This window comes from Manis javanica, chromosome 15 (genome assembly GCF_040802235.1).
Source record: "Manis javanica isolate MJ-LG chromosome 15, MJ_LKY, whole genome shotgun sequence".
Classification (NCBI taxonomy): Eukaryota; Metazoa; Chordata; class Mammalia; order Pholidota; family Manidae; genus Manis; species Manis javanica.
The window spans coordinates 2172196-2396925 of NC_133170.1; the positions used below are offsets into that span (position 1 = coordinate 2172196).

At 40.8% G+C, this 224730-nt stretch overlaps 1 protein-coding gene and 1 long non-coding RNA gene across 10 annotated transcripts; both read left to right on the forward strand.

The window, feature by feature from the left end:
• The first annotated feature begins 6754 nt into the window (after nt 1-6754).
• Nucleotides 6755-31219, forward strand: LOC140846478 (uncharacterized). Of its 3 annotated transcripts, none has more exons than XR_012125601.1 (3): nt 6755-6915; nt 9659-9705; nt 29236-31219. It is a non-coding gene; the product is annotated as an uncharacterized lncRNA (long non-coding RNA). The 3 variants fall into 3 exon arrangements; XR_012125602.1 differs by lacking the exon at nt 9659-9705 and adding an exon at nt 24674-24802; XR_012125603.1 differs by lacking the exon at nt 29236-31219 and adding an exon at nt 15329-15825.
• A 10160-nt stretch (nt 31220-41379) lies between these two features.
• ADAMTS20 (ADAM metallopeptidase with thrombospondin type 1 motif 20) lies at nt 41380-175171 on the forward strand. 7 transcript variants are annotated; one of them, XM_073222339.1, is made up of 39 exons: nt 41380-41681; nt 41841-42202; nt 53724-53886; nt 75362-75621; nt 81812-81895; nt 82406-82530; nt 83904-83944; nt 91131-91236; nt 92885-93031; nt 94825-94966; nt 96322-96426; nt 101018-101163; nt 102364-102545; nt 102641-102777; nt 105620-105737; nt 107979-108074; nt 110384-110550; nt 110696-110825; nt 112426-112552; nt 114025-114235; nt 114377-114541; nt 115052-115216; nt 116011-116130; nt 116715-116822; nt 117580-117744; nt 117856-118146; nt 118870-119031; nt 120271-120447; nt 139979-140146; nt 143353-143526; nt 143601-143771; nt 146991-147191; nt 147878-148007; nt 148221-148315; nt 148403-148497; nt 149023-149156; nt 152012-152103; nt 160367-160471; nt 162804-164310. In XM_073222339.1, the coding sequence occupies exons 1-39, from the start codon at nt 41591-41593 to the stop codon at nt 162891-162893; spliced, it is 5748 nt and encodes a 1915-aa protein (XP_073078440.1). In that variant the 5' UTR covers nt 41380-41590; the 3' UTR covers nt 162894-164310. The 7 variants fall into 7 exon arrangements, with proteins under 7 accessions (XP_073078440.1, XP_073078433.1, XP_073078434.1 ...); XM_073222332.1 differs by lacking the exons at nt 120271-120447; nt 162804-164310 and adding an exon at nt 175009-175171; XM_073222333.1 differs by lacking the exon at nt 120271-120447.
• The last annotated feature ends 49559 nt before the right edge of the window (nt 175172-224730 follow it).

The following is a 224730-nucleotide window of genomic DNA, read 5'->3' on the forward strand; positions in this document are numbered from 1 at the left end:
ACAAATATAGAAGTCTTTCTTTTATAAGTGCTTTTTCCTATTAGATTTTAGGCAAATTTCTAAAAATATTTGCCCCTATCTGAGCAGGTAGCTAGAGCCACTGCCTATTAGAAGGTTGATTCCTTCCCTCCGTCTGCCTGGACTGCAGAAGACAATCATGGGAGTTGTTCTCTGCACCCCTGAAGTGTCCAGTTTTGGTCTTAAATCATCCAGTTCAGTTGCAAATTCAGAGGCAGTTTGGGTTTAGATTGTAATTCAAGCCTTTTCCCACCTAGACTTTAAATCTGGCTTTAATTTCCTCATCTGTTTGTTGAGAGTTTATAAAATATTTGTGAGTGGCTGTTTCCGTGAAGTACCGCCAGTGCGTTTTATAGGCCAGAGACCCTGCTTCCCAAGGAAATTTTCATTCTACTCCTGGTGAAGAAAAGCAATGACATAAGATGGATTATTTCCCCTCCTGTTATTCCTTCATCCTGTCCCCAAACGAGCCCAAACAACATGAACTAACGTCCCCTAAATGGATGAGATATTGGTAAGAATGATAAACCAGGCAGAATTTTTAAAGAAAGGTATCTCTAAGCCCCTCAGTACTTGATAGACACTAATCTAGCACTGACCTCGCACCAGACCTTGTGTAAACATTCCAGATGTCAACTCATCTTGAGCCTTCTAGCACCTCCAGGGGGCAGATACTATTGTTACTAGTCACATTTCATGCATGAGGAAATTTAGGCATGGAGAGGTTGAGAAACGTGGCCAGGGCCACACACCTCAGCCGTGGAGCGAGCGAGGATTCAGACTCCCCGGTCTGCATTAGGATCTGTCTCCTTGTGCTGCAGCTCCGAGACTGATAAGGAGTTTATTGCATTATTGTAAGTAAAATGAAGGAAAAGTCAGAGATTGGTTTCAGAGCATTGAACTCAGTTGACTGGGAGAATCATTATTAGAAACAGAATGGTGGGCATATTTACCGTCCTAACTCTCCACTCCCGTGCCCTTTCACCCTGGCAGCTGAGGTGCTTGCACTTCTTTTTTGGGCTTAATGCTATCCCAGGCTCTGGACCTAATCCTGGCCTTGCAAAGAAATTTCTGAACTTGATGAGAAGCAGCTGTGCAATAAAAGGAACCAAGTCCTGGGTTCAGGAACTGAAGGTTTGCTTTCGAATCGGGCTCCTGCGCATGATGTGACCCTGGACAGTTTGCTTCCAGCCATTAGTCTTCAGTTTCCTCTGAAAAATCAGGATTATGATGAACTTTTCACTTTCACATGTACCATCTCATTTAATCCTCAGAACAATCCTGTGCGTAAGACCATTCAGGTATCATCATGCCCCATATTTTTCATGAGTAAAATGTGATAGGACTTTGACGACATCTCCAGGACTCATAACTAATGATAGAAACAGGAATCTAGGTGTTTCGACTGCAAATGTTAATGACACTTAACATTTTTAAAATCCTAGATTTGTGCCAGGGATTTTACATGTGCTAAATGCTTTATGTATATCACATTGATGAATTTCATCAGTATGTTGTGAGAAGGCTGTTTTGGGGCCACAACCCCACAGCTTTGTATGTATTTATTCTGACTTGACTCATGTAGAACCTTTTTCCCCCTTGATATTCATTAAGAGTGAAGATAACCCAGGGCAGCTTTGAACTGGAGCTCTTCACTGGCAATGATGGATTTTGTGCAACTTTTCTCCAGTTACACACATCTGTCATCATGATTGGGCTGACACTGCCATTGAGATAACAGAAAAATAAAGATGAAAATATAAAACATCAGTTTATACAGTTGATCACATGAAAACTTCTGAGTTTTCTGAAAAGATCAGTCTGGCAATTCTAGGTGAAAACACCTCAGGGCAACAATAAACAGCTGCCCCTTTTAGGTGAGGCAGGCTCTCTAGTGCCCACAACTCAGATAACGTGCCTGTGTAGCCTGTGTTGCCTATCGGCTTCTGGGTCTGTAACACCTACCAGCCCCTCATGCACGATAACCACCATTCTCCAGCCTGCCCCCACCCCCCCACCCCTGCAGCATTTAAGCCCTTTGAAGCGGGAAGTTCTCTCCGTCTCCAGGGCTCCAGGCCCTCCTTGGGATGCTCTCAGGGTCCTCTAGTTCTGAAAGTATCCTGGGGGCCTCCTCCTAGGCCAGGTCTTCTCAGGTAACTAATCGGTCCCACCCTTGCATAGGGCACCCTTTCAAAAAATCCCTCAGAACCAAAAAGGATTTCTTTATATGCTTCTGACAGGACGAGCTCTGCCAGGTGAACATTTATGTACCTGTGGGAGGAAATGAAAGCAATTCTTCACAGAATAGAGACCTATTCTCTAAGGTTATTTATCCCTTGACTAGAATAATGCAGCCCATGGCCCCTACAGGAGGCCCCTCAAATGGATATTCACAAAACAAGGTCACTGTGTATTCCCTGGTGAATGACACCAGCAACAGGAGTCCTGGCGACATGTGCGAAAAGATGAGCAAGGCAGGGAGGAAGACATCGCAGAGAGGTGAGCCTGCTGGTCAGAACTGAAGTCAACGACCTTCATAGACTCAGCGACCTGATCAACACTAAAATAGCCAACATTTTCTCCAATAATTATCACTCTTAAACCTTAAAAGTTATGTAGTCCTGCCTGAACATGGTGTATGTAGCATCAGCGATTCTCATAAAATTTAGAAAGTACTCATACTCCAGCCATTTGCTGTAGCCCGGTTTTTCATGGCCAGGCAGGACACACTTTTTCTTCCCTCTTAGAAGTACCAACGCGAAGGGAGACAGGCCCTCTTAGGTCTTGTCTCATGATGCAGTGCTACCCAACAACAGAGCTGGGAGTGTCCACAGATGCCCCAGTGTGGCCCAAGGAGGTCATTTTTGTACGTTAAATTCCTGACAGATATTTTTAAATCGAGTTGTATGCAACTAGTTTCCATTATGTTGTTAAGCTTTGATATAGATTACTTATCTGTAGTCCACATAAAATGAAATAAAAACCACCCTCTTTCATCTCCCGAGAGCAAGATGTGGGGATCATCTGCTCAACTCCGCCTCTTCGAGGTGATGTGCTCCTCTCACTGGTTCCTGGTAAGGATTCTTCTTTTCCCTCCGCAAGTCAGTTCCCTTGTCTATTTCTACAAAAAGGCGGGGCAGATGTCACTTCACATTTGCCCAGCCTAAACCACATGGGCTTTTTAGCATGGGTATTGTACAGTATTTTGCTGGGGTTGTCTCTTTATCATCTTTAATTAAACCCCCAAATTGCTAAGTAATTGAGTGACATGATCAAGAAACATTGAGGCAAATTTTGGCAAGACAGTGCAAACTCTGTCATTTCCATAGATGAGGGACATGCAACGAATGATTGGGGACCATTTACTCATGGTCTAAATTAACTATAGTTTCAGAACTTAGTTCAGCGATATTTCCATATTTAAAATTTAAACACAAAATTTATAAGTCTTAGATATTTAAGTCCCTATCTTAATGTTACTGTAGGATAGTATGAATACAAAGATGACACGGTTAATATTTCTGCAAGGCAGGACTGAACTCTAAAGCATTCTCTGTTATGGTGGCATCGAAGGAGAGAAGTTGAAAAATAATTTCCCTTGCCTTTGGACGTAGTTCTATTCTTTGGTTAGTCCATCTTTAATCTTATCCTTATTAAAGCCAGTTTAAAACATGTAGTTAATATTTCACTCTAATTGTTCCCTGGGAGAATATGTGATTTATTTATACATTCACAAGCAATAAAAAAATATATTTCTTAGAAAGCCACAGTCATTAAAGAATATTGTTGTTTTAAGTTTAAAATTATGTCTTTTTTAAAGAATTATAGCAATCTGTTCCATGTATTGACTTCTAAAAATGATTGTTTTTTTTAAAACAAAAGCTTCAAAGCTAATTTCTTCATCAGAGAAACAGTGTATCAGTTATGACTTTGACATAAATTGATAATCCATTTTGCAATCACTGTAGATGTAATACATTTTCACTCTTTGACCAGCTTGTCATTTCTATGGACAAAATGTTCATGGCAACACAAAAATCTTATTTGTGAAGTTCTTTTACACCTGATTTTATAGGAATGACACCTAGGCACAACCTGTGTGAAGTACTAACACACTAAAATTAACCAGTGCAAACCTGAAACGGGTAGTAAGGAGAAAGGTGTAAAAGCTGGGTTCCTAGAGAATTCCATTTGACTCGCTGTGTCCTAGTTGAAGTGGCGGCTCCGGCTTCCGTCATTAACTTGCTGCCATTCCATATCCAGCCTTGGCCGAAAGTAAACTTTTCTGATCAAGTTATTAATTGCTAAATAAATGTAAGGAGTTAAAAGGAAATGCTGGAAACCCATAATTTAATCATCGCAGAACTAATAGTTCTAGTATAATTAAAGGTGAGTTAAATCCAAGAGTTCTGTAACATTTGCTTTTAATTTCAAGAGTATGGTTATGGTGTGGTTTGTCTGGTTACAAAGGCTTTGTTTGTTTTGCTCTAGTGCAGCTTAAATCTCTCCCTGGAATATACATTGTTACCAAGGTACAAGATGTCAGAATGTAAGGCAAAGTCTGTTAAAACCCCAAGTCAGAAAATTTAAGATATATGCAAGAATTTTGGCTACTGAGATTTACCGAATGCAGATTTCCATACTGTCTCTTCTTTGTGCAGTGCTTCAGACATTACTAGATAAGGCTTTTCTGAAGTTTATGAAATTTTTTGTGAACAGACTATACTGTGTCTTTTTGGTCTCATTGTACAACAGTCTAGTCACCTGCAATTGATTGAGTCCAAGTTATTTATTTATTATTCCCATTATGACATTATCCAAGTAGCTTTAATGACTTAATAACATTGACATGTTTGAGAGAAGATACATTCCCTTATGTGTATGACATGCATGTAAAATTATTTTAGATTCAGTTAACCTGGATTGTTTTCCTGATCATTCCCTGTACTTTGCCAAGCTTCCAGCACCTTCTCCTGCACAGTTTGCTGAGTCAGGTGGATCAGTATGTCCGTGACTTTGTATCATCCACTCTCACCTTCCTTCCACACTTTCGGCATTAAGCAGCAGCATGCAGGAAATATTTGTGAGTGCTTGGGGTCCAGTCTACTTTGAGAGTGAGTGTTTGGACTGGCAGAGTTCTAAGTGGCAGTTGTCTGTCGGGGGCCTGGGTCAGTACTAGTCCTCAAGGGTCCCGAATGCCCTAAACCCAATCCTGAAGCCCCACGGGACCCACAGACTGTGGACTCAGGCCACCATAATGAACTTCAAGGGAGGGGAGAGCTGACCTCACCGCCCCGTGAGGACTGAGGGGGTGTCTGGTCAACATCCTGTAGAATGCAGGTCCTGGGCTTGACCTACCACCATGAGCCGGAGCCCTGGAGCAGGGAGAGTTCTGGGGGGTCCTTAAGGAGGCTGCTGGGAGAGCTGACCTGTCAGACCAGACCTCTCAACGGAGAGGAGGCGAGGAGAATGGATGGCAGAGACCACAGGCGGCCACACGCACACGTCAAGAGTCAAGCACTGTTAGCTTGGGGGAACACCTGTGACCGTCTGATCCAACCACCTCATTTTATACGAAGGGCATAAAGCCCCAGGATACTTTGAGATCTGGTGATATGTTTTATTCTCTTAGATTTATCAATTTGGGAAAATTTGGGCTGCCTATGAGATTAGGAATGATAGAGGAGAATGGGAAAAGCAAACTGGGGTGCCAAATCTGTTTTCTTTCACCTCTGAATAACTCCTGCAGTTTGGTAATAAGTGCTCGTACCTTTATGTCAATGGTGTCTCATTGGATGGCAAGCTTAGAGCAGAGGGAAAGCCTGTCCTGTGAACCTACTGTGTGCAGTGCTCCATCATTCCCAGCAAAGTGATCATTCTGCAGGGACGGAGAAATAAAGACCTTGTAGGGGACCAGTGACCAAGAGTCCCCCTTTTGTGGCGTGTCCCTTAAACACACTGCCCTCCCCAAGCTTCTGCGAATCTTTCTCTAACTTGTCCTCCACTTACATTCTTCCCTACCTTTTCCTTTCATATTTTCTGCCAAAATCCTGCTTGTTTTTCAGTGTACAAAGCAAATACCACCTCTTCTGTGACGTCTGTTAATACCCCTGATAGATTTCCATCTTTCCTGTGTCAGTATCCCCAGTCTCTGTCTGGTATTGCATCATTTACACATCTGCCTCATCTACTGAGCCACAGAGCTGCCTCTGGAACTGATGGCGATTCAAACGCAGGCTTGGCGCCGGGCAGGTGGAGGGCAGGCCTCTTATTGCTCTTTTAACCACAGTGCCCAGCTTTTGTGGTATATATTGGGGAGAACCAAAGCAATTTGCCTGATATAACTGTTAAACTGCCAAAACCTAGTTTAAAGATCACTACCGACATTTTTGATTACTGAAGGGATTATTTTATTAATCCCTTTATTGTGTCATGCTTGAAATGAAAGGTTTTCCAGTAAATGACTAAATCAGTAAGTACCCAATGATGTAAGCTAAAAGAACCCCGTTGCATTTTAGCTTAAAAGACAATGACTACACTCAGTATCGCTGCCTGAAAACCAGTCTTTCTCAAATGTTAAGCGGGGAGAGGGACAGCGCTCAGAGGCTGGGAGTGGGGGTGGGGGCAGGAGAATCAGGGCCTGTCATTGATTTATGAAGAGGGGGGTGAGGTTTTGTGGAGTGGAAACCAACAGATAGTTCACCCTCTCCTCCCCTTCCCACAGTTGTCCCTCCAGAGCTCCTTCTGTAGTACACATCCTGTACTGGCCCGAAGGCTAAAGCTCTCGGCAAGACGGCAAGACGTGCTGGAGGTGTCTGTGCATAATGTCGGGCTCCTGACACACTTATGACCTCGCGTCTCCCGGTTCCGCGTGCATTGCTGTGGATATTGCGGGTGGTGAGTTTTACTCTTCATACAAAGCTGTCTCTCCAGACACGACTGGCACAGAGGCTTGGGGATCCAGGTGTGCTCCTTAAGCCTCCAGTCTAGACAGAAAGCATGAAAACATGAGTCAGCCCCCTCCAAATTCATTTAAATGAATCACGAGTTGATTTCTTCCAAATCCATTTAACAAACCTCAGTCACTAATATTTCTAATTATTTTAGGAATCAGAAATGGCTTAAAAAATTATTTTAAAGACCAGGTATATTTTTAAAAAACTACCTTGTATTTCAACCTGCTTAAACATTTCATTAAAATAAAATGGAGCTTATAAAGGATGTACGTCCCTCCTTCAAGTCCTTGATTTAATTTTAGTTCAGTTTAATATGTAAAACATTTATAAACATGTGCTACTGTTGAACCTAGAACTTGACTTTGAAAGGACTTGAGCAGTCATCTAATCTAGTGTCTTCTAATACAAGAGTTACATATAATTATATAATCCTCACATGTTGGCATTTTTGTTAGAAAACACTCCCCTCAGGAAGCCAGCTACCTTACGAGACAGACAACTTGTCATTCACTGCTGCTTGTCAAAACTTTTTCTACCAAACCACAGTCTGCCCACAAGGAGTGGCTACCACAGATCAAGTCTTGTTCTCCCTCCTGGGCATCTGCAGAATCCTAATCTCTCAGGGAAGGCCTTTCACCGTGTGCAGATACGTATCATGTCCCCTCTTAAGACTTTGCTCTTCTTCATGAAGCAAACATGCTTCAAAACCATTTTTCATGTTACACAGAAGCCTGGGTCCTTTCAACTCTAGTCATATTTCCCAGGAACATTTCCCAATTTGTCAATGTCCCCATAAGTTTATGATAAATGCTTTTTATAACTTTTTTTTTTGTTAAGCTCAGATATTTCAAGGGATCAAAGTACTTTAGCTTTAAAACAATGTAAAGATTAAAATGACTTATAAACAAAAATTATTAACCAGAGAATACTTTTTTAATATTCTGTACCATAATTTAATAGGCAAAAAATACTCACCTATGAGTTCCTCATTCTGATACAGAACAATGAAGTATTCTTAACTTCACTAAATAAATCTGCCACTGCCACTCATGGAAATATTCCACTGTGTGTCTTTGCACATGGAAAGAACTGCCTCCCTCTGACGCCCTCAGCAAAGCTGCACTGATTCCCCCTTGTCCCCTTGACTAAGGAAGTCCTCGAATTGAATTATTTTCCCCTTCCATCTAATTCATTCTCCTTTCCACCATCAATAAATAACTTCTCCTTTTTTGAGGGTTTATACCCTAGTCTTCCTACAGTGGGCAACACCATCTACTGATTTTTAGGATCCTCTCTTTCCTTCCATAGTGATTTAAGCATTTAGATCACAACGGACTTCTACAAATCTACATATATATATACATGTACACACACACATATATAAATGTATATATAATAATAACTCTTCGGTTACATTGGAATATCACCAACTCCAGTTACTTACATGCCCATTTTCCTCATCCATCTGCATCCAGCCTGAATCACTGCTGTTTGGCCTGAGCTGGACTTTTTCTCCTCCTTTAATTCTAACCAATTAGTCCTAACTCCTTTGGCTTCTCCAAATATTTAAAAGTATATTGCATTCCTACCTCCACTTCTAATTCTTAAACTGAAAATGTTTCTGGCTTCACATGCCTTGTCTTGCTAATTTTAAGACCTACTGAATCTGCTCTGAATACTCATTAATCCATGAATTCTTGACTTCCCTTAATATCTCAACTCATCATCTACTTGATTGTTTCTTTCTCCTTTCAGGCTGCTTCCTACGACCAGCTATTTCAGTGAGATGCTGACAACTTCTTTATAATCCCTTGCCCACCAAATTGTCCGATCTTAACTTTTTCTCTTTTTAGTTTCCACTCTTCAGATGTTAATCATTGTTAGTTAAAAACTGACCAATTCTATATATTTGTGCTGTTTAACTTCAGTTATGCTATTCTTTCATTCACATAATGTGGATTGAGAGGATACTAAGTCGGCCCGCAACTGGCGTGAATGCTTAGCTCTTGAAAAAGAATTAGATTCAGTTCCTGTCTTTGAGAAGGTCACAGTCTAGTAAGGAAAACAGCCACAATCAAATAATTTTCCACCTATGGAAATGTGCTGGAATGTAGAAAGTTTCAACATTCAGTTATGGTACAGAGGAAGGAACAAGATATAACTCTGGCCAAAGATTAGAGGAAATCTTCAAAGAAAAAAGAAATATGATATTTTCAGGTCTTGAGTGATGAGATAGAGCTTGTTGCCTGCTGGGAGAGGCTGGGGGGTCGTGGGGAGGAGCCCACGCCAGTCAGGTGAACACCAAGAATAAGAACGTAAGTGTGGGAATGTCGGGCAGCTTACAGCCTAGGATGATGACTAACAGGCAAGGAGATAAAAGAGAATAATAGAAAGATGGAATCGAGCAATATCAGGCAGTTTCTGTGCTCAGGAGTTGAGAATTTGCTTTGCAAGCCAGAATTCTCAGGCTGTGTTCTATAAGCAGTGGTGTCCATCAGTCATCATCTGTGAAGAAAGGCCTTTGTGATCATATAAATTGGGGCAACGCTGTAATACAGAGTATTTCATGTTCACAAGTTACATTCACATATTAAAAAGTGCTGACATTTATGTATAATTAAACTATTTAATTTTGTTTAACCCAGCATCTTCTAACTAAACTGGATATGATTTCTCCTACCTAGGAATTGCCCTCTCTCCTGCTTAAACGGTGTCTGTCCCTTTGTATAAGGTACGTTCTGGGCACCTGAGCAATTTGAAGGAGTCTTAAAAGTTGAGGCAGGCAATGTTTTGCTGAGATGTTTTGAATTGTGAGTGCTTGAAAGCTCGTGTGTGGGTGTGAATCCAGAGCGGATGGGAGTCCAGACAAACACACAGAACCTACTGGCCTCAGGGCAACGGTGTGGCTGCCAGTGATACACTATTTCCTTTAATTCTAAAAACAACCCTGAGACGCTTGTATTACTGTCCACATTAGCTGTGTTGCCGCCAATGAAACTATACCAGTGTTTGGGGACCACAAACATCTTGGGACACACGTGTCATAATTTCAAGATCTACTGTACTTATTTTGTCCCTTATGCCAGACGACATGCTTGCAGTCAAGCGCTGTATTTCACGGCCCTATTCATTTACTGCCGTCAGCACTCGCGGCAATTTGTTGAGTCCTATAGGTTCTCAATCAATGTCTGAGAAATGGATGAGTTACAAGGTTTTTAAGTTCAGAGAGAAGAGGTTATCTAGGGGTATACTGACTGATTAACTTAGCCAGAGAGGAAATTCCTAAGAGGAAAGTAATATATGGTGAAAAAACATTAATCGAGCCAGAGCAAATGAAAAATAAGCCTTGGATAACGTAATTGTGAACTTAAATTTAATGAGATATTTTTAAGATCTGCTGGAAGCTTTATAGGAGAAGTGTAACAAGAGTACACTGGTAGTTGTGTTCTGACTTATTAAATTGGAAAGATATTCCAATATCTTGGAAAGAAAGGCATTTAATGATGAAAATATTTCAACTCCAGGCCCAGCAAAGGTTGCTCAAGGTCTGGGTGGGCAGTTTAAGTAAAGATTTAATGGGAAGGGCAAATTAAAAACAAACAAACGTGTGTAGAAAATGATTGCCGAACCGCAATGTGTATTAGTCGGCTAGGGCTGCCGTCATGAAGCACCACAGACGAGCTGGCTTGAAAACAGAAATCTGTGTGTCAGTTCTGCAGACCCAAGTCCCAAGTGTAGGTGTCGCCAAGGCTGGCCGACCCAGTCGTCTCCCTCTGACTTTAGCCTGCAGCTCATCCCTTCGCCTTCCCACTCTCTGTGTCTTGGTGTCTGAAGGTCCCCTTCTTATGAGGACACAGGCCTTAACTGGACTAGGGCTCATCATTTTAACTTAATTGCCTTTGTAAAGACTGTCTCCAAAAAGGTCACATTCTGAGGTCCTGGGGTTCAGGACTTACATGAATTTTAGTGAAACGCGCGTCAACCCATAGCACAGTATCAGCGATAACCCTGGATAAGAAGAGCGTGAATTGAAAAATCAGTTCATTCAACACTTACTTATTGAAGTCCACTTATGTACCAGACATGAAATTAGGTAAAGCTGTGTCTTCAAGGGTCTTATAGCCTCTTGGGTGAGACAGATAAATAAGTCAGTAATTACAACACAATGTGCTCAGAGTTACAGTCATCATTACAACTTACAAATGATCAGCTAAGATAAGAAAGGAAAAGCAGGTGAGAGAAAGAGGGCGGCATCAGTGAGGAGATCACATTGGGTGACTTCTGAGACTCTGTGAAGAAGCTAGGAAGGTGGACTTGGAAAGCAAATTCCAGCAGAGGGAACATAAGCGTTGTTTTGAGTGATGTGAAGTTATTCAGTGTGAAGTGCACGTTGGAAGCGTAAGATGAAAAGCTTTGGAGTTAGGGAGGGAGACTGTCAACAGGCCATGCCGATGAGGGCGGCTGCGTCTCAGCTGAATTGAGATGTGACACGGAGATCAGTCCTGGGGGCTTTTTCAAGGACAGCTTGGAAAGCAAGCAAGCAGAGGCCAAGGAGATCCAGGTTAGCAACGTCACCTGAGTCAGATGGGGGCTGCGAGGGCCTTGGGAGGAGGGCAGTGGGGGGAGGGCACCGTGCAGGGGGGCGGAGGGAGAGGCTGACACGGCAGAGCTGGCGAGATCCGGTGAGCGAGGGTGGGGTGGCTGGATGTTGAGGGTGGCCCCCAGATTTCTGGACTGACTGACTAGGTGGATGAGTTGGTATGGAAAATAGGAGATGCAAGAACCAGGATTGGAAAGAAAAGCTAATTGATCCAGTTTTGAACGTGTTGAGTTTGAGAAGCTTGTGAGGCATCTACATGGAGAAGTTCAGCAGAGAGTAAGAAATATGTGTTAAGTGGACCAGGGGGGCGAGATGGAGTAGAGATTAAAACTTGGCAGCCATCAGCAAACATGTATTGAGTGCCCACTGGACACCAAACACTGCTTCCGGTGCGTATTAGGGCCAGGAGGTGGACTGAGATGCCCCAGTGAGAACATGAAAACAGTGTGGTGTGGGCTCTAGGAACCACCAATAGCAGGAGGGTAACAGAGAAAGAGGATCTGATAAAGCAGATTGAGAACAAGCAGCCAAAAAGCTGACAACCCAAGAAACTAGACAGTATCAGGAAGGTGGAGATGTCCATGGAATTCCTCTGTAAGATAAGTACTTGAGTCAGTCAGAGTCCTTTCAGAAAATAGCTGGTCTCTTCAAATTGAGTAATTAAGAGTGTGTGTGTGTGTGTGTGTGTGTGTGTGTGTGTGTGTGTGTGTGTATGTGTGTGTGTATGTGTGTGTATGTGTGTGTGTGTATGTGTGTGTGTGTATGTGTGTGTGTGTGTGTGTGTGTGTGTGTGTGTGTGTGTGTGTGTATGTGTGTGTGTGTGTGTGTGTGAGAGAGAGAGAGACAAAGAGACAGAGACGGAGACAGGAAGGGGCAGAGAGGTTGAGAGTTTTGGCTGTAGGGAGGCACCCTGGCGCGCACCGCCCATGCCAGGGTATTCGGGCCTCCCTGGGTGCCTCCTGTTCACCAAAAGTCGCCTGGTCACTAGAAGAAAAGAGAGCTGTTGATACAGTTCATGCTGGTCAGCTTCTCTGAGCAACAGCAGAATGAAAAAGAGTGAAGAGTGGATCCGGCCAGGTAAATGGAGAATATTCTGCTTTATTTTTTAATATTTATATGACATTATTTTATGATAAAAGAAATTATTATCCATGGCAGTGTGGTGACCAAGGAGGGTGCTGTGAGATGAGCGCCGTGGCGGGCGGACGCCGGCCCGGAGTGGGCTGAGGCCTCAAGGAGAGGAGCGAGCCGTGTGCTCGCCTGCCGAACGCTTGACTGCGGAGGGAGGGGAGATGCAGCGCCGAGGGTGACCACGCGAGAGACTGCATGGTGCAGTGGGCTGACTAGCAGGAGGGAGTGGGGAGGTGCCCGTCTCGGGAGAGCACGGCTCAGAGGACGCCAGGGGACTGGAGCCCAGAGTAGCAGGAACGAGCTACTTCTGACCTCCTGCTTCTATATTTATGAGGCGGGTAATTATGCAAATATTACAGAAAAGAAGACAGTGGAAAGCTGGGCCAGGGTGGTGGCCCGTGGACGGCTGTGCTGTCTCCTCGGAGCATTGAACACCCAGCGACACAGCCGTTGTAGACCCCAACGAGCACGAATATCTTGAACTTGATCTGCTGCTCAGCACAGATCCGCTTTTGCGCAGACATCATTCTCAGAACCTCATCCTGGAGGGATCCGACTCCTTGATGGGCAGAAGGATGCAACTGGGTTTTCCCTGTTAGATCCTGGTCGGCCCTCTGCCCTTCTCTATGCGTGTTACACTCTGTTCTGTCTCTTTCCCTCTCTCTCTCTCTGCCTCCCCCCTCCCCACCTCCTGCCCTTTCTCAGCATTTACCTTTGCTTCCTTATCCTGCTCGTGGTCCAGCCTGGCTGTTCTGACCCTTGAGTCCTCCGGGCTTCCCAGCGTCACAGCTCATCACCAACTGGTGTTTTCTTCCGTGTCTATCATCCTTAGCCTTCCAAGGTAAAATCTGATTGGCTTGGCTGTATGTTTTCTCTGTAGAGTCTTTAATACCAAGCCATGCTGTGCCCTTCTGGGGGCTTCAGAGGAGTCCCCTGAGCTGATTGTTGGCCCCTGTGTGCTCACCTGCAGGATGGGGAGGTGGGACATCGGTGCCTTGTTCACTCAGCAGCAGCCATGAGCCTCGGGAGGAAGGCTGAGTAGAGAGGGCTTTCCAAAGCACCATTTTTTAAAAAGCAGAATTTAAATTTCTGCTTCAATTCATCCATTGTACCCCATGAACAGGGTTATTTTTATTTGAGAAATTTCACTAATATTCATATTAATAAACTTTGATTGAATTTGATGCTGCATTTCAGGCTTGGTGCTTGTGGTGTACAAGTTCTGATTCATCTCAATTGTATATGCTGAGTGGATTGAACTAAAATGATCATATTCATAAAAATCCATGTGTAGTTAAAGCCACAAATGTGTAAGACTTTGTTACTGCAAAATAGTAATGTGGCATTGTGGACAGTACCAGCAATTCCAAGCATCTAGCCTGTATTTATAGTTGGCATTACGTCCTGGGACTCTTTCTGCGTCAGTTAACTCCGGGATTAAGACATGAACCTGATCTCCTTGTCCTTGAGTTTATCTACCTCTTTTCAAGAAAACAAATGATTTCTGCCTAAAGTTAATTATAATTTACATGCAGTAGATTTACTAAATTGCTTCCAGATCTGCACTTTTTTAAAAAGAAGCAGACTAGAAAGAAATATTTGTTCTTTAAAAAGAATCTTTCTTTGTGCTTGACTAAATGTACATTTTCCATAGCTACGTATGTTCAGCTTATTCTCTCTATGGGTGAAAATGGTGCCTAGAGAAACTTGAAAGATTGAAAATGGACATTGCTTTCTCAGTCAGCAATTATTTTATAGGAATGCAAATTTATTTGTAAAAACTAGCAGAAACACAACTTTCTGGGCAAGTTTGTCTCATGACCAAAAGTGGAGAGGGTGAATACAGTTCATCTCCTGTTTCAATATTGACTGGCTGGCAGGGGCTGCCTTAGGGCTGTGGGAGAAAATCAGTGGGTCACCGGGAGCTTTTCAGTCATGGTGTCTGTGATACGCGTGGAAAGGGAAGCTGTGCTGTGGAGCCTCCATCCCAGTATTAATGCCATATAGGTGGTAAAAAGAAATAGAAAGGTAGCATTTCTAATAAAAACAAGCAAGTCTAAAACAAACAAAATTTAGAATAGGAGCAAAGCACATTTGACCATATGTTCTCTGATCTGCTTATATTCTGAAGTGAGAAAAACTTAACCTCATGCATCCAACCTCCACCACCAAGGGCCACTTGGACCTGAGGATGACAGGGCCTTGCCCTGCTCCTTTCCCCAGTGCAGAGGTCAGAAGAGGACTCCCAGCAGCGTGCTAAGAGCCCTAACTGGCCCTGTTCCCAAATGCAAAGGGAAAACAGCCTTTCCAGCTAACGGAAGGCAGAGTGGTGGGTGGCATAGAATGGGTCTCAGTTCTTCTGTGCTATCAGCTCTGGAGCAAGAAGCTGAAACAGGAAGCTGCAGAAAGGAATATTGACACTGTCATGTATAAGAAATAGAAAGAATGTGATGATGGGTGAAGGGAGGGGAGGGGCCGCAGAAGGAGGCCAGGCGCTGTGTCAGGGGCCTGCAGCTCGAAGATGAACATGGCTGGTAAAGAATTTCTGGTTGTGGGGTGGTGAAGAGTCGTCAGCAGCCGTGGTCCTAGCTTTCCGTTCTAAACTGTTCATCTTCATCTTCAGAAACTTCAGCGTAAAGCCGCCAGCACAGTTCATGGAGAAAAGCATTTGCTCATGTAAAAGCTCTGGGAACAATCACCGTGCAGCTGTTCTTCGATTTGCCCTCAGCTCTGACTGCTGCCCCTTTGATGCCCCCACGGATCACTGCCTGGATGCCTGGGCTTGTTTCTGCTGATATGGGATCACTGTGACCACACGGATGCCAGGGCTGTGGCGAGTCTGGGGAGGTCGCGCTTTGCCGGGATGACCCACAGAATCCCCCCCCCCCCACAAGGCTCAACTTTTCCTTTTCCTTGTCTAACATGCTGTATGTTGTACAGATTTAAAAAATAGTTTTCTCCTCCAACCCATTTTTTAAAAAACATGCATGTTTGTACATTATTTGCACTATTCTATTTCCCATAATCTACAAGTTCTTGGTACATAGTAGGTGTTCAATAAGTATTTGTTGAAAAAAAAACAAGTAAACATTTTGTAAAATAAGGTACTTCTATCACATGTGATGCCATCTGATGTCACCTAGTCCAGTCCCTAACACACTTAATTTTTAAAATATGAGGCAACAATCCAGTAAATCGATTATATGACCTACAAGTGGTCACAACCCACAGTGTGCGAAATATTAATTTAAATAGTAATGGTGGTAAAAGCTGACTATAACCCATGTTTCCCACTAATTACAACTAAAATAGCTGGAAAAAAGGACTGCCTGAAGATTCTGAAAATAAACAAAAGCCGGAGGAAAGGAGCCAAAAGTGGATGCACGTGGTGGGCTTTATTTTCCATTTTTTTCTTGTTTGCTTCCCTCCAAAGCGGGGCCCCTCATAGGCAGAATATCAGCAGTGGGTGTGAGCAGGGCTAGACGTCAATAGAGAGCCCACCCTTAACACCAGAGGAGAGAGCAGAGGAGCCCCCGGGGCTGGAGAGTGGGGAGAGAGGCCCGGAAGGGAGGACGCCAGGAAGGAGGACACCCCGCTCTGGGTGTGAGCCTGCAGCTGCCTCGGGCTCACTCCCTACTCTGGACAGGCCGGAGTGAAGGGAGTGCCTTTAGAACTGAACTGAGATTTGAAGCAACTCCCCCCAAAAGTGAGGCAGAATCTGTGGTCTCAGCCTAACCATGTAGATCGCCTGCTGATTAGAAAGCAGCTCCAGAGAATTAGGACAGGAACAGAGCGTACACAGCATTCACAGCATCCAGTATACAATCCAAGATTCTTCAGCCTACAGGAAATGTGGGCAGTTATCAAGGGAAAAAAATCAACAGATGCTAAAATATTGGAATTATTACACAAAGGCTTTAAAGCAGCTATCATAACCATGTTTTATGAAGAAAGGAAAACATACTTGAAATGAATCAAAATACGGAGTTTGCCAGCAGAGAAACAGAAACTATAAAAAAAAGAACTAAAACTATGTAACAGAGTTTCTAAAATAAAAAATTCATTGAGTAGGCTGCATAGCAAAATGTGGATGACAGAGGAACTTCACACAGATAAGTAAATATTGTCCAATCTGAAGAAAAGAGAGAAAAAGAGAAACAAGTGGGACAATATCAAGAGGTCAAACATACCTGTGATTGGAGTTTCAGAAGGAGAGGAAAATGAGAATGGGACAGGAAAAAAATATTTGAAGAAATAATGGCTGGAGGTTTTCCAAATTTGGGAGAAGATACAAAATGTACATATTTAAGAATCTCAGCAAACCCCTAGAGAAGATAAACTCAAAGAAAACCAAATTTAAGTAAGTCATACTCAAACTTCAGGAAACCAATATTTTAAAAATTATCTTACAAGTAGCTAGGCAAAAGTGACACATTTCATACAGAGAACAACAATCAGAGTGATGACGGTTTTCACACTGAAGAACCGTGAGGTCGGAAGACAGCGGAACAGTGTCTCGGAAGAGCTGAACGAGCTGTCAGTGTGTCCATCCAGGGACAGCATCCTTCAGGAGTTCTGGCAAAACGTGGCATGAAAGGAGCCGAGAAGTGCCGCTCTCCTTACAAGTAAAACACTAAACCCATTGAAAACCAACAAATTTTAGATCCATCCATTTACTGGAACGGAACCCTCCATGGGAAACAGTGCCAGGGTAAGAAAATCTAACCGTAAGTGATTAACTGCTGGAGGCTCAGTGTGAACGAGTCCATGAGGACCCAGGCACAGGGGGGCCCCTACTCTTCTGTGAGTTTTATTTCCAGCAGCCTTACCAAGTCTGCACAGTAAATAATGGAGAAACGCCCCTAGTGCCCCTGCTTGGGGCAGAGGGAAAGAACCTGCTCTCCAGTACGTGGGAGTGTCTGTTCTTCTTAAGGAGGCTTGTTCTGGGAGGAAACATTCCACCAGAGCCGGACCTGCCTGGGGCAAGGGAAACACAAGCCCCTCGGCCCTAGCCATCACATGCCAGAAGGGAAGCAGCCTATTTGCGGCTCACTCTAGCTTTCAAAGTGGGGGAAGGGAAACCCAACCCCTGCTTCTCTAACCATCCAGTCCCATCTAAGAGGGGGAGAAATGGAGAAGCATTAGTGAAGTTCGCAGACCCCCCAGGGCACAGACTCACAAAAATATGAAGGCCTAAGTAAAAAACTATAGAAAGCTTCCTTCCCCTCCACAACTTACCCTCATATCACTAAAGGCGTATTTACCAGAATTCCATTCATCCAGTACATCATGTCCACCTTTCAACAAAAAAATCCCAAGGCATTTTGAAAGACAAAAAGCACATTTGAAGTGATTGAATGTTCGTCAGAACCAGAGTCGGATATGGCAGGAAGGTTGCAGTTATGAGGTCAAGAATCTTAAAAAGTATGATTAATATGTTAAGGGCTTTAATGAAAAAAGTAGACAACATGCAAGATCAGATGAATAATGCAAGCAGAGAGAGAGGAATTCTAAGAAAGAGTATTAAAGAAACACTTGAGATTAAAAATACTGAAACAAATGAAAAATGCCTTTCACGGCTTCACTGGTCCACTGGACACAGTTAAGGAAAGAATCTCTGCACTTGAGGATATGACGATAGAAACTTCCAAAACTGAAAAAAAGAAAGACTCAAGTAGGCAGAACAAAATACCTAAGAACTGGGGTACAGTGACAAAAGGCATAATGTATGTGTGATGGGGATACCACAACAAGTAAGAGTGACAGGAACAACAGCAATATTTGAAGCAATGGTGACTGAAAATTTCCCCAATTTAAGATACCAAGCCACACACCCAGGAAGCTGAGAAAACACCAAGTAGGATAAATACCAAAAAACTACAAAAAGAAAAAACAAAACAAAACAAAAAATACCACTACATCTAGGCATATAATATTCAAATTCCAGAAAAATCAAAGATAAAGAAAAATTCTTGAAAGAAGCTAGAGGTAAAAAACCACTTAACCTACAGAAGAGTGAAGGTAAGAATTCAAAGAAACGGAAGAGTAAGCCTGGAAATAGACCCTCATAAATATAGTCAACTGACTTTGACAAAGGAACAAAGGAAATAAAATGGAGCAAAGACGGTCTTTGAACAAACGGTGCTGGAACCACTGGGCACCCACAGGCAAAAATGAATCTAGACAGACCTCACACCCTTCACAAGAATTAACTCAAAACGGATCGTAGACCAAACTGTAAAATGCAAAACTATAAAACTTCCAGAAGATATCCTGGGAGAAACTCTAGATGACCTTGAGTGTGGTGATACCTTTTCAGGTACAACAACAAGATTTGATTCATGAAATAAATAATGGATTAGTTGAACTTCATTAAAACAAAATACTTCTGCTCTGCAATAGATAATATCAAGAGAATTAGAAGACAATTCACAGATTGGGAGAAAATATTTGTACAGACACACCTGATAAAGAAAGGACTGTTATTCACTAGATACAAAGAACTGTTAGAACTCAACAATAAGAAAACAGCCCAATTAAAAGTGGACAAGAGAGCTGAACAGACACTGAGAAGTATCTACTTAGTCGCAAAGGAGATGCCCCCATGGCAGAAGCATGTGAAGAATCTCCAACATCGTGTGTCATTTGGAAATTGCAAAGGAAACAAGGATGAGATACCACTATACACCTACTAGAATGGCTGATACGCAGAACACTGAACCATGGAAGGCCGGACGGGATGTGGAGTGGCCGGAGCTTCTCACTCACTGCTGCCGGGACTGCACAACGGCACAATCACTTGGGAAGACATCTTAGCAGCTTCTTACAAACCTCAACGTGCTCTTATTAAACAATCCAGCAATTGTGTTCTTTGGTATTGACCCAAAGGATTTGAATGAAGCTCAAGTCCACACAAGATCCGGACATGGATGTTTATAGCAGCTTTATTCATAATCAACAAAACTTGGAAGCAGCTGAGATGTCCTTCAGTGAATGGATAAACTGTGCCTCCTAGGAGGTAAGGGCTGTAACATTTGTATCTTTAGCTTCCACAGCCATGTACAGTGACAGTAATGTGCTCTTAAGGCTTTTTTATATAAACCCCTTTTATTAGACTGTAAAAATTTATGGCAGGGTATCCCACTTTTTCTGTTTAAGCCCTGCTAAAGATTGTTTAAAAGAATGAAAAATGCATCAAACACATGTTAAGATGATGAAAAGATGGAGAACTACCCCAAAACATCAGTGAAACAAAAATACATCTCTGCTGAGAAGACTGTAAGTATACTCTCAGGATGTGATTTCATAAAAGCCTTTCAATGGAAATGTGAGTGCACACATGCGTGCATGTGCGTGCACACACACACACACACACACACACCACTTTTATCTTTGCAATAAACAAAAAGGAGAATCACAAATTGAAGACCCTTCCCACTGTATTTAAAAGCAACCTACAATTAGCTTTAGAACAAGTACTTTATGCGACTAACTGAAGGGTAAAAGCTTTGAAAAACTCAGCTGTACAGTCAGTACTTTCATGCACTTAAGTAATGGGACAGGCCTAGAGATGCTGTTTCCTGCCCTGTGCCAGGAGCACCTGCGTTACGCTGCTTTCTGAAACCCAGCCTGCGTCATGGCCGCTAAGTCTGAGTTCCCGGTGAGGGTCTCTTAGGACTTGAAAGTCCCCCTGCATTTTTTGCTGTTTTCTGTTGGCTGATGGTCTCCAGTCCAGGCTGCTGGAGGAACCCTGAGCAGAATAATTTCCTTCAAATGTGCTCTTCAGAGAAAATGTCCCTCTTTGTTGGTTTTTAGCTCCCCCGGTGGCAGTGGGGAGGCTGCAGCTACTGGGCGTGTCTCCAGAGGGAGGGTATCTGTGCACAGCCTCATGGTGCACAGTACAGCAGGCGCTTCAAATTCCACAGCGTTGTTAGGAGTTTTCAGGAACACATCACTGAAATGTAGTTTTAGTGTAGAACATTCCAGTCCTTCACATTTATGAGCTCAATTTTTCCCTGCTTATTAACCAGCAGTCTTCCTGGCACATGCATGGTACTGTGCATCTGAGCCAAATAAACCACTGTCAGTGAAATCAGTTAAATTAAATGCATATTTCACGTCAGGTTGCAAGCAAATAAATCTATAAATAAGATGGTTTGCTGTTAGCCTCTGAAACTTCCATCGTCTTGAATTTTGGAGTCTCAATACTTCAATTCAACGTAATTTGTTAAGGTATTGTGCATGTTGAATGGCGTTAGATCTAGTGAAACGCTATGCAGAGGCTATTCTGCAGCTGTGGAAAGGATCACCAGTCATTCTGCCCTGCTGGCATTCACCACTCTGAAGGGGCATGAAGTGGTGCAGTGCGTTGCTCTGTGTGAACACGTCATGTTCTACTGAGCTGCCTTGAAAAGAACTGTGATCTTTGAACTTTGGGAGTTGCTCAGCCTCTGCAGAAATGAAAGAGCAGTTAAGTGAGAAAATTTTAAAATCAGCATTGCAAAATAATTTTATTGAAATCATGATGCTGAAAGAAAAAGAAAGGGAAGGCACACTCTTTCCATTCCATTCTCGTTTCCATTCAAATCCCAAAAAATGAGATCATAAAATTAAAAACAATTTTTCTATCAAACGGGCAGCATCTAGTTTGGCATCATTAACGGAGCTCTCACAGATTCTCAGCCCTCCCGCCCGCCAGAGAGTCCGAGCAAAGCAAAGGGACCTGCCAAGCGGCTTCCCAGAAACAGAAGAGTTCTTGCCCGTCTGGCCAGGGCCCCTGGGTGTCCTCGTCATCTCCCAAAAACATACCCTTTCTGGTCTGCGGAGTCCCTGCCTCACGGCTGACGTCCAGCCTGGTCACTAGAGCAGGTTCGGCTCTGCCAGTGGGAAAATGCTGCCTCTCAGGACACTCACAGACCGTGGCAGGGACTCGTCAGTTACGTGGATCTCATTTGTGCACTAAGAGCCCCACCCGTCCCATCACACAGTCTGGAACTACCCTGCCACTCTCGGGCTCGCCCTCCCTCTTGCGCCTCCTTCTCCTGTTCATTCAAACTCCCCTTATGTTTTCCTTTGAAGCCATTTTCATGATGCATTATAGAACAAAGGGTGGTAAAGTTGGAAGGGACTTTTAAGATCATCCAATCCAATGCTCTCATTTCATAGCTGAAGAAATGAGGGGCTGAGACACGAGGTAGCGCACCTGCTATTGCCGGAAGGTGGCAGAGCCCAGGACCAGCTCCCTGGGTCCCCAGCCAACAGTTGAAGGCTCCGTCACACCTGCTTCTCTCAAGACACTCGACCTCTCTCTCTGCTGTTGTTTTTTGGGCTGCTTCTTTATGTAGGCGGTTTTACATGATATAATCGGAAAGCGTCAATAAAGGACGGCTGAAAGGCTCCAGTCAGCTTGGGGCAGCATTTCTTCACTGCCGCCCAGGGTGCCTCGGGATTTCCACCGTTAGATCATTCAAAGAGAAGGTCTGTTGTTACTCATGAATGGACAGTGGGTCCGACACAAAGACACGCCCTATTTAAAATTCCTACAATGATTCTGGCAAGTGGGGATTCCGTCCCTTTATCCTAACCCTCTGGCATTCCTTAATCCCGACTCATCTCATCAGATACAAGGAAAACCGCAGTCACACTTTCTTAGGATACTGGTTGCTAATCCTGAAGAATGCACAAGGGGATTTCTTATGCTGTAATTCCTAAGCATGCAGCCTGCTCAATGGTTCAACAAAGAGATATTTTGTATTAATAGTTTAGAAGTAATTGGAAGGGAGGGAGGGAGGCAGAAGAAAAGATAAGAAGGATTTTAAAAAGCTGATAAGAAAGAAGAAAGAGAGGAAGAAACCAAGTCACTGAAAGTCTAAATACCGTAAATTGTTATAGGCTGGAGTTTTTTCTAACCTAGATATAGCCAAGATGACAAGCTATATGGGCAATCGAGCATATAAGATTTGTCCAAGCTGATGAGAGCTCAGAATTGGAAAATACTTTCAGTAGATTATCAAATGAGATGCTCCTGAGTCCATAAAAATAAAGGGACTGGAACAGGGTTTTCCTAAGTGTGAATAACCATACAGAGTGAATAGAGAGCTAATGAGCCTTAACCATTGCTAGAAGGGACCTTCATCCAGCCCATGAGTGTCTTTTGGTCATAAGTGGGTCTGAGATTCCTCATTGCTGCACCTCTTCAGGACGGGTAGAATGGCAGGCAGAGATTCCTTTTAGAGAAATGCTTACGTAGGATGAGCTCTGGTAGGTGGCTTTGTCAACGCAAATACTTTAAGATTGACTTTCTCCTAAACTACACTGGGATAGACTGCTCATTTTCTTCTGAGACTGTACTTTTTAAAATACTTCATGATCAATTAATCTCCCCTTCAGTTTGATAAATCATTGCTTAATATAATTTAACATAGTGTTTCTCAAGCTTCAAAATACATAAGGCTTGTTAGAATACAGATTGTAATGTAGTGCCTGGGATGGAGTCCTAGACTCCACATCCCTAACCAGCTCTGTTATGTCAGTATAGCTGGACCACAGACCACGCTTTGAATACCAATAAATACATTTAATCAGGTTACCCTCACCTCTTGCAGGCCTGGGAGCCAGTTTATCTATTTAGAGTATGTATAAATCTCACTCTCTCTGGGAGCTAAAGATCAAGAATTGGGGGACTGATGTATTCCCACCCATGTAATGTAATTGCCACGTAGTATAAATGTCATGATTTAGCAGCTTAAAATAAGGTGAAAAATTAGTACACAGCCATCTGTTCTTAGGAGAAACCTTGGAAAATTGTTAGAACTCACTTACCTCAAAACTTTTAGTATTGTTTTTCTACTAAGAGTAAGGGTCAAGGGGTGGAGTTTACCCCAGGTGACCTGATGTACTGTTTGGACGTATCTGATGGTAGAACCAGAATTGGAATATGGATGAGATTTTGGTATAATTTATAGAGAGCCTCTGTTTTACTTCATTCAACTTCTCCTTGCTCAGCAACTCTCTGTTTCATTCCAATTCCCACTCCTTGTGTAAATGAATTTCTTTCTCTTTCACATATGTACTCAGTATGGAGGCAGTAATTATTTTCCCTGATGTATGTAACAGGTGATCTATAAGGATATACATTCACACACATATATATTTATGCACACACAGATACATGTGAATTGAATATTATGAATAATGTGCAACAACAGTAGCTTCTATTTATTGAATATTTAATATATTCTAAGTTCATGTCAAGAAAATATACTAAATGTCATCTATTTCTTCTAAGACCCCTTTAAGGAAGTATTATCCTCATTTCACAAGCTGAGGCTCCGAGATGCTAGCTCACCTCTTTGGAGGCGCACTGTGTAGGCCATGCAATGTCTGGTTGAACTGTTATATTTCTTTAACTAGGGAGGAATCTTTAAAAGTTGCTCATGTTTTTCTCCATCAAGAGGTGGAACTGTCAGTTCACCAGGGGGAGGCTGGTTTGGCGGTAGAGGTTGTGGGAATCAGGAGCTGGCATTTCACAAGTGTAAGGAAATACTGACCTGATGTTCTTGGGGAAAACCATGAAGCAGCCATGACTTTGAAAGTAAATCCTTCAGATGAGATGTTAGAGCGTCTATTTAGTGATAAATATTCAGTGATTTTTAGTAGGACCATTCTGCACCGGAGACAGAGGACCCCTCCTCCCTCCCACCAAGTAGGGAGGCTTAGAGAGGATAATCTAGACACAATAAGTAGCAGAAACAAAGGCAATGAGTCACCAAAAAATCATGGCGTGTTCCAGTCACAGTCAGATTCAGCTGGGTGGGGATGGTGCTAAAAAGGCAGGCCCGCAGCCAGGCTGTGAGACTCTGTCGGCTAGCTCAAGTGTGGGGGACCTTCTCTTTGAAGGTCATGGGGCATGATTTAAGACTCCTTAACGACTTGGGTGCAGTGGTTAATCTCAGTAAGTCTATTTTAGAAAAACAGTTCGGATGGCCAAGTAAGATGGGTCTGAGCAGGGAGTGACCTGGAACCCGCCAGGGATGGAGTGGGTGGCTTCACTACGTGAAACGTGAGCTCTCTGTGGAAGAAACCAGGGGCGGAGAAGGTGAGCATCGGCATTCTGCGTGCTGCTGAGAGGGACCCAGAGCTCTGAGATTTGAAAGGCTCGGAAAACAGGGAAAGTTCCTCTGAAAAGATTGTGAGGGTATGTAGACAATAGAGATGAAGACAGTAGGTGAGTAAACCAAAGGGAAAAATAGATGGGGTCTAACCCTTGATACCCAATCAGCAGGCATCCCCAAAAAGGGTTTTAGCTCACCTTCAGTTTTAGACTTATATATTTTAATATAAGACTAATGAAAGAAAAAAAAGAAAATAGAAGAAAAGTTATCATGCCCAAAGAATCACAGTAGACTGGATGCAGCACATAGTTTCTCCTTTCTCTCTGGCACTACTAACTCTGTGATGGGATATTATTTCCCTGACACTAATTTGTAAGAGAAATGGCGATGCTTCAAGGCCTTGGGGTTCCTAGTTTAAGTTGGGGTTTAAAGGCATTCTGGTTAGAATCCATACTCTTCTTCTGTTTTAAGTATTGAAGTATCATTGATATATAACTCTCATATTGGTTTCAAACATACAACACAGTGGTTCACCAGTTACCCTCATTAAATCCTCACCCCCTCTAGTGCAGTTACTGTCTGTCAGCTTAGGAAGTTGTTACAGAATCATTGGCTGTATTCTCCCTGCTGCACTGCCGTCCCTGGGACCACCTTACATTGTGTAGAATCCAGATTCTTATACACAGTAATGGTCACGCTTGGCTAGGGAAGCAGAAAACAGGTCACAGGACAAAAACATGCCCATTGGCTTTATTTTAATATTTCTAGAGCCCTTCTAAAGAGCAGCCTAAACATTTTATGTAGAATTTGTTTTCCAAGGATTTTTTAGAAATTTTAGAACTGGCAGTAATCTCAGATTTCAGCAAACACTTCAGTAGGACCTCTCATGCAATATCAGATGTAATTTTACTATTGGACAAATAATAAAAATGCAAAGTAACAAAATGCTTCTCTGAAGCCAGTAAGCCTTTTAAATGAACTTGTGTTTTCCCAGCAGCAGTAAGTACCTGAACACGCTTGAAGATGTTAGTATTACATGTATGTGTGAACTAGTACTTTTTCAACTGTACATTTGATTCAACTGCACGTCGGACCCCTTTTGTAACTCCAGGGCCCTGCATGGGCTTTGGACCCAGGGGTCAGACACTGATTCGGTCCAGCGTCCTTACCTTACAGATGAGGGGACAAGAAGCCATGCACACGAACTGCTCAAGGTTGCACAGGATTCGAAGGGCAGAGGAGAACCTAGATCTGCTACCGTTGGACCGACGAATACAATCCCCCAAATAGCCCAAAGCATCAGATGCGTAGCACAGAGGCAGAAGTGAATCATACTGCTTATGCTAAATGCTGTGATGTATCAATCCACGCTTCAGAAGGTTCTCTCGGACTGAACTTCCTGGCATTTTGGCATATTGGGCCTTATATTGCTACTGAAAGTAAGAAACCATTTCCCTGTCATTAGCTGAAGCAAACAATATGCAGAGTTTAGAGTCTGCAAATGATTGTTTCTGCTTGTCAAATAGGCCCAAGCACTTGGTAGTCAGTTTCTCTCAGGTTACCTTTCCCTCTTGGAGAGGAGGCAAGCTGGGAAACAAAAGCCAGAATAGCTTGGCATGCAGGAGGAGGCGCAGACCAGGTCAGGAGGGTGCACGCCCGCCGTGCTGGGCCTGGGTGCCGGTGGATCTGTCCCACCCACCCAGCTGACAGAGTGTCTTTGAAAAGGTATAATAATTGGGCTTAAACATTTACCCTCCATGTGCCCTTCAAAGGAAAAGCTTGGGTTGGGTCTTGTGGCAGTTCATTTCAATGATTTTTAGGCCTCTGCAGAACACAGCTGCAGACGGGAACTCACAGGGTGTGTCCCTACGAGAGCTAGTAACTGCATGTTTCCTGACTAATCGGCACGTTGTGAAAGCCACTTTTTCTGTCAACTTCGTATCAGTTATTTATCCTCTTTGATTAAGCTATCACTCTCAAAACTACAAAACAAAACTGTAATTAGGCCTCATTTTCTGAAACTTTCACATTTCTTAAAAACTTTATTAGTAGAAGGTATCGCATCTATAGATAGAAATTTAGAGTCATCATACAAAGTCTAAACTCTGTGTATTATTTGTTTTAAATAATGAAAACTAGGAAAATAGTGATCACATTGCAGAATTAAAATGAAAATAGTTGTTATCTCTTTCATTAAGTAGGTCCAAAATTTTTCTTTCCTTGATTTGTAGATGAGATTGGCAATTAATATGAGTTTCATTTGGATGAACTCTATTCCTTCAGAACAAAGGTAACATACAATCTTACATATAACAGACACTCCATACTGTCAATCAAAAAGACCTTAAATAATTTTAAGGGAGAAGGTTTAAACAAACAGCCACTTGCTGACACTTAAGATAAGCACTTCAGAAGGGCACGAAGGAGCGTAATGTTATGTTCTGGCATGGAGCCAGGAAGTTTTATTTTCTTACCAACATTTTATTTCCCTGGACTCTAGAAGAAGTGACAGGTTATTTTGTCTGCAATGGTGGTTATTTTCAACTTCAAAAAGTTTTCTGTGATCTTAAAACCTTATAATTTGTTCACAGTTACAAGTTAATACAGGCACTGAGCAGCATCTGTGTGTAATTTTAGCTGAGAGACGTAGTGGGCACTCAGTCCTTCCAAACTTATTTCACTGGACATGCACCGTCTAGAACAGGTCCGCTGCATCTGATCCGTTGTTGGGAACGTGGGCATTTGTGTGTTTGGGGGTCTTAGCGGCCCGCAGTGATCTTGTCTCTGCTTCACAGCCTCTCGAGGCTTCATCCCTTGCATCTGAAGAAGAGGCGCCCTCCTTCGACGCTACCCCTGTTCGGCGCCTCCGCTGGGTGAAGCCGCGCCGCCCTCTCGGGGTCTGCCCTTCCCGGGCGGCGGCTGGCTCACCCCAGCTTCCCTCCCCTTCCTCTCCTGCTCCATGCCTGGGACTTTCTCGACTGTGGGACTTACGACCAAGTAGTCTGAGGAAAGAAATCACACAGAGGGCGCCTCAGATCCACGGACGCTAGACCTGCCTTCATGTGAGAAATAAAACCCATGGGTAGTCCTGCTGAAGTGAGGAGAAAATTTCAAAATGCAAAAAATGGAATTTCTTTGAAAAGAAGAGTTACCTCAGTGTTTGTTGAAGTGTCAACTATTTAAAAAATGTATGGAGTTAGGAGGCATCAAACTTCACAATAAAGCTGGAGAGAGTCTATCTTTTTATGTCATCTTAGTATAAAGTGGGCCATGTCAAATGAAAGATCACAGGTCAGAGAGAAATGGGAATTCTATGCATTTTCCAAAACTATCTGCCTTAATATCCAGTTTTTATATTTGCATTTGTGCCTTACTGTGGAAAAAAAAGTAGTAAAGCAAGTCTTCCCTGATACATTATAGACAAATTGATTAAGTAAAACTTTCGAGGGAGTAGCTTTTTTGTGGAGCGCTAGCAGTGTGTCTTTATCCCCGAAGAGCAACACCGGCGACTCTGCCCATTATGTTCCATGCAGAGCTCTTCCTGGTTGGCAGTAGGGACAGAGCCCGGCACTGTGTGGCGGCGGCAAGAGGCTGGCAGTGAGAAATGCATGACAGTGCCTCTGGTATCTGTTTCCAGTTCTTGCAGCATAGAGCTGGAATACAGAAAATTTGCTGCCTTGAATAATTTCAACTTTCAAATCTGTTGGCGGTTCATGACAATTTGGATTTACTTTTCTTTAACATTTCATTCTTTTCATCTGATTTTTCCCGTCTGCCTTAAGTTCTTTGATTTGAAGAATCAGTGTGGTGACCTTTAGAAATATGAAGCAAGACTATCTTGTCAGAAGCAGCGTATACAAAGAAAGATATATGAGAAAAATAAAAAACTTCTAAAAGAAGGAGAAGTCTGCCTGAATTTTACAAAGCTTTATGATTTTATAATGACTCTCTTATGCTACCCTAGTGTTCTCGGAGAGCTTCGGAGCTCACTTCCTCCCCGAATCTCCTTTGTAGACAACAAGCCTGGCATGCTTCAAGTATTTATAGCGGGGCTCCCGAGTGCTGGAGAGGACAGTGCCGCCGCCAGCAGGTGCGCTGTGCGGCCAGGGTCCCCATCAGTGTCGCCCGCAGTGATAGAGCGGAAATAAATGGCCTGGCATAGGCCGGCGGGGGGTTGGATCAGCTGACCGACGGTAGGCTTTCACATGTGTTTTATTACATATGTTTGTGATTCAGATTCTTCTGATCCATGAAAATAATTTTTGTTTAAACAGCATGAAAATGTTAATGAAGAAAATTCAAATTGAAAAATATTTCTTCCTTCTAAAACTTTTATTTTCTTTCCCTGTTCCCTCTCCCTTTTCCGTTTTTCTGCCCATTTGTCTGTCTGTCTGTCTGTCTCTCTCACACACCCCAGGCCTGTTTTGGCTGCCACCGTGGTCCCCTCCTCCAACCTGGCCTTCTCCGTGTAACGGGAGACCCGGCAGGCGGGGAGCAGCTAAGGCTGTGGACGCGGTGGCTTCTCTCTCCCTGCTCTGAATGCAGCACTTCATGGAATCAGGCCGACAGACAAGTGTGCGTCTCACGCCGATCCCCGCTGCTGGAACACTAGGACCCTTGGGATGGGTGGGGTCCTGAGCTCATGGGGCGTGACCGCAGCCCTCCTGGAGCAGGGGAGAAGCCTCCCCGGAGGAAGAGGCTGCACTTACTAGAGGAGGGTGAGACACACGCTCAGCCGAGGAAGTTACTGACGTACGTGAAAAACTGAGCATATAGGGGTATTTGCCCCATACGCGGTTTTGCAAGAACTGGCCATGAGATCGTCTACAGAAGATGACTATGTGCTTCTTATTTATTCAGTAGGCGTTTATGAAGTGTCTGCAACTGGCACCCTCGCCATACAGTTTCTCCGGTGCTAGGCTAGAGGAATGGGGAGTGGCCGCAACTCAAATCCCAGCCCGCTTGGAGCGGCGTCCCCCGCAGCCACGGGACTCGTTTCTGTAGCTCCTCATTGATTCTGTGACAGCCGAGACCCCTGCTGTGACACATGGGCTGCCTTGGGGTTTGTCATCTGCCCTCGGATCCTGCGCCTGTATTTTGTGTTCCTCCTTCCCTTTGATCTTCAGCTGAGGTGTCTAGGCCCTTGCTGGAAGCTGGTAGAACTTGCTGACCCCTCAAGTTCCGTCTCTGTCACTGTCTCTAGTGCCCGAGGACTGAGTCCTGCTGCCCCCACGCTGATCACACAGGTTCATCTCAAGACCTCATTCCTCTCAGGTTAGGGGTTCTCTTGTTTCTGGACTTGTTCGTGGGTCTCATCCCTGCTTTCCAACCAGGCTCTTTGGTCTTACATGCAACTAGAACCTTCTAAGTCCTTTTCTTTTATTCCCTGACATGCTGGAAATTTACAGTGGCTATTCATTTGGGGGTTTTGTCTTACACGCTTGCTGTAGGACTAACTATAATATGAAACAGAATGAAATATGATCAAAACCAAAAGAATACTGAAAAGGTCTGGGGAATACAAAGGACTAACTAATTCCAACTGGGGTGATCAGGTAATACTTTTAAGAAGAGATGGTCTTTGAGCTGAGCTTTGAAGAGTGGGTTGCATTTGATTAAGGGTATGGAATCATTTCACACTGAGAGACTGGCATAAGACAGAGCTGTGTCATCTTTAGTAAGTTAAGGGAAATAAAAATACACAGGCACAGAACTTTGGGAGACCAAAATGTATTCTCAGACATCTATTGATTTTTTTTCCTGTCGTAATTGGTCCAAATATTAGTCAAAACTTACATGTTGGGCAATGAATAGAGAGAAAGGACTATTGAATCCCATCCATGAGTATTTGAGAGTCCAGTCTTAATTGTGAGGGAGCAGGTAGCATGAATGGGCCTGAGCAGGAGGTGCAAACGTGAGGTAAAGAGCGGTCACATGGAGGACAAGGTGTCTGGCTGAGGATGGACTGCGGCCTGAGTGGGACCCAGTCCCCGGCTCCCCTGTGTCCAGAGGGAAGGGAACAGAAGTCCCTGTCTTCCCATTCAGCGGCCGGGTCCTGCTGCAGAAAACGGCTTGGCCATGCCCTGCGCGCCGCTACCGACACCCCCACCTTCCGTGGCTTCTCAGCACCTGCTGGCCATCCGCTCGTGCTCACTGCACCCCCTCTCCCGTGGTCCACCCTCATTACTCCGGTTTCACACCAAGGGCTCCCCAAGGTCATCAGTGATTCCTTTCAAATCCAATAAATATTTGTCACTCATTTTATTTGACCTCTGTCCCCTTGTTAGTTGACTACTTCTGTCCTTCTGGAAATACTTTGACTCTTAAATAATCTAATTTTGACATATATTTCAACATCTGTCCTTAACAGCATCCTACCATGAACCACTGTCTTACCATTGGGTTTCAGCTCTGGACAAGTTCACTATGGATTCAATGAGACCAAAAAATGACAATGGAATGTTCTTGGGTAAAAGTGTTTATGCCCAACTTTATTCCTAGTGGCAGGCCAATCACCAGAACCCCATCCATTCAGGGCAGGTCTGCACGCAGCAAGCCGGTCTCTGCCTCAGGCCTCTCCCCGCAGCTGTTTCAGTCTCTGTCCTCTGCACTGCTACCACTCCAGCCTCTGCTCTGCTCTCCTGCAGCCTTGCAGTCTTGCAGCCTTGCAGCTGTGCCACTGTGTCCCCCAGAGCACTGGGGGAGCTCTTTATGTAGTCAATAGCAACGTATTCCCCACACGTGTGCAGCAAGCTAGCTGACCAGGGCCAGGTGGTTTCTGGCCACGAAAACCTTCACTTTATCCACAACCATCCTAACAGCTCGTTCCAATCCCAGCTGGGATGAACCAGTCTCGCCAAGGTGGCCATGTCTCTGTTCTTGTTCCTATATTCGAAAGAGAGGAAAGGATATGGAGAGGGGCAGAGAAAGGAGAAACGGATGATAGATGTCCCTAGTATGCTTTGAGAGATTCGGGGTTCAGGTTGTGAGAGAAGAGGCTGGTGGGGATCTGTGGTTACACAGCACCTAGGGAGTACTCTGGAAAGCCCTCTATTGCATTAAATCAAAATAGAGACACAGTAAGAGATATGGGGATTCAAACAAGCCCCCACGTGGGGCTGTGTAGACACAATTGCAGACTCGTCCACCAGTGCTCACTGATTGGCCGCAGATGTGGTTTCCACGGGGATTTGGCACCTAGCTTAAGCTCGCCTCCTTCCCCTCCTACCGTCACCAGAGCTGCATTAAATGAGAGCACAGGGAAGAAAAGCTAACACACATTGAAAGGCTCTATGTTCTAATCCAGATCCTGGAAAACTATTGTCTAAATGGATCATTTAGCCCACCATTCTTTATATCATATTTATTCAAGGAAATGGGGATCTAGGTATTTTCAAAATTTCCAAGTCCATATGGCACAAGCTCTGTACATGTTAGAGTCTTTGTTTTCTTCTAGAAGAATGGAGAAAAAAATGATGTTATAGGGTAATTTATTGTCCGCATCTCAGGAACATTTCTACTTGGGTAGCACAGCCTTTGTGCATAGTCTCAGCTCCACCCAAAGGGAAGGGAAGGTGCTAATAGCGCTTCCTGTGTTTCTCCAAAGCCACGTGAGTGAAGAGACTGTACTAGGCATTCCTGTGGCAGATGCATTCATTTTCAAAGTAATTCAATAGAGTTCACTTAATTAGCCATGTCAGCAGAAGATGGTTCTATCTTTTAATTATATACATTGAATACTTCTGGTCAAGCAGATTATGATATAGATAGGTAATGCTCATAGTTCCAAAAGTAAGAATGTTTTCATATGTAATACTAATTCAACAAAACAGTAGACTGCATTTTTACTGTACAATGGGACAGAGACCTGTCTTGCCAGTGGGTTTCAGCCCCGGGCAAGTTCACTGTGGATTCAGTGAGACCGAGGAATGACAATAGAACGTTCTTGGGGTGAAAGGGTTTATTACCCAGCTTGTTCTCCGGGCGGTAGGTCGAGCAATGGAATTATGTCTGCACCCAGCAGTCTGCAGGTCTGCAATCCTCCTTCGTCTCTGCCTACCCCCAGAGCACTGGGCAGAGTACTTTATATAGTGACTCAGTCAATAACAGCTCATTGCCTAAGGGCCTGGAAGCAGTAGCCCAGCAGCAGGCCAGTTACATTATCAAGTAGTTTAGGGTCAGGTGAGGATCCCGGCCATCGGAACCTTCACTTTATCCACAGGACCATAACTTCTTCTTAAACAGATTAAGATTTTTCTTTTAGAATTTCTCTTAAAGTCACTAGCAAAATATCTAAGGTCTTCAGTGGAGGCCTTGAGGTGTGTTTGAGTTCAGAGCACATTCACCACTCAGCTGGGAGCAGGTCTGGTGTATGAGTATGCAGGTTGGGCAATGGGTTAACAATGTGGCAATTAAATAGGTAAAGTGATTTGTTTACATGGCTCATACTCCGGCTCTGAAACATACACTTGTGCCATTTTTCTGCCCTTGTAAAACAAAATTAGGAGGAAGCAAACAATTGGAAAATACTATAGAATTACACTTACTTCATAAAGTCTCTTTCTTATTTTAGTTTTCTGTTAAAAGGACGCACCTTTATGTGGAATATATTTTTGGTCTGTTTGTTAAGTGTGTGATATAAAAAAGTGGATACCCTGCATATCTGTTAAGAGTTCACTTTAGTTTTTATCACCTGAATAGTTAATAGAATCATTTTCTGTATCTGTGCACAGTGTGAAAGGATGGAACTAAGCAAGTCAGTGTGCACAAATTTTATTTCTACAGAACATCTCAAAATAAGTCATGCAATGTGCATACTTTTCTCTCTAGCTTGTTTGTGAATCTTGGTTGACTACATGTAATTCATTTGAGTTTCATGGACCTCCTTTGGATGCCAAAATGCTGATTTCAGCTTTTGATTCCCACCATTTCGCTTCATTCAAGAATAAGGAATTCCTTCAAGGCCCTGTAATATATCACAAAGTGCAACATCCATTTTTGCTGCCTTCCCTCTGTGATGAAGACCCGATATTCATATTGACCTTCAGCCCACTACCTCTTCCATTCCTTCGTGTGTCTTGTGTATTTTATACTTTACCTCAAATCATAAAATTAGAGAGAAATGAATTATTAGGCTTGTAAATAGTCACAGAAGGTAACCAGTCTACTCTTTGCATTTCATAGGTAAGAAAACACACTGAAACCTCAAAAGACTATGAGATTTGACTTATTTTTCTTAGGTGTAACAATGTCCTTTAGTATTACTAAAACCAGTCCACATTTTTATAAAATAAATGGCTCCAATTTTTGAAAAATGTGGTAATGTGTATTGGAATGAAAGGCCTGGATGAACTTTGCTTGGTGTCAGATTTCCCCGAGTGAAGCCATTGGCTGCCCTCCTGCTCTTTGCAAACGCACCGCTAGAGTCCTACATTCAAACTGTTCACCCATCAGCACGGCAGTCTGATGGATTTTCAGGCACCTCCCAGCTGGCAGGGCTGTACTATTAGCTCCTCCCACTGCTTCCAGCGTTTGTGATTCAGGCTGGAGGGGGGAGAGAACGCCCTTCTTCTGTCCTTGGAATGGAGCGGCCCTTTCCTTCATCGGCTTGCTGCAGGCTCTTTGCCTTAGTTCACCTCGTCCTGGTGGTATGCCACCGTATTTGGCATTCAGTCACATCACTGGCATAAACTTCAACACTGGCTTTTGTGTTCTCTGGTCTGCTGCCATTTTTTTTTTCCTGGCAAAAAAGACCCTCTACTGGTTAAATGCCACAGTGTTCATTTTCAGTTAATACCTCCTTAAAAGAAATTTTTGTTTATCCTAAATATAGCATATCTTTGTCTTTGTATAGAGTTTTAAAAAAGTCTTAGTGGTCATAATTCTTTTGACCTCTTCTATCTCTAATAGATTTCTAGAGTTTTGACTCATTAGCAAAATGAAGTGTAGGATATGTTACTTATTAAATACTTTGTCTAGAATGAAGCATTTTATCTACATGGATCTTAGACCATAAATCGTCAAGAACTTGAAATAGGTGAAGGGGATAAAGAGGTATAAAATTCCAATTATAAAATAAATTAGTCATGGGAATGAAATCACAGCAAAGGGAATACAGCCAATATTATCGCAATATCTTTGTGAGGTAACAGGTGGTAACTACGTTCACTGTGAGCCTTTGGTAGTGGGGACAGACCATTGTTGGTTATGCTGCACACCTGAACCAGTGTAGTGTCTTTTACCAACTACATTTCTATAAACACCAAACCAAAACAAAAAGGACTTGTTTTCAAGTATATTTGACTGGAAGACCAATTTTCAGGACCAAGACAAATCAGTTCATTATTCTTTGCAGAATTTCAATATAAAGACTTTTAAACAGAAGGAATTATGTAATTGTTTAGGAAAACTTATTCCCTTTTAAAGCATTTGACTCTTCCAGTTATATTTTATTTCATGGAATATTGACATTACTCTGTGTAAGAAGTCAATTGATGTACTTAGCATGAATCCACTGCATCAGAAAAATACTTGTATCAAGCAATCCTATAATATTTGTACAACAGGCTATGGACCTTAATATGCAATAAAAAAGATAAAAAAGACAGGATATACAATGATGATTGGGAGAGCAGGATTTCAAATCTTCTTTGGTAAACTTAGCATTAAGTAACTTAAAGACCACCAGTGAATTACTCATGAATCCTTCAAAATCAAGAGAAAGTTGCTAGGTTTCCTCTTTTTCCCTCCTGCCTTCTCGCCTTTTTCTAGTGCGTGAGTTAAGAATCATGTTGTTAGCGATGTATATTAATTTAGCAAATACAGATATGTCTTCTGGAGGAAAAGTACACCTCTCCTCTTTTATTTGAACAGAAAGATTGAATATGTGGTTAAGTAACTGACAAATAGCCATGGAAGATTTTTTTTGTCAGAATTTTCCTGATATTTTTCATTCATGAGATTCTAGTTAAGGGTTCTGGTTATTAGATCAAATTATGTCTGAAAATATTTACCCCAATTATTTTAATATTTAATTACCTGAGTTCTTTTAAACTTTTTCCATATAGTAAATAGTGGGTTGTTTTCATAGTAACACATTTTAGTTAAAAAATGTTTATTGTAGTATTAGATGCACACATACACAGAAAAACAATACATATCAATGTATGAAATTACATATCATAAGCATGCAGATGTATGAACTTTCACAAACCAAACCCACCTGTACAACTGGAGCCCAGATCCGAATCTTACCATTAATCTTAGAGGCCCATTCACCATTGCTCCAGTCTCTGTTCTCTCCACCCCCAGGGTCAGGCACTAGCTTTACTTTCAATGGCATTGAGTAATTTTGCCTGGTTTTGTGTATCACATGTAGATTGAATCATGCAGCAAGTACTCTTTTGTGTGTGGGGCTCTGGGTCTTTCTCTAAACAGTATTTCTGTGAGGTTTGTTTGTGTTGTTGCATGTAGTGTGGCTTACACGTTCTCGTCCTGTGTGGAATTCCACTGTGGGCATCGACTGTAACCTGTTGAGGTGCTGTTCTGTTCACTGGCTGTGGCCTAGTTTCTAGTTTTTGGCAATTACAAAAATAGTGCTTCTGTGAACATTATTATACTTGTCTCTTCCCAAACGTATGGCTGCATTTCTTGTGAAGATATGTATCTACATGATGCATATGTCCAGCAGTTTGCAGAGCAATTGAAGCAGTTTGTATCTCAACCAGCAGTGTGTCCGAGAGCTTCAGCTGCACCAAGTCCTTGTCGCCACTTGGTATTTTCTGTCTTTAAGTTTTTCCATTTTGTGGGTGTGTGGTAGTTTCTCGCTGTGTCCTTTTATTTGCATTTCCTTGATGACTAATGATGTTGACCATATTTTCTTATGTTGGCTATTTTGATATTCTCTTTTATCAAATGTATTTTTAAGTCTTATGGCTATTTTTTATTTGGTTGTCTCTCTTTTTCTGATCTGACAGAGGTTTTTCTAATATATTCAGGATACCAATTTTTGTCAGATAAATGTGTTACAAGTACTTTCCCCCACATCTTCCACCCTCTTAATATGGTCTTGACTAGAAGTTCTTAATTTTACCAGAATTCCAAGTCTCATTCTTACCTGTATCTATTTAGAAACTAGTCCTTTGTCATATATATGTGAATTGCAAATAATTTCTTCCATATTCTTTACTTTTTTAATAGTGTCTTTTGATGAACAGAAGTTCTTAATTTTATTACAATCCAGTTTATAATTTTTGGTTGACACCTGAATTCTTTTAAAGAAGGTTTTGTCTACTTCAGGGTCAAAAATACATTATCCTATGTTTCCTTTAAAAGCTCTATTGCTTTATCTTTCACATTTAGATCTTCATCTGTAATTGATTTTTGGGTATGTTGTGAGGTAGGGAATCACATTTTACTCATTACTACTTAAGAAATACAAGTTTATTGTAGAGAAAAATGGAGAATAGATATTACTTATGATCTACCATTCAAAATTACCATCACAGACACTGTGGTTTGAATCTTTATACATAATGCATTTGTTATTATTTGTTAATTTTATTACTTAGTGGAACTGTTATGTTTTTTTATTCTTCTCAATTATATAAATTGAGAATAACATGTCTATTTCTTTTTGGTAGAAACTCACCCTCATCATCCATGACACATAACAAAACAAATTTAAAACAAGTTGTCGCTGGGATAATGTGAATACCTTCTTATTTTAAGTTTCACATATTATTGGTTAACTTACTAAGTAGACTTATGAGTTTTCCTTCTCCTGTGGCAAATTTCTCACTGAAGTCAGTCAAACACTTAATCTTTAGTGTCATTAGAAGGACTAGAGTTCACTCTTTCACTTCTGCTTATATCTTTTTATTTTATTTTGGTACTATTAATACATAATCACATGAGCAACATTGTGGTTACTAGATTTCCCCCATTATCAAGTCCCCACCACACACCCCATTATATAGTCACTGTCCATCATCTGCTTGTATCTTTATTCTTTCTTTTGCTTAAAATATTTTAAACCAATATTTGAATTATTTGTTGAATTAATTTTTTGTTTTTTTTAAAGTGATCTAAAATTCAAGGTTATAAACATTCTTCTGAGTCCTGCTGTATTTCTACCTCATGTTCAGATATGTATCTTTTTATTACTGATTTTCTAAAACAATTTACCAATATGTTTACATTTCTATTTGACTCCAGAATTGTTTTAAAATTTCCTCTGAAAGAACCTTTAGTTTTTCTACTTTCATTATTTTTTAGTTTTATTAGACTGTGATGAGAGAATGCTGTCTAAACTACATTCTGGAATTTATGAGTGTTACACAAACACACAGTTATATTTTCAAGATACAACTATTGTATTAAATGTTATTTAGGTCTTCTATATTCTCGCTAATGTTCTTGGCCTTTTACTCTGTCATAAGCTGACAGATATGAATTAAAAACTCCTGCACTAAACTATTCTTCCCATATCTCCTTCTAATACAATTTCTGCTACATGGAGGTGGTTGCTATGCTATGTAGTTACATATATTTATGACTGCCATACATTTATAGCTTCTCATTTTAGGCTATAAAATTTGCATTCTGTTACTTAACTCAACATTTGTTTTGGTCTTACCTTTAAGTTAAAGTCATTCGAAGTTTGCCTTCACTCATGTACCACTTTGCTCACTGCATTTTGGCCTACAGAAAATATTCTCTGAGTTACTGCATATTCAAAACTGTCTGTAGTCTGTACTTGAAAGACAGTCTGGCTGGAGAGTTACCCCACTTTTACAAAAGCAGTTTCCAGGGATTTGACATATCCAGCAATATTCACTTTTAAGTTGATTTCTCACCATACTCAAACAATATGAAATATGTTGGTCTTTATAAATAGTGTTCATACAAGTGAAGAAATTCCACAAAATAGGAAATAACCAACCCATAGGATTAGAAGTAACAGTGTCCCTGGCTCTTATAGGAATACTGTTTCCACTAACCAGGCTGGAAAAACTGATCATGAACATTGGGAAAGTGCACAAAGGGTCTGCTTTAGTAGTGGGACATGGTTATCCCTGGGCTGAGCAATGCTTCATTCTGGCTTAATACATTTTAAACACAAGATCAGAAAGGATCTGTTTTCAAGCAACCTAATTGTATCCCACCCAGAGCAAAGCTCAAGGTGATTTATAGGAAAACAAATATATCCAGCACCCCCCCAGGCAAAATTCACATATGTGACATCCAATCAAAAATTATCTGGCAAAGAAGCAAGAAAGTATGACCAATATTGAGGGTAAAAAAATTCAATTAATCAAAACTGGCCAAGAACCTACTCGTATGTTAGAATGGACATCAAAAGAATTATCGTAACTGCACTCCATATGTTCAAAAAGTTAAGGAGAGCCATGTAAGATAAAAAAAAAGTCAAACTCAAGTTCTAAAGATAAAAACTACAGTATGAGAGATAAAAGATACATTGAATAAGTTAATGGCAAAGTAGACACTACAAAAGAAAACGTTAGTGAATTTTCAGATAGCAATTAAAATTATACACAATGAAACACAGGAAGAACTGGAAAAAAATTAACAGATCTTCAGAGAGCTGTGGGGCGACTTGATATGGCGTCATGCACGTACAACTCGAGTCCTTGAAGGAGAGCAAGGTCACAAAAGCTGTATTTGAGAAATAAGGGCCTCACATTTTGCAAATTTGATGAAAGTAATAAACTCACAGTCCCCCAAAAGTCAATGAACTCCAAGCACAAGAAATATGAAAAAACCACATCAAGGTACATCATAAATAAATTGCACAAAACTGGTGATGGAGAGAAAATCTTCAAAGCAGCCCCAACTAGAAGATACCCTATGTACAGAAGGTAAAGACAGATTTGTTGATAGAAAAAATTAAAGCAAGAAGAGAGATCAACATCTTTCAAGTATTAAAAGAAAAAAATCCTTTCATCCTAGAGTTCTATACCCGGGGAAAATAGAGATTTCAAAAATAAAGGTTAAGTAAAGGCTTTTAAAAACATACAAAAGTTGAAAGATCATAACCAGTAGACCTGCACTACAAGAAATGTTAAAGGAAGCCTTTCAGGCAGAAAGAAAATGATATCAGATGGAAATAACTGTTTAAATAAAAATAACAGCAATGCAAAATGGGACTTACATGCAAAAGTTGAATGTATGAAGACAACAGTAGCCCAAAGTTGGGAGGGAAGAAATTGAATTGGCACACTGTCACTTGAGGGGAGGCAAAGGTGAGTTAAGGATGTATACTATAAATCACAGGGTAACCACCTAAGTAACAGAAGAGAATTATACTAACAAAAGACATTAAATGGAATGATAAAACACATTCAGATAAGCTAATTCATAAGAAGGCAGAAAAAGAAAAAAGAAACAAATAGAACAGGAAACATAGAACATAGCAAGATGATAGACTTGAATATAAACATTATTATATTAAATGTAAATTGTATAACTATCCTAATTAAAAGACAAAGAAAAAAGATTGGCTGATAATTTGCCTAATTCTCCTAGGTTATATAAATTTCAGTAATAGTACCTATATTAAGGTACTGAATATTTATTTCTATTCCATGGGGACATAGCATTTGGTTCTGGGGATACTGCCTCCAACAGCCTGTCCACAGTCCCTGCTCACATGACCCAATCTGGTGTTGAATGCAGGCAAGTAATAGAAAATCACAGTTCAGTGTAGTACGTGCTAAGGCAGAGGAATTTCTTTTCTGCATCCCTGGAAATAACAATGCTTTTAAAACTGTGATACAATGATCACAGCTTGTACTGTTTTAATTACAATGATGGATACCTCGAACCTGCTACAATATATAAAGGGTGTCTACTAAGCAATTGGTCATTTCTAATTAAGAATGGAGAAGCATCTGTGGGGTTCCCTGCCAAACCCAATTCTTCTAAATGATGAGTGCCTCCTGTGGCTGCTGAGGTTTATCCGTTCAACAGACACCAGGTGACACGCGGAATCCGCGTCCTTGGGTATTACCAACGAAGGACACGAATACTCTGAAACCAGCAGAGAAGTGCCATGAAAATACTGTCCCACAGGCAGGGGCCGATCCAGCTTTGGCGGCGTTGACGTTTCTGTAATTTTAGGGGGCCCTGAATGACTCTCACAGTGGGTCACTGGAACTCTGAGCTCCCTGCCGTCCAGGATTTCTTTTAGACACCTGCCTGAGCCCCAGCTTCCCCTCCGCACCCAATGCACCCAGCGCCCGCGACGCCCGGGCCTCGCAGCGAGGCCGCGCCCTTCAGCCCCGTGGGCGGCCTCCTCTGCCGCCTCGCCTGACTCCTCTCGCCGGAGTTGCCCCCGAACGCCCGGGGCGCAAACGCGCACGAACTTTCCCTCGGACGCTGGCGGCTGCCCAGCGGGGGCCGCGGGCCGCACCACGTGGCCGCGCCGCCCGAGCGCGGGGACCGCACTGCGCGCTGGGGCCGGACCGGGCCGCGCCTGCTGCCGATTGGCCGTCGCCGCGGGGCGGGACGGAGCTGGGCGGGGCTCCCCGGGACCCGGGCGGCTCGCCGGCCCCGTCCTGCCGGGCCGGGCGTTTGCTCGCGCGGAGCGGGGCCCGCGCAGGAGGCGTCCGGCGGCCGCGGGCTCGTGCGATGAGACGGCGGCTGGGGGGGCGCAGGCCGGCGGCGCGGCGCGACGGGCCGGCCCTGGGCCGCGGCTCCCCGTGCTGCTGAGGCGGCGGGCGGGCGCGGCGAGGCGGGCCCCGCGGGGAGCCATGCGGGCGGCCGAGTGGCTCCCGGGGCTGCTCTGCCAGCTCGCGCTCGTCGTCACCCGGTCCTGGGAAGCCCGCCTCCACCCGCGGCAAGGTGAGGCCCCCGAGTGGCCGCGGCACCGGGTCTGCCCCGGAGGCGGGGCCGGCCGCGCGGTGGGCAGCGGGGCGTGCGCGCTCGCCGGCTCCGGGACCTGCGGGGCCCTGGCGGGGGCGGCGGCGGCGCGAGGGCTCAGGGCCGTGCGGTTCGTTGCAGAAGCGCTGGTGCGGACCCTGGCGTCCTACGAGGTGGTGATCCCCGCGCGGGTCACCGAGCTGGGCGAAGTGTTCCCGCAGGGCCGCCACTTCAGCCGCAGGAGGCGCAGCCCCGAGGCGCCGGAGCCGCCGCCGCGCAGGACCCACTACCGCCTCCGCGCCTACGGGCAGCTCTTCCAGCTCGACCTGCGCGCCGACGCCGCCTTCCTGGCCGCCGGCTACGCGGAGGTGCACCTGGGCGGCCCCGCGCCCCGGCCGGAGCAGCGCCGGGAGGCGCCCGCGGACCTGCGCCACTGCTTCTACCGCGGCCGGGTGAACGCGCAGCGGGCGCGCACGGCCGTCTTCAGCCTCTGCGGGGGCCTGGTGAGCTCCGCGCGCCCCGGGGCCGGGCGGGGGTGGGGGGCCCAGGCGCCAGGAGCCCGCCTGCCGGGCGGACCCTAGGGGGGAGCCTGGTGGCCCCGGGAGGCCCTGCGGGGCGGGGGGCAGGCCCTTCCCCAGCCGCGGCCGTTCCAGCCGCTGTTCGGCGCCTACCAGGTGGGGTCCCTTGAATACAGAGTAACCGGTGGAAAACCATGAATGGGTGGAAACCCCAAAGGTAAGATGGATAAAAAGCATACACGTTACTTGTTTCCCTCAAAATACTAAGAGTGACCAAATATTCGGAGTATTACAGCTTGCACTTGATTGATTCATTGAAAACAATCTATGGCGGGGGGCGTCTACTTGTACTGTTGTGATAACGAGTATGAACAATCCAGGTGGTACAGCAACTCTAATGCGATGGGAAGGGTTCATTTTATTGGTAACAAAGTCGCCTTGTCCATGACTAGTTGTAACTGAAGGAAATGTTAAGTATCCAAGGTCAGTGAAAATTAATAGGTTACACTTTCCTGTGCAAGTTCATAGAACCCCAGGTTAAGGGTCTTTTCTTAAGACAGGTAAGAGCTTATTATTTCACTAACTCTTCTGATAAATTCGTGTTCAAGAAGTAACAACTAGCAATTTGCTCATGGGATTCTAGCATTCTTCCCAAGTATTGAAGGTTTTGAGTACAAAATTTCGGCACATCCATACTGTTTGTTCTTTGATTAAATTAAAACATTGCTAACAGGCCAAATGGAATACTTCCTCTCAGGTGAATTGATGTAAGATGCCTTTCTGGGTGTGATTACTAAGTAAATTTGGGAAGTCGTCTTGCTCTTTTTCATGCTATTTGGAGCTGTATTTACACGGAATGCCTTGGAGAATTTCCTTCCTTTCTGCTGTGGGTAAATGTAAAATGCTTGCAACATCAGAGTGCAGAAACACTAATGTTTACACAGCCACATGTACATCAAAGGAAAGAAATACTTTTTTCTAGAAGGTTTCAAAATGTTTAGAAAATTCTAGATTTACTGCAGCAAATTTGTCATGGTCAGTGTTTCTTGGACTTAGTGTTTTATGGCATGGAAAAACATTCCGCATGAGAAGCGTGCTTTGCGGTGATTTTTCTGCTCATGTGGATTCATAATGGTGCGATTCAAATTATTAATAGCTCTATTTTGAAATCAGAAGAGAGTTGTAAATGTTTGTGTCAACAGTTCCTCTCCTATCACCATTGAACTTGTAGTTGCCTAAGTTGTTATTAATCTGACTTACATATGCACTTTGCTTTTGATAGACTAGTTTCACATTTCAAAATTTACTTTCATACACAGGTAACTCAGTTATATCTTCTCTTTTTATCTGTGAAGCTGTGTTGATATCAGTCACTGTAGAGGTAGAAAATTTCTAGTAATACAAAAGACGGCCAGAATCTAAAAATCTTTAAGTGTGATCGGGACTGATTAAGTCTGAATTACTCATGATATTAGTGACATCTGTTCTCACTGTTGAGTTAACACTAAAATGTTATCTATGTGTTTATGACTGTGTATTTTATTTCTACCCTGACTCTCTCACTAACTTTAGAATAACAGTTTCATCAAATGGCAAAGCTTCTGGTAGGTTTTGGTGTCCCTTTGTCATAGATTCTTTGTAGTCTCAGATTAGACTTTCGATCTGGGTAAAATTACTGTGCCCATGACCTGGGCCATCTGAGCTGTTTGCAGGTCACCCTTAACACAACGCTTGGGGAGTCAGCCCCAACCTGCTGGCCCTACCCCTGCTTGCCGCCCAGTTTATCTTTATTTGCATGTGCAGCAGGATGCTCTAGCTTTGACCAGTCAGCCCATCAAGCACTAAGGCTGAGGGTTACTCAAGGCTTTTGGAGCAAGTCTTTAGAACTTAGGGAAATTCTCTTTTTTTCCTAGTTGCCCTTTTAGTTTTGCTTTTTATTGTTAATGGATGTTTTGCTTAATCAAATGCTTTTTCTGAATCTTTGAAATAAGCGTGTGATTTCCTCCCTTTTTCTGCTGATGCACGTTCCTTTGTATGTTGCTGGATTCAAACCCACATTGACCGTTGATGAGGAGGGACCGTGTGTGAGGCCGTGGGGTGTTCTGAGGTCCTTGCGTGGCTTGGGAGGAAGGTGGGACGCGGTGCTGTCCTCTAGCTCCTCTAGTCTCTGATGGCCCTTGTGCCTTCGGCTCTTGGCCTCTTTCTGGCACCAGCAGCTGCATTTGGGTCTGAGAACATGTGACCTCTCTTTGCCCTCTTGGGGCTCACTGACCCATCCCCTCCTGGGCTCTCGCTGGTGCTGCGCACCTCAGTTCTGGCTGCAACACCAGTCGCACCTCTCATCTGGCGGGAGCGTTGTGCGGCCCTCAGACACAGGGTCACAGCCCCTGCTGCCGTACCCCCTGCGTGAGGGGGCGCGGTGATGCTCTCGGCACTTTCCCAGACCCCTCTAAGGGTCTGAAACCCTCCATGACTTGAAAGTCGAGGAGGCTTGGTTCCCTGCTTTGTCAGACTCCACCACACCTCTAATTCGGGGTCTGTGTGTGTGGGAAACCCTGGTGGGCCCCCTTCCCTGGCTCTCACGGCATGCCAAAGCACTCCCCCCGCTGTCCCCTTAAACTCTGCAGCGGGCCTTGTGCCCCGAGGGCCTTAGCTCCCGGTGAGGGCAGCACGCGTGTCCTACCCGGCTTGCCGCGCCTCCATCATCCTTTTCTGCTGGAACCCGCTGCCTCCCCTTTCGCATCCCACTTAGTCGGCTGCTTTCCTCCCACCGTCCCGCCTCGGGTAGCCTCCACCCTTCCTTACTCTGCTGGGACTTTCAGAGGAAGGGATTGAAATACACTTTCAAAATATCCCTGTACGTACAACCATGTTTAAAAAACTGACACCCCAGCGTATTTATTGATTCCATTTACTTGCAAGTGTTGCATTAACTCCCAACATGTGAACTGTTTTCTTTTAATTTCTATATGGTTAATTTTGCTCCCACTTCTAGGAGTCTTGGCATTTACATGCTTTCCCTTCACTCAGTCACTGAAGCATGACTGGTAGTGTTTAGCCTTCTTACATGCTTTGGGCCCAGGACCCAGAAGATGCTAAGTCTGCCAGAAATGTTCTTGTTTCATGTGTATTACTTTGGATTTTGGGACCTTTGCTTCTTTATAATTTTCTTCTCATAAAATCTATAGTAGGTATGAAAATGGAGCTGAACTGTAAAATTACTGGTAAGTAATAGAGCGATTCGTCGCCCTGGTCTTAGTCCATTGTCAGATTCTCACAGAATTTATCCTCATCATCCCTATAGCTGATCCTAAACTTTGTTCCCATGGTCATATCACCTCATGGTGATACTCTTGTCTAACGAGGGGTCAGTATTTAATAAGTTGGAATTTTGGCATGTGCTTGTCAGGATAGTGTGTGGGGGAGGCTCTTCCCAACATCCCTGGGCCTCTCCTGGCCCTCTTCTCGTGTTACCTGGTGGGTTCCCTGTTGCCAGAGGCCCTCAGGGACTGACCTGACCACCGAGACTGTTAACTTCACTATTTCTTGGTGGGATTTGAAGCAATGCAGTCTTTTTGGTCGAAAGAAACACTTCCCAGATGTCATGAAGCCAGACCTTGCATCTGGCTTGTGCAGTACCCTCCTGGAGCAGCCTGCAGTGGCTCTGGGTGTTTTTCTTTTTTTAAGTTTCTCATATGAACCGTTCTACCACATGCCAGGCCCTAATGCTCTGATTCCTGAGCTCCTCTGATAACTTGTTCAGACAGTTTCCATACAGTTATTTCCTGTAAGGGTCTTTACTGGTTTTTGTCTGTTCTGCAGAAACTTTTATTTTCTAAACTTCCTATGTGCCCCAACTAATACGGTCTCAGATCTTTACATAGGCCATTCTATAGTGATTTCTGTTTCTTGGAAAAATTGACAAGGACCTTTATTAATTGTCATGTACTCAGTCAAGTATTCAGTCAACACAGGGAAAATTTCTTCTTCTTCTACTTTTAACGTTCTAGTGTTAATCGAGGTACTCTGAGGAACAGACAGCAAGATGGGATTAAGTGTGCAAGGATTTTATTCTGGAGAAGTGTGTGTGTTAGAGGACATAAGGGGGGAGCAAGCAGTGGCCTCTGAACAGAGAGGGTGAGCATGTTGGCAGCTCAGCCATCTGCCGGGCAGTCCAGGGAGGTTCAGCACAGGCCGCCTCAAGTCAAGTTTGGGAGGCAGAGTCCCGTGCGCCCCGAGAATGAGTGTACCCCTAGCATCCTCACCGCACTCGGGGACTGACTGGGACTGGTGCTTGAGGCACAGACACTCCGATGGTGTTCAGAGCCCAGCAGCTGTGGCCATTGGACAGTTCTGCTTAGCATCCTCAGGGCCACCACGGAGTGACCCCAGGCACATAGACAATGACAGTGGTGTGTTAGATGCGTTTAAGGAACACAGATAGTGCTGTGTGTACTTTAAAGAGGGGATGATTAAGAACAGTGAGGCCTGTGCTGGAGAAGGCTTCTCAACTGGACATCGAACGATGACTAAACATGTATATGAAAATTCAAGGGCTTCTTGTGAGTCTGTGCAGCTGAAAAGTAGGGTGGATGGGGAGGCAAGGGTGAAAGGCAAGGGTGAAATCAGATTAAGGCCTGAAATGCAGTGTGCAGGAGTGGGGGCCTGAGCTGTGTGCAGACGGTGGGTTGGTTTGGAGTGTTAGGAGGCGTCTCCCCTTATGCAGCCTTGTGCAGGGGTGGGAAGGGGTGTCGGGCAGTGCCCCCGAAAGGACCACTGGTGTCACCTGTTATGGGGAGGGAAGAAGAGGCGCCGGAAATAACACGGTTACCTCATGAAGGAGAACAGGGGTCTGGTCCACTGTGGACCCCACCCTGGGGGCTTTGGGCAATGTCTGGAGACATTTTGGGGCTTGGGGGAAGCTAATGGCATCTGGTGGATAGAGGCCCCGGATGTGACTGAACACCCCGCAACACCCAGAATGACCTCACCAGCAAAGAACCATCAGAACGTCAACAGTGCTGACGCTGAACGACCTTGCAGGAGACCCAGCTGACTTCTGGATCCAGGGGCTCTCAGGACTGACTGACTGAGTGAGGCCATGACCATTAACCAAGCAGGGTGATGACAGGAACACGTGGCAAGAAAAGGACAGCAGCTCAAACGTTTGTGTGATTCTGTCATAGTTTTACTTCAATCACCATCATTGTTCACATTTAATTCACTCTCCACTTTCTCTGGAATGCCCTTCCTCGTAGACTCCCGCCGTCTTTCCGGATATATCTTGAGCCTTTCTTTACCCTGATTTCTGAACAGAGTTGGCCAGGCCTTCTGTTGTTCCACCTCTGGACATAATTGCATCATGTATTGGCTGTAGTTACTTGTCCCCATTCCTGTCCCATTTGTAGATTGAGGGTAGCGATGTCAGTTGCATTCGTCTGGCACCCGGGACAGTGCATGGATGCCCAACACGTGCATGACGGAAATGAGCGAGGCAGCTTTTCACGTGCCAGGTGCTCAGGCTCCTCTTTACTCAGTTACGTGATGCAGGAAATTTACTCTAGCAATTGTAGTTGAAGTACTTAGACATTTTATGCTTTATATAGACTGAATCTTTCAGATACCTCAGCTGTGTCCAGTTATTTCTTCATTCATGTGGGTTTGCACAGCACCCTTATTGTGGGTCTGTTCCTGTTTTGCCTTTTCTACGTTCCATGTCGTATATTTAAGCTGATTTGTACTTACACTCAGAGGAGTAAGTAGGTCATTCTTTTTCAAACACTTATCAGTTACTTCTGTACCAGCCTGTTAGATATTGGTGTAATGTCCTTATTACAACTGTATTAAATTCATTAAAAATAGTTGTGAGCTATTAAGCACTTTGTTACCAGAGTGACAGCCTGGAGAAGGCACCCTGGCTCTTGACTGCCTCCATCCAAATGTGGTACCGCCTCTGGGTACATTCTGTTGATGAAAACCAGTTGCTTGGCTCTACCTACTTGCAAAGGCCGGGAAACGCGGGCCAGGGGTACGCCCAGGAAGAAGAAAGCTGATGACCGCCAGCCAGCAGTCTTTGCCGCAGCTGCCCCTCTGGTCACCAGATATCCCTGCTCTGCTCTTCCTGCCCATCAAACGTGTGTACACGGAGAGAACCCCGCAGGTGCACGGCCTCTGGCCACAGTCCAGGATCTCTGGATAACACAGTCTTCTCCATAAAGTCCAGAAGTGGCTCTTTGTGGCTTGGCAGCTAATGAAAAGACAGATTATCCGTGCGTCCTACAACTCGGTGTTCAGCACGAGAGTAACCGTGACCGTAACGTCCAACAGGAAGAAGGGGACCTGATGACTTCTTTACAGCAATTCTGGACTCCAGGGGAGGGGTTGTGGAGACCCACCATCCCAGCAGGCGAGTCCCTTGATTATCTGCCTTCGTTCACCTTTCTGGAAAGTCCGTCGGTCACCATGGCCCCTGTGCCCTTGGGGAGGGCCTTGCCGCCCTCCCTTGGCCACGCCTAAAATCGATTCTGGGGATGGGGATGCTTGGGAATGCTGGGCTAGTTCTGGGGGCCTAGAGGTCATTTCACAACAAAAGCAGTTAAGTCCCTCTAGTCCTGGCTCTTGACTTCTTTGACAACATCAAGACCTTGGTTAACCTCTGATGGTGAATCAAGTTTTGATAATTGCTTCAAGTTAGTTTCTTATGTCAGTGGCCAAAGCCTAAAAGGCATTTATGTTAGATTTGTGAATGCCAAGAAATCTCTTACAAGGAAAAAAACATATTGGAATCTCACCTTACTGATAAACCAAATGTCAGTCCTATTAAAAAGAAATTATAATATATTGTAACCTTTAAATAGGGAAAGATGAGGAGATGTAACATGGAAAAATAGATATATTTGCCTATAGAATAAGTACCATATGTCAAAATCATTGTCAGTAAACTTTAGAAACTATAACATTCTATGAATGACAGATGGTCTGGCAGGTGTATAGCATGTGTCCCTCCAGATATTTTTAAGCAATACTGATAATATTTTGATAATATGATATGACTATTTCCATTATTTAGCTACAAAATAGTTCTGAATGGTTTCTTGCTGTTTTAAACTTCTATCGCTATAATGACTTAAGGCTTTATGCCTTCAGATATTTCAGTAAGAGGTTGGAGGGGGCTGCCCTGAGACCACTGCCCAGAACCCACCTCTTTGGCACTTCTGTCCACTTCTAGTGAGTTCCTGTAATTTCAAAAACACCCCAGTGCCTGCAAGAAAGAGAAATACAGAATCTACTCCTTGCGACGTTGCTTGACACTATTTGAACCCAAGTCATCTGGGTACATAAATCTTGGCTAAAAAGTCTTCAGAGTTTTTGTCTTATTTATTATTAGTTTTTGATGCGCATGGGCAAGAACTTGGTGAGAGAGCAGTCTCTCTCTCAGTGAGGTGTCAGCAGTGGGTTTGTTCTGTCTTGTCTCCTCGCTTCTATCTGGAGTTGTCCTGTGGAATCGAGAGTGCCAAATGCTGCTAGAGAGAAGGAGCCATCTTCAGAGGTCCTACAGTGACTTCTGCTTCAGGCTTCTGTTTTCTTCATGTCATTGACTCATTCAGTGTGTGCTCGTGTAGAATACGCTGTTTTCCAGGCACAACCAGTGGTCTTATAATGAGTGGTCTTATATGTTGGGGAAAAGAACCTTTTGCATTGAACAGAATAGCTCCAAATAAAAATGAATCTCAGTCAATATTTGTGATCTCTTATTACATGACCTATACTTTGCCTAGAGTAAAAAGAGTAGCTGTAACGTTTGTGCTTTCATTGGGAGAATTTTTCATCCTACTTTAAAATATATTCAATTTGAAAATAGTTCTTGACGTCACTAAGGCACTGCGTTTCTCCGGAAATAAGATTTCTTTCTTTTTTTTTCAATAAGTCATGGAACTGAGTCCGAAATAGGAAGCGACTTGCCTGCGTTTCCATGACGGCAAACCTAGGGCTCGTATGCTGGCGCCTGTCGCAGAGAGCATCAGCTGATTCTCATCGAGAGACTTATGCTTAAAGATTGAAGACTTCATGGTAGTAATTACCAGTGATCCAGCCCTGAAATGAAAATTCGATTCTATGACTAGTTGGGAGCCATTTGTTTGTACACAGACCCTCAGCACAGGTTCGAACCGCCTCGTTCTTGAAGGTCCCCTGGTTGTCAGTGCTGGTGTGACAACTGTGAGTGCTTTGGGGAAAGTCAAAATGGTTTGTATCTTGCTTTTACCCTCTAGTGAAATCTGAGTACATTATTGGTTATAGCTGCAGTACCTATGTTTGCCGTGAATGTGGAGAAAAAGATAAGGCCGAATGCCACAATGCTGAAATAAGAACATTTTAAAAAAATAATTATATGAAAGTCCTCTAAACATGTAAAAATGTTGGCCTATGAGAATAAATTAGAACTCATTGAATCAAAACAGCTTGACAAATAGATCATTGCTCCAAGTAACTGGGAAACCCTTGCCCAAGTGAAGACTAGTTTTCCTGCTTTTTGTAGTCATCAGATGAAAGTTTTTGGAATTTGATTGGCATTTCTCATGAATCAAATTGCAGTACCCCTCTGCAGATAAGCACGTTGCTAAATATATGGCATGACCTAAATATAATTCTAGGAACCACCTGTTAAGCTCTCCAGTTCCTTACCAGGGTTCTTTCTAAGTTAAAAAAAAAAAGATTGCTTCTTTATAGGAGGCTTTAGGCAAAGATCTACTATTTTTTGTTATTTGGACAGAAAGTCCTCTGCAGTGGGGTGGATTATAGAAAAGTTGATGGAAGTAAAATATTTCTAAGTCCTTCATTGATAAACCCAGGGAAATCACTTTCAGGACAAACTCTTTTTTTCTTGAGCTTAGTATTGTGAAGCATAAGGTTGTGTTGAAAAAAATTCCTTTGAGTTGTCAAGGCCATATTCTAAGCAGGCTAGAGAGTTCCAGCACAACTGAAAGGAGGTGCTGATGGGCTTCGCCCACATGGAAGTACAGGTGGGACCCACGGAACATTGTAGTACAAGTGCCTCATACCAGGTTTTGATCCAAAAGGAGTATAAAAAACTTTCCAAGGTGTATTTTCAGTATTACTTGGGAAAAGTGACATTATTGAAAGTGGTGCTGTAAGTGCATTTAGATACGTCACAAGCTACCTCGTGTCTATTTGTATCTCTTACCACGATACTATCACATTTCCCGTCTTCAGCTTTTTTAGCGGGCCCACTCTTTCCACGGAAAGAAGAGCTGCTAGAAATATCACAATATCACGGTCACTGCATGAAGGAGAACAGGGGTCTGATCCACTGTGGACCCCACCCTGGGGGCTTTGGGCAATGTCTGGAGACACTTTGGGGGCTTGGGGGAAGCTCATGGCATCCGGTGGATAGAGGCCCCGGATGTAACTGAACACCCTGCAACACCCAGAATGACCTCACCAGCAAAGAATCATCAGAACGTCAACAGTGCTGACGCTGAACGACCTTGCAGGAGACCCAGCTGAATTCTGGATCCAAGTGGCTCTCAGGACTGACTGAGTGAGCCTGTGACCATTAACCAAGCAGGGCGACGACAGGAACACGTGGCAAGAAAAGGACAGCAGCTCAAACGTTTGTTTGATTCTGTCAGAGTTTTACTTCAATCATTGTTTGATGTTCTAAAAAATATTTTGAAACAGTTCAAAAACAGTGGAATTATCTGCTCTTTCAAGGTTTGGTGCAGTTCCTCTGAAATCAAGGCCAGGATATTTTGTGATGTAATTACCATCTTTTAAAGTTGTTAAGTAGAAAAGGGTTCTGTTTGAATTTTTACCATTTCTGGAATCATTTTGGTAAATCATTATATTTTCTCAGAAAATTATATCTATCATAAGCCATCTCTCTCACATACTCTATTTTCCCAGAAAATTGTATCTCTCATAAAAAAATCACTCGCACATCTGTTTCTGTGCTTTTCTCAGGCATTGGCATCTTGTGATCTTTTTCATCCACCATCCTACCCCCATCACTGCGTGTCAGGCCTTGTCACCTCTCGTCGGAGTTAGAGCCTCTTCTAACTGCTAGTATGCACGGATGTATGTATCTCTTCCTCCCTCCCTCCCTGCTACACGTGACGTCCCTGGAGTCAGTGTCATACCTTATACTCTCATTTATTTTGTTATGTTATCCAAAACCCGCTACGCGGCAGGCTTGCGCGGCACGTGGGGCCAGGCTCTGCTCACAGAGCTTGCGTGGTAGTGGACGGTATCAGACAAGTGACGAATGTGAATAAAACTGTATCAGGCAGTGAGGTGCAGTGAGGAAAAATGAAACTGGATAAAGGGGATAGAGCTAAGACGCCGGGTGCCAGTTTATATGGGCTGATAAATGTTGAGCAGAGACCTGAAAGAAGTGGGGGCAGCCAGCAGGGAGACGGGCTTGGGGCGGGAGTCCTAGTGAGCGCAAAGGCCCTGAGGCCAGGACGGGGCCCGCCGTGTCTGAGGAGCCGTGAGGACGCCGGGCACATGGACGCTCGCCTGAGCCGAGCGGGGTGGGGGGAAGGTGTAGGGAACTGTGCCGGTCCTTGTGTGCATGGAGCTGGTGTGGCGGGAAAGGGGTGCATCCCGTGGACCATTGTAAGGACTTGGATTTTACAGAGTGATGTGAGAAGTTGTAGTAGTTTTTATTTACTTTTATTTTTTTGAGAACAACATGATCTAGACTTCAGATAAATTATTGTGCCTCCTCTGTAGAGACTAGACTATAGCAGACTATTGACTTAGTTGATGATGGAGAGAATGTTAGATCTTGGATGTAGTAGAATTTGGGAAAAGTGGTTGGATTTTGGTTACACCTCGAAGGTTGAACCATCAAGATTTGCATGTCACTTGAATGTGGGATACGATATATCTATTCTTGATTTCTAAGGTTTTTTTTGACCTGGGCAATCTGAATAATGTCAACATTTACTGAAACAGGGAGCATCGAAGAAACAGCAGATTTGGACCAAAAATCAAGAGTTTGGCTTTGGGCATGTTAAAGTTGGGAATGTGACTAGTTACCTAAGTGGAAATGTCAAAAAGCACCTTGGATATTAGATTCTGGAATTTACAAGGCAGGTCTATGCGAAAATTCTTCAAAGGCTCCCCATTGCTTACAAATTCTAAATTCAAGATGTCTTATTTGGCCCCACCCTGCCTTGTAACTCTTATGTCTTACTACTACTACCTTACATACACCAAGGCTGACAGGCTTTCTTATTTTCTAGAATGTGCTGGATTTCTTTGCCATTTTGATGCTGTTGCCAGTGCCTGGAATGCCTGTGATCTTGATCTGCCTGTTGGAATATTATCTGATCTGACTTTACGAGGAAGAACGGAAACGTCACGTTCAGCTGGTGATGGCCAGTGAACGGACTCCTGTCTTTTACGTGTCCATTTTAACCTGTGGCACAGTCTGCTTTCTCTTCTCCGTGATGGAAAAAGTTCACTTTTGTTTTATTTTCAGATGGGAACATTTAAAGCCCACGATGGTGACTATTTCCTAGAGCCCCTGATGAAGGCGGATGGGAGTGGGCATGAAGATGATTCCAGCCAGCCGCATCTTATATACAGACGGGAACTAAAGAGGAGCTGTTTGCTGCCGTCTCACAAGCCTTGTGAGGTTTCAGGTAAAATATGAACTAAAAACTCTGTCTGGTGGAATTTGATACTATTTAATCTTTTCCTAGGTTAGACTTTATGTATTTTCCTTAAATATATTTTAAACGAATTTTCTTGACCTGTAAGGGTCCGTTAGAAACCATCTAATGTCTGTAGGCAATTTTATAAGTGAAAATCCAGACAAATATTCAGTATGAGTTTTGTAGCAAATAATCACAGAAAATTTTTGCTTCAGCCTGTTAGACACACTACTATGATTTTTATTCTCAGCAGAATTTTAGATAATTCAAAAAACTGAACTAAGGTAACAATAACACATTGCTCGATTTTGCATTGCTTTTAACTTTATATAAAGGAAGCTTATATAGTTTTGACTTTTTTGCTCAGCACTGTTGGAAGTTCATCTACGATGGTGCACGTAGCCACAGTTCATTTTTGTTGCTGGACAGGAGGATGTCATAGTTCATGTATCCATTTTTTCTGTTGATGAACTCCTGGGCTATTTGTAGTTTTTACGCTATTATAAACAATGCTTCTGTGAGTGTTCTTGTCCCCATCTTCTGTGTTTGAGTTTGTATAGTGTATACACATAGGTTCTAGAGAATTCCACATTGTTTTTTTTAATCAATTTACATTTCCAACAATATGAGAAGTACGCTTCCATTTTTTCCTATAAAATTCAGACTAAAGATTTATAATAGATCAGAATCTAGGAATCATTGTTTTCTGTAAGGTACAAATCGACTGCTTGTAAAATCCTTGCATGTTGCCTATAAATTGTATTAAGAGTCAAGTCCACATATGTACATGGATGTTCACTGTATCATTGTTTGTCCTTCTGTGAAGGAGGCAGAAAGGCACCGTCAGTCACCAAAGTCCAAAATCCAAGCAGAAGAGTGGGATTGGGAGGGATTTGCATGAGATGGTAGGTGTCCACGACCTGTAGTTTCACACACTGCTGTGCCACCTGCTCTGGGGCATGAGGGTGTGCAGGCCTTGGCAGGTTTTCCCTGGAAATGCACTTCTTAGCCTTCCTCTTCTAAGAGTGCCATTCTGGAGTGGTTCTCACTGTGTCTAAAGCCGTGTTTTAAATCTATTGACACAATAGATGCCTTTCCTATGCTTTTAATATGAGCACAAGGGTTTCATTTTTATGTCTTCAAAGAAAACAAATGGGTGCAACTTCTGTGAATCCTGTGGAGCAGAACCACCTCACGTCATGAGCTCTGTGATTTTCAAAGTCAAATCCACACCCGCAGTCCCTTCTCACTGACACTCAGAGTGACTCTGAGCTGCCGTCACCCTCAGCTTACGACGTGTTCTGTGAGGGGCTCAAACCTGGCTGTTGTTAGTCCCCCACACAGGCTCCTCACTAGGCGACCCACTTCGGTTGGTGCGCTGCTTCCCGTAACAGGACGCACACGTGAGTTTCATCATTCATCCCAAGGAGAAGAGTCGGTCTGCCTTCTGCTGCTGGGTTCGTGTCATCCTATCCGTGGCGATGACACACAGTTTGATGTCCTGTTTTGTCTGTGAGGTCTTGTATCCTCTAGTTTTATTTCCATGAGGTTGATTCCCCATCACTGTGAAGAGGTGAAATGGGCAAATGAGAAAGGACATCATGTGCTGGGAACCAGAGGGTCTGTTCATCCAATCAGGTGCATTTTGAAAACATAACATGGAAGGTGACTTTAGTCCCTTACACTTTAGGTGTGGCCACAACAGTCCTTGTGGAAAGATGACCTGTCTACTGCTAAGAACGAGGTCCATCTAAACCTTCCTTTACACAAGGACTCTGTGTTTCACACTACATTGCTAGACTGCAGCATGTTTTGTGGGTAGAAATAATTCATTCTTTTCCAGTTTGAAGCCAAGTTTTTTTCCCTTGATGTTTTCTCTGTGCTATCGTGGAAGTGAATAGGAGAGAATTAAGAATGTTAAGTCATGAGAAGCTATCATAGTTACAACCCCTAATTGAAGAGTGAGCTTATGCCAGGGTCTTGAATGTAATGGTGCCAAACTAATTTTCATGATTCTGTTATGATTTGATTGACTCCAACTGTTCATAAAAATCAGATCTTCTCATTTGTTGCGAGGAATTCTAATGTCTTATTTCCGCGTATGTGAACTGATTCGCGTTCAGGTGTTCATCAGGTCTGTTGAGGGACGGAGACTGTAACCTCAATTGAGATACACCATGTGTCTGTCCCTCTGTCCTGCTCCATTGAGAACTTTCTTTGGTTTCAGAGGTCCGCTTGCCATTTGAAATTCCTGTACAGGATTTTTAGTCACTTTATGTCTTGGTAAAGTTCCGAGGCATTTTTACTCGGCAGCGATGTAAGCCTCCACCGCTAGAATTGAATGCAGCTCCATTTTCCCTGATAACAGCGCTCGTTCCTTGGCAATCTACGGCTTGTGTTCCCTACGGCTCATTTCATGTCCTTAGTCACTTATCCTTTACCAAATTCTTCCTTAATCTTTTCCTTCCACAGTGATGTCTCATTAAATTAAAAAAAATCCTTTGCTTTACATATAAGTTGATTTAAATGCTTCAGGCACTCCATTTATGGAGAAAAATGTGAATGGAATGTTGTTTTTAGCTCTTTTACTAATTGTGCTTTCTTACTTTTGCTTTGCTAAAAATTGCTATTCAGTTATTTTATAATTAGCATTATCCTTCTGTGGTTATTATATACCTGCTCATAATTTTAGAAGACGAACAATGTGGGTTTTGGATTCTCTGATGATAGAATATCTCACAGCTTAGGGCCCGTGCTATTTATTGTGCAGGTCATTAATGCTGTCTTGCATTGTCCTTAACTTTTGTCATATGACTCTGCTATCCTACCTGTTAGTTTTAAGATTGTGTTTATGTTCCTTAAAGTAAAAGGTTACATTTTATTTCATTTTTCACATTCTTCACAGCAGCTAATCTGGTGATATGGCTATAATAACTGCTGTGTTAACAGTGAGGAACTGTGAGTAGTAACTCCTCTGTGCCGGGCAGCCTTGTACGGCGAAGCTCCTACCGGAGGTTCTTGGGGCCCCATTGGAGGGCCTTGCTCAGGTGGGGGAGTCACAGGAGGCTGGCTTGAGAAGGTAACTCATTATCTAAGACTCAAGGCGAGTGGGGATTAGCGGGGAAAGGGAGAGGGAGAGAAACGGTCCAGATGGAAGCACAGCATGTGCAAACCCCTGGAGACGAGACGGAGCCTGACCCACACGGGGAGCCGAGCCTGGGGCGCCGTGTGGTGTGCTGGTTCGGAGGTCCGCAGGGTGGCTCACGGACCCTGTGTAAGACTCATGCAGGGGATTGGGCTGTAACTCAGCAGTGGGCACTGGGAGTCCTCTCCCTGAGGAATTCAAACTAAGGTCCTGGTATAGGATCCGGTTATTTTGTTTGGCCTGAACCAGTCGTCGTTCCTGGAGGCAGAGCTCTAACTGGCCGGGCGCATCCTGCTCATGGGGTCTGGCCAGTGTGACTGGGGCTGTAGATTACACGCAGGTGGGGGTCTGCCTGGGGAGAAACTGGGACTGCGAGCAGCTAGATGAGTGACGATGGGTGGGCAAGACGAGGGTGTGCATGAAGGCCGGGCGCTCATGAACGTGAGAAATGTTCCGGGCGCCCCTGAGCACTGCAGAAGGAGCTGCTGACACCTGGCGAGAAGCGTGGAGTGCCGGGGGCTTTGACAGACATTAATAGATTCACAGCTGAACTTCATTCGTGCTGAAAGACATGGAATGGATAGAGGCCTGAGATTTTAGTAATTAAGATACAGGCTATGATAAAAGAAAGAGAACCAGTGATAATTTTAAATGAAAACTCTGTTACATTAACTGAGTTCTTTTCTGCTGTGGTTGGTATTCAATAATTTTGCATATATTCCAGAAGATTGGGATTATCTGGTGACCATCCCCCATTTTTTTTTTTTTATTTGGGGCAAGGGGGAGTGCATGTAGAAAAGCCAAGCTAATATTTAGGTTATGATTTTCAAAATCTGATCATGCAACAAGAAAATGAAAGAAATGTCTGAATTTATCTTGCTTAATGTATCCTCCAGCCCTGGAGGACTGCTCATAGCATTTAGCTGGAGAGAGAAAATTTGTGGTGTAGGATAAATAAAAAACCTTCCCTTTCTGTTTCCCACCTCCTGCTGCCAGGAGAAGAGAGGGAAAGCAGGAGATTGTGGTGGTGGGCATGGCGTGCCCGGCTCTCACCTGCTCCGTGCTCTGGGCCGGGGCTGGGTGTCTGCGTAAGTGAAGAAAACTGGGAGGGACTCTGGGGACACGTTAATGTCTTTGGAGGATGGGGCGTGACCCTTGCCCCAACGTGGCCTTGCTTAGTTATGTATGACGAGCCTAGTGCCTCCCTCACGGAAGCTCCCAGGCTCCGGGGCCTGGTTAACGTGCCCCACGACCAGCCTGCACAGTGGGAACGCGGGGAGGGGAGAGGCAGGGGTGAAGTCAGAGTACTGGGGGGCTGGTTCGGGTGGTTAGGGGCGGGTGCGGGTGGTGGGGCCTGAAGGTCAAACAACTTTGGGGGAGGGCGTTAAGAAAAATAATGCAAAGATCATGAGTGCAGGATGTCTAGGATTCCTTCTGAGGCCTTGGAAGAGGACTTTGCAAGTGGGAGACTGGACGTTTAAGCTGCTCCAGGCTCAGCGTGAGTCCCCTCAACACGTAGGATGCTCTACAACTCTAACACGGGAAGCCGCTGTAGGATTTTTGGGCAAAGGAATGACATGATCAGCCTATGTTTTTAAGGGATCATTCAGATTGTTATATGGAGCGAAGACTAGCAAATCAAGGGCAGAAGCAAGGAAAGTTAGGAGGATGCTGGAATACCCCCAATGAGCAATGTGGTGGCCTTGAGTTAGGGTGGTAACGATGAAGTCAGTGAGTGGTGGACAGAGACCGTGTGCATTCTGGTGGTCAAGTGACAGGTGCAGGTGGTGGGGGTTGAGGCTTGGAGTCAGAGTTGACACAGATGATTCAAAGTGTTGTTTTTTTTTTCCTGAGCAAGTCGAACAATGGAGTTGTCATTTACTGAGATGGGGCAGTCTGTGGGAACCACAGATTTAGGAGGGGGTATCAGGAGCTAAGCTTTAGGCATTTTGAGTTTGACATGTCAGCTAGACATGCAAAGGACGCAGGTCAGGTGGGCAGTAGGAGGAGCTGGCCGGCTGGTGGGGGCGTCTGGACTTGGGATCACTCAGTGGTGAGAAATATTAAAGGTGAGAGGAACATTTCATAGGAAATTCAATTGTTTTCAGTAAAAAGCTGTCCCAAGAATTAGAACGATGAAGAATAAATCATAATAAAGTAGCATCAAAGAATCATTAAAATATAAGCTTTGATTACATTTTGTATTTTTTGAGTTATAATTTTATTTTCCAAAAATATTCAAGATAAACTTAAGCTAATAACGTAATGGAAAGTGCTCATACTAATATTTTGTTAAGTAAGTATAGGTAAATAGTATTATACTTACTTGTATTGGTATAAAAGCAAACAGGTTATAATACATGAACTTGCTTTTCATTTTGGGAGGCATTTTAGAACACTTACTACTTAAAATTACCTCAAGGCATCTCTGAAATAGTTCCACATACGTGAGGCTGATTGTCAGATAATGTGGGAAATCTTCTAGCTCAAGAGGAACTCATGTAAAAGTTTGAAAAAGAGAGTTATGTTATTATCTTACAGTAAGTGGATACGGTTTGGAAATGGATTGTCACGACAGCCCATCTGAAAATAGGAAGATAAGATATGGTAGAATTCTGTCTTGCTGCCAGTTTTAATGCCTGCTCTGTATTCCAGCTTCAGCCAGACACGTGTGAAATAAGCTTACAAGATACCAGTGTTCCACATGACTCCTGAGTAATTTTTTCGAAAGAATGAAATGTAACATTTCATTTGCATGTTGAGGGGCTAGGGTGTAAAGTAGCGTGTAAGATTTTCCATCTTTTCAAGGAGGGAGGTTGGAATATCACATTAAACATGTAGAGTTGTCTAGTCTGCTGATGTTTGCGGCAGTCGGCTTGGCTTCGTCTCGCTTTGTTTACAATTTCTGATAGTGGGTGGGATTTGAGGAGGTGGAACAGCTCTTCGTGAAGTGCAGAGGGCTCCAGTTCTTCTGTGCCCTTCGTGTGTGAACTTGGGATGCCAAAGACGGGCGGAGACAGCCAGGGCATGGTACTCTCCACTAAAAACGTCTGAAAGGTTTAGAGTGGATGAATGTGTGCCTGTTTTCAGCTCCTGATCTGTGCGCGAATCCTGGATTCAGCTTGTCAGGGAAATCTGTCTGATGCGTCTTCAGAGCAAGCCCCGGGGGTTGGCCTCTTGTGAACTAGAAGAAGGGTATTTACATGAACACTTGGCCTGTGTGCTCTTTGTCCCTATCAGCACACATAGGAAAGGAAGGAGAATTTCTTACCGGGTGTAGGATTAATAGGAGTAATTGGGGGTGTCCATTCCCTCTCTTTCTTTCAGGGCCACTAGGGTGAAAGGGCAGTACTGGATGTGTGTGAAGACTGCAGAGTAGAGCTAAATGCCTTTATATCCAAATCTTGGCTCAGCTCTGAGTCTGTAATGCAAGGAGGACTAGACCCCCTGTATTCATAATCACGACTAGCTCGTTCCCCTTTTAGTTTTGTGGGAGGCAGCATTTTCCATTATGACCCTGGTAACTAAATTTTTAACATTCTACATGTATCACCACTTATGACCTTTAGAAGAGCCGCGTGATGTGTAACTCAGATGTCGTCACTGACATTGAGGGACGCTGAATTCATTTCTTTGTTATGCTGCTGTTTCAGTTGGTGGCTGTCGAAATTTCACGTAACTTGTGTCACATGTCTGTTTTAAAATGTGCGCTGTAGTAGTGACTGATTCAGGGAAGCAGCGAGCACCTATGATGTAATGGGTGTGTTCCAGGCATCAGCTGTCCTTCATCTGCACATCCATTACCAGCAGGTGGGTCCTAATTAGCTTCTGAACCTCTTTGAAATGAGCACTGTACGAAGTGTCATGAACTGTGCGCCTGAATTCTGTAAGGGTGGTCGAGGTCTCTAATAATATCGACGAATCGTAGAGGGTGGTAGATTCTCATTAAGTTTTTGTTGTGGAATACTGCTGGTTTTAAAAACATGTTCAGAATTATCTTGTTTAGCTATGTTACCATGAGCAGTTCACCTAATCTCCCTCTTGCTCACTTTCTTCACATATAAAATAAAGAGGCTAATAGTACCTATCTTTGAGTTTTTAGTAATAGGGGAAATAACTGATGTGAAGTATACCAGCATCTGATACAGTGTTGTCATTGTTAATAGTAGTAGTAATAAAATTCAGTAGCATGGCAACATAGGACATATAATAGCTCCAGAAACATTTAAATCATGAGAAAAATTGTTGGGTTCCACACAGCTGATGTGATCAGCGTTTTATGGCACACCTGATTCTTTGAGCCGGGAGTCCTGTTAGGCATCTAACAAATGCTTTGAAATGCTGATACAATCTAAAATAAACTTCATTTAATTTTATGTCCCCATTTTAGAGAGAGAAGGTTATATGCTATTACAGAAGTACAAAATTTGTTTCTTCATCTGGTCAGGTACAGAGCATTATTCTCAGTTCTAACCTGTGTACCGAGAGCAGAGTGAATGTTGTACTTGATAACTGGGAAGTCAAAGGCAACTTCTCCGGGTTCAGAGTGCGGCTGTTGGCCATCACAGCTAGTATTGCCCTGCCCTGAATTTCTGCTCTGATGAAGCTTATTCGGTCTGGTTCCTCACCGTACTCCTTTCTTCCATATTCCTCCCAGCTTTCTATCCCTCCTTTCTTCCTCCTAACCCTTTTCCCTTTCCGTGAACATTCCCCGAGCACTTGGGAAGGCGAGCAGGTTGCCCCACGTGTTCTCCACCTACGCAGAGTCCTGGCTGACCGGCGGCCCTGCAGGTGGTGACTTAGCCTTAGGCTGGTGGCGAGGGGCTGGGACTTTCTCTTATGGGCAATATGCAGTCATGGTAATATCTTCAGTAAGGAAGAGATTAAAGGGATGTTCCTGTAAACAAATCCTTTTGAACATAAAGAAAAAGAGGCTGAATATGGTGGGACCACTTGGGAGGCTGTGTCTAGTTCTGCGATTGTGATTCTCATGTTCTAAGGTGGGGAGGGTCTGAGTAGGTTCAGAGGCAAGGACATCATTCCTAACAGGAGAAATACCAGGAACGTTTTGAAGGAGAAATGGCAAAACATGGTGACCAGATAGAAAGGGTCGAAGAAGGTGGGAGGGGCCCCATGGTGGTTTACCATTTAGTGTGAGTTTTAAGGACATTAGGAGGTTATTTCTCAAATTAATGGAAATAGGGAAACTAGGAGTAGAAGAAAATGATGAATTTAATTTTTTAATTTTGAATATGAGGTACCAGTAGGACATTCAAGTAGAATTATGGTTTCTAATTGCATTATTATTTAACAGTAAACTTTTCGGTAGTTTACATTGTTCTTGGATTACTTTTAAAAATCTTCTTGCTAAAAATCTAGGAGGGTCACAGGGAAGGCAGTATAGCCCAGAGAAGACACGTAGTGACTCTATAGCATCTCACTATGCTAATGGACAGTGACTGCAATGGGGGGGGGGGGGAACCTGATAATATGGGTCAGTGTAGTAACCGCAATGTTGCTCATGTGAAACCTTCATAAGATTGTATATCAATGATACCTTAATAAAAAAAATCTTCTTGTATTCTGGAATACTCTATGATATTATAAAGCTTATAGTCACTGTACTTTTAAGTATTTTATGCCTAGTGGGAAGATTATCATTTCATGATGTTTGTGATTTGATGGTTTGGTTTGCTCTAAATTAATTTTGGGTCATAATACACTTGTTACTAATAAGGCACTAAACATCACTTTAGCATTTGACTCAATGGAACATAAATTAAAGGCATTGCACAAATATGTAATTGAATCAGCAACTCAACTTTGAATAATGGGCATTTATTTAGAGTATTTAGAAAGGTCACTTTATCATTTGTTACACTGCTTAAATATAAATATAAAAAAGGCAATGAGATTAAATGTTTAGCCTATAAAAATTATAGATGATCTTTTTAAAAATGTAATTTAAAAACATTACAATAATAAAACAAGTTCATTGTAAAGATTTGAAGCACTTCAGATGTTTAAGACTTCAGATGTTAAAGATTTTTTGTTTTACTGTCCCCCTTTCACTCACCCCTATCCAATACAGCTAATGTTAAAAGTTTGAGTTACATATGTCTGTATCTTTTTGGCCAATCACATAAATTTTTATGAATATGTATTTGTGTCCTTTGTAAACATTTTTACAAAAATAGGGTCATACTATATGTGCTACTCTGACACTCATTTCTAACTTCAAAACATATCAGCCTTCCGTATCAAACACAGACCTAATTCTTTTTTTTTTAACAGCTGAGAAACATTCTATTATTCAATTATGCCTGTGTTGGAGATTGCTAGTTTAAAAAGTTTTAAATTGTGTCTTCTGTGTTTTTAGTTATAAAAGCCATTCCTCTGCAAAATCAAATCAAAACAATGAAAAATTTTTCTTCCTGGTATTCATACAGTAGATTTCATTGTTTTACTGCTGTAGCCGGCAGTACTGAGCAACAGAGCTGCCTTACAGCTTTGAGAGCAACTAGATTTATGCATTACTGTTTGCTAAGATATATAATATCTTATATTATAATATAATAGACACCATGAATATCTGAACCAATACAAAATGTAGGACTTGGATGACAACCACATAATTATGTCCTCCCCTCACTTCTATTTTGTCCACCTGCTTCCCCTCACCTGAGGCAACTATTATTCTAAATCACATGTTTGTCATCTCTTTGCTTTATAGGTAGTCATGCATCCGTATGTATTGGTAAAAGGTATATATTTTTATCTCAGTTTTTAAACTATGTAAAAATGCTTCATTTCTTTTAGCTTTATTGACAAGATTCATTCATACTGTTATGTGTTAAAGTATAAAATGAGTTTTCTTCTAAATTCAGTTATTTTGATGGAGTTCTATAGAACATTCTTTTATTGGCTGCAGTGATTAAACACTTGAGATCTGTATTGATAATATTGTTCTTAAACTATGGTCCTCTTCATATTTTTCTTTTTTCTTTTTTCTTTTATTTTTTTGAGAGGGCATCTCTCTTATTTATTGATCAAATGGTTGTTAACAACAATAAAATTCTGTATAGGGGACTCAATGCACAATCATTAATCAACCCCAAGCCTAATTCTCAACAGTCTCCAATCTTCTGAAGCATAACGAACAAGTTCTTACATGGTGATCAAATTCTTACATAGTGAATAAATTCTTACATGGTGAACAGTGCAAGGGCAGTCATCACAGAAACTTTCGGTTTTGATCATGCATCATGAACTATAAACAATCAGGTCAAATATGAATATTTGTTTGATTTTTATACTTGATTTATATGTGAATCCCACATTTCTCCCTTATTATTATTATTATTATTATTTTTAACAAAATGCTGAAGTGGTAGGTAGGTGCAAGATAAAGGTAGAATACATAGTTTAGTGCTGTAAGAGGGGAAATGTAGATGATCAGGTGTGTGCCTGTAGACTAAGTATTAATCCAAGCTAGACAAGGGCAACAAAACATCCACGGATGCACAAGATTTATCTCAAAACAGGGGGGCTGAGGTTCTAAGGCTCACCTCTGTTGATCCCCAATTTCTCACCTGATGGCCCCCCCTGCGACTGTGCCTGTCTTAGGTTGTTCCTCCCTTGAGGAATCTTACCCGTCTCTGGCTAACCAGTCATCTTCTGGAGCCATACAGGGAAATGTAAAGTTGATAAGTGAGAGAGAAGCAATATTGTTTGAAAAGGTTAGCTTTTTACTTCTTTGCAGATTTATGCCCTGTGGCTTCTATGCCCAGCGTTTGTCTTGAGGTATCTTTACCACTTGGAAGAATTACGATACTCGGTAATTTCGTTATGAGGCACAAATTCTATTAAAGAGTTGTAATTAGGAAGGAAGAAGAAAAGCTATAGAAGTAGCAAATGGAAGAAAACATGGGACAATTGATTATTTCTTTGACATATCTTCTTGTAGTGTAACATAAGCATGTATAGGTTTTAAACTACTAATTAAATTGCATGCACACATTAACATAATAGGAATACAGCTACATAACCAAAGCAGACCTACAATTACCAGCCATCTCCAGTGAAACCAAAAAAACCAGTTAGGCACCCTAGGCATTTGTGAAAACTTATCAATGATATGATGGATATTATCTAACTGAATTTGAATAGTTTGAGAAAAATCAGACAAATTAAAACAACACATTCCTGGGAACTGTTCAGATCCCATATGTTCTTTCAACAGTAAACAGTCTATAGTCGCAAGATTTTGGAGCACTGCAACTTGCACTTCTCCTAATTCTTGGTTGAGTTCCGACAGTATAGATCCAGTCAAATTTGTTGTTTTACTGAAAGCACAGGCCAGCTTAGATATCTCCTTCTTCATTCCAATGGCAAGTCCAGGAACCAGTGGGATGGATGCAGCTACAACTGCAGCATCGCCTGGATCTTTGTTGAGGTTTTTTGATGATCATCTTCTGGTATGACTCTTCCAGAGAGTGCTGATGTTGGAAGTTCTTCATATTGTATCTTAGTTCATTTTCTGGGTAGCCAAATCAGGCTTTGATCCTCTGTACAAACACAAACAAACCTTTTGCCCACACTTTGATATGCCCTTTATACCATTGTGTAGAACTCATTGGAGGTCACCACACAGGAACTGCTTTTTTTTTTTTTTCATTTTTTTTTAAGAGTAAGGAATATTATCAGAAAAATGTATTTCCATAGCTGATCATCTGACACCCTTTAAATGATCAAAATCAAGGGTATTTAAAGCATGCATTAATCATTGATTTACAGTTAGTTTTATCCTATCAGGGAGTAATCCCCCCCTTTTTTTTTTGTTATCATTAATCTACAATTACATGTAGAATATTATGTTTACTAGGCTCTCCCCTATACTAGGTCCCCCCCACAAACCCCTTTACAGTCACTGTCCATCAGCATAGCAAAATGTTGTAGAATCACTACTTGTCTTCTCTGTGTTGTACAGCCCTCCCCTTTCTCCCCCCCCATTATGCATGCTAATCTTAATACACCCTTTCTTCTTCGTTCCTCTTCCCCCTGCTTATCCCTCCGTACCCACCCATCCTCCCCAGTCCCTTTCCCTTTGGTAACTATTAGTCCATTCTTGGGTTCTGTGCTTCTGCTGCTGTTCTGTTCCTTCAGTTTTTCCTTTGTTCTTATGCTCCACATATGAGTGAAATCATTTGGTATTTGTCTTTCTCTGCTTGGCTTATTTTACTGAGCATAATACCCTCCAGCTCCATCCATGTTGTGGCAAATTGTAGGATTTGTTTTCTTCTTATGGCTGAATAATATTCCATTGTGTATATGTACTATATCTTCTTTATCCATTCATCTGCTGATGGACACTTAGGTTGCTTCCATATCTTGGCTATTGTAAATAGTGCTACGATAAACATAGGGGTGCATCTGTCTTTTTCAAACTGGGCTGCTGCATTCTTAGGGTAAATTCCTAGGAGTGGAATTCCTGGGTCAAATGGTATTTCTATTTTGAGCTTTTTGAGGAACCTCCATACTGCTTTCCACAATGGTTGAACTAATTTACACTCCCACCAGCAGTGTAGGAGGGTTCCCCTTTCTCCACAACCTTGCCAACATTTGTTGTTGTTTGTATTCTGGATGGTAGCCATCCTTACTGGTGTGAGGTGATACCTCATTGTGGTTTTAATGTGCATTTCTCTGGTAATTAGCGATGTGGAGCATCTTTTCATGTGTCTGTTGGCCATCTGTATTTCTTTTTTGGAGAACTGTCTGTTTAGTTCCTCTGCACATTTTTTAATTGGATTATTTGTTTTTTGTTGAGGTGTGTGAGCTCTTTATATATTTTGGACGTCAAGCCTTTATCGGATCTGTCATTTACAAATATATTCTCCCATACTGTAGGGTTCCTTTTTGTTCTATTGATGGTGTCTTTTGCTGTACAGAAGCTTTTCAGCTTAATATAGTCCCACTTGTTCATTTTTGCTGTTGTTTTCCTTGCCCGGGGAGATATGTTCAAGAAGAGGTCACTCATGTTTATGTCTAAGAGGTTTTTGCCTATGTTTTTTTCTGAGTTTTATGATTTCATGACTTACATTCAGGTCTTTGATCCATTTTGAATTTACTTTTGTGTATGGGGTTAGACAATGGTCCAGTTTCATTCTCCTACATGTAGCTGTCCAGTTTTGCCAGCACCATCTGTTGAAGAGATTGTCATTTCGCCATTGTATGTCTATGGCTCCTTTATCAAATATTAATTGACCATATATGTTTGGGTTAATATCTGGAGTCACTAATCTGTTCCACTGGTTTGTGAGTCTGTTCTCGTGCCAGCACCAAATTGTCTTGATTACTATGGCTTTATAGTAGAGCTTGAAGTTGGGGAGTGAGATGCCCCCTACTTTATTCTTCTTTCTCAGGATTGATTTGGCTATTCAGGGTCTTTGGTGTTTCCGTATGAATTTTTGAACTATTTGTTCCAGTTTGTTGAAGAATGTTGCTGGTAATTTGAAAAGGTTTGCATCCAATCTGTATATTGCTTTGGGCAGGATGGCCATTTTGACGATATTAATTCTTCCTAGCCACAAGCATGGGATGAGTTTCCATTTGTTAGTGTCCCCTTTAATTTCTCTTAAGAGTGACTTGTAGTTTTCGGATATAGGTCTTTCACTTCTTTGGTTAGGTTTATTCCTAGGTATTTTATTCTTTTTGTTGCAATTGTGAATGGAATGGTTTTCCTGATTTCTCTTTCTATTGGTTCATTGTTAGTATATAGGAAAGCCACAGATTTCTGTGTGTTAATTTTGTATCCTGCAACTTTGCTGTATTCCAATATCAGTTCTAGTAGTTTTGGAATGGAGTCTTTGGGGTTTTTTATGTACAATATCATGTCATCTGCAAATAGTGACAGTTTAACTTCTTCTTTACCAATCTGGATTCCTTGTATTTCTTTGTTTTGTCTGATTGCCGTGGCTAGGACCTCCAGTACTATGTTAAATAACAGTGGGGAGAGTGGGCATCCCTGTCTTGTTCCCGATCTCAGAGGAAAAGCTTTCAGCTTCTCGCTGTTCAGTATAATGTTGGCTGTGGGTGTATCATATATGGCCTTTATTATGATGAGGTACTTGCCCTCTATTCCCATTTTGCTGAGAGTTTTTATCATGAATGGATGTTGAATTTTGTCAAATGCTTTTTCAGCATCTATGGAGATGATCATGTGGTTTTTGTCTTTCTTTTTGTTGATGTGGTGGATGATGTTGATGGATTTTCGAATGTTGTACCATCCTTGCATCCCTGGGATGAATCCCACTTGGTCATGGTGTATGATCCTTTTGATATACTTTTGAATTCAGTTTGCTAATATGTTATTGAGTATTTTTGCATCTACATTTATCAGGGATAATGGTCTGTAATTTTCTTTTTTGGTGGGGTCTTTGCCTGGTTTTGGTATTAGGGTGATGTTGGCTTCATAGAATGAGCTTGGGAGTATTCCCTCCTCTTCTATTTTTTGGAACACTTTAAGGAGAATGGGTATTATGTCTTCTCTGTGTGTCTGATAAAATTCCAAGGTAAATCCATCCAGCCCAGGCGTTTTGTTCTTGGGTAGTTTTTTGATTACCTTTTCAATTTCTTTGCTCATAATTGGTTTGTTTAACTTTTGTGTTTCTTCCTTGGTCAGTCTTGGGAGGTTGTATTTTTCTAGGAAGTTGTCCATTTCTTCTAGGTTTTCCAGCTTGTTGGCATATAGGTTTTCATAGTAGTCTTTAATAATTCTTTGTATTTCTGTGGAGTCTGTTGTGATTTTTCCATTGTCATTTCTGATTATGTTGATTTGTGTTGATTCTCTTTTTCTCTTAATAAGTTTGGCTAGAGGCTTATCTATTTTGTTTATTTTCTTGGAGAACCAGCTCTTGGTTTCATTGATTTTTGCTATTGTTTTATTCTTCTCAATTTTGTTTATTTCTTCTCTGATCTTTATTATGTCCCTCCTTCTGCTGACTTTAGGCCTCATTTGTTCTTCTTTTTCCAGTTTCAATAATTGTGATGTTAGACTATTCATTTGGGATTGTTCTTCCTTCTTCAAGTGTGCCTGGATTGCTATATACTTTCCTCTTAAGACTGCTTTCGCTGCATCCCACAGAAGTTGGGGCTTTGTGTTGTTGTTGTCATTTGTTTCTATATATTCCTTGATCTCTATTTTGATTTGTTCATTGATCCATTGATTATTTAGGAGCATGTTGTTAAGCCTCCATGTGTTTGTGAGCCTTTTTGTTTTCTTTGTAGAATTTATTTCTAGTTTTATACCTTTGTGATCTGAAAAGTTGGCTGGTAGAATTTCAATATTTTGGAATTTACTGAGGCTCTTTTTGTGGGCTAGTATGTGGTCTATTCTGGAGAATGTTCCATGTGCACTTGAGAAGAATGTATATCCTGTTGCTTTTGGATGTAGAGTTCTATAGATGTCTATTAGGTCCATCTGTTCTACTGTGTTGTTCAGTGCGTCTTTGTCCTTACTTATTTTCTGCCCGGTGGATCTATCCTTTGGGGTGAGTGGTGTGCTGAAGTCTCCTAAAATGAATGCATTGCAGTCTATTTCCCCCTTTAGTTCTGTTAGTATTTGTTTCACATATGCTGGTGCTCCTGTGTTGGGTGCATATATATTTAGAATGGTTATATCCTCTTGTTGGACTGAGCCCTTCATCATTATGTAGTGTCCTTCTTTATCTCTTGTTACTTTCTTTGTTTTGAAGTCTATTTTGTCTGATATTAGTATTGCAACCCCTGCTTTCTTCTCTCTGTTGTTTGCCTGAAATATGTTTTTCCATCCCTGGACTTTTAGTCTGTGCATGTCTTTGGGCTTGAGGTGAGTTTCTTGTAAGCAGCATATAGATGGGTCTTGCTTTTTTATCCATTCTAGTACTCTGTGTCTTTTGATTGGTGCATTAAGTCCATTTACATTTAGGGTGACTATTGAGAGATATGTACTTATTGCCATTGCAGGCTTTAGATTCTTGGTTACCAAAGGTTCAAGGTTAGCCTCTTTAGTATCTTACTGCCTAACTTAGCTTGCTTATTGAGCTGTTATATACACTGTCTGGAGAGTCTTTTCTTCTCTCCCTTCTTATTCCTCCTCCTCCATTCTTCATATGTTGTGTGTTTTGTTCTGTGCTCTTTTTAGGAGTGCTCCCATCTAGAGCAGTCCCTGTAGGATTCCCTGTAGAGGTGGTTTGTGGGAGGCAAATTCCCTCAGCTTTTGCTTGTCTTGGAATTGTTTAATCCCTCCATCATATTTAAATGATAATTGTGCTGGATACAGTATCCTTGGTTCAAGGCCCTTCTGTTTCATTGCATTAAATATATCATGCCATTCTCTTCTGGCCTATAGGGTTTCTGTCGAGAAGTCTGATGTTAGCCTGATTGGTTTTCCTTTATAGGTGACCTTTTCTCTCTAGCTGCCTTTAAAACTCTTTCCTTGTCCTTGATCCTTGCCATTTTAATTACTATGTGTCTTGGTGTTGTCCTCCTTGGGTCCTTTCTGTTGGGAGTTGTGTGTATTTCCATGGTCTAATTATTTCCTCCCCCAGTTTGGGGAAGTTTTCATCAATTATTTCTTCAAAGACACTTTCTATCCCTTTTTCTCTCTCTTCTTCTGGTACCCCTATAATACAGATATTGTTCCTTTTGTATTGGTCACATAGTTCTCTTACTATTGTTTCATTCCTGGAGATCCTTTTATCTCTCTCTATGTCAGCTTCTATATGTTCCTGTTCTCTGGTTTCTATTCCTTCAATGGCCTTCTGCATCTTATCCTTTCTGCATATAAATCCTTCCAGGGATTGTTTCACTTGTGTGATCTCCTTCCTGACGTCTGTGATCTCCCTCCGGACTTCATCCCTTAGCTCTTGCGTATTTCTCTGCTTCTCCGTCAGCATGTTTATGATTTTTATTTTGAATTCTTTTTCAGGAATACTGGTTAGGTCTGTCTCCTTCTCAGATGTTGTCTCTGTGATCTTTGTCTGCCTGTAGTTTTGCCTTTTCATGGTGATAGAGATAGTTTGCAGAGCTGGTACGAGTGACCGCTGGAAGAGCTTCCCTTCTTGTTGGTTTGTGGCCTTTCTCTCCTGGGAGAATAGCGACCTCTAGTGGCTTGTGCTGGGCAGCTGTGCACAGACAGGGCTTCTGCTTCCTGCCCGGCTGCAGTGGAGTTTATCTCCATTGTTGCTGTGGGCGTGGCCTGGCTCGGGCTGCTGCTCCAAAACGGTGGAGCCCCGTTGGAGGGGGAGCGGCTGGGAGGCTATTTATCTCTGTAAGGGGCCTCTGTGCTCCCTGCTGCCCAGGGGGTTAGAGTGCCCAGAGTTCCCCAGATTCCCTGCCTCTGGACTAAGTGTCCTGCCCTGCCCCTTTAAGACTTCCAAAAAGCACTCTCCAAACCAAAACAACAACAGCAACAACAAAAATAAAATAAATAATTTAAAAAAAATGGCCATTCCCGTTTCTTTGTTCTTTGGCGTCGGCCTCAGGCACCCGCTCACGGGTCCTGCTGCCCTGTTTTCCTAGTATCCAGGGCTCCGCGCATGCACTGTGTCTGTGCTCTGGTGCGGATGGCTGGGGCTGGGTGCTCAGCAGTCCTGGGCTCCTTCTCCCTCCCGCTCTGACTCCTCTACACCCGCCGGGAGCTGGGAGGAGGGGCACTCGGGACCCGCCGGGCCAGGCCTTGTATCTCACCCCCTTCGCGAGGCGCTGGGTTCTTGCAGGTGTGGATGTGGTCTTGATGTTGTCCTGTGTCCTGTGGTCTGTATTCTAGGAAGCGTTGTCTTTGTTGTATTTTCATAAATATATGTGGTTTTGGAAGGAGATTGCTGCTGCTCTACTCACGCTGCCATCTTGGCTCCACTCTCCCCATATTTTTCTTTTAACCTTCATTGTCAAACAGTATCTTTTAGAGATTCAAATCACAGCCTCTGGAGTCAAATTTCCAGCAGCCAAATCCTAAATGTTATTTATTTAACACAATTTTATAAAACTTTTGTTTTAATAAGTAAATTTAAACCATTCATCTTCATTACAGTAAATGACTATTTAGTTTTGTTCATTTATTTGCATTTCCTCTCTATCAATGATCAACTGTGTTTATGAGCTCTAGTCTCTCTGTATGTTATAGATTGCTCATCTGTGGAATAGGATTCTATCGTGGTACCTATCTCATGTGGTATTGTTAAGTGAATTAATGCAAGTGCATTTATGGATGCAGTGTGTGTTAGGTGCTGTTTATATTTCATATTGATGCCCTGATGTTTATTTATTCCCATTTCCTTACTTGGGCTGATTTCTTTTTAAAAAATAATTTGCCTCCCCCTACTCCTCCACCCCTACCAAATTGGGAATTTGGGGTTATCTTTCTTTTTCTTTGGTAATTTTTAATAGTTGTATATGCTGTATGTATTATGTACTGTATCCTTAAAATAATTATTACACTTTTGGCTAGTGTAAATAATGCTGCAATAAACATAGGGGTGCTTATATCTCTTTAAATTAGTGTTTTCATTTTTCCTCAATTAAATACCTAGAGATGGAATTACTAGATCAGATGTTATTTCTGTTTTTAATTTTTTGAGGAACCTCCATACTGTTTCCATAGTAGCTGCACCAATTTACATTCCCACCAGAAGTGACACGATTTCCCTTTTCTCCACATCCTCACCAACACTTGTTGTTTCTTGTTTTGTTGATATTAGTTATTCTGACTGGTGTGAGGTTGTATCTCATTGTGGTTTTGGTTTGCATTTTCCTGGCATTGTCTTTTCATGTGTCTGCTGGTTGCAAGTATGTCTTCTTGGAGAAACGTGTATTCAGGTCCTCTGCCATTTTTAATCAGATTATTTGTTTTTGGTGTTGAGTGTTGATTTGTATGAGTCTTTATATATTTTGGATATTTGTCTCTTCTCAGATATATTATTTGCAAATATCTTCTCCCATTCAGTAGGTTTCCTTTTTCTTTGTTGATTGTTTATTTCACTGTGCAAAAGCCTTTTGGTTTTATGTCATCCCACTTGTTTGTTTATGCTTTTGTTTCCCTTATCTGAGGAGACAAATCCAAAAAAAATATTGCTAAGGTTAATGTCTAAGAGTTAAATGACTGACAGTGTTTTTCTTCTGGGAGATGTTATGGTTTCAGGCCTTACATTTAGGTCTTTAATCCATTTCAAGTTTATTTTTGTGTGTGGTGTAAGTGGTCCAGTTCCAGTCTTACCATGTAGGGCTGTCCAGTTTTCCCAGCACCAGGTACATTGAAGAGACTGTCTTTTCCCCTTTGTATATTCCTGCCTCTTTTGTTGTAGATTAATCGACCATGTAAGTGCGGGTTTGTTTCTGGAGTCCCTGTTTCGTCCCACCGATCTGTGTCGGTGTTCGGTGCTGGTGCCGGTGCCGTGATCACTGTAGGTTTGGAGCACAGTGTGAAACCAGGACCATGGTGCCTCCAGCTTTGTTCTTTCTCAGGTTTGGCTATTTGGGGATATTTTGTGTATCCATACAAATTTTAGAATTATTTATTCTGGTTCTGTGCACGGTATGATTGGTATTTTGGTAGGGATTGCATTTAATCTGTGGAGTCCTTTGGGCAGTATGGACATTTTAGTAACATTCTTCCAATCCATGAGCGTGGAGAATCTTTCCATTTTTTTGTTTCCTCTTCCATTTCTTTCATCAGTGTCTTACAGTTTTCAGACTACAAGTCTTTCACCTCCTTGGTTAAATTTATTCCCAAGTATTTTATTCTTTTTAATGCAGGTGTAAGTGGGATTGTTTCATTCATTTTCCTTTCTGTTAATGCATTATTAGTGTATAAAAATGCAACAGATTTTTGTATGTTTTTGTCTCTTGGTTTAATTACTGAAGCACTTATTTAAGAATAAACTTCAGGAAGCTATGTGTTCATTTATTTTTCTCTTCCCACTAGAATGTAAACTTTATGAGATGCCATTTGGTGCTTGATTTCTAAATGTTTCCTGATATCACATACTCAATAAATATTGTTTTGAAGCAAATGGATGAACAAATCAAAACATGAATATTTACCTTCTTCTTGATGACTGGGATTTATTTTTCTGAGATATATCTGGAATCTTCTCCAGGTTCCTGGCCATGGGTATTTTAGTCATTGAGTCTCCCCAGGAGGAAGGTGGTGGGACAAAGTTTTGAGACGGTTCACTCACTTTGCCAGATTTTCAGAATTTCCCACTGAGGTAAATTTTAAAACCTAAGAGCATAGTTATTTTAAAGGGCAGGATGGTTTCAGGAATTAGAAAATTCATTGGTAGACACAGTGTTTAGACTTTGTTTTTGTCTTATAACCATAGGATTGCTGCTTATTTAAAACGAAATGAATTATTTTTATAATGAGAAAACAGTTTTGTATTTATATCTGATCTTTATAGTACGACTAAGTTGTAATTGTTTTGCTTTGGTTATTTGGTTTATGAACTGAGATTTTTTAGTTCTTGTTACCTGATTCTTTTGGTCTACTTCTCTATTAAAAATAGTTCCACCAAACAATTGTCAGAAAAATTAGTGGAGAAAAATAAGAAGAGTAGAGGGTACAAATTGAAGGAAAAGGAAATAGACAAGCATTCATTCTACCTATGGATTCTTTCCTATTAGTACAAATAATCAAGAATTTAGAAGTGCTTATATAAATCCATAGGACTTAAAAGTGATTGCTCTAATAATCTCCAGTGTTCAATCATTTGAATGTTGTATTTGTATGAAAGTAAAGATAAAAGTAATCAAGTACTTTATATAATCATTATAAAATTTATATCAACATTTGATTTTCTGAGTTCAAAAAACACATTTTTACATAGTTTGGTTTTCTGCTCTTCATGTCATGACAAGAGTTTGTTCTATGTTTTATACAAAATGTGATTATTTTGTAATGAGATTAAATGCCTTTGGAGGCTTGAGGACCCAGTTTACTCACTGAGAAAAATCAGATAGAGTCCTTGATTTTTTATTTCCTACCAAATGGTTACTAAATGTTCTTGGATAGTCCTACTGTTAAAATAAAACTTAAATGCAGTTTTGTTCATGCAGTCTGTGAACATGTGGACATTTATCACTATGGTAGTGATAAATAACGTACAACGTGGTATTACTCATAATAATGTACAACACTTTTAAATAATGTCTTTTTGTGCTTTTATTGTTTCACATGGGGAGCAGATGCCTAAGTATTAGATTTTTGGCTATTCTATTTTATGCAATATTTTTAGTCTCATTCAATTTAATGGTAATACATTATATTCTTTTTCTCCCCAGATATTAAGATAAAGAAAACCACTTTACCCTTTCACAACCGTAGCAACATGCATGAAGATCTTAATATAAAGAAGGAAATAATTTTAGGAGACCCTTCAAACAATATGTCTTTGGAACATGAAAGAAGTCAATTACATTCCAGGAAGAAACGTTTTTTATCATATCCAAGATACGTGGAAGTTATGGTTACAGCTGATGCTAAAATGGTTCATCATCATGGACAGAATTTGCAGCACTATGTACTAACTCTGATGTCAATTGTAAGTAAACTTGTCCTTTAAATTTCCTAAGATGTTTAATATTTTTCATATTTAATTTAAAAATGTTTTCCAAACTTAAGATGTAAGCAAATTATGTCTAAGTCTAAGCCAACAATTAAATTGCATTGAAATTTAGTTTAAGTAGGTGGCTAAGTAAGTCAATGGGGTATTTATTATATAACTCTCTAAAAACATTTCAAAATCTCTGAAATCACTCAACAGAAAACACTTGAATTATTCATTTCATCACATGAATGGCTTCTGCCCCCTAGTGACAGGGACAGTCTAGTGGGACAGCACTGATCTTTGGCCATGAATCTGAACTTTAAAATCTCACCCTATTTCTACAGAGGGGAGAGGATACCATTTTTACTATGGCTATATTGCCAAATCATAAATTGAGCAAATGATATTTTAAGTTAATAATATATTTTTGGAGATAAAAAAGTAGGCCATTACTAAGAGAGTTGCTTTGGCGAATTTGGAGCGCGAGATCACCATAGCTGTGAGTCCTTGATCTGGTACCCGTCTCTGTTGTGCTAGGGTGGCGCCGGTATGCACAGGACAGAGCACCAGCTGTGCGCCCTGCAGAGTGGTAGCGCTCTGTGTCCTGCAGACACACACAGACTGTCTGTCTGTCTGGACGGTCCTGGATTTAGGCCTGCTGTTGTGGAGTAGCTACTAGAAGCACCCCCTTTCCTGCCCAGGAGTATACCAGTTCAGGAGATGATTTATGTAGTCTCCTGTTTATACAGATCCTGGGTGTTCTAATCTATCTTATCTTTCCTCAGGTCACATTTCAGATGACCTCTGAAGTACCTGTGTTTAGTGCTTTCTTCATTTTCATTCAAAAGAATGTTCAGATACCTTTATAAGAAAATCAGCAGACTTTGTGGTTCTGTATCTATCTATATTGTTAGTGATAAACAATGATCACAACTGTATTTGTGGATATAAACAATGTGAAAGCAACCTTGGAGGAAGAGGAACAGACTGTGCCTATTTTGCCTGGGACTTTCCTTGTTTTAGTGTTAAATATCTCACGTCTCTTGAAACACCTCCATCCTGGGCAAACTGGGACAGTTGGTCACAGTTCATAGAGATTGTCAAAACTAGTCCACTTGTTGAATTTCTGTATCTGTGAAGTCCATGACCAGAGTTGCTCTGAAGCAGTAAGAGGAATTACTGGCTGCACTTGTGTCTCCAGACATTTCTAGTTGAGGAAGGAGCCCATTCAGGCTTTGCATATTTTGTCCTAATTTCAAGGAGGCACTAACCACATTTATTTAAACACCCACTCACGATATTGGTAATGTTCTTGGTCGTGGTAATTTAGGAAAAAGAAAAAATGTGACTTAGACTTGGAATATGATTGTGAGCCATTTAAGGAAAAGTTTAAAGTGATGTAAAGTCGTTTTTGTCTGTTGGCTTCAGGTGTAAGGGGGAAAGTGGCTGAACACCGTCAGCGCTGAGTAGGTGCATTATATTCACAATTTAGAGAGGATTATCTCCCCTTAGCCATCCCTCGTGAAGTGAACAGTGTTGCTGTCCTACACTTTTTCTTTGCTTTCAACAATTTAACAAAATTTCTAAGTGTAGTGATGGAGAAGTAATGTATGACTTCATTCACTTTCTGGAGTGTTGTGCTCATGCTGTCGAGGCGGTTTAGCGATCTGCATTCAAAAGGTTCCTGGCATCAAAACTGACATTAGGAAGGACACACCTGTGTAGAGCACCTCTAATGAAGTAAGTTTAAATGAACAGAGTTGTTCAATTATTTGCTATTCAAAAGCTTTTATCATTAGAAAATTTGGGCGACAGTATCAGGGTAAAATGGTACTTACATTGCATTATTAAGCCACCAAAGTATGTGTAAACTAAAACATTACTTCGACAGATTTGATACTTAATGACTTACTACTTAATAAACCTTAAACATATTTACTGTATGTCAGAGATGTCTACACTCCATTGTGTCTACAAATGTTTGAGTTCGTAAAATTCACCTTGTTACAGGTTTAATAATGTAAATCTAAGGACTACCATGTGACCATCAGGAATAAGCCATATATATTAAACCATGGTTGATAAACGCTTCTAATAATAACTAAAGACCTTTCCTTGGATAGGGAAAATTTTCAGCCACACTAAAATGAAAAGTAATGATGCACTTTGATAGTTTAGGTCTAGCCATTTATATCACCTTTTCCTTCAGCTCTGTGTTCTGATTCTTAATCCTTCGCACATATTTACTTTGTAAGTAAATGGAGTGTCAGCTTTTTCTGACATAAAAGATCTTTCTGGTGAGAGTAATGATGTTTGTAAACAAAATCTCTTCAGTTTGTTAAAATCAGTGGTTCATGGATGACTTTGAAGGTGAAGGTTGTCCAAAGGTATGAACTTCCTGTTACTGTAAGTCCCGGAGATGTGATGTATAGCATGGTGACTGGAGTTAACAATATTGTATGTTTGAAAGCTGCTTCAGAGAGTAGATCTGAAAACTTTTTCATAATAAGAAAAAATTTGTAACTGTGTGGTGATGGATGTTAACTAAACTTATTGTGGTAATTGTTTTGCATCATCAAATCATGTTTATACCTAAAACTCAGTTATCATAATTAAGAATGGCTAAAATGATAAGAAATGAAGATAGCCTCTCAATGTGCTATATATGAACAGTTGATGAAACTGTATATATAAATTATTTCAAAATAATTGGCCAGTCAATGGAGTATATTTTGCCTAGAATTTTCCTAAAGAAAATACTTAAGCAACTCATATCATTTCTTTACTTTGTGCTAAATATTCGTGAAGCAATGTTGACTACTTATGAGACTCGGGAGAAATATGGTCTCTATATGACAGGGAAACAACCACTTAAGGATGAAAAGCATTTTAATTAGGTCAATGAAAATTCTAAGGCATAGCACTCTAAAATGTAGTGATTACAGTAATAGGTAACAATAACACAGGGTTTTTTAGAGCAGGGCATTCTTTGGGAATCTTAGCATTTCCTACGGGATGAGATACTAGTCGTGCGACACGCCTCTCTGGGGAGGGCAAAGGGCTGTGGCTGAGCAGTTGTGTGAACTGCTGCACAATCTTCCCCCAGAGACTGTACGTGTACATGTTAGCCTATTCGAGACTCTGTAAAGACACCTTTAGCTTTTTTACTCAGTATTTCTCAAACTGTGGAATGCTTTTGTTCTTTAAAGCAAGTGCCCTCCACACCACTCTCCCAACGGCAGCTGGTAGATACTGAATACACTGGGGCCTGTGACCAGAGGTGCTCAGTGCTGCCACGTGGTTGCAGATACAGGGACAAGAAGTAGATAGACCTGCTGCCGGAGGCCAACCACCTGCCTGTAACTGATAACAGAGCTAGAACGAAAGCTCAGGCTCCTGACTGCACCGGACTGATTCTGAGGTCATCTCAAAGGCGCCACAGCTAGACGGCATCAGGCTAGAGCGCGAACCACGTCAGGGTTCCGTAAACATTCTGTACCAAGGGCTGATGAGGACGGGCTTCGGGCAGGATGCTGAAATTCCAGACGATCGGAGAGAGTAGAGCTGAAGTCAGGCTGCCTAAAATGGAAGCTGGGTTGTGATGCCAACCAGTTACCTGATCTTCAGGGTGATACTTAACTTCTCTGTACGTTAGTTTTCTTATCTGAAAAATGGACACAGTAGTTCCTATCTCATGGGATATGTTGTGACAATTAAACGACTTAATTTAAACTGGGAACACATCTGTCACACAGACACTCAACAGGTTCACGCATTTATGGAGCAGAAGCACGGTGCCCTTCCGTCCCGGCAGTCTGAGACGGGGTGGTGGTTTGGGGCATGAGAGAAGCATTAATGCAAATCAGAAAAGCCTCTGGGTAACGAGGGGCCATATGGCCATCCCTCTGCCTGCTTCACAGTTCTGCCTAATTGAGTAGTTCAATAATAGCACCTTTAAACGTCCAAATATGGCAAATGGTATACACAGTGAGTATGAGCATGCAGATTATATAAAACAGTAGATGCATACAAGTAAGGGAGCAAGATGACCTTATTTAATCAGCCATTTTACTACAGAAGCAAATGTCAGTGTGAGGGGTTTTAGAGGTCATGCCTCATTCATCTCGGTATCTAGGGAGAAACCCATGTTTGGTCAGTAGATAGTAATCACTGAAAGCGATAATGAAACAATGACGTTCTCGGAACCTCTGATCCCAGTTTGGACGTACTGTGATGGCTGCTTTGAAACTGCATTGACACAACACGTGTCTTTCCTTTGGATGTTTTAGAAGTAATAGTGATAACAATGGCTACCTACCATTGATCCCTACAACCCAAGCCCTGATCTAAATACGTTTTGTACACTATCTCAGTCCTTATGGCAGCCTGATAGGTAGGTTGTGTTATCACAGATGGCATTGAGAGGATGAACCTGGGACTGCACTTTATAACATTACTCATGTTGCATAATAAACTTGAATTATATTTTCCATAACATAGTTTAAGGAAATCTTCCTGTAGTAATATATACTTAAAAATCTGTCAGGATACTGGGAATATGTTTCCAAATTCCAGCTGGTAGGTTGGTGACTTTTTAATAAAGGTGAAGCATCTGTTTCCTTTTGAAACTGAAAATACTTGTGTGGTTCTGTGTTTTATATCTAGTTATGGCATCCAGACTGTCATTTGTAGTCAACATATTTGGGGCAGTGAATAGAAAAATTGGTCGTTTAGATGCCTCGGTGCACTCTGCACTTAGGCTCTTTGTGGATTCTGGGAACTCAGGGTCTGTGACGTGACGTCTTCGTTGCTGTTTTCCTTTTGTAGGGGAAGAGAGCCCTGCTTGGTGCCTACCTGGTTGGTGCCTGACTCGGGGGTGCTTACCTGGGGGTGGGTGCCTACCTGGGTGGTGCCTTCGTGTGAGATGCCTTCCTGGGAGGTTCATTGTTTGCCTTGTAATTTGGTTTAGAAAAGCATCAACTTTTAAACTCACAGGATCAGAGGAAAACTCTGAAGTTACTACGGGTATACTGTTTTTGTAATAGATGTCATGTTTAAAGTTGCGTGGAAAATGTTCCTCCGTTCAGCTCCCGTTAAAGTGAGCAGCACTGCGGTGCTAGCGGACCTGCTCGGTGTCGCCGGGTGCCTGCCTGTCCCTGTCCCTGAAACTCACCGGCACCCTCCCTGGGGGCCCCGCCACCCTTGCCAGAAGGCGGAGACGACAGGCCTGCATTTGCGGCCACGCAGCGGCAGCGGCCGAAGCAGAGCTGGCACATGTGTCCGAAGCCCGTGGTGACCCTGCGGGGCCCGCATTTCCAGCGACGCCCTCGGCCCGTGTCCGCCCGACCCCCCGGGACCAGAGAGGCCGCAGGGGCACCGCCGTACAAGGCGGCCCCGGCCCCGGCGTTAGGGCCCCTCTGCTGTCCCAGCGGCTGCGGGCGTGTCCTCCCCCCTCCCTCTGGCCTCCGGCCAGCAAGGCAGGAGCAGACGCCCGACCCTCCCTGGGGAGGGCAGTGCCCCCCCCCCCCCGAAGCCGCGGGGGCGGAGCGGGCAGGGTCCTGGGCGGCTGGTGCCTGCAGAGGAGCACAGGGCAGAGCACGGTGTCCCGCGGCCGTGACCTGGGCAGCCCAGGAAGAGAGGTGCCCCAGCCGCGCCCCCGAAGGGGGTCAGAGACGGACTGGTTTGTGATCTGCGACCCCTTTTCCATAGCTTCTCACCTGATTCCGGGGCTCTGTCCCCATGGGTTCCAGAATTGCTGAGCATCGAAAGTCATGGGCACACTTGGCGACATGCAACCAAGGCAGAAAAGATCAGGAAAACCGTACATACGTCTAGGGAGTGTTAGGGTCCCGTAAGCTACGGATTGTGATCCAGAATGAAGTTAATTCTTAATGAATCCATCTAGAATAATATTTTTCAAGCAGTGACGCATGCTCAGTCACTTGAGGATATTGTTAAAATGCAGATTTGGACCCTCTAGTGAGGCGACATTCGGCGCCTCTACCCAGAGACCTGTTTGGTTGGTGAAGGGCGTGTGGCCTGGTCACTGGGGTTCGTGAAAAGTCCCTAGGAGATGCTCGTGTGCAGCCGAGGTGGAGAATGGATCCTCCAGCCCGATTTCAGTCTCCTTGTGAGGAGAAATACTCATTTTAGGCACCTAAAGCTACATGTTTTTCCCTTGCAGGTCGCAGCAATCTACAAGGACTCAAGTATTGGAAATCTTATCAACATAGTGATTGTAAAATTAGTTGTGATTCACAATGAACAGGTAAGAAACAGGCTTAAAAGTAGTAATCTTAGTTGTAGTAGACACTTAATGGGAATATATAGAGATCATGAAACTTACCAGAAATAAGCTATTCTTAAAGTTTACATTAAAAGACTTGATTTGAGAAGGAGTGAGCTTAGCTTTTTCTGTCGTGGTGTTAATAAAATGGCATGACAGCAGAGAAAGTACCAAAAGTAAACTATTTAAAAACTGAAAGTGAAAAGCCTCCTGGTATCATCCACTTATGTAATTGTTGAAGGACATAAAATATGGTAATTTCTAGGAGTTTTTGAGCCTAAATAGTGGCGGTCTTCTTGGGAACGCCCTAATTAGATCTCATTATAATGATGATATTTTTTTCATTATTGCTAAATTCTGTTAGACTAATTACGTGGCACTTCATTTGCCTGTTTTAAAATGCTCTGTGACAAATCGCGTCTGTGCTGGCATGTAAGGAACAGAGGCCCTGCTTGTTTTGATGTGACGGTGAATCGCTTGCTTTTTGTGCAGGAAGGACCAGTCATCAGTTTCAATGCAGCTACAACATTACACAACTTTTGTTTATGGCAGCAAACGCAGAACGTGCCTGACGACGCGCACCCCGCGCACCACGACACGGCCGTTCTAATCACCAGGTGCGGCTGCAGGAGCGGCCCTTCTCTAGTTGCCGCCCTGCTCCCCTGCATGCATGCTCACCCCCACTTCCGTTACCCGAATTGTTTGTCAGTGATACATGGAAGTGTTCGAGGAGAACTTGTATCACAAAAGATACTATCGAATGAAAGCCTTTTCTTCTGTTTTCTTTGAACCAGAATACTAGTTGATTCCTTAGAAAATTAGCAATGTTAGGTTGCTAAGTAATGGCCTGACCGGAACAAAATAATTTCCTTATTTTATTATTGACAGAAGGAGAGAATTGGGAGACATATTGGAAATTAATGTAGTTGGGTTTTGTTTGTTCCCCACTTGGTCTTTCAGTCCCTTGGAAAGAAGAGTTTGAATGTAATTTGGTTGTCTACCTTTGGACGCCCTGTACTTAAAAAGTTTTAACCTGTGCCTTGTTTTGATGCCCAGTGCCTGTCTTAGTTGCCAGGCTGCTTTCTCTAGGCTTTGCTCAAGCCTACTTGACTTACCTGAAAACCAGCTTTTGCCATTATAAAATGATCATCAATTTTGCAAGCACCATGCTGCCTTAATTCATGCCTGTGTCTCAGCAGCACTGACACTGCCGTAATACTTACATGCTTGGCTGGCTGGTTGACTGGTTGGCTGTTTGTCCAAAGGAAGTGATTCATTCACTTACAGGTCAGGCTTAGAAATCTCAGCTTTCTAGAATCCTGAAATGAAAATATTTAATCCATTTAAAATAGCTGACATGTGCTCCATGTGCTTTGTCTCTTTTCAAAACTAAAGGAGCATCAACGTAATTTTACACACAGGCTCTATCATCAGCCTGTGGTTCTGTCCTGGATGGTAGTCAGAAGCCAAGCAGCAAAGATTGGAGAGAACAAACTGAAGGTGGGAAGGAGGAAAGGGCTACATGCAGAGACATAAGAAGAGAGACACGAGAACTGTCAAGTTGAATGGTTAGGGACTAAGAAGGCGGAAGTAAAAAATTTAAGTGACTTGGTAGTGTCTGAGAACTTCACTCTATGCAGCTGAGAATAGTTGAGGTTCATAGTGACATTGAAACCCTGAGAAGAGAGTGCCTATGTTATATCTACTACGTAAGAAAAGCAGACAGGTGAAAAGTACACTTAGAAAGCTTTTCATTGAACTTGGGTAAAGCTTCATGTATTTAGAGCAATCACTGTTATAAAGCATCTGTTGCTTATGGATATGCATAAATGGCCTATTACTCGGTTTAAACTTACTGAGAGCTTTAATAAGATGGATTTTGGAAGTCTGTTTGTGGTAATAGTCATGACATAGTTAAAACTTTATGTCTGTTTTGGTTTGTTTCAAAATATTTTCTGAAATTGCTTCAAAATAAATCTTTTGTTTTAAGGGAAGACATTTGTGGAGCTAGAGAGCAATGTGATACATTAGGTAAGTTATAAATTAAAGATAGTTTATATAATTGTTTAAAATGTTTAGATTACTTTCCTTCTATTTTTATATTTTAATCATTTTGATTGTCTTGATGAATAATTGTCATTATTATTTGACTCTGCTTCCATAAATTAAAAAAAAGAACAGATACTTATGTGCCGATTACTAAATATTAAGTGCTATGCAAAGCTTGAAGTATTAAAAGGCCTTTATTATATACTGTTTGCATATGAAATAAGACATAATAACATCTGCAAACTTAAAGCAAAATAATAAAATGAATAGCCATGCATACACCATCACATTTGACCACTGGAACTTAATCAGTATTACTGTGTGGCCTGTGCTAAGTCCTTGATCTCTCCCTTGGGATCACCCCAAGACGTGGCCACTGCTGCGAGTTCCGTATGTTTCAGTCCCTTCTATCTTTTGAAAAATAGTTTTGTTATTTTTGTTGACTAGAAGTGATGACAGTAGGCTTTTCCCCTAGATTTTAAAGGAGATACTTTTTAAGTTTTACCATTAAGAATAATCTTTGTTATAGGTTCTTAGCAGATAACCTTATCCTAATTTTTTGAGTCTTTTAAAAAAAATGGTGTCTGTGCATGCTCCTAAAGGAAGCTGTTTTCCTTCTTTTTGAGCTCTGTGTTATAAGTCGTTCATTTTTACTGCTGTGTAATATTTCCGCCACAGCTTGCACATCACACCTTAGCAGTGGCTACTTGGGCTGAGTCCAGCTCTTTCCTATTATGAACTTGACTGTAAAAGCTAAGGTACAGTCTGATGATAATGTCTGTGTCATCACATGTGCTAATGTTCAGCTTTATAAGACATGCCAAATTATTTTCTAAGGTGGTTGTACCAATTTACACCTTTATCAGTAGTGTGTAAGCATTCATTTTGATTATATCCTTATCAACAAACGCAAGGTATCCTCAGATTTCTCATTTTTGCCTACCTAAATGTAATGTATTTCATTACAGTAATAACTTTCAGTCCTTGATTACTAGTGAGCTTGACCCTCTTGTCACGTGTTTACTGGACATTTGTATTTGCTTTTTTGGGAGGAATGAAAGAAATGTTGCCTATTTTTCCACTATGGTATTTGTCATTTTCTTACTGCTTTTTAGGTGCTCTTTATAACTTCTCAATACCAAACCCTTTTGGTTTAGATAGAGTGCAAATATCTTTATAATTTGTTGCTTAGTTTTCATTTGTTTGTTTCAAAATATATAATGTAGCTGAGTTTATAATTTTAGGGTTAGTGATTTCATATCTTATTTAAAAAACCCTTTCGTATCTCAAAGTCTAAACATACTCTTTCTCTTACAAATATTTAAACATTTGTCCTTTTACATGTACATCTCTAAACCATTTGGGACAATTTTTTATATGGTACCAGAGTTTTGTCAGTTCCTTTTCTATGTAGATAGCATTTTCCTCAGACCACACATATAACTTGTATTAGTATAAACAGCATATGCTGCTGATTGATAGAAATGCAGTAGAGTATTTGGTTTATTTTTAAATCCAACCACCTAAGTTATTAATTATTCTTCATAATTTATCTGAAGACTCTTTTGGCTTTCTGTTTGGACAGTTATACCATTTGTGAATTATGGCAAATTATCCTTCCTCTTGTTAAGTCTTTACAATTTTCTTGTTTTGTTTTTCATCTTATAGCAAGACAAAGACCTCCTGTAGAATGTTGAATAGAAGTGATAGTAGCCTTTTTCCCTGAAGTTTAAAGGGAATACTTGTAAAAGTATCACCATTAAGAATAAATATTCATTATAGGTCCTTGGCAGATAATCTTATCCTAATTCTTTGAGTGTTTTAAAAATTAATGTATGCTTTACTTTCTTTATTTTTCTGTTTATGTATCATTTTTTTTGGTATCATTAATGTACAATTACATGAGCAACATCATGGTTACGAGACTCCCCCCATCACCAAGTCCCCCCCACATACCCCATTACAGTCACTGTCCATCAGCGTAGTAAGATGCTGTAGAATCACTACTTGTCTTCTCTGTGTTGTACTGCCCTCCCTGTGCCCCCGCACAGTATGCTTTACTTTCTTAAAAAAAATTTTTGCAGATATTGAAATGATCATATAATTATTTTAATCTAGTGAATTCCTTTTATAGATGTTCTAATGCTAAACCAACCTTGATCTAGTCCCTGTGCCCCCCCTTTTTTAACACAGATTTCATTCTATGCATATATTTTCAGGAGTGAAATGACTTTCTTTTTATCATATCATATTTGTCTAATGTTGATACTAAGGTTTTATTCACTTTATAGAGTGGGAGTGTATGTTGTTTTCCGTTCCCTGGAGACTCACTCTAATATCGGCTTGATCTGTAGTTTGAAAGCTTGAGAAATATCACCTGGAGAGCTGTCTGGGTTTCATGTTTTCTTGTGGAAAGAGTTTTAACTATTTAATTTGTCAAATGGTAACTGGACTATTTTGTCTTCTTGAATATATTTTGAAAGTATTTTTTTCTAGATATTTGGCCATTTCCTTTAGTAGCAAAATTTATTAACTTAAATTGTTTTCTGAGCATTTCATCTTTTTAAGGTCTTCTGTCTATAGCTATAGTTGTGATCCATTTTATTTCTCTTTTTTAAGTTTAAATTAAATTTAATGGCTCAATTTCACTGGCATATTATCTGTTGTCTATAGGATCAGCTATTGGCTTTTTATTTCTCATTTTTATTTCATTAATTCCTGCTCTGTTTTTCAATTTACTCCCCTGTTCTGTTTGTAATGTAAATTGACTGCTTAGCTGATTAATATCCAGGACTTTCCTGATTTTATTATTTATGACTATCAGTTTACTTCAAGATTTCATTTTTGTTATGTCCCATAGTTTTGATAGTATTTTATGCAATTGAAGATTCTAAAAAATTCTAGGTATATGTAAATTCCATCATGATTTCTTTGACTTTTCTTTGTGGTCTCCTATGTGGCCAATTAAAGAAAGTGCTCCATGTATGTTTAAAGAGAATGTATATTCTCTGACCATGGTACACAGCAGATGTGTGCATGTACTGTATGTTTGTTAAATCAGGCTTGCTAATCATGTTGCTCAAATCAACTATATCTTAATTTTTTTTGCTTATTGGGTCACTAATTTGAAACATGAGTATGGATCTGCCACTCTCTCCATATAGTATTAAAAGTTTCATTTCTTCTATTTTCAGGCTAACTTAAAAGGTGCCTGTAAGTTTGAATTGAACCTTTTACAGTTGTATAGTGGCTCTCTTTAGCAGTGCTTCTTAAAGAGAAAAAATTAGTATAGTCATTGTCAGACATCATATTTTAAATATATACTAGAGCTACCTCAACTTTGTCATTTAGTATTTGCTGAACATATCTTTTTCTTAAATTTTCCAATGACTTTATACCTTAGGTGATTTTCTTGGAAACTGTATAATTGGATTTTAAAAGTAATATCTATAATCATGTTTAACCAACAAGGTTAGTCCATTTACTTTATTGTAATTATATATGCACCATTTTGCGTTTGCCTTCTGTTTATCCCCTTTTTTACTGTGTGCCTCCCTTCTGCCTTTTCTGGCCTTTCTCGGGGCTAAGTTTTTAAATTAGTAGTTTTCTTATTCCACTTTTCCTACTGCAGGTTGAGAATTTTATATACTGTTTTATTATTTTTGAGCTTACTGTGGTCAGAGTTAACTTTTTAAGTTTTAAGTTGACTTTGTCTAAACCTCTCTCCTACAGTAACACTATCTTAGATTACTTAAACTTTGACTTCTCCCTAACTTGCATGGTATTGTTGTCTGCTATTTTCTATCAGTTTGCAAACCTTGCATATTAAGGGATAATGTTTTACATTCAATATTTGTTTACATTTGTGCCACTATTTATGAATTTTACATAATTCTCACACCTCAAGCTTTGCTTTCCAAGGTAATTTTCCTTTTTTTTTTTTTCTGAATTATATCCTTTACAAGTTCCTTTAGTGAAGATGCGTTAGTGAAAAATTCTCTATTTAGGTTCCATTTTAGGTTAATAGTTATTTTTTCTTGGGATTTTGAATATATTGCTGCACTGTCTTCTGACTCTTGATGTTGGGAAATCTGTGCTAAGTGTGGTCATGAATTGTTTGGTGCCCTTTCTCTGGCTGGCTTGTTCGCTTCCATGTTTGGTCTTTGATCGTGAGCTCATGTTTACTTAATATTAATCCATGGGATTAGCAGTGGACTGCTTAAAAAGTGTCTACTTTCCTCCAGAGAGGATTTTTCCATTGGTTTCCCGTAATGCAGAGGGGGCTACTAACCAGGGTTAATGTGGGACTTGGTTTAATGTGGGAAAAGTTAGGATCAGATGCTCTACTTTGAAGCGCCCACTAACAAGCTCTTCCTCTCTGGATCGTACTGCTTTCACTGCTATTTACCCTCAGAACAGATTCTAATACCCTACTATTCACTGTTACCACTCAGGATTTAGCTTAGAGTATAAATATGTATGTAGTTATGTGTGCATGCATGTCTACAGGAAAGGGGAGGGAGAAAACGTGTGTGTTAGATTTTGGAGGTAGGGACTTGATCATTCTTAGAAATCATGTGAGCTTAGTTTTCATGAAAGTGTTTGTATTAATGATTTAGTTTCTTTGTGTTTGGAGGACTCTTCAGAAACACATTTGTGGAACTAGATACCCACTACACTGATTTTTGCAACATACCCCATTCATTTCTCCCTGCAAAGTATTCTATGGCTGTGTTTGTGTATCTTATCAGTCAGTCATCTAATAAGAGTCCATTGAATTTATTATATTTCTTACATTGTTGATGCCTTATTATCACATATTTATACTAAAAGATAAGCATGACTATGTCTGACATATCCTACTGTTTTTTAAGTGATTCAATGCTAGCTATTCTGGACTACGTAGAAGTGAATGGTCTCCAGTTCCCAATCGTTTTTGTAGTTTTCAGCCACCTCTGTGCACATAAATCATAGTGACATTTGAAAACCTACACTGTGAATGAAATAATATTATCCTTTAAATCAAAGGTAATGATAGCTGATATACCTGAGTGCTTACTATATGCTAGACACTTCATTAAGGTTTTTCCTGATTTACCCCTTTAATCTTCACAACGACTCTATGGAGAATGACTGTTATTTAAATTTTATCGATGAGGATAAATAATTTTTCCAATGCTGCCCAACTTGTATTAACACAAGTGGAAGTATTTTATTTTCTCATCTAAAATATGTGGAAAAATTACTAAGGATAGTTACCAATGACAAACACAAAATGTTGATAGTAAATACAAGGTTTTCTTCTGTATCTCCTTTTGTAGATATTGTTGCCATGTTTGAGTATATGCTTTGCGAAGGATGTTGAAAAATGGTTTTCATTCTTCAGGACTGTAGATTGGGTAACTCTATGCAGTTTCTTGCAGTTCTAAACATAGGGAACCTGTATCAATTTGGGGCCCATGCTACTTTATTCTACCTTTGACCCCTTTTAGAGAGCCCAGTAGCAGCTTGCGTGAATCTAGGCACAAACAGTCAACCGACTGCTCTACATTCACTTCGATTTTTGCTGGTCTTCCTTGTTTATGGGCATCCTTTAGGTTAGTCTCTGATCATGTGTAATATGTATTTTATCAGATCTGTTCCATCTTTGAGCATGAAACAAAGTTTGGGTGATAACTGAGTCAATATTGTGTTCCAAATATTTGTCCTGCCCTGAAAAGCAGTATATTGGAATTGAGCCACTTGACATATTGAAAATACTAATGAAGGCATGGGAACAGCAGGATATTCAGGAAAAAAATGTGTTCAGTTAAACTACACTGATACAGGGAGAAATGTAAAACTGATCCAGACTGACAAAAATAATTGCACATAGAAGGATGAATTTTATAATTCTAAGGAAATCAATTGTATTACACTTTGGGCAAAGAAAGAATCTCTCTCTCTCTCTCTCTCTTTATCTTTATTTTATTTTTTTGGTCTTGATTCTAAGAAAAACCCCTTTTGGGGAACTTAGCCCAAGCAAGGCCTTCTGGCTATGGGGTCAAAAAGAGGGCAAATCTTTCTGTTAAGAAGAAAAATATTGGTGAATGAACTTTTAGACTGAATTTTCCCAGCATTTTAGATTCTTCAGTTTAACTTTTATTTCTTTCAAAAGCACACAAAAACATTCTAATTGTTGAGAAATTTAACTGAGATGCTAAGAAAACGTCCACGCATTTAGCTTTTATGAATAAAACAATACATAGAATAAAGTTAAAACACAGTAGATAAGCTTATTCTCTATATTAATAAGTTTCTAAATGCAAAAACTTTACAGTAAGAAACTGGTTGTAGATGACAAAATCTCTTTTTATGAAAATTATAGGGCAGATAAATTTACAAGCATGTATTGAAGGATAGTAATAGAAAACCATGTGATTATGTTAAATAAAAAAGTAAATGAGTGAAATGTGAACTTGGTTGATGGACCATGGATTGTAGTAATGAACATATATGTTGGATTTCATATTTTAGATTAATTAAAGAACAAGATCTTGTCATCTTTGGTGTCCAGCCAGCCTCTTGATCTTTCAGCAGCATATTGGAGCTACATGTTATTCTATATATGAGTGAATAGATCTTAATATATGGTACATTTTCTGTTGCTGAAAGGGTTACAAAATTGAGTATAACAATTATGTTATCATGTTTTATTTAATGTATTAAATGCTAGGTACTATTTTAAGCACTTAACATATGTTTACTCATTTCATTGTGATTGAATAGTATGCTGCCTCAAAACTTTAACAAATTAAAAGACATGTCGTAGGTATGTAGTATCTCATACTATTCTGTTACAGTTGAAGCAGTCACACCTGTCCTGCCATTCCCACTAATGACGGGTAACATCCTTCTTGTAACGAATATTCTTTCCCTGTTTTATATTGTTTGCTTACCCCATATTTTTGGATTGATTTCTCCAGTAAAAGAATCCAAGAACCTCCTAAAAAGATTTCAAGTGCAGACAGATCTGTTCTTTTTCTTTCACCTTAGAAAATGTTCATGCAACATTAAGAGCCAACTGCATTAATTGGCAGTAATGCCCCTGCAAATGCTTTAAAATCTAGCCCTTTCTGATTTGGTCATATTTCCCGTTTTGATGAGGTGCCAACGTGAACTTTTTCAGGCCTAGCGGAATTAGGTACCCTGTGCGACCCTCTGCGGAGCTGCTCTGTGAGTGAAGAAAATGGACTCAGCGCCGCCTTCACGATCGCCCATGAGCTCGGGCACGTGTGAGTACCTTCCTGTCCCCTCCGTACACGCCTTATGTGTATCATGGCACAGATGCCTAAATTCCACCTGCAGCTGAGCAGCTAGCACCTGGATGTCTTTAGAAACATGAGTGTGACTTTCATCCCCGAAATGCTCCCGCTGGCCCCTTTGTGACGTGTTGGGTCAGGCAGGCCGCACAGATCGCCAGGCCAGGCCGAGCCAGGGCTTGGGGTGCTTTTCATTTACTCTGTTGGACTACGTGACAAGCACTTCTGGCCTCTGTTCCCTGTTATCCTATTCGTGGCCAGGTACCTCCACCCTCCTGTGGGAGGGCCTGCAGGGCCTCCCGGTTCTGGGGGCTCCCAGCGGTGTTCGTGATGTAGCTCAGAGCCCCAGGAGAGAGTTTGGCATATGGGAATTTCTTAGTCATTAAAAGATACGTTTAAGACAACTTCTTCTCCCAGCTCTGTAGTTCCTTGTAAAAATGTGGGCTTCTCCAACGTGTTCCTGCATTATTAAAAATTCACTGAGTGTGGAGGCCGCAGTTTCCTGTGCTACGCTCAGAGCTCCCGCGGGAGGTCAGAAGCCCGCCGCTCCTCCTCTGAGAAGTGACTCCGCACGGACCCCCAGCACTCCTGGGAGGAGCTGGGGCTAGAGCTGCCTCCTCTGGTCTGACCGTGTTTCCTTTTCCTGGTCATGCCTTGGCATCATCAGAGTATTCAGCTGGGACAATCTCAAACAGAGACTCTTTTATTAAACGAGTGCTCTTCGGTTTGCCTTTAGCACGGCTATGTCTCATGAGCGTCGGCAAGGTGCGTACGTGGGGGTTTGAGCCCTTGAAGTGGGGGCGGGGTCAGGAGCATGGCCGACGGCCTCAGGAGCTGAGCAGCGGCCCGCGGAGACCACCAGTCACGGGTTTCGAAGGCCGTAACTGGGGGGAGGCCGTTCTTGCAGAGGCGGCTACCCCGGACACTTATTTTCTCCCAGACTCTATAGGTGTCCTTAGAATATGGGTGAGTAGTTTAACTGAAAGACCCATTTAAGTGTTCGGTAGTCAAGGACCTGAATCACGTGGTCTCAGTGTTTCTTCTAGACATGAATTTATGCTCGAGTCCTCAGGAGGATGATGGGTAGATTCTGTTGTGGGCCAGCTATTTAATTAAATTGTTTACCTGTCGGATCACTGTGTTGTGCACCTGAAACCCATACAATATTGTACATCAGTTGTACTTCACCACAAAGTATGAAGAAGTCCTGTCAATACTGCAGCTACAGACAGTGGTCCAGAAATTAGTGTGGCATTGCGGCCTTTCCCTAATCTGTCCGCATCTCCAGGGCGTGCATGTTGAAACCAGCAGGTGTTGCTGTGTGAGTGCTGTGTCCACGTTTTGATGAGGTGCCCCAGAATCCACATGCTTGGATTGTTTCGACTCAGATACCAAACCTACAGACTGTGCTACTGATCAGTTATGATTTATAATTCTATGAGGTCATGTGATTGTAAACATGAAGATAACCCTCATTTTATAATGCTTTATATAGAGATCAAGAATATAAATTCTGATGTAATCAGATTTACCTGTATTTTGCATTATAGTATATAAATTGTGTTACTAATGTTATATACATAATTTTATATTTTTAAGTGTTTGTTTATTTATTTTTTAGATTTAATGTTCCACATGATGATAGTTTTAAATGTAAGGAAACTGGAATTAAACATCAATATCATGTAATGGCTCCAACTTTAAATTACCACACGAGTCCTTGGACCTGGTCAAAATGTAGTCAGAAATATATCACTGAATTCCTTGAGTAAGTCTGAAGTTATTTCTAGTTATGTAATTGGACATCTATTACATTATGAAATTCAAATTTGTATGTTGTGGTTCAATTTCTATTTAGTTTTTCATGGTTTAAATTTAAGCTTCCTTTCACCGCACCAATGTGTTTTTAAAAACAAGGAAGGAGTTGTATATGCATATTATTTCAGTCCTAAAATTTTTTTTTGGGTAGCACTGCAGACTAGCTATCTTTTTATTAAAATTTGGGCCCTCGGTTATGATAACTCCTCTTTAGGGGGACATAATGTGAATCACAGCTTCCTTGTTTGTATGCGAATTTTCCCAGAAGCTATTAGGTAATAATTTGAGAGGAGTTTGCCTTACGTATGAGATACCCTTAAAGGGCAGAGGATAGCTGACGCCACCGTGCGAGTGTCCTCCGCAGGCTGCGGAGCCTCCAGCCACACGTGCTCTTCTGCAGGTCTTCCAGCTCTGGGAGGAGGTGGATCCAGGCTTTGCTTGCCTTGTCCCTCCGTCTCCCACCAGGTTTCTCTCCTCAATTTCTTTAACCCAAACGATGTTTCTATACTAGGTCCTAAAACTTGCCCAAAAGGCAAAGCCAAGCTCTTCCTGGGTGATCCCTTTCCTGTAAACACAGCCCTTTTTTGTTTTTTTCTGCCACATAGTCTAATCACCAATTTAAGCAGTTTCTAGTTTCCTCTCTTGACAAGAACTCTGGGAATATAAGTGAAGCCACATTTTGGAATATATGCTTATAAACATATTCCATAATGATAATCACTGATTATCCTTGTATGGGAAGTTGACGTAAAAGCGCAACACGGCGTTGCTGGTCTGTATGTGATTGATGGAGCTTCGTTCAGTGGCTGAGGTATTGCTTAAGAATACCGGTGGGTTTGCTTATTTTTGGAAGGGATATTCATATGCTCTCTCCAATGGGAATTTTAAAAGTTACATGTCCATTTTTTTTGACAAGATTAAATGTCCTTCTAGCCAGTAAAAATTTCCAGATATTTCTTCTGATTAGTGCAGTGGAACAAATTGTTTCTTTTGACCGAGTTGGAATGACTGACCCTCATCTGGGTTTCCGCAGACCAGATATTGCAGGTCAAACTCGGGGTGACAAATACTTGCTTTCCCTGTTCACCACTTTCATAAGTCCTTTAAGTGTATTACCTACTAGAATAGCGACTCGCAAGGCTCATGGACTAGGAGACTCAGAGTCGGAGAGGTCACACCCCTTGTCCACAGCTGAGCATCCCGGGAAGTGGTGGGACCAGAACGCGCACCCCAGAGTCGGTGTTCGTGACTGTTTTAGTCCCTTCTTAAAAAAAATACGTTGGAGATGGAGACAGTCTGACACTTTTTGAAATGACTTTGTTTTGATGTTGTATAGAACTGTATTTTCTCAAACAGTTTGAAACTTCTTTTTATGTTTTGACCATTCGGACATTAGATATCCAGCATTGCCACCGGGGGGTGAAGCAGGACAAAGGTACAGTCTGGTCACCGTGGGAATGTATGTTTCATAAAGTGTATTCAAATGAAGCTTGTTCTTTGTCATCGCTCTTTTCAAAAATTGTATCTTGAAGGCACCCGTGGGGCATAAATGAGAGTAAACACGGAAGGAGCCCTTTGTAAACTGTAGGGCTTTCTTCCTGACTTTGATAGGAGTTTGTTTTTCAATTATGGGAAAAATACTCATGTTCTCTTTGCAAATGCAGAAGAGCAGAAAATGTGATCAAGAGATGTTATACCAAAATGTATCCATATGCATTCAGAGTGCTTTCTCTGTCGGTGCAGTACTGGCCGCGGGGAGTGCCTCCTTGACAGACCCAGTGGGAGAGCCTATGATCTGTCTCCGCAACTCCCGGGGCTGATGTACGACGGGGACAGGCAGTGTGAGCTTACGTTTGGTCCTGGATCACAAGTGTGTCCCTATTTGGTAAGAAAAATATTGTTCGTCTGCTTGAAAACTACCATAAGGTTGTAATTAGAATATATTTCAAAATACACATTTATTCTTTTGAACAGAAAGTGAACTGACTATATCTTAGAAGTTTTAAGTCTTGTAAAATTTGCTATTTGACAGAAAGGGTTGTAGAAAAGGACACTTAAAATTTATTGGGTACTTATCATACACCAGGAACTGTGTTAAGTTCTTAAAATTATTTCATTAACACTCACAAAATCCTACAAAGTATACCCATTTAGAAAAGAGAGCCACAGATAGTTTATTGAATATTACAAACATTCAAATACTGTTATTTTGGGGCAGGGGAGAAAATATGTGTTTTAATAATGGATTGTATCAAAGGCCCCAGTAATCTAATAGACTACATTTTAACTTACGTATATTTGAATTGAAATGAATGAAATTTGGGGCCTGTTGTTTAGTTTTTGTTAAACTATCATTTTACAGTTTTTTTGAAGGTTTTTTGTAGGGTAAATACACTACAGGATTGTGAGGCTCCTGGAACCAGAAACAGTCTTATTCATTCATTTAAAAAAGGGTATATCCCCATATCCAGTTCAGGATCTGCAGGTAGTAGGTGCCACAAAATAAATGCTTTTTGAATGAATGAATGAAAGTTTCTTAACTGAGTGCAGGGAAATACAGAGCATATTCTACATAGTGAATATTGTTTCTAAAGTTGTAAATTTAATAATCACAAATTTTAATAAATAAACATCCACTGTGGAGAGGGGAATATTCACCTTAATTTTTCATTACATAAGATACATTTCTTTCCTACCTGATTTAGACACTAAATAAACTTTGAATTTAAATTCAGAAAAAGAAAGAATTGTCTTGGGTGTATCTCCTGTGAGGCTCTGTAGATTGAGAGCCCTTTGTTCAGAAGTTGAAAGTATACATTATATATTCACAACCTAGGAAGCCAGGATACATTATACAGTATCTGTATGCACATTATTCATACATTCATTCCACCAGCAGATCGAAAGGGGCTTTGGAAATGCCCTGAGAATAACATTTAACAACAAAACGCCCTTTAGGAAAATGTCCCACATGATTTTGAGTATTTCCACTCAAATTCATTTCTCCCATTGTTGAATGTATGATGAAAACCTGAAAGTTTTTAAATACTAAATGTTGCCATTTTATGTGTTAAGAGGAAAACTGATGACTAGAACTCAGTAAAGACTTTTGCTGATTTCCAGCTCTGACCATGAAACCAGGAAAAGTGTGAGATCACCTGAAAGCCACTGCACTAACCGCGCTGGCCAGGGGTGGTAGGGCGCACTTGCTGGGTCAGCCTGCCTTTTGCTTCTCTGCAGAAACAGTGCCGGCGCCTCTGGTGCACGGGGGCAGGAGGTGCTCACCACGGCTGCCGCACCCAGCACATGCCCCTGGCAGATGGAACGAACTGCGGTCCTGGGATGGTAGGTTTTCTTGAAGGGTGAGTTTTGAACCAAAAGATCGTTCAGGGATGTGATTGCATTTCAGCATTCTTCATTACTTGGCTGCCGGCCCTCATCCTGTCACTTCAGGTCATGTTGTCGCTATGTTTGTTTGATGGAGTACCCTGTCAAGTGAATTGGATTTGATTTTTACCTTTTTATTCAAGATCATCTGGCAGAAGGATATTCAAGTTCTAGCTATATAATTAAGTACAGGAGTATATTATTATCTAAGTACTGTAGAGTCTTTTTATTAAAAGTAAGTATAGAATAAAGGTCCTAATATTTCTGAATATCCTCCAAATTCAAGGATGTTACCACTGTATACATTTTCTCCTATAAAATTCAATTAAGTCTAATTGGAAGACTCAGGTGGCTCCTTCAGGTCTTTAATGGTTTTAGATTGAAACATACCCCTTAAATATAAATTGCCTCCCGTCCTACGTCTCTACCATCCTTACATCACTCACGAACTTACCTGCATCTGCCAACATGACGTTCAAGCAACAGGGTTCCCCGCGGTCGCGACGCACACGTTGCATGTGAGGATGAACAACGACCGTGTTTGGCACTCCAGGCTGGCAGCGAGCCCTTCAGGCCTCAGGGCCAGGGTTTGCACGGGTACGTTTCCGTCTGTTGGCCGCCTCCGAGCGTCCTCAGCACAGAAGGAGCGCTTCCTTGGCGACGGCTTGGCTGGTGCTTCCTCTCTGATTATCTTCACATCACACAAAACTAAAAACCTAAATTCAGGTCAGTTCAGTAGCTGAACTTGGGCCTTTACCACCCGTTGCTTCATTGAAGAGTTTGTACCAGCTACTACCCTTCTTCTGAATCACTTTTCCATAAAAAGGGGTGGGTTTTCAGTTTTCATATAATTCACAAATGAATTGATTATTCAGGTTTCACTTGGAGCGTCAGCATGTTCTGCAGTACCCGAAGCACTGGTTACCGTGGTTCAGCTCTCAGGTGGCTCTGCTGCTGTAGGGCCGATGGTCTAGTGGACTTGCCCAGTTCTTGGATTTAAGCTAAAACTGAATTTGAAAACTTGAACTTCAGTTTACCTAAAATTTCTACTCTGACGATAAGAATTCTTTAAAAAGACTTTTTCTCAGTCTTGTGGCCAGTTCTAGTAATTGGCTTTTGGGGCAGGAGTGGCTTTTGTGAGAGTTACTGATTATCTGAGGGCTAGTAGAGGAAGAAACCTCTGTGAAGTCTGAGCACTGGGCTGCAGGTGTTGGCCCGTCAGACAGAAGACGGGCCCCAGGGTGCTCACCCGGCTCAGATCTAGGGTTTAAAGTTACCGTACGCCGAGGACTCAGGCTTGAATGCATGTGGCTCAGGTAATGACTGATGTAATGATAAATGTCAAGAGATGCACTATTTGTAACTGACTCATTGAGCAGCCTAAATTCAGTTCAGGCAAAGACATGATTTTTGAAAATTGAAATATATGAATAAAATGCACAGACCTGAAGTGTACCATTCGATAGGCTTTAAAAATGTAGACACACACATAGCCAATGTCCCAATCAAGATTAGAACTTTGCCATCACTCCAAGAAGTTCGGTCTTATCTCCTTGGAGGCAATTTCCCTTTGCAGAGACAACTCCTTTTTTCTATCTCCCTAGATTGTTCTGTTCTTGACTTTAATGTAAACAGAAGTCTATAGCATACTCTTCCTGCAGGGGTTGGGAGTGGGCCGGGTTTCCTTTATTCAGCACAATGTCTGGGGCCTCATCTGTAGTGTGCGCCTCAGTATTTCATTCCTTATGAATATGGTGCAGTGTTATTCAGCTGCACAAATACACTGTAATTTGTTTATCCATTCTCCTGTTGATGGACATTTAGGTCAGTTTCAGTTTGGGGTTTTTACAAGTGGGCTGCTATGAGCATCGTTTTACAAGTCATCCTGCATGTCTGCATTTCTCTTGCATAAATACCTAGAGTAGAATTGGTGGGTCATAGGTAGGTGAATGTTTAACATGAAGTTGCCAGTTTTCTAAAATATGTGTAGCATTTGTTGCGCTCCCCACAGCAATGTGTGAAAGTTCTGGTTGCTTTGCCTTCCTAACAGTGTTTGATAGTTAATCTTCTAACAAAATTTTAGGCATTCTAGTAGGTGTGCAATGAACTCCCTGTGGTTTCAATTTGCATTAATGGGACTCGTGTGCTTATCTGCCAGTGGGTTATTTCTCTAATGAGCTGGTATGAAGGGCGTGGATGTTTTGGAATTAAAGGTAAATGTGATGAGATACCACAACCTACTTTAAAGCCTGGGTAGATTATAAGCAGAGGTAACATGATATAAATATTTTATTAATTGGACACAGTGAGCCCCCCTGCAATAGCCCTATTCAGAATTAAGTAGGCCTTTCATCCAAGGGAAATTTCAAACAAATGTCCTGTAATTTTGCCTTCACAATCTCCTTAGTACCTTTATCTTTCAACTTGCTTAAATGTAGGACTATCTGTTAAATGCTTTTGGTAGTAAATCCATTTGCATGAAGACCTGCTAAGTCATCTGACAATGAGATAATTCTACTACTTGATGAGCAGTATGACATACTATTGGTTTCATGCTCTGATCTCTCAGAAAAAGAAAACATGAAGGATTATTTGAGATGTTTCTGGAAGATGTCTGCAAAATTTGCATACACATCGTACATTCTAGTCTGAGATTTAGTTTTTGTTCACTTCTAATGTGTCTTTCTCATGTTCTGATGGAGGGCACAAAGCACTTTGCCCACTACTGAGCCTGGTTATAGGATTCATTCATTCAACAAAGAGTCGTCCAGGGCTTACCATGTGTCAGGCACTGGACCGGGCCCTTGGGCAGAAGATCCTCGCCGTCATGGAACTTTCATTCTAGGGGAAGACTAGGAAAGTAAAATCCATGTAATAGTGCCATGAGTTTGGCACACGCCATGAAGAAGTACAATAGGCGGGAAAAGGGCAGACGGCGATTGAAAACATGGTCAAGGCAGATTTCACAGGAAATTCCCTGATGATAGGGATTCTCAAACTCTCTGACGTAAAGGTATTTAAATTTTTAAAAATTTCTGGTCATTTATAAACTGATACTTTTCCACAAAATGAATAAAAATGACTAGGAAAATGGAATGAAAAAAGTTTTCAAAATATAAGCCAAGTTTTTCTACAGAAGAAAATATGGCAGTTCCTCAAACTTAAAAATAGAATTATATGACCCAGCAACACCACTTCTGAGTATATATCCAAATGAAGCGAAAGCAACGTCCTAAAGAGATATCTGACTCCGTGTCAGCATTATTCACAATAGCCAAGAAGTGGAAGTAACCCAAGTGTCCATCAGGGGGTGACTGAGAAAGCAGAATGTGGTGTGTCCACACAGCGGGATATTCAGCCCTGAAAGGAAGGAAATCCTGATGCATGCAACAACATAGATGAACCTTGAAGACATTATGCTGAGTGAAATAAAAGTCAGAAGAGGAAAATAATGTAATTTCAATTATCTGAGTCATGTTGAGCAGTGAAATATAGAGACAGAAAGAATGGTGGTTGCAGGGCTGGGGAGGGGCGATAGGTGTTACTGTTCATAGGGTGTGGGTCTCAGGGTGGAGAGAGGGTGGTGGTGGCCACACACAGCATGAACGTGGTTTGGTGCTACTGAACTGTGTGCCGGAAAAGGGCTAAGATGGAACATTTTATGTTGTATTTTACCACAATTAGAGGAAACTATAAGCCAATTTTAAAATTTACTTTAATAAACATAAAATTACTCGGTCAGAATCGTAGACAAGTTTCTAAATGCTGCCCCTCGATGTCTGCACTCTTCCCCTCACAGACTGACAGCAGCCGGGTCGCAGTTGAGCATCAGTGCAGGTGCCGCATCTGCTCAGCTTCCACGTAGTGGAGGCCAGACAGGTGACGGCAGGAGAGATGGGCGGACGCCCAAGTGATGTTGAGTAGTGAGAAGGGATGAGGTCAGGCACACAGGCGGAGGGATTGTCTTTGGCCAGGAGCATGGATTCTTCATGTGTATTAATAGGAAAGCTGAGTACTGGGCACAGATGCTGTTAGGGGGTGGAAGGTGTGGTGGGAGGTGGTGGGCAGATTCTTCCGTAAGTTTCCATTTTCTTGATGAAAGTAAAGTGATCTGTGCGCCTTTAGATGAGATGGAGTAAAAAGCAGAAAAGTGGCAAAGTGATCTTTTTGCATAAAAACAGAAGCATGAATATACATTGAATTAAGCTAGTATTTGTTTGCTTCTTTGTAAGAAATATTCTCATCTTACCCTCTAAGTTTTCCTTATACCTATAGATCTTCTCTCTCCCAGTGCAACTCTGAGCCTCAGTGGCAAGGACTATCTCCTGTTCTCTTTGCACTCCATAGATTTTCTTACAGTTGTGCAATAGATACTCAAAAAATATTCTTAAAGTGGGCCAAATGTAATTGTGTTTTTGAATTGACCGTATTTTGCTTTAACTTGCATATATATTCTTCTTTTATCGATCTTGATGTTCATAATGACTGTCATGTTCTAGCTAGGCATATGTGAATCACTTCTTTTTGTGCTTGTTATTATTTTTTTTAGCATTGCCACCATGGGCTGTGTGTAAACAGAGAAATGGAATCACGTCCTGTGGATGGTGAATGGGGACCGTGGGGGCCTTATAGCTCTTGCTCCCGAACATGTGGAGGTGGCATCAAACATGCAGCCCGGCTCTGTGATCACCCCGAGTATGTCTTTTTTATGTCCCTGTAAATTAAGATTATCTCAAGGCACCAGAAAGTTAACTCCAGTTTCACTCCCTTCTAAACTGGAGGTCAGTCTGTAATTTCTGAGACTCCGAAAACTTCTGGAATACTTTAAGCATATTATTTTATATCTTGGTTGACTCAGATCTTTAAACCAAAATTTAGAATCTGAATTAAGACAGAACCATTTTTTCTTTTCTTTTTCTGATTTAGTGTAAATGTGAAATAGTTGTAAAAAAATCACATAATATCATGGCATTTTTTACATTTACTGTGTTTCCCATTGAAAGGTCCTGGTTCCTTTCAACTGTGTTTTGTCTCTCCTGGATAAAATATGTATTTTCATTTCCAGTTTTCTTTAACTGTTCTGTCTAATTTGACATGTCATATTCTCTTTCTCTGCTTCTCATGTTATAGATGCATCACTTTTTTTAGTTCTTTAGTTCAAATAAGTACTGAGGCATATCTCCCCCTCATCAAACTATTTAAAGACTTTATAGATTCCATAAAGATTTCTAAGTAATATTTCTGTTGCTATATGATATATAAAGTGGTAAGCAGTATGACACTCTTCACTTAAAGTCTCTTAACAAGAATTTTTAATGGAGAAATGTAACATAATCTGAATAAAATCTGACCTAGTTCATTTGTATTTTAGAATAAATTATGCTAAAACTCATATTTTAAAAATGCTGACAGAGTTTTTATTTTCCAACATAAGTAGAAATAAAGGGATGAATGTATATAGGTAATACCATGAAACTCTTTGAAATGGGTGATTAGTATATTTGTGACAAAAATAGAAATATATATTTATTTTTTATTTAACATGGTATTATCTTCCTTTATTATCATCTGTGGCTCTCTTTTTCTCCAGAAAGTATGAAAAAAACCTGTTTTGAAGTTTTAAACCAAATTCCCATCCTTAGTTCCTTGTTAGTTAAGTCATGAATAAGATCATTTCTGCCCTCCAGGCCACAGTGTCCACCCTAAGGTGGATATTTTTGCAGTTTATTAGCCATAAAATTGCTTATAAATCTCACGTTACATACTTCTGTTAAAAACAAAATCTATTGGTGAGACTAAGTGGTTTCCCAGATTCTGGAAAAGAATGGAAGAGTTTTAGAAGTAAATGGCAGAGATAATGTACTGAAGTGCTTTAAAATGCAGTGACTTTGACAGGCCCCGGAATGGAGGAAGGTTCTGCGTGGGCCGCAGGGTGAAGTTCCGCTCGTGTAACACGGGCCCCTGCCCAGAAGGCGGGCAGGACTTCCGGGGGCAGCAGTGCTCTGGTTTCGATGGCAGACATTTCAACATCGATGGTCTTTCCCCCAGCGTGCGGTGGCTTCCCAAGTACAGTGGGAGTAAGTAATTACGTATCTTTCTCATGTGAGAATTTCTTGAGACGTAGGAACGTGCAGATGTGTAATTGTACACCACGATTTAACTTTGTTCCCAGTTGCCATGAAAGATCGCTGTAAGCTGTACTGCCGGGCTGCGGGAACCACTGACTTCTACCAGCTGAAGGACAGGGTTGCCGACGGCACCCCTTGTGGGGCTGAGACTAATGACGTCTGCGTTCAAGGCCTGTGCCGGGTACGTGAACTGACCCAACAGTGGCTTTCAGAATAATGTTCTTCTGCTGTGTCTGTGACCAGATAGCACTTCCGTTGCTGCAGAGTGCGTTCTTGTGAATTCCAGTGTGCCAGCCTTTGGTGTTCCCCTGGGTGGTGCCATGCCGTCGGCAGGACTGGTTGGGGGTTCTGTGATTTGGCAGGTCTGCCACCGCGACTGACTCCCGAGGCCCTGAGATGAGCCTTCTGGTTTCATTTTGCCTGTGGTACCCAAACCAGGAGGCGTGTCAGGTCAGCTTCCCAAGAAGATAGAAATTCTAGGGCACAAGGGTCAGGCATTTCATTACCAAGGTAACTGGTAATAGATGTTTGGTTATAGAGAGAGTTGGTTCTATTACATTCTACCAAAGGAATGAGTTTATAAGATTACTTTTATATTCTTTAGACAGTGTTCACTACTGTAGTTCTCAAACTCACCACTTGCTAGTTAAAATGGGACCTCCTGTGGGTCGTTTTCTCCTTCCGTGTTAGAAGCGATGATGCCCCCTCCCTTGTTTCATCCCTGCCCCTTACTTCTCGGGTACGTTCAACAAGCATCGACCAAGAACCTGTTGGATGTCGGATGCTCTTCATGGTGGAACAACGGGGCAGAGCCCTCGACTCCGATGTGGTCACAGGTCCGGGGGGAAGATGGGGCACGTGAACAACCAGGACAGGGTCATCTGCAGGGTGGCATGGAGGTACTGAGAAAGGGTGTCTTGTTTTATGGGGAGGTAGATAGAAGATTTAGAGAGTGCTCATGGAAGATGTGAGCCTTTAGCTAATTATTGAAGATAAACAGGTTTTAGAACAATGAGGAAATAAGGGACCAGCGTCAGAGGCAGGGATTGGCTGATGGTTATTAAGGTGCACTTTTTTCTGAAATCCTTGGAGATCCTTGGAGGTATTTGGAGTTGAGCCAGAGATGTGATTTGATTTGCATGTTAGAATCTTCAGCATACATTGGGTTAGGAGGAGCCTGGAGTTAGGTGAGCCATTCAACAGAATTCTAGGTGGGAGCAGGTGAACCTTGAATTCCAGCACACATTGCAGATGATGGTCTTAAAAACAAATGGTGAGTTTGAGAACTAGAGTAGTGAACGCTATTGAAAGAATATAAAAGTAATCTTATAAACTCATTCCTTTGGTAGAATTTAATAGAACCAATTCTCTCTATAACCAAACATCTATTACCAGTTATCTTGTTAATAAAATGCCTGACACTAAAGGGCTACTGAGATGTTCAAAGAAACTTAAAATAATTTACATGTTGGAAATATCTTAAATAGTAGAAAGAGGGCATTCAGTGGCCTTAAAAGCTTGTTTTATCTAAATTGAGCAGAAAGCCATATACAGTGCAAAAAATATTATAATTATCTAAACACAGAGATGGATATTACTTTCAGAAAAATATATGGCTGAAAAAATTTTCATTTTCTAAATACTTACCTTGTGTATGAAAGAATCTGAGGGTGATGAAATTGTCCTGCGCCTGAAGGAGGCTCCCAAACCTGAGTTTCCGCGGTGTGTGCAGAGAACAGCATCTCCCGGAGACGGGCAGCGCGCATGCTTTAAAGCCCCCTGAACAAGGCATTCACTTTAGTCTTAATTTAATCATTCATTCCTTTTCATAAACAACACAAAGAATGCTGGTTATTAATTTTGAAGAAATAAGTTGTTTCTTTCAAATTTTCTCAGTTTGTTCCCAGCATTCTAATGTCAAACTAACAATGGAAATACCATACAACCCAGTAATTCCACTTCTACGAATTTACCTGAGGAAAGCAAAATCTCTGATTCAAAAAGACATAATGCACCACTATGTTTATTGCCACATTATTTACAATATCCAAGATGTGGAAGCAACCAAAGTGTCCATCGGTAGATGAGTGGATAAAGAAGATGTGGTACATATGCACAATGGAATATTTAGACATAAAAAAGAAAGCAATCCTGACATTTGCAACAACATGGATGGACCTGGAGTATATTATGCTCAGTGAAATAAAACAGGTGGAGAAAGACAAATACCATATGATTTCACTTACATGTGGAATCTAAAAACAAAACAAATCAAAATGAACAAAATAGCAGTAGACTCAAAACTGTCTGGTGGTTACCATGGGGGTGGGTTTGGGATGGGTGGGTGAGGGGGATAAAAGGACACAAAAATTCTCAATCATAATAAAAGGCCACGGGGTTGGAAGTGCAGTGTGGAGAATACAGCCAGTGGTTCTGAAACATCTTCCTAGGTTGACGGATAGTAACTGCTCTAGGCGGGGTGAGGATTTAATAATGAATGTAACTATTGATCCACTGTGTTGTATACTTGAAACCAATGTAATATTGTGTATCAACTCTACTTCAATAGAAAAATTTAAAAAAATAATGAAAGACATCTTATTGGAATTATTTTAACATTAATTATATAATCGTACTTTTTGTGTCTTTGAATTACATGTCTTTAAAGAGTGGCTTTCAACTGATAATGGAAATAGGAATCTGTCAGTATTTGTTACAATGCATATTCCTAGGTTGTACTTCCAAGGGTTTTAATTCGGGAAATCTGGGACTCTGCTATTTTAAATGCCATCCCATTGCTGCAGGACTTAGGTGGGTGACCTTTTGAAAAACACTATTTTTGCAACCATGGTAACAGGTATATGAAAATACTGATGGACAACAAGATCAGTAGATATTCTGAAAAAATCCTGTTGTATTGAGCCTCCTGTTAATTTGAAGAGTATTTGTGAAAAGAACTTTGTAAAGCACCGTGCCAATAAATCAGTACGTGTGTAACATTGTTGTAATGATTTAATCTGAAGCAAGCTGGCTGTGATCACGTGTTGAACTCCAAGGCCAGGAGAGACAAGTGTGGAGTGTGCGGTGGGGACAGCTCCTCCTGCAGGACAACGGCCGGGGTCTTCACCAGTGCTCGTTATGGTAGGTGTGTTTGTTTCTAGATTTCCCTTTTATTTGCTCTGATGAAGTTATCATAGTAATGGTTACTGTTTTATCCACTCTGTACCCTTAGTTCGTGATGATTGTTAAAGAAAAATTTCCTAAATACGAAACATTAAATCATATCCCAGGTATATATTTGAACTAATGATTTTATCTGCTTAAGACAAATCTAACTTAAAAATTAACCGCATTTATTAGAATAAATCCAATACTATTTGACAACAGTCTGCCAAGTTAGGTATTTTTACTTCTGTTCCTGAAAACTGAAATGTCTATATCTACAAGTTTCCAGGAAACTTGCTTTCCATTACTTTTCATCATTTGACTCATTTTTTTTAAATATGACCTGACCTCTTAGGTTTCTTAACGATGGTATATTGAAAATGGTAGAAAGTGAAGAATGAAACCATTAACTTAAGTGTTGCTTGGGAATTATCATTATATTTGATTTTCCAGGAAGTATCTGGATTATACATATGATCCCTTTTGACCATGACTTCATTTTTCTTCAAAATTATGAGAATATATCAGATTTTTTTATGTTCTAAAAATTTCTGGGAAACCTGTTTTCTTTTTATGGTAAAGTTGCCCTTGAATTGAAAACTTGCCTTGCAAAACAACAATGTGCTTTATACAGTTTTGTTGTTTAGCTTTAAAGTGTGTTCACATGGGCTCAAACATGATTTAGTAAGAGTTGTTTCAATTAAAGCATTATAATTTAAACCACAACATTTATGTTTTTGTCCGTATGAAAAGTCTAGTAAATTCACACTCTGCCGATGCTCATGAAGCTCGGTTGGTGTGGTTCATCTCACCGCACACACTTGGTTCCCTTTCTCGGCCAACACAGTCGTCGAAGCCTGGTCTGTATTCCCTGAAACATTTTTTTTTTATATAAAACCACATGTACCAAATTAGGAAAAAATACCTAACCTTGCCCAAATCGTAGTAATCAGTTCACAAATGGAAAAAGATGTTAAACACATTTGCATGGTCTAAATAACATTTGTTGCATTTCTGCCCCCTGGTAACCTTTACCTCGTCACTTTTGTGATGCTTTCTTGAAAAAAAAAAAGTAGCAGAGACATAAATACTGAGGGTAAGAGGAATATTTTATAGTGAAAACATGAATTAAAATTATTCTGTAGACTTATTACTTATAGCCAATATGCATATAGTATATACAGAATCAGACCACTTATCACCTTTTATTTAAAATGCAGTGCTTTAAAGAGTCATAAATAAGGCTGCTCTGAAAACACGCACGGTAGTCTCATATCAAGGCTGTAAACTTAATTTCCTTGAAAACTTAATTTCTTTCTATATGTATCACAGTTAGCACACAAGAAAAGTCATGACTCCTTTTGCTTATGCATCAAAGAGAAGGACAAAATCCTAATGAGGAAAAGGAAAGACTTAGGATAATATTGCCAGAGAAAGTACTGATTGGGAGCCTGGGAGATTTGCACGACTGTGCAACATGAGTACTTTTAGTGTAGCGAAAACTGTCTTTCTTGTTTATTGTGTGTTTGAGATAGTATTTCCTCATCTTCTGAGAAGAGCCAGTGTTTCTGAATCTGGTCTCATAAAATAGAAATTGTTTTTGTTTCTCTTAATTGTTTTACTCTTCTTGTGACAGATTGCTGGTAGACTTCAAAAAATAATGTGAAATTTTGGGGGTAGCTGTAAAGGAGTTTTGCTTACCCTTGAGACTAAAACTTAAGAAAAATGTTTCTCATTAACTTTCATTATTTTGGTGAGATTCTTGTGTACATATATAGCAATACCCAACTATTTTGAAATCTCCTGGATTTGTGAATAGCATTTAGAATCCTGTATTTTTTCCCATTAGAAAGTGTAAAGTATACATGTAAAACATACAAGTATTAGTCAAATATAAAAATGAGTATGCTTATTAAATACCACAGGAGCTAAAATACTAGCTTCATTCTCATTCTATGTGCAGAATTTTAGAAGCAAGAAAAATTAAGAAATGTATTCAAGAAACCCAAACTGTATATTCCTAGACAACAACCGTTTTTTTCTCAAACTGGGTAATTTGCATAAGGCTTTGATTCAAAAAGAATAAGCACCATATCATTTCTCAAACGTAAAATGAAATTAAGTCTGTGCTATTCAGATTTTTTGATCATTCAGCAGTAATAGCCTCTGGGCCCTTTGCTTTTTGTGAAACTTAACATGCATAAAATTGTATTGCAGGTTACAATGTTGTTGTAAAGATCCCCACAGGAGCGACAAGCGTTGATATTGTTCAACACAGCTATTCTGGAAAAGCAGAAGATGACAATTACCTTGGTAAACATTTCTAGTGAACAACAGCCCGTATATGGTTTGTGCACAAGTTCTGGAGTCTGGGGTTGATGTAAATTCTTGCAAGGCAAGAAGAGCCCCTTGAACAAACACACAATTTCAGTTCATACTGAGCTCAAGTCGCGTGACTCCCTGTACATGTTTTCTTCTTGAGCCACACACTGTGTTCTAGGTAAAAAGGTACTGAACTCAATCTGGAAGTGTAGACTTCATTCCCGTAGTATTTTGGATAACTAAAGGCTATATCCAGTTAAAGTTTTTTGTGTATTTAGGATACAATCTACTATCTTTTTATCTAAAATTAGTTATAGACCTCTTTGCAGTTAAATACTTAAAAAATGTTTCTCATGTATTTTACTAGATAGTGAAATTATTTCATTAAAAAAAACTTTTGTTAAAGCAAGACAGAACTATGATTTTATATTTTTCAATGTTAATGAATATAGTCATGGTGTATTAGTTATTTCTAGAGTATAGGCTTCATTTTTTAAATTAATTTTTAGAAAACTACCTTTTGGCTTAAACAAACTTCACTTAGGCCCAAAGATGAAGAGAAAGCATTAGAAACCTCTCCCTTCTGAGAAATACCTTAATAATGATGTATCTGTAGGTCTGCAACCAGAATAGGTGGTTGTGTAGAGCTGATACTGAGAAAGTACCTGCTTCAGTGAAGCTGATGTGGTGTGAAAGGCTGGCCGGTAATCAGCTTATGAAGGGGACCTGAGGCTGTGATGAGCTGCTTGTCTCAGGAATCACTTGGTCTCATCAAGGCAAATGCAAAGGAACAGCTGCTTAATGGGTACAGGTCTTCCTTTTGAGGTGACAAAAAAGTTTTAGAACCAGATAGAGGTGGTGGCTTCAGAACGTTGTGATTGTATGAAATGCCATGGAATTACTCATTTAAAATGAGGGATTGTATGGTATGTCAGTTTCACCTCTAAAAAAAATGCAAAAAACATCCCTTGTTTTCCAAAGACAATCAAATAGATATTTAGATTTATTTTCCTTTTACATTTAGCTGCAATTCTTTTTCTTTTACCAAGAATCTTATCTAAGTGCATATATAGAGATATATGCTACAATATTGAAGATAAATAATTTAGTATGTCATAGGTGCCAAACATAGATATTTGTTATCTTCCTAGGAATGGATGACAGGTTCTGCCCCAGTTTAAAAATTAGAGGTGTTCACTAAGAAAATATCAATATACTTGCAAGAGAATTACTAATGGAAATACCAAAATCTAAGTTGAAGTGTGCAAAATAAACGTGAAGTCATTAGAAGGGATTTGTAAACACTTATATTTGTGAAATTTGCTTTGGTAACAAAAAGTAGTGAAGTGTGTATGACTTTTTCAGTTAAGTTTTATTTATTTCCCTTAGTTTTAATGTAACCAGTAATCCTGCAGTAACCAGTAATCCCTTAAATAGGCCTATCAACTTTTGATAACACCCAGATTCTTACGAGGAATTTCCACTTTATGTAGAATTTCATTGGTTTTTCACTGAATTCAGCAGAATATATAAAGACAGTTACAATCGTCAGTCCGGAAGCCAAAACACCAAATTTGGTTCTTTTCACTACCATATTCTTGTGGACACTGTTCAATTTCTGCATCTAAAAAAGTAACAACTTAGAATTGTATAGTGTATTATTTTAAGCATATGTAAATACATAGTATATGAAGTAAAGAAACACTCCTATTGGGCAGGCCTTTATTAACACACATCAGTGGGAAGGGAGGGACGAGAGGGAGTGTGAACGGAGAGGGGAGCGGGGTGTTGGGAGACGCTCATCACATGGCCACTCACGGTGAGAGAGCGCCTCTCGAGGAACAGACTGGCACTTACGCGCAGAACAGGATAGTCCTTGTTTGGCCCTTTAGGACATTGGCCCTAGAGTCTGAGGCTCCCTGCACTGCTGTCCGGGAGAAGCGTGAATGGGACGTTGCAGCCACCTGCTGGTCTCCCCTTCCCTGCCGTCAGGGCCGGGGTCCATGCAGCTGGTCGGCCTCCTCGCCCTCTTCCCGTGTGTTCCCCCGGGAGCTGCGTGCTCTGGAAGGTGACCAACTTAGGTAGAAAAGTACAGGGTGAGTTGATATTAATGTCTTTGGCTGAAGGGCTCAAGCTCCTTACCTATGGGTTAGCTACCACATTACAGTAAAATAAAGTTTATTTCCTTAATAGTAATTTACACTTCTTTAATTTCAAAAAAGGGTCAGTTTTAAAAGTTAAAATATATTTGCTGTACTGCTGACTGTTTTTCCTCTTTCATGAGTCCTATTGTTTTACAGCATTATCTGACACTCGAGGGAATTTCCTTTTGAATGGGAATTTTGTGGTCAGTATGTCAAAAAAAGAAATCAACATACAGGGAGCTATTTTTGAATACAGTGGTTCAAACAACTCAATTGAAAGAATTAACAGTACTGATCGGCTGGAGGAAGAACTTGTCTTGCAGGTAAATGCTCCGTCGTTAGTAAGATCGGGTTTTAATCATATTTGTAAACAGATGGCTGAGTTTTTTGCATTTAAATATAAAATGAGGTCTTTTAAGAAGATGTCTTCTATTAACTGACTGAATGCTCCTCTGTATTTTTATCGAGGTACTGTGTGTGGGTAATTTATACAACCCTGATGTGCGTTATTCCTTCAATATCCCTATGGAAGAGGGGAGCGACCTGTTCACGTGGGATCCGTATGGGCCATGGCAAGATTGTACCAAAATGTGTCAAGGTACACTGATGTCGAGTGACAGGTGAAAGTTCGTGCGTGCTGGTATAATTTGGGGGATTTTTCAGTCCGGGACGCTGTGAATCCCTTAGCCTTCCACAGACACATCAGCACAGACATGCAAAGGGTCCCCCTTTTTTTCTCTTCCTACTTTTCTTTCTACGGTCTTTGTTTTTCATAGTTAACAGCCTCATCTCTGTTAAATAGTTATTTCCATCTACTTAGCATATTGAAAATCTCCTTTTTTTGCTAATGGGCTTCCTTTCCAAATTCTTTCAGGCTTTTGCCTTTTCAAAATTCCTTATGGTCGCTTCAGATGATATTGAAGGAGGAACACAGATAAACGTGTATGTTCATGTTTACCTAACGAGAAGTACGCAGCTGAACTTTGATAAAATAGAAGTCTGATCATGCCACGGCTTAAACTCTTTGCTGTCTCCTCACTGCAGAAAGTGTGGAGTTCAGTCTGTTTAGCCCATTAGGGCCACGTCTTAGTTTGCTTTGCTGTGGTCATGTCTCAGATAGCCACCAGATCTCCAGGCTTGGAACAGCAAAGGTTTAGCTGCTAATTGGGTATGGCTCTTGTTCAGCTTGTATCTGTGTCCATGTCATTTTTTAAAAGAGTTCATGACTTTATTTTTAGAGCAGTCATAGGTTTATGGAAAAATTGAAGAGAAGATACATAAAATGTCCGAAGTCGTCTTCTGGCCCACCCCAGATCCCCTGTTATTAACACCTTGTATTGCACACTTGTTAACAACTGATGCATTATTGTTATTGTTAACTTAAGTCCATAATTTAGGGTTCCCTAATGTGTTGTTCATTCTGTGGGTTTTAACAAATGTATAATGACATGTATCCACTGTTATAGAATTATACCGAATACTTTCACTGCCCTCCACTTATCCACCCTCAGATCTGTGGAAACCACTGATCTTTTTAAGGTCCATCTGTGCCTTTTTCATTCATGATTTTGGGCTGGAAGATCAGCTGCCTCTGGGGAAGGCTGTTGTAGAGACAGAGGGAACGGGGAGAGCGAGCTGGCAGAGGCATGCGGTGGGTTTTAGGGCTTCTGCTTTGAACTGGGATTGGCCACACCCTCTTACAGTCGGCTGGCCCAAGCCTCACGTCCTGGCAGGGAGCTCACTCCTTGCACACGGGGTCACAGTGAACAGACTTCAGGAAAGGCAGGAAACGGTAGACGGTAGCCCCGGAGCCATGCAATTCTCCTGCAGGGAAAAGGGGACCGAACAGTGGGAACAAAGAGGTGGCACACCTTATAGCATCAGTGCCACGCTGCCGCTCCGTTCTCCACCAGCAGCCGCTCCAGCCGGTGAATACAGAGTTCTTTTCCCCTCCGCACCTGTCCCCGCTTCCTTGAGTCTCTGCTGAATGGGCTCCTCAGCCGTCAGGATCCAGCTGGCTCCCTGCAGGAAGGCTTTCCTGGCTAGGAAACAGGCCTGTGCTAGCCTGTGGGGTTCTTCATGCTGTTTGGGCTGAGTCCTCAAGGCCATTAGCAGAATTAAAGAATTATGGAACATCTACTTACGTAAGTTCTCCTTGTATTTTTACTTTTCATTTTTTTCATTTACCTCTGGCTAAGGTCTTCACAGAAGGAGAATTACCTGCGTACGTAAGAGTGATCATATGATAGTGTCCGATCAAAGATGTGACCACTTACCACTTCCACTGCTTGTGACTGAAAGGTGCAACACGGACTGTGAACTAAGGTGAGAGACAAAGAATGTATGATGTGAACTCTGTATAAAGCGGCAGGACTGAAATCAGTAGGTGTGATAAGGTGTGTGGCATCCAAGTGTAGCTCCTGGCACACAGCGGAAGTGTGGCAAGTCTGTCCTTTGTCCTGCCATTATAGCATTTTAGGTTTACTGATTAATTCTGGAACTTGGCAATTTGTTTGAACTTTTATTCATATTATTTTCTGAATAGCAGTATTCAGCCCTTGATATTTTATGTAGGAAATAGAAACAGATTTGTCTGTAAAATGAAAAGTAAACTGTGATCTGAAAACCCATAGTTTAAAGATCTGAAACATTGTGGAGCATTTGTAATCCCTATTGAACTCATGAGCCAATAAACTTAAAGTTTGAGGATTAGAGAATCAATAGATTCATTTCTCTATGTCATCAGTATTCTGTGCATTAAGCATTAGGAAACATGATCCTTGTACTTACGAACTTCATGTCATTTGTTTTTTGTGATTCATCTTAGGGCAAAGCTAAAAACAGTAACCCATCTAGCAGGTGACAGTTAACATTCAGGGGGTGGCTAGGGCCCCTTTTTGGCAAGGATGAGAATTTGTATCTGTTTGTGGTGTTGGGAGCCACGCAGTGAAAGCTGGCGGCAGACCTGCCTGTAGGAGCTGCGCGGAGGGCACTGCACAGGAGCGGAGCGCAGCGGCGTCCTTGTGGTGCTGCTGGAGATGGGCGTGAGCTGCGCACTCATGCTGTCTGCATAGGTCACTAGGCTATGGGATAATCTGGCTAAAACTAGCAGATTTTGTGGAAAAAAATGTGTCCTGTGAAAACATGGTTAAAAATTGATTAGCAAACTAATGAGAAAATATGATATGCTTTATGAAACCCTAATTTACCAACTTTTAAAGGCTTTGTCTCTATTGATGTAGTCAGATTCCCAGGTGTTCCCTGATCATAAAATGCTATGCAGGTATTGCACAGGGAGACACACTGCCTGATCACAAGTTAAATTTAGTATTATAGTCTTAAATCTGCCACTATGTAGTTGTGCTCTTGATCTAAGTCAGCTATTTTCAAGGATTTTTTTGAAGAAACTTGGGGCTCCTTTGCACATATATCCACTGAGTAGCAGAGTAAAGTCATTAATCAGAGCAGCTCTGTGTTTATATATTGGGAGAGCACGTTAGATTTCATTTGGAAAAAAAGTAAGGTTTTTAGCCAAAGTCAAGTGTTTATACCATTTGAACACACCAATCTGAATCTTTGGTCCTCATTTTCTTATCTATAAAGTGAAAGTTTGGGCCCCATGATGTCTAAGAACTTCTTATTTCTAATTCAGTAACATATCAGATATTCTTAGGTGACTTGTCCATCAACTCGAACAGAATTTTAAGCATGGAATTATGTGCATGAGTTTCTCTGGATCCATTTTTAAATTGTTCTAATCGGCACACCTCCTAACGTGGCAGCATCCTTTTCTCTAGGTGGCATGTCGTCAGCAGGAGTGAATGTTCGTCCCGCTGTGGCCAAGGACACAGGTCCTTGGATGTCCACTGCATGAGGTACTCCGTTCACAAGGGACAGACAGTTCCAGTAGGTGCCCGCCACTGCAGCGACCAGCTCAAACCTCCCACCCGGGAACCCTGTCGTGGTGACTGCGTGACAGCAAGGTGGCATTACTCACAATGGTCCCAGGTATAATAAAAAGGATGGTGGAAGGATGCCCCCCCTTTTTTGCTAATTATTTATGTTACCCTAAGATATGTATTTGTTGAAGTTTTAATTTTTTTTCCCCATTTGTCACCACTGTATGTGCTGTTTTTGTTTTTTCATCAGTGTTCCAGGAGTTGTGGAGGAGGGGAACGGTCTCGAGAATCTTTCTGTGTAAATGGCTTGGGCCGCCATCTTGCTGACCGCGAATGCCAAGAACTCCCCCGGGTGATGAGAGAGATTTGCAATGAGGTTTCCTGTCCCATCTGGGCTACGAGTGAGTGGAGTGAGGTAACATTAAACACGTGAGGCTTAGAACTGCTGCAATACGCTTAGGAAAGCATTGCCCTCTAAAGATTTTTGTAAATCGAAAATACTTAAATTTATTTTGTCATCTTATAAATAACTTTATTACCAAGACAATAAAAAAAGTAATACCTGGTTGGTTCTTAAACTACTGACAGTTCAGTTTATAGCCTGACCAGCAACCACTTTAACTTGTGTTCAGTCTGTGACCATTTTCACCAGAAAGCCCCAGTGTCCGCAGGTGCCCGAGGCACAAACGGATGTCACGGTCAGTTTGTGTCTTTGTTTCTAGGACAAACGGGTGTTGCCCTGGGAGTCGGGCAGTAAGTTTGGGGCGACTGGTTTTACCCAGTGAATGTCCCTGGGGGAGTGAAGGGAAATGTCCTGGAACGGCCTTTCAAACTGCATTTCAATATGCAAGCTGATCGTTGCGTCATTTTGTAAGGAATTTGTGGTGACTGATACTAGAAGTGATGATCAGTTGTGTCCTTACAGTGTCTCGTTACCTGTGGGAAAGGAACAGCATGGCGGCAGGTGTGGTGTCAGCTGCACAAAGGCCCCTTGAGCGATGGCTTCTGCAACCCGAGCACCAAACCCGAATCTCTGAAGCCATGCGAGCTTCATACATGTGCGTCCTGGCAAGTAGGAGCGTGGGGTTCCGTGAGTATATGATAAGGGTTCTTCTGACTTCCTCCATTGTTAGAGAGTAGCACAGAAGTTGTGGAATGTTCACTCTTGTAATGGATGCAGAGACATCTGAGTTGGTTCCTTGGAAAAATACCCCTGAAATGTGTATTTGTCAGTACTGTTAGTTTTGCTCTGGTAAATATTTCAGCTTTGCGTTTGAATTCACTTTTGCTAACCAAAATGCTGTAATTGTATGCCTTCATCAAGTTTGTTTCAATAATAAGTTTTTTTCATCTTCTGTGTCTGAATTATCTTCCATGTGTTTAGAGTGCTCATTGCTCAGAAGTTCTGCCTAACAGGCAGCCCAGCATCTGTAGGATGAGTAGAGGTCAGTCTGGACGCGGGCGGGCAGCCTGTCGTCCCGTGGAGGCGCCACAGTTGATGGGGATCCTTTTCTCATCTTCCCTTCAACTTCACTGTATGCTTGTCTGCATCTCTGAAATTTACTTAGTATATTAAATGACATACACAGACCAGGTATATTTGGAAAAGTATTAATTTCCCTAAACTGTATTGATTCTGCCTCTAAAATATGACCCCACTATTGGTGTTTTCACATAATAACTTTTAAAGGCTATTATAATAATCCATTTAAATTCAGTAAATGTGAATAAATATGCGTATAGATTAAATGGGCTAATTTTACGTGGATTCTGGTGTAAAGGACTAATAAAATCTACTGAAAGTATATTAACCATATTCATTAAGAAAATTAAGTTAATGTAATTTTTGAGTGATGCATTTGATGCCTGCTTGTATCTTTTCAGTGCTCAGCTACATGTGGACATGGGCGCCAGACACGTGCTGTCAGATGTGTCGCCGAGCCGCTCAGCACGGAGCTAGACGGTGGCGTGTGCCCCAGCAGTAGTCGCCCACCTGATGGGCAGGTAAAGGGGTTTTCTTCATGGGATTGTGAGCAAAAAGGTTCATGATATGAGGAGGATTACTGATGTGTTAAAGCTATTTCCATATGTGTTTTTTCCTTTTAAACATAAATGCCTTAAAAATATGTGCATGCTTGAATTTATTGTTGATGTTGTTGGCTTAATAGCTTTATTAATGAATTTTTTTTACTCTTTATTTGCCATCAAATCACTCATTTGACTTAGATATTTCCATCCTTTGAACTGTGGCGGAAGACGTCTGTTGTGAATGTCACGAACGTCTAAAGCGTCCTGTACTGTCTGTGTTCATTCAGAATGTGTCAGTTCTTGGGATTTTGGAAGGACTGTGTCTTCTTCATTTTCAACCATCAGACAGAATGATCCAGACTTTGGGGTTCAGATTCATACTGTTCACTTGTAGCCATCGATAGGACTTTGTACTTTTGAAAAAAAAAATATCTTTACATCATCAATTTGTAGTTTATTATGCAACTGCTCTTGAATTAGGTAGAAGAAAAGAAGTATAGGATTTAATGTGGATTAATTAATTGCAGATGCTTTATGAGATCCATGTTTCTTTTGACCAGGACTGCATGGTCACACCATGCCCGGTTACCCCTGAAATCCAGGCCACTTCATCACCAGCTGTTCCCACGGGAGAGATGGCTCAGTGGCGACATGGTTCTTGGACCCCAGTAAGTGAATTCCTGGGAGAGGTGCAGTGTTTCTATTATGGAGGCTTTCAGACATCAATAAAATGGTTGCTACAGATTTGCCAAATTAATGTTACACATTTATTCTCCGGTATTTTGATGGTGCGGAAGGAGCATAGGATTTAGGTTTAGATGATAGCTAAGTCCTACTCTGCCTTTAGAGAGCTCTGGGCAAGAAGTTTAAGTTTTTCGGTCTATTTCCTAATCTACAAAATGGGGATGATAATATTTATGTCACTGACTGTTATGAGAAACAGAAGTGTTATTAGGCTTCTTATTAGCCTTTTTAAAACTACCGACATTTTCATATTTTTCTAAATGGAAATCTTTCATTTTTTGGAGAATATACTTTGCTTTAATCTTACACAGAAGGTATATGTTCAAGCTTTACATTCTCTGAATATTTTATAGGATCATATCTACTTTATTGGTCTTTTAAGGTAACTTGAAATGATCTCTTAAGGTTCTTTTGTATGTTTTCCATTTATTTAATTTTGGAAAATTACCACTATTCCAAAAAGTTGAATGTTCTCATTATATCACAAATACCCGATTTGTGAAATTTATAATGTAAGCTGATTGGGATGTTCTGTGCCCTGTCTTTGACTCAGAAGTGATGCTAGGTGGTGTCATTTATAATTTTTTTCAAGAATCTTCATGTTTTAGAAATTTGAACAACAGCCATGTTGGAGTGGAAGAGTTACTAGGATACCCCTGGCATGTATGATTCTTTTTGAAGTGCTCCGTGTCCTGTGGAAGAGGGACTCGGGCCCGCTACGTAAGCTGTCGTGATGCTCGTGATGGAATAGCAGATGAGTCGTGTTGTGCCCATTCAGCCCGACCTGCTGAAATAGCTGCCTGTTTCAGCCCTTGTGGAGAGTGGCAAACTGGGACTTGGTCACCTGTAGGTATTTTTATAAGAAAAAACTAAATGAAAATTTTAAATGTAATATTTGATATGCACTGTGGGAATGTAGCTCATCACATTCTGAATGTTGGCTGAATCTGTGATCAGTGTTCAGCTTCCTGTGGCCGTGGAAAAACGACACGACAGGTTTTATGCATCAACTACCATCATCCGATTAATGAGAACTACTGTGATCCTGAAGTTCGCCCTTTGATAGAACAAGAATGCGACCTGGCAGCCTGCCCACCCACGTACAGTCACTTTCCGAGGTCCTCCGAGCGGCCAAGCCATTTTCCAGGCAGGAATTTTCCATTAACCCACAAACCAGAAGATAATCCAAATCAGGAGGTCCATCCATCAATCAGAGGAGACCAGTGGAGAACAGGGCCATGGGGCTCAGTAAGCCATCTTTATTGAGTTATATTGATTCTATAATTTTGTTACTAGAGCCTTTTAACAGATAAGTATGTAATGACGTCACATGCTTTTAATGCTAAGTTTATCTGAAGATCAGTAATTTAAATCTGAAAAGGACTAAGCAGTTTTTTATGCAGATTACAAATCCCCAGAGTTTTTATTGAATTATAGCTTAATGTGATGTCATGATTACAGAGGAATGTACTTAAAAACAATCCGGTCAGAGTCCACGACAATAGAAACAGAATCTTTGAAGAGGTAACACTGCAAATGTTTATGGAAAAAATCAAACCCAGGAGCGGTAGCGATGCAGTAAACAGGTGAAATCACGCTGGCCACAAACGGTGCACCTGCGGTTCATGTCTTACCTGAGCTGAATGACCCCAAATAAAAGTGTGAAAGGAACAACACTACCTTTTGATTTTTGTCCCTCCCTAGTGAGACCTTGAAGCTTCAATTCCTTCTTAACACCTAGGACCTGGGTGAATTTGCTGTGGCAGCGCTTTAAAGCCTCACCTTTTCATCAGCAAGCTCTGAGGAAGCTGAGAGTTTCAATCGCTTGGCAGATTTTTCCCAATTCAAATTGTGATTCCAGTGAGGGAGGTTCTGAAGTGGGGGGCGTGAGTTCGAGTCCAGGTCCCGGTGTCTGTCTGGCCGCGCCATGGCCCGGTGCTCAGCCTGCGTTCTCCGCGTTTCCCCCGGCAGTGCTCGCGCAGCTGCGGCGCGGGGCTCCAGCGCAGAGCCGTGGTGTGCCAGGACGAGGACGGGCAGAGCGCCCGGCACTGCCGCGCCGCCTCCAGGCCCCCGGAGTCCAGGCGCTGCGACGCAGGACCTTGTCCTCGGTGGCGCCCCGGGAGCTGGGGAGAAGTAAGTCAGCCTTTCCTCAGTTTGTGGGGTTCGGACATCTCTGAAGACCCAGAGCTCAGCACCCCATTCTGTTAACTGTTGGGTAATCTTTCCTCACCAGGCTATACAGAAAGAATTTTTTTGAATGAGTAAAACCATTAAAAAATATATATTATCGTGTTATGAAGTCACTCATTCATGATAGGAAGTCTGTACTCCAGATTCTTTAACAATATAATATGCTAGCCAATATGTCTGCAAACTACTAATTCTTTTCTAAAATTAGTATGTTATTGTTTTAATTTCTTAGAGATTTTAGATTGATACATGTGGGCCATGTTTATATCCTGTTACTGAGCCATTCGTCTGGCCAGTCTTTGAAACAGTCGTCAGGTGCACACCTTCTTCACCTCCTGGTATTTCTTCTAGTTATGGGATATGAAGATGGTTTTTAAAATGGTTATAATAAATACTAATCCTACCTGTATTGTGGATGAGAAAGAATAAGAAAGATGTATATTGGCTTTGGATGAATGAAACAAACCACCTAATTTAGTCAAATATTTTTGCTTAATGATTTTTTAGTGCAGATTTTCTCCTCATAAGGAATTTGGAAATCATTGTTTAAAAATACACTTCTGGCCAGGTGCTAATAAATACCAAGTACATTTAAAAAATTTACCTTTACTGTTTTCCAAAATGAAAGTAACATTTTTTCCCCCTGAGTTTAGACATGCTCATTGTAAAAATTCAGTGAAAATTATTTAGAGATAAGAACTTAGAACGTCTGGTGCATTTCCTTCCAGACTTTGGCTTTACGTGGGCTCCGGAAATAGGTCCTTCTCAGACGCGCTGCTTTGCCGCCTGCTGTCTGCCTGTAGTGTGTACTCAACACCTTTCCATGCTCGCCCATGTAGATCTGCCTCATTAGCTTTTATGGCTACATAGTGATTATTGATGGATACCCAAACATCAACTAAACAGAACTTACCGCTCAAGTTAATCAGTTTGTTCCTGGCTTAACCTGTCTGTCTTACAGACCCTTGGTATCCTACTGAAATATGGTATTTTCAAGATTTTGTCTATTTTAAAAAAAATTATGGAACCAAAACTTTTTTTGTTTACCCAGAAAGAAATGTTGAGAATTATAAAAAAATGAATAAACTTGAAAACTCTAATATTACTGATTACATAGTAAACGTTGAAGGATATATAATATTCTCTTTAAAGCCACATAGTTTTGGACTTTCTTATTTTTAGTGTACAAAAACATGTGGAGGAGGACTAAAAGCAAGATCCGTAATATGTCAGTTTCCCAATGGCCAGATGTCACACGAGCAAAACTGTGAAATGTTAAACAAGCCACCTAGTGTGGCTCAGTGTCAGGGGCACGCTTGCTCTGATGACGTGTTATGGCATCGGGGACCGTGGAAGTTGGTACAATAGTATTATTTTATTCTATTTGTTTATCCTTTCTGTTATTATGTCCCTTTTACTTTAATTTCTTCTCTTTATAAATTGTAATGCACACACTATATTTTCTGATTTTTTTTTTTTTAAAGCAGACTACTGGCCATCTTGGCTTGTGTTTATTAAATTCAATTGTTTGGAATAAGAATCCATTCAATTTCAAGTACTGTAATATATATGTAATAGCTTTATATATATATTTATTTTTTATAAGTGAATTTTGAACCATATCACTATTCTAATGGAAATATTTTTCTCCGGTACATCTTTAGTGTGCCCTTTAGTTAATCATAAATGTTCTATTTTTGTATTTATATATAATGTTAAAATGTGCTTGTAACAATGGCAAGTCAAGGCTGTGTTTTGAGTGTCTAACTGTGTGTGACTTTTGTCTGTCAATGTCCAATAACTGATCCAGAAACAAATTACATTCCTTCACACTTTGCTTTCGTCATTGTTAGACTTAGCATTTTGTTTGGAAATGTGAAAATATTAAAAGATAGAGAAATTTACTTAAAGTGAATTGTTTCCAGTTTGTTCCATAATCTTGGAAAATATGATTTACATAGTAATTTATGTGAATATTCATTTCTTCCACTGTGTGGAGTTACTGTATTTGGGATGCTTTAATTTTTTTTTGTTTATTTTTTTGGAGCCATAGACTCCATAATTTTGTTTGTGAATGATTTATTTTCTCTACTATTTTTCAAATATCCAGGCTTTGAAGAATAATTAATATATAAATATATTGAAATCAGCATTTTGGTCACTTTTGAGATTTTAAATTGTGAACAACAAAGTGTATTTTCAGTTGAAAACTGATTTGAGTCTGTAATCTATTTCTATTTAAATTTATGAAGTTAAGCCATTCTTTACTTGGAAAATAATTATAACTCAATTTTATAACCAACCCTGATGCCGACACTTGTTTTTCTTTGCTCAAGTCAAAGCTTTACAATGAGATCTAAACCCAAGTTTTAACTCAGGCCATTTGAAGAGCAGGTCAAGTTCTAGTTCAGGCTGAAATGCATCTTTATAGTCAGTGTGGCTGATGGAAAACAACAGAACATATAAACTATATAGGAGGATCTTAGAGTTAAATTGCTGTATCAGAGAACCATCACTTTGTGGAAACTAATAAAAAACACTTGGCCGTAGAAAGCATTCTCACATTTACTTAAAATGCTCACTGCCCATCTGCTGTATCCTAGACACGAACACCCAACATTTCTTGGCCTGTAGAGTTTACAGTCTAGTTGGAGAGATTGGAAATACATAGGAATTCACCACAAGATAACCATTTTTTTGTGAGCCGTCTTAGATTGGAAATTCACTTTCTCTTTACTATATTACATTTTCCTTCATTTTACTGATTTTGTTTGTAAGCTAGTTTTTAAGAAGGCATGGGCTGCCGCCCTGGAATTCTGCCTCAGGTGGGAAGGGGGCTCCCGACCAGCAGTCAGAGATGGTGAATGGCGATGATATTTGTTTCCCTTCTCCTTCATCACCTCATTAATTCACAAAGCGTTAAGGATTTACCGTGTCTCCTGCTTTATGCTAGGCGGGTATTGAAGTACCTTAAATTGTTTTTGAGTCAGATTTTTTGTCTCTGGGGTCAGTTTACTATAGCCAATGGATCCATCTGGTTCGTTGCCTGTTTCTGTAAATTAGTTGTACTGGACCCAGTCATGCACACTTTTTATGTATGATCTATGGCAGCTTTTGCCCCACAAAGCAGAGTTGATTAGTTACAAAAAAGACTGTATGGCCCCCAAACCTGACATATTTGCTGTTTGGCCCTTTTGGGAAAAAGTTTGCAAAGTCCTCTTCTAGATAGTAAACATTATAATGCTTTCAAAATTTAACATAAAATGTACTTAAAGTTATAGAATATTAGAATTACATATTCATTTGGGGTCAGTTTTAGATGTTTTTGAACCTTTGTTTAATATTTTAAAACATTTTAAGGCTTATCAACCTTTCATACATATTCAGTATGATACATATTTTCCCCCTGCTTTGAGATATAATTGGCCTATAATGTGTAAATTTAAAGTGCACAAACTCACATAGTGTTTACATATTATGTTTCTGGAAAGTGTCTAATACTATATTTCAGTTCGTATTTGCTGCTCTTTTTTTATATATAAATGATGCCACAAGTGAAAAAACTGAGTGCTCGTCAAAGTCCTGTGCATAGTGACTTTTTCAACCTCAGAAAAACAAATGATTAAGAAAACAATAACCACTAATTACAAAATAAGACAAGTACACAATTCTTCATTGTTTACTGCATATCTATTTCAAAAGAAGTTCATCAGTTCAGTCTTTGCACTAATGATAAAATTTTTTGACAAAGATGAAATTTAAAAAATCACAATAAATGTTTATACCAGTATTTTTACAAATGTTTATTTACTTTTTATAGGTATAAAGTATATATACATATATATATATATATATATACATACAGTTAGAATGTCTGGGTCTTTCATGATATGAAGAATTTTACTCCTTAAATTAGCCTTTTACATTAAAAGAGCTCCTTTTACCTCTTTGTGCTGCTTAACAGGTCAGGTTAATCTCTCATGGATAATTTTAATATCAGCAGATCTTATTCACTAGGTTAGAGATTTAAGAATGTGTATATAAATGTATACATATACATATGTGAATGACATGAAATTTCAAACACTTTAAAGCAAAATTAAAGTATGCTAAGTCGTTAAAATATAACTAGGAAGAAAGTTGGAATATACATTAAATTTTCTCCTGGTGGGAAATCTTTTGTTGTAATATTTATAAGCATGACTAAGAGACAGGAATAAATAAATCTTAACCTATGTTTGTTAATTTAATGACTGTGTTTTTGTGACTAGTCAATGTGGAATGATTGTTTTTAACCTTTGTTAACGCCGTGTTGTGGCTCTGCATAATTCTTATGTATGTTGTATTTTTATTCCTTGTATCAATACATAAAGTTAACTCACTGAACAGATCCTGAATTGTAATGAATCCCTCTTTTCTTTTGGTATTTTTTCTTAAATAGCAAACCGTTAATTTCTCTCATTAAACAATTGTTGAGTGTATGCTTTCATAATTTTACTAGGTATATGTATATGCTACTGCTAATATTTCAGATAATTCTGTTAGAAACTAACTTTAGTATTTAAAAATCTAAGATGTATTATTTATTTTTAAATATTAGAAATGGTTCTATTTTTTATATGTTATAAACAATAAAAATGTACAATGTAAAAAAACTTATTTAGTAACTTAAAAATAGAAGTGCTCAAGACCAGGATAGTCTTTAAAAGGTGAGTGAAGGTTTTATTTTTCTCTTCTTTCGCATATAGTAGGGCACATCATATGTAATATAAACTCTTCTAGCAAATGCTCTTTAAATAATTTTATATTAATTTTCCTGTATTTCCCCTGTAAATCTCATTTAAGTAATTCCTTTTCCTAGAATGCTTTTATTTCCTAGATAGAATGAAACTGTATTTGGTAAGAAAATAATGTTTATTCCATTGTGTTCTGGGGCTAATGACCTAACAGACATAAAGAGAATATTTTTCCCATTAAGGACTGTTTTTTCTTCAAAAATGAAACTTTTTTTGAGTGAAAGCTTGATATTTAAACCCTCTTGATTCTAGTACTTTCTCCCAAAATGTTTCTTTTTAGAATACCCTTCTGGGGCATTATGGGAAAAATCATATCCATGCAGACTGTATTAAATCTCTAATATCCAGTGGAATGCAGTGAACAGAAGCACTTTCAGAAACCAGCATGTGGTAGCAGCTCACACCCAGCCAGTGTGCAGGTCGTCAGCCTGACACCTTGTGTAACAAGGGCACACTGAGGGCTGAGCAGGGGTGGGCTGCCCCTCTCCCGTATTTCCCACTCAAGTGTGACTCGCTCAGGAAGAAACTCGTTACTGCCTCTGTGGCTCCCAAGGCCATCCGCAGCCGGGACCCAGTACTGTGTGGGGAGGGGTTTCAGGAAACAGTCACTTCCTCGTCAAGTGGAGTGTTCGGTGAAACCACTTCTTGTAATTAGTTGTGTTCTTAAATCTAGAAAATCTAGCAATAAGTATAAAAATAAGCCGAAAATTGATTCCACATATATCACAGAGATATTTATTAGTTGAAATGCTTCCCTTTATTTATTACTCTATCTTTCTATAGTACATTCATAGGCCCTCCCACAAATTAGGAGCATCCCCTGTGTGTGTTGGGCTTTGTACTAGTCACTAGAAATCAGATACAATCCCTGTATACAAGGAGTTTGCATTTTAGTGATAAATGTACTAAACAATCAGAATGCTGAATGGATTCCTACCTCATTTCAATAACTGTGATTTATGATATTGAAGACTCATAATACTGGGGCTTACTGGATATAATTACCTGAGAATTATTATGAGGATTGTGCTTGACAACACAATAATTCTGTTTGTAGATCCTTCTAGAAAGCCTGAACTGGTAAGATATTTTCCATTATTACCTGGTGAGAGATGCATGGTGTCCTGAGTCACTGCACTGGGGAAATAGTTTAGTTTTTGCATGATCACAGCACCTTCCTTCTTTGTGTCAGTTTAGTGCCTCCCTGAAAGGAAGGACATGATAGGTCATGTTCGCCCCAGACAGGGCGCTCTGGAGGCGGTTCTGGAGGCACAGAGGAGTCCTGCTCATTTGAAGTGTATGACCCTGGAAGAATGTAAGTGGATAATCTAAGGATGAGATCTGTGGATGTGTCAGTAGTAAGTGAAGTTAGGATGTCGAGTTTAACACACACAAAAAAAACATGAAATGGTGAAAAATGCCATATTTTTCTTTATATGTCTGTATTAAAATGGCTCTGTTCCCATGGTAATTCTCTTATTTTTCCCAGGAATAATGCATCAGAATGTTTAAAAATCTCTGGAAGCAGATTTTTAGATTAAAAAGATACTCTCAGTGTTGAATATCTATGTGCTGTAGGAGAAGACTGTTCGTATAAGATTAAAAGGCATTTTTAATATCAGTGCATTTAGATACCCTCTTTGATTTGTTACAATTTTGTGTCATCTTTCAGTAGTTTGAGAAAATTTTAGTTCCAATTTAATCACAACAGAATCAATATTTTAAAGAGAGACTTTTCTAGGCAAGTGATTTCTAACTCTTTACCGTACGTACATTTCTTAATAAAATGTTTTGAGTATTTATCCTTATGTATTTTTATTACATTTTTACACATTGCAAACTAGAATATAAATATGATTTATGCAACATATATATATATACAAACATGAATTTGAAAGGATATTTAATAAATCTAATTTTTATCTTATAAATAGCTTTTCTCACTGAACTATTTTTAGAGTCATCACATTTTTAAGAAGTGGCAAAATATGTTTCATTAGTTTGTTTGAAAACCTTGGTTCAGTGCTGTGATAGCCGTTCAGAAATCTGGTTTATTCCAACTTGTGATTTCAGTAGCTTCCATAGCTGAAAAAATTACCTCACAAGATTACCTCCCCATAAGAGGAGAATTTATCTCTGGATGTTCCTATTATATACTAGTAATTGATTTTAAATCCAATATACCAGTTACTGAAAAAAAATCATTGAAATTTGCCTGACAATTTCCATTTTCCATGATGTCACTGAGTTCTTGAAAAGTATTAACAGTTGTATTTTCATATTTCAACAAATAGCACTAAAACAATGAAACTTTGAAAGATTTGGAAGCCATTTATACAGACTATAAAATTTTACTTCAAATGTAAATGTAAGAGCTTATATGGTTGGCACATTGTTTATGGTAACAAAATGGCGTAACCCCCAAAAAAGCTTCAAACGTCTCGGAATGTTGTCTGCTTAGGAGGAGTGTCCAGAAGCAGCTGCCTCCCGTCCAGCACAGGAAAGATTGGGACTATTAGGTCAAAATGTGAAAGGGCATTTCGATATAGGGGAAAAGGACAAGAAAACATCTTGTCAAGAACTTTATTGTCAAGAGAGTAAAGTTGAGAAATGTCATGATGGATAATTTTGATAATTTTGGGTTTGACGAGAACAAAATTTGTGCAATGAGCAAGAAGTTAACCTGAGGGTACTAGGGCCACATGCTGGAGATTGAGGGGCCCAGGTTATGGTGCATAACCTGGTGTTGTATTAGTCTCGTGGAAAAGAATATAATCTAGAGAAATGTAAACTTTACCAAGAGTTTGAAGAAAGACCATTGCTACGCCTGCTGAGGTTTTAAATGTGAAGCCCATCACAGGTCTCCCGGTCAAGAGCTGCCGTGAATGCCTAGGTTGGAGCAAGTCTGTTATTATTTGACCTTTGGGAAGTCACTTAGAATTTCTAAGATTTTATTTTCTTAGAATAAAAATAGTGCCTACCTAAGAGGACACTTTTTTAGGGTAGAGCGATAGGTAAATGGTTGGCATGGGGCCTGTTATATGCAATATATTTTGCATTTTGCTTATCACTTACCCGATGCTAAGTGCTGTTTCTCCTTAAAGAGCTAAAAATCCAAATAGAATAGACAAAGCTAATAACACACTGAACAATCTGAACAAGATCTACCGAAGCAAGTTGTACTCCAGTATAAGAAAGAAATCAGTTTGGGTAGGCATTTTTTTTTTCTTTAAACTTTTATGGAAATGTGACACCCAGCAAAACTTCAAATCATAAACGTACAGTTTAATGAATTTTTCAAAGGGAGCCTACCTGTGTAGCTAGACCTAAGCCACAATCATCAGTAGCCCAGAAACCTGCCCATGTGTTCCCTTGGAGTTACTATTCCCCCAAAAGGTAACCCCCATTCTGACACCAAATATCATAGGTGAGTCTGCCTGCCTTTGAACTTTATATAAATGGATCTTAGATCCTTAGTGAGAGTGACAATGTAATGTTTGTGAGATTTATTCCTGTTGCATGTAATTGTAGTTTCTCATTGAAATCTAGTTGATAAGTTATATAAATGTACAATAGTATGACTTGTCTGAATGAAAATATGATTTATATGAATATTCTCCAGTTGATGAGCATTTGGGATGTTTTTCATTTTGGACTTACAAATAATGTTACAAGCACTTCTCACATGTTTTTGGTGAACATGTATGCAGACTTGTTGGATATGTAGACAAGAGCTGAATCTATGCATTAGTAAATACTATCATAGTTTTCTTGAGGTGGTGGTATGAGAATTTCAATTGTTCTTCATCCTTGTCAACACTTGATATTATCAGATTTTAAATCTACAGTCCTTATAAGGACTGCTATCCTACTGGTATCAAGTTTATTCATTCAGTAGATACTTACATAGCAGTTACTGTGTGTTAGTGGTATTTACATAGCACTAGGTGTGGAGGAGAAAATGTTGAGTGGATAAGGAGATAAGAGATATTACATATTGTAGCTAGCAAAGCAAAAATACATTTGAAGAGATGACTATTGGCTTAGTTTTGACACAGATGTTTCTTTTAATGGAATATTTATTAACAGCAAGAACTACACTCAACCAAACTAGTTCCAAAATATAAATAACAACATAAAAACATACTGCAGCAATGAGATTTCTGGGGAAGAGAACTTTGGCGCAGTCCTTAACATCGTCAAAAGAGAGCTTGCCCACAAATAGAGTCATTTTCTTTCTGGCCTGCAGTTTTTTGTTCAGGTTATAAATATATATTTAGGAAAAATTTCCAGATTTTACCCATCATAAACCCAAATATAGTATGTGATAGGTAGAACACAACCATTTTGTGTGATTAGTGAGTAATCATTCTGTTCAGGATGTCATTAAAGGTGTAGTATGAGAATTAAAGTATGCAAAGTATTCCCTCTTCTGCCACCAGAGAGAGTGTGCATCCTTCCATTTGCAGGAAACTTCGTTACTGTTTCCTTGTGAGCGTTAGGGGAATCCTTACCCCTAGAAGAGGGAGGATAGGTGTGGCTCCTCCCTCACTCCCGGACAGCTCTTCAGTGTCAGGGAAAAGACTCAAAAAGAGTCGCTTATATGTCTCAGCATTTCTCTGCTAAGATTGGCAAGATCTCAGTTATAGATGAAACCAGGAGGCCTTTCTCATCTCTTCAGATTCACAGGCTTCCCCATAAAATCAGAACAAGAACAAAGGTCTTGAAGAAAGATATATTACACAAAGCTTTCCTTTGTGTTATTTTTGTACAACTGAAGGTCATACAACAGCTCCTCATTCAGACACAGCGGGTTGGGTATATAATAGCCTGTTGTATTTGCTCCTGTGTTTTTGCCGTGCAGCATTTATTCACATGCTCATTTAGTAAACATTTATAGATGTGGTTTCTCCCTTTTAGGATTCTCCCAATTCTTTATTTCAGTACCTTTAATATGTTGGATGTATTTTGGCAGAAAGTGTAACTATTTTGTGCTCCCGTACATCAGGGTGAAGCCAAGTACTGTTCCTTCCTTGTATAACTTTTTTATTTTCCTGGAGTTAATAGTTGCTTCGTTTTAAAATCTGCTAATTTTTTAATGTTTTACTCACATTATTTTCTGTCAAGCGCTTGAACAGGTATGTAGAATCTCCATGAATGTTTTTTTCTGAATGCTCAGATATTCCTCAGGCCTAGCCCCCTCCTGGAGGCCCCCTTCCGGCCTCATCCCCGACCTGGACCAGATGAACTTAGCCCCGACGTATCGCTCTCCCATCCTGTGAAGTCTTCTTACTCATCTGGGATATTTTGATGACTTTTTCTTGCATCATGTATTTCTCTTTTTGTTTATTATCTCAGACCAAAATACTTTGCCCTGTATCTTCCTTAAAAAAAGAAAAATGGAAGTACATCTTTCTATTTGTGCAAGTCTGAAAGTATCTTTAGTCAGTCCTCCTATTTGATTAATAATTTAGCTGGTTATAGGATTCGAGTTTGAAGATTTTGCTCAGAATTTTTCAGGCACTGCCTTATCCTCTGGCATTCCGAACTATCTCTGAAGGGGCTGGCAATTCTGCGTCCTGATATTTGTACGTGTCCCTGTCTCCATGCCTTGGGCCACTGAAGCTTTGGGTATTTTCTCTGTATCTCTGCGATTCTGATATTTCATGGTGAAATGACCATGTGTGTGTGTGTGTGTTTATGTGCATGTGTTTAAAATCCAGTTTGCTGGGCATTCTGTAGGCCCTTTCATAAAGTAGATCTGAAAAGATAAGTTGTATTATATTTTGATTATTTCTATGCAACTATTTTTGTTGTTATTTCTTAGACACTTTCTAGCTGAATGCAGGGATTTTCGGATTGACATTAACTCCTGTTTTTATTCTAGTTTCCATTTCTGTTGTTTGGTTCTATTCAATGGGAAACTATCAAATCTAAACCCTTGAATTATTTTAGTTCCTATGTTTTTAATTGAATCAGACACTTTTTCTTACATTCTGGTTGTCTTGGGGTCATAGTATTCCATTTTTGTTTTATCCATACAATATCTACTCAAATTAATTATAGTTTTTGGTAGGTGGATGCTCGATTGTCTATTTTTTGGACCCTTTCTTTGGGGTGAGGGTGGGAGTGGTTTTCTGGTTTTCCTATTGAAGGTTTTCTTCAGAAATTGATGGTTCTTTGCAGCTCATTCTTACTTGGGAGTAAGGCACTAGAGAATTGATTGGAAATTCTGCATTTGGACAGAGCTTAACAAGTGTGATGATTTTCCCTGCAAGTCAATGTTAATCGATGATATTAATTACGATCTCTGTAAGGTCTTGTCTTGGGAGCCCCTTCTCAGAGAAGGACCCTGTAATACCCTGCCAGTGAACGAGGGTAACATGGGCTGAGATTAAGGGTGAAGAGTTCAGTGGGTAGAATTCCCTTCTTCCCCCGAACCCCCAACTCTGGAGCCCCCACAGCTGATTTCCCTGGAGAATAAGCCCCTCACCCAGCTAACGAGGGCGGGGGAGCAGCAGCCCCATTTGTACTGAGACGCAGAGCCTCTCGGGTTCTGCAGGGCACATGGTCTTGCCTCACAGCGTTCTTCTCCGTTCCTTTCCCCCTCCATGCATCTTCCAAAATTATGGAAAATCTATTTTATTCACTTGACTTTGTGGGTTGGAAACAAATGAGAAGTCACAATACATGTGGTCATTCTACCATGTTTAGTTGAAAAACTTAATTTTTTAAACCTGATGTCTATTCGCCTCCTATTTCAGTTCCTCTTCCTTACTTCCACTGTGAAAATAACTTGAAGTGTGTGTTTCTCTGCATCTGGGTACATGGAGTTTTCTCAGGGAGAACGAGAGGGTCTTACTAGAATTCCGTTGGGACGGTTACCCTCGATGTCTCACCACTGAATGAATTCTGTGAGCCCTCAACAGTCCCATGTTTCGTCCAGGTGTGTAATAGACAATCCCATGGCATAGACTGTATTTTCACTACATTTCCTTAGGACTTGGGAAAGGAAGAACAAGAAAGTGGAATGGAGGCTTAATATGCATTTAGAATATTGGGTCAGGCACCATGTTAGGTTCATTCGTACCTCATCTCCTTTAAACTCACAAGCACCGAGGCATAGGTGTTACTGCTGTCACCTGACGGTGCGGAAACAGGATCAGAGGTTCCAGCAGGCATCCCACCCGGGGCTGCTCAGCTGCTGGCAACTGAGACTCAGATGTAGGTCTCTGATTCCAAATCATATGTGTTTTTATTATTCTTTTCTCTACTCCCCAGTAGTCAAAACTATGAAACCCTATCTTAAATTTTAACATAAACAATTTTTATCTGATTAAGATAATTTTTAAATTAGCTTTAATTCACTGAAAAATGAATCCTTAAAACAATCTTGCCTCACAACTTTTGCTGCCCACGGCAGACGTAAATAGGTTCAGTGGCATTCTTTTAATTTCAACTCTAACTTTTCCCTTATCAAAGCTTTCGTAGAGCCCATTATTTATTTTCCCAAATGCTGTCTACTTAGTTCTCTATGCATATTTCTTTTTCAGACCATTCTAACCCTCCTTGAAAGCAAGCTTCTTGGCTTCATGTCTGTTAACTCCCACAGCTAGCACAAAAATGTCTGTAGGAACTTGAAATGATAAATCCTAAGAATTTTGTCAATGTTGCCTTTGTAAGTAATGCCTTGAAATTCAATATATATATTTAAAAGTATATTTTAGTTATTTATTTATTTTATCTCTTTACCTCCTTATGGGCTACCCATGCCAAAGAGTTTCCTGCTTTGTTCCATCCAGGAAGGCAGATGCTCGTAATTCTGGATGTAGGGCCCCAGGGATGAGACAGGAGTGGGGTTTTCATCATGAAATGTGCCACACAGTCTTAAAAAGCAACATCCCAGTTGTTGTGATTTGTATAAAGACATCAAGAAAAGGTAAATTCACAATAATGGGCACCTAAGAATTATTAAAATAAGATTTATATTCTCATATTGATAATAAAAATGTTTTTTCCTGTTACTATCCAGTTATCAAGATTTCTGTTATGCAATAAGTCAATAAAAACCCCAAACAGGAACTCCAGATGAGTCCCACGCGCTAATAATAAGCAGGTTTTAAAGAGGAATCTGAATTGTTCATCACCCCTTGGCGGTGCGCCCCAACTGTGCTGTTTGAAAGCTAAAAGAATAGATTACAAGGTTTAAACTAACTGCAGTTTTTTCTGAGTAATTTTTGCAACATAATACGTAAATTTGGAATTAAAATTGCACTTATTGTTGTTTAAAGCATGATAAACCTGAGTTTAATAACTAATATTTGCAAGTTTGTAATTATTACTCATCAAATCTTTTTATTGAAGAAAACTAGTCAATAATGAGTAATTTAGTTGTCACTTAAACTGGTGATTTTTCATTTTGATTTTCTAATATCTTATGTGAGGAAGTAATGTACAGAAGTGAAAGCTTCTATAGAAAGTACTTGCCTGAGTTATTGTAACTTTGCTTCAGGTTTTATACTTGAAAACAATCACAAAACTTTTCCCAAATTCATGTGGTAAATTTTCCTAAAGATAATATATCTATTAGCTTAGAGCTGTAAATCCATTACACGTGTGGACATATACATATATACGCTCAAAAATAAAATTTTAGAACATGAAATAGAAATTAAAATGTTATTTTTACAGTGATGAATGTAATAAAAGTTGACTCAAAATGTTTGTTATTGAGCATATATTTCTTTGTCCTTTAATTTAGGACTCAAACACTTTTGCAAATGAATCTGACCAAAAATTTTTAAATGTCTGAAGTTGCAAATTTTAAATATAGGCAAATGCGATGTGATAGCATGAAATATTTTAGTAGTAAGTGTTTTTAAAGCTAAATGCTGTCTTGGTTTATTAAACCTGAATAGTCAAAGGAGTCTGTAATAGGTTAAAAAGGAAAATTTCAAACTCCAGTAATCTTTAAAACTCTGAAGTATAATCTTTCAGGAAATGCTATGAATGGCGTCCCTTGGTAGATTTAGTATCTTACTTCATAGAGCACATATGCATTGAATTAAAGGAACAGAAGCTGCACTGTTTACAGACTTAACACTCCACTCTTAATATGCATATTTTCCTATGTTTTTTTGTTTTTGTTTAAACAGAGGGGTACTCTTCTCTGCTATACTCTGGCTATTTAACTACTATGACTACTGTAATGTTTTACTTTTTTAACAATCGAGGAGCTCAATTTAAAATAATGTTCCACTATTTGTGGGGAATACCTTTAATTACAAAGTAGTTGTAATAAGATCACACCTGAGATTTTACTATAATGGGGCTTTTCTCATAAATACATAGGTATGATTGGCTTCCTGAAGATTTCAAAAGCCATGCAGTTCCCAGGGTTTAGATATAATCTCTTTATTCAGAGAATAAAGACTTCTTACAAAAGAAAACAAAACTCATATACACATGGACACATACAAATTAGTGCTTTATTCTACAGAATATCTCATTTCTTTGACCTGAAACTCTGTCATTCCCCTATATCCTGTGTCATTTCATAGACAAATCTTTTGTTTCATGATAGTGTTATAAGACATTTAACATCATCACCAAAAAACCTTTTTTAAAAATTCTTCTGCAAAATATCTCTGATTAAAATTTTCCATTAAAATTATTTTAATTTAACTTTGCTACAGAAGCATAAAACAGTTCAATTTTGAAAAAGATCAAAGACAAATAATATGTGTGTTCCTATATCAAGAAATTTATTGATACCTTTGGAATTGCCGCACCTTGTAAATTCATGTTTCTTTTTCAGTTGGACTTGTTTTGATGGAAAGATTTCTGGTTTGTAATTAGAAGGAGTGTTTGAATTTAGATTTATAACGTGTAATAATCGCAGTTCTGAGTTAGATTTATAACATGTAATGATCGCAGTTCTGAGTTTAACTCTCCTAAAACAAAAGCATTGGGTGAATCAATTGTCATTTGGCAATAGGTTTCCCTTGATTCAAGATAGTAGCTGATACCTACCATACAGTGAGCCGTTGGGTAGATCTGACACTCAGCCGTGCGTTTGTGACCTTTTACTATTTCAACAGATTACTGCGGACTCTGGTTAGGAAACAGAGATCATATGATGTCTAGAAGTAAAGTAAAAATTCATTTCTCTATCTGATTGGGTTTTGCCCCTGTTTTCCTGAGATATAATTGACATACATTACTGTATAAGTTTAAGGCATGCGGCGTAATGGTTTGACTTACATATATTGTGAAATGGTTACCACTATCAATTTAGTTAGCCTCCATCACCTCATAGAGATATAATAAGAAGAGAAGGCAAAAAAAGTTATTTTCCTTGTGATGAGATCTATTCTAATTTACTCTTAACAACTTTCCTGTGTATCACACAGCAGTGTTACCTGCAGCCGCCGTGGTGTACATAACAGCCGTACGACTGATTTATCTTACAACTGGGATGATACTTTTTGATTAGCTTTCTCCAAATCCCCATCCCTCCCCTCCACCTTTGTAGCTGCCAATCTGATCTCTTTTTCTGTGAGTTTGGGTTTTTTGTGTTTGTTTTTTCTGGATTCCGCATGTCCATGAGATCATACTGTATTTGTCTTTGTCTGCATAGCCTTTAAGGTCCTGGCATAATGCCTTTAAGAACCATCCGTGTTGTCACAAATGACAGGATTTTCTCTCTGTCTTTTTATGGCTGAATAATACGCCATTGCGTGTATAGGTAACATAGCTTCTTTATCCATTCACCCATCCATGGACACTAGGTTCTGCCATGTCTGGGCTATTGTAAATGGTGCTGCTATGAATGTGTCGGGGGATGCAGATATCTTTTTGAGTTAGTATGTTTATTTCCTTTGGATATAGTTCCAGAATTGGAATTGCTAGATGATATGATAGTTTTAGTTTTAATTTTTTTAGGGTTCTCCTCACTGTTTTCAGTAGTAGCTGAACCAGTTAACATTCCCAGCAACAGTGCACGGGGTTCCCCTTCCTCCAATCCTCGCCAACACTAGTTATTTTGTGTCTTTTGGATTGTGGCCATTCTGACAGGTGTGAGGTGACATCTCATTGTGGTTTTGATTTCATTTCCTTAATGACTAGTGATATTGAGCATCTTTTCATGTACCTGTTGGCCTTTTAAATATCGCCTTTAGAAAAATGTGTATTCAGGTCTATTACCCATTTTAAAATTGGATCATTATTATTTTGTGATTAAGTTGTATGAGCTTTTCATATATTTTAATGTTAACCTCTTATTAGATCTATGGTTTATAAATATTTTCTCCATTCTGTAGGCTGCCCTTTCCCTTAGTTGATGGTTTCTTTTCCTGTGCGGAAGCTTTTAATTTGTAATTTCAACTTATTTTTTATTTTGTTGCTTGTGCTCTATGTATTATATCCAGAAAGTTATTACCAAGACTCATGTCAAGAAACTTTGTTCCTATAATTTCTTCTAGGAGTTTCATGGTTGTGATTGTTACATTTAAATCTTTAATCCATTTTGAGTTAATTTTTGTGAGTAATATCCAATAATATCCCATTATTTATTGAAGATATTGACTTTTCTCCTCTGAGTATTCTTGGCTCCCTTGTCAAATATTAGTGGACCATGTATATATATATACTACTAATAATAACACATACAATAATAATAAATAAATATACATACATACATACATATATATATATATATATATATATATATATATATATATATGTATGCGTGGGTTTATTTCTGGGCTTTCAGTTCTGATCCATTGGTCTGTGTGTCTGTCTTTGTGCCAGTACCATACTGTTTTGATGACTGTAGCTATACAGTGTAGCTTGAAACCTAGAAGTGTGATGCTTCCTGCTTTGTTCTTCTTTCTCAGGAATTCTGTGGCTATTCTGTGGTTCCATATAAGTTTTAGGATTGCTTTCTCCCCTTCTGTAAAAAAGGCCATTGAAACATCTGATTGATGACCTATTAAGGATTGTGTTTCAAGAAAAAAATCAGAAAATTTCAAAAATTTTCAAAAGCATAATAAAACTGCTTAATAGTACCTCACTTACTTTTATTCAGTTATATTTTTTCTTGTTAGTCCATTTTTGTTCAACAACAACATTGGAAATCTAAAATTATGTGGAAGAGGGAGAAAAATTTTGACTATTTTGTTTATATTTAGACTATTTAAGATAGCTGAAAAACTAACTGCCGTAAGTTTGGACCATCCTTGAAATGGTTTGTGAAAAAGCATAATATTGAATAAAATATTTATAATAGTATTGTCAAGCTTTAAAATATTTGTTTAATTTTAAATATTTTCCATATTACTGTTGAAGACGAATATTAAGGGAACAGTACTTTTATGTTATAATGCTTCTAGTTCTGATTAATTGACTTTGAATAACCTAATTACCTCTTCTTGTTTTAAACAATGGCGTCATTACCACATTTACTGACTGAAAGTTTACTCAGAGAACTGGAAATTATTTAAGCTATTTACAGAATTAATTTAGGAAATTTTAGGTTAAAAACCAAGAATCTATATGAATTGCTAGGCTTTTCTTTAAAATTCATTTTCTCATTAATTGGTTGTTTATCTTGATATTCATTAAAATGTTTAATGTAGAACTTACAATTGGTATTAGAGTCTGTTTTCAATATTGTTTCTAGCATTAATTTAATACTCAGTTTTGAATATTGTAATATTTAGAGAAGCTTAGCTGAAGTTTACATGAGGAACGCAGAAACAAAAATATATACCTTCATCCATAAATGACACAATTCAGTGGTAAGTGAAATAGATGTTTCTAGACAAATTTCTAGTCTACTAAAGTTACTTTTCTAGTCAAACTAAACTAAAAGTAGACCCATGGATAATTAAGTCTTTCTGTTAACTGACTTCACTTGCTATTCTATAAACCAAATTTCAAAAAAATTTTTTTTTCTAATAGCTAGCTTAGGACTATTTATAGCTAAAATTGAGGGTAATCTTTAATATGTAAAATAACCATTAAGTTTAAAATTTACCATCTAACATCAGCTTATATACCACCTGGGGAATAGTTATAATTTTAGAAGAACACTTGTCAGTAAACTAATGTAAGATCCTGTTCTTCAGGGTACATTGGAATGATTTCCTTTTTTCAGAAGAAATATAGACTGTTTCCTAACACAACACATCCAGTAAGGAATGATTGATTCTGGTTCTTTCTGTTCTTCATGACAATATGTCTATTCTCAGTAGAATTAATAGTCTAGCAGGGAAAACAGACATTACATGTATGTTGAGGTGCATAAAAGGTCTGCAAAAGCCACATGTTATCTACTCTGGGTTGGACATTATATATCCTATATCAAGGAAGGAGGTTTCTTAGAGGAAATGGGATTTAAAATTCAGCATTGAAAAATGGAGGGATGAGGTGGAGGAAGGCGCTGGGGTAGGAGGAAATGACATATTCAGAGGTCCTGAGACGGGAAGGAGCAGAGCGTTTTCCAGGAAACAGCGTTTTCTATGTCATCTTCCCATTTTCTTTTGTATCACAGGAGACATTTTCAAGTGTGTCCTTCATATAATCACTGTTACTTTCTGCAGGTTTCTTTTTGTTCTTCATTGATTTTAATATTTTTTGCATTTTGTTACAGCATTATGAGAGTCTTGAGAGTTCTGAGTTTAGCCGTTTCTCTCTTTTAAAAAAATTCCCCTCTCTTTACCTTTACCTGGACATTATATAAAACAGGTATTCTTCTACCACTATTTTACCTAAGAAAAATGGAGATTCAGTGAGGTTAAAGAAACTACCTATGGTTGCCAGCTTGTGAAGTCTGTAAAAGGCAGTTTATGTGTGACTAAGCTATAGTGTGATAGTTATTTCCAGGCCATTTTACTAAGTAGGGGACATTCTAATGTCCCTGTGTCAGTGTGTTTCCCACCGCTGTCAGAGAGGACCGAGCGCCAGATCACGTGACATTTATAAAAGCCTTAAAAATCCCCACAACCCTTCCTCCCAGGGTTTTCCTTTTCCTAGAACTGGAGCTAAATAAGCTTCATTGCCTTATTTTATTTTGTTTAGCAATTTAAGTTTCTAGAATATAATAAATAAATGTGTCGCAAATTGTCCAGGCGTTCTTCTGTAGTACCTTAAATGTAAACAAGCAACACCCATATCTCAAGTATTAGAAGTAATTTTATTCTGTAATTATATACACACTTGCTTTAGAAACAAGAATAGACAGACTTGTTCCAAAGTCAATCATATTGGAGCCGACTCACCAACCCCAACTCCCCAGCGTGGACCTGAAAGAGCCTAGTGTGTGCAGCACTGGAGATCCTTCTGCATTTCTAGGGCTTACAGATTCTGCATTTGGTTCCAATGCCCTGTTCTCCTTAAATAGACATTTGTGTTGGCCTAATTTCTGGGGATAGGCAATTCAGGTTACTTGTATGTAATGTTGCCATTTCCGATGTGGTTGCCCCCTATGTCTACCGTTCCAAGTAGTCATGGAAAAATCTCAGGAAAAATTTACCACTAAGGATGATAGAGGTGTTTTTTTAGAAAAAATTCTTCTGACAAGAATGCTGGAAATGAATTATAGGATGTTAATGAAACCTCAAGGAAATAGGATGTTATCAGCAATATAAAACAGAAAAAAAAGATTGCTGGTGTGCCAGATGAAAGAATTGCCATGTTAATAGACAATTTTGTGGAATCTACAACTCAGTATGTATTGCAGTTTGAGAGGAAGGTAGCATTTCACTAGTAGGTTATTCGATGACTGCCTCATTCCAACTAAAATGTAATTCTTTGCATAACATGTTCTCTTTTATATAAGTGTCCACATGGAATTCATCAGACGTGATAAAATAATGTACATATTCCTCTTCAGATCTTGGGGAAAGAGAGTTCTTTAAAAGTGTAACCAAAGCATAATTTATTTTATAGTCCTTTGATTTTGCACTTCATGTCCATCTTTACTGGAAGACTTTGAGTTTATTAACCAATAAGTATATTTCAAGGAATTTAAAATATTTTAATAAATACAAATAAGAATTACTTATACCAATGATCAACATCAACTAACTAGCTGAATTCATTCATTGTACCTGCCACTTTGTGGGTGATGTGGGTGACCTAAAAGATCCCTGACCTCCAGAAGGCCAGGTAGATAAAACACATGAAAAAAATAGAAAATGATGAGAGAGGAAGCTAATATCTGCTGAGGCTGCAACATGTATAATAGGATTGGATTGGACATTTCATATTCTTTATCTCATATTAGTCTTCACAATAAACCTGTAATACTGGTGTTATTGTCCCCATTTTATAAATGAAGGGACTGAGGTTTGGACAGGTGATGAAATGTGCTTAATGTCACCCAGCGGGTAAGTGACCGAGCTAGTATTCAATGGCAGAGTTCTTTCCACTACCTCATACTGGCCTCACTCATTACAGGACAACAGCTGAAAAATGACATCAAATCGTTGTTTTACCTACTTCTTTACAGAGATTTCAATTGTTCTGTTTTTTCACTAAATTTATGGGAAGGTTGATGGCAGAGAGGTATATTTCCAGATTGATGTAAAAAACAAACCTGACCTGAATTGCACTTTGAGAAGTAAAATTTCTGCTTTCTTAACCACAGTTTCCTGCACTGAGGGGCCACTGCATTTTTTTAAATGTCCAAAGTATTTGCTGCAGTGTGGAAAAAACATGGGGTTAAAAATAGAATTGGTGGCAACCATACAAAAAAGCAAGTTGTATTGGACTCTGTGCAACAATAGCAGTTGACTTCAGGGAATCCTTAACCTTCAAAGATCTAAAGCATTTTTGGGCCAGAAGAAAGCTTTGTATATTGTAGATGATCAATACTTTTTATAGAATAAATGGGTGCCTTATAATGTGAGCACTGGTTGATGGTTCAGGACAGATGGGCAAATTTAAAATTCTCTCTGATTAGGAATATTAAAGTATTTCTTGATATTATCAAAGCAATGATATTTTGATTGCTTCATTTTTATACTTTTTGTAGATAAATTTAAAATGTCTAATGTAGTGAATCAAGTGCGTTTATATTTATTTTCTAGTGCTCAGCTTCTTGTGGTAAAGGATTAAAATACCGTGAGGTGCTTTGCATTGATCAATTCCAAGGGAAATTAGAAGAAAAATACTGCAGTCATCTATGGAAACCTCGAACTCACAAAGCTTGCAGATCTGCCAGATGCCCTTCATGGAAAGCCAATAGATGGAAGGAGGTATGTCATTTATTTTACAATTATATATATATATATGTATGTATTTTTGCATTTAAAAAGAAAATCGTAATTCAGTATACTTTCAATAACCTTGAAAGTTTTTACTCCACTAAAATGTTTTATTCTATGGAATATTTTTTTGCACTATGCTCGGAATTAATGTTGTACAGTGTTAACACACTTGCTAAATCTGTAGTTAAATAACAAATTACTCAGTTGGTTTTTTGTGGCTGTGAACTTGACAAGAAGTTCTCTTACTGAATCCTGGGGGGCCTGCTGATGGTCACACATCGTCCCAGGGAGCCTGGCAGTCAGACGTAGATGGCGATGTGCTTAGTAACTGCCTTGCTGTACCCGAAGGCCTTGGCTCTGGGCTAAGTTGACGTCTTGGAAATGGGCCTGGTGAGCTGCAGGGGGATAGGTACTGGAGACTGGTTAGAGGCTGGGCATCAGAACGAGGTGGCCCAGGTGAGTCCAAGGCTACAGTGGACATACTTGGAAAGTCTCCGCAAGAATTGAAGCTGATGCGCGGGTGTGATCCAGGCTGAGAACTCAGTTTATAAAAGAACCGTGATACACACCTGTTCTGACATAATCAGGGAGGCGAGCTCACATCTGCACAAGGGGAGGCATGCGCTTGAATGCGGCTGCCAGAGAGAGCAGCTTAGCAAAAGCCAAAGAGGCGGAAGCGTGGGTGGAGCCAGAAACGCTCCTGGAGCCGCGGCCTGAGGCCGGACTGCAGGGGGCTGGGCTTCCGGCGGGACCTCAGGGTCCTCACCATTCCTTAGGAGGCCCAGGCCGGCAAAGGGAAAATGCAGGGGGAACATCTTTGTGTCTGTCTGCTGTTGGGGCTGTCGGGAAAATGGGTTCAGGCAGGAGCGAGCAGACGTGGGACTCCCTTCCCCTGGGCCCCTAACTCGTCTTCACTCTGTGAGGTCAGCTCCTTGGGGCGCCGCACCAGCCTTAGTGACCCTGTGTCCGCACAGCGCTGTAGAAATCTCCCAAACTGAGCGAGCATCTCGGCTTTCCTTGCGGAAGAGGCGACCCTGTCAGGTGCCAAGGTGCTGAGAACTGCGGGCTGAATAAGCTGCGGACAAACACATATGTGTGTTTTTAAACACAAGAAAACATCCTTGGGCATTTGTTTCTACACTGAAATTAGATAAAGTCAATAAAATTATTTTTCATGCTTTAGCAGAGGCCATTATTTTAAAAAACCTCCCGGTAACTGCTTTATTTAATGCAGGCCACCCCTGCCTCCTGAGCTGTTTGACGGAGAGACCCTGGGCCGCCCTGCCCCCTCCTCCCGGGCCCGTAGGCAGCCGCTCAGCGAGTGCCCTCCCGTCCCTGCCACAGTTACTCTGGAATCTCACTGCAACCACCCTGTCTAGTTCATCACCTGTTCTTGGGTGTGAAAGAGCCGCTCCGTGTATATTTCGGCCATTATTTACTTGCATTTGTGTTGAACTCAAGAAGAACTCAGACGTTATTGTGTCTCTTGATGTCCCTGACTTATCCTTGTCTTCAGGATGAGGGTCAAACCCCTGATCCATTGTCAGGCCACCGAATCTCAGTGGCACGGATGTCTCTCTTTCACTAAGTACCCAGCTTAGTAGCTGGCTAAGTAGTTCTTGAATACTATGATTTAGTTGCATAAAAGAGTTGCTATCTTTTAACATATGTTTGTCATATTGTGGTTTTGCCCAAAGCAGGGGTTTGCCTTACTTTTTCTGGGCCAAGGTGTGGCAGAATAATGGTAGGGAGAGGGTGAAACGCTGTTAAGGGGCTGAACCCAGCGTGTGGCGAACCCCTAATTATGTATCGGGCAGGAGCCTCGGGATGGGAGAGGAGGGGGCAGAGACTTTGTTTTTGGCCACCAGCACTCCTGTGGCCCGCGGGCAGCTGCTGAAGCCGCGGTGGTCGCCCTTCGGGAGGGTCTGAGCCTTGACCCCCAGCCCCACGGCGGCAAGTCAGCCATCGGCGCTAAGAGATGGGCGTGGCTCCCATCAGTCCGGACTATCTGAGGTTCACGAAGGAAACGCATTTCAGGGGTCACAGACACGAATATTCAAAGGCTGGAAAAGGCCCAGATACCTTTGTGTGATCTGTTTTCTCAGGTTTGAATTTGTTTTCCTTGTCATAGAAATTAGCTTCTTATACCCACATGGTCCCCACAGCTCTGCCAGGAACAAGTGGCCATTTGTGAAGTTGCTGGCTTTTGATTTATTCCATAAAAAGTACCCACATGAAGTTAACAATTGCAGATGGTTCCTGCACCGCATAGAATAATCTATTCATCAGAAGGATAATTTCAGAGGTAGTTACAAGATATCCCTGGTCCCACTGAGTTCTGACTGCATAAACTGTAACATTGCCTTAATATAATATGATATATAACATATAAATAATTTCATTTTATTACTGTTTTACATTATACCTAAATGGAAAGACTCATTTGGCAAACTGTGACCACAGAGGTCACCACAGGTCAGCGGCTCAGGGCCTCCTCCCCAGGGCTCCTGTCAGGAACAAGCATATGGGAAGCCTTCTGTTCTGTGAAATTCTACAAATAATGCAAAATCTTTGTACGGATGAGAAGAGTGAGACCTGGAGAGGTTTAGACAAAGTTGTCTAAGTTTACAGTTTACACAACCAGATTCCCCAAACACTTGTCCATTGAAACATAATCATGAAACAACAAGCTAGCGAATGTTTGGGTCCCCAAGCAGTACTATAGATACTGAAGTTATAAAAATGAGCACAACACGATCTTGGAAATCACTGTTTCTTTGAGAGACATTATGCATAATGCATATTTTAAATTATGTTTAAAAACAAGGGTTTAAATTATGTTTAAAAGCAGCATAATAGAATAGTTCCATTGTGTGGTAAGTTTTATAGATACTAAGTTTATTTAAGTCAGAAGAGAAGTTATCAATCGGGATGGCCTGTTTGGTAGGACGTGTCATACAGCCTATCCGTAAGGCTTGAACAGTCTCCATAAGGCATGAATCGGTATTGCAAAATAAAGAAAACTTGTTTTTTTGTATAGATGCTTCACATCAGACAATCTTAAAAATATTCATTGCATGTATTTTGTATCTAACACATGATATAATAACAGGCATGTCACAGCACTATTTTGCTATTTCTGCAGAAATTAGATTTGCCGGCTAACAGTTCTCGTCATCTGGGCTTCTTTGCAGTGCCCTGTGACCTGTGGCTCTGGAGTTCAGCACAGGGACGTGTACTGTAGACTGAGAGGCACAGGTCGGGTGGCCGAAGAAATGTGCAGTGGGGCCGCCCGGCCCCATTCCCAGAGGCAGTGCTGGCGTCAGGACTGCACACAGTACCAGTGGGTGGCAGGAGAGTGGCTGCAGGTGAGTACTGACCAGTGCCCCATAAGGGCGCCGTGTACAAGAACATGTCATCCATTTGGTCATTGCGCTTCCAGTGTTCAGCCTCATGTAAGAAGAAGGAGACCCATCGGCAAGTCACGTGCATCGATGCACGAAACAGTCACGTGAATGACAGCTTCTGCGATCCTTCAACCAGACCTCCTTCCATCAAAATGTGCAGGAGCCGCCCCTGCAGGTACCTTGTGGTCACAGGGGACTCGTCACAGGTAAGGCTAAGAAAGGACGTTAATACATTTTGCTCTTGGGAAAAAGAGCTGAGTCTGAAATCTGGTGCAGTTGAACCCGGGGGAACTTTGAATGTCGGGACAGAGACTGGCATGTGCCCAGTGTCAGGAGCGAAGCCTCCAGGGCCGAGACAGGCAGGAACAGCAGAGGGCTGTGTCACACTGCAGCGCAGCGCCCAGGGGCCCCCTGGTGCCGGCGCTGAAGGCCCCGCCAGGGGCAGTTGTGAACTGGGCCGGCAGAGCGGCCTGCCTCCTGGGAACAGCTTCACCGAGGCAGAGCTGGCAGGCGGTAAACCGCACGTCTGGGAGGGCACAGCCTGGCAGGGCCGCAGTGTGTGCGCGCCTGCAAACCTACCACTGCAGCCACAGTAAGGAGCGTCTCCTTCACCCCAAAACTTCCCTTGTGGGGCTTCACGATCCCTCCCTCCCCTTCTCCCCCGACCCACTGATGACCAGATCTGCTTTTGGTATTAGTCATCTGTCACTGTATTAGTTTTATTTTCTAGACTTTTATATAAATGGAATCAGAGCATGTACCATTTTTTGTCTACTGTCTCAGAAGTGTTTTGAGCGTCAGGTTGCAGTATGTATCAATAGTTCATTGCTTTTGTTGAACAATACCCCACCCTATGGATGTCTTTAAGCCATTGGCCTTTCCTTCTGTGAAATCTGCCATTAATCCCCATCCAGTTCTTTTTTTTTCCTTTTTATCTCAGACAGTGTGATCTTCATCTTGAGAAGTCCGATTTCAGCCAGCAGGCACTTGGGTCCCATGCAAGTACCAGATAGTGTTCCTAAGTCTTTTGATCGGCTCATTCCTCGGCCACAGGTGGCGTCACCGCCCGTGTATGAGCACTGGTCAGAACCCTGCCATCCCTTCAGGGTTCCCTCCCCTTTCCAAGACCTGGCGGCCTCCTCCAGGCAGTGGGCTAGAGGAGCCGCTGTAGGGCCACTCTGTTTGTTCCCCTCTTCCAGGGATCACTATCTTTTATTGCCTGATGTCCAGGGTCTTGAAAGCCATTTTTTGATGTATTTTGTTCAAGTGTTTTTTTTTTTTTGAGAGGGCATCTCTCATATTTATTAATCAAATGGTTGTTAACAACAATAAAATTCTGTATAGGGGACTCCATGCACAATCATTAATCAACCTCAAGCCTAATTCTCAACAGTCTCCAATCTTCTGAAGCATAACGAACAAGTTCTTACATGGTGAACAAGTTCTTACATAGTGAATAAGTTCTTACATGGTGAACAGTGCAAGGGCAGTCATCGCAGAAACTTTCAGTTTTGATCATGCATCATGAACTATAAACAATCAGGTCAGATATGATTATTCATTTGATTTTTATACTTGATTTATATGTGAATCCCACATTTCTCCCTTATTTATTTATTTTTTTAAATAAAATGCTGAAGTGGTAGGTAGATGCAAGATAAAGGTAGAAAACATAGTTTAGTGCTGTAAGAGGGCAAATGTAGATGATCAGATGATCAGGTGTGTGCCTATGGACTAAGTATTAATCCAAGCTAGACAAGGGCAGCAAAACATCCACGGATGCAGAAGATTTCTCTCAAAGCAGGGGGGGTGAGGTTCTGAGCCTCACCTCTGTTGATCCCCAAATTCTCACCTGATGGCCCCCCTGCGACTGTGCCTGTCTTAGGTTGTTCCTCCCTTGAGGAATCTTACCCGTCTCTGGCTAATCAGCCATCTTCCGGGGCCATACAGGGAAATGTAAAGTTGATAAGTGAGAGAGAAGCAATATTCTTTGAAAAGGTTAGCTTTTTACTTCTTTGCAGATTTATGCCCTGTGGCTTTTATGCCCAGCATTTGTCTTGAGGTATCTTTACCACTTGGAAGAATTATGATATTCGGTAATTTTCGATATGAGGCATGAATTCTACTAAAGGGTTGTAATTAGGAAGGAAGAAGAAAAGCTATAGAAGTAGCAGATGGAAGAAAACATGGGAAGATTGATTATTTCTTTGACATATCTTCTTGTAGAGTAACTTAAGCATGTATAGGTTTTAAACTACTAATTAAATTGCACACACACATTAACATAATAGGAATACAGTTACATAACCAAAGCAGACCTACAATTACCAGCCATCTCCAGAGAAACCAAGAAAACCAGTTAGGCACCCTAGGCATTTGTGAAAACTTGTCAATGATATGATGGATATTGTCTAACTGAATTTGAATAGTTTGAGAAAAATCAGACAAATTAAAACAACACATTCCTGGGAACCATTCACATCCCATATGTTCTTTTAACAGTAGAAATCTATATTCTACTATAGACCTATAGTCGTACAATTTTGGAGCGCTGCAACTTGCACTTCTAATTCTTGGTTGAGTTCCAACAGTATATAGATCCAGTCAAATTTGTTGTTTTACTGTATGCACAGGCCAGCTTAGATATCTCCTTCTTCATTCCAATGGCAAGTCCAGGAACTGGCGGGATGAGTGCAGCTACAACTGCCACAGCGCCAGGATCTTTGTTGAAGTTTTTTGATGATCATCTTCTGGAATGACTCTTCCAGAGGATGTTCATGTTGGAAGTTCTTCTTCATATCATATCTTAATTCGTTTTCTGGGTAGCCAAATTAGGCTTTGATTCTCTGTATGTTCAAGTGTTTTTATTGCTTCTGGGTAGAAGATAACTTATTCTCCATTGCTCCATTTTTTCTGGAAACAGAAATCTGTTTGCCCACTTCTGGCCTGGACCTTTAGTGTGTGTCAGAATCGCTTACCTATTTTAGTCAAACAGTATTACACATCACCTTATATGTATTAAGATAGATGCATGCTGCCTTACATAGAGTTACTGGTAAGTTAAGGCTCATTAATGTCCTTTATTTTAGATAAGAAGCCCTACTATGTTCCGTTTCTTCAAAGCTGTGCCTGTTGGAAGATACAGTTTCATTCAGTCAGGCTATTCATCATAGCATAACAGGAAAAAAAGAAGAGGCACCACAGACAATCTGGTCGAAATGTGGATGCTTTCCGCCTATTGGCACAACTCTGGGAAAGTTACCCAGTGCCTCTGAGCCTTTGTTTACCCATCTGTCAATGAGGCTAATGGCTAGGGTTCTTGTGAGGGTGACATAGCACCCTATAGACGAGGCACTTGGCAAATAGCAGGCCCTGGTGACGTGCAACAGCACCTTCTCCTCCCCTTATGAATGTGTGTTTTTCAGTGTGCGGGAAACTGTGGTTTCAGTTACCGACAAAGGATTACATACTGCATTGGGATCCAGTCGACTGAGAAATACAAGCTCCGTGAGCTTTGGCCTGTAAACTATCGAGAATGCCCTGTGCCGCCTTCTCCTCAGGTTTACAAGTGCAACTTCAGAAGCTGTTTGCATATGGCCACTTGGAAAGTTGGGAAATGGAGCAAGGTCAGTATCTAATTACGAGTTTAAGAACTTTTGAATGAGACTTTGTAAGTACGAGGTAGCTGTCCAGCTAGATCTCAAGAGTTGTCCTGTAATCCTGTTGTCTAAAAACCACTCTATTAGTTATTTGTAGAAATATCCTCTCTCCTTTTTTTAGGCTTGCTATAATCTGCATGTCAGCAGGGACCACAACTAATCCTTATTTCTATTTCTCAGAGAGCTTTGCACAGTGGTTTGCATTTTGAGTAAATTCTTAAGAAATATTTATTGTTTAAGTGAAGAAGTAAGTAAGTCTAACATAAGCAATGAAAGTTATTTGCCCTACATTTCACTTCCAATTTAATTGATAGAAAGCAAATAGTTTTTTGCACACTTAGCATATAATAATGAGACAAAAGTAATCTTAATAACCATAATTAATTGATGTTCATCAAGAATTTACAATATACTGTTGCTATAATTATACAAAAAAATGCAGGTAAGCCAGTAACTGAGAAATAATTGGTTCACGCTCGTGCCTAAGGATTCCTTCCACCTGTGCCTGACTGGGATGCTTTTATCTGCAGTTGTTCTGCCACTATTGAGCCTCAGTTTATTCCAAAAGGACCTGGTCCGAGAGCAGGAGATCTGGACTTACTGGCCTCCTTCACCATTGTATACTTTGCCTTCCAATTTTACTCTGCCTGCAGTGCTCAGTGACTTGTGGAACTGGGGTCATGGAGAGAAGAGTAGAGTGCGTGGCTGAAAATGGCTGGTCCAGCGACTTATGTTTGAGGCGTTTAAAACCAGATGCTCAAAAAAAATGTTATGTCAGTGATTGTAAGTATTCAACTTCAAAAACCTACCTACTGCGTAAGTGTTCCTGAGAGGTTTTATTTACAATTTGAAAATAAATATTGGTAGCAGTCACCTGCTTTGCAGAATGAAGTGTCCAGTTTTCTAGAGTATAACAATGTGTGACTGAGTTATTGAATTTATGCTGTGTCTGTAATTTGCCCATTGTTGATAAGTTGTGTTCACTTGACCTTGAAGGTAAAACACTCAGCAGCTGCAGAGAAATCCAAGTGAAAAACAATATCACCAAGGATGGCGACTATTACGTCAACATTAAGGGTCGGATAATAAAGGTATTGCGGGAACAGCCCCTATTTGATTGTCGCATTGACCGTTAACTGTGGTAAAAGCTAGTCTAGATGTTTGCATTTCCCCTTTAGATCCACTGTGCCGGCATGCAGCTGGAGAACCCCAAGGAGTATCTATCACTGGTCAGAGGTGAAGAGGACAACTTCTCTGAAGTGTATGGTGTTAGGTATGAGCTGGGTTAGGGCTTATCTGGTCACTTTTATGGTCCTTCAGGAGAAGTAGGAGCTTCAGAGTTCAGAGTGAGGCTTGAATAGCTTACAAGTGGAATAAGTAACTCAGGAGCAGCAGGACACGTCAGGACCTACGCCAGATGTCGTCCACACCGGCTCAGTAATACAGACTTGAGTATTAACATGCGCTCACAGAGGGAATGGCTATGGGTAAGCAGTGGGACAACAGAAAAGTGATGTGTTTAAGACTGTGCATATTTTCATAGAAATAAAAATAATTCCAGTAGCAAAAGCTAGGAGAAATACCACTAATTCGTTTTCCATAAGCCATTGTCAAAATTCCTGTTGAGAATTTTGTGTCTTAGCCTTGAGTGATTTTCACTTCTTTCTCATTTAACTTGCTGACACTGTAATATTGAAGAGTGTATCTTTTACCTTCCCACTTTCAAAGTTCACCATCGAGCTACCATGATGGGCTAATAACTGTATCTCATACCAACCTTATTCTCGTGTTGTTACAGACTACACAATCCATACGAATGCCCCTTTAATGGAACTGGGAGGCAAGACTGCGAGTGTAAAAATGACTACCTGGCTGGTGGACACACTGTTTTCAGCAAAATAAGAATTGATCTCACTTCCATGCAGATTAAAAGTAAGTGCAGAAAATCCTCTGTTTGCTCTGGAAAATCTAATAATATGCTGGAGATGTGGTACCCAGGGTATAGAAAAGGAACGAGCTTTGTGCAAGAACTACTTAAATTTGTTTTTACAAGTTTTTAGCTATATACCTCCCTCTGCAATGACATTGACCATGGGAACCCCTAACAAAAATGTATTGTTCAGGACACTGAGAATATATTCCAAGATAGAAGGATAAGGAAGTGAATATCCTCAATGTAGTTGTACAAGCTTTCTGCAGGGTTTAAAGTAATAATTAACCTTAGTTTCGGATTACAATTTGTCAAATATTTTCCCATAAACTTTCTCATTGGATCTTTTTAGCAACTCTGTATTAGTAAAGGCTGAATTGCGGCACATTCTTGCCAGACATGAAATTAGATATACTTACTGAAGTTAAATGCCTTGTCCCAATTCATAGTTATTAACTGGCACTGCAGGGAGATAAAGTCCCACCCATAGATCCCAGATTATGGGCCTGCTGCCTTTTTAGGAAGTAATTTATAGTGAAGTCAAAACACATTTATGGAACTTAGTATACACTAGCCTAATGCAGCCTGCTATCCTGAAAGTTACACACCTACACGAAAAGGCAAAGCTCATTTCAGAAGCATTAAATCACCAGTGCCTAGCACAGTGTATAAACCAGAAAAAAGAAACAAAAAACTATTGTTAAGACTGTGAATGCATGGATACATAATCTCTAAGTCACAGTCATGTGATGGTAAACTGTTATTGTTAGTAATAATGGCCACCATTCACTGAACACCCACAATTACTGTAGTGCGGAGTATAATGACCACAGTCATAAACTCTGGAGTTAAGACTGGGCGTAAATTCTTCGCATCCCTTACCAGTGACATGACCTTGGACATAACTCATTAGGCATAAGTTCTCTCATCCCTCAAGTTCTTTTCTTTTCTTTCTTTCCTTCTCTGCCCTCCCCCTTTTTTGGTGAGGATTAAGGCATAATACTTAGCATATACTACGCAAATGCCTTTTATTTAGTAAACACTCTATAAATACTGGTTATTATTTAATTATGCCATGCCAGGTAATTAGCATTGCTAGTACACAGTGGGCACTCTGTAACTTATCTGCTGATTATGAAGCTGTTCTTCCTTAGCAGATTTGCCATTTTGCCAGGCATTGGGGGGAGGATGCAATGATAAATGTGTATATTTTCAGCTCCCTGGTTTATCTTTTCATTCCCCACAGTTGTGTGGCAATAACCAGGTTCCACCAGTCTCTGTTTCATCCACTGTTGTATTCTCACAGTACTTAAAATAGTTCCCAGAAATAAATAAATATTAATTGAATAAAAAGTCTTCAACTTTCCTCATGATCTTGAAGACAAGTCTGAATTAACCAAACTAGGGAAAAGAAGTTTTAGGAAGCGGGAAGTGCATAAACGAAAACGTGGAAAGGTGAAGCTTCTTGGTTCCATCTGGGACTCAAAAGCAGTCCGGTGTTGTCTAAGCATGAACCGAATGCCTGGTGGGGGGCGGCCACTTGTTAGAGCAGTTCCCAGGGGGTAGACCATGACCAATGTGCACTAAACTGTGCAACTGAATTCTTCTTTATAAATCATGGCAACCACTGGGGTAAAAGCAGAAGCCTGGGGGCACTGACTTGGCTAGAGGAAGAACATGTCACATCCAGAAGGTAACTGGGAAGCTGATGGAATAATGCAGACGGAAAGTGATAAGACCTTAATTAGGAGCACGGTTCAGAGTAGAGCTTCTAAAGAGGTTCATTCCATAGGGTTTTCTGAAGGAATATGGGGATTAGGGATGTGGAATATTTGGCATGATTTCTAAGGTAACCAGTGGATTGAGGATACAGTTCAGTGAGATGAAAACTGTAGCAGGGGGAGTAAGTTTGGAGGAAAAGCTGACGCATGGAGCGTGGGACATGTTCAGTTAGCCATCTGTGGGCCGTCCGGGTGATGACGGGGCTACAGTAGCAAAGGATAGTTTGAACTGTATCTGCTGTACCCCAGCCTGACCCATAAGTGTCACATGTAAGCAGTGGTTTGTGGATAAATATTTTACAACCAGAGAAAAAAAGCCTGATTCACAGCGTTTGCCAGTTTCCATGGTGTCTGTATTCCTACCGTGGCCACCTTTAGGCTACCAATGAGAATTCACTGTCCATGGAGTTGGGAGGAGACACACACAGTTGGGTGATGAGCTGACCTTTAGGATTCCTTCCAACCTGGTTTTGATCCAGTGACTCCCTTGTGATACTTTATATAGAACCTACAGCATTATTGCCAGTCAGGGAATTTTGCTAACAATATTAGCACAAGTATGATTGGAAAGCGTAAAATAATAATATAATGTGAAAATAAAAGAACTCAAAGAAAATAGCACACTTTTTAGCTGGGTGTGTTTGAATTCCTCAGTGAAGAAATAATGTCTGTGCTGTCTATAAGCTCATGCATTGCTTTGGCATGATTTATTTACCTTTTGATAATGTTTTTTCTTCCATAATTTTGCTCCTGACCCCACTTTATTTTAGATATTCAGTATGATATAATATATCCTAAAGCATATATTTAGTTTTTAAGACTTCTGTATTAGAGACAGATGCACCTTGCCAATTTTTAGGACAATCTAGGAGGAACATTTTGTATTAAAGGAAAAATACCTATGAAGAGCCTGATCTATGTTATGTGCTATGATTGTGCAGGCTTTCTGCTAAAAAGTTTTGAATTAGGTACATAAAGATATTTAAGACCGTAATATGAAGACTGTATGTTTTGCAGTGAATAGTGGAAAACATACAAAGCGTCAATGCTAAAGACTTTCCCTTGTCATTTTCTAGCTACCGACCTTCTGTTTGCCCAGACGCGATCTGGGAGAGCCGTTCCGTTCGCCACAGCCGGGGATTGCTACAGTGCGGCCAGGTGCCCGCAGGTACGTCGGCTCTGATGGCCCATTTCTCCCTCGCTGTGAAAGACAACAGCTGACACTGTTTCCCTCCCTTCTTCTGCTTCAGCGGAGTACTGCAAGAAACATAAGCAAATAGAAAACACAAACTTCTACATGAACTTTATTTCAAAGGAATAAACTTTGGAGGGAACTTAATTTCAAAGGAAAATCCTTGCCAATTTTAGATTTGTTTGAAGGATGTTAATAAGAATTTTAAGTCGTTCACATCCTACTTCTATTTCCATGACGCTTGATCACTTTTAATCTTTCCGTTCAGTCTATGGGGATGAATGGATACACATTATAAGGTAAAGGATGGTCTTGAATTGTGTATTTCTCCCTTCAGTCTTATTGTTTCGTTTATTTTGTATTTGACCCATTTGCTTTGGGGTTTGGTTGTACATGATTATATGTTTATAATTATCATAATTTCCTGATATATTGACCATTTTATTATCATAAAAGTTCTTTAATACAGTAACTTTTTTTTTGCTTTAAACTTTAATTTATGTGATATGAGGATGGCCACCCGGCTTGCTTATAGTACATGCTGTATATGTTTTCATCCAATTTATTTGAATCTGTTTATATCTGTGGCTCTTCTGTCTCTTTGATCAGATCGTTCAATATTATTATTATGTCTGGATTCATAGTTGCCATTTTACTTCTTGTTCTCTGTATGTCACATTGTTGTTGCTCTGATCCTTCTTTACAGCTTTTCTTTATTCAGTGAGTGTTTCCTGTTGTAACATTTTAATTTCCTTAATAACTTTCTCAGTATATTTTTGAGTTGCTTTCTTAATGATTGCTCTAGGGCTTACAGCATCTTAATTTATCAGAGCTTAAATTTATAATATTACTTTAGATACTTTTATGTCTTTTCGAGAATGTGAAAGATGAGAGAAGTTACATATTCATAGAGTTTTTTATAGGAACATTTTTGTTTAGCATTTCTGGTTCTCTCCATTCCTTCCTGGGGATTGGAGTTATCAGCTGGTGTCATTTTTTACTCCAAAACAGCTTTGCTTCTGACTGCTTCAATTGTACCATTATTATCAAATATATTACATTTCTGTACGATATGGTCAATAATACAATTATACACTTACTGGTTTATACAATTGTTTTTTAAATCAATTAAGAGAAGAAAGGAGAAGATATATGCAATTATAGTGTCTTTTAAAAATACCTACACACCTACTTTTACCAGTAATTTTTGGTTATATTGTGTCGTTATATATTAATGTCTGGTATCCCTTGATTGCAGCCTGAAGAACTGCCTTTAATATGTCTCGTAAGAGACGTCTACCAGTAACAAATCCTCTCTACTTTGTTTATCTGGGAATGTCTATTTTGTTCTCATTCTTGAAAGCTTGGTTTGCTTGTTATAAAATTCTTGATTTACAGTTTTGCTTTTGGCACTTAAGGATGTCACCTCAGCATCTTCTGGCTCCTCGACCAGCAACGGCAGCCGGCTGCTCGTCTCACCAGGGCTCCCGTGCATGTGTTTGTTTCTCCGGTGCTTTCAGATTCTCTCTTCATCTTTGACTGTCACCATCTTTGCTGTGACATGTTTGGATCTCTTCACGTCTACCCAACTTGGAGTTGATTGAGCTTCTGGGATGTATATATTAATGCATTTCACCAAATTTGGGAAGTTTCTAGCCATTATTTATTCAAATATATTCTCAGCTGTGTTTTTCTCCTCTCTGGTATTCCCATTATGCAGACATTGGTATATTTAATGGTGTCCCTTCTTTCTATGAGGCTCTGTTCATTTTTTATTAATTTTTTACTCTTTTCTTCAGATTGCATCATTACTACTGGTATCTTTTCACATTTGCTGATTCTCTCTTCTGCCAGCTCCAGGCTACTGTTTGAGACCCTCTATTGAATTTTTTATTTTGGTTATTGTGCTTTTCAACTCCACAATTATTCTTTGGCTCTCTGTAAACTCTAATTTGTACCTCTTTATTCATATTCTCTTTTTGGTTAGACATTATTATCATTCTTTACTTTTTAATATACCTTTTTTTTAGTTGTTTGAGCATATTTACAGTAGTTGCTTTGAAGTCTATACCTGCTCAGTTTGACATCTGAAACCTCTCAAAGGCGGTTTCTGTTGCCTTTTTCCTTTGTATATGAGTCATCCTGTTCAGTTTCTTTGCACGTTTCATGATTTTTTGTTGAAAATTGGGCATTTTAGGTAATATATTTTAGCAACTTTGGACCCTAAATCTCCCCTCCCCTCTAGGACTTGTTGTTTGCCTGCTTACTTATTTGTTTAGCTTCCTGGCTGGACTGTCCCAGTGCCGTCCGTCTCCCCCGTAGGGTGCGGTCCCCGATGTCGCTGCTCCGAGGGGTCGCCCGGGCGTGACACAGCCCCCCGGCTCCCTTTGGAGTGGCGGCGGCTTTAGCTGGGCTCTCTCGGATCATCTCTTCCACTGACCCTCCATTGAGTTTCTAGCTGGTTCTGACTCCAGTGAAATCGCACTTAGGTCTTAGCCCATCTCTCTATTCCTGCCCGTCCTTCTCCTTCCCTCTTTCACTTGTATTGGTCTCCCCGTGGTTGGTCTGCCTCCCAGACGATGACTTTGGACCCACATTTTCTAGGCAGCGCCCTTTCCAGGGCGGTTCTTCCCCTGAGGATCACCCCCTTCTACAGTCTTGCTTCATCTCCTCAGCCTTCTGTTCTGAAGTTGAGGATATGTACTCTAAAGCTTTCATCACTCTCAACAATCCCTCACATGTGGAATTTTTTTATAACACTTCCATTCGGCCCTCTTAAATGGAGACTGTCCGTTCTTCAACGGCTGACCCACGTCAAGGCCGGTCAGCTTTGTTCAGCGATCCATCCTCCTTGTGGTCTCTGCCTTCCAGTCCTGTACTTGATGTGATCAAAGAGAAGTGAATCGAGGATGCCACAGAGAGATGTGAGGCACCAGCTACAAGGTCTCACAGATGCCATTACTTTGAACATGTCACCAAGTTCTGGGAATCTGGTCCTTGTCATTACATGTTGAAGTTTCATTACGTGCTGAGTAAGGTCTGGTTAGTGAGACATCAACAGGAATGACAGGAGACTAATGTGCATGTAAGTTACATGACTGCCAAGTAGAATCAAAACTCCTTTTATCTCATTAGTGAACTTGCCTTGTAGGAAATATCTTCACAGAAAGCAAATTATTATAAATAGAGTATTTCTCAATGAACATGGGATCTGACTAAGAGCTGTTAGCACAGTCAGATTTTTAAATGCTAAGACAGCTATTTCCATTACTTTCTAACTCCTTTTCTCCAGTTTCAATGTAACCCTGTGTTCTCCCTACAGTGTCTTGAGGAAGCTGTGTAGTTGTAAGTGGGGTAATCCCAGTTTACCATTGCAGAGACAGACCATGTCAACAGCCTGCCCAAGATCCTTGATAGTCACAGGCAGAATCAGTGCAGTAATCAAATGTTCCTCTCTGCCCATCAAGGTGAGATGCCTCCCTCATACGGGTCTCCAGGCGTCTCTGGAATGCAAAGCTCTATTTCCTACCTTAGATATGAGTGGACCTAGGAATATGCTATCAAAAGGAGCTATACCATTTATAGTCAGCCCTTCTTGAGCTGTCTGAAGTTACTGTGACCAAAAATACAAACTTCCCAGTATTCTTAGAAATGTTCTGTCAAATATATAAACCAGATTCTGTGTTAAGTTATACAACATTTGCATGAATATTCTCCAGATGTTTGATGTCACAGAAAGAGCTTATTCTGTTTGGGATTCATTGAAACCACATCCTCTGTATTTGCATATGACAGGGCACCCTGGGACTTGAATGCTAAAAAGAGAATGGACACATATGGCTCTCTTTAGGGAAAATAAACTTTGCCACGTTGCAATGTATGTTGAAGTTAAGGAGTGTGATGTGGCTTTAGAAGACATACATCAAAAGTGAACTAAAGTAAAATGGTACTTTTCCAGAGCCACAAAAAAATTAGGGGGAAAAAACCCCCAGTGTGTATCTCTTTAACTGTTTGTAATTAATATTGATTACATAAAAGCAAGAGAAATCACCACATTCAGCCAGGACCAGTGGATCATGGCCAGCATCCATTTTGAGTATTCAGAGCTGGTTGTTAAATATTTTGAAGATGTATTCTTGATTATTAGGGTGTAGAGTTTGACATACAATCTTAAAATATACCCTTTTGATTATATTGTTTAGATCCTCTCCTTATTTTTGCCCTCTTGATCTGTCTTGTTACTAAAACTGGTAATAAGAATTTCCTATTATTAAGGCATTTATATCTGTGTCTCCTTATAACCCCTGCAGTTTTTGCTCCATAAAAGTTATTGTTATTTGATGCATAATATTCATGGGGTGTCTTCATTGTGGACTGCAGCTTTTAGCACTTCTTGGTCATGTTTCCCTGATGAGACCTGAATTCTACTTTGTCCCTTATCAGCATTGCTACCTCTGCTCTTTATGTTCATTTGCCTGGTGTATTTTCTGTGCATCCTTTTAATTTTAGCCTTTATGAATCCTTTCTTTTTTCAGTGTGTCTCCTACATATACCATGTAGTTGGGTTTTGTTTGCAAGCCAATTGGAAAATTTTTTTCTTTAAATAGGTTTTATGCCCATTCACCTTTAATTTTTAATGATATCTAGTAAAGTTGCCTTTTTTTTGCGAGCAGTTTTAACGGAGGTATCGATTCATGTTACCATCCCCACAGCCAGAATGCAGAACAGCCCCCCTCTCGCTGCCTCCTGGAGTCATGCCTCCCTCCCTTCTAACTCCTGGAAAGCTCCCGTCTGTCTGTCACTGTAGCTAGAGCTCTGCCTTTTCTGGGATGTCATGCAAATGTCCTATAAACAGAATCGTGCAATATATAACCTTTAGACATTGGCTCCCTTCACCTTGAGATCCGTCTGTGTGGTTGCAGGCGTGTGTTCCTTTTTACTGCCGAGAATCATGCCACCGTACAGAGGGTGGACAGTTGTCCTACACTTGTCATTCATCCACTGGGAGAACGGGGGTTGTTTACAGGGTTTGGATATTATGAGTAGAACTGATATGCACAGGCTTTTCTGTGCGCAGATATTTTTTTTTCTCTAGGATAAATACCCAGCGGTGGGATTGTAGGGCCATCTGGTATGTGTATGTTCAAGTTTTTAAGAAACTGCCAAACTGTTTAACAATTGTATATTGTCTGTATATTCTCTTTGGTGACATATATGTTCAAGTCTTTGGTACATTTTAAAAATTGGGTTGCTTGTTTCCTTATTATTTAGTTTTGAGAGTTCTTTATATATTCTGGCTGCAAGTCTTTGTTGGAGATGACATTCATAAATATTTTCTCCTGGTCTGAACCTTTTCTTTCTCTTCTTTCTTCTTTCTCTTAAGGGTCTTTCATAGAGCAATACTTTGTATCCATAACTACCTTTTTTTTTTTGATGGAGTCAATGGCTCAAGGGCAGACATTTCAATTAGTTGAATTCCCGGGTCTTTTGAATCACCTGACCTTCTATGTGTGATTCTGCTGTTAGAATTTTACTTCTTATGGTTGCCTTTTATAAAAAATGTCAAGAGAGGAGAAGAGGAGATAAACTTTATGCTACTTTAAAAACATCTTTCAGCAGCTATGTTTAAGCAATTTTTCAAGTTAAAGGTTAGGTTCGAGGAGGCTTAAATTTTAATCTTAGATGAAGTATTGAAATTGATGTAATTATTTATTCAATAATTTACTACTTCTGAAGTCCCATAGGAGTCACTAGTTCTGTTTTCATGGCACCTATAATTCTCTACATTGCCTTACATTTATTTATGTACATATGCTATTTCACTTACAAGATGTATTTATTTTTCACCAGTTTTATTGAAATATAATTGTCATTTAACATTGTATTAGGTGTACCACATAATATTCCTAAGGGTACACCATAATAGTTTGATACTTGTATGCATCGCAAAACTGTCACTGCAGTTTTAACACTCATCACCTCACATAGTTGCAGGAACCTTTATTTCTGTGATCTGAACTTTTAAGATCTACTTTCTTAGCAACATTCAAATATACAACACAGTATTGTTAGCTGTAGTCCACAAACGGCAAATCGCATCCCGCAATTACTTCTAACTGGAGGTCTGCGTCTCCTGAGCACCCTCACCCACCCCGTCCCCTGCCCCCGCCCCACAGCCACCAGTCTGTTTTTCACTTGCTGGGTTCAGAGCGAGACCCGTCTCTGTTCTCCCACAGACACTTGACACAATGTCTGCTACTCAGTTAACTTTGAACGAGTCAAATGTATTTTTACCTCTATCATTATCACCCCAAATTTCAGAGGAATTGTTTCACTATTTCTTTCAGATTGTATTATACTGCTTTTTAATGAGGACTAAGGGCCTAAGTAAAGCTCCTGAAAATTAGTCTGGAGAAATGGAGCAATAGATATTTCTAGACCCAGCTGAGTGTGTTAGGCCACCTGAGTCACAGAGTAGCGGTCAGATTTTTCCTTTCACTTCCAGTGTATACACATTTGTATGGTTTCCAAGCAACCCTGAGCAGGGAGGTAAAGAACAGAAGAGTAGAATCTTATGTTGTGAAAACCTTGTATGGCTCAGGAAGGCCTCTTAGGAAGTGGCTGGCCCTGGGAAACTGACATCACAGAATACATTTCCAGTTTTAAGAAGTTGTATTTGGTGAGAAGCCTATTATGAATTAATGTGGGATGCAAATATCTAGTCCAAAACCTGTATTAGATTTGACAAAGTATTGAACAGTAGAGTGTCTCCTTAGAATTAGTTCTTTTCATTCAAGTACTTGCCAATGTAAAATACTGTTTCGTGTTGGTGTCATTCATTAGCATGGAACGTGAAGGGCTCAGATGTATATTTATGTACTTTCAAAGTGCTAAAGTTCAAGGCTACACTTAATTCACCCCTCCAGACGTATTGAGTTCCTAGCCCTCTTCTGGCTCTGGGAATACAACAATGTGGCAAACATCCAGGCCATATTCCAAATTTCAAAACCAAATGAGGTATAGAATAAGAAATTTGCTTTGGAATTTATCTAAAGGAAATGATTTCTGTTATTGGGAAAATTCTCCCTATATTACCATTGAATCATAAATATATTTAAATCTCTATTTTGATTTTAAATAAGAAATATATATGATTGTTAAGAAATCTAATAAACTAAGTTGATATATAACTGATATAAAATTTCATATTATAAATATATTTGCAGTCTATTTAGCCTCTGCTTTCATGGTAAGATAATATTTTCCTTCACATGTTATAACCCCCCAAAGTTTTATCAGTCTTGCTCAAGATTCATGAGTCTTAGCCTAGGGGTTATTGTGATGTGATCTCAGAATGCCTTAACATTGCTCTGAGTCTATGCAGATATTGAACATTGTCAGTAGCTTAATTAGCAATAAGTACTTGTCCTTTCAAATGCTTATTATGTTCTGTAAGATCATATAAATGCGACACAAATTTTTCCCATTTCAGTCACACATTTTCTCAACTAGCAGATATTTTAAGTTTCATTTTTAACAAAATAGTCTGAAATATTCTGGCATGAAAACGGTTCTTGCGTCTTAAAAAGAATTAGATCATAAAGCCACTAAGTGGCTCACACACCATGTGTGTAAATCATAGGGCATCATATACACACATGATTTCTGGGTCTTTAAAAAGATGTAATATTTGGGGCAATAATACTGTGTTCAGTGGTTGTGTGTGGTGGGTTATGAAGCAATATTCTTACTACACAAGGGAAGGGTACAGTAACAGAAGATTCTAGAAGATACATTGCACAGGTGTAACTTATCCAGGAAGTTAGCAACAAGGGGTCAAAAACTGAAACGGGAAATGTTACAGTTGTTGGGCATTAGTCCCAGTGAGCACTCCCATTGGGAACTGCCTGCCGCTACAGGAATATCAGCTCCAGTTGTCATGTCTTAGAGTCCGAGGATTTGACAGAGTTGCTTTTGCACAGATAACATGATGTGGCATTAATTCAGATGTCTCTTTTAATTAGAAGACTTATTTGTAATCAATTTTGAAACCTTTAGCTGGTTCATTTTCTTTAGAGGAAGGTCGTATCACTGTTTTTTCATTTTATAAAGGAAGACCTTTGAAAAGCAATTGGATCCATTTCTTATATAATTCAAATTCAGGTGTTTCTAGCCAAGAGCGTTCTTAAATATTTTATGAATCTTGTCTGTTTTTATTTTGCTTTTGTTTACAACCCAGGGGCAGTTCAGCATTAATCTGGCTGGGACCGGGATGAAGATATCCAGCAGAGCAAAGTGGCTCGCGCAGGGGAGTCACGCCTCTGTCGTCATACGCAGATCACAGGTAAGTCCTGCCGGGCCCAAAGCTGGGCGGACACAGTTCTATGCTGGGAACTAGCTTCAAGGGCCCTCCACCTGAAAGGCAAATTATATGAAGTTAATGACTAATGCGTTGTGGCATATAATGAGGTGTATCACATATAATGGAGTATAATGTTAATTTATGAAATTGTGCAGTTGGACCCATTTTATTAATGTGCATAGGTAGGTTTTATATTCATGCAAATTCATGGACAGATACGTGAATGTGAACTATCGATGCCAGATTTGACCTGCCCAGGTTTGGAGCTAATGACTGGAAATGCAGGTTCTTCCCAAAGGGGCTGTACTTTCAGCAATATGTTCATTAGGAAAGGTTTGTAGGTTTTAATATTTCAAAATGAGGGGTAAATTTTCAGTTTATTTACCTCATGCTTTGATTTAGTGATGAGGGTGGTGTTAGAGCCATCTGTCATTTCACAGAAACCTTTACTAGCTTCTTCAAGGATTAGGACTATTTTTTATGGCTGTTTGCCTATTTCTCTGTCTACCTTTATCTAGATGACATAGTCGCTTGCTTTACTGTGGCATGTGTATTTCTGAAGTAGAGGCTTGTAAGCTTGCTGCCCCCGGTGGCCCAGCACACGCCCTTCATGAGGCGGCCCCTGGTACTGGCAGTCCCATCCCAGTGGGCCCCGTGCACGTGCTCTCGCCTAACTGCATGTGAGTCGGCGCCAGCAGCAGCCCTGCCTCTTCTCATGTCTTTGTTCTTTCTTGCAATGAAAGTGACCTCTGCAACACTATTTATATGAATATTATTTGTAAATGAAATTCAATATTTTGATACCCATCAGCTTTAAATTATTTTATTTCTGAAGACTGTGAAACTGTATTTTAATTAATAATTAAAGAATTTAAATTTTTATTATTTCTGTAATATAGGGAAGCAGTAGATTTTTAAAACAAAGAGCTGTTTTTAAATACCTATTTGGCATATTTGGTCTGATCCCTTTTGGTGGAAGAATGGGAATACAGTGATTACTGAAAGTATATCTGAGCAGGTATATATGCAGAGAGCTCAGTGAAATACATCTCTTGGTAAAATGTAAAGCATGGACTCTGGCTAAGTCACCAGTAGATATGAATATTTAGCACAGTTATTCCTTTTGGTTGTACTTAAGTTTTATTCTAAAAAATAATTCTTTGTGTAATGATTAAAAAAATAAAACCGAGCATTTCTACCTCAGCCCAAATTTTGCACATGAAAATATTTCCTGGAATCTGATGCCTGGTGTAAAACTAGCTTGTAAAAGCCAAATATACTTATGGAAATGCAAATGCTTTTATTTGCCAGTAAATTTAAGCAAAATTAGGTTTTTCACTTAATCTGGGAATAAGAATGTATATGAATTGAAATTTCTGCTGCCATTCCCTTTTTCTCTGTTTACTCAGATTCTTGAGAGTTAAAAAAAGCTTTTGAAAGAGAAGACAATTTCAAAAGTCCCTGATTTCAAAACATTCTTCACCCTGCAATGTTCCTGGAATCCAGTTTCTCTCTCTCTGCTCCCCTCCTTAGATTAAAAACCAAACCAAAACAAACAACCACAAAAAAAAAAAACTCCTTATCTTCTCCAGGAACTACAGGAGTTCAAACTATTTTTGCTTCATCCCATCAAAATGTCTTCACAGTCTTTGGACTTTGCAACCTAAAGATGGAAAGCAATCTAGAGAGGGCTTCTGTCCGGTCCTGACCGCCCTTCCACTGCCCCTGCCCAGCCATTCCTCAGTGAATGGCTCTGCTTTTCTAACAAAAGGAATCTCCTTTGTTCATCCTTTTCTAATTATTGCTTTTGGTCCATTTCCCCCCCTCCCGCCCTTCCCCCATTTTATCACCTTCTATGCTTTTCTTCAGGCTCTGATTCTAATGCTTCTATGAGATGTTTGAGATTAATGGGGTAGAATATGACTTGTGTACAGTTAAGATCAAGTTTGTGTATCTTTCATTTCATCTCTGAGACCTTATATAAAATCATATAAATATTGGAGAGCAATTCGGGAGAGGTTTTAAGTATCTCACTGAAGCAAATAGATACCTTTTGTGTTGAGCTGAATTTTCTAAATCAAAGTGTAGATTATAATCATTCAAGTAGTAATTGAACCTCAGGTTATCTAAGTCCTGTGGCACCCATTTCAGCCAATCCTGAAGTAGAGTGATCTTTGACCTCAAATGTAATTGTTACAGGAAACCTTGGCTAATGATTCAGCCACATGATTCAAAGCATTTGCTTTTTCTGCCTTGTGCACAGCTACCAGCGTGTATCAGATTCTCCCATATTTCTGCCTTTTCCTGTTTTCAGGATGGAACCAAAGTCTACGGCAGATGTGGAGGGTTCTGTGGGAAGTGCGTTCCCCACATGACTACTGGCCTTCCAATCCAAGTCATTTGAACATTCAGAGGTGGGAAGTGTGTCCCAAAGAGGAGATGTTCTCTGCAACCTTCAAATACCTGGTGCTCATTTCATGGCCCTTTCCAGAGATTTTCATGTGCAAAATGTCTGTGACTTTTTCCCATGGTGCTCATCACAAAGTCAAACCACCACTCACTTTTATCAATGCCTTTGAAATAAACTAAACAGATGTGTGACTTTACAGGGTACGTAGGGACTTTTGATTGAATTACACTAAGATAATGTTGCCGTTAACAGCTTGGACTGGACCACAATTACACTACACCTGTGAACACATGCAGATCTCTACTCAGTGCCCTATTGGGCCATGAAATGTTTATTCTATTTCTTAAAATGAAGCAAGTAAAACTTAGCAAAATGAGCTTACTTAAAACCACTATAAACGTTAATGTGTCTGTCAGGTAAACAGTGAATCAATAATCACATCAAAAAGTACATAGACACTATACTTGCTACTGATACAGCTTAGATGCCTTGTCTTATATTTCCTTGAATTTTTAATTATGGATTATGGTGCTTCAAATAAAAAAAAGTCATCCTAAAATGTGGTACAATTTTTTATTGAAATATATGCTTGGGCTAAATTTGAAATTCTGTGGGTATAATACAGAAGATATGATATAGTAGAATTTGACTTAAAACACCTACCTCTAATTTAATGCACTTATAAGAGCAATACATTGTTTTTATAATGTTTATATTCTATTATGCCTTTGTAACTCATATATATATATATATATCTATTCTTAAAAAACCTATTTTCTCAAAGTTATATACTGTATTTTATTAATCAATTAGAGAAGTGAGAAGTGCTGACGTTCTGAAGATCTTGTTTTGGTAAACATAAAATTATGTTTACATATGCAAAATTTTCATTAGAGATGGTCGTTATTTTATATCTGAGGTTTCTCAGAGCCAGAACATAAAAGATAACATAAAAATGAACTATTCATGGGAAAATTCTCAGGTATTAAGAGATTTTTTTTAGGTGGATAATTTAATTTTGTGTTATATAATACGATTTTTGAAAGAATCATAGACAAAACAGTATATTTTTATGGTAACCTACTCTGTAAACCAAAAAACTTACCCGACTAATAGATTTTTGCCAGTAAATAATAGTGTACTAGTTCAACCCACAGAGTTTTTACCCCCCCAAACATTTATTAGGGGCGTATTTTACCATACAGTGGACTACGGCAATTTTGTGCCAATGTGTTTAGATGGGCATTTAGGGATCTCTGTGTCAGAAACAAAGTATTTTGCACTATGTGCCTTAAGTCAGTTACAAACATTAATCCAAAATGTGTAACAGTTGCTAGAAATGTTTTCTTTCATAATTAGAATCTTATACTTTACAAACATTACATAATAAACATATTTGTGTGATACATTAGCGATTTGTTTTCCTTGTCCTTACATGTAAAAAAAGAACTCTTCCCTCAAAAAGTCTGTAATTCGAAAGGTCTCTTCAGAAATTCTAAGACGGTTCTTACTCACGTTGTTGCTGTTGGGATAGAAACAGCACCTCCTGGTGTGTACCCATCGCATGGCAGAGAGAATATAAGCAAGAGGTTGGCAAAAACTTGGAACGCTTTTAAAAGCTTCTGCTAGTACAAGGGGTACCCAAGTCTGCTCATATGCAATTGGCCAAATCAGATCACATGACTAAATCCTGATCATTGGGATAGGGAAATACACTCCAGGGTGGGATGGCCCGTCACATGGGCCCGGGAGCCCTACAATCCGCCCCCACGGGGGAGGGCGGGGAGCAGATCCGTGTGAACTGTGTGTTACACGCGTCCATCCTCAGCTTCCCTCCGGATTGCCAGCGTGTTCTCCAGACCAGTGAGAGCAAGTCCGTGACTGCTGGCAGTGTGTAAATATTAGTGTATCCACGTCCTTAATAGCACGTGATTTTGTTTTTCTGCTGGGGTACAGCACGGCCTTTCACTATTTGAGTCTATGTTTATCTGATGACTCAATTGGGGGGAGGCTTTCATTTATTTTTTGCCACTAGGTTTCTTTTTCTGAGAGTTACTGTTCATTTTCTATTCACGTTGCCCTTCCTCTCCCCGTTTTCTCCTTCTCTCACCCCACCCCCCAACTCCTGAAAAAAAAACAGAAAAGAAACAAACATAAAAGGGAGTGAGGGGCGGGAGCCAAGATGGCGGCGTGAGTAGAGCAGTGGAAATCTCCTCCCAAAAACACATAGAGCTATGAAAATATAACAAAGAAAAATCTTCCTAAAATAGAGACCACAGGACACAGGACAACATCCAGACCACATCCACACCTGCAAGAACCCAGCGCCTTGTGAAGGGGGTAAGATACAAGCCCCAGCCCGGCGGGACCCGAGCGCCCCTCCCCCCGGCTCCCGGCGGGTGGAGAGAAACCGGAGCAGTTTTTTTTTTTGGCGAGCGCTTTTTGGAAGCCTTAGAGGGACGGGCCCCCGTTGCTGGGGAGGCAGGGTGGCGGGACCGGTGAGGAGGTGCCTGGGAACAGCGCCGGAGGACAAAGAATATCCCGCGTTTCTCCCTGCGAGACCTGGGGGCGGGTGCCTGAGACCGGTGCCTGAGGACGGAGGAGGTCGCGCGTTTTTCCCCTTTTTTTTTTTTCTCTTTATGGCAAGCGCTTTTTGGAAGCCTTGAAGGGACGGGGACCCCAGTGCTAGGGAGGCACGGTGGCGGGACTGGTGAGCGGGTGGCTGGGACCGGCGCCTGAGGACAAAGAATATCCCCCGTTTTTCCCTGCGGGACCGGTGGGCGGGTGCCTGAGACCGGCACTTGAGGACAGAGGAAATCGTGCGTTTTTCCCCTTTTTTTTTTCTCTTTTCTGCGAGTGCTTTTTGGAAGCCTAAAAGGGACAGGGACCCCGGTGCTAGGGAGGCAGGGCGGCGGGACTGGTGAGCGGGTGCCTGGGACCGGCACCTGAGGACAAAGAATATCCCGCATTTTTCCCTGTGGGACCGGTGGGTGGGTGCCTGAGACCAGCACCTGAGGACGGAAGAAATCGCGCGTTTTTCCCCTTTTTTTTCTCTCTTTTTGCCAAGTGCTTTTTGGAAGCCTTGAAGGGACAGGGACCCCGGTGCTAGGGAGGCAGGGCGGCAGGACTGGTGAGCGGGTGCGTGGGACCAGTGCCTGAGGACAAAGAATATTGAGCGTTCCTTCCCTGCGGGACCGGTGGGTGGGTGCTTTTTGGAAGCCTTGAAAGGACAGGGACCCTGGTGCTAGGGAGACAGGGCAGCAGGACCAGTGCGCGGGTGCCTGGGACCGGCACCTGAGGAAAAAAAAAAAAAATCGCGTGTTTTTTCTTTTTTTTTCCTTTCTGTTCCCTCTCTCATTGTTGCTGTTGTTGTTTTGGTTTGGAGAGTGCTTTTTGGAAATCTTAAAGGGGCAGGACAGGTCACTTAGACCAGAAGCAGGGAATCTGGGGATCTCTGGGCACTCTAACCCCCTGGGCAGCAGGGAGCACAGAGGCCCCTTACGGAGATAAATAGTCTCCTGGCTGCTCCCCCTCTAACGGGGCTCCACCATTTTGGAGGAACAGCCCCAGCCAGGCCAAGCCCACAGCAACAGTGGAGATAAACCCCAAAGCAACTGGGCAGGAAGCAGAAGCCCTGTCTGCGCACAGCTGCCCAGCACAAGCCACTAGAGGTCGCTATTCTCCCAGGAAAAGGCTACAAACCAACAAGAAGGGAAGCTCTTCCAGCGGTCACTTGTACCAGCTCTGCAGACTATCTCTATCACCATGAAAAGGCAAAACTACAGGCAGACAAAGATCACAGAGACAACACCTGAGAAGGAGACAGACCTAACTAGTCCTCCTGAAAAAGAATTCAAAATAAAAATCATGAACATGCTGACAGAGATGCAGAAAAAAATGCAAGAGCAATGGGATGAGATGCAGAGAAAAATGCAAGAGCAGTGGGATGAGATGCAGAGAAAAATGCAAGAGCAGTGGGATGAAGTCCGGAAGGAGATCACAGATGTCAGGAAAGAGATCACAGAAGTGAAACAATCCCTGGAAGGATTTATAAGCAGAATGGATAAGATGCAAGAGGCCATTGAAGGAATAGAAGCCAGAGAACAGGAACGTATAGAAGCTGACATAGAGAGAGATAAAAGGATCTCCAGGAATGAAACAACACTAAGAGAAATATGTGACCAATACAAAAGGAAAAACATTCGTATTATAGGGATACCAGAAGAGGAAGAAAGAGGAAAAGGGATAGAAAGGGTCTTTGAAGAAATAATTGCTGAAAACTTCCCCAAACTGGGGGAGGAAATAATCGAACAGACCATGGAATTATACAGAACCCCCAACAGAAAGGATCCAAGGAGGACAACACCAAGACACATAATAATTAAAATGGCAAGGATCAAGGACAAGGAAAGAGTTTTAAAGGCAGCTAGAGAGAAAAAGGTCACCTATAAAGGAAAACCAATCAGGCTAACATCAGACTTCTCAACAGAAACCCTACAGGCCAGAAGAGAATGGCATGATATACTTAATGCAATGAAACAGAAGGGCCTTGAACCAAGGATACTGTATCCAGCACGACTATCATTTAAATATGATGGTGGGATCAAACAATTCCCAGACAAGCAAAAGCTGAGGGAATTTGCTTCCCACAAACCACCTCTACAGGGCATCCTACAGGGACTGCTCTAGATGGGAGCACCCCTAAAAAGAGCACAGAACAAAACACACAACATATGAAGAAGGGAGGAGGACGAATAAGAAGGGAGAGAAGAAAAGACTCTCCAGACAGTGTATATAACAGCTCAATAAGCGAGCTAAGTTAGGCAGTAAGATACTAAAGAAGCTAACCTTGAACCTTTGGTAACCACGAATCTAAAGCCTGCAATGGCAATAAGTACATATCTTTCAATAGTCACCCTAAATGTAAATGGACTTAATGCACCAATCAAAAGACATAGAGTAATAGAATGGATAAAAAAGCAAGACCCATCTATATGCTGCTTACAAGAAACTCACCTTAAACCCAAAGATAAGCATAGACTAAAAGTCAAGGGATGGAAAAACATATTTCAGGCAAACAACAGTGAGAAGAAAGCAGGGGTTGCAGTACTAATATCAGACAAAATAGACTTCAAAACAAAGAAAGTAACAAGAGATAAAGAAGGCCACTACATAATGATAAAGGGCTTAGTCCAACAAGAGGATATAACCATTCTAAATATATATGCACCCAATACAGGAGCACCAGCATATGTGAAGCAAATACTAACAGAACTAAAGAGGGAAATAGACTGCAATGCATTCATTGTAGGAGACTTCAACACACCACTCACCCCAAAGGATAGATCCACCGGGCAGAAAATAAGTAAAGACACACAGGCACTGAACAACACACTAGAACAGATGGACCTAATAGACATCTATAGAACTTTACATCCAAAAGCAACAGGATATACATTCTTCTCAAGTGCACATGGAACATTCTCTAGAATAGACCACATACTAGCTCACAAAAAGAGCCTCAGTAAATTCCACAATATTGAAATTCTACCAACCAATTTTTCAGACCACAAAGGTATGAAAGTAGAAATAAATTCTACAAAGAAAACAAAAAGGCTCACAAACACATGGAGGCTTAACAACATGCTACTAAATAATCAATGGATCAATGAACAAATCAAAATAGAGATCAAGGAATATATAGAAACAAATGACAACAACAACACTAAGCCCCAACTTCTGTGGGATGCAGCGAAAGCAGTCTTAAGAGGAAAGTATATAGCAATCCAGGCACACTTGAAGAAGGAAGAACAATCCCAAATGAATAGTCTAACATCACAATTATTAAAACTGGAAAAAGAAGAACAAATGAGGCCTAAAGTCAGCAGAAGGAGGGACATAATAAAGATCAGAGAAGAAATAAACAAAATTGAGAAGAATAAAACAATAGCAAAAATCAACGAAACCAAGAGCTGGTTCTTTGAGAAAATAAACAAAATAGATAAGCCTCTAGCCCAACTTATTAAGAGAAAAAGAGAGTCAACACAAATCAACATAATCAGAAATGAGAATGGAAAAATCACGACAGACTCCACAGAAATACAAAGAATTATTAAAGACTACTATGAAAACCTATATGCCAACAAGCTGGAAAACCTAGAAGAAATGGACAACTTCCTAGAAAAATACAACCTCCCAAGACTGACCAAGGAAGAAACACAAAAGTTAAACAAACCAATTACAAGCAAAGAAATTGAAACAGTAATCAAAAAACTACCCAAGAACAAAACCCCGGGGCCGGACGGATTTACCTCGGAATTTTATCAGACACACAGAGAAGACATAATACCCATTCTCCTTAAAGTGTTCCACAAAATAGAAGAAGAGGGAATACTCCCAAACTCATTCTATGAAGCCAACATCACCCTAATACCAAAACCAGGCAAAGACCCCACCAAAAAAGAAAATTACAGACCAATATCCCTGATGAACGTAGATGCAAAAATACTCAATAAAATATTAGCAAACAGAATTCAACAGTATATCAAAAGGATCATACACCATGACCAAGTGGGGTTCATCCCAGGGATGCAAGGATGGTACAACATTCGAAAATCCATCAACATCATCCACCACATCAACAAAAAGAAAGACAAAAACCACATGATCATCTCCATAGATGCTGAAAAAGCATTTGACAAAATTCAACATCCATTCATGATAAAAACTCTCAGCAAAATGGGAATAGAGGGCAAGTACCTCAACATAATAAAGGCCATATATGATAAACCCACAGCCAGCATTATACTGAACAGCGAGAAGCTGAAAGCATTTCCACTGAGATCGGGAACCAGACAGGGATGCCCACTCTCCCCACTGTTATTTAACATAGTACTGGAGGTCCTAGCCACGGCAATCAGACAAAACAAAGAAATACAAGGAATCCAGATTGGTAAAGAAGAAGTTAAACTGTCACTATTTGCAGATGATATGATACTGTACATAAAAAACCCTAAAGACTCCACTCCAAAACTACTAGAACTGATATCGGAATACAGCAAAGTTGCAGGATACAAAATCAACACACAGAAATCTGTAGCTTTCCTATACACTAACAACGAATCAATAGAAAGAGAAATCAGGAAAACAATTCCATTCACCATTGCATCAAAAAGAATAAAATACCTAGGAATAAACCTAACCAAGGAAGTGAAAGACTTATACTCTGAAAACTACAAGTCACTCTTAAGAGAAATTAAAGGGGACACTAATAAATGGAAACTCATCCCATGCTCATGGCTAGGAAGAATTAATATCGTCAAAATGGCCATCCTGCCAAAAGCAATATACAAATTTGATGCAATCCCTCTCAAATTACCAGCAACATTCTTCAATGAATTGGAACAAATAATTCAAAAATTCATATGGAAACACCAAAGACCCCGAATAGCCAAAGCAATCCTGAAAAAGAAGAATAAAGTAGGGGGGATCTCACTCCCCAACTTCAAGCTCTACTACAAAGCCATAGTAATCAAGACAATTTGGTACTGGCACAAGAACAGAGCCACAGACCAGTGGAACAGATTAGAGACCCCAGAAATTAACCCAAACATATATGGTCAATTAATATTTGATAAAGGAGCCATGGACATACAATGGCAAAATGACAGTCTCTTCAACAGATGGTGCTGGCAAAACTGGACAGCTACATGTAGGAGAATGAAACTGGACCATTGTCTAACCCCATATACAAAGGTAAACTCAAAATGGATCAAAGACCTGAATGTAAGTCACGAAACCATTAAACTCTTGGAAAAAAACATAGGCAAAAACCTCTTAGACATAAACATGAGTGATCTCTTCTTGAACATATCTCCCCGGGCAAGGAAAACAACAGCAAAAATGAGCAAGTGGGACTACATTAAGCTGAAAAGCTTCTGTACAGCGAAAGACACCATCAATAGAACAAAAAGGAACCCTACAGTATGGGAGAATATATTTGAAAATGACAGATCTGATAAAGGCTTGACGTCCAGAATATATAAAGAGCTCACACGCCTCAACAAACAAAAAACAAATAACCCAATTAAAAAATGGGCAGAGGAACTGAACAGACAGTTCTCCAAAAAAGAAATACAGATGGCCAAGAGACACATGAAAAGATGCTCCACATCGCTAATTATCAGAGAAATGCAAATTAAAACTACAATGAGGTATCACCTCACACCAGTAAGGATAGCTGCCATCCAAAAGACAAACAACAACAAATGTTGGCGAGGCTGTGGAGAAAGGGGAACCCTCCTACACTGCTGGTGGGAATGTAAATTAGTTCAACCATTGTGGAAAGCAGTATGGAGGTGCATCAAAATGCTCAAAACAGACCTACCATTTGACCCAGGAATTCCACTCCTAGGAATTTACCCTAAGAACGCAGCAATCAAGTTTGAGAAAGACAGATGCACTCCTATGTTTATCGCAGCACTATTTACAATAGCCAAGAATTGGAAGCAACCTAAATGTCCATCTGTAGATGAATGGATAAAGAAGATGTGGTACATATACACAATGGAATACTACTCAGCCATAAGAAGTGGAAAAATCCAACCATTTGCAGCAACATGGATGGAGCTGGAGAGTATTATGCTCAGTGAAATAAGCCAAGCGGAGAAAGAGAAATACCAAATGATTTCACTCATCTGAGGAGTATAGGAACAAAGGAAAAACTGAAGGAACAAAACAGCAGCAGAATTACAGAACCCAAAAATGGACTAACAGGTACCAAAGGGAAAGGAACTGGGGAGGATGGGTGGGCAGGGAGGGATAAGGGGGGGGAAGAAGAAGGGGGGTATTAAGATTAGCATGCATGGGGGGGAGGGAGAAAGGGGAGGGTGGGCTGCACAACACAGAGAGGACAAGTAGTGACTCTACAACATTTTGCTAAGCTGATGGACAGTAACCGTAATGTGGTTGTTAGGGGGGACCTGATATAGGGGAGAGCATAGTAAACATAGTATTCTTCAGGTAAGTGTAGATTAAAAATTTAAAAAAAAAAAAAAAGAAAGAAAGAAAGAAAAGGGGGATTACTCCTTAACAGGATAAAACTATTGGTAAATCAAAGATCAACGCATGCTTTAAATATCCTTAATGTTGATCACTTAAAGGGTGTCAGATGATCAGCTATGGAGGTACTCTTTTCTGATAATATTCCTTTCTCTTAATTAAAAAAAAAAAAAAAAAGCAGTTGCTGTGTGCTGACCTCCAGTGAGTTCTGCACAGTGGTATGGAGGGCGTGTCAAGGTGTGGGCAAGGGGTCTGTTTGTTTCTACGCAGAAGATCAAGGCCTAGCTTGGATACCCAGAAAATGAACTAAGATACGATATGAGGAGGAGCTTCCGGCATCAGCACTCTCTGGAGGACTCGTGCCGGGGGATGATCATCAAAAAGCCTCCACAGGGATCCGGACGATGCTGCGGTTGTGGCTGCATCCAGCCCACCATCTCCTGGACTTGCCATGAGAAGGAGGAGGGAGATGTCTAGGCTGGCATGTGCATACAGTGAGACAACGAATTTGACCGGATCTGTCTGTTGGAACTCAACCAGGAGTTGGGAGGGGTGCAAGTTGTAGCACCCCAAAATCTCATGACTATAGACTATCTATGGTTAAAAGAACATATGGGATGTGAACAGATCCCAGAAATGGGCTGCTTTAAATTGTCTGATGATTCAAGTACAGTTGGAAAATATCCATCATATCATAGATAAATTTTCACAAATGCCTAGGGTGCCTAAATGGTTTTCTTGGCTTCACTGGAGATGGCTGGTAATTATAGATTTGCTTTGTTTATGTCACCGTATTCCTATTATGTTAATATGTGTGTGCAAATTAGTTAGTAGTTTAAAACCTATACATACTTAAGGTACTATACAAGAAGATATGTCAAAGAAATAATCAATCCTCCCAAGTTTCCTTCATATGCTACATCTATAGCTTTTCTTCTTCCTTCCTAATTACAAACCTTAAATAGAATTCGTGCCTCATATCGAATTTACCGAGTATCATAATTCCTCCAGGTGGTAAAGATACCTCGAGACAAGTGCTGGGCATAGAAGCCACAGGGCATAAATCTGCAAAGAAGTAAAAAGCTAACCTTTGCAAACAATATGGCTTCTCTCTCACTTACCAACTTTACATTTCCCTGTATGGCCCCGGAAGATGACTGGTTAGCCAGAGACGGGTAAGATTCCTCAAGGGAGGAACAACCTAAGACAGGCACAGTCGCAGGGGGGCCATCAGGTGAGAATTTGGGGATCAACAGAGGTGAGGCTCAGAACCTCACCCCCCCTGCTTTGAGAGAAATCTTCTGCATCCGTGGATGTCTTGCTGCCCTTGTCTAGCCTGGATTAATACTTAGTCCATAGGCACACACCTGATCATCTGATCATCTACATTTGCCTTCTTACAGCACTAAACTATGTTTTCTACCTTTATCTTGCATCTACCTACCACTTCAGCATTTTATTAAAAATAAAAATAATAATAATAATAGGAGAAATGTGGGATCAACATATAAATCAAGTACAAAAATCAAATGAATATTCATATTTGACCTGATGGTTTATAGGTCATATTGCATGATCAAAACCGAAAGTTTCTGTGATGAATGCCCTTGTACTGTTCACCATGTAAGAATTTATTCACTCTGTAAGAATTCGTTCACCATGTAAGAACTTGTTCGTTATGCTTCAGAAGATTGGAGACTGACGAGAATTAGGCTTGAGATGGATTAATGATTGTACATTGAGCATTGACCCCCCTATACTGAATTTTATTGTTGTTAACAACCATTTGATCAATAAATATGAGAGATGCCCTCTCAAAAAAAAAAAAAAAAAAAAAAAAAAAAAAAGAGTGAGGCAGTTTTATGTGAATGTGCCTTAATGCATTTGAGAATCACTTATCGCAAAGCATGCTTCTGCGTCATACCTTAAAGTAATTGCAATATTAATATGTAGCACATGATTTTCCATGCTTATCAGTGAAGACGAAGTGCTCTCTACATTTATTTTATCTATTTTTCCTACTTTTCAAGGAGAAAAGATTTCCCTGCTACTCCCCCAACCTCTGCTCTCGATTTGCTCCCACTCTGAATTCTCCAGGACTGACCCCACAGATTGTCGTCCCCTCTCCTTTCTCTCTGCGGGGCTCCTTCTCTTCATCCAGAAAGCGTACCCATCTCTCTGCGATTTGAAAGCGAGAGGAGATACTGTGGTTTCTTAGAGTGTGAGCCTGCTGGTGCGAATTCCACTTGCGTTTATCTGAATGTCCTTAATTCACCTTCAGATTTTTAAACTTCATCAAAAAATGCTGACATAATTTAAAACTTACAAGAAATTGCAGGAATAGTACAAATAGCTACCATATGTGAGCTTTAGCCAGAATCACTAATTTTTAACATTTTACCATAATTGCTGTATCATTTCTCTTTATATGTACATACACACACACTCACACACACAGAGGCATGCATATACCCATATTATTTATTTTTAATAATTATTTGAGTAAGTTGACTATCTTATGACCTTTTAACCCATTATAATTTAGTATGTATTTGTTAAGAAAAAGGATATTGCCTTCCATAACCATAATAAAGTTATGAATGAAGAAATTTCATCACTTAATTTCTAAACAGCTATGAAACACAATTTATTTCGGGTACACTGGTGATCAGAACGATGATGGGGGTGAGTGCCAAGCCCGAATTATTCTCCTCCTTGCAAAGCTCACTCTTTCTCTACCTTAAATAAAATTATCTCTCAGTATTCTGCACCTTAAATGCTTGAATTTCTCTCAAATATTAGCTCAATGTGACCTCCGTAAATAACTCCTGGGCCATTCTGTCTGGGATATTTTCTCTTTGATTTCTCAGGTACTCTGTCCCCTTCCCATGCCACTGATTATTTTCTACACTGTGTGTGATTAAGGTCTTGGCCACTCATCCTACCTGCTCTCTAAGACATTTGAGTAAAAACTAGCACTTGCTCAGCCCCTGTTCTGTGCCAGATATCGAGAGACACTGAACATTCCTATCTCACCTGATCTTTGCAGCGCCCCTATGACGCATCACCATCCCACCCATCATCTCGGGGAATGGCAGGAACTCTGCACAACAGTGCAAAGCTGTCTAGACACAAGACTTTTTCATTCTACCGTATTCTTCACCTAAGGACAGAAACTATGTTTATTGTATTGTGAGTACCTCACAGCAACTATCAGCATGTTGACTATACAGTATAGATTTTGTATTTTATTATGAATAAAAGTACTTTGGAATTGAATTTCACATGAACATATATGAAAAAGTCTATATGGACTATGATTTACAGATATCTGGTGGGGTTGATGTTTAAAACAGAAAGATGAAGAGGCACCCCGAGAACGTGTCCAGAGATACAGGTGCCCCGGGGAGCTTGGTGAGGCCGTGGAACTGGAGAGGCCAGCCTAGAAGTCACCCGTAGCCACCGTGCATATCTTTTCTCAGTAAGTTATGGAGAGCTGCTTTAGTTTACATGTTTTAAATCATTTTTAAAAGAATTAACAACACCTACAAATGTTGATGGATATAAAAGGTAGTAAAATGATAATACATATTTCAGTAACCATGCATTCACAATTGAATACAGCTTTGATAAGTACAAAATTGCTTTGCAATGCCACAATAATAACAAAAAAGGGACAGACTTGATTTTTTATTTTGCTCTTCCGTCATGTCACTCTCATCAGGGTAGGATTTATCTTTGCTATTAAATATAGGCATCAGTCAATGTTGTTTAGTACTTATAATGTCTAATTTTTAAACATACCCATTATTTTCAAACAAAGAAGACATTGTTTTCCTTGTTTATTTTTTTCTTAATAATTTAGTTCATGTCTTTCAGTTGTCAAGTGTGATTAAATGTTTTGTTTAAAGATAAATAATAAGACCCAGTTTTGCATTACTTCTGTCACTTATTTCTTAAAAGATAACCTGATTAATTTTGTTATGCTTTACTTACCCCATTTTTTTCTGTCATGACTCATCTCGTTTATTTGAAACACAGAAATCTATTTATAACTGACAACAGTGGCATCTACTGGCCACTCTTAACTATTCCTCAGTAAGATGAAGAAAAAAACGTCCCACTAACACCCCTCTGCAATTTTCTGAAGAGGTCCAGCAGCCGCGGCTTTCAAAGCAATGGGCAACCCGTCGTTGAACCAACATCGGCCGGAGTTCACACCGGTGTCTGTGCCCGTATCAGAGCCACGTCTGCACCTCCGTCGTGCAAAAACATACGTGCTCTTGTCACCTCTTCAGTCTGAGGACATTCTCAGCAATATAGAATACTCCTTGGTTCCAGGAACAGATAAAGATGTTTTTAACGCATTAATTTTTTGGAGAATCTTTATGCTATGAACAGAGCAACTGGGAATAGGAGCAAAGTCTCGGGGGCACCCCCAATTTCTAGACCAGGCTCGGTTATTAACAAACAGTGTAACATTAATCTTTAGGGTTGTTTCCTCGGCTGTGAGATAAGGGATTTGAAATGCATGACTTCTACGGTGCTTTTCAGCTCTGAAAGTTTATGTGTGTAATTTGTGTCTGCCGCATTCATTGGCAGCTACTATTTGTTACATAAATAGAGCTGTTTAGTATTTACGATGAGTAAAAACACCGCTCTGGGAGGGAGCACATCACCCCTGTGTTCTTCTACTTTTGCTCTACAGAAACAAAGCAAGGATGGGTCTGTCCCCCAGTTTTGCACCCCGTGTCCGTGGTCAGGGAGACCTGGGGGTCTGGCCTCGCTGCCTCTCCTCGCCGTGGGGTCTCGCAACCAAGCTGTAGTCTCAATGTGGTAAACTGTACAGTGGGCAGAAGAAAGATCGCCCTGTTTACCCTCCTAACATAAAAATTATGATATGAAATGAGCTATTGTTTGTGAATATGTTTTGGATAGTAGGAAGTCTTTGGCGTCCCCAAATCAGCTACATTTCCTCATCTTAAATACAGAAAATAGTTTTGAAAGTATGGCAGCAAGTGGAAGGCGTGTTCTAGGGCCCTGCTTACAGAAGATTTACCACCTTAACCATTTTTAAATACGTGGTTTAGTGGTGTTCAGATTTACATTTTGTGCAGTCATCACTACCGTCCTTCTCCAGAATTCTTTCCATCTTGCAAAACTGAGACACTGAGCCTGTTAAATAATAACTCCCTATTCAAGGTTCACATGTTGTGGTATATGTCAGAGTATCCTTCCCCTTTTAAGATTAAAAGTATTCCATTTTAGGTATATGCCACGTTTTGCTTATCTATCTGTCCGTGGACACTTGTCTTGGCTATTGTGACTAATGCTGTTTTGGACATGGGAGTACAAACATCTCTCTGAAGCCCTGCTTCCATTTCAGTGAGTGTGTACTCAGCAGTGGGATTGCGGGTCATATGGCAGTTTTGTGTTGAGTTTTTCTAAAGAAGGAACAGAGGAACCACCGCACCGGCTCCATAGCGGGAGCACCATTCTACAACCCCCCTCACCGTGCAGCAGGGATCCAGTTTCTTCACATAAATGTTACTTGTTGTTATTTTTCACTTATTTTATAATAGCCATACTAATGGCTGTGAGGTGGTAACTCACTGTGGTTTTGATTTGCATCTCCCTAATGATTCGCAATTTTGAGCATTTTTTCATGTGCATACAGCCCATTTGTATTTCTTCTTTGGATACATGTCTATTCAAGTCCTTTGCACGTTTTTAAATTAAACTACTTTTTGTTGAGTTTTAGGAGTTCTCTGTATAACCTGGATATTAGCCCCGTATTAGACATATGATTTGCAAATATTTTCCTCCATGGTGTAGACTGTATCGATCTGTAGTTTTCTTGTCGTGTCGTTGTCTGGTTTTAGTATCCAAGCAACACTGGCCTCAAAGAATGAGGAGCTCTAGAAGTCAGGAAGTGTTCTCTCCTCTTTTTTTGGGAAAAGTTTGGGAAGGATTTGGGTTAGTTATTTAAATGCATGGTGGAGTTCATAAGGGAAGCTGTCAGGTCCAGGGTCTTTCTTTTTCCGGATGTTTTGATGACTGATACAGTCTCCCTACTAGTTTTGGTCTAATTACATATTCCTCATTGTGACTCAGTCTTGATGGGTTTTGTGTTTCTAGGAATTTGTCCATTTCATCCAATTTGTGGGCCTGCAGTTGTTCGCAGTACTCTCCTATAACCCTGCTTATTTCTGTAGATTTGGTAGTGGTGTCTCCACTTTCATTCAGATTTTAGTAATTTGAGTCTTCTCTCTCTTTTTCTTAGTCAATCTAGATAAAGGTTTTCCATTCTGTTGGTATTTTCAAAGAATCAACTTTGGTTTTATTGATTTTTTTCCCTTTTTTCTATTATCTATTTATTCATCTCCCCTCATCTTTATTATTTCCTTTCTAGCTAGCTTTGGTTTTAGTTTTTTTTTCCTAGTTCTTTAAGTTGTAAAGTTAAGTTGTTAATTGGAGATCTTTCTTCTTTTTTAATGTTAATGCTTATAGCAATAAATATATTTTCACTGTCCTGTAAGTTTTGGTATATTGTAGTTTCATTTTCATTTACCTCTAAATATTTTCTAATTTCCTTGTGATTTCTTCTTTGATCTGTTGGTTGCTTAAGAATGTGTTGTTTGATTTCCACAAATCTGTATTTTCCAGTTTTACTTCTGTTACTGATATCAAACTTCATCTTTTTGTGGTGGGAGAACATATTCTATATGACAACTGTCTTTTAAAACCTATTAAGACTTAATTTGTTGCCTAACACATTGTCCTTGCCAGAAAATGTCCCAGATGAACTAGAGAAAAATATGTATTCTATTGTGGATAGAGTGTTCTATGCTGTCTGTTAGATCTGGTTGCTTTATTGTCTGAAGTTTTCTATTTCCTTACTTACCTTCTGTTTGTTGTTCTATCCATTATTGAGAGTAGAGTATCAAAGTCCCCAGCTATTATAGAGATCTCTATCTCTTCCTTTAATTCTGTCAATTTATGTTTCCTATATATTGGTGATCTGTTATTAGGTACATAACTATTTCTAATTATTGTATCTTCTTGCTCTGTTGAAACTCATATATCCTTCTTTTATACCATTTTTGGTTTTAAAGTCTATTTTATTTAATATTAGACTCTCCTTCTCTCCTTTGGTTCCTATTTGCATAAAATATCTTTTTTCTATCTTTTCACTTTCAACCTATTTTGCCTCTGAAGCTAAAATGAGTCTTTTGTGGACAGCATGTAGTTGGCGTACAACGTATCATACTTTTTATCTATTCTTCCAATCTCTTTTGATTGGAGAGTTTAATGCATTTATATCAAGAGTAATTACTGATAAGTTCTTACTTCTGTTATTTGCTCTTTGTTTTTTATATGCCTTGTAGCTTTTTTGTCCCTCATTTTCTACATTACTGTCGTCTTTTGTGTTTAGTTGATATTTTTGTAGTGACATATTTTAATTCCATTTTCATTTCCTCTTGTGATTCTGTAACTATTTTCTTTGTGGTTACCATGGGGATTACATTTAACATTCTAAAGTTATAATACTCTAATTTGAATTCATACCAGTTTAACTTCAATAACATACAATGATTTGTTCTTTTACAGCTTCTCACTCCATTCAGTTCTTAATGTCACCAAAGGACATCCTTATCTAATAATTGATTTTTGTAATGCGTTCTTCTCTTAAATCATGTAGAAAACAAAAATGGAGCTATAAACAATAATACTAGCTTTATTGTAATATAATGTATCATTTATTTACCTTTACTGAAATTTTTATTTCTTCTTATACCTTTGAGTTACTAGCTATTGCTCTTTCATTTCAACTTTCAGGGCACCTCATAGTAGGGCAGGTCTGTGGCAGCAACCCTCCCTCAGCTTTCTGTGATCTAGGAATGTTTTAATCTTTCTCACTTTAGAAGGATAGTTTTTCCAGATATAAGATTTTCGGCTGACAGGTTTTTATTTTTTTCTCTCGTAGCACTTTGAGTATATCACACCACTGCCTTCTGGCCTCCAAAGTTTCTGATGGGAAATTTGCTCATCATTTTATCAAGGATCCTTTGTATATGATGAATTGCTTCTCTTTGCTGCTTTCAATATTCTCTCCTTGTATTTGGTTTTGACCATTTGATCATAATGTATGTCAGTGTGAGTCTCTTTTAGTTCACTTTACTGGGAGACAGTTGAGCTTCTTGCATGTTTTTGTTCATGTCTTTCCTCAAACTGGAGAAGTTTCTGGCCATTATTTCTTCAAATAATTTCTTTGCCCCCTTTTCTTTCTCTTTGTCTTCTGGAACTTCCACAGCCCATATGTTGGCCCACCTGATGGTGTCCCACAAGTCCCTTAGTCTGTGTTCACATTTTTGGCATATTCCATGAGGAAGAATACTGCTTTGGCCCTTATCAAGTTCTATGACCGTCTGAGAGCTCTGAATGGGGCCTAGACAAGGAAAGGGCTGTGATGCAAGCATCCCAGGGCTCATGTGATCTGACAGACCCCATGAAGTTAGAGGTATCAATGACAGAAAAAAAATGTGTGGAATTTGTGACAAGACTCAGTGGAAGATTTGCAGTGCAAAGTCCTGAGGTTCTGGGGCAAGGCTATGCCATCTGGAGAGAAGAATTACATGCTTTTCCATGTAACTGGTATGCTATTCTGCTGAAAGTCATAATATTCCATTGTTCAAAAGCAGTTTATTTAATTTCCTTTTCACACAGTTAGTGTATAGAAAAGAAACCGATTTTTGTCTGTTGAATTTTGTATTATTAAACTTTCCTTAAAATTCATTTATTAGTTCTAACCGTTCTTTTCAGGGTTTTCTACATATAAGATCATCTGCAAACAGAGATAATTTTTCTTCTGTCTTTCCAACGTGGATGCCTTCTGTTTCTTTTTCTTGCCTACTTGCTCTGGGCAGCACTTCTAGTACCATGTTGAAAGGAAGTGGCACGAGTGGGCATCCTTGCTTTGTTCCAAATCTTTGAAGAAAAGTTTTCAGGGTTTTACCATTAATGTTACCATGATGTTAGCTGTTGGCTTGTCACATACAGAGTTTATTATGTTGGTATAAGTTCCTTCTATACTTAATCTAGTAAGAGTTTTTATCACAAGAGTGTTGAATTTTGTCAATGCTTTCTCTGCACTTGTTGAGATGATCAAGTGATTGTTATCCTTAACTCTGCTAATGCCATTAAATCACAGTGAATGATCAATATATATTGAATATTCTTTCATCCCATGGATAAACCCTGCTTGGTAATGATCTTTTTCATGTGCTATTGAATTTTATTTGTTTATTTTTTCATGAGGATTTTCCTGCCCATGTTCACCAGGAATACTAACCTGCGGTTTTCCTTTCGTGCAGTATCTTTCTCTGACTTTGATATCAGGCTAATATTGGCCTCATATAATGAGTTTGAAAATGTACCCTCTTATATTTTGGGAGAGTTTAAGAAGGATTGGTATGAAGTCTATTTTAAGTGTTTGGTAAAATTCACCAGTGAGGCCATCTGGTTCACTGCAGTATTATTCATAAGAGCATAGATGTGGAAGCAACCTAAATGTACATGGACAGATGAATGGGTAAAGAAAATGTGGTATATACATATGGTGGAATATCATTCAGTCTTGAAAAAGACAGGTGTCATTTGTGACATCATAATGAATCTGAAAGACATTATGCTAAGTGAAAAAAGCCAGACATAGAAGGACAAATATTACATGATGCCACTGTTTATATAAGGAATCTAAAATAGTCACATTCATTGAAGCAGAGAGTAGAATGGTGACTGCCAGGGGCTGGAGGGAGGGGAAGCAGGCGTGGTTGTATCAGAGGGAACAAAGTTTCAGTTACACAAGCCAGATAAGTGCTAGAGATCCTCTGTACAGCATAGAGCCTACGGTTAACACTATTGTATTGCATACTTAATTAGCTAAGAGGGAAGATCTTGTGTTAAGTTTTCTTATAAAAAATAATAATAGGGCAGAAGGAAACCTTTGGATGTGGTGGATATATTTATGGTGGATATATATACAATGTAGATTGTAGTGATGGGTTCATGGATATGTACTTATCTCCTAACTCATCAAGTTGTGTATACATTGAATATGCACAACTTTAGTTACACCTCAATAAAATGGCTTAACACTTTATTTATTTATTTATTTTTATTAAGGTCTTATTGATGTACACTCTTATGAAGGTTTCACATGAAAAACAGGTGGTTACTACATTCACCCATATTATTGAGTCCCCCCCATACCCCATTGCAGTCACTGTCCATCAGTGTAGTGAGATGACACAGAGTCACTATTTCCCTTCTCTGTGCTGCACTGTCTTCCCCGTGATCCCCCCCACCATGTGTGCCAGTCATAATGCCCCTCAATCCCCTTCTCCCTCCCTCCCCACCCGCCCTCCCTCACCCCTCCCCTTTGGTAACCACTAGTCCCTTCTTGGAGTCTGCGAGTCTGCTGCCGTTTTGTTCCTTCAGTTTTGCTTCATTGCTTAACAATTACTTTAAACACCGAAGGTTTATTGTCATTCCAAAACAGTAAAAAATAAGGAGAGTAAAAGTTCTGATTGGCACAGTAAAGAATTAACGACCCAAACCATGCTCACATGCACGGTGAGTCGGTTCTCCTCTGGCTCTGAGCCGTGGTCAGTAGGATGCTGCTGTGTCTTTTATCAATTGTTCTTACAAAGAATGCTTCCCAGGACTCTAACCCTCTAGGAAGGGCAGGAAGGGAATGGAAGTGGGGTGCAGAGCTACCTGGTGGAAATAGTTCACACAATTTGACAATTTGTACATAGTCTGGGCTCTGCAGTCTCTGTGATTCCTTTTAACATTAAAGTCTTACAAGCTCAGGTTCGATCCGCCCTTTGTCCTATGAGGGCAGTGCGCTGTCTCATGAATTAAGGTCTCCGTGGGGACCATAGGTAATCCTTTGTCCCTGGACGAGCCCCATAAACTTCAAGGTTCTCAATTTTTGCAGGACAACAAGGTACCTCTAGTGGAGAAGCACCTGGGTCAGTGGTAACTGGAATTCCAGCTGAGTGGGAACGTCTGACTCCGTGGGGGTTTTAACCACTGCTTTTCATGCCTCTTTGCAAATGCCTGTGCACACCACAAATATGGGAAAACAAGTTTCTAAATGGCAGTGATGGTTAACAGCGACGTGGGCCTGGACAGCACGCAGGTGGCATTTACCACGAGAGGTACGGTCCGGGGAGGATGCGAGAATCTCCCCAGAAGCTGCCTTACAGGGGGCTCTGAAGCAAGCAGTCTGGGCGTATCTTGGGAGACCCTGGCCCTGGGCATTGTCGCTGGGACCGGGTTTGGTGCCTCTGATAGAAGGGCTCGAACCAAGTCTCAGGAAGGATGGAAATGGTGTCCTTTTATTTTGGCAACTCAGTCAGATTTCCTATGTTCATGAAATTGCTGCATGTATCCACTAGGGGTCACGGGTGAGTCTGTGTAGCAAGGATGATATCAGAGCGATGGCTCTGGGCCTGGTTTCAGGATTTCTTTCAGCTCTTGAAAGCTAGTGAAGACTCCGAAGAGCTTTTGTTTAGGCGGGTTTGATCTATATGCGCGCGCGCGCGCGTGTGTGTGTGTGTGTGTGTGTGTGTACATATATATGTGTGTGTTTATATGGGTATATATATATATATTGCATATAAATTATATATAATATGTAAGTATATATATTAACACACTTATACATATATATAGTATTAGAAATAAAAACTGAGAACTTTAAAAAACATTAATTGATTGTCAAATAAATATAACAAACCATAACATGTTAATATAAATAATGTATTTTTATGGAAAATAACTATATTCTCCAAAACAAAAACATGGCTATTGAGAAAAGTGTCAGTCTTTATGCTTTTTTTCTTTTTTTTTTATTATGGTATCATTAATATACAATCACATAAGCAACACTGTGGTTACTAGATTCCCCCCCTTACCAAGTCCCCACCACACACCCCATTACGATCACTGCATCAGCGTAGTGCGATGCCATGGAGTCACTACTTGTCCTCTCTCTGCTCTACTGCCTTCCCCAGGCACCGCACCCCCCACGTTATGTGTGCTACTCGGAATGCCCCTTATTCCCCTTCTCCCTCCCTTCCCACCCACACTCCCCAGTCCCTTTCCCTTTGGTAACTGTTAGTGCATTCTTGGGTTCTGTCAGTCTCCATGTTTTTATAAATTCCTTTAGTATCTGGCTTAACAGTAGACACCTTGATTCTTGTATTTTCTTCTGCATTCAATCTTTTGTGATGTCACACATCACAGAAAACTCCACTCTACACGTGTGAGATGGTGACAGTGGCCATGGCTGTCTTGGTCTAATCATGCAGACACTGTAGGCCTCGGGCAGTCTCAGAGTCTCCAGGGAGCCACTAGCGTTCCCTCCACCACACTTTGAGAGCCACTGCTTAGAACAAAGATAAATCAGGATTTCACAGTCTAACAAAAGTGCAAACCCTCCATTTTCTCATTCCCAGACCTTCACGGTCTGCCCCCAACCATCCTCTCCAGTACTTATCTCCCATTTATCGACTGCCTGAACTGTGTGGTTAGACCAGTTATTAACCTTCTTGCCTTATTTTCCTACTTTTGAGTCTTTGCTCTGGTGTTTTGTGTCTCTGCTTATTTTTGTTCCTCTACTGAATTGCCGCCTGTCAAATCTACCATCTCCCTACTGTACCAGATAAGCATTTTCAAGTTTGAGCCTCCTCTGTTCAGAATACGTTGTCTTTTCAGAAATATCTCTCTTGCTTTGTTCCCATTGCTCTTGGGTTACATGATGGCCCTGGATATTGATTTCTGTGAGAGTCACTGCAGCGTAAATTCTATTTCCCTTTGCCAAATTGGAAGTTCTTTGGGGATGCCTGAGTACACCAGTCACAGGCAGGTGTTTTCTTTCTGAATGTGACGCTAGTCCTGTTTTAATGAATGAATAAAAGAAACTTATTTTTTTATATGAAAATGTTGCTGTGTATTTTAAATGAGATTTCTAATTGAAAATAGTTAAACCTTTTACATGCTTGCTTGAAAATGTTAGAGTCTCAAAAATCAGAACAAATCATAAAATATGAATGAGTTTATAATATATAGAATCAAAACTGACAATTTATTATTTCAAATCACTTAATTCTCAAGATCATACCCATCATATAGCAAAAGGTGATGAGGTAAAATGTGAAATGAAAATCAACTTTGATTTTTTATAGAAATATTTTATATAGGAATGATAATCTTAGGTGAATATTTCATAACCTACAAAGTATCATTTGGAAATAGGTTCATGTAGACAAACCATAGAGTTCATGGTGCTTTTCCTTTACTTCAAACCGTATAACCAATATGTTTATAGTCAATTCCATGTTTATGCATGTTTCTCAACATGCCCGAAGGAGACGTACACGGTCTCTTTATCTGTTTTGTTCTATCGTCCATTAGGCTGTCAGTCTGATAAATACCAGCTCTAACATATTTGAAGCAACGAACTATTCCCTTAGCAGCTAACAGAAAGCCGGAATGTAGTTCCCACCTTCCCTAATATTACTATCCCTCCTCAGTGTATCCAATTATAAGATTTTCAGTTGTAAACTTTCAAATTTGAATTTTCTGTGAATGGGATATCTTTTAACAGAAACATTTGGATCCTTTGAGCTCTTTTCCTGTGGTTAAACTACAAGAACAGAACAGGACTGACAGTCAACTATTCATTCAATCCAGCTAAACTTCCTTAAAAAACCCACACTGTAATTTCCTCTTAGAGTGGGGAAAACTTTGACAGTCCGCAGACCAGGATTTAAAGATCAACTTCAAATCTTTGGCAAGTTAGCATGTATCTCTGAGAATCCATTTCATCATTAGTTTAAAACAAGAAAAGTAATATTCACCTTGCAAAATTTTGATCACTTATTCATATCCTAATAGTTATAATTTGTGGGCATTTTATATGCATTATTTTGTTTAACCCATACTACATACATATGCGATAACTATTTTGATTTTTCCCTACAAAAATCAGCATTTAATTAGCAGCTTTAAACAATGTTTTTGTTTTTATTGAGATATAATTCATACAAAATAAAATCCACAAACCTTAAGTGTTCAGTTAAATGGGGTTTGACAACTGTGTACACCCAGTGACCAACAGCTGGCTCAGTAAGTGACATGTAGGTACCTTGATTTCCCTTAACTTGCTTAAGGCTACATAGCTAAAATGTTGAGCTGATGAATATTGTTGTGCTTACATGATGTACATCATTAAATATAGGCTGCACAGCATCTATTATCTATTAGTACATTTTTAAACCAGGCTTACTGGAGCAAGCAGTTTTATTTTGTCTTATATAGATGCAACCAAGAGAGTTCACATCGGATTGTGCAGGGATAGGAAGGCGCCCTCCTTTCGTCATCTCCTTCGCCTATGTCATCAGTCATTTCAGGTTTGAGGCCCCAGCGCTCACTTTCTCGAGCCCCACGACCACGCAGGCCGAGGCCGAGCAGCGGTGAGGGCTCGCCGGGGATTCGTGCCTCACGGTGTTTTATAGGACATGACAGTTGATACTCTGCAGGCGGTAAAGAAAGGAGTTTAGCTGAGGCACAGATAAATGTTGCTCTGCGTCATTTATAAAGTTTCTGATTGATGTTCTTTTGTTCCAAATGGGGTTTAACAGATGATTTACCCAGTTCCATTGTTTATACATTTTTAGTTTAAAACAGGATCTTCACTTTGAACAGCTTTATTTAGGGTGTGTCTGTATCTGGGAAGAATTTGTAGAAATGTCAAACTCCCAGCTACGTGAGTAACAAGCCCGGCCTCATAAGCTGGAGGTACAAAATGATACTTTGTATATGGTTTATATTACTTTTCTGAGGCGCTGAAAGCACTTTTTGGACAAATACCAAGTTTTTAAACTTTAAGATTGACTTGTACATTAGGGCAAACGTATGTTTAGAGCAATATGTTGTACCTGCTCCAAATTCTCTCTCTCTACACGGTGGCCTGCAGGTGATGGAGGTAAAGGAGAAACGGGTTTGCCCTGTGCCCTGCGTTCATCACAGGTGATCTGAGTGCCTCCCACCCCCAATATGGCAGAAATACAGTGAAAGACAAAAGCAGAAAAGGGGGAGAATAGCTTCCCATGTTAGGTAAACTCTCCATACAACCAGACATCAGCTTATTTTTGATGATTTATGCAACTCTTTTGTTCACTTACAAAAGTGTGTTTTTCTTAGTGGTGCAAAATGTTGTTAATAAATGTTTTATCAGATAGTACAAATGAGTCCGTGACCTTGAAATTTTGCATTTTAGTAGCAGAGATCTACAAATCAATATAAAGTAGGACAGAGTTTAGTAAGCATCAGAAGACAAGTTAAAACTCTGGAAGAGGAAGATTTCGAGGAGCAGGAAAAATCAGGAGGACTTGTTGGAGCACAAACGAAGACTGCATGGAGGAGGTGGCGTCCCAGCAGTGCCCTGAATCCCGGGGACGATTGCTTATAAGCAGCGGTGTAGGGGACAGGGATGAACTATAACTCCTCGAGGAGAGGGTGCTTGTATGTCAATGAGCATTAGGTAGTATGTTAATGGCACACATCGGCAATAGGAACCAGACAACAATTTGGCATTAAGCTGTGGTGAAACGCCACGGAAAAATTCTGTCCGGAAATCAACATCGTGCTCGACAAGGGCTAGTCTGGAGCAGGAGAGAGACCAGCGTCATTTCCGTCTCCCTGGAATAGCCAAACTACGGAGTGGGCGGGGGAGTCGCAGGACAGACAGGATCCACGCTACCCGCGGAAGCACAGTGGGTGGGAGTCGGCAGCTGAACGGATGGAGGGCAAAGAGGCGGGCAGGACGAGCAGCCAGCGGCGGCCTCCTCGGCCTCCTCGGCGAGCAAGACTGGGAGGCCGCGGCAAACCGGTGCTCCCACTATAGCAACTATGGAGGCTACACTTTTTTTGGGGGGAAAATCCCACTTTTGAAGGCATCAGATAGCTATATAGGTAAAGACTATAAGTACCACTAAAACCTTCCTGCGGTGAGCTGATACCAGTAAAACTGAAAACTGTCAATTGCCTGACATTCTTTTTCCTTCACTCCCATGCTGGCTCTACACACACACACACACACACACACACAACCCACACAACACAACACACACACACACACAACACAACCCACACAACACAACACACACACACACACACAACACAACCCACACAACACAACCCACACACACACACACACAACACAACACACACACACACACACACAACACAACCCACACAACACAACCCCCCACACACACACACAACACAACACACACACAACACAACCCACACAACACAACACACACACACACACAACACAACCCACACAACACAACCCACACAACACAACCCACACAACACAACCCACACACACACACACACAACACAACCCACACACACAACACAACCCACACAACACAACACACACACACAACACAACACACAACACAACACACACACACACATACAAAACACAACCCACACAACACAACACACACACACACAACACAACACACATACAAAACACAACCCACACAACACAACACACACACACACAACACAACCCACACAACACACACACACACACAACACACACACACAAAACACAACACACACAACACAACACACACACACAAAACACAACCCACACAACACAACCCACACAACACACACACACACACACAAAACACAACCCACACAACACACACACACACACACACAACAAAACCCACACAACACAACACACACAAAACAACACACACAACACAACACACACACAAAACACAACATACACAACACAATACACACACACAAAACACAACCCACACACACAACACACACACACACACAACACACACACACACACACACAACAAAACCCACACAACACAACACACACACACACAACACAGCACACACACACACACACAAAACACAACACACACAACACAACACACACACACACACACAAAACACAACCCACACAACACAACACACACAACACACACACACACACACAAAACACAACCCACACAACACAACCCATACACACACACAAAACACAACCCACACAACACAACACACACAACACAACACACACACACACACACACAAAACACAACCCACACAACACAACACACACACACAAACACTAAATTGATTGAATGAGTAGTTTTTTAAAAAATTATGCTCCTGCTTTCTTTTTTTTTTTTTCACTAAATATGTCTGATCCTGAGAGCACTGCGTTGAATCTGGCGCTCTAAGCTCCTTTCTATCAAGTTCTGCATGTGTTCCTGATATTCTTGCTTTGAATATTTATCTGCTTTTTGGTGTATATGGGTTATGACTTCCATTAGTACATGATTTCACTATCCTCTTTTATAACTTTAGTCTTAAATTCCACCTCATCTGTTATTAATAATGTCATTTCTGCCTCTTTTGTTTATATTTGCCAGATAATTTTTTTGCGCATTCCCTTATGATTAGTTTTCAGTGCATTTCATGTGAAAAAGAAAGTCATTTTTTAAAACCTTATCTTCCATTTTCTGTCTCTTAATAGGGGAATTAATCTCCATCACTTTTAGCTTTTCAAGTAATATGTCTGATTTTATCTCTGCCCTCTTTATACTGCCAAATACTTGATGTTGCTACTTAAAAAAGTTTCCACTTGCTAATTCAGAAGTTCATTTTGCTCTCCATTCTACTAGCAGTTGAAGCGGATCATGTTGGTTACAGTGTTGTCAGTGATGGAGAGATGCCAACAGGAGATGATGCGATACCTCGAATGACAAAGGCACGGATGTGACGGGCACCAGCACCAGGAGTGAGGACCCCCGGGCATCAGAAGCTCCGTTTGTGATTCTCAAGGGGGCCTGCAGGTCGCGGTCTCCCTCACAGCTGCTCGGCTCTTCACCAGAAACGAGCGGTTGATGTAAACAATTCCAGCACGTTCCAGAATGTTTACTGAGATACTGTGTAAAACAACAATCAATTTCCCCAAACCCAGAGCCCTCAGCCGACTCAGGCTGCAGTTTGATCCCAGATTCCATGCGCATCGACTCTGCAGGCCTTGTCTTCTCTTCTCTTTCCACCTTCTTTTCCCTTTTGTTTCCTTCTGTGGTCCTCTGTTTCCTGAACAGGCCTCATATCACAGCCAGAGTACAGGGCGCAGGGTGTGATTTGTCAACAAAACCTATCGAAGTGTAGAATCTTTATTAATAGAATGACTTCTCCGAGCCTCCAGCAGTGCTGGTGGGAAGGGGGCTGGTCACTCCCGTCAGCGAGCATGGCTGTCCTGCATACTTCATATTTTGTCTTGTTCAAGCATCCTCACGGATGATCCAAATTAGCCTCTTTTTTCCCAGAAGGTCACAGGTCATGTGGCCTCTTCCAGTTCAAGGAACTTTCCTTTTTTACTTTTTCTCTAATATAAGAGTTTATTAATACATTTCCCCTCTTTCTGCTCAATTTGGTGTACTAAGCTAAAACAGACCTATCAAACAATGTGTGCAAATTAGTGTTTTCCCCAGTTTTGAATTCTCTGTTTCCGTCTCAATAACCCTGGAGTTGAGTCTAAGTGTGTGGTTTCCATTAAGAATGCTGATTCTGTGTGAAAAGTATGAAGGAAATTCTCTGCGAGGGGGCCCCACATAACAGAGGCGGGGGAGGTATGGAAGCTCAGAGAGCACCTTCTCCCCAGGTAAGGGAAAGGAAGTAGACATTAGAGGCAAATACAGCTCTTCAGATTTTACCTAAAACTCTCTTCTTACCATTCATGTTGTGAGCATTAAAGTCACCTTTAAGCTTGTATCTCAAGCAGTTTGAGTAGCATGCTCTAGTTTCTTAAGGACTTTTGGACAATTGTAGATGTAATTGTTAAGAATTCTGCAGTCATCAGTATGTCCCAGTCTAGTCGAAACCAATTAAGAAAGAATGCTAGGAAGTACAGTCAGATTGACACAAGAAATGTCAGCAATGTTTACAGCTTTGCCTAGAGTTCAAAATGGGGCAATTTCTTTAGGTCGCACTATTTTTAGGTTGTTGTGTCCCACCAGAGGCAGCTCATGAAAGACGCTCACGTATTTAGATTATGTACAGCTGTTGGTACCACCCACAGAGAGCGAGCCCCCGACCAGGTGTGAGACATTCCTCGTCGCCTTTCTCAGAGGGGCTTGTAAAGGGGGGTCCTGAACGCCCGCCGCCCTCCCTGCCCTGCCCATTCTGGAGACTCTAGCTACTGCCTGCCTTGAAGGTCAGTGTCCCAGAAACACCCTTTCTTTTTTGATGCTTATAATCAAACACATTATTTCTCCACTCATTACAAAACTAAGAAACTGGCCTACTGCCCACCACCCTGAGTGGCTCATTCCCAGCTGTGTATCCCCCCCTAGAAAAGACCTGCACGGTCTTGCTCCCCAAGCTGCTCACTGACTGGATCTAAGAACATTTCACTTGGCCGTCTCACTCGGCCGCATCTCAGTGATTCCTGGATACACAGATAATGTTTCAAATTCCAACCTACTGTTAAATTTTCCCTTAGATTGTCTATTTCAAGTATCCTGATAGAATATTAGATTGAACCATTTCAGACATGTTGATATACACAATGAGACTTTCACATTATGCATTCCCACTCACTTCAGTACCATTCATTTATATTCGGCTATCTATCCTAAGATGTTTCTGAGTACCTTATGTTGTCCTGGCGTCTCTGTGTGTTCATTGTTGGATTTGAGGTCTTTCTTGAGTACTCCTCTCTATTGGCACGTAAGCGACATATACTGAGATAGCAAAGGGGTGCCTGGCACAGACTTGGCAGCCGAACAGCAGGGCCCAGGCCCCAGCTTTGTCGAACGCAGGGGGTGACGTTGCACGGTGCCCGAGCCTCAGCAGCATGAGGGCAGTGACAGAACCCCCGCAGCTGGGCTGACACTGATGACGCACGGGGATGGGGTCTGCACAGGGTAAGAACTGCAGAGCTGATTGGTACCCACAGAGAACTGTGAATTAGCCTAGAGGAAAAACCATTCAAAAATGATTATTGACAGCCTATTTGTATCTCACCTGACCTCTCTGGGTAGGTGGAGGATTTTGGAGACTCCTGGATGATGGTTCTGGCAGTGACCTGCTTTATTCTCAATCTGCTGGGAAATCTGAGTATGTCTAAGAGGCAGACACTATTTATTACTCATACTCAAGGGAGAATGACTTTTCTGATGAGGTCTAGCCAAGATTTTAAAACATCATTAATGTAAAGCAAATGGAAATGCAAATAAGGGTCCTGAGAAATTCAGTGTTGTTTATGAGCGGAAATAAGATACATATAAAAGCTTAATTAAATAAAGCTTCCCTTTAGTCATTAAGTTGTAGAATGTAGAGAATTCCCTGTGACATGTCCCTGCTGTTTATCAGCACCGATGTGTCACTGAGTGGGGTGTTAGGATAAAATCCTAAGCAAATATTTACACTCCTTCAAGAACATCTCTAAGTCAGTTGTTGGGGGAAAATGGATGAGGTCAAGGAAGGAGAGACATTTAGGCTTTTTAAACCTCTCTCTGCCATAAACGTGTTGAGATTCGAGAATAAAAGGAGGATATAAACACTCAATAACAAGAAGTTACATCAGGGGTGTAGGTTACAGGTGTGGCAGGCGGTGCACTAAAGAGTAGTGAGCTTGGGAAATAGATGTAGCAGAGCAAGAACACACTTGGGAAGAGGTGACAGTTTAGAAAATAAATTTGCAATGAGTAATTTGGTAAATCTGCCAAATAAAAAGAGCGATTACAATTAGTCTCAAGAGAAAATTTAAAAGAACAGGCTGTGTACCTAAAACAGGGGCAGGGGTCAAAGGTAACTGAGAAAACAGATGTGGTAGAACTTCCTGAATCTCACTACTGTCAAAACGGTCCAGTTTCTCTCCTACTTGTTGTTGTTTTTGAAAGCAATGACGGGGGGTTTCTTACTTTCAACTTCACCATTTGAAGTTATAGGTTCACGGCCACACGGATGAAGGGAAGAATGTGGCATTATTCTTGGACAAAAAAAGTCTTGGCTTATGGATGTTTAAGAATGGCCAACACTGAATGGCTGAGAGCACCTGGTTCTGTCGGGCTCACCAGTGGTTAAAGGTGCCGTCTCTAGTGGGGTGGGTGGGGTTTAGACAAACCCAAGCTGACTTTATAGATCGAATATCTTTGTAGTTTGGATGGCCAGTTTTTTAGGCAACAGAGTTCTATTTCTTGGAATGATGCACTAAGATCCTACCAGGAAAAAAAAATCTGCAGAAAGTAACTATAAAACCTGGAAGTAACACATAAAACAATTACCTGAATGTTCTGGGCAGTGACTAGAAGCCCTGGTGGGGAGTCCATGCTTCACTGGGAGGGTAACATCAGGAGCTCTCTTTAAGTAAATTCGCTTTTCTGCACCCTTATCCTGGACTATTGCAGCCCGGGAGATACACACACAAAGGGTGGGAGTTCATAAGGACAGGCCCAGACCTCTGGCCGGCTGAGTTAGAGACCTGTATCCGCAAAACCTGATCCACTGAAGACAGTGGGTCAACCTCACAAGGCTGAGAGCCAGAAAGTGAATCCTTGAATTCTCTCTGCCCACGTTCTTTACTGACCCTGAACCGTGCATGCGTGCAGCAGGCTCAGAGCAGTCCAGCCAAAGGCAAAAGGCTTGATCTGAGACTGGAGAGGCCACTCGAATAAGCCAGCAGAGCTTGAAGTCTGAGCCCAGTAGAGAAGACAGCTTGCTGAAAAGGAAGAAACATTGCTCACCAGAGAACAGTAACAGAAGCCAGAACCTTAACAACTTAAAATTCCCCATGTCCAGGATGCAATCCAACATTACCCAAAACATGAAAAACCAAAAGAAACACATTCTCAAGAGAAATCTCATCCAGTCTAAACCGAAGAGGGACTACATGTTGGAAACATCAGACAAGGATTTTAAAGTGATATTATAACTATCTTCAATAAAATAAAAAAAAAGAAGAGAGAAACCAGGAAAGACAGACTTGTTTTCCATGGAGGAGACTATTAATGAAGAAATAGAAATTCAGCAAAAACAGAAACCATAAAAGGAACTGAATGGAAATGGTAGATCTGAAAAAAAAAACTTTATGCAGCAGAGATAAGCTAGACGAATAGGACAGCCTCACAGACTGCAAGTCCATTGTCATGAATTGGAAGGTTCTATTTCATTGACCCAGCAACCTTCCCTACACCAATCTGTTGAGTCAATACAAATCTATACAAAATTCTCACAGGCATATTTGAAGAGATTGACAAGCCCATCAAAAAATTCACAGGTAAAGGCAAAGGACCCAGAGTTCTTTAGGAAGGTGGGATTACGCATTCTATCTACTGGTGGGAATATATAATTCCTAGCAGGGGTTGAATGGCACGATCCCATTTCCCAGTGACTCAGCTATTTAGATGACATATAACAAAATGTCTATGTGGAGGAATGGTTGGCTACACCGTGCTCCTGCCGCGAGTAAGGAACCGCCCTGCCACCAGTAATCCAGACCGTGTTAACATCAAAGTAGTATGTGTGCATGTGTATTTGATGGGACATCAGGTCAATGATAGGATCCTGAGGAAAAGGTTTCAGAGTCTAATGTGGTTGGGAAATAATTCATGCCTAATAATCTCCTTGGAGTGTCCCTGTGACTATTTACTTGAGCCATGGCTCTGAGATTTACTGCAAGCCCTGACCTCTGTGACATTGTCTTTCAGCATATATGACCTGAGGACATCATTTGGATCATATTGCAATTAAGATTATTCATTTAAAAGTCTTGGTTAACTATGATCTACTGGTAGCATTCAGTTCTTAGGAGGGTTAAAATAGCAAATCAGAGCAGTAGGTTTACTGGCGGGAGGGAACATTTTTAAAGAATAGCCATCACCAGCCCTCATCTAATTAAATGAAAAAAAAAAAGAAAATGAATTCTTCACAGTCCAATAGATACGAAGGACATGCATGTCATACTACTTAACAAGGCAGAATTATTAATAACATGATCATAATGACAATAGTAGAGAAAAACTATTCACTATACACATTTAATAAATTACAAATTCTACCAATTCTGCCATCAAAATGTCTTTAGTGTTTGTTATCTCTTACCCATGCTTAGCACCACTCTCCCAGTTCTGGTCGTCATTGTTATCAAATTACTGAAATGACAAAAGATTTTTTGAATACTGTGTACATTTAAAGTAAGGAAGTGGATTGTAATAGTTAAGAACGGGGATACTAAAACACCCCCAAGGCAACATTCGAAAGAAGGTACAGAGATTAAATCTTAAAGTAATTTAAGGATATCGTTTTAAGATTTCTTGAAATTTGAGCTCCTTAGGAGCATTTATAGGAAAACAGTTAGTTGCATGGATTTACTTAAATTTGTTCTCATTTTTATTTCTTAATCTGCATGAAGGTTCTAAAGATCAGCAGATAACTCAAAATCTGGGAGATCAGAATGATTGAATTATCTCACCCTGAATGGTCAGAACAGGCTTTGCCTGGAAATGAGTAACTCAGCTATGCGGGAAGGGAATATTAACATTCGATGTGTATGTCGTTTTCAGGATACCAGCCTTGAGTCCCAGGGCCAGTGTCCAGAAGAACAGAAGCAGATTATCAAATGTGCGTTGTTTCCTTGGTTACCCAATTTGGAAAAGGATTATTAGTTTCTGGGCATCATGACACAGGTTCGATGGGCTCTTTCTTCAGCTTATATTTTTCCAGACTGCATTTCTAATAATTTTAGTCACACTTCCTAGCACAGCCCACATTGCTCCTAAAATTTTACTTTTTCTAGCACATATTCCAATTCATTGCATTCATCTTGAGGAGACCAGCTCTTTCACTGTTTCTCAGAGAACAGGCCCAGGACTGCCTACATCAGAAACATCTGGAGTGCTTGTTGACACGTACGCGTCCAGGCCGAGCCAAAGACTCTGGTGGGGAACGTGTGTTTACAATAGGCACCTCAGCTTTCTGACACCCACTAACATCTGAGAACCAGTGAATTAACTGGGCAATGCTGAGGGATGGCGGGGCGGTTCTGGCTGACCGCGGAGCCCCTTCTTCATCCAGAGCAGCCTTTCTAGCTTGTGGGAGTCAGAATCACAGAGTTCAGACCGGATCAGCTCTCCAGCGGGGCATCCGTCAGAGGGCAGGACACCCGGCTAGACAGGAATGTCAAGCACCAAGTAGTACGTGCCTGTCCCAAATACTGCATGGGACCTGCTTGTACTAAAGAATTACTTGTCGCTTCCCTGACACTCAGCACACCTTGTTGTCCTACACCCGTGTCTGTTCAGTTTGGCAGCCTTCCTCAGGAGCAGACAGGTCTGGACTTGGGTCGGCCACTTCCTAGCTTGGTGACCTATTTTCTTCAGGTCTCTAAACTTCAGTTTTCCAAAGTGTAAGATAAGACAGCAGTTACAACAAAAACAAACAAATAAATAAAACAGGGACTAAACAAAAAAATCCCAGGAAAACCTACTTTACTGGGTTATCAAGAAAATGACACAGGATTTACAATGTACCTTTTCTATGTATAGTCCACTGTGTGTCCCTCTGAACACTGTGTATAGGACAGCCTGTGTTAAAAGCTCAATAAGATATAGCTTTTAATTGTTACTACATTGTTAATAATATATTTCAAGTCAAAGGGATCTTCTAAGCCTAGTAAATATTGTTGTGGGTTGAAAATTGACAATGTATAATAAGTCTTTAGACGGTGCTTTAACGGAATGTGTAACAGAGCTGATTCAATATTCTCTCTTCTGCCTGTTGCTTCCTTCTTGTCTGGTTCTCTGCTATCACCGTGTCACTCATTCAGGAACCAATCATGTGGGTCCCCGGGTTTTCCACTCAAAGCCCCCTCTTGTGGTTGTAAATTTTACAACTAACTGATAGAGGAAATCTAAACAGTTTGCTCTTAATTTTTTAGACAATAATATTAGATGTAATCTTTTACACAAGTTGAAGTAAGTTCATTATATTATTCTGTGTGAGACAGCATTTCAATAATTAAAATTGCCAATGTATTTTCTTTTATTCATTGTATAAATGTTCACACATAGTTTTTAACTTTTTTTCCTGTTTGCTTGAAAAAAATCATTTTGTTGAAGAAAACTCTTCTTTCTAAATGACTCTGGTGAGTATTGGCAGTTATCCAGAATCCAGGTATCTTACATGTAAGGAACGAATATGCCGTGCAGTGTCACATTTCAACGTATGTTCTCTTTTTTGAGGAAATTCCCTACGAAGTGATTGCTGTCTACTGGCAAAACGGGCAAACACAAAGTTTAACTTGGCAGTTTTTCCACAAGACATACTTTTTTGAAGTGCTTTTGTAGTTCTATGCAATATTTTAGGGAAGATTTATTTGCAGCGAATTCATTCCTTCAGAATCATAAACACTTTAAAGATCACATTTTAGGTTCTAAGTTCCTGATGTACTTCTGAGTACAAACATAGAGATAATTCAAAATCAACATCTATAAATCACAGCCATATAATGTTGAAAGAAAAAGTGTTGCAGAATTAAATGTAAAATATGATACCAATATATGTGTGCAAGACAATTAAGTCCATACATACTATGCAGCGTTTACGGAGGGGCTCATGTACAGTAGGTCCATGCGATGCTCACGGACGTGCTCAGGCACAGGAAGGAACAAAGCCGCGCAAGGGAACAGTGCCCACCACATGTGGGTCAGTGTTGGGCTTTATATACGTCCCGGGCAGAAGGAGGAATGGGCTCACTGCAGGTAGCATGACAAGCTTAACCATATCTATTCTATTTTATGTTTAAAAAAACGAGAGATCTGAAGCAAATATGGCAAAATATTGAGATTTAATAAGGCTGGAGGTGATCACACACAGATGTTCATTCTATCATTGTCTATGTTTTGTGTGCTTAGAATATGGCCTTTAAAATGGGGCGGACACAGTTCTTGGTCCCTCTCTCCAGCCACACTCCCATCTCATTGGCCAGAAAGTGCATAAACAAGCCCCTGAGGGACGATGGCAGGGAAGTCCACCCTCGGCAGGAGTTCAGAGGTCAGTGCTGCACTGGGTGGGCTTCAGAGAGGCTGCTCAGGACCAGTGGGAGACGTCTGTCCCTCATGAGACCCTCCACATGGTGAGGGACATCTTAGAGTGAAGGGTGTGTGTGTATGTGTGTGCGTGTGTGTCAGGATGGGGCCCTAGGGGGGGTTGGAGACCAAAGAAGAGAATCTACCTGCATCACCTATTGTGAAAGCAGGATCTGGTGATGGTGCTCCGGCGACACCAAGGGGAGGCTGGGACTGCCTGGTTCTAAGGGCTCCACCAGCAACCCTCAGGGCTGGTGACACCAACAGATACAGGGCTTGCCTTTCCCGGGGGGGGACCAGCTCTTTCTTCTGCACAGATGACATTGCCCAAGTGTGTAACGTGAAAAGGTGACGAGATACGTGGAGCTCAGGACCAAAGCGGTGTGGTGAGGACAGAGAAGAGAACAAGCGATTGTCAGCCTCTGAAGGTGTTAAGCTGGTGGGCATGACACTAAGCAGGTGTCAGAAAAAACCTCTGTGCCCCCATATATTGCACCATGTTTTCTGTAACTTGCAACAGGGTTTTATCTTGTCAATTTGCAAGTTTTCTTTCTCTGCTGGCAGCCTCCAGGCTTTATTCTCGACACAGTCCTCTGAGTAAAAATAGATTGAGAATGAAACAATTGAATCAGAAAATGAACAGACACTCTGAAGAAGTTTATACAAAATACAATTCAATTTAAAAAGCTTCCACTTGGAACTCTTTAGTGTACTTATTGCCCCTCCAAATTATGAAGCTTCCATATATTCATAGCAATACAAATATTTTACAGTATAAACTTCTTCAACATGGCTTCATGTATTAATTCTTTTATGAGTCTAAAAAGAACTTTTCAGTGCTCCATAATTTTGTTCTCTTTCCATTGTGTTCCTGTTACATTTCTCTGCACATAAATGACATAAAAGTATAATCCTAAAAATTACGCTTAACAAGTGCTACATGTACGTACCCAAGAGATTTTACATTTTTTGAAGACCTATAACATCTTATAACAAAAAACTGTATCCGCTTTTAGACACACTGTGGAATACTTTGATTATACAGTAACAACTCTGTGATAAACTAATAATGGCTGAGTTACCAGAGTAGAGGTTAAAAGGACAGACTAAGTTGTCTTCTGTGGGTCTTAAGCCTTATAAGTCACCCATGATTCTCAATATGATTTATTGGGTTGACAAGAAAACAAAACAAAACACTTCTTCAAAGTCTCAACTTATGTAAATAAAGTGCAGCATTTCAGCCTTATGGATATCTCTGTCTTGGAGTCTTTTAAACAAACCCTTTAAAGGAGTGGTTTTAGGATTTTCATCAAAACAAGAGTACTTTCTAAACAAAGTGTGTATTTATGTTGAAGGCCAGCTCTGACCTTTTAAGGGATTTCTTGCAGGGAATACCTGGGAGAGGGAAAGGAGAATTTAAGATGTGAAAATCTTGGCAGATACAGTGTGAAAATGAGTATTATTTATACCATCCATTAGAAAAATTCACTTGAGTGAATCTTGCTTTACAAGTAAATTATTTTATCTAGCCAGCACAGAATGTGAATGATCTTTCTTAACTGGATTAGACTAAAGAGTTAAAATGAAAATAAGGAAATAAGGGAATTAATAAAATTCCCTGTTAGCCTTTTTCCTGAAGCACTTCTCAAACTTCTGGGCCATGATTGCCAGAAAAAAACTTCAAAGACGAGGAATTTCTGTGACCTTGGGTTTCAGCTCTGTCATTTTTTTATTCTGTGCTTTTTGTATCATGCAGAGAAAGACGTCTTTCTGGAAATCATCTGGACGTTAAAATATAGAAGTGACAGTTTCGTTTCAATATAGACTGTTTTTCATAGAAAAGAAAAAGGCCACTAGTGTGTCTTAGCCCGGGCAAGAAGCTTAATGGCAAAGAGCAATGGCAGGCTTCTCTCGTGTTACGAATTCACCCGTAATAGCAATTCTGACAGTGACAGGCAAGTCAGGAAATCCTACTTCTGTTCCTTCAGTTCATTGAAGACAGTGTCTTACTTTGGGGAAATATCTGACCATGTTTTTATGAATAAATAAGGTGGTTTTCTTTTGCACAATGAAGTTTATTTTACAAGACCATAGCTCGCTAGGCCCTTATTGGTTTTGTTTATCCTGGCTCTGGGGAAGAGGGCTGTGCTCTGTTTCTGATAAATTTCCCCTTGTTTTCAGTTATGACAGATATTCCTTTGAATATGGTGTATGAAAATATTCTAGCATCAAACCAAGGATATGTAACCTTATTTATGTCTGTATTCTGTCCTTAAACACAAACAGCTGTGCACACATACATCTGTCTCACGTCTGACCCAGTACTGCTGTCCTGGACTTCATGTACACAAATAAATATTCCCCTTTTTATGGGAAATCGTGGCTAGCACAGCAGGAGTTTCAAAATCCAATGCATTTTTCAAATCTTATTTGCACAAACAAAAAAGGAAAAATACAGACAAGCCAGTTTGGAATTGCTGTTTGGGGCAGTTATGTGAAGAAAGAGAAGGTCATCAGTGGATTCAGGGACTGTGTGCTTAAAAACAGGACATTATTACCTACAAGCCAAAGCTCCCAGCTCCATCCCTGACTCTCCGGCACGCAGAGGCCATCAGGGCAGGCTTGCCAAGCACCTTCTAAAGGAGATGAAAAGCTTTGCTAGGAGAGGGCAAGCTGACTGGCTGGTGGGGTCGGGGGTGGTCGGGTCCTCTCCTGATCGCCCCACCAGCCCCAGTCCGTACAATGCAAAAGGAAGCTCAGAGGCAGTGCAGGGCCATCTGGCTCTGGAAGAAGCAGGTAGTTCTGAGAAGATAAGGTGACGGTATCTGTGCATGTATAACCTAAGATTCTTTTTAATACACAGATCCTGAAAGAGTGAGGATTACAAAACATAACTCTGCAGGCTTGGAGAGGCCAGTGCCAGTTTCCAGGAAGGAAGTGGGACCTACCCCTGAATTACCCTGCTTATGAAATGAATCAATTATCTCTACAAGAGTAATGTGATTAGAACACATTTCAAAATACAGAGTCAGCAATGTCTATATATAATAAGCTATAAACACAGACTAAATTCTCTCCTTCCCCAAATGCACAGACCCTGAACCAAGGCTCTCCTGGGCCCACATCCTGTTTTAACCACCCGCTAGCTGAGTGACTTCGGGCCTAAACTCTCTGCGCCTTAGTCTCCTCATCTTTAAACAGCTCTAGTAAGAGCCCACCCCCTACAGAATACTTGAGGATTAGATGAGCTAATATACTTAACATGTGTATAGATCAGACCCTGGCCTGTAGTACCCATTGTATCAGCATTTACTATTAAAGTCATTGTTATAAAATAAAGGAAGAAGGTGTTGCAAATACTGGTGGACAGCTTTGAAGAATATGAAATAAAAAAACAAGAAAATCTTCACCTCTATAAAAATTTAAGTATTTCTGTTTGACGGAGTAAGATGGAATGAGACCAAAATAGAGCAATAAAAACAAACTTGCAACTCTCCTTTCTGAGGAAAGGATCACAAAGATCCCAGACCATAAAAAGTCAATAAAGATGACTATATACAAATATAAATTTCCAGTATGATCTATAAAGTTTTTACAGCTAGAAAATATAAAGAACTATAAATATATAAGACATTGGAAGTCACTGGATTTTAGAAAGGTCAAAGGGCACAAGCAAGCAATTCAGGAAACAAAACAACAAAAAGTAAATTGAGAGGACACTTAGGGAATCCCAAGGAAAGTAAATTGAGAGGACAATTATAGAATCCCAATAGTTTGATATCCAGACTAGAAAAAAAGTGGAATCATATTGATACCTCTTAACACAAAATAAATTCTAGGAGATAAGTGACCAAAGTGTAAAAAAGTCAAAACTTCAATATTAGAAATAGAAAAAAAGAAAAGATATATTTATGACCTTCATATAGGGAAGAAATTTCTTAGGCCACAAAGATCACAAACCATAAAAAAAAAATCAATGAAGATGATTATATAAAAAGACAAAATTGCAGTACCATCTGTAAAGGTGTTATATTGAGAAAATATGAGGAACTATAAATATATAACAAAATGAAGACAGTGCAATAGAAAACCGGTCAAAGGGCATGAACAGGCAATTCAGAAAAAAACAAACTGAATGGAGGCCATGGAGGGCCTTGTCCTCGGATTACCTTGGAGACAAAATCAACTCGCTCCTCTGATGGCTATTCTGACCGACACACATGTGCAAAGATGTTCAGCCTCGCCAGTGTCCATGCCCTCCAGCCACAGGCCACCAGGAACGAACCTATGTTCTTACTTGTTCAAGAAGACCCACTTTGTGTGTCTTCGTGAGACATTGTGGTGAGAGGGCGTGGAAGGACCTTGTTATGGATCTGGTCTTGTGAGAGGTGGTTTGGGGGCAGTTTATAAAGTGTGGCTTTGCTCAGAACTGGGTGTTGTCCAGATGTGGGGTAATTATGTGATCGAGTATTTTGTTAAATCTTCATAGACGGAGAAAGTCTAGAATGAATCTAAAGCTGTGATTGGTAAGGAGGAAGCCATCACTTGTATTAGCCAGAGGGACGTTCGGTCACTTTTGTTTCTGAACACTGTTGGTGTCTTTGTCTACATTCAGACATGATTGTGTAGGACTGGTTTTTGTCCGGATCCTTCAAAGTCACAGAATAGCCTTGTTTGATGTTGATGTTCTGTGAAATTGTTTACTTTCAACTTGAAAGCACCAAGATCTAACTATTTATAATAGTCAGAAATCATTGGGAAAACCTGGAAACAACCTAAATGTTCTTCAGCAGGAGAAAATGGATATAAAAATAAAATAATATGGAACATTAAAAAACATACAAATCAAAATTATATGTTGCATATAAATTTTTAAAATATATAAGAATTATATATACAGAATAGAATTTTTAAAACAGATGAAAGATATAATATATTGCTAATGAATATATCATTTGTGATGAAAGTATAAAATATTTATGGATATAATAAGCTATAAATATAAGACAGTGATGTGGGTAAAACTGCAGTATTTCCAGAATCTGTCACCTGGCCTTAGTCCATCCCCACATCAGTAGGTGATTACAAAGGGGATGGAGGGTTAACGTGCACCTGGACCAGAGAGGTTGGGTGGGGTCTTTTTGCACCTGGGTTGTGAGAGACACTGGTGAGCAGAAGTGGATGACTGCTTGTAAGCAATAAATGGGTTTCTCTCACTTTATTGCTCCCTTTAACTGATTTTGCCTTCAAAGGCTATTTGCCCCAGGCTGGAAACATATTTCTCCCCATACCCCCTGCTGGACTTACAGTGGTGGTGTCTGGGAAGGAAAGAAAATAAACTGAGAAATGGATATACTATGGGCTTCAACAATCTCAGGTACCTGACATGTCTTTTAAAAAAGATTTTTTAACATTGTGGCCAAAATGCCAACATTTAATGAATTTGAGTGGTGGATACCTGGGTGATGATTTGTTATTCTTTATATTTAATGCTTAATTTTTTTTCATAATTATAGAAAAATTAAATCACAGTTTCAGGGACTGACACACCAAAATCTTTCAGAATTTTTTTTCTTCATTCTCTCTTTACCTGGGGAGAATCTACTTACAGCTCCCTTTAGTGGAAGTGGAGTTTCCCATAAAATAATATCCTTGCAGGAGGGTTCTGACGACCTTACGCCAGCATTGGAAGTTGACTTTAGGTAGAATTTTTATGACATCAGTTTGCTTCTCGGCTTGAAGCACGTGAAGGAAAGAAGATTTTTAAACTGCTTTCTTTCAACAGCAATATTGTTTAGGAAAAGTGGTGAGAGTTTACAAGTTGATCTGAGCCCCAAGTGCTATTGATCCCTTGTTTCAAAGTAAAGCTGCTCAGCTCTTTCATTTGTCTTTAAGTTTACATGCAGAGCCATGTTTTTATACCACTGAGTGTTACTTTTCTAAAAAAGAAAACTGAAAATCATTATGAGTTTATTTGTAAGCTTCATTCTGGGATTTGACAGTTTTCATGGCATGTATTTATAAAACTGTTCAAGCAGCTTGACTTGATATAGTTCTCCTGAGTCAGTATTTTAAAAAGTCAGTTTCTCTCTCTCTCTCTTTTTTTTTTTTTATGAACCCTTGGAAAGATAATAGTATGGAGTTTAGATGCAGGAGCAATGCCTCCACTACGGCTGGGGATGGAGCCACCACGCATGCTCGGCTGCCCTCTGGACCTGGCACAGCAGAACCTTCCAACCCCACCCACACTGACGGGGCTCAATGATACTTACCAAAAAGGGATTTTTAAAACTCATGGGTCAAGATTAAACAAAAACAGTACTAAAATTATTTAGTGCACATTTATTTGATCTCTAGTCTCTGAATCCATCTGCCTGGAGTGGTTGAAGTGAGGACACTGGGTTCAGACCGAAGTCAGAGTTAGAATTCAGCTGCTCCACATATTTACTGTGTGACTTTGAACAAGGCACAGTACTTTACTGGAGCTCAGTTACTTCATTATAAAATGGGAAAATTATAAATAGCATAATAGGAGCATCATAATGAAATTATAATAATATTGTAAGGATCAAATGAAATAAATATATTTTTACAGCTTAGCATGGGAAGAGGTAAAAAATATTAATTATCATCATCATTAATTGATTGTTCTTTTATCTCCACAGCCTACCACACTACTACAATCTATACTTAACAAGTATTTGTTGAATTAATTGCAAAAGCCAAATCATAATTGTCTTTTAAGTTTTTAGCGTAGTCTGGATGGAGACCAGGGAATGAGACACCCTCCTCCCTGCCGACCAGGATAATCACAGCTGGGACGTGAAGAGGGCGGACAAGGGTGGCCAGCATTCCACTGGCTGGTTTGGACTGACGCGCGACAGTCGCATCTGGATAAATCTCTGGCCTAGATGCCGCTAAGTTCAAATGGCCAAAGGACAGCATTCACCATGTTGACTGTTGCAAATACCTGGTACAGAACTGTAATTTTTTCGGAAGCTTTGAGAACAGCCCAAAGATTCATTCAGTCACTTTGAGAAATAATTATAAAGTCTTCACTTGGCATGTTCCTAAAGGTGAGCAGTCTTGGTCATGGCGCAGGGGAGAAGGTGCCTTCAAGACCTCATCATGCGCCCTGCACAGGTGCAGGGACTGTCAACACTCAGATCGCTTCTAGGTCTCCAGACCGTTTCGTCCCAGCTGTGGAACAGAGCAAAGCGGATCCTGAAGCTGTTTGAGAGAGAGGCCGTGTCAGAAGAGTGGAGCAAAGTCCTTTCTCTGATGTGAGAGGAAGACCCAAGCACTAAACAGACCGAACACCACGGTCCCAAGCAGGAATCAGAGCCAAGGAAGCCCCGAAAGTGGCGGGTCACCTGAGCGTGGGAATTTGGGAAGGTCGCAGGTGCTCCGACGGACCTCCAGCTGGCGGAATTCCTCGAGGGCAAGCTCCTTCCAAGGGGCAGGGCACAAACCTTGAAGGCCAAGCAGCAACCTGGGCTTCCGACCCAAGCATTACTTAGTCTGCATGCTGGAGGGATTCGGTGATGGCTAAAAACGGCTGCTCTTCATGGAGAAGTCCAGTGGGCCGGCACTGTGGCCTCCGGAGTCAGGCAGCGGGCGTTTGGATCCCGGCCCTGCAGTTGGCCAGCTGTGCGAGGACAGCCGCGAATTCCCTGCGCCTCTGTTACTCAGCAGCTTACCTGGGGAAACAGTAAAATTCTCACATTGGAGATCTGTGATGAGGATGAACTGCACTAGTACATCTCACAATGTCTTGCTGGACGTACGGTGAGTACTTGGTACTGTATTGTTATCATAGGCCAAGAAAACCAGGAAGTTCCACAATCTTGAGAACAGGGATGTAGTCTGGCCATTTAATGAAGTAGATGTTTGCCAGGAGGGTCTCCCAGAACCTTCAGGTTCGTAATTGTTAGAAATGTAGCATTCTTCTGGGTCTTACAATGGGGTCTGCAAGGGTGTCCAGCACAGAAAATCCTTTTTTTAACCTCAGACCTTTCACAGGCCTTACAGGCGAGCCTGTGGAGAAAGGATGACGTTTATGGGGCATTAATGTTGACGTTTATGGGGCATTAATGTTGTACCAGGTTTCAGTTCTCGCCCTCCTGCCTCCCCCTCCCCGCAGCCTCACCGTTGAACACGGGCTCCTCAGCAGGCTTTGGTCCCTTCAGTTCTTGGGCCAAGTCCGACTGCGGCAGGAAGGGGCTTGAGCCAAGCCTTCTGGGGGGCTGGAGGCCCGCTCGGGGGTCCTGGGCCAGGAGGGGCCCTGGGAGCTGGTGCAGCCGCGGCCCTCTGGGATCTCCCTACCCTCCCACCGGTCCCTGTGCTGGGTCCGCCTTCTGCCCCGGGTGCCGCCAGGCAAGTCCTTTATGAAATAACAGAGACTCAGCAGTTCTCTGACTCCTGCTAGTGCGTTCTGTTCACGACATGCTGCTGCGGCAGGTAGATGAGAAGCCGTCTCAGGCTGAGTGTGTGTGTGCGTGTGTGTGCGCGTGCGTGTGTGTGTGCGTGTGTGCGTGCGTGCGCGTGTGTGTGTGCGTGTGTGTGTGCGCGTGCGTGTGTGTGCATGCATGTGTGTGTGTGCGTGTGCATGTGTGCGTGTGTGTGTGCATGTGTGCGCGCGTGTGTGTGTGCGTGTGCATGTGTGCGTGTGTGCGTGTGTGCGTGTGCGTGTGCTTGTGCGTGTGTGTGCATGTGCGTGTGTGCGTGTGTGTGCGTGTGCGTGTGCTTGTGCATGTGTGTGTGCATGTGCGTGTGTGTGCGTGTGTGGAGGAAGGGCTTTGAAGGAAGGACAGAACATGAGTGTCTGACAGCGTTTGAGTGTCTGGACTCATTCAGAGCAGGTGCATCAGGGCGGGGCCCTAACCGCCCGTGAAGGGGGTGATGCAACGGCAGAGGAGGTGACTACACAGTCCGAGTCCACGAGGACCTGCTTTGCCTTCCGGGGTAATTGACAGTTGGATGTGATACGCGAGTCCCGGAATCCCTCCGCGCCTTCCTGCTGAGGCCACAGCCGGGACGCTCATCACTTACCCAGTCCATCTGCTGCTTCCTAGGGCGCGTCCTCTCGGGCAGCAGGGACACAGGGGTGTCGTGTGCGGCGAGCAGCGCCCGTGTTCTAGAGCCCCGAGCAAAGGAGCAGGCGTCACGGGCACGCGCAGGAGCCCTCGCTCCCCCTCGGAGGGGACGCCGGCGGGAGGTTCCCACACTGAGGCCGGGAGGACGGGGGAAGGGCGCCCGCCGGGCCACCCACGCAGCGCCCATGTGCGCGTGAGCTTGAACGCCCTGCTGCTGGGGACAGAGGCCCGGAGAGGAGCTTCCCGAAGCCCCGACCGCAGAGCAGAGTAACAGGGCTTTAGGTGGTGCTAGAAGTCCTGGAGAGAAACCCGGCAGAGAGAGCGGGAGCTCCTGAGGCGGGGCACGGGCTTCGCGAGGGAGAGGCGCCGGGCAGAGGGAGGCCAGCCTGGCTGCAGCGGAGCCCCGGAGAAGCGCCCGTGGAGCAGGGCAGGGAGGTGGCGGGGCGCCCGCCTGGGGAGGCCCCCGGGTCACTTGGGGTCCGTCGTGCCGCCGTGGTGTGGCGGGAGCTGGAAGGGCGCTGGGGCCGACCTGGGAGCTTGGCTCCCTTACAAGGCCGCTCTGGCGGCTGTGGTGGCAGTCCTGCCCCGGGACTAGCCCCCAGCCGCAGGAGGGACTCGAACCGCTCTCCTCAACAGTGTGGACGGCCAGGGGCAGAGATGCACTGTCGGCCCCTGTTGGGCAGTGACCCCGATTTGGGTTAGGCGTCCATCTCCTCCCGCTCCGTGACCAGCGGTCTGACGGACCCCTGCCCGGCGCCCAGTGAGGAGACGGGGCTGTGACCTAGTGTGACCCATGCGCCGGGTCCATCCCTCTCGCCCGAGTCTGGGAAGGAGCGTGCGACTGAAGGCCGCGGGGGAGGCCCCAGCGGGCGGATCGGGGACCTTGGGCATCGGACTGCTCTTCCGGGACGGACACCAAGATCTGGTCCGTGTGGCCCTTGGCATCTGCGTAGGGACTGACCGCGTGACCACAGGAGCTTGCAGTTTGCACACAGGTTCTGTCTGCTTACGTTTGGCGGGTCAGGGATAGCCTTTTTATTGTCATAAGACGAATTTTTAATGTTTCTCTGCAGCAGGCTTTTATATAGTTTCTCATGCTCAGATGGTAATAACTGCCAAACAGTATTGTGCTGAGAAGTAAAGCCAAGAAAAGACAAGAAGACTTCCAGGAATCCTCCTTCGTGAGACAAAAAACAGGAATTGTAACACTGACCATAGCACAAAGGGACAAAAAGCAAGAAAAGGAATTCAAAAGGGTCAACAGGGACCTCCAGAACACAAACACGAAAACTGCTTTTCAAACCCTAAACTATTCGGTTTCACTAACTCAGAGCCCCAAAAGGGGAGTCAGTGCTTTCTTTTTTTTAAGGGGACATTTAGAAATACTTTTAAAGAAATCATTTGGCTGGCTGACCTTAAAAACAGCCCCTAGTCTGAAACTATAGTCTGATTGCATATGAATAAATTTAAGCTAAAATAATGGGATATATTGAACTGTTTTCCTCATTCAGTCACACATCAGTATCACAGTGGTTCAAGTTTATTTATCCATGCTGTGTTTTAGCCTTACCAAGAGCCCCTTTAAAAATTGTGGAATTTAAAACTAATACACTATGTACATATATACAACATATGTTGCAGATTTGAGATTTATTTAATACTAACCACTATTACCACTTGTTAAGTACTGTCTAAATTTTAGAAATTTTGCACAAGTTTCCTAATTCTCATAACAAGCCCTTAAAATGTGTATAAGAATTTAAATTAGGGTGTAGTGAAATAAGCATAATGAATTGCCCAATGTCAAAGGGCTGGCAAATGGGAGATGGGGGTAGGAGTGGAGTTTTTGGCCAGACGTGGTATGAAGTGTTTCACACATGTGTTGACTCTCAGACAAGTCCAAGATGGATATCTTCACCAAGAGTTCAAAGTAGACCTGAAAAATGAGTCCTTCTGCTTTAAAAATTGATGTGTGTCAACTTCCAAGTTATTAGTATATTAAGGCTTGGCAGCCTTCAGATCCTTCCCTTTTCCATAGAACCCTTTTAGGGTGGTCTGATACTTGGACCATGTGGAGTGGTTAATATCACAGGCACTGGGTTTAAATGGCCTCACGATGTCTTTTAGCTTCAGAAATTACTAGTTATGTGACTGGCCAATTGATCAACCTCTCAGGTCTAAAAGACATTGTTATCACCTTAAAAGTAATACACTTAAAATCTATTCCCACTTGTCAGGCTATGGCTTCCTAACACAGTAAATGTAAGAAAATAGAGTAGCAAATTCATTGCATGGAATTATTTCACTAAAAATGTCAATAAAGCAGACAAAATAATCTATGGGAAGCTTTATCTCTTAAAAATCATTAAAAATATTTAGAAGTTTGTTTTGGACTTAACACTTTTTGTGTAAACTCTCAATAGAAATGATAGAGATTAAATAATTGTACTTAAATGATAGGTCTTCACTTTCAGTGAGAACTAAGTTTATGGGTACTTGCATCTGACAGTTTTCAAATGGCCCACTTGTATGGTGACTTGTGAACAAATAGTAAACTGACAGTAAACTGAAGGAAAACTTAGATGAACTGATCAAAAATATTTTTTTAATCAAATGGGGTTTTCTTTTTCCAAGATGTATGTAAGATCTTTAAAATTGTTGATTATATTTGATACATTCTTGAGACAGTCCAGACCAAAAGATGAATCACAATTGAATTATTTTCAAATTTGTATTTTAATTTATCTGTTTGTTGAAAATCTAGAATCCAAATTTGGAGTCTTATGTTTACTAGAGTTCTTTAGCTGGGTCTCTTTGATAGTCATATTTATTGTTTGTCATTTTCTCTCTTCTGTCAAAGTCTGTTACCCATATAGGACCAATAAACAAATTCATGAGTTCAAGTAAAAAAATTACGGCAGCCTATCATCAGGTTTCCTATTACTTAGGAAACAGAGGTTTAAAGCTAACAAAAGGAAGAATAATTGCGGAATTTCAGGAATTACACATTCCTTCTGCAAATATTTATGGAAACCCTAGGAAATGCTAAGAATGAACATACCAACTAAGAGCATAAACTCTGGAGCCAGGCTGCCGGGGTGAAACCCAGGCCCTGCTGCTTGCTCTGGGGGTGACGTGGAACAAGTTACCTGATTTTCTTGCTCCTGTTTTCTTACCAGGAAAATGGGGATCATAATAACAGAATCTCATGTATATTGTAGGTAGTTGTGACTGAATGGATGAATGTCAGTTAAAGATTGAGAACAGCGCCTTCCACATTATGGGGGTGACCAACGTAGGAGTTAGTGAGTATGCTTATCATTAGGATTATGACCAGGGGTCTCATACAGTCATTGCCCTCATAGGGCCAATGAGACGCATTTTAGGATGGGGAGTTGATATTCACCAAAGACTTAATATGTTCAGATACAGTAGAATAATTTTATTTATTGTATTATTTAATTCTTAGAACAACTGTTTCAAGGAAGGTTCTAAACTCTTTGTAGTGAAGAGGTGAGAAAATTGGAGCTTACAGTGATAAAATACATTTGCTGACATTTCAACTAGTAATGATGAAACCAGAATTCAAACCAAAGGGTGGTCATACATGAGTCTGGTCAGTTAGAGGAAGTACATCAAACACTTAGTAGGAAGACAGCATGGGGGGGTGGATCAAAGTACCCAAGGCAGGGGCGTGCCTTCCGGCTTTTCCACCTCAGAGCACCTGTCCCTGGGCAGTCCCGTTGACGTCTCTGTGTTTCAGCTTTCCTGCCTATAAAATGATCAGAATAGTATCTCACAGCAGAGTTAATACAAAGCGTGGAATGAGATGAAATATGCCCAGTGCTTGACTGGTACCGAGTGTACATTTTTATCTCATTTGTGAAAAATGGTGTAAGTAGTTGTCTATTCCACCTTCTCACTTCGTATCTACTAGTGTCAAAGCCAAGTTTCTAGAAATTATGATGCAGGCTCTACATGATTATTTGGCTAATTTACGAGAGCTGAACTCATCATTTAATTACCTATGAAGACCAGAACATTCTAGGCAGCTGGTAAGCATTGCTACAAATATACTGGCTATTAACACTGAAAGATGGGGTTCCCATACCACATGGTAAGTGATTTGAATATTTAGCACGTGTATTTCCTAAGGAGCTGCGTCACGGGGCCTGGGCATGCTGCTTGCAGTGAGGGTGACCCTTAGCAGCGGCAAAGCAGACCGAGATGGACAGTGACAGAAACAACACTTCCTCACTCATGGTTCAGAGAGGAGCATCTTTCAATTAATAGCAGTGACATCAACCAAAGGCCATGTCAATAATTCCTAAAATTCAACAAATGGTTTGAAATTATTGGAACGACTTGTTGAGCCTTGGGCACAACTCATACTGCTTGGTAAGCAATTCTAGCAATTCTGTCATTAATATGTTCATTTATTCAGAAAATGATTAAAAAAATTTTTTGATTTCTCAGTTGATTTTATGTTAAATTTTATCCCTGGTATTAAGTACGTTGAATTACATGTGATTATGTATAGGTACTAGAGAGACCACGGCACACAGGGAGCAAAGTTCCATATGGGCTTTAAATCATGTCTCAGTAAGGAGGACGGAATACTCTCTCCCAAACAACCCAAATGTTAACTGTTTTCTAAGCAACTTGTACAGGGAGTGTGCAGAAAGGAGTAAAGAGGGGACAGGGCAAATCTGTTAGCCTCACAACATGTCCTAAAATGACAGTGGGATAGCTGACAGCATGCTTGCTAAAGTTTTTTCATATGGCTCGTTTTTGTCTAATATCATTATTCCCTCCTTTCCCAGATGATTGTCTTTAGTTGTGAGTTTTCTCTTCTGCATCTGAGAACCATCTGTATTTCCCATGCACCTGATGTCGCCATTCAGGGTAGACAGGTTTGTATTCACTTGGTGGCGTTAAGTGTCAGGAAATGTACCATCACAGGAACATTAGAACCAGCAGCAGAGGGACCCAGTGTCCTGAACCTAACCTTGGGCACATGGTCAGACCTACTGCCTCAGCCCAGCAAATGCCGCCTGAAGTCCACCACAGGCTGTGCACTAGGGATGCGGCCGAGCCAAGGATGACCCTTCCAGGGACGTGCACTGTCCGATCTAACCCGGAGGTGGGCTGCTGGATGCTAACACTGTCCTGGAACAAGGGCTCTAGAAGTAGAAAGGGGGCTCCCCACCCCTGGGGACACAGGAGTCAAATCTGTAGACTCAGGCTGGGCTCGGAAGGAAGAGCGTTTCCTTACAAGCACGGCTGAGCAGTGGACGGGCGCTCTGGGCAGCCGGAGACGCGCACAGGAACAGCTGAGCACGGAATCTGTCCCGGGGCCGGACAACTTAACGTTCTCCAGGCAAGCGCGCTAAACACCCGCGTGGAAGCCGGGGTCTTGCGGCTGCGCCGAGTGTTCTCACGGCGCCTTGGCTTCTCTGGCAGGAGGACTTCAGCAGTGCAGCCCACGTGTGGGGACCCCAGGGAGTCCCAGAGCAGGGAGCTGGGTGACCTTGGCCTTCGCTGGTTAGTACAAATGCAAACCTTGCTTCTTTGGGGTGTCTTGGGTTAGATGCTCGGGATTTTCTCAGGAGGCTACCTTTGGCTATAAGCTCAGGGCTGAACCTCAGTAATTACAAGCCCAGGATGATAGGCGCCCCTGAGAGACCCAGCCAGCCTTCATTTCCTCTCACAACGGGAGGCTCTGGGCCTCTCCCGACAGGGATGTAACCACAACAAAGCAGCGTCTCTCTGTGTGTGTGGGCTTTAAAAATAAACTGAAGTGATTTGTATGGACAAATGGCATCTTAGAAAAAGGAATGTAGGAAAGCCAAGTTAAAAAAGAAAACAAGCAATACTTAGAATCCTTCCCTCTTTTCCAACAGGTTTTCCTCCTTAGAACTGTTGTCTGGAAAACTCATCTTATTACTGCATTGCATGCAGACAAGACCTACCACCCCAGGCTTTGCTTTGGGATTCTAATGATATTATAGGCAATACAGACAGGCGCTATGACATTATTATAAGTAGGAGTATAAATAGGCTCCACAGGTTCACGGGCAACTGAGGGCCTTCAGGCTTCTAAAAGGAAATGCAGATAATACTCATTTATTGTCTTGGCTACATTATTGACAACATAAATGATTCTTTGGAGGCTTGAAAGGTGGGGTCAGCTATGTCAGTTTGCATTTGAGGAGAGTTTAATCAACTGATTAATGACAGAAAAGAATATATCCACTCAGTTGATGTTTCATTTGCATAGTTTATCAGTAGGAGATTTTTCTAGTAATTTGCATACTCCAGCGCTTTCACAATTAGGATAACAAGAGAAATCACCAAATTCTATAAATAGTGGCTGCCAGCTAAAGCTAATAGAAAGGAAGTTAGAATTTATCTAGGCCACTGTCATTAAAAAATACATATTTTTAATAATTGTAATTACTAGTCAGCAGAAATTGACCACGCTATACAGGCTTGACATTTGAAATTATATTTTATAATTACTTTCAAATGAAATCAGTATTTTTAGTAACATATGGAAATTAAATTAGGTCAAGAAACTAGCTAATATATGCTTTATATTCAAATTCAGTTTGTATCTAAAAGTCTTTAATTATAAGAATTTCCAAGTACACAAAAAGTTACAATGACAAGACATTTATATAAAAATGATGTATTTAAAGAGAAGGATAGTACCACATAATGCTAAAGTATCTAGTTGAATAATAAAATCTTCAGCCAAAGAACTGTTATTTTATCTATACAAATATCAGAACTTTGAATATCCAGAAACAAAGGAATATCTCTTTAGATGATTATGTTTATGATTATCAAATAATTTCTTTAAAATAGTTTTATGGTAACAAGTAATGACTTTAAAAGTCAATCCACCTTTAAAATTCTGCTACCATTTCTGGTGTTCTGAAGTAGTCCTAAATCTAGGAGAACAAAGGTACTTTGATCAAACTCAACAAAATATCACAATGTACTAAATCCTGAGGTTTCCAGATGATTATTTTCTTTTAAGTTGCCTATACTTGGAGAATGTTACATTGTCCAGTCATGTGGACCAAGCCGATATTCTTTTGAATAGTGTCTGCATAAGGCCGATTTTTAAGAAGTTAATTGGCAACTGCAAAGCTTACTGAAATTCAATATGTATCATATTTTTAATGGTCTGACTCCTTCCCTTTCCTTAAGAACAATGCAAGAGATCATGATGACTCTACCCCCACTGCTTCTTGCTGTGGCTGCCAGATGCCACAGCAGGCCTGGACGCAGGGGCCTGCCAGGGCCGGCCTGACCAATACAGTGGGTAAGGCCCAAAGCGCTCCGTGTCACCTCAGAGTGGGAGTCTGAGGTCAAGCAGCTGGCGGAGGAGGTCACATCCAATAGATCCGAGGCAGAGAGAAAGAAAAATAATCAAGTCGTTTCCATCCAAGAGGGCGTATGCAGTGTATCTGTATGTCATTGAAAGAAGTGGTCTGGAGCTCAAAGAGTATGTCTCTGAGCCCAGGAGACCCCCCAATACGGGACCTGAAGTCAGTACAATGGAGTAAATCTTATTATGGATAATTAAATCTTATTATGGATAATTAAATACCTGGTGGGACTAATTTTATTTATTGCATGATAGATAACATTTCCTCATTTAAAACAAGCTCAGATGATAAATTAGGTGCTTTAGCAAAAGATCTAAAGCAATTTCAGTTCCATTTATATTTAAGCTTAAATCATCCTCTCTTTTACTTCATTCCCTGATTAGAACTCTTAACATAATAACTGTCAAGCACATATGGTCACCACTTCTGATAGAGACATGTGTCTTGAAGGCATGTGAAGTGTGTGTGTCAGTGTGTGTGTGTGCAGGTGTAATGTTTCCTACAGTCACTGCTCTGACCCTGGGGGACACTGAGTCTGCCCTTCACAGTAACTGAGAAAGCCAGAGGTTAATTTACCCTTTCTTACATGTTTTGCTCTCCCTGGGACTGTCACAGGGCTTGGGACCCTCCCATATTTGAGGTATTGTGGGAACCCGGGATTCTGTTCTTGTCTGAAATGGCCCAATGCTGGATTATCCCTAAACTGACTGACCCCAGTAGGATAGTTTGATTTAAGAATGAATCCAGGCCTATTTGGATTGAATCTAATTGAAGTCTAGATTGGACTTGACTTCTTAAAGCTACCTTATATCTTCCTTAGAGCACCGTGGAAATATAAGGCTCCTGTAGATTAGAGGAGTCTCAATATGACTTCAGCAGAAACAAATTCCTTGGAAGACTGATTCATTCCCAAATCTCTGCAGAGGGGATGGTAGAGGGCACACGTTTCAAAATACCTTAGCCTCGTGGGAATTATGTGTAACTATATTGTCAGATATGGCAGCTACTTACCCTATATCACTATTAGAATCAAATTTTAAATTAATTAAATTAAATTAAAAATTCAGTCCCTCAGTTACATGGAGCTCAATAGCCACATGTCCATGTAGTGACACAGATAGAGGACATTTCCACAAGAGCGCCACTGGGTTTCCCAAGCTAAATGTTTGCAGGAGACTTTGAGATGTGAGTGTGTCCTGTGGGCTTCCAATAATCTTGCGTTGAATGGTGGGGTAAATAATCTATTTCCTACACCTGCTTAGGCACCTTCCCGCTGCCCCTTCTGTAATCCTCGTCAAGCTTATGAATAGTTTTGCAAAACCATCTCCACTAAACTGAGCTCTGTAAAGATGAATATTGAATCTGTGTCCCAAGCATCTCACACCATGACAGGAACACAGCTATTGTGCAATAAATCTTTGTTGAATGAGTGAATGAATATTAACTTTCTACATGTCCTCATGGACAAAAATGCCGGTTTCTTGGAGTTAGTGTGAAGACTAAATGAAATACCATAAGTAATGTAGCTGACAGATGCCTGACCCATGATAGGTGCTCAAATACGACTTCCTGTCTCGCCCTCTGATTGATAGAAGCCCGGGTCACTTGGACCCACAGGTCGCAGAGACTTCTGGCGAAGCCAGTAATTTCCTTGGGTCTTAGCTGTTGCGTTTCCTTCCCTTTGATCACAAGCTTGGCTTCAGTTATTCACAGCGAGGGAAAAAGATCAGAGTTCCATTCTGTTCTTTGGCAGCGAGGCAGCAGGTCTCCAAAGGAACAAAGCATGAACTCAGAGCAGTTAGTTTCGTAATTCATTCTAGAAATCTCTTCAAGACTAAAACTCGTGCCTTTTACCCACCATCCGGCTCATTCAGCCCTCTCTTCTCCTATCAGAATTCTGAGTGCAAAACAGGGCCAACAATTAAGTGCTGGACCCATGCCTGGAGATTCCTAGACATGAATCACTACTGCACGGGCAGCCAAAGGGAGACATTAGGCATGAACAGCACTTCGGGATGAGCATTTGAAGGCTTTTTCTTTGCTTTTGTTTTCTGCTTTTCAACTCTCCCCCAAAATGCTACCTTTGTAGGTGGGGAGGGGTGGCACATTTTTGTGTAGCTTGGCAGCAGTTACTGGAAAAGCCAGTTCTAAGATGTACAAAGCAAAAAAAAAGAAAGAAAAAGACCCCAAGTGTTTCTCGTGGTGGTTCTAAGCATCACATGGTATGTTGTGGAAAAATCTTAGCCATCTGCTAAAGGATATTAGTAAAAGTGGAGACTGTGCTAACAAAGCGTCAGGTCGTCCTTTGCAGAAAGTTAATAGAAAAAAGGAAGTAAAGACTGCTCATTATTTTTAAGACCTTGTCTTCCAGCAGAGCGCCTGTATCTCCCTGCCTGTACTTTCTGCCTTCCTTCAGTTCGTTATAACATACCACACTCCCTAGAACGATAGCTTCGTTTGAAAGCACAGAGCTCGTCATTAGGTTCCCAGGCCCAGGCTGACCGGCTGTTGAGCACGGATCCAGTGCCGAGGTAAAGATGTGAAGATGAGCTCAGCACATTGTCTGCAGTCCGGTCCCCGGCCACGACTGCCCTGGACTGCCTTCTGGGCACACCTGCCTCCTGCGGGCATCCAGGTCTGGAATGCTTCACCATAGGGGGGTGAGTAAGTTTCAGCCGCTCATAGATACAGTGGCTACTAAAGTGGTTCCTCTTAGTTTATGAAGCCAGCAGGCTCTGTGATGTGGTTAGAAGTGGTCTTGGTTTTTAAAAATTCCACACAGATCCAGTATGTTTTATCACACTTGTTCTTCTAATTTATTGGTTCCACAGATACCACTTGAATATATGAACTTCAAGCTGTGCATGAAATAAAGTAAGTAGCTTTCTGTGTTAATATCCTTGGCTACCAATGGCCTGAGATCCTCCAGGTAAATTTTGGAAATGTGTATAATAAATTCATCAATTGTGAGACGAAAAAGTAGTAAGTGATCACTGTGGTGCTAAAAGAAAGGGCAGCTCTTTAGTCTAGGCATGTACATATTTCATCAGGCAGTAAACAATGTCTAAGCCCACAAATACAAAATAAGGACACTTACGTGCACACACACACACACACACACTGAATGAAAATTCCAGTCCCACACTCTGTATTCAGTGTACCTGCTGCCCTTGTTAGATTTCTTTTTTTAAAAAAAAATATGCTTCTTTTTCCGAATGAGGGCTGACCCGGTTGTGCTTTGGAAAGCCCTTGGACTTTGTACTCACAAGCCCTTGTATTTTGAAAGAGGTCAGTGCCTTGCAGCAAGCCGGTGAAGGGTGAGCACACCAGGCCGGAGGGTGGGGCTGCAGTGGGAAACATGCCCACCGGAGACCGGACGGTGCTGAGTCCCTCTGACACTCTTTGGGCAAAATCATCAGAGACTTACCTATTTATACCCTCAAGAATTGGAGTGGCTCTCTGCCTGTGTGTGAACGTGTATGTGTTTCCAACTGAACATATGTGTTTTCTAAACAAAATAAATGGGTCTTTTTGCCAAACTTCTCAGGCACCGTACCCTTAAAAAGTCTTGCTAGAAATAAAGTATATGTTTATTCATTAGCTGTCAGGCACTTCTGGGCTCTGTCCCTACACACAGGCTGTTTAATGTGAAGTTTAATAACATTTATGTAGGACTGAGCTGGAGACTATCTTGGTGGAGAAAATCCATACTGAGAAAACATACTGTTTTGCTTGTCTTCATCCGGAAGAAGGAAGGCTCTTGGATTGCCCCACTTTACCTAAACACTGCTTCGCTGTTGATAAAAAAAATAGTACACTTTACTGCCACTTTAGAAACGAAGAACAAAGCCAGCCAGCCAACTAGAAAGAAAAAGAGCATATTTTCATCTTCCCGAAGCCCGGGAGAGATTCAGTTAGAGCTATTTTTACCCTCTCCCCAAATGACTTGACTTGGCTGCTCCTTGACAGCAATCTAGAGTTGTTTGATCTTTTTGGTTCAAAAGAGACAAAGTTGAAAAGCTGCTGTGCAGAAAATTAATTAGGAAAGAAAGACTTTCTCTGGGTGGCAGGAAAAATAACAAATTCAATAAAGAAAAGGAGACAAACGTTCTGTTCTGTCATCAGCAGGACTCACTCTGGGTGGAAGGGGTTACTGACGTCATTTCCCTAAGGCCGGGCCGATTGACAGCACACTGGAATCCATAGGAAAAGCATCAGATGTGGTCATGACGACTCATTCTGGGCAATGGTGATGTCAGAAGTGTGGGGAGGCTAAAGGGAACTGTGAGAAACAGTGGGGACAATGCCTGTCACGGTGGGTGAAGAAATACCATTTAGGGGCAGTTAATTGATTAGCCACATTAGTAGCTGCACTGGGCTAGTAAAGGTTACTAACAATGCGTAACTGCGTTTCCATTTCAGGCTGGCGGCTCTCCAGGGCCTTGCGGTGGGGGTGCCCGATGGTCTAAGCATGTGCGTGCATGCACACCTGTGAGTCTTTTTGTGTACGTGTGCGGGGGGAGGGAGGTGAGGAGAAGACAGAGTGAAGAAAAGAGTGCCTATTGCATAAATCTCTGCTTGGGACTGTAGTGTTTGCAGTGGCGAACACTGTGCACTGGGGTACACAATCCTCCTGAAGACTGAGTTTGCTCGTTAATAAGAACAGCCCATGGCTTAGTTATGAGTATCAAATAAGAGAATAGGTGTAAAGCACACTTGATCATCTGTATAGGAACAAGTATATATATGCACTGATTCACTGTTTCACCTCTCCGCCCCGAGACCCATCCTGGCTAGCCAGGCCTTTTGCAGCTTGGACAGAACATGCCAGAAGACGACCCACAGGGAGCTGCTGAGTGGGATGACTGAATGCTCACTCCACCCGAACCCAAATAAAGAGGGCTGGGGCAGGGTGAGACGGGGGAGAGACGTTGGCTTGCAGTTTAGGCTCCTATCTATTCCACTCTGATTATTTCCGAGGCTTCTAAGGTGGCGCAGGAGGGACACATTGCTAGCAATAAACCCAGATTTGAACTAAAAATAACTTACAAAGAACTCTATCTCTTTCTTGTCAGGACTATTGAGCAAATGAGTTTTGAGCACCAGCACGGAGAAAGGATTCCTAAAAACAGGTAGTCATTAAAAACCTAGGGGAAACACTACTATAATTTGCTTTCCAGATAGATTGTTTAAGTAGATATATAAGAATTATTGCTCAATCATAATAAAATTCCTATGGAATTACCTGCTCATTGTGGCCCGCATGTTGTTACTGTCAACACCAGTGTTGTGGGGAAGGATCAGACAAGACAGAGAAACAGATGATGCAGGTAAACAGGAAGCAAGAACTGAGAGCAGAGAAGCTAAAGACAGTGCGTGTCAGCTGAGAAAAAGGAGAGAGGCTGGGTGTTTGGGTGATGAAAGCTCTCTGTCCCCTAAAGCTTCACTTCTGGAAAATGTTGCAACACCATTCCCATCTCCAAGCGAAGAGAGTCCTGAGCTTGGTGAGAAAGGAGTAAATGGAAATTGCAGAAAGATTATTTTCTTCCCAGAACTGTATAAAAATTTTGGCTGCCTTTTCTGGCAGAGAAATGTTGAATTACATTTCTTTTTCATATACTGTAGGTCTTTCAAAGAGATAAGTCTTTAGGGAAATGAACCAACATCCCTTCCCACCCTTACAAACTCTCCAATTATTTTATTTGTCTTGCAAATTTGAATGTGCTAGAAGTAATCCCTTGAGATGGGCCAGTAGAAGCCAAGCGGTATACAGCGCACACTCACAGTCAATGCGGTGTAACTGCAGTTCCTCATGGGTTCCAGACTGTCCCTTTCCCAATCTCATCCATCAGCAGTCAAATCACTTGAGATTATTTGGTTTAATTTTACCTGATAAACAGGGTCAGGTCTGGACAGCACTTTAAACATTTCTTCAGGAAAAAAAAAAATGTTTAACCCAGAAAGTCACAATGTTAAAAAAGTTTCACCTTTCCCAGTCAAGCTGAACCCCTGGAGATATTTAATCTGTGGATGAATCAAGCGCAACTGGATCCCGGTTCATTTTTTCTTAAGAATTCCACATCTCCACATGTTTTCTGCCAGTGTTTTTGCAATAGTATGTGAAACTCATTCCAAGTGGTTACCCATATTCAAACACCAGAAAATTCTATATTCTTTGCACAATGGGTCTGTAGCTATGGTACAAACGATTTGTTTCCTTGCTCTGTCTGTCATGCCTCTAAGTTTCCCTTTTCTATCTAAAATGCATCTCAAGGAGCTTCTCATTTGGAGCAGATGGTCTCTGAGTTATACTCTGTCAATATAATGTAAAAAAGATCAGCAAACCACTTTTCTATTAATAACTGACTATTAATAATAAGATTGTGCGTTCCTGGATGACTTGTGAATAGAGATCTTGTACGTTTATCATCGGTCACATCACGAAACTTTGTCTGCTGTTTGACTTGACCGTGTAACTCCGAGAAACCAGGCTGCCATGTGATTAGATCTTAACAAATATTGGTAGAATGAATGAATACACTGATGAAAGCTTCTAAGTCTAATAACTTCTATTTAATATGCTGTCTGTCTTGTGAATGATCACCATGTTTGTCAAGTGCCATTTCCTACATATCATTTTTAACTGATGACCTTACAGGTTAGGTGGGGAGGAAAGGCATAAATCGATGAACAATGAAACCAACAGCCCCAAGCTGGCATTAGAGGAAGACTAAAGATAATGTTATTTGATTTCAAAAGAGGTGATGATTGGCTAAGAGAATCCAGAAAGCTTCGGAGAGGATGTGGTTCATGGACGAAGCCTTGAAGAATAGTAAGTGTGGAGGGAAGGGCCAGAATGAGGTACAGTACAGGCTATGCAGCTGACACCCGACGTCAGATGCTAGCTCCAGCTCATAAATTTAGCCACACTCCATTGATGAAGTTACTTAACCACTTGGGGAAATGAAAACAGACTTTGCCTTAAGGGGTAGATATGAAAAGAACCCTGGTGGCTATATGGAGTCTCCTGATAAGGTGGGCTGTGTGGTTCACCTCTGCTAACTGGTGATCTTGTTCTGACTGCACTCGGCAGGTCGTCTTTAGTGCAGTGTAATTTGAGGTGATTCAGTAACATCGCTAATAGTATATCTCAGAAGGAAATGAAGATCAGATCGTCTTGAACATGGGATCCTGGACTCTGCAAACAGCCCCAGCTGCCCAGCAAAGGGCCCTTCCTTGTGTGCAGTGTGGACAGGTCCGACCTCAGCAGTATTCCTGTCACCCGTTGGAAGTCATCTCAGTGTGCAGTGGGGGTCACTCTAAGACGCTTCATGCGGTAACCAGCACACTTACTGAGAATGCACAACCCTCCGGCGGGGGGTTGATGGTAGCAGAAGAGGGTCTAGATTCTTAGATTTAGAAGTCTGTGCTGCTGTTCTGAAAAATTCCTCTAATAAAAGTAACTTCCCTTTGTGCCTTTGGGAAATGGTTTTTAGAGGATGTGAAGAATTAATGGCAGAAGCGACCTCATGTAAGATTCCAGGAGGCAGCTGTGCTGAACCCAGAGCTTTTCTACTATTCAAACCTTTCAAGGAACTGCAGCCAGAAAGGCACAGGTCCTAAAACCACCCGCCACTGAGAGCTCCTCATCCTTCTCGCTGAGTGTGGTGTGCACGGTGGGCCTGGTCCCCGACTTTCTTCTGACCTACAATCTTTTTATGCCCAAATCTCTACCCTGAGTTGACCTTTCATCTTGAGCACAAAGACTGATGTACAATTTGTCAGTTCGGTCACCTCTGGAGGAGATGGTGAGGCTATAGAAATGGTCTTTAAAGTTAGGGAGGTAATTAAATAGCATGTCCTTCCGTGCAGTTCCATTACTGATCAGCAATAGGAGAAATTACCGGCTCCAAACAACAGGCCTATTTGTTGCTTTTCCTTCAGTTGTTTTTTTAAAAAAAGTGAAAATCAGAATACTTTTGTTTTTAGATTTAACTCTCTAAGAAATTTGAACTTGTTTACAGCGCGATTGTTTCAGTCAAAATGAAAATGAACTCATTTGAAAACCCAGGTTTACTTGTATTTTAGGTATCCTCTGAGATTAAAAAGAAACCTCAAAACTGGTATCAGTGTGGTGTTAGACAGGCTATAGAGAGGCTATCATCTTAACTTCTTATAAAAGAAGCTGTGTTTCCTTTAAAATTCATTTTCTTCCAATAAATTCCTCTCTTCTTAATGACATATCATCTATTTACTTACCGAATTTTCTAAGAGGGAAGACAGATAACTTGTTCGTATTCTTAGAGGTGGCTGATCTTATTTCCTGCCACTACAGAGAGAAAATTCTTTGATTACTGAAACTGTTTTACTTTGAAATGAACAAAAGAGGGCACTCATGTATTTCGTTTATAATTGTGCATTTTTTTTGTCAGCTGTGTAAGGACTGACCTTAACAATTCTTAATGCATTTTTTTAAATGCATTTTTAAAAGGATTGAAAAAAATAATATATAACATTGACAAAAACATACCTTTTTCATAAATAAAAGCAAGCAGGGAAGATCATTTTTGGAAGACTACTATATACATCACTTTAAGTGGATTCTGACAAGCAAATTCAAATAAGAACAAACATGAAAATCCTTTTCCACTAAGCTTGATTTTAATGCAATTTGAAATAAACCAGCATTTAAGAATAATACTGTTTGAAAAGAATGAGAAAGGCTTCTTTTTAATAAAAATTTCACAGAACCTAGATTTTGACCTGAAAAGAATGACGTCTTCTGACTGATAGCATGGATACAAAGCTTCAACATTTTTACATGGAAAGAATGGGGTCACCTCAACTCAGTTCCAAGGAAAGGAATGTCCCCTTCGCAAAGGGCAACCTAATGCCTCCCTTGCACCAGGCCACTGAGAGGAGGCAGAAGCCTAGAGCAGTGACGCCCTGGGCCAGGAGCGGGGGAGACAGAGCCTACTTTGTGTCCACTCTCCAGTTGTCCCCCCACCAGCTGTCCCTGCCATGAAAGCCACTCTATTCCGTGTCCAGACTGTCTTCCTGCAGAGGATCATGGAGCTTTGTATCTGAGCAGATGCTTACACTTCCCCTGAAATCTTTCCGGCACCAAGTGGTGAATTTAAAATACCAGTAAAAGCCTTCAGAAAGATATTACTGGTGGGCCTCAGAGGGCAGGGAGCCGGGCACAGCGTCCTCACCCGAAGGTCAAAGTCTGAGGCAAATAGCCAGAAATAATGAGAAACTTCAAAGAAAAGAAAGAAATCAGACATTTGTTCCCCCTAATAAGAGATTATTCATTATAATCTTTTCCGCAGAATTTGGTCCAGAATTGGAGAAAGTCATAACTTTTCCTGCCTTCAAATATTCTAATGCTCTTGAAGTGTCGCCTCTTGCAATGTAAACACTTGAACCGCAGGGCACAGCCCTGCCCCCACAGGCACTCGTGGTGTTGATCGGACACAGGGGACCTGCCGGGATCCAGATCAATTTGTGAATTTGATCTTGTTGTTTAATGATTCTTACATGATTCTCTTAAACTGCCACAATAGCAGCTATTACTTCTGACACATTATCAATGGGAAATGAGGATTGCGGGTGAAAAGAAGCTGGTGGTGATGTGAGAGCAAAATCCATTTCTGCATTCAGGCTTATAACCGTGGGCCGTGGTGTTGGAGATGGTGAGTGGAAGGAAGTGAAGCGACTCGGCATTTATTGATGAGCTCACTGAATGTTCGTCAATCACTCAGGTCAAGAAAAGAAGAGAGCTCGCAGAGATATGAAACAGAATCCCCGTGCACTTCCTGTGGCCATCATTCTCAAACTTTCCATCTCAGAATCCGTTTATACTATTAAAAATTAGAAGGGCCCTAAAGAGCTTAGGTGGTTCCTATCTATTTATATTTACTATTTTAGAAATTGAAACTGAAAGAATTAAAATATTCACTAATATATTTAAAAATAACAGTAATAAACATTTTCTTAGGCAAAATAACTATATCCCTCTCCCCCCAAAAAAACTAGTTGCAAGAGTGGAATTGTTT

What these genes read in the sequence shown, in the direction of transcription:
- ADAMTS20 (XM_073222339.1), top strand. Translation starts at nt 41,591, where the DNA reads ATGCGGGCGGCCGAGTGGCTCCCGGGGCTGCTCTGCCAGCTCGCGCTC. An exon ending in TTGTGATTCACAATGAACAG is followed by an intron (nt 81,896 to 82,405) that starts GTAAGAAACAGG and finishes CTTTTTGTGCAG; the next exon opens with GAAGGACCAGTCATCAGTTT. An exon ending in ACGGCCGTTCTAATCACCAG is followed by an intron (nt 82,531 to 83,903) that starts GTGCGGCTGCAG and finishes TTTTGTTTTAAG; the next exon opens with GGAAGACATTTGTGGAGCTA.